Raw genomic sequence first — 283,929 nt, forward strand, 5'->3', positions numbered from 1 at the left:
TAAAATTGGATTTGATTTGATCTGAACATCTGTTAAATATGTCTTTGTGACCTATGTCATTTGATTTAATGTGATTCGATTTATATACAAATGTTCATGATCTGAAAAATTGTGTTTCAGTTTGTAGAAGTTTTCCTGCTTCTGACCTCTCTGAACCCCATCCCAGTGGAAAGACAGGTTTTCAAATAAAATCAAATCAAATCAAATTTTATTTGTCACATACACATGGTTAGCAGATGTTAATGCGAGTGTAGCGAAATGCTTGTGCTTCTAGTTCCGACAATGCAGTAATAACCAACAAGTAATCTAACTAACAATTCCAAAACTACTGTCTTATACACAGTGTAAGGGGATAAAGAATATGTACATAAGGATATATGAATGAGTGATGGTATAGAGCAGCATAGGCAAGATACAGTAGATGGTATCGAGTACAGTATATACATATGAGATGAGTATGTAAACAAAGTGGCATAGTTAAAGTGGCTAGTGATACATGTATTACATAAGGATGCAGTCGATGATATAGAGTACAGTATATACGTATGCATATGAGATGAATAATGTAGAGTAAGTAACATTATATAGGGTAGCATTGTTTAAAGTGGCTAGTGATATATTTACATCATTTCCCATCAATTCCCATTATTAAAGTGGCTGGAGTTGAGTCAGTGTCAGTGTCAGTGTGTTGGCAGTAGCCACTCAATGTTAGTGGTGGCTGTTTAACAGTCTGATGGCCTTGAGATAGAAGCTGTTTTTCAGTCTCTCGGTCCCAGCTTTGATGCACCTGTACTGACCTCGCCTTCTGGATGATAGCGGGGTGAACAGGCAGTGGCTCGGGTGGTTGATGTCCTTGATGATCTTTATGGCCTTCCTGTAACATCGGGTGGTGTAGGTGTCCTGGAGGGCAGGTAGTTTGCCCCCGGTGATGCATTGTGCAGACCTCACTACCCTCTGGAGAGCCTTACGGTTGAGGGCGGAGCAGTTGCCGTACCAGGCGGTGATACAGCCCGCCAGGATGCTCTCGATTGTGCATCTGTAGAAGTTTGTGAGTGCTTTTAGTGACAAGCCGAATTTCTTCAGCCTCCTGAGGTTGAAGAGGCGCTGCTGCGCCTTGCGAGGGTTAACACGTTTAAATGTCTTACTCACCTCGGCTGCAGTGAAGGAGAGTCTGCATGTTTTCATTGCAGGCCATGTCAGTGGCACTGTATTGTCCTCAAAGCGGGCAAAAAAGTTATTTAGTCTGCCTGGGAGCAAGACATCCTGGTCCGTGACTGGGCTGGATTTCTTCCTGTAGTCCGTGATTGACTGTAGACCCTGCCACATGCCTCTTGTGTCTGAGCCGTTGAATTGAGATTCTACTTTGTCTCTGTACTGACGCTTAGCTTGTTTAATAGCCTTGCGGAGGGAATAGCTGCACTGTTTGTATTCAGTCATGTCACCAGACACCTTGCCCTGATTAAAAGCAGTGGTTCGCGCTTTCAGTTTCACACAAATGCTGCCATCAATCCACGGTTTCTGGTTAGGGAATGTTTTAATCGTTGCTATGGGAACGACATCTTCAACGCACGTTCTAATGAACTCGCACACCGAATCAGCGTATTCATCAATGTTGTTGTTTGACGCAATACGAAACATCTCCCAGTCCACGTGATGGAAGCAGTCTTGGAGTGTGGAGTCAGCTTGGTCGGACCAGTGTTGGACAGACCTCAGCGTGGGAGCTTCTTGTTTTAGTTTCTGTCTGTAGGCAGGGATCAACAAAATGGAGTCGTGGTCAGCTTTTCCGAAAGGGGGCGGGGCAGGGCCTTATATGCGTCGCGGAAGTTAGAGTAACAATGATCCAAGGTCTTTCCACCCCTGGTTGCGCAATCGATATGCTGATAAAATTTAGGGAGTCTTGTTTTCAGATTAGCCTTGTTAAAATCCCCAGCTACAATGAATGCAGCCTCCGGATAAATCGTTTCCAGTTTGCAGAGAGTTAAATAAAGTTCGTTCAGAGCCATCGATGTGTTTGCTTGGGGGGGATATATACGGCTGTGATTATAATCGAAGAGAATTCTCTTGGTAGATAATGCGGTCTACATTTGATTGTGAGGAATTCTAAATCAGGTGAACAGAAGGATTTGAGTTCCTGTATGTTTCTTTCATCACACCATGTCACGTTAGTCATAAGGCATACGCCCCCGCCCCTCTTCTTACCAGAAAGATGTTTGTCTCTGTCGGCGCGATGCGTGGAGAAACCCGTTGGCTGCACCACCTCGGATAGCGTCGTTCCAGTGAGCCATGTTTCCGTGAAGCAGAGAACGTTACAGTCTCTGATGTCCCTCTGGAATGCTACCCTTGCTCGGATTTCATCAACCTTGTTGTCAAGAGACTGGACATTGGCAAGAAGAATGCTAGGGAGTGGTGCACGGTGTGCCCGTCTCCGGAGTCTGACCAGAAGACCGCCTCGTTTCCCTCTTTTTCGGAGTCGTTTTTTGGGTCGCTGCATGGAATCCACTCCGCTGTCCTGTTTGTAAGGCAGAACACAGGATCCGCGTCGCAAAAACATATTCTTGGTCGTACTGATGGTGAGTTGACGCTGATCTTATATTCAGTAGTTCTTCTCGACTGTATGTAATGAAACCTAAGATGACCTGGGGTACTAATGTAAGAAATAACACGTAAAAAAAAACAAAAAACTGCATAGTTTCCTAGGAACGCGAAGCGAGGCGGCCATCTCTGTCGGCGCCGGAAGTTTGCTCAAGTCTAATGTTTTACAACCCGTCACATACCATACCTTCCACACTTCCTGTGAAGCCAAATCCAACCCCTTACACTCTCTTTGCACTGCCATTGTGAAGGGTATAATGCGCAACATACAGTGCCTTGCGAAAGTATTCGGCCCCTTTGAACTTTGCGACCTTTTGCCACATTTCAGGCTTCAAACATAAAGAGATAAAACTGTATTTTTTTTGTGAAGAATCAACAACAAGTGGGACACAATCATGAAGTGGAACGACATTTATTGGATATTTCAAACTTTTTTAACAAATCAAAAACTGAAAAATTGGGCGTGCAAAATTATTCAGCCCCTTTACTTTCAGTGCAGCAAACTCTCTCCAGAAGTTCAGTGAGGATCTCTGAATGATCCAGTGTTGACCTAAATGACTAATGATGATAAATACAATCCACCTGTGTGTAATCAAGTCTCCGTATAAATGCACCTGCACTGTGATAGTCTCAGAGGTCCGTTAAAAGCGCAGAGAGCATCATGAAGAACAAGGAACACACCAGGCAGGTCCGAGATACTGTTGTGAAGAAGTTTAAAGCCGGATTTGGATACAAAAAGATTTCCCAAGCTTTAAATATCCCAAGGAGCACTGTGCAAGCGATAATATTGAAATGGAAGGAGTATCAGACCACTGCAAATCTACCAAGACCTGGCCGTCCCTCTAAACTTTCAGCTCATACAAGGAGAAGACTGATCAGAGATGCAGCCAAGAGGCCCATGATCACTCTGGATGAACTGCAGAGATCTACAGCTGAGGTGGGAGACTCTGTCCATAGGACAACAATCAGTCGTATATTGCACAAATCTGGCCTTTATGGAAGAGTGGCAAGAAGAAAGCCATTTCTTAAAGATATCCATAAAACGTGTCGTTTAAAGTTTGCCACAAGCCACCTGGGAGACACACCAAACATGTGGAAGAAGGTGCTCTGGTCAGATGAAACCAAAATTTAACTTTTTGGCAACAATGCAAAACGTTATGTTTGGCGTAAAAGCAACACAGCTCATCACCCTGAACACACCATCCCCACTGTCAAACATGGTGGTGGCAGCATCATGGTTTGGGCCTGCTTTTCTTCAGCAGGGACAGGGAAGATGGTTAAAATTGATGGGAAATGGATGGAGCCAAATACAGGACCATTCTGGAAGAAAACCTGATGGAGTCTGCAAAAGACCTGAGACTGGGACGGAGATTTGTCTTCCAACAAGACAATGATCCAAAACATAAAGCAAAATCTACAATGGAATGGTTCAAAAATAAACATATCCAGGTGTATGAATGGCCAAGTCAAAGTCCAGACCTGAATCCAATCGAGAATCTGTGGAAAGAACTGAAAACTGCTGTTCACAAATGCTCTCCATCCAACCTCACTGAGCTCGAGCTGTTTTGCAAGGAGGAATGGGAAAGATTTCAGTCTCTCGATGTGCAAAACTGATAGAGACATACCCCAAGCGACTTACAGCTGTAATCGCAGCAAAAGGTGGCGCTACAAAGTATTAACTTAAGGGGGCTGAATAATTTTGCACGCCCAATTTTTCAGTTTTTGATTTGTTAAAAAAGTTTGAAATATCCAATAAATGTCGTTCCACTTCATGATTGTGTCCCACTTGTTGTTGATTCTTCACAAAAAATACAGTTTTATATCTTTATGTTTGAAGCCTGAAATGTGGCAAAAGGTCGCAAAGTTCAAGGGGGCCGAATACTTTCGCAAGGCACTGTATTATAAGTGTGTGTGTGACCCTGGTGACCCTGCCCTCACTTACCAGAGCACATTAAACTTTGACATAACATCTGGTAGAAAGGGTTGGCAAGCTCAAGACAATAAATCACAAATCCTGTTGGACAAGAAATAGTATTCCTGGTCAGTTAGAAGGCCTACCAGAAAACATTTATACTATACCTATGTGTACTTCCTGTGAAAAAATATTTACCAAAGAAAATGTTCCAATTCTGTCAGATGCGTGAAGGGTTCATTGCATTTACTCACTACTCCTTTGTTCATATTATTTTTTTTAAATAAGTTATTTCTTTACTCTACCAACATGGCACAAACATGATGCAAATGCCACAAACTTTCCCTTCCTCTTACCTAATCTCATACATACAAAAAGCCACTTAGATGTCCATACATCTGCTTGTCTTACATACACAGGTACACTTTCACACTTTATCATGGCTGTCTTTTTCAACTGTCGCAGCCACCTGTGTTTGTCCCTTCTCCCATGTCAATCCCAGCTCTGATCCATGGCAATAACAAGTTCACTGTGGTGGGGACACAAACACTCCCTGCACCCCTAATCTAGCTCCCTGATTGGTTGTGACATGCTTATAGTGACCCCCCATGGTCACACTAACAACCACTTTGGCCTGGACATGTGACATGTCTGATCGCACCTGTCAGTGCTTATCCTTAAAGCATTATCCTACACCACAACCCTTCCTTCTCTCTGACTCCTGTCTCTGTTTTCTCTCCTTTTAAGACTCCCCCTTTCCTTTCCCTTCCCTTTTTCTCGCACTAACGAATACAACCCATTCTCTCCCACCTCCCTCTCTATTTAACTGAGGGTTTGAAAGAAGTTATTACCTAGGCCCACATACTTACCTCTGTTTCTTAAAGGGATATTGCAAGATTCTGACAATTAAGCTGTTTTTCTTCTTACCCAGAATGGTATCCACCAGTTCATCTGCCTCTGGGTAAGTATAAAAATGTCTTAATTACCAGAATCTCGCAGTATCCATTTAAAGCTCACTCTTTGATGGTATGTGTTAGCAATGTCTACAGTAACACTGCTAATTCAAACTTTTCCTACAGACTATTGCCTTAGAAGCCTACCACAGCCAAGCAAACAAACTGTGTTTGGGCACCATGTGTTTGTCTCAAAGTCAAATCATTTACAGCAATGGCTAAACGCACATTTATTAAGTCTCTGTGGGTTAACACACTCAGGTTGTGTTGGACAGGGGAGCTGCATGCACAGTTTGGGTAGTGATAAGCCACCTACTGTAGTGTTTAATAAACTGGTCATTGTTGTGGCACTGTTTTAACTTAAGAAACACTCTGACGAACGCTGTTGCAGCCACATCACATTAGTGTCCTCCTTTCCAAATGCATGAAAATGGATATCACCTTGCTTACTCTTCATGGTGTGCTAATCTTCCTCCTTCTGTGTGACTCCTTTATGTTTGTGTGAATCTACTCTTTCTGACTGATTTCATCTCTGTGTTAGAAATGAAAACACCACCCACATCCTGTATTAGGAGGAAACTTACAAGAAAAATAATTTCTAACATCTTCTACTTGTCTGAAAGACAATAATATTCAATCATCCTATTGGCAAGGTAATCATTCACAGAGTCCTTTAAGATTGACCGGCTGTTCCACACCGGTATCATTCCCACATAGATAACTATTAGAGAGTATGTTCTGACAGCCTGCCGGTAGTGAGGAATTCTTCTTCTGTTCCACTGGTTGATAAGGACATCTCTAACAAACACTTCACCGGTGACTTTGTATCGTTTTAGGTACAGGCCTCGGGTCAGGGGATATTGCTGCAGCCTCAGAAGGTAGATACTCGTAATCTGTAACGGAGGGAAAAAGAGTGAAAGTTAACATGTCCTGGTATCAGGAAAAATGTATATATCACTTAGATCTCCATAAGTAAGCATGTCCCGATTCTTTGGAAGATATCCCTAACATGATGACTGCGGTGTACAACATAAAAGCTTATCAGGTTCTGAATGGCTTACTATGCCTCTTCACCCGAGATCGGCCCCCGACAGCTAATCAATTAGTTTTTTATTCTCCAGGCTCCACTTTGTGATCAAAATGGACAACCTTGCAATGAGTGCCATGTATCCATTGTGATTTGCCCTGTACTTTCACTGCTGACCTCGTTATGAGCAAAACTTGATAAGGACCTTCCCATTTTGTCCCTAATGTTTCTGTTACGTATTTGTTTACCATCACCCACTGTCCTGGCACTATGGCATGTCTCCCCTCGAGCGTTTTTCCCCATGCCTTTTTCACTTGTCTGTCTGCATCCCCTACTGCATTAGAAAGTTGTATGCAGTAGTTAAGCATTGTGTCACTCACAATGTGTACGTCTGCCTTTCTAAAATCTGACGTGCCTGGTAGTGACATGGGTCGACCTGTGACAACCTCAAATGGACTCAAACCTGCGGTTTTGTTGTGAGTCCCCGTATACTACATAAGACCGTAGGCAATGCATCCAGCCACGCTATCCCTTCTTGATGCATATTTGACAGTCTTTCTTTCAAAACCCAGTTTGTGTGTTCTACCTGACCACTTGATTGAGGATGGTAATGGCAGTGTAGTTGCCAGTCTATGTCTAGAAGACGAGCTACCTCCTGACACACTGTTCCTGTGAAATGAGTGCCTTGGTCTGAATCTAGTTGGTCCGGAAATCCCCATCTGGGAATTACTTCTCGAATCAGGATTTTGGCTGTGTGTTGTTCGGTTCCTTTCCTAGTAGGGTAGGTTTCAACCCATCGTGAGAAACAATCAACAGCAACCAGCACATCTCCCGGCCCTTTATATTTGGGCAGTGTGATGTAGTCAAGCTGTAGATTTCTGAAGGGTCCTGGTGGGGCAGTCGCTCGTCGTGTCTGTACTTTCCCTCGTCCCTTGGTGTTGTTTTCCATGCAAATGTTGTAATTTGCCATGTCAGCCACTTTCCGCACACTAGGATTCCACCATTTGCCCACAAAGCGATGAATTATCTTATCCACACCAATGTGTCAAAAGAGTAGATCTGTGTCACCAAGTAGGGTAATGCATTTGGCACTACACATTTCAGGTTGCATTTCCACACACCTTCTTGACTGAGTTCTTTCACTGCAGCCATCCATTCCCACACTTCATATTTTGGTGCATTGCTCTGCATGTCTCTAATGTGTTGCATCCAAGGTGCATTTCCTAATCAGTTTAGGTGACAGAGGTGTTCACTTGGCAGCTGCCTTGGCAGCTCTGTCAGCCAGGTCATTACCTATACTCTTGTCTGTAAATATTTTTCCATGTGCTTTCATTTTCATAATTGCAACTTGTGCAGGCAACTGGAGAGCATTCAGTAGAGCCATCAACTCTGGTCCATTCTTCACAAGAGCGCCCAGTGATGTCATGAATCCTCTGTTTTTCCATATTTTTCCAGAATCATGGGTAACACCATCAGCCTGTTTGCATGCTTCTGTCAAAGCCACCAATTCCGCCACCTGTGCTGATGTTCCTGCAGGTAACATGCCTGTCACTATCACATTGTCCATTGCAGTAGTCCAAAATGGCGTTGGAAGAAATGGCAGCAGTTTTACGGGCGCCCAACCAATTGTGCTATTATGTGGGGGTTTTTGCGTTATTTGTAACTTATTTTGTACGTAATGTTTCTGCAACCGTATCTTATGGCAAAAAAAAGCTATATATCAGGACAGCGTAATATCCCATGTTTCACGGAATCGTGGTTGAATGACGACATTGATATTCAGCTAGCGGGATATACGCTGCACCGGCATGATAGAACAGCACACTCCGGTAAGATGAGGGGAGGCGGTCTGTGCATATTTGTAAACAACAGCTGGTGCACAAAATCTAAGGAAGTCTCTAGACTTTGCTCGCCTGAAGTAGAGTATATAGTGATAAATTGCAGGCCACACTACTTGCCGAGAGAGTTCGCAGCTATACTTTTCTTGGCTGTTTATTTACCACCACAGACAGATGCTGGTACTAAGACCGCACTCAGTCAGCTGTATAAGGAAATAAGCAAATAGGAAACCATTCACCCAGAGGCGGTGCTCCTAGTGGCTGGAGACTTTAATACAGGGAAGCTTAAATCAGCTCTATCAAATCTCCATCAACATGTTAAATGTGCAACCAGAGGGAAAAAAAATTCTAGATCACCTGTACTCCACACACAGAGACGCATACAAAGCTCTCCCTCGCCCTCCATTTCATAAATCCAAACACAACTCTATCCTCCTGATTCCTGCTTACAAGCAAAAATTAAAGCAGGAAGCACCAGTGACTCGGTCTATTAAAAAGTGGTCAGATGAAGCAGATGCTTAACTACAGGACTGTTTTGCTATCACAGACTGGAACATGTTCCGGGATTCTTCCCATGGCATTGAGGAGTACACCACATCAGTCACTGGCTTTATCCATAAGTGCATTGAGGACGTCGTCCCCACAGTGACTGTACGTACATACCCCAACCAGAAGCCATGGATTACAGGCAACATTCGCACTGAGCTAAAGGGTAGCGCTGCCGCTTTCAAGGTGCGGAACTCTAACCCGGAAGCTTACAAGAAATCCTGCTATGCCCTGCGACGAACCATCAAACAGGCAAAGCGTTAATACAGGGATAAGATTGAATCATACTACACCGGCTCTGACACTCGCCTTATGTGGCAGTGCTTTTAAACTATTACAGACATCAAAGGGAAGCACAGCCACGAGCTGCCCAGTGACACGAGCCTACCAGATGACCTAAATCACTTCTATGCTCGCTTCGAGGCAAGCAACACTGAGGCATGCATGAGAGCATCAGCTGTTCTGGACGACTGTGTGATCACGCTCTCCGTAGTCGACGTGAGTAAGACCTATAAACAGATCAACATACACAAGGCTGCGGGGCCAGACGGATTACCAAGACGTGTGCTCTGGACAGTCCCTGTGCCCAAGAACACAAAGGCAACCTGCCTAAATGACTACAGACCCGCAGCACTCACGTCCGTAGCCATGAAGTGCTTTGAAAGGTTGGTAATGGCTCACATCAACACCATTATCTCAGAAATCCTAGACCCACTCCAATTTGCATACCGCCCAAACAGATCCACAGATGCAACCTCTATTGCACTCCACACTACCCTTTTCCACCTGGACAAAAGGAACACCTATGTGAGAATGCTATTCATTGACTACAGCTCAGCGTGCAACACCATAGTACACTTAAAGCTCATCACTACGCTAAGGATCCTGGGACTAAACACCTCCCTCTGCAACTGGATCCTGGACTTCCTGACGGGCCGCCCCCAGGTGGTGAGGGTAGGTAGCAACACATCTGCCACGCTGATCCTTAACACTGGAGCTCCCCAGGGGTGCATGCTCAGTCCCCTCCTGTACTCCCTGTTCACCCACGACTGCATGGCCCGGCACGAATCCAACACCATCATTAAGTTTGCAGACGACTCAACAGTGGTAGGCCTGATCACTGACAACGATGAGACAGCCTATAGGGAGGAGGTCAGAGACCTGGCCAGGTGGTGCCAGAATAGCAACCTATCCCTCAACGTAACCAACACTTTAAAAAAAAAAGTTTAACGTTTATTTAACTAGGCAAGTCAGTTAAGAACAAATTCTTATTTTCAATGACGGCCTAGGAACAGTGAGTTAACTGCCTGTTCAGGGGCAGAACGACAGATTTGTACCTTGTCAGCTCGGGGGTTCTTATAGTTCTTAGCCATATTTGTGATTTGGACCAATGTGAAGAAGGAGAGGGCGTTGCCTTTGACTAAGGGTAGGCTGCCTTAAATCTATTTTCCTATGACCATATGGGTACAATTATTTTTCTTTATGGAGTTCTTAAGAGTAGTGATTTTAATTTGATTTGTTTTTTGTAATTTTGTTTTATTTTATGACCAGTAGTGGGTTTTTTTTTTTTTTACACATTACTCACATGGGGAGTTATCAGGTTGATTGTAGAGGTCTACACCACATACAATTATAGTGCCTTGCGAAAGTATTCGGCCCCCTTGAACTTTGTGACCTTTTGCCACATTTCAGGCTTCAAACATAAAGATATAAAACTGTATTTTTTTGTGAAGAATCAACAACAAGTGGGACACAATCATGAAGTGGAACGACATTTATTGGATATTTTTAACAAATCAAAAACTGAAAAATTGGGCGTGCAAAATTATTCAGCCCCCTTAAGTTAATACTTTGTAGCGCCACCTTTTGCTGCGATTACAGCTGTAAGTCGCTTGGGGTATGTCTCTATCAGTTTTGCACATCGAGAGACTGAAATCTTTCCCATTCCTCCTTGCAAAACAGCTCGAGCTCAGTGAGGTTGGATGGAGAGCATTTGTGAACAGCAGTTTTCAGTTCTTTCCACAGATTCTCGATTGGATTCAGGTCTGGACTTTGACTTGGCCATTCTAACACCTGGATATGTTTATTTTTGAACCATTCCATTGTAGATTTTGCTTTATGTTTTGGATCATTGTCTTGTTGGAAGACAAATCTCCGTCCCAGTCTCAGGTCTTTTGCAGACTCCATCAGGTTTTCTTCCAGAATGGTCCTGTATTTGGCTCCATCCATCTTCCCATCAATTTTAACCATCTTCCCTGTCCCTGCTGAAGAAAAGCAGGCCCAAACCATGATGCTGCCACCACCATGTTTGACAGTGGGGATGGTGTGTTCAGGGTGATGAGCTGTGTTGCTTTTACGCCAAACATAACGTTTTGCATTGTTGCCAAAAAGTTCAATTTTGGTTTCATCTGACCAGAGCACCTTCTTCCACATGTTTGGTGTGTCTCCCAGGTGGCCTGTGGCAAACTTTAAACAACACTTTTTATGGATATCTTTAAGAAATGGCTTTCTTCTTGCCACTCTTCCATAAAGGCCAGATTTGTGCAATATACGACTGATTGTTGTCCTATGGACAGAGTCTCCCACCTCAGCTGTAGATCTCTGCAGTTCATCCAGAGTGATCATGGGCCTCTTGGCTGCATCTCTGATCAGTCTTCTCCTTGTATGAGCTGAAAGTTTAGAGGGACGGCCAGGTCTTGGTAGATTTGCAGTGGTCTGATACTCCTTCCATTTCAATATTATCGCTTGCACAGTGCTCCTTGGGATGTTTAAAGCTTGGGAAATCTTTTTGTATCCAAATCCGGCTTTAAACTTCTTCACAACAGTATCTCGGACCTGCCTGGTGTGTTCCTTGTTCTTCATGATGCTCTCTGCGCTTTTAACGGACCTCTGAGACTATCACAGTGCAGGTGCATTTATACGGAGACTTGATTACACACAGGTGGATTGTATTTATCATCATTAGTCATTTAGGTCAACATTGGATCATTCAGAGATCCTCACTGAACTTCTGGAGAGAGTTTGCTGCACTGAAAGTAAAGGGGCTGAATAATTTTGCACGCTCAATTTTTCAGTTTTTGATTTGTTAAAAAACTTTGAAATATCCAATAAATGTTGTTCCACTTCATGACTGTGTCCCACTTGTTGTTGATTCTTCACAAAAAAATACAGTTTTATATCTTTATGTTTGAAGCCTGAAATGTGGCAAAAGGTCGCAAAGTTCAAGGGGGCCGAATACTTTTGCAAGGCACTGTATAGTCATTCAGATTAAGAATGCATTGAGATACTGGTCTGTCTTGTAATCGTATTTTTATAAAAAAATTATAGTATAATTATGGGATAATTATACTGGATGTTAATATAAATGTACATTCTGCCAATGTTGATGTGTATTAAAAAAAAAATGTTTAACTATGAATGATTTGAATCTTGATTTGAATCACTGAGCAATGCCATTCTAAATTTTGGTTGGATAATTTACTGGGTTCTTAATTATGATTTGGAAACTGAATGATTTTTAAAACTGAAGGATTGATTTGAGTTTAGTATGTGAGTGAAGCAATTAATGTATTAGGGATTGATTGTTTTGATTGTTGTTATGAACTAAAGATGTTGACACTATTCTCAGCATGCCCTAGTGAATGGAGAGGGTGAACTCTGATCCGGAGAGTGAAACTGATCCTAATCTATTGGATCTACAGGCTTTGCCTTATAAATAGCAGAATTATGATGCTTGTCTTGGGTCCTGTTCATTAGAAATCAATGGAATACATTTTACTTTAACTAGGAGTTGTCCAACAAGATATGCTAATTTTAGTTTCTGGGATGGAAATAGTAATTTCCACCATACCATGCTGATCCATTGGAGTGTGATAGATAACTCAAGCTTATTTTATTAAACTCCATTGTTGCATGCGCTGCATTATGCATTAAATATGTGCTTTTCACTGTCTATGAAGATATAGCTTTGAATCTCATAAACTGTATGCATTTTTTGTTTTTCTTCATGGGTTCGTGCAGGTGACTGTGTATCAAAATCTTTTCAGACAAATTGCTAGAGTGCTTAGAAAATGTGTTGGAGGTTGAAATGGGAGACAGTGCTATGTTTCTTGGACTGAGCCAGTGCTATGGCAGCCGGTCACGTGCTGGAACCCATACAATGAGTTATTGCTTTTATGCTTCTTGGTTAATGTAGAATATATGCATTTTCTACATGTGAATGAATGTTCTTAAATCTTGTAATTATCTTTTAAGTTGAGAGGATTCTCAAAATGGGGGATTATGGTGAAAAAATTGCAAGATTATGCTCTAATACTTTTATTGCATCAAATGGTTGTGTTATGCAACAGAATAGAGTATTCTTAACTATTGTGTGTGTGTTCTACTGAGGATGGACCTCTGGGAGATAACACTGACAGACAAGATTTACAATGTCTTTTGGGTGATAAAACCTAAAGAGCATTCCAGAGCATGAGTTAATGTTTCTGTTCTATACCGTACCAGGGAGAGATTGTTCCAGTTCGGAGTCGGAGGGCCAGACACTGGTCTCTATACAATGAAAACTGTTGACACAGCAGATACTGTCTGCTATGTATTATAGGTATCTTTCATACACATCTTAACCTTGTGACCCATTCTATATATCTGTTGTTCGTCATGTAGGTTGAAAGGGGTGTATCTTGGCTATACCTTTGCTATACCTTTGCACTTTTGTCTCTGGGCTCTCAACGAATCATTTGACCATGAATCGTTGACCAGCCATGACCAGCCATCATTATCGTAGAGCACTTAATCGATTCACTTTAAATGTGTGTGTTCTATTGACCTGCTCCCTTATTAATAATTGATTGAAATACGTGATTAAAGATTTAGTTTAAGTATAACTCTGACTTGTGTGATAAGTTTGTCTCTCCTCATTTGATCGTAAAGAAATTAACCCCCACCCAGCTCAGGGATTTGATCCAGCAACCTTTCGGTTACTGGCACAACGCTCTAGCCACTAGGCTACCTGCCAGCCCTTATAACTGATAGGGCTTTAACAGTCTACTGGAGAACAGTGGTTTAACTGCCTTGTTCAGGGGCAGAACAACATATTTTTATCTTGACAGCTCAGGGATTTGGGGATTCAATCCAGCAACCTTTTGGTTACTGGCCCAATGCTCTAACCACTAGGCTACCTGCCGCCCCTTTAACTGATAGGGCTTTAACCGATATGTATCACTAATTGCATGCTCTTAGAAAATATTAACGTGATTTGGTTCTTTTAGATGATGTAGGTCTAGAATCACATAGCAATATGCAGTCAATCAGGAGATCAAGAGCGGACTCCCGATATGGGTTGGGCGCCACCCTCTCCTTTTCTCCTGGATCAACACACAGTTGATGAGTTTTTTGGTCAAGACCAGGTCATCTGGGTCAAGGCACCATGTGTTAGCAGTTGATGTTATTCTTCGACACAGAACCCAAAGCAGATCGGGGGAGAAAAATATATTTATTCAAAGAGAACAAATAATAGTTGTTGGTTGATGTTGATTATTTCCTGTTTTCATTTTTTCTCCACTGAACAACGTTTATACCAAAACCTAGCATGTCGTTGACCAATTAGAATTCATTGCAGTAAAATTGGGCCAATGGCCAAATACAAAGTATCCCATTTCAGGCTTCAATGTATAGATAGTTTGGACCAATGAGAACTTGCCACACATAGCTATGAGTCCAAATTAGAACCCCTACACATATTCTAAACAGATGTTGAACTAAAAAACATCTACTTCCATTGATCTCTAGTTCTCTATTAGAGAAAAACAACTAGTTCTATTGATATTTAGTTCTACTAATCTCTAGTTCTCTGCGTTGTATATTTATCTTTGAATGTTCTTACAGCAGGAAGACTCTACAAAAATATAAACGCAAACTTCCAACAATTTTAAAGATTTTACAAATAGTGTGACCACTATTTGCCTCATGCAGTGCGACACGTCTCCTTTGCATAGAGTTGATCAGGCTGTTGGTTGTGGCCTGTGGAATGTTGTCCCACTCCTCTTCAATGGCTGTGTGAACTTTGTGGGAAATGGAACACGCTGTCGTACACGTAGATCCAGAGCATCCCAAACATGCTCAACAAGTGACATGTCTGGTGAGTATACAGGCCAATGTAGAACTGGGACATTTTCAGTTTACAGATCTTGTGTACAGATTCTTGCGACATGGGACCGTGTATTATCATGCTGAAACACGAGGTGATGGCAGTGGATGAATTGCACGACAATGGGCCTCAGGATCTCGTCACGGTATCGCTGTGCATTCAAATTGCCATCAATAAAATGCAATTGTGTTCATTGTCCATAGCTTATGCATGCCCATACCATAACACCCCCCCCCCCCCATAGGGCACTCTGTTCACAACGTCTACCATCTTCCCAGTACAGTTGAAACCAGGAATTCATCCATGAAGAGCACACTTCTTCAGTGTGTCAGTGGCCATTGAAGGTGAGCATTTTTCCACTGAAATCAGTTACGATGCTGAACTGCAGTCAGGTCAAGACCCTGGTGAGGACGAAATATTTATATTTCACCAAATAATTGATTGAAATACATTGTTTTGCAGTGAAGGTATACACTAACTTCAAAAGCACTGTCTGGGGTAGCACCAGGGTGTAGCCGGAGGACAGCTAGCTTCCATCCTCCTCTGTCTACATTGACTTCAGTACAAAACCTAGGAGGCTCGTAGGCCTCACCCCCTTCCATAGACATACATGGTAATTATGACAACTTCAGGAGAACGTCCTCCAATCAATCAAAGCGTTTGCAGTATTAACTGACATGTTGTCCATCCAATCATAAAATTAGGATCAGAGAATGAACCTAGTGTGTTGTATTGGGATTGTGCCACAGAGTATTATGGGGGTTCTATGTGTTGAGAATCTTGGTGACATTGTTGGATAGAGATTAAGAGTGAATAGTGATAGGTGAGAATTTGGGGGATATTATTCAATTCAAATTTGTTTTTTAAAAATACAGGAGATGGAAGAGGTATATTATAAATTGTTTTCTTGGTTTTAGAACTTTATTTTTGTGTCCAGTTAGCGCAATTTATTTCCATTTTCCTTCATTAGCTAACGTTAGATAGCTACCAGGGCGAGTGTGCAGTTTAAAACCATGTTACCTGACTAGGAAAAACTGGTCCCATCATAGCATTTCACATTTCACTGTCATACCTCATAGGGTGCAGAGTTCTCCTAGTTAGGTTAACAGGAAAAACTCCAGGCCCCAGGGGGTAAAAATTGCCCCACCGCTCTCGGACCTATGGTGCCATCAGGATACTTGCAGTTGTTTGTTATTGTCAGGTAACGTTTCTTGGGCTACTTTGATGTGTCAAGTGGGCAAGATACGCAGTCTGTGTTTGACTTTATGAATTTTGAGTTGTCTTGATTTAACCTTCATAGAGAAACAGATTGTCCAAACCTACGATGGCTTAGCTGTAATGGAATGTATCTGCTATTTGTATTTACAGCTAAGCCCCCTCATGTTCCCTGATTAAGAGGTGATGACCACTCCACTCCACTACTATTGTCATCTCTCTCTGATGTACCTGTGGGGACCCTCCTGACGTCCCCGTGGGGGACCCTCCTGAGGTCCTAGTGGGGGACCCTCCTCTCCGAGGTGTTCAGTGTCCTGTCGTAATTGCCCTACTAGGTCTTCAGTCTATAGCCCCTATAGATCCAGTAGGTCCAGAGCATCTTAGCCCTCAGTTCCCTGATCTAGTGGTTTCACAGTTTCCTGCTATGCTAGGCCCATGTTTCCTATCCCAATAGGCACAGAGCTTTCTGTCCTGCTATGTGTAACATCCCCTAGATCACAGTCTGTAGACCAGCCAGGCCCCAAGTCACTAGCTCTGTCAGGCCCCAAGTCACTAACATCTGGGCACTCAATCAGTTTCTCCTGGACCAGGGGTCCAGTTTCAAGTGTGCAGCCATGTCCTGTCCCGGGGCCCTCTCCTGTCGCTGGTGTGGGGATGTGCCATCTGCTGTTCTGAGATCACCGCCCGTCCTTTCTGTGGCGATCCAGCCAACCTCAACTCCAATCTTGGAGCACTCTCCTGTCGTCGCTGTGGGGGCCCAGCTCTGCCCTCCTGCTGCGGCCTGGCCTCGTGATCCAGGGGCTTTGTCTGGTTGCCCTGCTGTGGCTTGGTCTCCGGATCCGAGGCCTTCACCCGGTCCCTCTGCCTGAGTTCGCCGCCTGTTGCTGCTTCCTTGGTCCAGCCACCAAAGTATCCAGTCTTTAGAACGTCGTCAAGCTCTGCTGCTGCGACCCTGATGTCTCCAGTCCCTGTGTCCTCAGCTGGCTCCTCCTTTGGGGGCATTACCAGCCCTCACTGCCGAGGAACAATTTTCTACCGTGAGCTTATTTTCTGCCCTTAATAAGCGTATTCATACTGAGACTGTCTCTCTGTTGCCTTAGGAGATGATTGAAGAAACATCATGTAATTTGATTAAGTATTTCAAAGACCCCTGGCCCTAACATGATTATATAGGTCTGTTGACCAAAAATGTTGGGCTGTAACAAACTGAAGTTAAACCATGACATATCATCAGAACAATTATCTGTAAATAACTTGACCAGCTAAATGCAATACCCTTTCAATGATTACTTATTGATTTAATACTGTAGACCTAGCTCTAGTTTAGATCCCTGTAATAATGGATATCTTCCATATAGGGTTCTAGTGCAATGCACCCAGAAGAGTGTAATGCCACTACATGAGTTACATTATAAGTCGATACTTGTAAGAATGTACATTATTTAATGCTTTCCTTCTATCTATGTTTGTCCTGTGTAAATAGTGGCTTTTCTTTGGGTGCCGAAAAAAATAAAAATAAAAACGTCACTTTGAGTGACGTCTGTCAAACTGCTCCTTGTAAGCTACTGTTTTACAATGGAGTAGGAAGTTACGACTTCAAGCGTGCACTACCATTCAATACTTTATAAATATCCATTCGTACACGCTTAGGGCCTTCTGTGTACCTGTGCTTGTCCTGATTGTTATAGAGTTGTCACTTGGATTTGGAATACATCATTTTTTATATAAAAAATATATTCTATGCATCTCCTGCCCAAACTAAAATATCTGCTGTGTAATTATGGGCTGCTCCTCTGTTAACAAACAATGGCTACCTTGGCAGGAGTCGCATAAAATGCTATTTTTTTAATCAAAAACTTCAGATTTCAACACACAAAGAAAATCTTGCATTACACAGCACAAACATAAGCACAAGGGAAGCATGAAATTATTCTTTTTACAAGTATCTACAGATGGCGAACTCGATGTAGTTGGAGGTAGTTGCCCAGACTCACTGCAACTCAACTCTATTAAGGTGCATATATCATGGAGTTGAGTATACTACTCTGAATAATTAGGGTCTACTTTCTGCCAATTAGTGACTGACAAAAGTTTTTAATTTATCAATAAAAAAATGTCTGGTCCATCCATATGATTCATTATGATTTAATGATCCATCCCAAAATTGTCCATTTGTAGCCCAAACTATAGTCGCTCACTTTCAACCGTCCACATGCAAGCACCCGGGCCAACTCCCCGAGCACGCACTGCCATCTTCTAAACCAAGGGATGAACATGTCAATAATGCCTGGCTTTGCAATTTAGCCTAGGTGTTGTACATTTTACAATGCCCAAAGAACTGCTTCAATTTAGTTAGTCTATTTGATTTCCTTTTATTTCAGGGTAGTCTGGTCTTTTATGCTAGGCCTAGGCTCTATGTTGACCTTTGTGATATCGAGTGCTTGACTTAGACAGGAGATCACCGGAGCCGAGTACCAACACCTCAAATGTTCTACTGATTGAGCTCCTGTTCCTCTTATAGAATGTTAGCTCAAAAGTACTGTGGAGCTCCTGCGCCTAAATATAATCAGTACCAGCACCCAAAATTAGTTCAGGAATTTATTTATTTTGGAAAAGTTTTTATTGTTGCATTTTCTTTAAAAACAGCTCAAATATATTTTTGTACGTCATTTCATCACACAACTTCCTCACCATCTTAAATAAGTGTACCCTTTAAAAAAAATGTAGAACTAAGAACAGATATAGCCCTTGGTTCACTCCAGAGTTGACTGCTCTTAACCAGCACAAAAACATCCTGTGGCGCACTGCACTAGCTTCGAATAGTCCCTGCGATATGCAACTTTTCAGGGAAGTCAGGAACCAATATACACAGTCAGTGTACACAGCACCTCCTCTCAGCTGCCCACTGCGCTGAGGCTAGGAAACACTGTCACCACCGATAAATCCACGATAATCGATCATTTTAATAAGCATTTCTCTACGGCTGGCCACTCTTTCCACCTGGCTACCTCAACCCCGGCCAACAGCTCTGCACCCCCCGCAGCAACTGGCCCAAGCCTCCCCTTCTCCTTCACCCAAATCCAGACAGATGATGTCCTGAAAGAGCTGCAAAATCTGGATCCCTACAAATCAGCTGGGCTAGACAATCTGGACCCTCTCTTCCTAAAATTATCCGCCGCCATTGTCGCAACCCCTATTACTAGTCTGTTCAACCTCTCTTTCGTATCGTCTGAGATTCCTAAAGATTGAAAAGCGGCCGCGGTCATGCCCCTCTTCAAAGTGGGAGACATTCTAGACCCAAACTGTTACACCCCTATATCCATCCTGCCCTGCCTTTCTAAAGTCTTCGAAAGTCAAGTGAACAAACAGATCACCGACCATTTCGATTCCCACCGTACCTTCTCCACTATGCAATCCGGTTTCCGAGCTGGTCAAGAGTGCACCTCAGCCACGCTCAAGGTCCTAAACGATATCATAACCACCATCGATAAAAGACGGTACTGTGCAGCCGTCTTCATTGACCTGGCCAAGGCTTTCGACTCTGCCAATCACCGTATTCTTATCGGCAGACTCAACAGCCTTGGTTTCTCTAATGACTGCCTCGCCTAGTTCACAAATTACTTCTCGGACAGAGTCAAATCGGAGGGCCTGTTGTCCGGACCTCTGGCAGTCTCTATGGGGGTGCCACAGGATTCAATTCTCGGGCCGACTCTTTTCTCTGTATATATCAATGATGTCGCACTTGCTGCGGGTGATTCTTTGATCCACCTCTACGCAGACGACACCATTCTGTATACTGTACATCTGGCCCTTCTTTGGACACTGTGTTAATCAACCTCCAAACGAGCGTCAATGCCATACAACACTCCTTCCGTGGCCTCCAAATGCTCTTAAACGCTAGTAAAACTAAATGCATGCTCTTCAACCAATCGCTGCCCGCACCTGCCTAGCATCACTACTCTGGACGGTTCTGACTTAGGATATGTGGACAACTATAAGTACCTAGTTGTCTGTCTAGACTGTAAACTCTCCTTCCAGACTCATATTAAGCATCTCCAATCCAAAATTAAATCTAGAATCGGCTTCCAATTTTGCAACAAAGCCTTCCCTCACTCATGCTGCCAAACATACCCTCGTAAAACTGACTATCCTAATGATCCTTGACTTCGGCGATGTCATTTACAAAATAGCCTCCAAATTGGATGCAGTCTATCACAGTGCCATTCATTTTGTCACCAAAGCTCCATATACTACCCACCATTGTAACCTATATGCTCTCGTTGGCTGGTCCTCGCTACATATTTGTCCCCAAACCCACTGGCTCCAGGTCATCTATAAGTCTTTGCTAGGTAAAACTCTGCCTTATCCCAGCTCACATGGTCACCATAGCAACACCCACCCGTAGCACGCACTTCAGCAGGTATATTTCACTGGTCATCCCCAAAGCCAACACCTCTTTGGCAGCCTTCCCTTCCAGTTCTCTGCTGCAAATGACTGGAACAAATTGCAAAAATTACTGAAGTTGGAGACATATCTCCCTCACTAACTTCAAGCATCGGCTGTCAGAGCAGCTTACCGAACCCTGCAGCAGTACACAGCCCATCATTAAATAACCCATACCAACCAACTACCTACCTCATCCCCATATGTGTTTTTGCTTTTTTCTGCACACCAGTATTTCTACATGCACATCCTCATCTGCACATCTATCACTCCAGTGTTAATTGCTCATTTGTAATTACTTCGCCACTATGGTCTATTTATTGTCTTACCTCCTTACTTCATTTGCACACACTGTATACAGATGTTCTATTGTGTTATTGACTGTACATTTGTTAATCGCATGTGTAACTCTGTGTTGTTGCTTTTGTCGCACTGCTTTGCTTTATCTTGGCCAGGTCGCAGTTGTAAATGAGAACTTGTTCTCAACTAGCCTACCTGGTTAAATAAAGGTTAAATAAAAATAAATAAATAAAAGACATAAAATGGCATAAAAGCATAAAACACAGCAGTTGAATATTACATTTACATTTGTTAAAAATTACATGTTGTTAAAAACAATAGAAACAACCATGAATAAAAGTATTTTTTCTTGTAAAACATCCAAACTGTAAAAGCCATTTAAAATGTGTACAAATGTCTTCGGTCCTTTCTACAAGCTCGCCTCCTCCTGCTCTTCCGAATCAATAACCGTCCTGGGCCCAGATAAGATCACTCCCCTAGGCGCCGCAATGCTGTCAGGCCGTGGCCGCCGGTACCTTGGGTGTTGTGGGGGACCCTTCTCCTGGGGTCGAGGCCCCCTTTCTTCTGTACCACCCCAGGGCTTACATGGGTACCATGGCCAGGGCCTGGGGGGTGGTCTCTACTCGAATTTATTTCAGACCAAGTCAAGCAATGGTGATATCCATATGGTCAGGAGGTTTTTCAGTCGTGCTCGAGGCCCTTTATAGCCCACGACTGGTTTTCCCTGGTCGGCCAACTTAGTCAAGAACTGGCAATAAAGTTTGCGCCGATCAATCGGTCGCCAACGGGACATTACGCACAAGCTTTTAACAGTGTTTCCATAAATCGTCGAGCAAACGCGAATAAAATACAATTGTATAATTTTGCACAATTTCAACATCCGGGCCTTGCCTTTTTTTTCTAACTCTAGCTACCGTTGCATGTATAGCCATACGGGACGTCCCCTTTTCGTACAGTCCGCCAATCAGAATAGCCAGGTTGGGGAGACGTCATCAGAGAGTATTGGGGAAGTAGCCTGTGGTTCTCCATCCCGGTGGCAGTCTACCAGGAGGAAGGACAACAAAGGTAGGTAACCCATGATTCATATTTTAAAGCCACTAGTTATCATTCTCCACTGTACGACTTCGCATGCGACACGAATGGTGACGCTATGATTACGTGTATATTTATTGCTTATAGCCAACATTGTATATGCCAATTGGTCTACCTCCACCTATTAACAAAAGCACGAAGTCTGGTTGACGACACAAAAGACAAGTCAACAGCCTAGGCTTACCCCGATGTTACTGTAGCCTACTGTATTTGATCATACAATGTCAGTAGAAGTAATGCCCTGTCTTTTAGAATTAATAGGCCTACAGTATTTGTTTACATGTCTGTTAGGGAATATTAGATTAGAGGGCAATGCTGAAGAACAAGATTAGATTGAAAAAAGTACAGTAGTTTATAGTGTCGTAATGTCTTGGATTACCCACCAGTATAAAGGCAACAGCTTTGTTGACAATAGAAGCTAGTCTACAGTATTACCAAATCCTGAGCTGCAGTGTGCATGTCTGGCAGTAACCTGTATCGGAGAAAAGATCAAGAAAAGACTCATCTGCTCTTCCTTTGCATGGAACATTCGCGGCAAAAATTACCCCGCGAGAGTTCTTTATACACATAGGAAGGGGGAGAAATGAAACCAGCTGGCGGTTTTCATTATATACCACAGCCACAAAGCTAAAATTGGCTATATCTTTAAAAATGCATAAAAACAAAAATGTGCTTTTTTTGGTTGTAGTTTAAGGTTACGTTTAGGCATAAGGTTAGCAGGGTGGTTCGGGCCAGGGTTAGGTTTAAAATCCAATTTTAAGAAGATAAATTGTTGAAAAAGGCGGTGTTTAGCCAAAATTAGGACTGTGGCTATGGTAACTAGTGATGACCCAGCGTGTCGAACTCAGAACTAACAGACAGGGAAAGCAATGTGGGTTGCACGTTTTGCAAACGTGTGCCTGCAATATTCTCCCATGGATCTGATCATTTGAATTCGCCTATGTAACACACCCATATACTTACACAATAATTAAACCTAATAAACTACCCGTTCCATTGCAGTTTCCCTTTTCCGAGTCCTTCAGTCAGTCTTATGATGAACCCCTAAAGGGGTCTGTTTAATATTGTACAACCATTAGGACTTTATAAAGGATAGCCTAATATTACTGAAATATGTTGTGTAAAATAGTAGGATTGATTTGGAGAAGAACTGTCCTTTGACTATTGCCACACAACAACAAAAAGTCAAGCAGCCCTTTGTCTTTCGAACAAAAGATTGAGTGGCCCCATCTATTGGTCTGCTGTCTACCCCAATACCCCATGCTGCCCCCTGAAGGGGAACAGGGTTGGTTTAATTATGGAATAGGTATGATAGTTGATATGACAACATAGAGCTTTGGACCTTCCTATAAAAGAGTGGTCCCCATCTTCTTTTTCCCTGATTGGGGGCTGTTATGGCTTCAGATGACAGATATACTGTTGTCAAGAAATCAAAATGTGACACTGGTAATTACACATTTGACCCAAGAAAATATAGGCTTAAATACAGAAAGATTGTCATTTTGTTGTTGGTGTATAACATTTGAAACCAGTACTTTTATTTAAACAAATATTACAGAGGTTCAAATGTTATATTTGAAAGAAATGCTATGATGTCCATGTGAAACGTCTCTGATTTTATGTCCGTTTTTAAATAACAGAAAAAATGGCGACAAATGTGGACCTAGACCAGACCCCAGATGCCACTGCAGAGAAATGCAGCAGTTTTGAACTGCTGGACTGGCTCAATAAGACCCTGGACATCAAATTCACCCGGGTGGAGCACATATGCTCAGGTACTGTCTCACTAGGTCACACAGCTTCATTGCTACGCTATAACAAGAATCATAGAGCCGTCTACAATGCTTTTATCATATAGAAAGAACGTAGACTTCTGACACTTAGTGGACAGGTACTTTTCTCTCTAATGTCTGATGAAAAGCACACGTTTCACTATAGCAGAGGTCTCCAACCTTTTCTAGCATGAGAGCTACTTTAAAAATAATTAAACCTGATCTACTCATTATTTTCTAGCTTTTAAATAGGCACGTTATTTTCTCTTCCTTTCCCCTGAAAACTCTTCCCCAGGTCCTTAGTGTGCAAGAGAAAGTAGTGCACCATGTTCTCTGCCATTTAATTGGCAGATATTGTGTTCGGTTTGTCTTTTTAAGCCAATAGTGACTAATCAGGAGTGGGATAATGTCAGTGTTACATTAATTAGAAAGTAGCTGGGAGCTTGCAGTGTCTGATACTTGTGAGATTTGATTATGACAGTGTGTGGTGGAAAATGTGAAAATTGCATGTACTTTCAGAATTGTTACTCATAGTTGGGCTGCGAGCTACTGGTAGCTCGTGATTAACCTGTTGGAGACTACAGGCTATTCTGTCCTGCTGTCCCTGGTTACTAGAGGGTCTTAAACCTCTTTTGTGTGGCTGTGGTGTGAAGGTTCCTGCTACTGCCAGCTGATGGACTGGATCTTCCCTGGGTGCATCGACCTCAGCACAGTGAAGTTTCAGGCCCAGGACATGTCAGACTTCCTCCACAACTACAATATGCTCCAAGCTGGCTTCAACAAGACTGGTGTCACCAAGGTTCGACTACACCCCATTTTGTTTCCGTAAATAAATTACTTACACCCATAGCTTTTTGTCCATCACATTTAAGTCAAGGATCTTTTTTTATTGTATGTTAATATTTTATATATGGGCAGAGGGATTCTCCCTTAGTTTCTTTGTGGTATCTGCTTATTGTTCTAAATCCCTCCCCTTTAGACTGTTCCAGTGGAGGAGCTGATAAACGGAAAGTTCCAGCCCAACTTCATATTCCTGAAGTGGTTCAAGAGGTTTTTCCAGGCTAACCTGGCAGGGCAGGTGTATAACCCTGTAGAGGCTCGCCAAGGCCAGGACATCCAGCCTGCCATATTCCGCTTACATTCTCCTCAGAGACTTCACCTCAAGGGCCACAATTCTGCCAGCCACAGTCCCAGTCAATCAGGTGTTCAGTATTTTACATATCATGGGTTGAAATATTATTTGTGCTGTTTCTGACCTTATAATCAAGATAGATTATTGTTGATCTTTTTGTGTTAATCAATTTGTGTTTTCCTTTTTTCGACAGGGGTGTTGGAAACCGACACGGAGGAAGAAGCTTTAGGGAAGTATCAAAGGAAAAGTATTATTTATGAGGATATATGGAGGGAGACTTACTCCTGGGTGGGGGCCAGCACTCTGGGAGAGATCTATGCCTACTGCAGTCTGTGCGATCTTAACCTCAACATCTATCACTCAGGTCTGTTTGACCTGAAGCGTCACTCACAGTCCAAGAAGCACTGCAAGCTTTCCCTGGCTGCCAGTGATGGCACCCTAACGCCAGAGCCTGGGAAAAGCAGTCAGGGCAGCTGCAGTGACCTTCCACCCTGTAGTGAGTTGGTCTTTCGCTTCATTCAAGCCAACTGTGTCTCTGGTCCCTCCGCGGCTGAGGACCAAGTGTCTAACAGATACGGCCAGTATGTCCTGGGACTACAGTACCCAGAGGACATAGTGTCTGCCTGCCAAAAGACTCCTTACTGCATATACATGTACGGAGGAGTGGTGCTAGGGCAGACTGACATGGCTTCTGTAGTTCTAGTGGGGTATTTTGATGTAAAGGAAGCCAGGCACTGCATCAGGCTGTTGGATGTTCTGCAGCCTCCAGATGATGACAATGCTGGAGAGAAAACAGCTGCAGCTCTGGTGGAGACCTTGGAGAGGTTTGGGCTTCCTGCAGCTAACCTCGCTGCTCTCTACTCAGATGGTAATGGTTCTGCCTCAGAGCCAATATGCTCACAACTCAGGGAACTCAACACCAACATGTTGGTGCTAAGTGGGCTGTATGGAGTGGCTGATGCAGCCTGCCATGCTGGGGTGTCGGAGCTCTCCACTCAGGCCCAGGAGCTTATTGTAGATATCTACTCCCACTACTCCTCCTGCTCCACCAAGGATGACAACCTGAAGGAACTGTTTTCCAGCATTAGCGGTACTGATGGCCTCACCCTTCCCCTCACCACCTGCTGCCTTAGCTTCTGCATGTTAGTCAGGAAGGTTTTGGGAATGTGGACCGATCTCATCTCCCACTTCAGCTCCTGTAATGAAGAGGATAACATAGATAATAAGGCTAAGCTGATCTGCACACAGCTGCAGGACCCCAAACTCAGGGCTATCTTCATGTTTCTGGACCAGGCCCTAGAGCCCCTCCGTGTCTTCCAGGAGCGACTGCATCACCATGAGGGCTCAGCCCGGGCTGACTTGGTGCAGATCCTACAGGATGCCAGCGGCCTCCTGCGCTCCTATGCCTCCAGTTTCCTCCGTCCTCAAGCCGTCGTGCTCTTCCTCAAGGAACGTGACGCCTTTCTCCTCAAGACCACAAAGTTCCACCTGCCAGGGGCAGAGCTGAATGTGGGTGGGGCTGTAGTGGAGGACTTCCTGTGTGAGTCATCAGAGACAGGAAGTGAAGCACTGCAGTTATTACAGGAACAGGCTCTGTCCTTCTACACAGCGCTCACAGCCCGCGTGGCAGAGGGGCTGCCTCTTAGTGACGGTGTGTTGAGGAGCATGGCCCAGCTACTGAGCCCTCAGGGCAGGCTGAAAGTGACAGGGAAGGCTGTGGGAGAGCTGGGGGCCAAACTGGGGCTCTGCAGCTCACCTGAGGAAATCAGCCAGCTGAACAAGGAGTTCCTGGAATACCAGCTGGCAGAGGAGGGGGACGAGGGAGAAAACAGATGTGATGGAGGGGTCCAGAATGACTCGGCAACACCTTCGCTGGAGCAACATTGGAGCACTGTGCTGAAGGCTTCTGGGTCGAACACCATCTTCAGGAAACTTGTTTTGACCCTCTTAGCCATGCCCTGCCCCCCACTTGAAGCTCAGAAAGTCTTCACACAGGTACGTGAAAGATAAAAAGCATCACACACGTGTATGTCAATGCATGCCTGCATGGAAGTTATTGCGTTGGTACTGTCCCATTTCTGTACTTACAGTGCCTTCGGAAAGTATTCAGACCCCTGGACCTTTTCCACGTTTTATTACGTTACAGCCTTAATCTAAAATGGATTAAATAAAAACATTTCAGAATGACAAAGCCAAAACAGGGTTTTAGATTTTTTAAGATACGTTATTTACAGTATTCATACCCTTTGCTATGACACTCCTGGAAACCTGGCACCATCCCTACGATGAAGCATGGTTGTGGCAGAGACTGGGAGAATAGTCAGGATCGAGGCAAAGATGAATGGAGCAAAGTACAGAGAGATCCTTGACGCAAACCTACTCCAGAGCGCTCAGGACCTCAGACTGGGCCGAAGGTACACCTAAGCACACAACAACCCTAAGCACACAGTCAAGACAATGCAGGAGTGACTTCGGAACAAGTCTCTGAATGTCCTTGAGTGGCCCAGCCAGAGCCCGGACTTGAACCCGATCGAACATCTCTGGAGAGACCTGAAAATAGCTGTGCAGCAACGCTCCCCATCCAACCTGACAGAGCTTGAGAGGATGTGTAGAGAAGAATGGGAGAAACTCCCACAAGCTTGTAGCGTCATACCCAAGAAGATTCGAGGCTGTAATCGCTGCCAAAGGTACTTCAACAAAGCACTGAGTAAAGGGTCTGAATACTTATGTAAATGTGACATTTCAGGTTTTATTTTTATTTTTTATTAGCAAAAAATTCTAAAACCCTGTTTTTGCTTTGTCATTATGGGCTATTGTGTGTAGATTGATGTGGGGGTAAAATGTAACCACTTTTAGATTAAGTGACCTAACAAAATGTGACCTAACAAAATGTGGAAAAAGTCAAGAGGTCTGTCCAAAAGCTGTGTGTGTGTCTGTCAGTCTGTCTGTCAGTCAGTCAGTCAGTCAGTCTCTGCATCTATATTATTTGTGTCTGTGTTCTCAGGCTGTGGAGAATGGGGATGCTGACCAGTTCGCTGACAGTGTGACAGAGAGTGAGCTGGACTCCATTCAGAAAGTAGACCTTACCAATGATAGCACTCTCTCAGACAACAACAGTGTCAACGGGCTTGGCAGGAAGAAGGAAAGTCGAGGTTGTTCCAGAAAGATTCCATCAGGTACGTTATTTCATTAGGGGACTGGGATAGGAATATAATAGAATGTGATATAATTATAATAATTAAGTATATTAATAATGTGTTGAGTTGCACCCACAAGAGCACTCAAATGCCTTTTTAAAGGTACAGTTCCATTTTGGTTTAGCATTAACACACACACATTAGTTTGTGTGTGTGTACCGGCAAGCAGCTTATCACGTGGATTAACACATGAAAGGGTTAGCTTTAATGGGTTGAGATGCTCAGGATGGTGCCAGCTCTCCATTGTTGGGGTAGGTTAGTGTAGCATGAGCATGCTTCAGGTTTACATTTCTGGACAGTCTTATAGAAGTTGTTATGTAAGTTTAACAGACTGAATAGACAGATTTATATATTTTTGTGAGAAATCATTATTGTTATTTAAAGGGGATGGTATTATCATAGAGGGGGTGCTATCAACATACCATACCATTGGTTGAGTTAGCTATAATTGTATGCCTCTCATATGAATTTTAAAACGTGTGCATGCAAATACCCTGACATGGGCACTGTCACATATTAGAAACCATTTGTCATCATCTCTGCATGTGTGTGGTGCCCTTAGCATTGTCTGGTATGCACAAGCCCTGAGAGCAAAAGTGCATTTTGACATGACACCCTACACAGCACCAAAACAGCTACACGTCTAATCATCTAATATTGTAGTCATGATTGCAGAATTCAGTATTATATGGGTTGTAATCTTACACTGTCCATTGATTCAGTGTTTCACATACTTCTATTACAGGATCCCTGTTAATAATGGAAGCATCAATGTGTTGTTTTCCAGGGGTGAATTACCTTAATGGGACAGTGAAGCCATGCACAGTGCGGCTGCAGAAGATAATCAGTAAGATAAGATATTGACAGTTACAGAAGATGATCATTGGTAATCATCTAGATCACTTAAAGGGGAAATCAGCAGTTGCTACATCCACATTTGGCCTTATAAATGAATGATATGTACCCATTGATTCCTGAAGAATATAACTTCTAAATGCCTCATGAGCTTATTTCAACTGTCTTTTCCTATCAGAACCCAAAATATAAGCTTGTTTTACTCCAAAGTTTGTAAACAAAGTAAACGTAAGCAAACACTTTAAAGCCTTAAAATGATACTGTTGATATCATGGATGGTCAGTCCTTGAATCCATAGACTTAATTTGAAAGTGGTTACATTTCTCCAGCTCCGTCCCTCAGATTTCTACCGAAACAGTTGTGGGGACGACACTTTGTTATTGTTTCAACTGCTGATTGACCCTTTTAAAGCCCAGTGCAGTGTTTTTTTCCCCCTGTGTTTTCTATGTATTTCCATGCTATGAGGTTGAAATTATACTGCGAAATTGTGAAAATGATAATAATGCCCTTTTAGTTTAAGAGCTGTTTGAAAAGACTGCCTGAAAATTCAGCCTGTTTTGGTTGGATGGAGTTTTGGCCTGCTGCTTCTTCTTTTTGACCATTTTAATTGAAAACAATCACTCTAGGGTACTTAAGAAATGATTTGTTATTGAGATAAAAAACCGCTGTATTGGACCTTTATACTCGATTTAAGCAGTGTACAGGTGACACATTACCAGAGAATGCTTCACAATCTGCCTACGGCTCTTTCCATGGTTGGAGTTCATTTCATTGCAATTCAGTCAATGTAAACTGAAATTCAAATTTCTCTCAATGCTTTTCAATGAAACCCTGTCTCTTTAGTTGTCTATGCGCTGTCTTTTCACCTTTGGACAATTTCAGGCAAAAAAAAAAAGTTATTTGGTTTAATACAATTTGTGTTTGTAGATGGACCAAAGAATGAGGAACATACTGTGTTCGTTGAGGATGATGTCATTTGGACAAATACTATGGAGGTAATGTTTAGTATTATTTTTTCTTTCTTTTTTTTAACCATATTTCATGTCTGGCAGTATTGGGTGAACCAATTCGACGTATATGGTAACTTAAGATTTAGCTAAGAGTGACGTTATTGTTTTCTTGGGACTCATAATCAACTTCGCATAACAGAGCTTCCCAGTAGAAAACAGACATAGATATTGGAGCCTATGCTTGTTTTTACCTTGCTGTAGTGGGGGGGATGTGTGACAAATTAAACCCCAAGTAAACTGCATGTGACAACACCTGACAATGGAAACAATATCATTCTTTCAAATCAAACAAAGCAAAGTGTTCATGAATCTTTTGTGTACATGGATGTCTTGACATTATGGTAAACTTTTCTCTACAGGCCTTTTTAAATAGAGGTCAGCAGTATGCTTAACTCTGCTGTTGCTTGTCCAATCAACCATTCTCTAAGATTTGACATTCTTTGAATTCAAAACCTTAAACTATGCCTAGGACAAGTGCATGCCAGCCTTTCACCCTTGTCTAACAAACTAACCTCATCAGTAGCTTTTTTATCTTCTTCTTTTTCTTTCAAGTTTTTTCACGTGATCTGCTTTATGGTTTGTAGTAGTGGGCTAGTTATTGGATGTGAGAAGGTGAGTGTGTGTGTGTGTGAGTGCTTGAATGCGTAAATGTGTGTGTGTGTGTGCTCGATGTGTTCAATATGTGTGTGTGTGCATATGTGTGTTGTCCCTCAGGGCAACATTAGGGGCATTTATGGCTGGGAGAGCAGCTTACGCCAGAAGCCACAGGCGAGAGCTGTATTTCAGGCTGGTGCCGGTGCTGGTGCCTGGGCCAAGCCACAGGTTCTTGACAACGACAGCAAAAAGGACCAGGAGTCTGAGGCTGTGACGGTAGGTACTCTCACCTGTGCTCCTACCTGTGATGGCTGGTGGGCAGAGATACCTGAGGACAGGCTCATTATAATGGCTACGGTATCAAACACATGGATTAATTCCATTCCAACCATAAGAATGAGCCCGTCCTCCTATATCTTCACCCACCAGCCTGTAGGAGAGCCCCTCTGGCGAATGGGACAGTGAAAGGCGCAGTACTGTCAAAACAACAGAACATGTATATTTTGTTATAAAGGTGTGCTTGGCTGTCATTGGCACATCATAATTTGTTTGCGTGGCTCTTGTGATTCGGATTCTAATGTTCTGACTTCTAACACTTTTTATGGACATGGTAGTCTCCAATTTCCTCGCCTTTATCATTCTCAATTGTGCACCATGGTCAGCTGGATTGGGTGGCTTAAATAAATGCTGACAAACCAAGTACCAGAGTAGCGTATTACATGTTAAAACATTTTTTTTTTTTAAAGAAACTGATATTTACAATTGCAGTCACCCATTAGACACCCTTTCAAATGTCTTTGTTTACATTTTTCAGGTTAATCTGTGAATGTGTTTGTCATTGTCTTCAGACTATTTTATCTGTGTATTCAAGCATAAATATTTTTGATTTTCAGCCCCTGAAGAATGAGAATCAAACATCAACATCCAATGTGTCTACTCCGAGTCGCAGGGCAGCAAAGAAGGGCGTTGATTACCAGGTTCCTACTTTTATGACAATTAGTATCACAAATATTTGCTATGCATGGCAACATGCTTCCTTATCATGTAAACCCATGTGAATAACCCTCCATCTCCCGGGGTCTCACCCTGTAGGATGGGAAGGGTTTCCCCACTGGAGAGCTGGTGTGGGGAAAGGTGAAGGGCTTCTCCTGGTGGCCTGGAGTGGTGGTGCTCTGGAAGACCAACAAAACACCGCCTGTATCCATGCGCCGGGTAGAGTGGTTTGGAGACGGCATGTTTTCCGAGGTGAGGACTTGACTTGACTCGTTGTAAATAATAAGATTGATCTGCAGAACAGATTGATGTTTGATCTGAATCCTTCCTTTGTTTTGTGTTTCAGATCTGTACAGAGAGGCTTCTGCGTTTTGCAGCTTTTGCAACGGGCTTCTGCAAGAATTCCTATGCTAGCTTGCCCACCTACAAAGATGCCATCTACCAGGTCCTTGAGGTAGGGCTGGAATTATTTTATCACTGTATAACATTCCATTGTAAAGCTCTGTACATCACTGTTTGTTACCTTAACATATATATCACAATATTCCATACTGTATAATACCACCAAGCACGACATTACTCACCACTCATATTTCATGTCTGTGCAGTTGGCTGGTGAGCGCTGTGAGAAGTCCTTTCTTGCAGCGGGGAATAAACAAGAGGAGCTTAAGTTGATGCTGGACTGGGCCCACAGTGGATTCCAGCCCACTGGACCAGATGGGTTCAACCCCCCAGCCCCTGCAGGTATGTGTGGTTTAGAGTGAAGTTGCTCCTAGACGGTGATCTCCCCACAAATGGTTAAAGTTAGGATTGGGGGAGGGGAAGCTGACCAAGCTCTGTACCTAGGTGAAACTTCACCCCGTAGTGCTTTGTGTTGCTTCTATTATATTTCCACAACAGGGTAACACTTATTCCTGTGTAGTAACACTGTAGTTACACTTCTATTAGCAGGTCATCCCAGTTTCTTTTTGTTTTGTTTCATTCCCAAAGATTTGAAGGCAGAATCTTCAGACTCAGCTCTGTCAGACTACCAACCCCCAGCTAAGAAGAAGTATGTGAATAAGAACAGACCATCCTCTGGGAATCAGGGCTACAGCAGAGGTAAGTCCTATACCCACCGTAATCCATATTCATTAATGAGGGCAGATTTTCTAATTACTTTGTCACTAAATAATTATATTTACATCAATTCAATTCCTTTTTTGTTGTTCATAGGGGCAATGCTACAAGAGGTTATGAAAGGCAAGAAAATTGAAGGTATTTCGATTTCTTTCCACTGTAATTTTATTTTCCTGCTCTGTATTTCTCTGCGCTTTTGAAATATGGCATATAATGGAATCAGTAATTTTACTATACTAATGTATAAAATTAATTATTGTATCACCTCAGAATTCTGTTTATCGTGTGGAACCCCCCACATCCACACCTTCCACCCACTGTTTGAAGGGAGTCTCTGCCAGAAGTGTAAGGTAAACCAACTACGTCTTCCTAGTCCTTTAATGACTGTTCAGTTTATTTATGTAAACGTAGACATGTTAGATCATGTCTGCTTATCATTTGAAAGATTGTTGACATTAATTAACCTCATCCCCATGGTAAAGCTGTCCCCTTGTAACCTTTACAGGAGAACTTTATTGAGACTTTGTACAGATACGACAAAGATGGCTACCAGTCCTACTGCACTGTTTGTTGTGCTGGCCAAGAGGTCATTCTGTGTGGCAATGCCAGCTGTTGCAGGTAAGCATGGCTCAAGAGTACATTTTTTCCTCTTTTCTTTCACTCCCATTTCCTCTTTTACATGCATATCCTCTCTGTCATTCTCTCTCTCAGGTGTTTCTGTAAGGACTGCCTGAACTTTTTGGTTGGCGATGGAACCTTTAACCAACTGAAGGACGTGGACCCGTGGAGCTGCTTCATGTGCTTACCATCCCAGTGCAACGGATCACTCAAGCTACGGCCTGACTGGAGCGTGCGTGTTCAACAGTTCTTCGTCAACAACAGTACCCTCAAATTTGAACCCCACAGGATGTATCCCTCCATCCCTACACATCAACGCAGACCCATCCGGGTATTGTCTCTCTTTGATGGGATTGCCACAGGTTTGTACATTCTCAATATGGGCTTTCATTCTTCTTGGGGAGATTGTTACAGATGAGTGATTGTGATGTGTTGTATGAGGATGTATGCAATGGCAGGTGTTTCTTCTGTTATCTGACAGGTTACTGTGTGCAGAAAGGTTAGGGTTTGGTCTTTTTTAGGTGTGGTTAATGGTGTTGGATGGCTGTGTATGACCATTGTGCTCTTGCAGGGTACCTGGTGCTCAAAGACCTGGGCTTCATCATAAAACGCTACATTGCCTCTGAGATCTGTGGGAACTCGATTGCTGTGGGTATGATCAAACACCAGGGCCAGATAGAGCATATCAACGACGTACGCACCATCACCAGGAAACATGTGAGTTCAGCATACACACACACACACACACACACACTGTTACGGTTTTCTTCCGTCGAATGAGAGTCGGACCAAAATGCAGCGTGGTAAGTTAGATACATGTTTAATAATGAAGAAAAACGAACAATATAAAAACAACAAACGGACAATCCCAAAACCTACGAAAAAACCCCATATATAAACACAACACAAAATAAACCCATGTCACACCAAATAAATATATAAACACAAAATACTAAGACCAGGGCGTGACACACACACACATTCATGTTAGAACACATTACAACACACACACACACTTCTATGGTCATTCTCTACAAAAAATGTGCTATCTAGAACCTAAATGGGTTCTACAGCTGTCCCCATAGGAGAACCCGTTGAAGAACCCTTTATGTTTCCAGGTAGAACCCCATTGGGTTCCATGTACAACCCTTTCCTTTTGGAACCCTTTTTTTCTCAGAGGGTAACCTTTGTGTGTTTGCTTTAGCTGGCTGAATGGGGTCCTTTTGACCTCCTGATTGGAGGAAGCCCCAGCAATGATCTGGCCTGCGTCAACCCTGCTCGGAAGGGCTTATTTGGTAAGGAACCTCCTGGCTTCAAAGTAAAAAGAGTGCTTCTACTAGACAATGTAGAGAGGAAATGTCTGAAGCACTTTATCCAGTCCGTTTTCACATTGTTTTATCAGCAGTTAACAGAGTAGCCTGCTGTTACATGTACATCCTTACCTTTCCATTGGCCTAGTAAACGTGTTTTAATGGTGTTTCATTGGTTTTCTCTGTCTCTGTTTCCAGAGGGCACAGGCAGGCTGTTCTTTGAATATTACAGGATGCTGACCATGATGAGGCCAAGGGAAGATGATGATCGGCCATTCTTCTGGCTCTTTGAAAATGTGGTGGCCATGAGCGGTCATGACAAGACTGACATCTGTCGCTTCCTTGAGGTAAAGATACTAGGTATTTCTATAAGAATACGCTAATCCATGGTCAATGAGGCCTGTCTCTCTCTCCTTCTTTCACTCTCTGGATCTTTCTCACTCTCTCTGGTCAATACATTTGGCTGTATGTTTGCGTATTCATTTCATAATGACTAATAATCTCATCTGTGTCCAGTGCAATCCCATCCTGATTGATGCAGTAAAAGTGAGCCCAGCTCACAGAGCTCGCTACTTCTGGGGAAACCTCCCGGGCATGAACAGGTAAACAGTTGAAGTCAGAAGTTTACATACACTTAGGTTGGAGTCATTAAAACTTGTTTTTCAACCACTCCACAAATTTCTTGTTAACAAACTAGTTTTGGCAAGTCGGCTAGGACATCTACTTTGTGCATGACACAAGTAATTTTTCCAACAATTGTTTACAGACAGGTTATTTCACTTATAATTCACTGTATCACACTTCCAGTGGGTCAGAAATTTACATAAAATAAATTGACTGTGCCTTTAAACAGCTTGGAAAATTCCAGAAAATGATGTCATGACTTTAGAAGCTTCTGATAGGCAAATTGACATCATTTGAGTCAATTGGAGGTGTACCTGTGGATCAGAAAAAAAATTGTACGCCTCCACAAGTCTGGTTCATCCTTGGGAGCAATTTCCAAACGCCTAAAGGTACCATGTTCATCTGTACAAACAATAGTATGCAAGTCCATGGGACCATGCAGCTGTCATACCGCTCAGGAAGGAGAAGCGTTCTGTCTCCTAGAGATGAATGTACTTTGGTGTGAAAAGTGCAAATCGATCCCAGAACAACAGCAAAGGACCTTGTGAAGATGCTAGAGGAAACAAAAGTATCTATATCTATACAACATTATCTATATCCACAGTAAAATAAGTCCTATATCGACATAACCTGAAAGGCCGCTCAGGAAGGAAGAAGCCACTGCTCCAAAACCGCCATTAAAAAAGCCTGACTACTGTTTTCAACTGTGCATGGGGACAAAGATCCTACTTTTTGGAGAAATGTCCTCTGGCCATAATGACCATTGTTATGTTTGGAGGAAAAAGGGGGAGGCTTGCAAGCCGAGGAACACCATCCCAACCGTGAAGCACGGGGGTCGCAGCATCATGTTGTGGGGGTGCTTTGCTGCAAGAGGGACTGGTGCATTTCACAAAATAGATGACATCATGAGGTAGGAAAATTATGTGGATATATTGAAGCAACATCTCAAGACATTAGTCAGGAAGTTAAAGGTTGGTCGTAAATTAGTCTTCCAAATGTACAATGACCCCAAGCATACTTCCAAAGTTGTGGCAAAATGGCTTAACAACAACAAAGTCCAGGTATTAAATGTCAGGAATTGTGAAAAACTGAATTTAAATGTATTTGGCTAAGGTGTAGGAGTATTTGGCTAAGGTGTCCAAGGTATTGGAGTGGCCATCACAGAGCCCTGATCTCAATCCAATAGAACATTTGTAGGCAGAACTGAAAAAGCGTGTGCGAGCAAGGAGGCCTACAAACCTGACTCAGTTTCACCAGCTCTGTCAGGAGGAATGGGCCAAAATTCACCCACCTTTTTGTGGGAAGCTTGTGGAAGGCTACCTGAAATGTTTGACCCAAGTTAAACAATTTAAAGGCAATGCTACCAAATACTAATTGAGTGTATGTAAACTTCTGACCCACTGGGAATGTGATGAAAGAAATAAAAGCGGAAATAAATCACTCTACTATTATTCTGACATTTCACTCTCTTAAAATAAAGTGGTGATCCTAACTGACCTAAGACAGGGGATTTTTACCCTGATTAAATGTCAGGAATTGTGAAAAACGGAGTTTAAATGTATTTGGCTAAGGTGTATGTAAACTTCTGACTTCAACTGTATATACAACTAACACATAGACACATCCCCAAACATCTACACACACGCCTACTGATAAACACTAACACATGCACTCAATATCATGTTGATTTTCTTATGTTCAAGTCATCTACATGAAGTAAAATTACTTTAAGATGGTTTGGCAGAGAGTTCACTCATCTGTATGTGTTTATCTCCTTAGACCTCTAGCTACCTCTCTGGATGACAAGGTGAACCTGCAGGATTGTCTGGAGCTTGGACGCACGGCCAAGGTAACACTAATAAGCTTTTCTAGATGGTTTTAGCCATCAGTACTTCACTGGCAAGAGAGGTTGAAGTTTGAAGTTCAGATTAATTCTAATGCATATTTTCAAATGTATGAATGAGTTTCTAGCATCAGATGGGATGTCCATATTTGAAACATGGTTAAAGCTGTGATTGTTATCCGTCTGTTCATTCCCTTATAGTATAACAAAGTTCGTACCATCACCACCAAGTCCAACTCCATCAGACAGGGGAAGATGGGACCCCTACCCGTTGACTCTAATGGCAAGGAGGACTCCCTTTGGTGCACAGAGATGGAGAAGTAAGCCTTTATTATTGAGAGTAAAGGGGTAGGGGTGGACAGCATAGAATATAGAAGTGATTACAGTGTAATTACATTGTTTATAAGTTGTTATAGTTACCATTATTCTAATACCATAACTGTTCATGGATACGGCTCTCACTTGTCAATGGTCTTATAGTGTGGTAGTTAAGTGAATGTAATCTGTATTTTCTGCTACAAATACACTTACACTCAGGTTGTTTTTACATTGTTCTAACATTTTCCACTTTATATGATTGACCTTCCTGCAGGATCTTTGGCTTTCGCAAGCATTACACTGATGTCAACAATATGGGTCAGAGCCAGCGGCAAAAAGTACTGGGCCGATCATGGAGTGTACCAGTTATCAGGCACCTCTTAGCTCCACTCAAGGACTACTTTGCCTGTGAGTAGGAACCTCACATTCCTGTATGCTGCACTGTCAACAACAACAGCAACATGAAATGGCTGATTGTTGGAGAGGGGAGGATAAAAACAGTATACTTATCCTTCCCTGCTTTTCAGTGAATGAAACTATCCTGTGTTTATCAGACTGACCTCAATCATATTAGTCTTTTTGTACTACTGTCTGTATTGTCTGTTTTATTCCTTTTCAGTTAATGAGCAGCTGTTTCAATGCATTGTGGTCATATGATCACAGTATTCCCAGAATGCACTGACACTGGTTATTTCGGTTTGTCTGGAGTAGTTCAAGTTTGTCAATCATGTATTTGATGTTTTGTTTACATTTGGTCAATGATGGTGAGATCAGACCTCAAACCCTGCCCACTATCTACCTCAATACTGATCTGTGTCTTAAATCTGCAGTTTTCTGTATTTAATTGAATTTTATAAATAGTCAAAATCATATTCACTTGTAAATATGACTGAACCTTCTAATGTTTTGTTACTTGTTTGGAAAAAAAGATCCTCTGAGAATTGAAAATCTGAAATTCAAGGCAGAAAATGTGCCTTGAGTGTTTGTTTGTATTTTAACTTGCCCAATATTCACCATTGTTACTCTCTCTGTGGTGCTAGAGTATGTTTAGGTTTTTAATGATAGTTGGTCACAGGACACACATTTTGACTTACATTGTCTCACTTGCCATTTATAGACTTTAATTTGGGTGATATAGTGAAGCATGTGAATGCTATATAAACCTGCATGCTTATTTTCTTCAAAGAAAAAGTTGCTGAAAGCCAGTCCTAACAGCTTTGATTTAATTAGTAAGATGTGTACATTCTCCCTCTCTCTTGGAGCAGTGGGCAGAGGAACAGTTTTAATTGCAAGTGCCTACTAAACAATTGTTTTAAACCCAGGAACAACACATGTAGAACTATTTTTCTCCTGTAATTATTATGAATTCTTTAATATTTCAAAGGGAGCTGGACAAAGCTCTGAGGAAAGGAATACATCATAAACGTTGTCTCATAATCCTTTCAGTAAATCAGACAGGCAGCATGTAAGTTTGTGAAAGCAACTATTTTAAAATTCCCTTGTATGTTCTTAGGGTGTTGATGAAGGTCACATGGAGGGCCTACTCATAAAATACCCACTTCGGTTTCATGCCTGTGTTTGACGTGTGCTGTTATGACCAGTAAACTGTGTGTTAAGTTGAAGTGATGGTTTTAACTTCAGTGTTCTGTTCACCTCTCTCAGCAAGTGTGTTGAAATATACCACAACACAACCATCTTTCATAGAACAACTTACTCTACTCTCTCTTACTCTCTCTCATAGAACAAGTTATTCTGAAATCATAAGTACTGTTTATCATTTGGGGTTATTGAGATTCTTAACTAATAATTAAGTTTTGAACCCTTGTTCCCCTCCAGCATCCATACCTTCCTCTCATGCTGTGTGTCAGTTCCATACCTTCCTCTCATGCTGTGTGTCAGTTCCATACCTTCCTCTCATGCTGTGTGTCAGTTCCATACCTTCCTCTCATGCTGTGTGTCAGTTCCATACCTTCCTCTCATGCTGTGTGTCAGTTCCATACCTTCCTCTCATGCTGTGTGTCAGTTCCATACCTTCCTCTCATGCTGTGTGTCAGTGTGGTGACTGACGTCAAACTTCTCTTAACTCAGAGACCGAACACATACTCGATACCAAATGGGGTTTTTCTTACCATCTGTTTTTAATAAGCACCATCAGTTGAACACCTTCTGGACTGTGATTTACGTACATAAGATGCTGGCCTTATTACATTTTTTTTTTTTTTTATGACACAAAGGGAATTCACAATATCGTTCTGTGTACTGTATGTTTTGATAACATTTGAGGTATTGGTATAAAAGTATTATGTTATTAGGGTCTTCACTAGACTCCTGTTGGTGCTATATTATTCAATTGTTTTCTTATTTTCTTGCATGGTATGTTTAATATTGGTCAGGTTGTATAAAACATGTGTAGTTGTCCACAGACTAGTTTAATGTATAGTTGTCACAGTCTCATAACCACATGTAAAGCTTTTGTCCCACATCTACAGTCATGTTAGATTAGAAATAAACTTCCCAAATGGTATTATTTGTACTTTGTCCTTGTCAGTCGGATAATTTATTGATTTTATATTATAGTGTGTGTGCACCTAAAGCTTATTAGGTGGTTGTGAGGACGTTGGTGAATGGAAAAATGCAGAGTCAGGCGCAGGAAACAGATATGAGTAATAGTTCAAAATTTACTCAAATAAGTAAGATTCCAACAAGGAACAAACACAATAATCCAGAGAACTAACAACGAGAACCCACATGACAAACAATAACGCACAAAACAGAGAGGGAAGTCAGAGTGTTTAATAAGGAACATAATTAATGGAATGGAAACCAGGTGTGTTTGATCAAGACAAAACGAAACATGGATCGGTGGTGTCTAGAAAGCCGGTGAGGCCGAACGCCGCCCGAAGAAGGAGAGGGACCAACTTCGGCCGAAGTCGTGACAGTGGTCTCTGGGACCATAGCCTGTTGCGTACACTCCAAGCCTGTAGGTGAAATGTGGTTTTAGGGTCAGGGGTGGGGGGGGGGGGTTTAGTGAGGTTTGTATGGAGCACAACACTGGAGCTCCCCAGGGGTGTGTGCTCAGTCCCCTCCTGTACTCCCTGTTCACCCACAACTGCATGGCCAGGCACGACTCCAACACCATCATTAAGTTTGCAGACGACACAACAGTGGTAGGCCTGATCACCGACAACGACGAGACAGCCTATAGGGAGGAGGTCAGAGACCTGGACGGGTGGTGCCAGAATAACAACCTATGCCTCAACGTAACAAAGACTAAGGAGTTGATTGTGGACTACAGGAAAAGGAGGACCGAGCACGCCCCCTGTCTCATCGACGGGGCTGTAGTGAAGCAGGGTGAGAGCTTCAAGTTTCTTGGTGTCCACATCAACAACAAACTAGAATGGTCCGAACACACCAAGACAGTCGTGAATAGGGCAAGACAAAGCCTATTCCCCCTCAGGAAACTAAAAAGATTTGGCATGGGTCCTGAGATCCTCAAAAGGTTCTACAGCTGCAACATCGAGAGCATCCTGACTGGTTGCATCACTGCCTGGTACGGCAATTGCTCGGCCTTTGACCGCAAGGCACTACAGAGGGTAGTACATACGGCCCAGTACATCACTGGGGCTAAGCTGCCTGCCATCTAGGACCTCTACACCAGGCGGTGTCAGAGGAAGGCCCTAAAACTTATCAAAGATCCCAGCCACCCCAGTCACAGACAGTTCTCTCTACTACCGCATGGCAAGCGGTACCAGAGTGCCAAGTCTAGGACAAAAAGGCTTCTCAACAGTTTTTACCCCCAAGCCATAAGACTCCTGAACAGGTAATCAAATGGCTACCCGGACAATTTGAATTGTGTGCCCCCCCCAACCCCTCTCTTTACACTGCTGCTACTCTCTGTTTATCATATATGCATAGTCACTTTAACTATACATTCATGTACATACTACTTCAATTGGGCCGACCAACAAGTGCTCCCGCACATTGGCTAACCGGGCTATCTGCATTGTGTCCCACCCACCAACCCCTCTTTTACGCTACTGCTACTCTCTGTTCATCATATATGCATAGTCACTTTAAACATATCTACATGTACATACAGTGGGGCAAAAAAGTAGTTAGTCAGTCAGCAATTGTGCAAGTTCTCCCACTTAAAAAGATGAGAGAGGCCTGTAATTTTCATCATAGGTACACTTCACCTATGACAGACAAAATGAGGAAAAAAATCCAGAAAATCACATTGTAGGATTTTTTATGAATTTATTTGCAAATTATGGTGGAAAATAAGTATTTGGTCACCTACAAACAAGCAAGATTTCTGGCTCTCACAGACCTGTAACTTTTTCTTTAAGAGGCTATTCTGTCCTCCACTCGTTACCTGTATTAATGGCACTTGTTTGAACTTGTTATCAGTATAAAAGACACCTTTCCACAACCTCAAACAGTCACACTCCAAACTCCACTATGGCCAAGACCAAAGAGCTGTCAAAGGTCACCAGAAACAAAATTGTAGACCTGCACCAGGCTGGGAAGACTGAATCTGCAATAGGTAAGCAGCTTGGTTTGAAGAAATCAACTGTGGAAGCAATTATTAGGAAATGGAAGACATACAAGACCACTGATAATCTCCCTCGATCTTGGGCTCCACGCAAGATCTCACTCCGTGGGGTCAAAATGTTCACAAGAACGGTGAGCAAAAATCCCAGAACCACACGGGGGGACCTAGTGAATGACCTGCAGAGAGCTGGGACCAAAGTAACAAAGCCTACCATCAGTAACACACTACGCCGCCAGGGACTCAAATCCTGCAGTGCCAGACGTGTCCCCCTGCTTAAGCCAGTACATGTCCAGGCCCGTCTGAAGTTTGCTAGAGAGCATTTGGATGATCCAGAAGAAGATTGGGAGAATGTCATATGGTCAGATGAAACCAAAATATAACTTTTTGGTAAAAACTCAACTCGTCGTGTTTGGAGGACAAAGAATGCTGAGTTGCATCCAAAGAACACCATACCGACTGTGAAGCATGGGGGTGGAAACAACATGCTTTGGGGCTGTTTTTCTGCAAATGGACCAGGACGACTGATCTGTGTAAAGGAAAGAATGAATGGGGCCATGTATCGTGAGATTTTGAGTGAAAACCTCCTTCCATCAGCAAGAGAGCATTGAAGATGAAACGTGGCTGGGTCTATCAGCATGACAATGATCCCAAACACACCGCCTGGGCAACGAAGGAGTGGCCTAGCCTGTCTCCAGATCTCAACCCCATAGAAAATCTTTGGAGGGAGTTGAAAGTCCATGTTGCCCAGCAACAGCCCCAAAACATCACTGCTCTAGAGGAGATCTGCATGGAGGAATGGGCCAAAATACCAGCAACAGTGTGTGAAGACTTAAGGAAAACGTTTGACCTCTGTCATTGCCAACAAAGGGTATTTAACAAAGTATTGAGATAAACTTTTGTTATTGACCAAATACTTATTTTTCACCATAATTTGCAAATAAATTAATAAAAAATCCTACAATGTGATTTTTCTCATTTTGTCTGTCATAGTTGAAGTGTACCTATGATGAAAATTACAGGCCTCTCATCTTTTTAAGTGGGAGAACTTGCACAATTGGTGGCTGACTAAATACTTTTTTGCCCCACTGTACTACTTCAATCAGCCTGACTAACCAGTGTCTGTATGTAGCCTCGCTACTGTATATAGCCTGTCTTTTTACTGTTTTATTTCTTTACCTACCTATTATTCACGTAATACCTTTTTTGCACTATTGGTAGGAACCTGTAAGTAAGCGTTTCACTGTAAGGTCTACACCTGTTGTATTCGGCGCACGTGAGAAATAAACTTTGATTTGATTTATTTTATTAGAAATGCAGGGTTAGGTAGCTAAGAGTTCAACTTCTGAGTGGCGCAGCGGTCTAAGGCACTGCATCTCAGTGCTAGATGTGTGACTACAGACCCTGGTTTGATCCCGGGCTGTATCACAACCGGCCGTGATCGGGAGTCCCATAGGGCAGCGCACAATTGGCCCAGCGTCGTCCAGGTTAGGGGAGGGTTTAGCCGGGGTAGGCCGTCATTGTAAAATAAGAATTTGTTCTTAACTTACTTGCCTAGTTAAATAAAGGTAAAATAAATAGAATATACAGGTAACTGCCCAAATAAAGGAAACGCTTGAGTAAACGAGGGATACAACGTATATTGAAAGCAGGTGCTTGCACACAGGTGCGGAATTAACTTCCCATCATGCTAAGGGTCATTTAAAAAAAAAATGTGTGCCCATTATTTTGTTTACCAGGCTAGAAAAAGAGATCTGTGACTTTTGAAAGAGGGGTGATTGTTCGCACACGTTTGGCAGGAGCTTCAGTGACGAAGACTGCTCAACTTGCTGATGTAACACGATTTGCCATGGCCTTCTCAGTCCCCAGGTGTCAACCCAATTGAACACTTAGGGGAGTTTCTGGTACGACGCCTGAAACAGAGTTTTCCACCACCATTAACAAAACACCAAATTATGGAATTTCTTGTGGAAGAATGGTGTCCCATCCCTCTAATAGAGTTGCTGACACTTTTCTTGCGGCTCGTGGTGGCCAAATGACCTATTAAGACACTATTGGTGTTTCCGTTATTTTGGTAGTTACCTGTAGTAGTAGTATAGGCAAAGATTTGTATAACTAACTCAAGATAGACCAGAGCCTGTCCTTTCCAATGGGAGTAAATTAATCATAGAGGGAAGAACAAGTGAGGAGGTGGGCAGAGCCAAGCACGAGCTAGTGAGATGCTATTCGTGTTCTAGCATTTATTTGCATATTTCCGTTAGGGAACGCCTACCCTGAAGTGCGCGTATGCAAGAACTCAATTCGCCCTTGCACTCCTAAACAACGCAATTGTTCGGCAAATGGTAAAGTCAACAAAACGCAGTCCACTCTGTTTGTTACAGATTCTAGTTTTGGAAACAGAAAACTGTATGGAGATCAAATATTTAATCGATGAGAAAATTAGCGTCATGTCGGCTAAAATCCATCTTGCTCCATTTTCTCCCACTACCCGCCACTGGGCTTCCTCTCATCACCATATTTGGTAGTGAATAAAACCCCTATCAGATGCTTCACATGTATAAAAAGCAGGTAAAATATCAGGCTCATTGTTTCATCTGTGGTACCGTGACTGGTTTCACACTCCTGTACCATAGGTGGCAGTGTATGCACCTTTCAATTTTTTGCTGTCCTTTTTACAGACTATGGTTGCGATCCCTTAATACATTTTAAAGAATAAGACGAGTTCGTGGGGAAGATCTCATTTGTATCCTCCTTGCGTCCTCTCTCGGCTCAAACTCATTGGAGGAGAAAGCCAGAGGCACCGCCCCTCTGACCTTCTCCTCCAATGGGTTTTGAGAAGGAGACGAGGATGCGAGGTGTTCAATTTGAGATATTCCAATGTTCAGGTCGTTCAGGCTAGCTAGCTACATCACAACTGTGCAAGAGCCAAGACACTAACGAAATAAGCCGCCGGGGAACGGCGAGAAAGTATCTACAAGTTTTAACCTTTTTGTATTTTTGAGTAATTTGATTTATCTGTTGGAAAATTAAGACAATGTAAGTTCAAAAGCATGTGTCTTAATTGGTTAATTGTCAGTAAAACTAGCTAGATAGCTAAGGTTAGCGATGATGTTGTTGAATGATGGGTGTGTTTGATAGCTAGCTAGCTGTTGTATCGGTAGCTAACAGTTCCGGATTAGCTAAAATGAAACTCGATTTTTTTTTTATACCAACGTTAGCGGTATAACGTGTTAACATAATAGCTATAACTAATGTTAGCTCGTACTTAACTCACTGTCAACGATGGCCATCTCGTTTAATATAATGATAGCTAGTTTAGCTAACCCGATAATTTAGCAGGGCGTAACGTTAGCTAAAGCTTTGACTAGCTAGCTAATGTTATCCATAAATAGTTGTGCGTGTCTTAACTAAAATGTAACGGGTTTCTAGGTAATTTAAAATTAGGCAAGTTAGATGTCTTTGTCTCCTTAACGTAATTTACATTCTCATGTCTTCCCTTACCAAGTTAACGTTAGAAGATGGCTGTGAACGTTTACTCTACATCTGTGACCGGCGACAACCTTAGTCGCCATGATATGCTTTCTTGGATCAACGAGTCTGTACAGATGAACTACTCCAAGATTGAGCAGTTGTGCTCAGGTCAGTAAGATGACGTCTGGGTCAAACCAGAAGTACGTTCATTGGCATGGCTAACTAGCTTGTGATGGCTGTTGATCCGATGGCTCATTCAAAGTGTGGTACAGTTATTTTCGATCAACCTTTTACTTGGAGATACTTAATTCGTTTTAGATTCTGAAGGCACCTGTGATTTATAAATTCATGTTTTCAGTTGCAGGTGGAACTCCAAAAAACGGAATATTCAGAATGTATAAATAGTATTTTTGCTACATGTGAAGTTATAAGCCGACATAGCGACCAGACATCTCGTATTTCCCATCTTTGCAGGAGCTTGTCATTTCTAAGCAAAGCAGCTGTAGCTGCATGTCGAACAAGATGACAGCACTTGACCCAAACAAATATTTGCACACATGCGATAGGCCATTTCTCACTTGATAGAAAAAGTGAATTGAATCTTTCTGAATGTTCATTTTTTTTAAAGTTCCACCTGCAACTGGAAACTGAAGTTTAAGACACCGGTGCCCTCAGAATCGAGAACAAAGACTTTATCGCCAGGTGTAGGTTGGTTGAAAGTAGTGGTACTGTATTATCAATGGACCCTCTGCTCGACCGCTAGTTATGCGCTGGAAGTTTGAGCCTGCTTGGCCGCTAACTACACCACCATCGGCCACAGGTGGCTGGTGTCACCTTAATTGGGGAGGATGGGTTCATAGTAATGGCTGGAATGGTATCAAACACATGGATTCCATGTATTTGATACCACTCCATTCCAGCCATAATTAGCTGTCCTTCTCTCATCAACCTCCTGTGCAATACCCCATATATGTATAGGCCTATATTTTAATCTACCACCATTTTAGAAACTACTCACCATCTAGGGAAATTGTACTCCCCACAGTAGCTTGGGCAGTCGCGGGGAATGTACTCTCTTGTGGCTGAATGGAAGCAAGTCCCTGCAGCAATGTTCCAACATCTAGTGGAAAGCCTTCCCAGATGAGTGGAGGCTGTTATAGCAGCAAGGGGGACCAGCTCCATATTAAGATCTGTGATTTTGGAAGATGTTTGATGAACAGGTGTCCACATACTTTTGGTCATGTAGTGTACCTTGCAGTGGGTTGGGGAAAGGTAATGGCAGGAGCAGAGTATTATAGCCTATAGAAGTTGAAACCTGATTAGCTGGTAATTGAATTATGTTATCACATTCACACAGGTGCTGCTTACTGTCAGTTCATGGACATGCTTTTCCCTGGATGCATACCATTGAAGAAGGTTAAATTCCAGGCCAAACTAGAGACTGAGTTCCTCCACAACTTCAAACTTCTACAGACCAGTTTTAAGAAGATTGGGGTTGACAAGGTGAGTGCATAGTTTTTTTGTTTGTTTGTTTTTTACCTCTGTGTACTGTTGGCTATTCAGCTATTCCTACATTTCAGCCATTGAGATTGTGACACTTTTTAATATATTTCCAGATCATTCCTGTTGATAAATTGATAAAAGGCAAGTTCCAGGACAACTTTGAGTTTGTGCAGTGGTTCAAGAAATTATTTGATGCCAACTACGATGGGAAGGAGTATGACCCGGTCAGTGCTCGCCAAGGCCAGGACACTGCTCCTACTCCCAACCCAGGGCAGGTTGCACCCAAGCCCAGGAAGCCCAGCACTGGTGAGGGAGACACCTTTATAATTTCTAACATTTTGATTGTATTCTAAATACCTAATTGAAAATATAGCTGCAAGCAGCAATGAGGGGTCTAAGTCACATTATAATCCAAGTTACTCTGTCAGCTGGTGGAACAAAAAAAAATATTGATCCAGTGTCTTTGATGCTTGGACCCGTAAATGCATACTGTATGCATTTCTATTTCAGTACAGCCCCACAGCTCCCCACCTGTTATCAAACCAGCTGCGAGAGTCGGTAAGGTGGTTTAATGGTCAAACGGATCTCCAATGGGCACCTATGGTGGGCTGTCATGGTCACTGTGGAAAGGAATATTGCTGTAAGGCTAGACACTGGAGTCAGTAGGTGTTAATGTGCAGCTGTGTGTCTAAGGTTGAGGGCATACACAGTCCACAGCTATATTATTCTCTTCTATTTTTTTAAAACTGATTTGTGTTTGATCAAGCTCCCATGAGGTCTACAACAACAGTGACCAAACCCCCGCCCAAGTCAACAGGGAGTGCCTTGCGTAGGCCCGGAGCAGCAGGGGATGTGGAGAGGGAGGAGCTATCCCAAGAGGTATGGTCTTTCGGAGTGTCAAAGCTAACATAAGTTGTTTTGATGAGACGGTGAGATTTCCCCTCAATCTCCTGTATGGCTTTTTGTGTGCTAGTTGAATAGTTTATTGAAAGTGAAGCTTGTTTAGTTGTAACATGAACATCATGACAGCCCCGCCCATTCATTCTCCTATCACTCTGCTGCTCTCACTTCAGGTCAGTTCCCTGAAAGCCACTGTCCAGGACATGGAGAAAGAGAGAGACTTTTATTTTGGAAAGCTGAGGTCCATTGAGGTCATCTGCCAAGAAGTGGATGGAGAGGCAGATACAACTATGCAGAAGATTATGGATGTTCTATATGCTACTGATGTGAGTGACACCTCACCAGAATACTCTCTTTGACACACACACAAACAGCTGAGAGGCTCAGTGTTCATTTTCATATAATTTTTTCATAACCAATGATTCCGTAGTAGGAAACTAATGTAGCTTTGTATTTGAATATTTATATAAAATTGTTTCATGCTTACAGGAGGGGTTTGTTATTCCTGATTCCGATGCTGAAGGAGAAGAACCAGAAGAGTTCTAATGAAAAATGGACACAACTCTAGTCCATGCCATAATCTCTCACACACACACACACACACACACACACACACACACACAGGTTAGTGAACACACGTTTGCATGTGCAATGTACATGCATACGCACTCGTGTGCTCTAATGAACATGCACTTACTCACACATACTGCCACTGTGGATTAAGTTGCCTTTGGATCATACACTGGCTGCCCCCTTGGTCCAAGTGTTTTTTGGATCATAATACTTTTCAGAGAGCCTGCTGATCCAGCCGCCAGAGAAGAAGAACCCTGGATGAAATTCTAATAGGGCCATTCCTTTCTGGTTTCTTTTCTGCCTCGTTCTTATTCTGGCCTCTGCTGTGCCTTTCAACTTTGGCCTGTTACTTTTGAAATATGTTCAGGTCTTTCTATTCCTTATTTCCAATTGACCTAAACAAAACTGTACTAGGTGATTTTGATATATTTGCAAATATGATTAATTATTAAAGATATATGAATATGTTTACTCTGCCAATGGAAATTATTGTAATTTTTATGGTATGTTTACGCATATTCATTATACTTGCGTTCAAATTTGTGGTTTAGGCGATCAGCATTTGTATTTAGTTTCCTGTTTATCTGGGGAGGTATTCATCACATTACTTTTTTTGAAGTAAAAAAAGTAATGTTTTATTGATAACCTTTAAATAAAATACTGTACTTTTTACTTAAATGCTCAATTATAGACTCATTCTGACATTTGTGTGTTGTATGTAGGCTAGTTTTACACTAGAGACTAGCATCTCTACCGACCTATGTTCTAATTTACTTCCTCATGTAAGGCAAAGACCGGATGTATGGTTGCCTGTCCACACTGAAGAAATACTTCCTTCTAGTCTACAATAAGAGCAGAACTATACGCTCTTAGCAGAAGAACTGAGAGCTGTCTTTTAGACCTCAGAAGTCTGTTTTAAACTTGGGAGCAATATAAGGTTTCCATAAGCATCTCTTGTCTTTAGAAATAAAGTATTGATTGGAGAAATTAAATGTTTTTAGGTTGAAGAAATAACTTGTTTTGACAAGTTTTATGTTATTAAAAACTCAAATGTATACATTTTTCTAATTCAATTTATTTCTTTCGCCATTAAAATGTCCTGACAGACTTCTGCATTGCTATTGGCAGTTGGTTCTTGGTAGAGTAACTGCAAAAATCAAAACCGAAATAGTGATATTGGCTGATTATTAAATATAAATGTAAACATAACCAGAGTAAAGGGCCATAAAAACAATAAAGGTCTAGAGCCCCACTGTGCGTGATGGGGGACCCAAGCAGAGACGTTGGTAGCAGGGTGTTTTTTTTGGGTGGTGTTGATGCTGCCATCATTGAGCAACAGGGCAGTCCTTTGGATGGGCCGGATGCTGTTCCTGATGGGGCTCCCTGCCTGGTATCTGGGGGTCCGCAATAGGGAGAACCTGCCTTGTGGCGGCCACTGTGAGACAGGACCTATTCGTGTCTTGATTCTGGTATGTTCCATTGAGAATCGCCAGCTCCATTGGCATCTTCATGTTTTCTTTCCCTCTGCTGTAAGCACCAGGATTCTCCTGACCTCCAACGCTTTCCTCATTCTGACCCTGGCATGTTCTGCCTTGTCATTCACGCTGGTCAGTACGTACAGGTCCTCGTTTAGATTTTCCATGCTGGGTTTGCCTCTTCATTTTGTTGTCCTTTACTGACCCCCATTCTTGCATTTTGATCTGGCATCGGGTTTCTGCTTCCATCTGCTTGGCCCTGTATGGGGCCCAGGCCTTGGGTAACTGCAGAGGTTGTTTGTCTACAAGGCTATTCACTGGGTCATTGGACATGTTTTCCTGCATCTCTTCGTCCAGACGCTTCTCAGTGTGTGTCAAGATGCAAAACAGATTTGGAAAACTGGTCAACTTCTTTTCTTGTAACAATTGTGTCAAATAGTAAGGACTTCTCCATCTCCCCTTCCTTTCTGTCTCCCGACTGTCATCTTTCTGCCATCAAGAGTAGGGTGTTTTTATAAACAGAAAAAAGCTTGGAAAACAACTTTATATCCCCCACATTTTGATTGCTGTAGTCAGAATTTGGTTGAATTGTTGTTGAAAAAGAAAAACTTCCTCTAGATACCACAGAATACAATGTTATGAAGACCAAAAGAGCTTTACTCTTCTGTGAGAATTTGAGCCAGTGTCAAAGGTGTACAGCCATGGCCAGTGTGAGCTTGTGGAGTGTCACAGGGGCACTGTGAAGAAGGTCAGACGGTAATATCAATTTAGGTTTAAACTGTAAATGCATGTGTTTGATCACTAAATCACATTTGAAATCCCTTGACTATTCATTTAATAAAATTGCCTGTCTAATCAAAACCGTTCACAGCTCCGCCTCTGATGACAAGCAGAAACATACCACAGCTCAGGTAAATCCAGAACAAAATAAATCCACATACTGGTGTGCTCCCCAAAGTGCTATTTTTTTATTGGCACAGACATTTCCATTCTAATTTGGTTTTTGTGATCTTGTCACCCACATTTTGTTCACAGTTTTTTAAATTAATCTCCCATTCCTAAGACATTTTCAAGTGAAAAATGATCCAAGATGGTTTTAATATCAAATGTGGATCCTCTATATGCTCCCTCTGCAGGGTATGGCGGGGGAGACGGAGCATTCGGGAAGAACAGTGACCTCGGGGAGGAGGACATGCAGGCTCGGGGGAGTGGAGAATCAGATCAACAAACAGCAACTTCGCCACATCGAAAGCATATTCAGAGAGTCTGACACGGATAGAGGAGGGGGGTGAGTGACCTGACCATATTTTTCCCCCTCCCCATAACTAGTGGTCTACCCCAGTATCAATTTTAGCCCCTAGTGGATCCCTGCCAGTTTCACCCACCGGCTGCACATTTTTACATAGTGTTGTCATACAAACACGCATAACATTGAGTCCTTCTCATTCTCTCTGTCAGGGTTGGATATGGATCAGTTTCGGGATGCGATGTGGATGATGAGGATCTGGACATTATCTTTATGAAGGTGGACACCAACTGTGATGGCAGTGTGGACTGGGTGAGAGAGGAAAACAAGACAATGAATGGGAGTGCTGTTTTGTCATCAGTTGACCAACTCCTCTGGTATGTGAAAAACATGTTAACACATTTAAATTCTTACTCTCTTTAACAAAAGCTTTGTGTTGTTTATACAGGATGAATATCCAAACTACATGCTTTTAGAGTACAGACCACTCTACCTTCCCAAACCACTCAAGATTGTGCCTGTATAAGTGGCATTTAATAGGCTATGATTTACAGGTTCCTAAGTAGTATGTGTGCACTGTGTGCATCCTTGAAATATTTGTGCCTGTGTAGTGCACACTGTGAGGTCATTGTCCGGCTGAAGTTCTACCCATTCAAGCCCCAAGCCAAAAAAAGAGGACAGACAGACTCTGGGGATCATGGCCGGACCTCAGGGGTCCTAAGGGCCGTGCCCACAATGGACGCTACCTGTCAATCAGCCACAATGGTGTACTCAACTACTGGAACGAGAGGTTCTCGCTGCTGAGCACTGTCAATGTTAGAAATCTCTTTTTTTTTTACAGGGGCAGCAGGTAGCCTAGTGGTTAGAGAGTTGGGCCAGTAACCGAAAGGTTGCTGGATCAAATCCCCAATCTGACATTGTAAAAATCTGTCGTTCTGGCCCTGAGCAAGGCAGTTAACCCACTGTCCCCTGGGCGCTGAAGGAGTGGATGTCGATTATGACAGCCCCCTGCACCACTCTGATTCAGAAGGTTGGGTTAAATGCGGAAGACATATTTCAGTTGAATGCATCCAGTTGTACAACTGACTAGGTATCCCCGTTTCCCTTTCCCTAATACATGATAACAGAAATGGAGAACAACCAGTATTAGGGAAACGGGGATACCTAGTCAGTTGTACAACTGGATGCTTTCAACTTAAAGCCAACAAGTGCTCAGCATATGTGGGAACTCCTTAAAGACTATTGGAAAAGCATTCCAGGTGAAGCTGGTTGAGAGAATGCCAAGCTGTCATCAAGGCAAAGGGTGGCTATTTGAAGAATCTCAAATATAAAATATATTTTGATTTGTTTATATATACACTGCTCAAAAAAATAAAGGGAACACTTATGTAACTCCAAGTCAATCACACTTCTGTGAAATCAAACTGTCCACTTAGGAAGCAACACTGATTGACAATAAATGTCACATGCTGTTGTGCAAATGGAATAGACAACAGGTGGAAATTATAGGCAATTAGCAAGACACCCCCAATAAAGGACTGGTTCTGCAGGTGGTGACCACAGACCACTTCTCAGTTCCTATGCTTCCTGGCTGATGTTTTGGTCACTTTTGAATGCTGGCAGTGCTTTCCCTCTAGTGGTAGCATGAGACGGAGTCTACAACCCACACAAGTGGCTCAGGTAGTGCAGCTCATCCAGGATGGCACATCAATGCGAGCTGTGGCAAGAAGGTTTGCTGTGTTTGTCAGCGTAGTGTCCAGAGCATGGAGGCGCTACCAGGAGACAGGCCAGAACATCAGGAGACGTGGAGGAGGCCGTAGTAGGGCAACAACCCAGCAGCAGGACCGCTACCTCCGCCTTTGTGCAAGGAGGAGCAGGAGGAGCACTGCCAGAGCCCTGCAAAATGACCTCCAGCAGGCCACAAATGTGCATTTGTCTGCTCAAACGGTCAGAAGCAGACTCCATGAGGGTGGTATGAGGGCCCGACGTCCACAGGTGGGTGTTGTGCTTACAGTCCTACACCGTGCAGGACGTTTGGCACTTGCCAGAGAACACCAAGATTGGCAAATTCGCCACTGGCACCCTGTGCTCTTCACAGATGAAAGCAGGTTCACACTGAGCACGTGACAGACGTGACAGTCTGGAGACGCCGTGGAAAACGTCCTGCTGCCTGCAACATCCTCCAGCATGACCGGTTTGGCGGTGGGTCAGTCATGGTGTGGGGTGCATTTCTTTGGGGGGCCGCACAGCCCTCCATGTGCTCGCCAGAGGAAGCCTGATTGCCATTAGGTACCGAGATGAGATCCTCAGACCCCTTGTGAGACCATATGCTGGTGCGGTTGGCCCTGGGTTCCTCCTAATGCAAGACAATGCTAGACCTCATGTGGCTAGAGTGTGTCAGCAGTTCCTGCAAGAGGAAGGCATTGATGCTATGGACTGGCCCACCCATTCCCCAGACCTGAATCCAATTGAGCACATCTGGGACATCATGTCTCGCTCCATCCACCAACGCCACGTCGCACCACAGACTGTCTGGAAGTTGGCAGATGCTTTAGTCCAGGTCTGGGAGGAGATCCCTCAGGAGACCATCCGCCACCTCATCAGGAGCATGCCCAGGTGTTGTAGGGAGGTCATACAGGCACGTGGAGGCCACACACATTACTGAGCCTCATTTTGACTTGTTTTAAGGACATTACATAAAAGTTGGATCAGCCTGTAGTGCGGTTTTCCACTTTAATTTTGAGTGTGACTCCAAATCCAGACCTCCATGGGTTGATAAATATGATTTCCATTGATCATTTTTGTGTGATTTTGTTGTCAGCACATTCAACTATGTAAAGAAAAAAGTATTTAATAAGAATATTTCATTCATTCAGATCTAGGATGTGTTATTTTAGTGTTGCCTTAATTTTTTTGAGCAGTGTATATTTCTACTACCGTTCAAAATTTTGGGGTCACTTAAAAACGTCCTTGTTTTTGAATGAAAAGCACATTTTTTGTCCACTAAAATAACATCAAATTGATCAGAAATAAAGTGTAGCCATTGTTAATGACTATTGTAGGTGGAATTGGCCATTTAAAAAAAAAAATGGAATATCTACATAGGCGTACAGAGGCCCATTATCAGCAACTATCACTCCTGTGTTCCAATGGCACGCTGTTTTAGCTAATCCAAGTTTATCATTTTAAAAAGCTAATTGATAATTAAAAAACCTGTTTGCAATTATGTTAGCACAGCTGAAAACTGTTGTTCTGATTAAAGAAGCAATAAAACTGGCCTTTAGATTAGTTGTGTCTGGAGCATCAGCATTTGTGCGTTAGATTACAGGCTCAAAATGGCCAGAAACAAAGTACTTTCTTCTGAAACTCGTCGGTATATTCTTGTTCTGAGAAATGAAGGCTATTCCATGCGAGAAATTGCCAAGAAACTGAAGATCTCGTGCAACACTGTGTACTACTCCCTTCACAGAACAGCACAAACTGGCCCTAACCAGAATAGAAAGAGGAATGGGAGGCCCCGGTGCACAACTTAGCAAGAGGACAAGTACATTAGTGACTAGTTTGAGAAACAGACGATTCACAAGTCCTCAACTGGCAGCTTCATTAAATAGTACTCGCAAAACACCAGTCTCAACATCAACAGTGAAGAGGTGACTCTGGGATGCCTTCTAGGCAGAGCTGCAAGAAAAAGCCATATCTCAGACTGGCCAATAAAAGATCAAGATGGGCAAAATAACACAGACACTGGACAGAGGAAGATTGGGAAAAAAAGTGTTATGGACAGACAAATCTAAGTTTGAGGTGTTCGGATCACAAAGAAGAACATTCGTGAGACACAGAAAAAATGGAAAGATGCTTGAGGAGTGCTTGACACCATCTGTCAAGCATGGTGGAGGCAATGTGATGGTTTGGGAGTGCTTTGGTGGTGGTAACGTGGGAGATTTGTACAGGCTAAAAGGGATCTTGACGAAGGAAGGCTATCCATTTTGCAATGCCATGCCATACCCTGTGGACGGTGTTTAATTGGAGCCAATTTCCTCCTACAACAGGACAATGACCCAAAGCACAGCTCCAAACTATGCAAGAACTATTTAGGGAAGAAGCTGGCAGCTGGTATTCTGACTCTAATGGAGTGTCCAGCACAGTCACCAGATCTCAACCCTATTGAACTGTTGTGGGAGCAGCTTGACCGTAGGGTATGTAAGAAGTGCCCATCAAGCCAATCCAATTTGTGGGAAGTGCTTCAGGAAGCATGGGGTGAAACCTCTTCAGATTACCTCAACAAATTGACAACTAGATTGCCAAAGGTCTGCAAGGCTGTAATTGCTGCAAATGGAGGATTGTTGGACAAAAGCAAAGGACACAATTATTATTTAAATTAGAAATCATTATTTATAACCTTGTCAACATCTTGACTATATTTCCTATTCATTTTGCAACTCATTTCATGTATGTTTTCATGGAAAACAAGGACATTTCTAAGTGACCCCAAACTTTTGAACTGTAGTGTATATACTGTAAAGTAATGAGTAATCATTTTTAGAAAATCATGGGGCATATAGTCTTTGGTTACATGCTATTTTATGTCAATCATATTGCTGCTTGTAGCCTATATCTGATGCTTCGTGGTCTTATGTATGCCATCTATTGGCATTATTTAGCAATTAAAAGTTATTATTTCATAGCAGACCATAAAGACATTGGAGAGGCATCTGAGAAATCAAGTGTGTTTTTCTTATTAATTCCAAAGATTAGTCCGGCCGGCCATGTAGGTAGGTCCGGATAGGGTCTGCCGGCCAGATGGGCCCTGCTGGCGGTCCGGCCAGATAGGACCAGTCATAGTAATCTGTTACTTTTTCAGTCCTTCATATTGCGTTAGCGGTGTGGAAAGGGGCAGAAAAAAGCATGCACGGGCGGTTTCCTGTGACCGCAAGCTGGCTGCTGATGAAGGGGCGTGGTGTATCTAGGGAGAAAACTCATCTTCCTCAATGTCATTCGTGGTCTTATGCTGCTATCTATTGGAATTATTTAGCATACATTTTTTGGAACTGTCGATCAGATCAAAAAGTTTCAAACCTAAAGTCACTGAATAAAGTGTATATCCTTACTGAAGTAGAAATTACTTGATTTTATCACTTACAACCATAATATAACAATTTAGAGCATATAATAATGAAACTGACTGGCTTTGCGCATAAACGGAAAACACCATACATTTAATTATAAAAATGTTTATATTTCTTTACATGGATAACATAACAAGTAATACCCCCTTAACATATAGACACTGGACACAGACATTGAAAATGAGCTTTTTAAAATAAATATGGTAGCTTTCAAAAAAATACTTTGCTTTGCTGAGCAGTTTGTTTTCAGAAGTGTGCTGACTGCCTGTCATCAGAGGAGTCTGCCTGCCATATCATCAGAGGAGTCTGACTGCCTGTCATCAGAGGAGTCTGACTGCCTGTCATCAGAGGAGTCTGACTGCCTGTCATCAGAGGAGTCTGCCTGCCATGTCATCAGAGGAGTCTGACTGCCTGTCATCAGAGGAGTCTGACTGCCTGTCATCAGAGGAGTCTGACTGCCTGTCATCAGAGGAGTCTGACTGCCTGTCATCAGAGGAGTCTGACTGCCTGTCATCAGGGGAGTCTGCCTGCCATGTCATCAGAGGAGTCTGCCTGCCATGTCATCAGAGTAGATTTGTGAATAAGGAAAAATGTATAAGTTATTGCCACACTCACACACTCACATTCAAACTACAAATTTAAATCAAATCAAATTTTATTTGTCACATACACATGGTTAGCAGATGTTAATGCGAGTGTAGCGAAATGCTTGTGCTTCTAGTTCCGACAATGCAGTAATAACCAACAAGTAATCTAGCTAACAATTCCAAAACTACTACCTTATAGACACAAGTGTAAGGGGATAAAGAATATGTACATAAAGATATATGAATGAGTGATGGTACAGAGCGGCATAGGCAAGATACAGTAGATGGTATTGAGTGCAGTATATACATATGAGATGAGTATGTAAACAAAGTGGCATAGTTAAAGTGGCTAGTGATACATGTATTACATAAAGATGCAGTAGATGATATAGATTACAGTATTTACGTATACATATGAGATGAATAATGTAGGGTATGTAAACATTATATTAGGTAGCATTGTTTAAAGTGGCTAGTGATATATTTTACATAATTTCCCATCAATTCCCATTATTAAAGTGGCTGAAGTTGAGTCAGTGTGTTGGCAGTGGTGGCTGTTTAACAGTCTGATGGCCTTGAGATAGAAGCTGTTTTTCAGTCTCTCGGTCCCAGCTTTGATGCACCTGTACTGACCTCGCCTTCTGGATGATAGCGGGGTGAACAGGCAGTGGCTCGGGTGGTTGTTGTCCTTGATGATCTTTATGGCCTTCCTGTGACATCGGGTGGTGTAGGTGTCCTGGAGGGCAAGGTAGTTTGCCTCCGGTGATGCGTTGTGCAGACCTCACTACCCTCTGGAGAGCCTTACGGTTGTGGGCGGAGCAGTTGCCGTACCAGGCGGTGATACAGCCCGACAGGATGCTCTCGATTGTGCATCTGTAGAAGTTTGTGAGTGCTTTTGGTGACAAGCCGAATTTCTTCAGTCTCCTGAGGTTGAAGAGGCGCTGCTGCGCCTTCTTCACGATGCTGTCTGTGTGGGTGGACCAATTCAGTTTGTCTGTGATGTGTACGCCAAGGAACTTAAAACTTACTACCCTCTCCACTACTGTTCCATCGATGTGGATAGGGGGGTGTTCCCTCTGCTGTTTCCTGAAGTCCACAATCATCTCTTTAGTTTTGTTGACGTTGAGTGTGAGGTTATTTTCCTGACACCACTCCGAGGGCCCTCACCTCCTCCCTGTAGGCCGTCTCGTCGTTGTAAACACTAAAAGGCAAATGGTAGCAGATAAATGTTAAGCTGGTTAAATAAAAGACTGCTCTTATAACTTTCAGACTGCCATTGTTTTGGGGAAATAGGGACATGTCTTTCTATTTTGCAAAATATCTCAACGTATGTATTTTGATGTTTTGAAGTTCTACACCATTTTAATCAGGATAATCTCTTTCTTATGACATACATTTGGGCAGCGTACTCTTCTGTCATCGATTGCTAGATCCGAAATAGTCAGAAGTTATCATTTTTTCCTACTTCCTCATTACGCAGACATAAGCACACTTGACACCGAGGTGTGGATGTTTACTTTCTACACAAGTTTTATTTTTCCGTTTCGTCCTAAGAACGGATTATAGTGGTAAAATATGAAGGTACACATTTTTTGGTGCCATTTAGGGAAAATTAAATTCTAAGCATCGATCAAGTCCAAAGAGGCTCAGCAAAGGTTAGTTTCAATTCAATTTGCTATGGCCTCGCACTAGTGTTCCAGCTAGTGATGTATTTCACACGCTTTAAGATTGTGTAGGCTAATTTGTGCATGGGGGAGGCATACCTGCGTATAGCCTCCACTATGGCACTGGCCCTTTGTATTTTACAAAAAGTGCACTCTCCTACATGAGTGCGCTGGTATTACTGTTGTTGTCCTTTCACCATCACGAACCTGTCACACATTGAAGGCCTAGGTTCAATAGGTTATCCACTGAGCAAAGATGGCTCTAATAGATATAAAGTCTGCAGGTATTAATGTTTCAAGAAAGGAGTGTATATATTTGGCCTGGTGAAGCGGTTTTATGCCCTTTCTGAATGGAAGCTGATAATTATTTGTTTTTACTCCACTGGTCTCGGCTAGTCTCCAGAAGAAATTAGGAGTCCTGGAGACCCAGTCAAGACCAAGTACAAATGTATCCAACACTGAGACAAGACCGAGAAACTCAAAATATGTTCTCGAGACTGGACCGGAGTCTGGTCTTGAGTATGGTCTGAGTCCTGTCTTGAGTAATACAACACTGCATATGGTCAAATTCTGCAAAGAAATACCAAGTTAAGCTGCAGCTGGCCCAGAACAGAGCCGCACCTCTTTCTCTTCATTGGCTATAATGACCTTCAAGGTCATCACACCATTGATATAGCACGGACGCTAATAGTTTATCAAATCCCATTGTGACGTAGAGGGGAACACTATTTGTCCGGGGGACATTATTTGGCATGACAGGCCCAGCAAAATCTTATCACCACTCCCATCCCATTAACAGTACCATCATCTCCACAAACAAGTCTCCCCTATCCGACCTGCCCGTCTTCACACTGCTCAACACTGCAGCCGGATCAGAGTAGATCACCACTGAGTGTTTTCACCTCCTCCACCAATCTCAGACCTGTAATCATGGCCATCAACTCAGCTGCATACACTGACACACAGTCAGTTAACCCCTTACATAATCTGGGATATACACCCCTGTCCCCACCCTACCACTGACTGGATCCTTTCAACCATCTACAGTGGGGCAAAAAAGTATTTAGTCAGCCAGCAATTGTGCAAGTTCTCCCACTTAAAAATATGAGAGGCCTGTAATTTTCATCATAGGTACACTTCAACTATGACAGACAAAATTAGAAAAAAAAATCCAGAAAATCACATTGTAGAATTTATGAATTTATTTGCAAATTATGGAAAATAAGTATTTGGTCACCTACAAACAAGCAAGATTTCTGGCTCTCACAGACCTGTAACAACTTATTTAAGAGGCTCCTCTGTCCTCCACTCGTTACAAGTGTTAATGGCACCTGTTTGAACTTGTTATCAGTATAAAAGACACCTGTCCACAACCTCAAACAGTCACACTCCAAACTCCACTATGGCCAAGACCAAAGAGCTGTCAAAGGACACCAGAAACAAAATTGTAGACCTACACCAGGCTGGGAAGACTGAATCTGCAATGGGTACGCAGCTTGGTTTGAAGAAATCAACTGTGGGAGCAATTATTAGTAAATGGAAGACATACAAGACCACTGATAATCTCCCTCGATCTGGGGCTCCACGCAAGAGCTTACCCCGTGGGGTCAAAATAGTCACAAGATATATGTATGAGCTGAAAGTTTAGAGGGACGGCCAGGTCTTGGTAGATTTGCAGTGGTCTGATACTCCTTCCATTTCAATATTATCGCTTGCACAGTGCTCCTTGGGATGTTTAAAGCTTGGGAAATCTTTTTGTATCCAAATCCAGCTTTAAACTTCTTCACAACAGTATCTCGGACCTGCCTGGTGTGTTCCTTGTTCTTCATGATGCTCTCTGCGCTTTTAATGGACCTCTGAGACTATCACAGTGCAGGTGCATTTATACGGAGACTTGATTACACACAGGTGGATTGTATTTATCATCATTAGTCATTTAGGTCAACATTGGATCATTCAGAGATCCTCACTGAACTTCTGGAGAGAGTTTGCTGCACTGAAAGTAAAGGGGCTGAATAATTTTGCACGCCCAATTTTTCAGTTTTTGATTTGTTGTTGAAATATCCAATAAATGTCGTTCCACTTCATGATTGTGTCCCACTTGTTGTTGATTCTTCACAAAAAAATAGTTTTATATCTTTATGTTTGAAGCCTGAAATGTGGCAAAAGGTCGCAAAGTTCAAGGGGGCCGAATACTTTCGCAAGGCACTGTATATACGAAAGTATGTCGACAACCCTTCAAATTAGTGGATTCGGCTACTTCAGCCACACCGTTGCTGACAGGTGTAAAGCTCGCCACCATTGGACTCTGCAGCAGTGAAAAAGCGTTCTCTGGAGTGATGAATCACGCTTCACCATCTGGCAGTCCAACGGACAACTCTGGGTTTTGCAGATTCTAGGAGAATGCTACCTGCCCCAATGCATAGTGCCAACTGCAAAGTTTGGTGGAGAAGGAAGAATGGTCTTTGGGCTGTTCTTCATTGTTCGGATTAGGCCCCTTAGTTCCAGTGAAGGGAATCTTAACACTACAGCATACGATGTGGCAACAGTTTGGGGAAGGCCCTTTCCTGTTTCAGAAATAGTTTCTTGAGATCGGTGTGGAAGAACCTGACTGGCTTGCACAGAGCCCTGACCCCAACCCCATCGACCACCTTTGGGATGAATTGGAACGCTGACTGCGAGCCAGGCCTAATCACCCAACATCAGTGCCTGACCTCACTAAATGTTTTTTTTCTTCTATTTAACCAGGCAAGTCAGTTAAGATCAAATTCATATTTACAATGACAGCCTTTTGTGACTGAATGGAAGCAAGTCCCCGCAGTAATGTGCCAACATCTAGTGGAAAGCCTTCCCAGAAGAGTGGAGGCTGTTATAGCAGCGAAGGTGGAACCAACTCCATTAATACCCATGATTTTGGTATGAGATGTTGACTAGCAGGTGTCCGCATACTTTTGGTCATATAGTGTATGTTACGTTTTGTATGGTATGTATTCATTTGTGGATGTCCATCACATATGATATGTTACAAATTACAATTCAAATTGTATTTAACAAATTTGCAAAATGTACTATAAGTTAAGAATTTCAAATCTTAGTTAGGTAGCTAATTGGCTAACATTAGCTAGCTGGCTAACTTTAGCTAGGCTAGGGGTTGGGGTTAGGATTAGGGATTAAGTTTAGGGTTAGCTAAAAGTGTTAAGGTTATAATTAGTGTGAGGAGGATTCAGGATGAGGATGCCCCATCCAACCGACCCACAGAACCAACAACTCCCATACCGGAAGTAAGTGTGAGTGATGTTGTTTCATGTGTGCGGGTCTGACTCTCCTACCTTGGCCTACTGTAACAATATATGTGAATGAGTGAGATGTTAGTAAAATTCCTGAACTAAGTGTTTTCATCATTCTAGATTGCAGCCGGTAGCAACAAGAAGAAGCGCTACAATGTGCGTGGACCCAAGAAAGACAGGAAGACACAGTACACATGCATCAAGTGCAAGAAATACATTTGCAACACACACACACAGTAAAACTCTGTTCCTCGTGTGGTGTGTAGACCAGCCTTAATTTGTTTTCAATGGGTCTCATTTATAATTTCCATAAAATACTGTATGTAAAATTTGTCCAATTTGTTCAGTTCAAAGCAATAAACATCAATAGTGATAAAAACCTTGTTTCATTTATATGTGTTCAAGATATACATGATTATTCCACCCATGTCTTGATTATAAATGATTTTTAACAAAAAATCTAATTTTATAAAACTAATAGCGCTTTTATTGACAAATGTGATCTAGCAGAGGTAAATGGCAAATATCAACCATGTATGCTGTCTATACTGCTTGTAATTGATATAAGTCAACATCTAAGTATTCATTAAGTATTTTTATGTCAATTGTAATGGCTGTATTTTTTTTTTTAACAATAATGTTGTGGGTCCATCAGACCAGCAAACATTGGGTGAATAACAAAAACATGAACACCACACAAGGGTTAAGTATATTTTAACAATTACATTTCCTTTCGATACTAAAGTATATTTAAAACCAAATACTTTTACTCAAGTAGTATTTTACTGGGTGACTCACTTTTACTACACACATCACATTAAAGTACTGACTGCAACTCACATTTTCTTGTGTGGTTACTTTGCCTAACGATTGAGTGTTGCGTTCCTTGCCTCTGACCTCCAACCTTCAGCAGTCAAGAGCAGGTAAGAAGACATATAGTAAAGACCCTACATCTGACTCTATGGGACCATTTCCTGGCCTCAGATGTGTAGTGCTCTGTCATTTTTTTGAGAGTATTAGTCACTATCTCTGTTGTTCAAAATCAAAAGGGATAAGGATGTGCCTGTTTATTTATTTTGTGTCTTTGTCTCTCTGTAGTTGACAGTTTACAAGGCCATGCCCTACAGCATTCTGCTCCCCATCACCCGGCCCCCCCCATCCCAGAGCTTCTGAAGGACCATCAGCACAGGTCACGAGGGCAGACACTGCCACCAAGCAGAAGATGACCACTAAGCACTGGCCCCACTCACACTACATGGCTGCTCCTTCACAACCAGCAACTCCAAGGTGCTAATATCACCCTTGCTGAATACACTATCCTCAGAAATAAAAGGAGTCAAACTGGAACTATTTAACATGTTTGGTGTAGTTGTTTTAGACAGATCAGATTGAGAAAGTTCTACAGGAACAATGCAATGCAATGACGATTTTTATCTTATTTGATCAAATGGTGAAAAGCAAAAAAGAAAATATTTTTATTGCAAGTTTAAAGGATATTAACAGCTTGGTAAAAATGAACTTTTCTTCAAAGTTGGACAGTAGGGGAAAAAGTAATGTGTACAAGTCACATGTGTGTCTTAAGAGTTCTCCCAGGGTTTTGGCCTCCTCTCCATCTGCGAGGGAGTTGGAGTTTGGTTATTAGGTTTTATGTCCAGCTTTGACAGGCCTGGGACCTCCTCTCCTGCTTGGACTAGCCGGAACACTTCCTCGAATGAAAGGGCTGCATCTGTCTTCGCTGAGGTCCCACCAGTGGTACTTTCACAAATATCAGAATTTGAATCTGCAATAGTCAAGTGGTCGAACTTCTCCAACTGTTCAATGTTGTCACCCATGGAGGATGTCGAGGACAGGGCTGTAGAACTTACACGCCATTGTTTGTACCCATCCAAGTCAATGGGCTCGACAAATCTAGCAAGGATAAATACAATGAAGAATGTGAAAAACAAACAAATAGTCACAATCTTTAAGATGTATAGCCATGGTCATTTCAATCTCATGGTTTTTGAAGAAAATGGCTTACAGAGGAGAGTACAACTGTTTTACTTTTGTCAACAGAAAAACTTAGGATCTACTATTGGGAGACTTGTAAACAAATGATCCTCTTGAAAATAAAAAGTACATTTGCTCTAATGAAATATCCCATTACAGGGTTCAAACAGACAGTGGCAAGTCAAATTCAAAGACTTTCAAGTACTTTTTCAAGCACTAATATTTATTTTAAAGGACCATCGCTTTGTAATAGTTCCTATATGCAATTGTTTAGTCACCACAAGATGGCAGTATATCGCAAAAACCTAATGAAAAAGTGTTATTGATCACTAGCTTACATTCAGACGACACCGCTCACGTCGCGTGCGTGAGCATTACAAAATACATTTACACATACACGTTATTCAATCATTGCACCCACACTGCTCACGCGCGCCAATGAGTGTCTGCCTTGCCAAGCGCTAAAATATTAGTCAGTTCTATTTGTGATGCTGAACGTGGTGCAAGTCCTGCCTCTCCATCTCCTCCTTGGTTATACCCACGTGGGTATTTTGAAAGATGAACTGAGGTCGACGGTTGTCGTGGTAATACTATGAAAGTTAGATGTCAATCCCCAAATAAAGTCCAAAGGAAAAGTCGAAGGAGGAGAGTTGACTAGAAACGATTCGGTTGACCGTTTTATGTATGGATTCATTGTCGTAGTAGAGGACCTTGTGCATTTTAGGTAAAATAACAACTCAACATTTATAGCTCAGGACAAATTAGCTAACAACAGCAAGCTAACTAAATAGGACAAATTAGCTAGCGTGCTAAATTGCTATCAATGTTTGATGCTTTTCGACCTGTTCCCAAATTAATATAATTGGTTCAGTTTGTTTTGATATTTCGTGTCGTGATCGCGTTTTGTGTGGAGGGACAAAATCAATTTGCACACAATGGCGCACGTTTGGTCTGGGAATGGTGTTAGATGTTCTACTCAATAATATGTTTCACTACATATATGAGTGGTAAGTCAACACTGAAAATTGTTGCTTTTATATTTTTGTTTCCGAGTACATAAGAGTCTTTATATTTCACTAACTTTTCGCTCACACAGGCTGTCCCAACACATCATGACATGAAAGGAAGTTCTGACAGTGTGAAAGGCCCTTAGTTCATTCTAAAATGTTGTATTCCTTAACCATTTGAAGAGAAACAAATTATTAATGTGTTTTATTAAGATTAAAGATTCTCTCAGGGGACACTATTTACATTTTAGGGGACCTCACATGGGTCCTGGAGCCCAAATGTGAGAAGCACTGTACTACTAACCTCTCTCCCTACTTGCTTCAATGCTACCTCTTGCTGTGTATCTCCTTTGCCTCCTTCATTGCAGCCTGACTCACCACTGTCTGTCTCACTACTCAATGTTAAGAAAAAGTATTTTGTTATGAGAATTTATAGTAGTCCATCTTTACAGCCAAAGAGCCCTTGAGCTACATAGCTAGCTAGACATCTGACTGAAATATCAACGACTTTTACCAGTTGTACACTCATTCTCCGAGTCAGGAAGAATGGGGATGTCTATTGACACCCCGGGAGTCGATGGATGTTGAAAAAAAATCCCACTGTCAGCGACCTCTCACCCACTTATCACACGATAGGTCTGGCCCAAGGTAGTTCGTAGGCAAATTTTCCCGTTGGACAGAGAGATGAGTGACGCTATAATACACGGTTAAAGTATAATTAACTAAATAAAATGGCGAGTAAAAGCTATTTCACAAATAAAAAAAGGTGCGTAAACGGCGTTTATCCTCTACTACATCGCTGGTCTGGCAAAACCATTAATAAACATAAATATTCTGCAGGTGGGCTTTAATTTACAGTTGCCGGCATTTTAGCTATCGATGTGACATTTGGCGGCGCCGAATCAGTCAGTTTTATGCCCCACGAACAAAAATGTAAACAATTGAGTTATTGAGCGTACTCATTGATAATAAACAAATAAAGTACTATGTATTCACCATTTAGTGATCATGTATATGATTGGTAAAATGAAGTCAGCAGCACGTACCGATTGTAAAATAATAATTTAATCCCCAAAACAGTTTCCTCGCTGGAAGCCTGAAGATTTTTCAAACCACTCTGGAAATTCAAATCCACCTCGAAGTCATATGAATCGAACCGATTGTAAGCAGACTCCATTTCACGCGTAGAATGTTATTGTCGCTCATGAAGCTGATACATGTATTGAAATGTGCAATTATATACTTTAATCTACTACACCGTATGTGTCTGTGCGATGTTTTCTTGTCCAACTGATAGAAAATACGTCTTCTTCTGTGGGGTTCATCGGCAGTTGGTCGTCAACGTTATGGTGCATTACCGCCACCTACTATACTGGAGTGTGGGCCAGCGACAGGGAGAAACGTGCTTGTTTAGCCAGTACATCAGTTGCCTCATTCCCCTCCACCCCACATGGGCTGGGACTCAAGTAAATCTTGTCTGTATACCACAGGAGGTTGGTGGCACCTTAATTGGGGCGGACGGGCTTGTGGTTGGAGCGAAATCAGTGGAATGGTATCAAATACATAGTTTTACATAGTCCTACACTCAGCAGACAGGGATGATCTTTCTATGATGACACTCTTGTTTACTGCACTATGCAATTTGATAAGATCTGGGAAAACTGTTGTTGACATCAGGAGCGGGAGGCAGGAACCGTAGGTCTTCCATGAATACACAGTGACAGGACATCTGATCTCATTAACTGCTTAGTGTAATTTCCGCTTTGTTTGTGTGCATGTGACACACAATGAACAGCTGGCCATATACCCTGTCCTTCTCACCCCTTCCAAGACCCACATTTCTGTGGCTGAGGTAGGTCTCAAAGTGAGCTGTCAACTTTGCTCTTATATCCTGCTCAGGCCACTGATCAGAACCAGGGCCAGCAGGTTATGACTTTGTAACACTGGTCAGACATGCTCAACCAACACAGAGTACTAACAGACAGCCACATGGCTATGGTACATATACAGTACCTTCGGAAACTATTCAGACCCCTTGACTTTTTCCACATTTTGTAAGGTTACAGCCTTAATCTAAAATTGATTAAATAGTTTTTTCTTCCCCCTCATAATGACAAAGCAAAAACTGTTTTTCAGAATATTTTTGCAATTTTATTAAAAATAAAAAACGGATATCACATTTACATGAGTATTCAGACCCTTTACTCAGTACTTTGTTGAAGCACATTTGGGACAGATTACAGCCTCAAGTCTTTTTGGGTATGATGCGACAAGCTTGACACCTGTATTTGGGGAGTTCCTCCCATTCTTCACTGCAGATCTTCTCAAGCTCTGTCAGGTTGGATGGGGAGCTATTTTCAGGTCTCTCCAGAGATGTTCGATTGGGTTCAAGTCAAGGTTCTGGATCGGCCACTCAATGACATTCAGAGACTTTTCCTGAAGCCACTCCTGCGTTGTCTTGGCAGTGTGTTTAGGGTCGTTGTCCTGTTGGAAGGTGAACCTTCACCCCAGTCTGAGGTCCTGAGCACTCTGGAGCAGGTTTTCATCAAGGATCTCTCTGTACTTTGCTCCGTTCATTGTTGTCTCGATCCCGACTAGTCTCACAGTCCCTGCCACTGAAAAACATCCCCAGAGCAGGATGCTGCCACCAATATGCTTCACCGTAGGGATGGTGTCAGGTTTCCTCCAGACATGACACTTGGCATTTAGGCCAAAGAGTTCAATCTTGTTTTTATCAGACCAGAGAATCTTGTTTCTGATGGTCTGAGAGTCTTTAGTTGCCTTTTGGCAAACTCCAAGCAGGCTGTCATGTGCCTTTTACTAAGGAGTGGCTTCCGTCTGGCCGATCTCTACCAGCAAGGCCTAATTGGTAGAGTGCTGCGGAGATGGTTGTCCTTCTGGAAGGTTCTCCCATCTCCACAGAGAAACTCTGTCAGAGTGACCATCAGGTTTTTGGTCACCTCCCTTAGCAAGGCCCTTCTTCCCCGATTGGTCAGTTTGGCCGGGTGGCCAGCTCTAGGAAGAGTCTTGGTGGTTCCCAACTTCTTCCATTTAAGAATGGAGGCCACTGTGTTCTTGGGGACCTTCAATGCTGCAGACATTTTTTGCTACCCTTCCCAGATCTGTGCCTTGACACAATCCTGTCTCGGAGCTGTACGTACAATTCCTTCGACCTCATGGCTTGGTTGTTGCTCTGACATGCACAGTCAACTGTGGGACCTTATATAGACAGGTGTGTGCCTTTCCAAATCATGTCCAATCAATTAAATTTACCACAGGTGGACTCCAATCAAGTAAAAAAATAAAAACGTTTTCACTTTGTCATGATGGGGTATTGTGTATAGATTGATGAGAAAAACATAATTTAATACATTTTAGAATAAGGCTGTAACGTAACAAAATGTGGAAAAAGTCAAGGGATCTGAATACTTTTCCGAACAGCACTGTACGTACAGTACAAGTATGGACAGCATTAATTACAGTACAGAATTGCATAGTATAGTAGTTTATTCATTCTGACAATATTCTTACAGATGTAGAAAATATTATTTAGTTCTATAAGATAATACAAAATCAATGAGTACTGACAATTGTAAGTGACTTGGTGTGTCCAAAAAGGTTGTTGCATATTGTAAAAAGGTGATGTGCCATGGGCTGAACTGAAAGAAGAAAAAAAAGATTTTCTAGCACAGAATTTCTTACATAACTCCTTCTCTTTCAAAAAGGACATGCTACAGGCAGATAATAGGCATGTATGTATCTCAAATAACTATACCCCCTTATCATAATGGGTTCTAAAGTACTTCCCTCTATCCATTCATCCTGATGACTGAAAGCAGAATTCCAGAACACAGGCCTTGGATTCTCCATGTCCCTTGTAATCTTTATCAGCTGTCCAGTGGTGTAAATGTGATACTGCTCCACCCCCTTACTCACAGTTGGAGTTGTGCTCTCCTGACCCACAACCATTTACAGCGGAGGAATATCTATTATGCTGTAGCTTGGTCAGGGCCAAGGCGAGATGATCGGGCAAAGCAGAAGGACAAGGACTTGGAACTGATACAGTCATAGTTCCCATCCTGAGAGAGAGATGGATGGAGGGAGAGAGAGAGAGAGAGAGAGAGAGAGGGGGGAGGGAGAGACAGAGGAATAACATACATTAGCCAGTAAGTTGAATATGAGAGTGAGGCTCAGTACAGTGAGTACAGTATTTGTTAAGTTTTTGGATCCTTCTCAAAACCAAGCAAGCTAACTAGTATGTGTGGACAGACATGAGCCACTAGCCAGTAAGTTGAATATACGTGAGGTACAGTATGTGTTCAGTGTGTGGATCCTGTGTTGGGTAGGCCTACAGTACTCACCTCTAGTGTCAATTTACTCTCCAGGCTCAGGTCTCTTCTGAGAGCCTGGTTCTGACTGTGGGCCTGACTGGGGCAGTTATCCTCCTTCTGGCCACGGCACGCTTCCTCTCTCTGCTTCATGAACCTCTGGTTCCCAATCCTGGCGACACTGTTGTTCCTGTGTACTGGTGCAGCAGGGCGACGAGTGGGCACAACCTCCAGGGTTTTATGAGTTGGACTGCATTTCCCCTTCTGCCCCCCGCCCGGTGCTGTTGCTTGTGCTGGCTTGTCTGCTCGACCACTCATTTTGCGCAAGAACTCTGTGACTAGGCCGTACCGGTTGGCACCACCAGGTTTTCTGGTGGGTTTAGTGTTGTTCCCTCCACTGCTCAATTCACTGTTTATTGTGCTATGGTGAATAAGCCTTGGACCAGCTCTGGGATTGATGGGGCGGGCCCAGGTTGGCCCAGCAGGACCCCGATGGGAAAGGCTCCACAAAACACCCTCACTGCCAGGACTGGCAGAGGAGGAGGTGGAGGAGTTGGAGGTGAAACCAGTTGTGGAGGAAGGAGAGATGGACGATGAAGATGAAGCAGAGGCAGAGTATCTGCGGTACATTTTTGGGGAGGTGGAGCCTGACTTGAACCTCTCAGTCCTCCCTGGGAGCCTCTCAAGGGAAGTCGAGATCTGTTGAGTGCGGGCAGAGAGGCGTAAAGGGTTGCCTCTCACTGCTATTACACTGTAGGGCCCATCCGTCTGTAGACCCACACTCACCATCTGTGGGTGCATCTGGGTCTGAGTCCCTGTGGTGGCCACGTCCACTGTCCATCCCCCACTCACAATCACCCTCCCCTTCCTCCTCTCCGGCGAACTGGAGTGAACTGCCTGTCGTAAGCTAGCTGTCATCTCTTTCATGTCGTCACTCAAGTTAGCGGAGACCCTCAGACATAAGGGAGTGAGAGAGTTTTGGGACGTACTAAGCCTGGCAGAGATTACACTGGTAGTAGAATTTCTATCAGTGTTGGTAATGTGCCTCAGATGAGCTAGATGGACTCTCCGTGCAGACAGGGGACTGTAGTAGATGCGGAGGACAGTCTTCTCTGGGGCAGTGCAGCTACTGTCCAGGGTCAACTGGTCCAAGTTTAGATTAGGGAAGCTAGGGGGCATGATGGGGTGGTCCCAGGTCTTAAAGGGGTCTTCTCGGTCTAGCTGGGCAGCCTCTTGGCTGAGGTAACACCAGTTCTTCTTCTTGGAACCTAATATAGAGCGGTCTGGTTTGGTCTTATTTCTTGTCTGTGGGGAAATAAGAGTATCTTCATATTATGGTGGAAAGAGCACAGAAACCCAGGGGAAGCAGCCATGTAAAGAAATAAATCTGCTCTTCCCAATTCAAAGGCTCACTGGGCATAGCAACACCACGGGCTAGTAGCTAGCTAGTCATCTCGTATTTCTGTCTGTCTCCTATCAACAGCTGAAATATTTGCAATTGATCTTTTTGATTTAAATTGCTATTCTGTTTGCCAGAAAAATGATCTTCTTTACATTAAAATGTAATCATGGTAACCACAAACCTGTTTTAAGTTATAGTTCAACATGTGGAGGAAAATCACTTCCCTGTTTTGAAACAACGGGATGTGATGAAGAGACGTAGATGGACTATAAAAAAAGTGAATGTTTTACTCATTGTTTTTGGACAATGACACACCGACCACGAGCGAGTGAGTCATGAGTTCAGTGCACTTTCTTTTCTATCCACACACACCCAGACTTCATTCCAACTTTCTCTCCCCCACACTATACCTTTCTCTCTCCCCTTTCTCTCTCTCTGGCTCTTTCTTTTTCTCTTTTTCTCTTCATTACTCACTTTCTCCCTCTCACATATTCCCTCTCTGGGTCTGTCTGGGTGTTGTAATGCAGTGGATGCACATGTTAGTTCTGCTTTTAGCAGTAGCCCCCACAAGAGCTTAGCCTAAATACCATGGCACCGTTGATCTCATGATGTCTGTACTGTATGCAGGCAGGCCAGGGAGAACCCCTGCCAGATAGAAGACATCAGCTGGGCTTACTGCTGAATCACATCCAATCACATGCTCCCAAACACAACACAACACAGGACATATAAACATGGGAGCCTGGTGGCTGGAGGAAACAGAAAATAAAATACTTCCTTACCTCAGTTATCTCACTCTGTATTCCTCTAGGATGGCCTGGCTGGTCTGGATACTCCTGTGCCTCAGTCTTACCAGTGCTGCACTCCATCTGAGTTATTAAAAGAAAGAGTGAGGTATTACAGTCTGTGATGATTTCTCAGAATCAGGATATCTGTCTGATCCACTTGCCTTAGAACATAATAGTGGTGTATCCCTCATTGTAAGGGATAATGATCTTAAGTATCAACTTATGTAATTGGACAGTGACTTCATAGGCTGAGCCCACAGCGGGACAGTGGCATTAGCTCACCTTGGAGACTAACCCTTTCCAGTCTGATGCCCATATGGCCTTCGCATGCTGTCCTGCCATGCTGTCCTCTGAGTCCTGCAGCTCTGTGCCCAAGTACTGCAGCAACCCGTGTAGTATAGACATAGTCGTAAGATCTCTGCTCTGTAAAAAAAAAAAAAAAACATACAAGTTTAACATACTTGAAATCTTGGCTTTCATTGTTACTTACTAAAATAAAGTGATTTATGAACATTTCACTTACAGTATGTTGCAATTCATGTTCCCCTACATTCCCTTTCCCTCATACCTCTATGCCCTCCAGGCCAGATCTCTTCCCCACACCACGCTGGTGGAGGACCCAGAGCACCTTCAAAGTGAGCTTCATCATGGGGTCCCTGCAGCTGTCGAGGTGGTCTGACTGTGTTGCTCGTCTTACTCTCTCCTTCACCACTACTGTGTGCAGGCCTTCACCTGTTTCCTTCTTGGCTGAGACCTCTGTGTTGTTTTGTGTGTCCTGATCAGCCAGGGATGGGATTGCGGTGGGATCCCAATTTCCTTCAACCCTCAACTCTCCTCCTTGTGTCACCAATAACTCCACCCTGCCCATTAAGGCTAACAGCATTGCCTGCAGAAGCTCCAGAGCCTCATGAAGGTGTCCTTGCATGAGTGGGTCCAGAGCCAGAGGCTGGGCTTTACCCTGAGGGTAAGACTTTGCCCGAGAGATGTGGGGAGATAAGGGAGGGGAGCTGTGGCCATTCTTGGCCGGTGAGACAAAAAGCTGGATAGCTGAGGTCACAAGGCAGGCATGATCTCGCAAGGCAAGGAGGGCCTCATGGTCTTTCACATTCAAGGCATGGGCAACACTGCCTCTGCGTGTATAACTCTGCTGGTTGTCCAGGGGCTCCCATTCCCCACCTACAGACCCCTTTCGAGGGATCTGACTGAGGGGACTCAACCTCTCCGTCTGAGGTTGGTCTCTATGCTGTATTTCCATCACCTCCTCCTGAAAACACTCAATCACACTCCTTCTCTGCTCTTCCCTCTTCTCCTGCTCAAACTGCATACACTCCCTCCTCAAGCTCTGTTCACAATCCTCTACATCCCTCACATAAAGCGGTGGTAGATCCCCATTGTCCCTGGCCCCCTTCTGTGGCTGCTCCTCTTTCTCTTCTCCTCCTCCTCCTAATACGCTCTCCCTCATGTCGCTCATCTCTGCCCGGAGGCCATGGTTCTCCACCTCCAGCTCTACAATACGGCGGCTCAGCAGCGTCGCTTCCTCCTCCACCAGCCGCAGGTGAACCTTGACCTCTGCCTCCCTGGTGTGGGGGGACTTGGCAGTACCACCCTCAGAGGAGTGGGCAGCAGCATCTACGTCTCCATAGGCCGAGCGGTACTTTGACAGAACCTCACGCATGCACTCACTTTCCGACACCATCTTGCTCAGCTTCTTGCACATGAGAGCTGATTCCTCCTTGGCAAAGTGAAGCTGGCACTTCAGATCAGCACTGTCATCCTGAGGAGTCAAATGGCACAACAATGTGATTAAAGATGACATAAATGTACTCTAATGAAGTCACTCATATGAAAATATAATATTAGATCTTCACCTGGGGAGACAGCGTCTTCTCAGTCTTGCTGTTTGGTGATCTGACATTTTTCCTCTTCAGAGAACTCTGAGAAGTAAAGTAAAACAAATGTCAAAGAATTCTGATGATTCAACATTATCATAAACGGCATAGTTACCACCCTATGAAAACATGACAGAGGAGGAGAGGATATAGATGTCATTCTAATAAACCAACTTTCTTTCAGCTTTCCTCCCCTGTCTCCTTCCTGTCGGTCACTCCTGTCTGTATCTTAGAATATTCTTAGAGATTCTTACAGGATATCAATGTTTACACACAGCATTTAATGTCCAAGAGAAACAAACCAAGAGAGTCAAAGTACATGTGTACACAAATTAATTTGTTCCATTACAAACACACTGTTTGTCTATGTCTTATAACGTCCCAACATGAACTTCCTGTATGAGTTGTGAATGTTTGCACTGCAGAGTATGAGAGGAATGTAGGTTGGTGTCACCGTGTCAGTCTCTGTCTTTCTCATGTCTCAAGCAGGTATCACTGGGGTTAAAGTACTCAAAATAATCATCTTACTGAGGTATTGCAGTGGGAATAGCTCCATCAAAACTAGGTCGGTAATAAATAGACCCCGAGGCAGTGAACAGTGGATGAGTCTGGTGTAAAAGAACAACAATAAACGGCACTGTGACAACCAATAGGATATTACTATCACCACCCTTAAGGTCTCAGTCTCAAAGCAAGGCAGCAACCAAGACAGGCAAACTGCAGTAACGGTGGTGGTCGTTAAAATGTTCATCTTCCTTTACACTGATCTTGACTAGGTTCCCTGGTAATAGTCTACCCAGATTAGGTCATCTAAGTGGATTTCCTAGTCAGGATCAAAAGGAGTAGCAGCTGTCTCAGATGAGCAGACTAGGCTGAGCTGACGACAAAGCACCGAATCCTGGATTAAATTTAAACACGGGTAGCTGGACTGCACTGCACTGTCATTAAGAAAGACCTGCATGGGTGACTCCATGGCCACCAGTTGATGACATGGAATTCAGTGATAGTATGGCACTAAGCCAGTACCTAAGCCACAGCCTTTTTGATGCTGTAATTCATCCTCCTGACCCAGATTTACCCATGCTTAATAGGACCAGAGGGGAGAGAGAGAGAACTATTTACCTATTTTGTTCCCTCTTTCTCTCTCTCTGTAGTCCCTAGTGAGAAAAATGTCAACTGTGTCCCCCAAGTTCAGCCTCCTTTACATCTAATCAAATGGCTACCCAGACTATTTGCATTGCCCCCCCCCCTTATTTTACGCTGCTTCTACTCTCTGTTATTATCTATGCATAGTCACTTTAATAACTCCACCTACATGTGCATATTACCTCAAATACCTCGACTAACCGGTGCCCCCGCACATTGACTTTGTACCGGTACCCCCTGTATATAGCCTCGCTATTGTTATTTTACTGCTGCTCTTTAATTATTTCTTACCTTTATTTTGTACTTTTTTTCCCTTCTTTAAACTGGGTTATTGGTTAAGGGCTTGTAGGTAAGCATTTCAATGTAAGGTCTACCTACACCTGTTGTATTCAGCGCATGTGACAAATAAAATGTTATTTGATTTACATGCAGTACCACTCTACCTCACTCAGTGCCCACCGCCCAGCAGTCAGATGCTAGCCATGCCCTGAGCCTTAGGCCCAGCAAAGTCCTAGGATCCAGTCAGGGTCATGTGTCACCTCACTTCAGAGTGACAGTAGGATGCATGGGGAGTAACTGATTGATATGGGATAACTGAAGTGTATAGAGTACTACATGAAGGAATAGGACTCTTATACATGAAACAATTCTGTAGTATGCTATAGTATAGATATTATAGTATTCACTGTAATGTTTTTGTGGACTTTACTGTAGTATTCACTGTAGTGAATAATGTAGTATTTACTGTACTATACTGTAACATTTACAGGTAACTATAGTATAAATACTGTAGTAAAAGAAAACTGTAGGATATACTAAAGTAATTAATGCATGGCGTTATGGACTGTAGTATACACTGTAGTGTTTTTGCAGAAATTACTGTAGTATTTACTATAGTTTTTTTGTTTTATTATCTATGACATAGAGTGCAGGTTTTCTCCTTGAGGAAACCCATTGGAGTAATACTAAAATGACACATTTTCAATAACCTGTAGGTGGGACTGGGGTCTGAATGGATAGTTCAGAGCTTCTGCTCTTTCCTATCATCTGTAGGGAACACAATATATGGTCTATACTTGGCATGTAAGTTTCTCAATTATGGGTGGCACAAATTGGTCTTTGGGGAGGGAAATGGGCAGGGTATATGCTAATTAAACTAATACAGTTGGTGGTGGTGTGTAAAAGCAGTACTTCTCTGGCTTTCTCCATCTCGCCCTCTTGAACTTGCTTTGCCACCTCCAGCTCCTGTTGCCTCTCCCGAAGCGCATCGTTCTCCCACTCCAGCCGGGAGTTCTTCTGTTGCACGGACTCCAACTCATTGTGCAGGCGGAGGGATACACTCTTTGCTACCTGTGAACAGAAGTCAACCACAACAAACTTTAAATACTATAAAACACTAACAGACAACTGTCTTTGTTGGAGGGAATTAGAGGTTGTTTTTGACGTAATAGTGCATTAGATAACAATCATTTTGTGCCTTTGTCATAGAAAATTACAAGACAATTTTCCAGATATCAGCCTTCAAAACAACAACACTGTGTTATCTGCATTGTAATAAGGTGAATGAAACATCCATTGAGGAGCAACTTAGGGCAGGTCCAGATGATGCCTGTGGTTGTATGGTGGTGTTCAGCACATTATTATATTGTGCTGTTTACTCTCCAAGAGAAACTATACTGTATCTGTATTTTTACATCTTTTGGCAGTAATACAAAAAGACAGATCTCCGTGTTAGAATGTGAAGAGGTGAAGAGGGGGTGAGGGGGAAGCCAAAAGTGCCAGATTCTCTGCCATGCTACTGGTGGGCATTCTATCACCACACACAGCTGAGCAAAGAAACTGAACATTGCAGCCTCTAACAGAGGAATCAGCCAACATGCCAGTAAACTTTCCACAGTGATCTACCCACTCACCCCTTGAGGCTGGTCGGTCGGAGTAATTGTATTTGTCATAATGTCTTTTTAATGTCTTTAATTGGGCAGTTCACAGCAAGTGGAAACCACAAAAATGCCACTCCACCACAACAAAACCCAAACAAAAGCACACACACTCACAGATACATTAAACAGACATACTTCACATTTCTTGAAGCACATCTGACAGGATGTAACAGTAAGCTGAGCCATAAAACATTGTTAAATACTGTAAAGTTAAGTGTGCACTTAAAAAACTGAGTCATATGATGTGAGCAGTGTAGTTTATGTAAAATACCCTGAACTCATGAAACAGTAGAGTGGAATGTACAGCCATTCAAAGGGATTTTTGGGGGGTTTGGTACATTGACTGGAATCATAATGAATCACTCAACCCTGTTGATAACACTATGCAACAGAGCAAGAGAAGGAAGGATTACAGTACAGTCCCTACAGGACAAAGATGCCTGAAAATGAAAAGTTGCTTTGAGTGAGCACTCCACACACATAAACATGCAGACCCCTCACCTTGACGTCATGCTCCAGGGAGCGGACCAGTTCCCCTTCCACCTGGCCAGTCTGGGCCACCCTGAGGCTACGGCGCTCGGCCTTGTGGAGGCGGTACTGCAGGATGCAACACAACTTGTTGGCCTGCTCCAGCTGCAGCCGCAGCTCCTGAAGCTGACACACCTCATCTTCCAGGAACAGATCCCGCATCTCCAGCATCTCACAGCGCATCTCCTCCATCTCATCCTGGACAGGACAACCAACAATCATCATCATCAACAGCATCACTGTGTGTGTGTGTGTGTGTGTGTGTGTGTGTGTGTGTGTGTGTGTGTGTGTGTGTGTGTGTGTGCTATGTAGGGGAGGAATGGGACCAAAAATCGACTCTGGCATTTCTAACACATGGCCCATTTTTTTTTTTTTTTTTTGAGGGCCCAATTAATTAGCCAGATAATGATCATTTTGCCCACTGTGAGTGATGACTTTTGAAGGTCCTTGTGCGTGCTGCGGCTCCTGCAGTCGCATGCTAGTAATTAAGGTTGACATGGCCAATTACAGAAAGTATCTAAACTGCTCTGCTAAGGAATGTCTGTCTGTCTAACCTTGACAACAACTGATGTCATGTGCGTGCCTGCGTTCTGGTTTCAATCCTTCAGTATTCATCTATATTCAAATCAGTCGATAGTCAACGTATTTTCTTTATGATAAGAGGGACCAAGCCCCTAGAGGCAATGTGTGAAATAATTTAAAAAATGAATTCTTACTTTCAAATACTGATTTTCCGATCTCAAATCGTCGTTTTCTCTGACAAGATCCTCGTGCGTCTCGTCCACGAGCTCCCGGGTCGGTTCTGAATTCACCATGGACGCTCCACTGACATTCAGCGAGGGAAGGAAAGCAAGAACGGACCCTCCGCATCCAGGAGAATGGTTTCCATCCCAGACAGAATGCATAATATAATTTTCCTGTGATAGGCCTAGCCGTTTGAATGCGCTGCCTACAGTGCTCATATCGCGTACACTGATTTGTGCATTCCCACTCAACCTGTCTCTATTTGCCTCTCTTTCTCCGCCACTTGGTCTTGCCTCGCAGCTTGGAGACGGAGTGTCCGCAGAAAGTTGGTTTCCCTCCGATGCAGTCAGAAATCCCTCCGTCAAGTCAGAAATGTCAGAACTTCTGTCCGAGTAGGATAGCTTCCCCGACACACAACCCGAATCATTGCTCAAATCCTCTGAAGCATTGCTAGCTTCATATAGTTTTCTCGGTGTGCTTAGATTTTTTTGGCACTCCGTAACGGATGGTGGGCCCCTTCCTGTGCGCTTCCCTTTCTCCAGTTTAATCTCTTTCCCTTTGCCCATGATGCGCCGGACAGTCCCTGTTGACCTGGATGAGTCTGGGGCATGTTTGGGCGGCGCATTCGATGGGGTTCGCTTTTTCTTCATGCTGACACCCTGTTGTGCCTTGGGCTGTCTTTCTCCCCTGTTCGCCTGTCTTGGCACCGGACTGTCAACATCTCTGCTGTTCATTTCTTTTCCGTTTTTCTTAATATATAGCCTAGTGCATAAAATGAAGAATTGCCCTTAATTCATTCATACAGTCTATTATTCTTTGTTAAATCCAACAAAATAAACGGAATGAGTTATAACAAAATTTCCACGGCTATTTTCTGTAGAAGCGAATGACAGAAGGAAGGAGAGACCAGCGCACTTCAGTTCATCCTTCGGCCAGTCGGTCAAGTGTGTGCTGTCACATTGTTTGATTTAAACCTGACCAGAAATGTAAGCATACCCCGCCCATCTTTTACGCGCGCACTGTGGCAAATTATGGGGTTCGCCAATGAAATTGACAGCTTTGCACATCATGCATTCTGCACTGAGCATAACACAACATCATAGGCTACGGTCTATTGGTCATATGTTAATACCATGGGCGCAACTTTGGTTTTAGAAGTGGAGGGACATTTTTTTGTATCAAGTCGTTGCCTCGTTTTGTATCACATTCCAATGATAAAACTGTGGGATAAAAAGTGCATTTCAGAATGTGAAGGGGACATGTCCCCCCGCCCCCAGTGAAAGTTGCACCCCGGTTCATACTGTTTATTTTATTTAACCTTTATTTAACAAGTCAAGTCAGTTAAGAACAAATTCTTATTTACAATGACGGTCTACCAAAAGGAAAAAATGCCTCCTGCGGGGACAGGGGTCAAAATAAATTAAAATATAGGACAAAACACACATCACGACAAGAAAGTCATGGAGTAATAGCCTAATTAATTATGAGGCTACCCACTGGACACACACTTGTTGAATCAACGTATGTTGATGTTGAACCAACATGGAATAGACGTTGAATTGCTATAAAGGCGGTTCCAGTTATTCCTCAATTTCATTCCAAAATAGAATATAATGGAATGTTATATTGAAATCCCAATTTTCATTCATTCTATTGCTGTGATGGGCTACATTTTGTCATGCAAACATCTTATTTTTTTATAGACAAATTTATGGGAAAATGAAACAGCCCATCCAATGGGTGTACTCAATTCAGTTCTGGGCGGCTGAGGTTCCGGGTGGCCCCAGTGCGTCCGGTGCGTCCATGTTCTTTTTTGATAAATGACTCCCTCAAGTGGCCAGAAAATAGAAATTACAACTCTTGCAACGCTGCCACTGAGACTATCAGATATGATGTATCATAGGCCCCCTTTATTCTGGTCGTCACTAGTTACCACATACACAGTCGTAATTATGTACAATTTCTCTTCTTAAACTCTGATTTTAAACCTAACCTTAGCCACACTGCTAACGTTATTCCAAACCCTAAAAAAAAAGCACATTTTTGATTTCATTAAAGTTTACGATATAGACAATGTTGACTTTGTGGCTGTAGTAACTAGTGACAACTCGTTTCCTGGCCTTTATCAGTGCTGTGTCCTCGGAGCGACAACGTAGTCCATAATTTTTAAAATTCTGAATAAAACAAATACAAAACAGAAATATACAAACAAGAGTACATAAACCCAACAAACAGCTGTATTACATATCGAGATATATAGTATATTCAATTTGTCAAAAAGTTTTATGGTACGTATTGCTTTTTTTGTTTTTACACTTACCTCTATCTTAAACAATGTGAAGAGAGGTTTGTTCTCCGCCCACTGATAAATAAAATGTATTACATTCCTTAAAATATTTAAATTGTATTTAGGCACTTTTAGTCGTTAGCTGACGTATGCTAGCCGTTTGAATCTGTGATTCAGCACCCGTTTAGCATCCGGCTGTCGAAAAAAATGTTTTTTTAAACATTGGAGTGTAGTAACACAGAACAATGAGATAGATATTTCCACGGGTGTATAAATGTGAAGCATCCGTTTTGCGTTTCCTCTCACTACCTAGTGAGAGGCCGGGTCACCCACAATGTTTTTATTTTACCTTTATTTAACCAGGCAAGTCAGTTAAGGAACGGCCTAGGAACAGTGGGTTAACTGCCTGTTCAGGGCAGAACGACAGATTTGTACCTTGTCAGCTCAGGGGTTTGAACCTGCAACCTTCCGGTTACTAGTCCAACGCTCTAACCACAACGCTCTTACCCTGCCGCCCCGATAATACCACCCCCATCAACCTGTGTCAAGGAACCACAGCGAGATGATCCAATTCCTGCTTATTAAGTCTCCTCAGGTTCCCGTGGTATCTGGATTCTCTTGGCTCCAGCGACACAACCCCCTTATTGACTAGTCTGCTGGTGCCATCATGGGCTGGAGAACATTCTGCCATACTCATTGCCTGACGTCAGCGCAGCCTGCCCCGGGCCGTGTTCCTGGGGGTTCGGAAGTTTCCCCGGACCTCTCCGCCATTTCCACAGAGTACCGGGACCTCCGGGAGGTGTTCAGTAAGGCCCAGGCCACTTAACTTCCGCCGCACCGAACCTATGAATTCGGGATCGACCTTCTCCTGGAGACCAAGGCTATGGAGACCTACATTGAGGACTCCCTAGCTGCAGGGTTCATCTGTCCTTCTGCCTCCCTCGCGGCCGGCGCAGGGTTTTGTCCTTGTCCACAAAGAAGAACCCTGCGCCCGCGGGGGAGGCAGGACGTGCATCGACTACCGTGGTCTCAACGACATCACGGTGAAGAACCGCTAACACTCCTCCAAACTTGTCCCCAACCCGTGCTCCCGTTGGACCCTGGCCTTTGTGCGACAACGCTTTTGGTGGGCTACCATGGTTACAAGCTGGACGACGGGCACCCAATCAGGATGGCACAAAAACTGACGGACAAACACATTAATCTGCCACCCTTCACAAACATGCGAGTGAAGCTGGCAACACAGGTGTTTAGCCAGACTGTCTCTGCAGGTAAAGAAGCACACAAACATAAATATCGACAATAATTTACAAATTCATACACTATACATTCAAGACTCTACACTAACCTGTTATTGCTTGAAAGTACTGTACTACCACATAACTATACCAATATTAATACATGTTGGCATGAAAAGATGGAACATCATAAAACATGATGTAGTAATAATAAGCAATGCTTCACTTATTTGAGGAATGCAAACGATGTGGCAGCTAGGAAACTGACTAAGGAGGTGGAATGCACAGCCCTGTTCCCGGAAAAAATGAACAAGTTGTTTGATGTTCTGAACTCAAGGTATGTTCAATCAAATGTAAATGCAATCAGTAGGGCTCCCGAGTGGCACAGCGGTTTAAGGCACTGCATATCAGAGGTGTGCCAACCTCCTGTGTATTTGACAAAGTATAATACATCCAAAACAGGATCATAAAAATATTCACCAATTTCTTTTTAGGTCAGGAACTACTCCACCATGCCAGCGAGGAGTGTCCTAAAAATAATGAAATAATGAAATAACAAACTTAATCAGGACAGCTTAGAGGTAAATTGTTAGTTGCAATGTAATATCATGTATGTTTATGTAGGGTAATCATGAGTCTTACATTGAATTAGAGGTCCCAAACCCAGCCGCGGTTCAATATATGTAGGCCTAGGCTAACGCATACAAAGCAGAAAGACGATTGTTTCCAAATAATCTATGGGACAATTTAAAAAAATGTAAACCCAAGGTAGTCTGTCTGACCACTCGCTCCCACCCGCAGCATGAAAGATGCTGACCATGCTGCAATGATTTCTGTCGGGACCCGCAGCCCTCTACATTGAATCACTCGCCCATTGTGCTAGTTGTTGTAGGTGCTCATTCTCCAATGTTCCCTGCCATGTTTTCTTGGGCCTTCCTCTTCTGCCTTCATCTCCTGCATTCACCTTCAGGATGACAACATAAAAGGAAATAAGGAGATGAAAAATCAGAGGGTATTTCAAACATTTATCCTAATGTTTAAGTTGTATTCTTTTTTCTAAAATCTGTTCTCAGTTATTATGGAGAAAGGTGGGCACATATTCAACCCCTCTGCCTGTACTAGTAACACAAACTGCCAGATAGATCCAGATGACAACCTACTGGGCTCCCGAGTGGTGCAGCAGTCTAAGACACTGCATCTCAGTGCTAGAGGTGTCACTACAGACACCCTGGTTTGTATCCAGGCAGTATCACAACTGGCTGTGATTGGGAGTCCCATAGGGCGGTTCGCAATTGGCCCAGCGTCATCCAGGTTTGGCAGGTGTAGGCCGTCATTGTAAATAAGAATGTGTTCTTAACCGACTTGCTTGGTTCAATAAATAAAAAAACTACTCCACGGCAAAGACACCACTTTTCCGACCCCTCTTGCTTCCGCTCTAGTCCCGACGAAGCAGGCCAACTCAGAGAATCTTCCAACTGCTTCAGACAGTGACCTTACAGCAATTACAATGGTAAACAATTTCAATAAGACACAAACAACATTAAAAATAGGTGTTTGTATTACTCACAAATATGATTTCCCCAATACACAGATCAACACAAAGGGGATGCAGATGGTGATTGTTTGATGGATGAGATCCTGAGCTATATAAGCGGATGGCGTGCACATGAGGTGTAGAAAGAGCAAATCCTCCATGACTGCAAGGCATGTGAGAGGCTGCTGGTCCACATGGGTTCTGAGCATAACTATGCTAAAGGATCTTCTGATGGAACATCCTTTATCAACAGGAAGTGCTACACTGAGAACACTGAGAACTAGACTGGTGGAGCCATCTCATCTGCTCATCTGCTGAGGGTGATGGTAACAAAAATGGAGGACATAATTGACAAAAACCTTGCCCGTTTTTGCCCAGAGACTTCTATTGAGTCAGGACTAAGAATCCTCTTACTTAGATCTAGTCTAGTGCCTTTGATTGTATCCTGGAAGGCCGTGTCGATGCATGCCTACCCCCTCCATAGGAAAAAGTATAAAGAAATACACCATGTGTAGAATGCGAGCGCAGCTTAGAAAAATAAATTGTGAAGTTAACGAACCAAAAACCACAGCACGGCATAAACTGCATCATTTCACTGAATAATATGTTTTTGGGGGTGTTTTATAATATCAGACATCAGTAACTGTATGGCGCCGTGTGCTGTATGGGAAGTGGACAGAGTGTATGTACAGTGTGGAGCCTAAAGTGTATGAAGCCAACAATAAGTCAGAGAAGGGGGATACTAAGAAAAATAAACAAGAGAGCACACAGACCTGTGATTTGTCCAACTGTTTTTAAACAATGGCAAAACATTTTTCTTAAAACAGTGTTTCTTCCTTTTACATAAACATGCAGTGGTTTTGGGGGAAGGTAAGGTATAAGTGTATTTGTAAGTACTGTTGACTTAGTGTGCTACAGCAGTCCTAGTTATTATGGTTATATATATGTTGCTTTAAAGTTTGTGTGAATGCAACTGTCTGTAGATTGTAGTAGGCTAATGTGTATAGTATTGTATGTAGGAGCAAGTGCTGGAGAAAAGGAGACTGAGGATATGCCTGAGGTTCGAGATACCATCTCTGTGATACCGGGAAGTGTCTAACTGTGGAGAATAACTCCATGACCTGCACATTCAGAAGAGGAAACACACACACACACACACACACACACACACACACACATTAGGGATATGATTTATATCTGTGTTTCTTTGTCTCTCCTTGCTTAACGCTCTCTGTGGTATAGATGTATCATTTCACCATGACTCTGAATTAACTGGAGCCTGGCATGGTGAGGCTATTGGCAGCGTAAGAATGCCATCTAAGACCTGACGTCAGAGCCATGGAGAATGGAGACCTGGGTATTAACTCACATTGGAACACAGATACTTACACACGATTCCATAACAACATTCAAGATTCATTGATAAACACACAAAATGGAGCACATGGGTTTGTTTTATAAGGTGGTTTTATATATTGCAGATGCAGCAAGTGTAGAAAAGGACAGACTAGAGGAAAAACAGAGAGCTGCATGCAAATAACCTAAGGATGGAGAAGAGTGGTCAACCAGGTGTGTTCGCTATGCAACAATAATAAGTATGCCCAGAAATGTGAATGTATTGTCATGTTAATATATTCCAATTTGAATTCAATTATTTCTCTAAAACATATTTCTGTACCATTTTATTTTTTACTTTACAGGTGGTTTCGGGTTGGGAACAAACCCCCAGGACTGGCTGTACACGGGGGATACTTTGATAGGAATTACACTGTCCCAACATTTACTGATTGGTTAGGAGGGACTAGAAGGGTTTCCATTACTACCCATAGTGGATGAAGGCCTGATTATCCTGTTCATTCTCAGTATTACAATGTGAGGCAGCTGAGGACACAATTATGACAGTTTTCCAAACTTAGCCAAACCTCTCCCCCAACAGAATCTCTGAAATCAAGAAATTATGTGACTAAAATGATTTATTTTAATTTTGCAAGTGAAAAAGGGAACATTTGAGCAACCTGAATGTGAAAGACAGAAAATTGAGGCTAAGACAGTTACATGAGGGAAGCAGAATGTTCTGATTTTTATGTTAGTTTTCACAGGTGTCAGTCATCCTAAATGGCCTTGCTAATTTAACTGAAAGAATCCCACTCATCTCTGATCGTGTTATTTATTGTACCCATGGTTTTATAAAACTAGGGGTTAGTAAGAACAGTGGTTAAAAACAAATGGCAAGAGTTGTGGAACAGGGAGGGAAAGGGAAGACACCTGTATAAGATCCAGGAAGAGGTGGGGGCAGGGAGGTCCTCTGATCAAGAGAAGGGAGGAAAGTTTAATCACAAGGCTGAGACTGGGACACACAGGGCTCAGCAGTTCATTGAAATTGGTATGAAAACATCTCACTGGGAGGTGTAATCACTGTCAGGAGGAGATGGAGAGAGTGGAACATATGCTAGTTCTTCAAGATGAGAATAACAGGTAGGATTTAGATTTTTCCTGTCTCTGGTACACACTCCAGTCCGGTTGGTGGCGGTAATGGACCTTAAAAGGTGGTTGCCCACTGTCACAAAATCCACAGAAGAAGAACAACAACAGTCATACCAACAGTACAGTCACAGATAGAACAATGAGCCAGATGTTTCACCGAATGTATAAATCTGAAGCGTCGATTTGGCATTTCCACTCACCACCAAATACAGTGCATTCGGGAAAGTTTTCAGACCCCTTGACATTTTCCACATTTTGTTACATTACAGCCTTATTCTAAAATAGATTATTTACATAAGTATTCAGACCCTTTGCTATGAGACTCAAAATTGAGCTCTGGTGCATCCTGTTTCCGTTGATCATCTTTGAGATGTTTCTACAGCTTGATTGGTGTCCACCTGTGCTAAATTAAATTGATTGGACGTGATTTGGAAAGGCACACACCTGTCTATATAAAAAGGTACCACAGTTGACAGTGCATGTCAGAGCAAAAACTAAGACATGAGGTCGAAGGAATTACAAGACAGGATTGTGTCGAAGCACGGTCTGTGGAAAGGGTACCAAAAATTTCTGCAGCATTGAAGGTCCCCAAGAACACAGTGGCCTCCATCATTCTTAAATGGAAGAAGTTTGGAACCACAAACACTCTTCCTAGAGCTGGCCGCCCCGCCAAACTGACCAATCGGGGGAGAAGGGCCTTGGTCAGGGAGGTGACCAAAAACTCCATGGTCACTCTGGCAGAGCTCTGGAGTTCCTCTGTGGAGATGGGAGAATCTTCCAGAAGGACAACAATCTCTGCAGAGCGGCCAGACGGAAGCCACTCCTCAGTAAAAAGGCACATGACAGCCCACTTGGAGTTTGCCAAAAGGTACCTAAAGGACTCGGTCTAGAAGAAAAACGCACACCTATTTAGGCGAGGTGCTGGCTAGCGGAGTAGAAAACGTGAAAATAAAGGAGAGCCGCACACTCTAGGAGTTCAGATGCAAAAATGTTATCTCCAACGTTTCGACAGCCAAGCTGTCTTCATCAGGGTATATGAAGGACTCATGTAACGGATGTGAAACGGCTAGCTTAGTTAGCGGTGGTGCGCGCTAAATAGCGTTTCAATCGGTGACGTCACTTGCTCTGAGACATTGAGGTCGTAGTTCCCCTTGCTCTGCAAGGGCCGCTGCTTTTGCGGAGCGATGGGTATCGATGCTTCGTGGGTGACTGTTGTTGATGTGTGCAGAGGGTCCCTGATTCGGGCGGGTATGGGCGAAGGGACGGCCTGAAGTTATACTGTTACACTCAGACCATGAAAAACAAAAATTCTCTGGTCTGGTGAAACCAAGATTGATTGAGCTTTCCTCCATTCCAGACATTGAGGCTTTTGCTAAAGCCATGGAGACAGACAGCAGGTCTGACCATGAGGACGATGATTCCAAAGACAAGGATGATGACAAAGATATGAGTTTGGATTAGTACCTGTGTTAGTCCAGTTTGATTAAATATTTTATTAAAACTATTTACTAGCTGATGTGTTATTTAGAGCACTGAAGCGGTCTACCACTACCAGACACCTACCCTCAATTGGGTGTTAAAATTATAACAAATTGATGCACACGTGCTCAAATCAGAGCTTGAATCAACAACATTAAAGTGTGTTCCCTGATATTGCAAACCAGAATATTGTGACTGTTTAGGATTTGGGTCTTGGTAGACTAGTGACAGCTACATGTGCCAATGTGACCTGTAGCTTCCTGGCCTAAAAATATTTTTAAAAAACTCCAGTCATGTGGTCTTAAAATCGTTAGAAAATGTTTAAATATATTTTCTGATTTAAGAATAAAAATATACTTTTACAAAATTGACACCATCCATGATCACAAATTTGTCTGAAGTTCTACCATTTCACATTCGAAACCAATTACATGAGGTGATTTAAGCATACATTTGCAAAACAAAGACATCCAGTCACACCACAGCAGAAATCTGCACATTACCGTACAAAACATTATTTCCAAGATCACTCAAAGAACAATGAGCTTCACATTAAGCAGAGTCCAATTTTCCATGATATTCACAGGTACGGTGAAACAACACCCCAACAGCAATAAGAGAGAGTGAAATACAAGAGGGAATAATATCTGGATAGGACTGATACGTCATTCAACTCATGGTGGTTTTAGGCACTTCTTACTGTTTTGTCAAGTGGCATAATACAATGCAAATGAAGAGAAATACACAAAATACTGTAAATAAATACACTTTTTAGGACACACAAATAACTGGTTTCTACCTGCTCTCATTCCAGAGTTTCTGTTTGATAAATCCCATGATCTCAGAATGATTAGTGGAAAATAAAGCATTAATTCAAAGATATTTCCTGAGCTAAAAAAAATATGACAACTGGCTTGTGGATGATCCAGTACTTTGAACAATATGGTAAGAATACTTATTGCAAATCCTATACCTGGGTGTTGATATACAATACCAACCAAGTACGAAGTTTGACTGAACCATGCAACTTAACAAAACCATTCACAGCAGAAAAGTAATTTGTGTAATAGAACATCAAAGAGGCAGTTGATTGCACAGTGGTGATTTAAAGTCTACACAATTAGACTGATTGCTAGCTACAGAACTGACATGATCAAAACTGTTGAGATTCCAACCCAAGAAAAGGGTAATAAATACCATCCAAGAAAAGTTCTAAACAAATGATACAATAAAAACAGCTGAGGATGAGAGTTCTGGGCTGGCCAGAGTGTCATCTCAATCACATGAGGCCTTTTAAGTCCAATGACTGATGTGTCATTTTCAAAGTGAGTGAATAAATAGTAAGATCAACACAAGCTATAATGAGCAAAGATACCAATACCAGGCACAATTTACACACAAAAAAAAACAATTTCTCTACCTTCGGACAGGGAATTACTTCAGGGCGTCTAAATTATTTCAAACTGATATGGCAACCATCAACATCACATAATGAGGACCTTAAACTCTATTTAAAGTATGTGTCTAAGTTAAAACTTCTTCCCACAGTTAGAAATGAAAGTACAGAGGATTAGAAGGAACAATCCCCACCTTTAACGTGATCTGTGACATCATCTATAACAAAGCACTGTCATGTATTTTGAATGCACTGCAAGTCTTAATCTGGTTTGATTTTTTTTTTTTTTTACTTTGAACAACAAGTCAACCCTCGGAGATCTGTGCTCTCACCTTCAGTCATTAGCCCTCTTCTCACAAGCAACCAAACCAGTACGTACAATGGACACAAACAGATGCGTGTGCTGACAACTAAAACCATCTACATCTGTCATCTGATCACATGTGACCCATCGTTGCCACTCATCCGAGCACCAATGCCTTTAAGACCGAAAGAACTAAACTAGAGAATAGTAAAAGTCCTGTGTTCTTACAGACACCCCCATCGGGTTGCCATCCTACACTCAGTTTTTGAGCTAATTTTTAGCAAATATTTAAGGTGTACTTTTTGTACAAATAAACATGGTTTTGAAGCCTTCTATGAAAAAAATATTCACATCAGAATGCCATATACAACCCAGAAAGAAGTTCAGAACAAGCTGACCCAACAAGAATCAAAACATACAAAGAAAAAGTCCAACAGCTTTGCAGAAAATATTACCAAGATATTATCATATCAAGTTATCAAGATATTGGATTGCATTCAATCAAATAAATAGAGTACCTAAACTTTATTTTTATAAGGAGCATTGTAAGCTGGGCTGGCCTGCTACACCTGAACAGATTCTAGGGCAGAAGGTGCATCTCTCAAGGTGCTGATTCAGGATCAGCATTTCCAATCAATATCATCAGGACTTAAATATCAAAACTGTCACAGGCCAGTTCTCCGGGCCACCTCCAATCTAGCCCTGCTGCACCAGCCTGCGGTAGTGCGGCATGACCTTGCTGTCAGGGAGGTAGAGCCCCATTTCCAAGGCAACCAGGACAGGGAACTCCAATGGAATCAACTCCCGGCGGTTTATACGAAAACGCTCCTCCAGCTTCTGCTCAACCATGGAGAAAGAGAAGGGGGGCTAAGAACGAGAAGACAACCTCCTACAATACTGCCCAATGCTCTGATTACCGTAATAATTCAGTTATTTCAAGTGATCCTGACGTGAGCAAAATTATCCATACATTTTAAAACACACAAGGTACTGTATTTTCAATTCTTAAAAAATGTATGCAATGCTCAAATGGGTAGGTTGAATAATACAATTGAAAGTAAGTTGCTCTGAAGAGCGTCTGCTAAAATGACCAATATGTACAGTTGAAGTCGGAAGTTTACATACACCTTAGCCAAATACATTTAAACTCAGTTTCACAATTCCTGACATTTAATCCTAGTCAAAATTCCCTGTCTTAGGTCACTTAAGATAACCACTTTATTTTAAGAATGTGAAATGTCAGAATAGTAGAGATAATTATTTTTTCCTCCTGACAGAGCTGGTGTAACAGTCAGGTTTGTAGGCCTCTTTGCACGCACACGCTTTTTCAGTTCTGCCCACAAATATTCTATAGGTTGGGGTCAGGGCTTGGTGATGGCCACTCCAATATCTTGACTTTGTTGTCCTTAAGCAATTCTGCCACAACTTTAGAAGTATGCTTGTGGTCATTGTCCTTTTGGAAGACCCATTTGCGACCAAGCTTTAACATTCGGACTGATGTCTTGAGATGTTGCTTCAATATATCCACAATTTCCTCCCTCATGAAGCAATCTATTTTGTGAAATGCACCAGTCCCACCTGCAGCAAAGCACCCCCACAACATGATGCTGGCACCCCCGTCCTTCACAGTTGGGATGGTGTTCTTCGGCATGCAAGCCTCCCCCTTTCTCATCCAAACATAACAATGGTCATTATGGCCAAGCAGTTCTATTTTTGTTTCATCAGACCAGAGGACATTTCTCCAAAAAGTACAATCTTTGTCCCCATGTGCAGTTGCAAACCATAGCCTGGCTTTTTTATGGCGGTTTTGGAGCAATGGCTCTTCCTTGCTGAGCGGCCTTTCAGGTTATGTCAATATAGGACTCGTTTCACTGTGGATATAGATATTTTTGTACCCATTTCCTCCAGAATCTTCACAAGTTCCTTTGCTGTTGTTCTGGGATTGATTTGAACTTTTTGCGCCAAAGTACTTTCATCTCTAGGAGACAGGAAGGAGATGCGTTCTGAGTGGTATGACGACTGCGTGGTCCCATGGTGTTTATACAGATGAACGTGGTACCTTCAGGAGTTTGGAAATTGCTCCCAAGGATGAACCAGACAATTTTTTTCTGAGGTCTTGGCTGATTTCTTTTGATTTTCCCATGATGTCAAGCAAAGAGGTACTGAGTTTGAAGGTAGGCCTTGAAATACATCCACAGGTACACCTCCAATTGACTCAAATTATGTCAATTAACCTATCAGAAGCTTCTAAAGCCATGACATCAATTTCTGGAATTTTCAAAGTTGTTTAAAGGCACAGTCAACTTAGTGTACAGTGGGGCAAAAAAGTATTTAGTCAGCCACCAATTGTGCAAGTTCTCCCACTTAAAAAGATGAGGCCTGTAATTTTCATCATAGGTACACTTCAACTATGACAGACAAAATGAGAAAATAAAAATTCAGAAAATCACATTGTAGGATTTTTAATGAATTTATTTGCAAATTATGGTAGAAAATAAGTATTTGGTCAATAAAGGTTTATTTCAATACTTTGTTATATACCCTTTGTTGGCAATGACAGAGGTCAAACATTTTCTGTAAGTCTTCACACTGTTGCAGGTATTTTGGCCCATTCCTCCATGCAGATCTCCTCTAGAGCAGTGATGTTTTGGGGCTGTTGCTGGGCAACACAGACTTTCAACTCCCTCCAAAGATTTTCTATGGGGTTGAGATCTGGAGACTGGCTAGGCCACTCCAGGACCTTGAAATGCTTCTTACGAAGCCACTCCTTCGTTGCCCGGTCGGTGTGTTTGGGATCATTGTCATGCTGGAAGACCCAGCCACGTTTAATCTTCAATGCCCTTGCTGATGGAAGGAGGTTTTCACTCAAAATCTCACTATACATGGCCCCATTCATTCTTTCCTTTCCGCGGATCAGTCGTCCTGATCCCTTTGCAGAAAAACAGCCCCAAAGCATGATGTTTCCACCCCTATGCTTCACAGTAGGTATTGTGTTCTTTGGATGCAACTCAGCATTCTTTGTCCTCCAAACACGACAAGTTCAGTTTCTACCAAAAAGTTATATTTTGGTTTCATCTGACCATATGACATTCTCCCAATCTTCTTCTGGATCCTCCAAATGCTCTCTAGCAAACTTCAGACAGGCCTGGACATGTACTGGCTTAAGCAGGGGACACGCCTGGCACTGCAGGATTTGAGTCCCTGGCGGCGTAGTGTGTTACTGATGGTAGGCTTTGTTACTTTGGTCCCAGCTCTCTGCAGGTCATTCACTAGGTCCCCCCGTGTGGTTCTGGGAATTTTGCTCACCGTTCTTGTGATCATTTTGCGTGATCTTGCGTGGAGCCCCAGATCCAGGGAGATTATCAGTGGTCTTGTATGTCTTCCATTTCCTAATAATTGCTCCCACAGTTGATTTCTTCAAACCAAGCTGCTTACCTATTGCAGATTCAGTCTTCCCAGCCTGGTGCAGGTCTACAATTTTTTTTCTGGTGTCCTTTGACAGCTCTTTCGTCTTGGCCATAGTGGAGTTTGGAGTGTGACTGTTTGAGGTTGTGGACAGGTGTCTTTTATACTGATAACAAGTTCAAACACGTGCCATTAATACAGGTAACGAGTGCAGGACAGAGGAGCCTCTTAAAGAAGAAGGTCTGTGTGAGCCAGAAGTCTTGCTTGTTTGTAGGTGACCAAATACTTATTTTCCACCATAATTTGCAAATACATTTTCTTATTTTGTCTGTCATAGTTGAAGTGTACCTATGATGAAAATTACAGGCCTCTCATCTTTTTAAGTGGGAGAACTTGCACAATTGGTGGCTGACTAAATACTTCTTTGCCCCCACTGTATGTAAACTTCTGACCTACTGGAATTGTGATACAGTGAATTATGTGAAATAATCTGTCTGTAAACAATTGTTGGAAAAATTACTTGTGTCATGCACAAAGTAGATGTCCTAACCGACTTGCCAAAACTATAGTTTGTTAACAAGACATTTGTAGAGTGGTTGAAAAACAAGTTAATGACTCCAACCTAAGTTTATGTAAACTTCCGACTTCAACTGTACGTGTAAAAAAACTAAAAACTTCACTCACGTCAATCAGCTGTCGGACCTCCTGCTTCTTCAGGTCACTGCTGATCTTGGCTGCCAGTAGGACGCAGGCTGCAGACACCAACTTCCTATTCTGCTTGTTCAGGCGGCCCTGCAGCACCAGTTTCTCAAAGTACACAAATGCCATGGCCACTGTGACCGGCTGCAAACTGCACTCCTCTCCCACCGCACGCATCTCCCACTTCAGGCTGTCAAACAGGAGGGAGGTTACAGGTTACACATGGGTGTGTATGGTAGGCAGATATGCAGGATTTGCATATGTAAATGCGTGGTTTGGAGACAAAGATACAAATGTGATTTTCAGCGATTGAAACAGACAGTAGACAAAAATGCACAACGTGTTCATGCACCTTCTTATCTTGCTGAGGGTCAGTTTAATATAGGGGAACTTCTCCTTAAACGTCTCATTCATGTCTTTCTTCAGGTCCGACGGCTTTACATACTCAATAACAGTCGTCTGGAAGACAGGGAACAAGATAAATATGAGAACTTTGCTTTCATCCTATTCATAGAGATTGCATTATGATGGTGTTAACTATGTGCAGTAAAGTTTACTTGTCAATAAAATCCCTTACGATATGGATTGTTTTATGTTGATAATGGTGCAACTGAACAAAATCAGAGCATTCTGGATTGTCAGTGTGTGATGTATTGTCTAGTCACAAAGTAATGTGGTGAGGTGTATGTAACATGTATAATGTTATAGGAATGCTTACCACATATGATGAGAATATAAGAACTCTCTTGTGTCTCCCACAAGGCCACTGAGGGTCACTGAGTAGGTAGGGATCATAGTCTGCCAGGTCTTCTATATCTGTAAAAATGATATTAAATGAGAAGACAGTAATAATTGCAAAAACAATTTGCCAAAGAGAGAGTGCATGTAACCTGTATTCTAGTGAAGTGGAGCGTACTCAGGTCCTGTCCCATGGTGCTGTTGAGTCGAGACGGGGTGGTGTAGTTCTTCTGGCCGTTGCATTGGTAACGTGACAGGGGGGTCTGTGTTGTGCTGGGCTCTAGTGCTCCACTGCTCTTCGGTCTCACCAAGGCATTAGTGGGGAAAAGGAACTGAGCGTACGATACCGTCTGATGAGGAAAGAGACGTTTACGAACACAAAGCACAGACAGACAGTGTGCAATTACTCTCCAGTTCAACCTTACCTTTCCATATGCACCTAGCTCCACCCCCAGGCCCTCCAGGCCAGGGAACAGGTCAGATGCCACCCCAGAGGACAGCTGTAGTTTGTGTGCCTCCAACTTTGGGTCACTGGGTGTGCAGAAAGAGAATCTACTCATGTCACCATCATGCCTCGTAAAATGTATGACTGCATGACTAAGTCACTTGGATAAAAGTGTCTGCTAAATGGCATACATTATATAATTATTATGCAGCTCCACATTAAAACCTGTGATCATCATAACACAACTCCTTTCCTGATGGCGATTCAGGACACACGAGAGGATGGCTGGGTCATATAGTGAGACAAGAGGGATAGAGGTGGGCTGTAGTTGGTTAGGGCTATGTGTCTGTACCTGAGGTGAATATGCTCTCCATAGGGCAGCACTGAGAAAGCAGCACATAGAGACCGCTTGGCACAAATCATCATGATCCTGCAGGATACAGATAGCAAGTACAAGCACACAGAACATCCGCAGTGTCAGACTACACAAACAACAGCTACAGTCACATACTACTAAACGGGTCGGGTCGCATACAAAGGAACATACTGTATTGCAGCCCTAACCATATCACTGAAATACATTTTTAAAAGGGTTAATGACCTTAGATTTGAGTATCTGGGCTACAGTTTTAAAAAATCCTGAATAACCAAAAATGTCTCACTGGTGTTACTACTCCTACTGGTGGCACGTTATCCTAATGTAAAAAGAAAAAGCATATTAGTTGATTTAGAATGGAAAGCATTTTTAAATTTAAATGTATGTAGTGCCCAAATGCCACCGCAATTCAAGAATGCCCCAAACTACAGTTAACTACAGCATTAGTAATGCACTTATTAGTACAATGTGTATGGTGCCTTCGGAAAGCATTCAGACCCCTACTTTTCAAAACATTGTTACATTACAGCCTTATTATTAAATGGATTAAATAAAACAATTTCCTCAGCAATCTACACACAATACCCCATAATGACAGAGCGAAAACAGGTTAAGAAATTTTTGCAAATGTATTAAAACCAAAAATCAGAAATACCTTACATAAGTACTCAGACCCTACTTAAGTATTCAGACCCTGCTATGAGACTCGAAAATAAGCTCAGGTGTCTCCCATTTCCATTGAACATCGTTGAGATGTTTCTCATGGTCTGAGAGTCCTTTAGGTGCCTTTTGGCAAACTCCAACTGAACGGTCATGTGTTTTTTTACTGAGGAGTGGCTTTTGTCTGGTAACTCTACCATAAAGACCTGATTGGTGGAGTGCTGCTGAGATGATTGCCCTTCTGGAAGATTCTCCCTTCTCCACAGAGGAGAGGTTTTTGGTCACTTCACTGACCACGGCCCTTCTCCCCCGATTGCTTAGTTTGGCCAGGCGGTCAGGTCTAGGAAGAGTCTTGGTGGTTCTAAACTTCTTCCATTTAAGAATGATGGAGGCCACGGTTCTTGGAGCCATTCAATGCTGTAAAAATGTTTTGGTACCCTTCCCCAGATCTGTTCCCTGACAAAATCCTGTCTCGGAGTTCTACGGACAATTCTAAATTTTTTGCTCTGACATACACTGTCAACTGTGGGACCTTATATTGACAGCTGTGTGCCTTTCCAAATCATGTCCATCAATTAAATTTACCACAGGTGGACTCCAATCAAGTTGTAGAAACATCTCAAGGATGATCAATGGAAACAATGCACCTGATCTCACTATCAAGTCTCATGGTATAAATAATTTATAGCAACCCCAGGTGTAAAATAGTAAATAAAGGCTACTTCTCAGAGAGTTTTGAATTGTCAAGAGGAGTTAAACAAGGGAGTTAAACACTGTCACCATATCTATTCGTTATGGCCATCGAAATGCTAGCTAGTAAAATCAGATCCAACAACATTAGAGGATTATAAATCCAAGGCTTAAAAACAAAGGTGTCCATGTATGCCGATGACTCAAGTTTTATGTTAAGTCCGCAAGCTAGATCCCTGCAACGTCTCATTAAAGATACCTTTTCTGTACTCTCTGGACTAAAACCTAATCATGATAAGTGTACAATATTACATATTGGATCCTTAAAAATACAACTTTTACATTACCTTGCAGCTTACCTATAAAATGGGCTGATGGTGAAGTAGAGATACTCGGTATTCATATCACAAAATATATAAAATAAGCTCTCCACTATGAATTTCAATAGAAAACTTAGACAAGATCCTGCAACCTGTGGTGGATGAATCAGAATTAGTTCGGTAACATAAGTCATTAAGATGTCATATCTGCATTATATTCATGTGATACACTTTTTATTAGAATGTATTTCTAATAGACTCGTGTTGGCAGTTGCATTTCTTCCCTCAGCTGTGGCTCAGTCACTTGGGGCCCAGAGAGGGGAGAGGTCAGGCTTGTCTTTTACATGTCTCTGGTGCTATGCAGAATATCAGAAAGGGAAGAGGACAGGATGGAACATTGTCTTCATATGTGAATGTATCTGTTAAACCATGTGAAGGGATGGCGTGATTAAGGGGGAACCAATCACTTGTCTCCACAATAGATATGGTAGAACAAATATTATGGCTGAACTCAAATGTGCTGATAATAAAATACCTGTATTTATGGGAAAGATGTTTGAAAAGGGTATTTTGTTCTTAAATGATATTGTAATGGTATGTCCTTCATGGAGTTATCAGAATTGTACGGGAAGGTCTGCTCAATCCAAGAGTACAACCAGTTTATTACAGCATTGCCCCAAAAATGGAAGAGGCGGGTGGCAGCGGGAGGAGGTAGTGAACTGGTCTGTCTGCCTGATATAAAGGATCAAAACTGGCAGAGGAATAAAAAAATAGCATGAATAGGAATGTACACCAGTTTCATTTGAGGACCAGGATGTTGACAACTGTGCCATACAGATTGCAAAATAGTTGGGAAGAGATTTTTGATGTACCAATTCCATGGTACAGGGTGTATGAGTTGATATATAAAACGCAAGATTCAAGACTTTGTGCTTTTCAGCTAAAATTATTATATAGCATTCTTGCCACCAACAAAATGTTGAATATTTGGGGCATAAAATCATCAAAGCTCTGCAGATTTTATTGTGAGGATACAGAATCAATAGACCATTTATTTTGGTATTGCCCTCGGGTAGCCTGTTTCTGGTCTCAGGTTCAGGAATGGATGAAAATGCATTGCATTGATCTAAAATTGACCCTAGAAATAGTAATGTTAGGGGATCTGGAGAAACCGGGTCAGTAAATTACTAATACTCTTAGTAAACGTATTTATCTTCAACACACAATCTGTAGAATCTATTCGATTAGATGGTTTGAAATTGTATGTTAAACATCATAGCATAGTTGAAAGATATGTGTTGCGTAGAAACACAAATTGGGTGGCCAGCCGGGATAGATGGGATGGGCTAAGGGAAGCTGAGGGTTGGGTATGTGTAATTGGAGACAAGTGGGAGTGGAGTTGCTGTGTGAGAGAGAGAGATAGAATGATGGTCAAAAGATAAAGGGGGGAAAAAGTCTAAATAAAACAGAATAAAAGTACATTTGAATGACACTAACACGGAACCCAAACCGGCTGCATGCGTGCGCCATCGTGCATAGTTTTATTTTGTCCCCCCTCACCAAAAGCGATCACGACACGCAGGTTAAAATATCAAAACAAACTCTGAACCAATGACATTCATTTGGGGACAGGTCGAAAAGCATTAAACATGTATGGCAATTTAGCTAGCTAGCTTGCACTTGCTAGCTAATTTGTCCTATTTAGCTAGCTTGCCGTTGCTAGCTAATTTGTCCTGGGATATAAACATTGAGTTGTTATTTTACCTGAACTGCACAAGGTCCTCTACTCCGACAATTAATCCACACATAAAACGGCCAACCGAATCGTTTTTAGTCATCTCTCCTCCTTCCAGGCTTTTCATCTTTGAACTTATATGGTGGTCGGCATTTAAACTTTCATAGTATTACCACGACAACCGGCAAAACAGTTTGTCTTTCAATCACCCACGGGGGTATAACCAATGAGGAGATGACACGTGGGTACCTGCTTCTATAAACCAATGAGGAGATGGGAGAGGCAGGACTTTCAGCAAGAACCGCTTCAGAAATAGAAAGTAGTTCTATTTTAGCCCTTGGCATCGCAGACGCTCGTTGGCGCGTGCGAGCAGTGTGGGTGCAATAATTGAATAACATGGATTTCTACATTTATTTTGCGATGCTCGGGCACGCGACGTGTCCGGTCTGGTCAGCATGTTAGTGGCAGTGTTTTTACAACTAATGCCGGTTTGCCTGAGGCTGATGCTGTGCAGGTGTTTGTACACATGCATATACACACACTCATTCAAATAAACACATACAAGAACACACACATACATGTAATAGTGCCAGACATGCACACAAACATATAAAGTAGGCATTAATGTTATGATTTCAGTTGTCCTTGATGTCCTTTGTTTTAAATGTTTGTTTTTTTGCATTGTTGTTTGCTGTTTTCTTCTGTCTTTCCCTTTTGTTCATTCTCTTGGTTGTTGGTGCATTGGGGGGTTCTTGGGGGTGGGGAATGAAATTAATTGCATTTTTTTCTTCCGTCTCAAATGGTTGAGGGGCAGCTATTGGGGAACTGTGGGGGGTCTTGAAGGGTTCGTGTTTCACAAGATTGTGATCATGAAAAAGGAAACTATGACATTTAATATCACTATCATGCACACGCTCCCTCACACAAGGATGGCTCTGTTGCTGAAAGACTGATACATGTTTGATAGTGTCTTGATGCTGAATTGTTTGTCCTTCATGTTCTAATACTTTAATATTACCCCTTGTGTTTCTTGTAATAAATAATTATAAAAATGTTAAAAAGTCTCATAGCAAAGGGTCTGAATACTTATGTAAATAGGGTATCTGTTTTTTATTTTTAATACATTTACTAAAACCTGTTTTTTCTTTGTCATTATGGGATATTGTGTGTAGATTGCGGAGGGAAAATAATTGTATCCATTTTAGAATAAGGCTGTAACGTATCAAAATGTAGAAAAATTCAAGGGGTCTGAATACTTTCTGAATGCACTGTATATTAAGAGTTGGGCCAAATTTTATCATTTTGAATATTGTTCTAAATTGTAGACATTCAGTACATCACATTATTAATTTAACACACATGTAACGTTAAAGCTGGAATCCTTAACAGTGAAAGTGACACGTCCGTTTGCAATATTACAACTGCAAACAAAGGACACATTTGTTTCCCCCTCGGACATCATTGCACACGCAATAGAACAGCAGCATATGCAATTCACTTTGTAACTTTTTTTTTTTAACCAAATCCACGCCGCTCCCAGTTCTGCTTCGTTAACAAAACAGAAACAATAACTACGGCTGTTGGGTGGTCAGTGGCACAGTTTCCCCTACTGCGGATACCATCTTTACTGGAGGTCGAACAGGACTGCCATTTCATTTTTAAGTGTCATGTAAATGCACCATAATGCTCTTTCTAGGCATTATATTCCGCATGTAATGTTAATTGTGCGCCAACATGGCTGCAGTGCCACGTAAATGCATTATGATACAGAAACCGCAATGTCCCATCTCTCTAAATACCTGGCTCTGGTTATTGCAAAACATCTTATAACATGCCAGCAACGTGCGATACTGTATTTGCATTTTGCACTAAGTTCAGGAAAACATGCAAAAACGACTATCAATGTGATATTGTCTATGATTAAGTAATTTTCAGGTAGGGAGAAATGAGAGGGCTTCTAAAACGGTTTGCCTTGTTGAAACAGATAAGTTTAGAAAAATGTGTGTCTTATCTTTGTGTCTCCAGGGAAACTTTTCTTTCTAAGACAACCTGACTAGGCTGTAGCCCTATAAGCCTCACCCAGGTTCCTCATTCATAAAAAACACATTGAATAAGAGACTAAGTTAAACAGAGTGAGAATAGGTTGAGTGCAGCTTGAGTGTGATAGTTCAGTCCCATCTTACATAAGGGATATTTTACTGTTAATGCCGGGGAGGGTTATATTTCCACAGGACACCTTTTTGGTGTTTTGATTTGATTAAATGCACTGTTGCAATCCACACAGTCGTTCTGTTACTCATTTAAGAGCGTTCTCTAAGTTCCAGCAGGTCTCTTTGCAATCTTCTTCCCTCTTCTCTATAAAGCCTATGCTTATGAATGCAATTCATTTCCTGTATGTCATGGGTGACTACAATGCCATTTAGAATTACTTTTTTGATACCACTTGTTGAGCCTATAGAAGAATGCTTTATACATTTTGTTTTGGTTATTCACTTCATTAGAATACACAGTTTACGCCACACATCTCCTGCACCCCCTGATCTACTACTTTAAACTCACCTGCTGCCTCTTGTGTCATACTGCCTCATATTCTTGATAAAGTGGACCTTCTTGGCCACCCTTGCAGGTTTTGGAGAGCCCGAATGATTCCGTGATCTAAGACAAAATGGAGAACACAAACATAATTGTCAATTAAACGTCAACTTTAGTCATGTCTAATATCTCAACCAACAGGTAGCAACAGTACCATATAATTTGTCAGTGAGTTTTAGAATATGGAGGTAGACAAATATGGAGGAAGAATGAACCATTTTCTTGAAATAATAAACTAAGGAAGACCTTAAAGATGAATTTACATGACATGTCTGAATAATAATGCCAAAATCACAATGTTGTGTGAGAGGGAGTTGAAGTAATATGTTTGTTTTTCTAAACATATTCAGAGAGAATGATGGAGAGGTAAGATGCAGAGCAAGAGATGCGGTGGCAGGAGAAGGTGAGATGATAACACAGGCCTGACAGCAATTAATGTAATGTTTACACAAAGCACAGCATTACAGAGAATCATACAATTAACAAACCAATACCAACTAAATATGTTTAATTTAGTGATGAGTTGTGCAGCACTTGTAGCTGAGGAAGGCTTAGCTGTTTTTAGAAACATCTGCTAAATATGTGTATGTGACCAATACAATTTGATTGCTAGTATCATACACACTAGCATTGCTAGGAATTAGCTTGTAAAAAACGAATAGTCCTCAGAAGCGAGAAGTTAAATCAAATGCAATTTCAACTTACTCCGAGTCTGATTGTCCATAGGGTTGGTCCTTATGCAGGGGGGAAATTGAGAAGAAAAAAAATCTAATAGAACATAAATTAAAAGAGATTTCTCAAACATGGGTATTTTTTCAAATATGATGTCAAAATAGTTAGTATTCATGTCAAAATAAAAGTCCAGCACGTGCGCCAAACATGCACAAAAAAAAAGTAGGGGACATTTACTTTGACACGAGTAAGGAGAGGAACTTCATAGGTCTACAACAGACCCACGTGTGGAAATTGTTTCATTTTAAGTTCCATTGTGTGTTCTCAAATTTCCCTCTGCACAAAGACCAACTATACAGACAATGGACAGAATATTTTAACTTCTGGCTGACGATTCCGTTTTTTTGCAAGCCAATTTCCAGCAACCCTAGTGTGTAAATACTAGCGTTGCTATATGCAGCTAAGCGATCGTCCAACTGTTCTCTTATATCAAGGCAGGGTTGAATGTTGATAACTGGGCGCCGATTTGCTCGTAACAACATTGAGTTTACCAGCAGTCAGTACTTGAAAAAAGTTCAATTCTGAAAACGCTTACCTGTAGGTCTACAGTACGTATGTTTGTCCTGTACAATCGCGGTCCTTCCGCGCTGTGCTAAAATTCCTATTTATTTTATAAAAACGTAAACAATACCTACTTTTTCTCACATTTGTGTTGCTCACGTAGCGTCCTCGATGTAAGCGGAGATACAATTGGCACATGAGCATTCGCGCTGAGTTGAGCAACCCAAATTAGGAAAAGGTCGGTAGTTGTATCCGATAAGGGTTTATTAAACGTGTGAATTTCGGATCCCGCGGAAGGAACGCGGTTGTACTTAAAACGGGTACAGGTAAGCGTTTTCAGAATTGACATTTGTACATGTATCGACTGATGATAACGGTTGTTGCTAGTAAATCGCGCGACCAATTTCCCCCTGCATAAGGACCAACCCTATGGACAATCTGCAGGGCAGACTCGCAGTAAATTGAATTGTATTTAACCTCTCGCCTTTGACGGGCTATTTCGTTTTTTATACACGCCAATTCCTAGCAATACAAGTGCGTAAGATACTAGCTTTGCGAAAAGGAGCTAAGCGTTCCTCAGCTACAAGTGCTGCACAACTTATTGAATCAAAACTCAACTCCTCCTTTATACTAGAACAGAGTTGAGCGTTCCTCAGCTACATTTGTCGCTGCAGAGTTTTTTTTTTAAAAAGGACTTTGACAGGGAAATATTTTTTTCCCAATGTGGCAGCTGACAATTAAGACGTTCTAATGATTGCTTTGAGAAATAGATTTAAATAACTAAAATTGACGTACGGTCTAGTCTGTGGCCATTTGCATTACCGTAGATTTCTATATTGAAATGAAATATGCGGAAGTAAATAGACCACATTTATAAATCAGGCCTATTCTGTCAAACTTTGAAACAGCCAATGTTGGTTACAATGAATAAAACAGCAGAGTGAGTAACACCTAACGTTAGTCGTGACTGATGGTTATGGCAGATTAATCCATTATTTTTTACCGCCCTATAATACAAACGTAGTAGCTAGATACTATTTCTCACCTTTGTGTATCCCCCGGAACGGAATTCTGAGTCTGGAGCACAAATGATGATTTGGCACTTGGATTGAATGTCTGAGGTCCAGAGGTGGGGGACAGAGGGGTATCTGGTGGGACCATGGGGTCAACTCCCTCAAAAAACACCTCACTACACCGTACAGCAGTACTTGAACCCGTGTCTGTAGACATGACCAAATTAGGAGGGACTGGGCTCAGTCCACTGATCCCCGCTACAGTAGGAGCAACGCCACCGGCCAAGGAGGGTGCCACAAGGGAGACGGTTCCGTAGATACTCGATGAGAAAAGAGGGTGTCCAGTCGCCTGTGCCCCGGTGGCGTCTCGACTTCGGAGCTCGGCGGCCTCCCTTTGACCGTGGTTTCCATTGCTGAGATGATACAAAGGCCTTCCGTCTAAAGATATGTTGTTGAGGAACAAAAGAGCCGCCTGTCTCCGTCGTGAATCCTTACCTTTTCGCAGGTGTTCTTTGTGTGATTTTGCAGTATTACTGCCTGTTGTACATTGACGACCGAAAACAGCAGTCGCCATTCTAGTATAATAGAACGATTGTGCTCGTTGAGGAATGAATTTAGCCGGCGAGAGGACCTCTCCACGCCCACCATAAGCTGATTGGTTCAAACGTATCATTATTGAAATAAGTACGGTTTGGTTTTAGGGGATTGGCTGTGAGTTGATGGCGATGCATTGTAACTGATTGATACATTATTCGGTTCGTTTTGCGTGGGCTGGTGCCCCGGGTTAGCGGAGTTGTTAATTTAGGACCATTCCATTGGTCCTTAAGTGAAATAGCCATCCACCCGGGGCACCGGGCCATGCAAAACGAACTCCACCAATGTAACAACAGATAATAATAGATTGTAACGGATAGATGCATAATAGTCAAGGTATATTCGACCCTATGCATTTAATCAGCAAAACATTGGACATCTTTTAATAGATTTTTCTATTAACTATGGTCCTACTAATTTCATCCTAATCACCAATTTATTGTATAAGGATCTGTTACTTAATAGCCTGCTTTACCCAGAAGGTTGGTGATGATTTATATTGAGTAACATTGTGCTGCAGAGAAGCAAAAATGTGTACATTTGGCCCTATTCTCCAGAATTTTGGATATGAGATTAAATGTTTCATATATATATTTTTTTTACTGTTTAGATATCACTTTGTGTATCTAGTCCACCCATTTTGAATATGTTTTATTTGGAACAATGAAATGATAGTATCTTAAAGTAGTCAAAAGTTTAGTATTTGGTCCCATATTCCGAGCACGCAATGACTATGTCAAGCTTGTGACTCTACAAACTGTTGTTGGAAGCATTTGCAGTTTGTTTTGGTTGTGTTTCGGATAATGTCTTGCCCAGTAGGAACTGAATGGTAAATAATGTATTGTGTCATTTTGGAGTCACTTTTATTTGAAATAAGAATAGAAGATGTTTCTGAACACTTCTACATTAATGTGGATGCTCCCATGATTATGGATAATCATGAATGAATCCTGAATAATGATGAGTGAGAAATGCTAACCTCCCCTGTTATTGGTAATGGTGAGAGGTTAGCATTTTTTGAGGGGGACTAGAGACATAAAGTGCTTTAATTTCTAAACAGTAAAACCGGTGTGTATGAAAATGCCCTTACCATAAAAGGTGACATTCCGTACTGTCACTTCATATGAAACATTTTATTTATTTCAAATACAAAATGATGGACAGATGGGAGTGTATATGATATGGGAATGGCTGTTAAGTGAACCACTTTCAGTTGAAAATTATGATGATAAAAAGTATTGTTTCATAATCCACTGATCTACTTCTATATGAGACATGATTTAGCTTTTTACCACTGAACAGTCTAATCAGAATAATCTGTCACTTTAGCAGAATGATTAGATGGATCTGTCTATTTCTTCCTATCTGTTTGATTCTCTGCTTCACATTTAAACTATTCTATTGTATTTGGATAACTGCATTTACCTGACCTGAAATCTGGATTTATGTTTTGGATAATTGGCCATATTTTGGATAACTGTGGTTGCATTTGGTTTCTGAAAACCACACATTGAAAGAAGGAATTGGTCATGGAGAAGGTAAACACATTGCTCTTTATTTTCCCAACAACAACATAATGAAAGTCTCTGTTCTTTTTTTATGCAGTCACCAGCAACAGTCTGGCTTGACCAGTTTAAGGCTTTCATTCTGGTACGTGTATTTGAGGTACAGCCCACCCAAACCAGTATGGTTTGATGGATCAATCCAGACCACTGTATAAGGTAAGTTGTGGTGTTTATAAACAGACTCAACAGTTAGCACCAACGTGGAGCCGTGGCTTCATAGTTCTGTGGCTGTGTTGATGGTTCTGTGTGGAGATATTGTATTCATCTTAGTGCTAGCGGGATAATTGAGTTACCTGGACAGCATTTAAGAACTAAAGCTTCATCTTTCTACAACACAATATCATATGAACCCCAATGTACAACATACAAATGTGCACGAACACGCGCACGCATACACCTCATATACAAATGCTCCCAGTTTCAACCTTGTTTCCACTTCTCAGCCACATAAGGTTTCTGTCTTGTTCTTCTGGATTTAAAGTTGATACAATGCACTCCATTTTTAGTGTTAGACAGATAGAACATTTCTTTATGGAGCAATGACCACCTAGATACACACGAAGCACACACTGTATCATCATCATTAAGATTGAAAGATATCTAAACTATTTTCTACAGGGCAACCAGAGTCCAGACAAGTTAGACAAAATACAGCAATCCATGGTACTGCAATCCTGCACATTCAGTATCCAGCCTCATGTTTATTATACTACACGAATGTTGTCATAATACCACACTAACTGTATGACAACAAAGTGTATTGAACATTCATCCCAATACATCTTCTCAATTTCTCTCTTTTTAGAAATTGTCCTATGGATTTTAGACCACTTATTAAGGCTTTGAGATTACTTCAACATGCATAAATAGCTATGACAAATCACATACAGCAGTCAAAATGTCCTGTTCCAGTAGCTCAATTAGACAGGTATGTATTAACCATGTGACTTATCTACTGTTATGGTGTATAATCATAATACATTAACAGAGGTATTGTCATAGGTATTCATAAATGTTTAGGTATTGTCTCTGATGGTATTTGCCTTGGCTTGAGAGGACATTATTTTGGAGCAAGTTCATTGAGGATGGTTTCCCTCTGATTGACAGCTATCCAGCTCCTCTTTTTGTGTCCCTCTGCACTTTCACTGATCTCTGACCCCTGGCCCATAACTCTCTCTGTACCATCCCCCTAAACCGGAGAAATTATACTGACATGGCACCAAAATACAAACCTCACGTGGTCACCTACTTAGGCCACATCAGACATCGTCTTTCTATCCCAGACATTTGATGTGAAACCCTTTCCACGCACTCCTCCTCTCCCAGCCAGTGTATTCTTGATGCTTTACAGCACAGAGTGGGACTAGAGCAGAACTGATCCTCAGAGAGAGTTAGTCAGCTGTGTGCCACTGTGGGGCTTTGCCGGCTGGATGATAGCCAGTTGAGTAACTGTACTCTAAGCGGTTCACACTGTGGTCTCATACTCCATCACCTCTGTGGCTGAGCCCAGACAGCGGTACTGGATCCTTGGTGTGACCGGAGCAGCAGCCTCTAGCACCAGAATGGTTTTGCGCAGACGGCGGTCGATGAAGTGGGCATCCCAGGCAGGGTACTTCTTCCTTGGCAAGTCTATACGGATGACTGGCCCTTCTGTCCTAGGGATGAGGGGTGGGAGATTTGGCTTGGCTCCTCTTTTAAGTGTTCGTACCAGAAACACGTCTGCATTAGCCCCTCCCATCTGCTCACGGTCTCCCCCTTTAGTCCTCTGCAGAGTCCTGGGGGGGCTCGCTACTACATCTGGAGGAAGAGAGGAAGCTGGGGAAAGGCAGGACTCCACTGCTATCTCCTCTGGTACCCCCCATAACCACCCTGAGATAGGACCGTCAGGGTGCAGCAGGCAGTAGTAGACTAACATAAAGAAGGTGCCCAGAGCGTAGCTACTGGCCACCATACACACTATGATCAGGGCACTGAAGTCAGAGGTATGTGGGCCACGGTACACATACCAGAATGTGGTGAGTGCCACATTCTCAATGAATACAACCGCACTGTAGATGAGCATACGGCAGCGTGTGCACCCCTCCCTCACGCTGAACCAACAGAAAACATACACTATGCCGACCATCATGTTATAGATGACCTCCTCCCATTTGGACATGCAGAAGTCTGTTTCGCCTTGAATGATCCAGAATGTCATGATGCACCAATGGGCCACGATGAAGATACCGAAGTAGAGCTGGAATACGGAGGCGAACAGGGCGAAGGCCATCGTACGGGCTCCGATGGTAAACAGGTGCCACAGGATTTGCACACTGACGGCCTTGTAGGACATGGGCAGCTTATCGTCCCGGGAGTCCCTTAGAACCTTCTGGTAGGAGGCGATCATCCAGGACAGGGACACCAGCGAGGCAGAGGCTGAGAGGCCTGGAGAAAGAGGGAGAGGCAGGGAGAAAGAATAATTAAGATTGAGTCTGTGTGAATCAGAAGGCTCTATTGTAGGTTAAGGAATTCTTTAGAGCAGGTATGGGCAACTTTGATGGGGGTGGGGGCCACAAAAAATATGAACTCATCCTTAGTGGCTCTGTGTGAAGGGATTTTTTTGTTGTTGTAAAATTAAGAATGGTGACTAACTGCATGGATTGAAAATCTGGCAGTTGTGACTATGTGAGGTCATTATATGGGGGAGTTTGGGGGGGTGATTATCATTGGTGAGTGATAAGGTAAAGGACTTACAGGAGCAATTAGAGTTAAGTGCCTTGCTCAATGGCACATCAGATTTTTCACCTAGTCAGCTCAGGGATTCAAACCAGCGACCTTTCGGTTAATGGCCCAATGCTCTTAACCGCTAGGATGCCGGCCATCAATGTGAAGGTCACAGTGGATTGTATGGGGTAGTTTGAGATGGTGATGTCACTGGTAATTATTAAGGTTCAGGTCAGTATTTGTGTTCAGATCGTGACTCACCCTGCAACGGGAGGACCTGGCTGGCCTGGACCATGATGCTTAGCTGCAGGACCAGCTGGGGGGCGCTCTTCAGGAACGACTCCAACAGACGCAGCATGCTGATGTCAGCACTCTCAAACATCATGCGCCAGTAGAAGTGACGTCTCTCGTGGTCCCCACGCCAGCGACTCTGCACCCCCAAGTACAGGGCATGGACATACCTGTGGAACATCAGAGGGGAGGTGGGGGGATAGGGACAGAGAGGGAAAGGCATGAGTATGATATTAGAATTATGTCATAATTTGTGCGAGAGAAGAATCTCCAGCTATCGAGAGACGCTCCATATCAATCTGTTTCATCCACATGCCAGCACCATCCCAAGACAGATGGCTCATTGCAGCCTCAGTCCAGCCTCATTCTAGCAACTGAACATCAAACTCTCCAGACAGCTTGGGAACTGTCACTCCATCCAGACAGAATAACTGGTAATGGTATGTCATCTCTTGGTAGAGTGCCACTGAGCGGGTCTGGTCACTTCATCCTTTCCTCTCAAGGCTACAGAAGTGATTGCTTTGACAATATAACATTATACTTTCTCATTTGACCTCTCTAAATGTAGTGAAATGCAGGGACTGTTTTTGTTACTTTATTACCTCCGTCTGATTTTGTGAAAGAGAGGTGTTTCTCTGTGATGGCTAGAGGGATGATGGGATCATGGGACAGAAGAGAGCTCTACACTACATTATCTCAATGAGCCCAGTGAACAAGGAGTTAGTATAACAGTTTTTGTTCTGGTTTCCTCTGTCATATACACATGTCATATACACACAGTACACACATAATTGTATGCTATAGTTGCCCACTAATGATTATGCTCATTCAAATTAATCCAAAAGCATCCTGTTCTGGGACTCCTAACCAACTGTGCTATTTATTTATTTATTTTTACTTATTTTGTACATAATGTTGCTGCTACCATCTCTTATGACCAAAAATAGCTTATTTTCCATTTTAAAAAAATATATTTTTAACTTTTACCCCTTTTTCTCCCCAATTTCAGGGTATCCAATTGGTAGTTACAGTCTTGTCTCATCGCTGCAACTCCCGTACGAACTCGGGAGAGGCGAAGGTCGAGAGCCGTGCGTCCTTCCAGCCAAGCTGCACTGCTTCTTGACACAACGCCCGCTTAACCGGGAAGCCAGCCGCACCAATGTATCGGAGGAAACACTGTACACCTGGCGACCGTGTCAGCATGCATTGTGCCCAGCCCGCCACAGGAGTCGCTAATGGGAAAAAAGCATCCCTGCCGGCCAAACCCTCCACTAACCCAGAAGACCCTGGGCCAATTGTGCGCCGCACCATGGGTCTCCCGGTCGTGGCCGGCTGTGAGAGAGCCTGGACTCGAACCAGGAGCTCTAGTGGCACAGCTAGCACTGTGATGCAGTGCCTTAGACCACTGCACCACTCGGGAGGCCACCCAAACAGAGCTTCTGGACATCAGAACAGCGATTACTCACCTCGAACTGGATGAAGATTCTTTGTTTAATGAGTCTGACGCGAAGGTTATACTGCTTTCCCGAGACCAGGCCCAAATCCCTGTCATTCGCGTGAAGAAAAGACTGAGATACCGGGTGCGGAGGTTGGGGTGCCTTGTGAGAATTCATTGGCAAGTGGGTAAACCACCACTACCTTCCATCCTATTGGCCAATGTTTTCACTGGAAAATAAACTGGATGATCTATGATCAAGACTATCCTACCAACGGGACATTAAAAACTGTAATATCTTATGTTTTACAAGTCGTGGCTGAGCGACGACATGGATAAAATAGAACTGGCCCGGTTTTCCGTGCATTGGCAGGACAGAGCAGCTACGTCTGGTAAGACGAGGGGCGGGGGTGTACAAGACTAAGACTAAGATTGATACAAGACTAAGATTGAATCCTATTACACCGGCTCTGACACTCGTCGGATGTGGCAGGGCTTGCAAACTATTACGGACTACAAAGGGAAACCCAGCCGCGAGCTGCCCAGTGACGCGAGCCTACCAGACGAGCTAAATGCCTCGCTTCGAGGCAAGCAACACTGAAGCATGCATGAGAGCACCAGCTGTTCGGGAGGACTGTGTGGTCCCGCTCTCTATTGCCATTGTGAGCAAGACCTTTAAACATCACAAGGCCACAGGGCCAGATGGATTTCCAGGACGTGTACTCGGAGCATGCTTAGACCAACTGGCAAGTGTCTTCACTGACATTTTCAACTTCTCCCTAATAATTCCACCACATTTACAGTTGAAGCCGGAAGTAGGAAGCTCTCCACAAAAGGTTTGTGAACATGCCTGCTATCAAATACATTTAATTCAATTATACAGATGAAGTAGGAGGTTTACATAAACTTAGGTTGGAGTCATTAAAACTCATTTTTCAACCACTCCACAAATTTCTTGTTAACAAACTATAGTTTTGGCAAGTCGGCTAGGACATCTACTATGTGCATGACACAAGTAATTTTTCCAACAATTGTTTACAGACAGATTATTTCACTTATAATTCACTGTATCACAATTCCAGTGGGTCAGAAGTGTACAAATACTAAGTTGACAGTGCCTTTAAAAAGCTTGGAAAATTCCAGAAAATTATGTCATGACTTTAGAAGCTTCTGATAGGCTAATTGACATCATTTGAGTTGGAGGTGTACCCGTGGATGTATTTCAAGTCCTACCTTCAAACTCTGTGCCTCTTTGCTTGATATCAGCCAAGACCTCAGAAAAAAATTGTAGACCTCCACAAGTCTGGTTCATCCTTCGAAGCAATTTCCAAACGCCTGAAGGTACCACGTTCATCTGTACAAACAATAGTACGCAAGTATAAACACCATGGGACCGTCATACCCCTCAGGAAGGAGATGCATTCTGTCTCCTAGAGATGAAGGTACTTTGGTGCGTAAAGTGCAAATCAATCCCAGAACAGCAGCAAAGGACCTTGTGAAGATGCTGGAGGAAACATGTACAAAAGTATCTATATCCACAGTAAAACAAGTCCTATATCGACATAACCTGAAAGGCCGCTCAGCAAGGAAGAAGCCATTGCTCCAAAACCGCCATAAAAAGCTAGACTATGGTTTGCAACTGCACATGGAGAGAAATATTGTACTTTTTGGAGAAATGTCCTCTGGTCTGATGAAACAAAAATAGAACTGCTTGGCCATAATGACCACCATTATGTTTGGAGGAAAAAGGGGGAGGCTTGCAAGCCAAAGAACACCATCCCATCCGTGAAGCACGGGGGTGGAAGCATCATGTTGTGGGGGTGCTTTGCTGCAGGAGGGACTGGTGCACTTCACAAAATAGATGGCATCATGAGGAAGGAAATTATGTAGATATATTGAAGCAACATTTCAAGATGTCAGTCAGGAAGTTAAAGCTTGGTCGCAAATGGGTCTTCCAAATGGACAATGACCCCAAGCATACTTCCAAAGTTGTGGCAAAATGGCTTAAGGACAACAAAGTCCAGGTATTAAATGTCAGGAATTGTGAAAAACTGAATTTAAATGTATTTGGCTAAGGTGTATGTAAACTTCCGACTTCAACTGTATGTGTGAGGAAACCATGAATAAGGTTTAGAGCCGTGCCATTATTCCGAATTTTAATTGTGTGCCCTCTTAAAACCTCTTAGATGTAAGGTCCCTTTTTAGCGGACCTGTGTGGTTCTGGTACTGGTTCTGTCTGACATTTTTGCTTATAAATTGATATGTGGATACCATAGTGGATATCGAAATGGCTTGCATTGAGCGATAGCCCTGGTTCCCACATACACAGTAATATTTTTTCTGACCCCGTGTGACGTATGATGTGAAATCTGAAACCACTTGAAGCTGGGATGTCCCTGCTACCATTTCATTCGCTCTTCCGACTGTCCATCAACTCCTGGCTGAACCCTACATCACAGCCACTGACAAAGCACATGCCTGCAAGCATTAGGTCGTAGCGCAGCAGGAGGGAGTGGTTTCATCATGATAGCACATTCAGAGATCGATTTATATCCATTAATCAAAAATAAATAATCGATTTGAAACAAACATTTTCTGTTTGCCACAGACGGACAATATTAACATGAGATGAAAGGTGAGTTCCTAGAGCTCTGTGATATGTTCACAAAGATGGGGGCAGAAGTTTTGATGAAGAGAGACCTTTAGAAAATATGCACATTTTTACATACAAATATGTATTTACAGTTATAAGGCAGGTGAAATCTTATAGTTAGTTGTTTTATCATTTCATTATGCTATATTTAGAAAGTATATGTCATTTCAAGCCTTTTGTTGAATAGGAAATACATCATATCAAATATTTCATATTTTTATAATATTTGTACTGTGTACTTGAGCTTGTGTCCTCAATAGTGACTAAACCTCAGCAATTTATAATTATTTTTACCAGAAAGGTGAGATTTTAACCTTTTCTTTGAGTATACAGTATTACTAGTTATTGTTTATGATAAATAATTACTTTTGGGGATTACATAGATGACATTTTCGATTACATTTAACTGGATAATATGCATGGATTAAATTTTGACATCCAAGCTAAGTAATACCCACATATATATTTATTACTGCCACTTTGGTGTTAGTTTTCTTCAATGAGTTGCTTACATTTTGCATCCTTCTATTCCATTTACATTTATTTCCTCTGCCAAGACCGTTTAAACCGTTCCTGAGGGTCTGAGTATTAGTGGATCATATTAGGCTAACATTGTGCTTTTGGGACATGCAGTGGCGTGTATTCATGGATGCCAAGGGAAGCCAGGCTTCCCTCTGTATGTGTACAGAGACATGACTTTGGTCCTGCGGTTTTACGTCCCTCACCCATGCTTGCATCGTCCAATGGTCCCCCGCCCACTTCGCTTCCTTCATTAAAAATGTATGGGCTTCCAATGACCACGTTCACATGCGCACAGTATTCTGGATAGTGGCTCATATCCCACTTAAGGTCTTATTCGAGATTAGCTGTTTCAAATCAAAGTTTATTTATCACGTGCTCCAAATACAACAGGTGTAGGTAGACCTTACAGTGAAATGCTTACTTATAGGCTCTAACCAATAGTGCAAAAAAGATATTAGGTGAACAATAGGTAAGTAAAAAAATAAAACAACAGTAAAAAGACTGGCTATATACAGTAGCGAGGCTACATACAGACACCGGTTAGGCTGATTGAGATAGTATGTACATGTAGATATGGTTAGTGACTATGCATATATGATGAACAGAGAGTAGCAGTAGCATAAAAGGGGTTGGTGGGACACAATGCAGATAGCCTGGTAGACCAATGTGCGGGAGCACTTGTTGGTCGGCCCAATTGAGGTAGTATGTACATGAATGTATTGTTAAAGTGACTATGCATATATGATAAACAGAGAGTATCAGCAGCGTAAAAAGAGGGGTAGGGGGGCACACAATGCAAATAGTCTGGGTAGCCATTTGATTACCTGTTCAGGAGTCTTGGGGGTAAAAACTGTTGAACCTGTTAAGGCTTGGGGGTAAAAACTGTTGAGAAGCCTTTTTGTCCTAGACTTGGCACTCTGGTACCATCTATGACTGGGGTCTTTGACAATTTTTAGGGGCTTCCTCTGACACCACCTGGTGTAGAGGTCCTGGATGGCAGGCAGCTTAGCCCCAGTGATGTACTGGGCCATACGCACTACCCTCTGTAGTGCCTTGCAGTCAGAGGCCGAGCAATTGCTGTACCAGGCAGTGATGCAACCAGTGCGCTCAATGTTGCAGCTGTACAACCTTTTGAGGATCTCAGGACCCATTTATTTTTTTATTTTACCTTTTTTCAATGACGGCCTAGGAACAGTGGGTTAACTGCCTTGTTCAGGGGCAGAACGACAGATTTTTACCTAGTCATTTCGGGGATTCAATATTGCAACCTATTGGTTACTAGTCAAATGCTCTAACCACTAGGCTACCTGCCGCCCCTGTATCAATGAATGAACTAAATATTCCTCAATTAAATGCATATGGGTTAAATGGAATAGTAACTGAATTGTGTATTCACTGTAGGCCTATAACCTCACATATAGTATAATATCATATTAACTCCTGCAGAATGATGCATTTTTTTGCAGTGAAATGATACAATAAATGTGAATTTTGTCTTGGGAACAGGAGTGGAGAAATATGTATTTATTTCAGCATCTCTTGAGAAAATGCAAGTGTAATGTGTTATCTTTGACACTGTTATGCAAGCAGACACTATTTCAACCCCAAATATGCACCTAAAACAAACTGATGTCTTACCAGAAACATGTTTAATGGTTTTCTCAGATTTTAATTTCCCTAAAACCATTCAAACTGATGACATTTTGCACAGGACCAATCTTTCCACTGTTTTGGAGTTAGTGAGTTTTCTTCCCGGTCCCTAAAAGAAATATACAACTTTACTGGTGTTAATTTTATTACTAATGTATTAATTATATCAATGTAAAACATTATTCAGGTGAGAACTACTTTATTTAGTCTTTTGGTGCAAGAAGTTATGACAAAAGAGAAGCTGCATGTAACTATACTTAACAAACAAATGGTCTACCAAATGTCGGAAATTATAATTTGGTCTACCAAATGTCGGAAATTATAATTTGGCCTACCAGATGTCGGAAATTATAATTTGGCCTACCAGATGTCGGAAATTATAATTTGGTCTACAAAATGTCGGAAATTATAATTTGGTCTACCAGATGTCGGAAATTATAATTTGGTCTACCAAATGTCGGAAATTATAATTTGGTCTACCAGATGTCGGAAATTATAATTTGGCCTACCAGATGTCGGAAATTATAATTTGGTCTACCAAATGTCGGAAATTATAATTTGGCCTACCAAATGTCGGAAATTATAATTTGGTCTACCAAATGTCGGAAATTATAATTTGGCCTACCAAATGTCGGAAATTATAATTTGGTCGACCAAATGTCGGAAATTATAAGCAGGAAGTTGTCTAAATTAAGGGTGAAAGTAGCCAGTAGGCTATACTGTCCAGTATGGAGTATCAGCAAAATACATTATTATGGTGGATCCAACTGTGCAGGTAGCCTACTTTTTGAAGTGATTTGTTTGACAATCAGATGAAATATCATCACACAACACCAATGATATGCGAAACAGAGCTTGTGCAGACCCAGAAAAAAAACAGTAAGGGAGATAAGATTTTTACATGCCAGTTTCCCGTCTAAAATCAGCATATCCCAGGCATTTTATACGGGTTTCTCAAAACTGAGATACGAGCCTTTTTCGGGTTATTGTAAACGGGATATGATGTTTATGTGTCAACTCCAAAATAGAATACTTGAGTATCCCTAATAATAACGGGATATTGGTGTGCATGTGAACGTTGTCATTGTTTCATCGACCCCAATGTGCTATGTGGACCTCTTGTGTAAATCTGAATAGGAATTACTGAGAAGTGTGTAGGATAGGCGTAAATTCCTAAATCGGAATCGGCCCTATTGTGAATACAGTAGCCTTCTCTCTGGATGAGTTTAAATTCGTTTAACAATTAGGTCAAGATTGAGCTGTTAAAACGAACCCAGACATCGTAGTCTAGTAGGGCTACTAGGGCTTTTAGAATGCTTTGATCACCATCTTCGCAGAACCCTGTCACACACACGCTCAAGCCAGTACAGTATCCGTATATGAGAGAGCATGGGTGATCTTACCTCCAGACCTGTGCTAGCTGAAATATATGGATGAAGCATTGAAAGAGCCACATACAGGCTCTGCAGCAACCCCGGGCTCCTCCCATAGTGCCCGTCGTAGGCAATTTCCCGAACTCAGCATCGCGGCCAGCGCCCGTTTGATCGCTGTCCTTGGTGGTGAAATGGCTCTCGGCGCCCGATGCTGCGACCGCTGCTGCGGCTGTGCTACTGTCGTTGGTATCCGAATAATCATAGGCGAACCACCTAAAACTCAGCACCTGAACCACCACAGATGGGACGATCACGAAGACCAGTGTCAATGCAAACCACCAGTAGTTCCGGCTGAGGTAGTAATCCGCTGCCAGCCACAGGTCTGAGGCCCCGTCCGAAAAGAACACCAAAAGGGCACATAGCGTCCAGCTGCAATCGTGGAGTGAGTAGCGCTTCCTATCAGGGTGGCACTGAGGCGAACGTTGATCTGAACCGGGCAGACCCTCGGGCAGGATGTCATTTCGCAACGAGACGGGTGCACCATCAGATTTAGCGGCCATGTTTGTTGTAGAGAAGAGAGTGGGTAAGGGAGATGGGGAAATTATGGAAGGGAGGAGGGGGTCGCGTATGTGTGTGAATGCATGCATGTGTGGGGGAGAAAGGAAGGGAGGAATAAAAGGCGAAGGGAGGTGAGAAAGCGAAAACGATATTTCATTTTAAAAATCCTGACAAAAATTTGATTGATTTAGCTCTACCATATAACAGAAATTAAGTGTGAAATTTTAGCAAGCTAGATCATAAGATTAATGATTGGGCGGTTTTATTAAATACTGCATTTGCACTGGCAGGGGGGCCATGACGAAACAGTTGGACGTTCCATCAGTGCCGAACCGAACAATACTGAGATGGCCGTTATGAGAACACATATCAGATGTTAAAATGTCAATTTACTATTATTTATTATGAAATGAATTATATGGAGTCTGTGTTATTGCTGTGTGTATATATGTAGTACGTGTATGTGTGTGTTTTTATTTTTTTGTTTGAACATTTCACTTGGGAAAAATAAATACAAATATGACTGGGATATGTATATGAAATGTAATATCTTTCCTGCTAAAATATATTATATTAAGTCAATTTACAAGTGTATTCAGTCCTTTGTTTCCTACGAGTAATTTGCTATAAAAAAAAAGCTGGTTCCTCCTCGGTGTAATTTAGGCCTACATGATCCATGTGCCACAAAGATACTGTACTTTTAAAATGTCTTCATATGATGATGTGACAGACATAGGGCTATCAAAAAGCAGGTGCCTATGGATCCTGGTACAGTCTCTTATTATACTGACACCTACTGGTGAAAATGTGAAGCAGAGTTGTAAAAAAATCTACAAAGTTAATCAGTAGGGCTAAGATTGTTGTATAAAAAATTGCAGAGAGGATGTATGAGAGAAAGCAAGACAGAACAATGAAGTTGATTAGCTTGGACAGGCTCAGTGTGGGTATTTTTTATTAAGAGAGCATGTTCATCTCCGATTGTCATCCCATCACCACCTTCTTTCCAGAGTTCCCCAGCTCTTATCCAGTAGCTGCTCAACCCTCTTCCTCTAAAAATATACAGAAAGAACTGAATGAATAGGTGAGTGTTTTATTTGTTGCCATTTACATGATTCACATACTCGTTATATTTTTACTCTGACAGTCATATCCACAGTACCTTGCCTGGTTCTTGCAGAAGAGTCATGTTAGTATGAGGTCAGGCTTTAGCTCAGTATGCTAATGTTGTCTTTAGATACGGCTTTGCTAACCTGGAGTTTGTCAAAAGGATCCTGAACATTGAGTCCTGTCTCTTCTTGTGGCAGTAAAAGCTCCAGCCGTACAGCCCTCTGAGCAGTGGGCTGACAGGCGATCATCAGACTTATATCTTGGGTCTTGAGAGCAATAATGAAACAAGCAGGTAGAGGTAAAGAGAAGACTGAAAGATACTGAATAGGCCTATATTTTCACATTCAATGTAAACATTGGAACATACACTGTAGCAAAGAAAACAAAAAGTACTATGGATGCTATGGAGATATATGTTGGTGGCTTGTTGTAAGTTGATTGAAAAAACGTCTATACAACTTTTATGGTCTTACCCTGATGTTCTGGTGACGCAGCCTCATAAGGCGAACCCGGTTGCGCGCCTCTGCAGCCTTCAGTTCACCGATTATTTTGTCTCTCCTAGCTCTTTCTGACTGTTGCGCAGCATTCACAGTGGCCTGTCTGCCTTTCCACTCTGTCAGCCTGGCACATACCCTCTGCCGCGCTACAGCCATCACACCCTGCGCCTCCTTAGGTGGTTCCTCATAAGCCAAATAACGGGCCTTTTGCTGTGGGCACATCTCACGAAGTTCCGCTGCTGTCGCATTTCTCCAATTCCTGCAGACGACGGTATGGGTCTTGGCTGGTGCGTCGGTCATTTTCTAAGATAATCTTTTAGCTTTTAAGCCATTTGAAGTTTAATTAAAAGGAACGTCTAATCATCATGAATAATAGGCCTGAATTAGATGGAGGATGAACTTACTAACGTTGCAAACATTGTTGTATTTCAGACACGCGGGAAGTTGATAAATGTTAGGCTGAGGGCCGATTCCATGGAAGTAGAACGAATTGTCTCATTCTAATTCTATGAGATTCGTTCTGTTTTCTCTCGTCACCACAGAGACGTTACCGTGACATATTGCATTTGCAACGGGTAAAGATGGGGACAGATAGCCTCTCCGTTAGAGCATTAGTCCAGTAACCCAAAGGTTGTTAGTTCGAATCCCCGAGCCAACTAGGTGAAACTTCTGCATTGAGCAAGGCACTTAACCCTAAACGCTCCAGAGGCTGATCCCTGGCCGTGATCTCAAGGGTGTTTCAGGGGGAGTGGGATAGGGGGAAAAACAACCGTGTTGTGATCGAGACCTGGACGCGGCGAGTTAAGAGTGGAACAATGCGAGTCCAATTTAACTTTTCCGATCGGCGCCGTAATAAGAGCTCAAAATATAGGCTACAGTAATTATTTGTCAATATTTCAGAAGAAATCTTTAGTCATCCAGAATGGGGAAAAAAAGAATATTCTGAGGACAAATAGAGAGCCACTCTGTAAATTATCACTAACCATGGTCTCTCTAATAGCCTAGATACAAATACAAAATAGGTTATCATTTCCCACGGTCTCCCCTAAGCGAGTGCATGACTCAAACAATTTGAGGTTTGAGGATATGTTTCAACAAAAATATAGGACAGTAATGTTATGACTAAAGTAGAGAGCCCAGGCTTTCGTAGGCTATAAGATGTTGCAACACAATCTCACACTCAAAGGTATTTAAGCAGATTTGTGCGTTTTTATGTGGCTTAATTCGAATGAAAATATATATATTTTTGTGTTACTTAATTCGTAGGAAAAGACACATTTTTGTGCAACTTCATTCATAGGAATTCTGAAGTTTGCACTAACTTCAGAACAATCTTTTGAAAGTCATTAGAGAAATGCATTTTGAGCAAACATGTTAACAATCCAATATTGTTAATCAACCAGGTTGTCACCAAAATATTTATAATATAATAGTAGCCATATGATTTTATTAATGCCATGCAGCCGGGTTCGAGGCCGGCTGCGACAAAGCCTGGACTCGAACCAGGATCTCTAATGGCACAGCTAGCTCTGTGATGCAGTGTCTTAGACCACTGGGCTTCCCGGGAGGCCCTACTATGTTGGATTTTATGAGGGTTTTATGAGGGAGTAAAAAGCTGTATTTTTATGTTTTATTTGTGGTATCGATGAAGTTATTTGATTGGGGAATGGGGATACATTTTCATGATGGGAATAATGAATCAGTTAATGTGGGGAAACAGAAGACCAAAAAATCTGTTTGGTTTAGATTCCCAAGGTGCAACTGCATGGTATTTGCAACTATAATGAGTCTGGTCTATGATTAATTAAGCCATATCAATGCAGTTAAACAGGTTAATGTAAAATCATTTATTTTGTTGGGTTACACTTACAGCCGTTCCATGATGATTATTACAGTTGTGTTATATACATAGGCTATTGTAACAAGGCCTACTGCCTCTGCCCAGAGGACTACTAAGCTTTCATGGCAATGGCCGCTCACTTTGCCACGCATGAGCTCTGTTTAGAGTCCCTGTTGCAGCTTTCACTTTCTTCTGCTACATTGGTGGCAGCGTTGGGATCACATCCAGCTCACGTCTAGTTATTTGATCTAGTGGTGGGAAGCGTTCTGTTTTTCAACATTGTATTGGGCTTAATAACACTTGAATGAGTAGGTGTGTCCAAACTTTTGACTGGTACTGTATATATGTTTTGTGTGGCCTGTTTTGCACTTTATTTAGGCATTAATACGTGTCACATATCAGTTTGCAAACAATGTAAAAAAAAAAAAAATCTATGAGTTAATAAAGTTGCATACAAACATGGTTTCTTCTTTGCTTTCTTGAGTAAAGCAACTCCAAAATGAAGGTGTTTCAGCCTAGCTCAGTGCTTTCTGTTGTGGTGGGGTAGCCAGCGGAAAATACACAGAGTAGGGGTTGGTAATGTTCTCTAGTTGTGCCGTGATTGGCTCAGTGTTCTGTCACTCTTTGGGGCTCTTACGTCACTGCAAAATCTATGGGGAGAGCTCGAAAATTCAAGCCCCTTGGGTGCTGCCATAGATGTACATTAGAAGTGCCCATCCCAAATATGTTCTCACTCGCCTATAGTATGCAACCCAGACTTGCCAAAAGCCCTGAGTGATGCCAACTTAAATCTTTGGCATACTCTAGGAATCAGGACCTTTTCAGGCCTATTTCATTAGAAACCCACTACACTGAAATCCTTTCAAGAGCTCTGCAGTGAATTCAATGTGCCAAGATCCAACATTTTTTAAAATATATCTTCAAATTAGACATGTCATTTCCTAATGTACTTCCAAGAGGAGGTTTAGAGCTCAGCTGAATGAAGTTGAAACCCTTCTTGCTACAGCACAATCCATTAAAGGCAAAATCTCGTATATCTCCTATAGACTCCTTTCTGAGAAAGGAGGCTCCTCCTTTACTCCTTTGAAAATAAAATGGGGAAAGGACCTTTGACTGACTATCAGTGATGAGTTATGGGTGGAGGTTTGCGACAGGGTATACTGCTCCTCTACTCATGAAAAAATGAAAGAATTTAATTACACATTTTTGTACAAATTTTATTACACCCCACTGAGACTCCATAGAATGAAAACAGACATTTCTCCTAACTGTAAAAGATGTACCTCTGAAAGTGGAACCTATATGCATGTATTTTGGAGTTGTAGAGAGATTGCCAGATTTTGGCAATCTATACATACTGCTGCACAGAAAATACTAGATGTTCAGTTTAATATGACCCCGTGTCTCGATCTTCTTAATGCCCAGCAGGACTTTGTTCTTGATCCTGACAGAGAAAATGTGTTTATGACTATCACATACTTTGCTAAGAAATGTATTCTTCTATTCTAGGCTTCTAATACTTCTCCTACATTTAAAATGTGGATTGACCAGATTGTTGACTTTCTTCCTCTTGAAAATCTCACTTATGACCTCTGCAAGAGACAGCCCAAGTTTGATAGACTCTGGTCTCCACTACTCAACTATATTTGAAATTGGACAGAGTGAAGGGGGTGATTAGGGAAATGAGCAGATACATGTTGTGTAAGGTGCTGTAAAAACTAATTATTTGCTTGTCATCTCAGCTAAGGCTGTAAATAGCTAATAAGAACCTTGATAGTGCTGTTGCAAGTTTTTTTTTGTTTATTATTATAATTATTTTATTATTGTTAGTTATTATCATTTTTAAAGTCTGTCACATCTGTGAACGTGGAATGTGTTTTGTTGGTTGATCGAAAAATAAGAAAACTTAATAAAAATTTAAATTTAAAAAAAATAAAGAAGTGCCCATCCAAGAAGACTCAAGGTCATTGGTCCCAGATAAAATGACGTCAAATCACGTTATACCTACGTTAGCTTTGATTGGACTATTCATGTCAACATCATACTCTCAAAAATATTAACTAGCAAGCTAGACAAGCAGTCATCATCATGAATCAAGTTGACAATCTACTTGGGCAAATCGTTTTCAATGATTTTCATATGAAGAGAAATTCTAGATAAAATGTATCGGTGCTCATCCGCTATTGGACATAAACATTACACAACAAGTTGGAAATTGCAAATTCAACAATGAGTGGTATGGAAGGAATCAGTGGCTAACTGCAAGCGTTGCAAAGCAATCACTAGCCTGCTATTCAGTGGAGAGGATGTGTGGTCCAAGTCTGGGCTTAAGGGTTTCTTTTCCAAGCTTAAAAGCATAAATATTCACATGCAACACCATGGGCCAGAAAAGGTAAAATACATTGACCATGCTGTCAATCCAGCATGACTTCTGACGCATTCAAAACAACTCGGAAATGGGAAATCTCAGACTGGGGGAAAAAAGAGCTCAGACTGGGAAAATACGTTTTAAACGGTCATCCAACTCGGAATTCCAAGTCGGGGAACTCAGTGCTCTTTCTAGAGCTCCGACATGAAGATCACTGACGTCATGATTCAACCTTGTTTTTTCTGAGTTTCCAGTTGTCTTGAAAGCACCATAAATCCAGAGAACGCCAGACTTTGATGACAAAGTTTGATGACAAAATTTGCCCACTAGAAGGTCCGTCGCGCCACGTTCAAGTGAGCACAGCACAACAAGGTGAGTCCAAAAATGTATTGTATGCTGCTGCATGAATTATGTAATATGCCAGGGAGATATGTATACTGTAGCTGAGAAAGTAATACTAAGTGTATGTTGTGTAGTAAACTGCTAGAAGCCCATGTGCCTCACCCTAAACATTTGGTCCATTTCCCCCTCATAACATAGCCTACTGTTCTGAGTTGGTGGTGGTGCACATGTAACCTATAGTCTGTTTTAGAGAAATGTCATAATCAAATATTGTAAGAGCTTTCATTGTCTGCTTATATGCCCCCTTTATTTATCCTAGGTTCTGACTTGGTGCACATGGAGAATACTGTAAGAATGGTCAATGTTCTGAATTGTATTGCTGTACATTTTAAAAGTGCTGAACAAATAGTTATATTGACTAGGTTCATCTTAGCTTGCCCATTGCATCTTATCTGCTCATCGTTCCCTTATGCCATAGTTTGTACATCTCGGTAGTCAGTAGAAGCCACATTTGTTTAAGCAAGTCAGCCATATCAGCTATGTTTTTAGAAAAGGCAGTAAATGAGGCATAATAACTGTTTCGCTGCCAGACAAGGCTCTCCTGATAGCCAGGTGTAGCGGTGGTAAGGATTCACGCAATGGTGCTGAAAAGAAAGCTCTGCTAATGGAACAGCGTTATGTACAGTCATGGCCAAAAGTTTTGAGGATGACACAAATATTAATTTTCACAAAGTCTGCTGCCTCAGTTTGTATGATGGCAATTTGCATATACTCCAGAATGTTATGAAGAGTGATCAGATTAATTGCAATTAATTGCAAAGTCCCTCTTTGCCATGCAAATGAACTGAATCCCCAAAAATAATTTCCACTGCATTTCAGCCCTGCCACAAAAGGACTAGCTGACATCATGTCAATGATTCTCTCGTTAACACAGGTATGAGTGTTGACGAGGACAAGGCTGGAGATCACTCTGTCATGCTGATTGAGTTTGAATAAAAGACTGGAAGCTTCAAAAGGAGGGTGGTGCTTGGAATCATTGTTTTTCTTCTGTCAACCATGGTTACCTGCAAGGAAACACGTGCCGTCATCATTGCTTTGCACAAAAAGGGCTTCACAGGCAAGGATATTGCTGCCAGTAAGATTGCATCCAAATCAACCATTTATCGGATCATCAAAAACTTCAAGGAGAGCGGTTCAATTGTTATGAAGAAGGCTTCAGGTCGCCCAAGATAGTCCAGCAAGCGCCAGGACCATCTCCTAAAGTTGTTTCAGCTGCGGGATCGGGGCACCACCAGTACAGAGTTTGCTCAGGAATGGCAGCAGGCAGGTGTGAGTGCATCTGGACGCTCAGTGAGGCGAAGACTTTTGGAGGATGGCCTGGTGTCAAGAACGGTAGCAAAGAAGCCACTTCTCTCCAGAAAAAAAATCTGGGACAGACTGATATTCTGCAAAAGGTACAGGGATTGGACTGCTGAGGACTGGGGTAAAGTCATTTTCTCTGATGAATCCCCTTTACGATTGTTTGGGGCATCCGGAAAAAATCTTGTCCGGAGAAGACAAGGTGAGCACTACCATCAGTCCTGTGTCATGCCAACAGTAAAGCATCCTGAGGCAATTCATGTGTGGAGTTGCTTCTCAGCTAAGAGAGTGGGCTCACTCACAATTTTGCCTAAGAACACAGCCATGAATAAAGAATGGTACCAACACATCCGCCGAGAGCAACTTCTCCCAACCATCCAGGAAGTTTGATGATGAACAATGCCTTCTCCAGCATGATGGAGCACCTTGCCATAAGGCAAAAGTGATAATTAAGTGGCTCGGGGAACAAAACATAGATATTTTGGGTCCATGGCCAAGAAACTCCCAGACCTTAATCCCATTGAGAACTTGTGGTCAATCCTCAAGAGGCGGGTGGACAAACAAAAACCCACAAATTCTGACAAACTCCAAGCATTGATTATGCAAGAATGGGCTGCCATCAGTCAGGATGTGGACCAGAAGTTAATTGACAGCATGCCAGGGCGGATTGCAGAGGTATTGAATCAGAAGGGTCAACACTGCAAATATTAACTCTTTGCATCAACTTCATTTAATTGTCAATAAAAGCCTTTGACACTTATGAAATGCTTGTAATTATACTTCAGTAATCCATAGTAACATCTGACAAAAATAACTAAAGACACTGAAGCAGCAAACTTTGTGGAAATTAATATTTGTGTCATTCTCAAAACGTTTGACCAATACTGTAGGCACATGACATTTTGTGGGCACCGTTTGTCACCGTTATAGTGCAATTATTGTATTGTTTAGTGCTGTGTTGTGTCTTGGCATTGCTGGCTTGGATAACATTTTTGTTTTGCCCCACCAAGATTTACTGTTATTCACAACAAAAAAACAGGTAGCTAAATATAATAATATGCAATCATTTCCTGTTGATAAGAGCAAAATTCTAGGCCTATTTATTTTATCTTTGGATTCTAAAATAATTTGAAATAGGCATCTATTTCCTATTATTTCCATCTTCATTACATGATACATTCCTCCTCATTTCTGAATGTGATGGTTTCATACTCGCAAAATAGTTTCAATGCCTATAAAACAAGTTAGGATAGGCGACCATTCCTCCCATCTCTCATTTAATAGATAAGCTATTTCAAGTATTTTGCCCAATGCGATCCGATGTGCAGTTTAACGATAGAACAGACGGTTCACTTTTTTCATTGTAGGCTGTCTGAATACTGTCATGTCACATTTCTCGAGTACACAGTATTTAATTTATAAACATAATACATAATAAATATACATAACCATTGCAGAATAAATTCCTCACCTTTTCTGGCTATGATGAGTTCATATTCACGAAGTAGCATACAACAAATTACTATCCGCATCTCATTTAATTGGACCTATTATATAAACTATTATAATTAGTTTTTGCTCTATGCAGCCGAAAGGGAGAGCGGTTTATAACACAGGCCTATAGTATAATTTGACAGGTGAACAGACAGTTGATCTTTCACAACGAAGTGTGTAGGCTGCCACTGCAAGTAGTAGTTTACATTTTTTCCCGGTAGAAAATGTTTTAGAATTCGCGGGCAGTGCAGTATATTTAGGTTTGGGAAAAAGTAAATGCAAAACATTATTGAATGCAAACAATCTGTTTACAGGTCCAAAACTATTTGTAATTGTGTTTTTTTTTCAGAGATAGATACAGCAAATGTATCTGCAACGCAAACATTCTGCAACCTCCAAAGACATTTGATCAAGTTTGCCATTACTATTTCCTTTAGGATGTCTCAGCCTAATTCCAATACTTCCAAAGTATACAGCAAAGAAGGGCGTTATAGAGTACCACAGTATGAGTCAAAATACCTGTAAAACCTAGCGGTCAAACAGGGAAATGGTTCCAATTGTTTTTCCACAATTCATTTTTTCCCATAGGGGATTTTAGAAACACTTCAAATAAGGGCTGTGTTTCATGTAGTTTTGATAGCCGCGTAAATATCTCTAGGACAAGGTGCCTTTTTATCAATATATAATGGCCTGGATTTACCCTCACCCAAAATGAAATGCTAATTAGCTGCGTATGTGGACATCATAAAAAACCACAAACGCCATGAATATCTGGAAGAGACTGCCAGACAAAAGGTAATACTCTCTGGATTAACTGTTAGCTAAATTTATTCATTAATACATTGGCAACATTTCTTTCAATTGACAATTCTGTGGACTGTTTTGTGCACGTTTCAAATTGACAATAGCTGTTAGCAAAGGTGTCAGCTAGAGATGAGGTGCAGGAGCTTGTAGTTTTGCATGTCTATGTTGAAGCTAATTAGCATTTTCTAATCAGAGTAAATAGAGCAGAATATATGGATAAAAGTCACCTTGTTTGAGAAAGATTTACATGGTTATCAAAACATCACACCAGAGTAAGATAACACAGCCCTTATTTCAAATGTTTTTAAAATCCCCTATGGGAAAAATGTATGGTGGAAAAACGATTGCAACCATTTCGGTTAGACTGCTAGGTTATGGGTATTATGACACCTGCATTGTGGGGCTCCATAATCACCATAAAAAGGTGAATGATGGGTGTTTTTCAGGTGGTTATAATGCTCATTCATACAGTTTTATAACAGGTCTGATCTTGTGCGTGTGCTACATTTATAACTTATAAATGAGGTCCCTGGTCTCGTCTGCTCTCAAAAGAAATTACATGTCCTCATTGTCCAAGACTGTGTAGAAATGGATCCGAGACCAAGACACTGTAGTCCCGAGACCAGACTCTACAAACACTGAAAAACAATCCATTTCACACCACACACCTGTTTAAACCAGTGTTTCCCAAACTCAGTCCTGGGGACCCAAACATGTGCACGTTTTGTTTTTTGCCATAGCATTGCACAGCTGGCTGATTCAAATAATCAAAGCTTAATAATGAGTTGATTATTTGAATCAGCTGTATAGTGCTAGGGCAAAAAACAAAACATGCACACCTTGGGGTCCCCAGGACAGAGTTTGGGTAACACACTTGTACTTGTATTTTTCTATTGAGAGAGAGCATGTTCATTTCAGATTGACCTTTTGACTTAATTACTATTATGTAGAGGAATAAAAAAGGCATTGACAAAATATAATGAAAATGTACTAAAATTTAATAATTCATAAAAGCTGGAAAATCTTTTGTGACAGGGTAACAAGAAGCAATATTAGAGTTGGTTTTTAGTACAATATATTTTCAGCCTCAAGACAAACAAATCAAGTCTCTTCATTTCCCCCATTCTATAAAATATACATTTTCCACAGCTTCATTATGCAAAAAAGTAATCAGAATATATTATGGGAAATATGAAAGCCTTACAGCTTCCCATAAAACAAAGTCACTTAGGAAATATGTTATTTGATGAATAAAAGTACTTAAGTAGGAGAAAGAAAACATATGGACATTGATGCATTACTGTAGACACAATTAGTGCAGAAGGGTATGGTAATGAAAAAGGCCAACATTTCCCATGATGTATTTTGCAAAAGGTTTGTCATTTGAAATGTGCCGAAGATCTGACAATATTTGCAATCAAAACAACCTAATTCCCCAAATCCGCATGGTGGTCTCTTCTTTTTAATTGTAATTTCCAAAACAGGGGAAAGGCAAAACTCTTCATCACAAGGCTGACTCATTGACAAAAAAAATCATTAAAAAAGAGGAAAAGGTCTGTAACCATTAAGAAGCAGAGAAGAGTATCCAAGAAGAATAATCCTCCATTATTAGAGTGGTGAGGAAGAGAATTACTTGTCTGCCTTTGTCAAACTTCTCCAAATGTTGCTGAAAGGTCTTGGAATGCTGGCACCTTCCAAATGGGCAACAGTTGTGTAATTCAGTTTCCTACAGGTAATAGAGACACAGAGGAATGGTAGTCCAGAGGTGCTTAGATTTACACACCTGTACGTATTTATTTTGGACAGTGAAGCTAAAACTTAGAATTTCTGCTCCATACGCCAGTATTTTGGATTTGAGAAAATGTTTTATGTGGCGACAATACAGAATGTCACCTTTAATTTGCAGGTTAGCATTTTGTGTCATGAAATTCACTTATAGTGTATTAAATAGTCAAAAATTTAGTATTTGGTCCCATATTGCTAACACGCAATGACTAAATCAAGCTTGTGACTTTACAAACTTGTTGGATGCATTTGCAGTTTGTTTTGGTTGTGTTTCAGATTATGTTGTGCCCAATAGAAATGAATGGTAAATAATGTATTGTCATCTTGAGTCAATGTAAATACGAATGTTTCTGAACACTTCTACATTAATGTGGCTGCATTGCTAACGTGATTACAGATAATCATGAATGACGAGTGAGAAAATTAGAGACATAAATATCATACCCCCCCAAAAAATGAGTCACAAGCTTGATGTAGTCATTGCGTGCTAGAAATATGGGCCCAAATACTAACTTTTTACTAAATGTAATACACTAAGTGACTTTGTCCAAATACTTATGACACTTTCAAATGGGGGGGGGACTAGAAACAAAGTGCATTAATTTCATAACTGCAAAACAGATAAATACCCTCAAATAAACAGGTGACATTCTTTAATGTCGCTTAATAAAACATTTGAACTCAAATCTGAAATTCTGGAGTATAGAGCCATATTAAAAGGTTTTAGCTTCACTGTCCAAATGAATACGTAGGGGAGAGTACACTCCATGTGAGAGCAATTGCACATGAAATGCCTCACTGTGAAGAACGTGGGTTTTTCTGATAGAAAGCAAAAATATCAATGCAAGTACATACTCATGGGATTATGATCAAATTAGACTCAGTAAAAAAACATAATACATATAGGTTCAGGATCTCACCTGGCTCAGAACTGCTGCAAGTAAGAACTTTAGAGCAGTGTGCAATTTGACTTCTTCTTTGCTTTCTTCTTTTCTATCGGCGTTTTCCTATTGATCTGTCTGACCAGGTCATAGAAAATCTAAATAGGAGCAAAGGAGCTGGTAGTTAGAGATGCATTAACTAACTCTGTCATAGGCTCCAGATAATCACACTTGTTAACTTGACAATAATTACTTTTTTATTGTTGTTGCAATTCCTTTCAACTAAGAGATATAAAACACTTTAATTCAGTCCAGGTGACTGGAAGTGAAAGCAGTGGGACTTACCTCATTAACGTTGATCTTTGATTTAGCGGAGGACTCTAGAAAGGCACAGTTGTTCCACTGTCTGGCCAGGTTCTGTCCCTGCTCTTTGCCCACCACACGCTCATCCTCCAGGTCACACTTGTTGCCTACCAGGATCATGGGGACCTGATACAAAATAGGGAGAAATAGAGGGAAGATGTTGACAGTTCTTTACTCATTCTTTTCAAAACAAGAATATAAGCCATATCAGTCTCCATAATGTGACAATGAATCAATCATATACAAACTCTGCATGAGCCACCATCCTCTCTGACATGCTCCCCAAATGTCTGTACAGGATTGCTTCTCACTGTCATTTAGGATAGCAACACTGAAACATGCATGAGAGCATCAGCTGTTCCGGACGACTGTGTGATCACGCTCTCCGTAGCCGACGTGAGTAAGACCTTTGAACAGGTCAACATACACAAGGCGTCGGGGCCAGATGGATTACCAGGACGTGTGCTCCAGGCATGTGCTGACCAACTGGCAGATGTCTTTACTGACATTTTTAACATATCCCTGATTTGAGTCTAATACCAACATGTTGTTTCAAGCAGACCACCATAGTCCCTGTGCCCAAGAACACAAAGGCAACCTGCCTAAATGACTACAGACCCGTAGCACTCATGTCCGTAGCCATGCAGTGCTTTGAAAGGCTGGTAATGGCTCACATCAACACCATTATCCCAGAAACACTAGACCCACTCCAATTTGCATAACGCTCGAACAGATCCACAGATGATGCAATCTCTGTTTCACTCCACACTGCCCTTTCCCACCTGAACAAAAGGAACACCTATGTGAGAATGCTATTCATTGACTACAGCTCAGCGTTCAACACCATAGTACCCTCAAAGCTCATCACTATGCTAAGGATCCTGGGACTAAACACCTCCCTCTGCAAGGGTAGGTAGCAACACATCTGCCACGCTGATCCTCAACACTGGAGCCCCCCAGTGGTGCGTGCTCAGTCCCCTCCTGTACTCCTTGTTCACCCACGACTGCATGGCCAGGCACGACTCCAACACCATCATTAAGTTTGCAGATGACACAACAGTGGTAGGCCTGATCACCGACGAGACAGCCTATAGGCAGGTCAGAGACCTGGCCGGGTGGTGCCAAAATAACAACCTATCCCTCAACATAAGCAAGACTAAGGAGATGATTGTGGATTACAGGAAAAGGAGAACCGAGCACGCCCCCATTCTCATCGACAGGGCTGTAATGGAGCAGGTTGAGAACTTCAAGGTCCTTGGTGTCCACTCAAACAGCAAACTAGAATGGTCCAAGCACACAAAGACAGTCGTGAAGAGGACACGACAAAGCCTATTCCCCCTCAGGAAACTAAAAAGATTTGGCATGGGTCCTGAGATCCTCAAAAGGTTCTACAGCTGCAACATCGAGAGAATCTTGACTGGTTGCATCACTGCCTGGTATGGCAATTGCTCGGCCTCTGACCGCAAGGCACTACAGAGGGTAGGTTTTATTTATTTATTTCACCTTTATTTAACCAGGTAGGCAAGTTGAGGACAAGTTCTCATTTACAATTGCGACCTGGCCAAGATAAAGCAAAGCAGTTCGACACATACAACGACACAGAGTTACACATGGACATGACATGGATTAAAACAAACATACCATCAATAATACAGTATAAACAAGTCTACATACGATGTGAGCAAATGAGGTGAGATAAGGGAGGTAAAGGCAAAAAAAAGGCCATGGTGGCAAAGCAAATACAAAATAGCAAGTAAAACACTGGAATGGTAGATTTGCATTGGAGGTGTCAGAGGAAGGCCCTAAAAATGGTCAAAGACCCCAGCCACCCCAGTCATAGACTGTTCTCTCTACTACCGCATGACAAGCGGTACCAGAGTGCCAAGTCTAGGATAAAAAGGCTTCAACAGTTTTTACCCCCAAGCCATAAGACTCCTGAACAGTTAATCAAATGGCTACTCTGACTATTTGCACTGTGTGCCCCCCCCCCGAACCCATCTTTTATGCTGCTGCTACTCTCTGTTTATCATATATGCATAGTCCCTTTAACTATACATTCATCTACATACTACCTTAATTGTGCCGACCAACCAGTGCTCCCGCACATTGGCTAACCGGGCTGAATTGTGTCCCGCCACCCCCTCTTTTACACTACTGCTACTCTCTGTTCATCATATATGCATAGTCACTTTAACCATATCTACATGTAAATACTACCTCAAATCAGCCTGACTAACCGGTGTCTGTATGTAGCCTCGCTACTGTTATTTTTCACTGTCTTTTTACGGTTTTTATTTCTTTACTTACCCATTGTTCACCTAATACCTTTTTTGCACTATTGGTTAGAGCCTGTAAGTAAGCATTTCACTGTAAGATCTACACCTATTGTATTCGGCGCATGTGACAAATAAACTTTGATTTGATTGTGGGGTAACTACAATGTTGATCCATCCTCAGTTCTCTCCTATCTCAACAATTAAACTCTGTAACTGTTTTAAAGTCCCCATTGACCTCAGTGAAATCCCTAAGCAGTTTCCTTCCTCTCCGGCAACTGAGTGAGGAAGGACGCCTGTAACTTTATAGTGACTTGGTGAATTGATACACCATCCAAAGTGTAATTAATAACGTCAACACGCTCAAAGGGATATTCAATGTCTGCTTTCTTTACTTTTACCCATCTGCTAATAGGCGCCCTTCTTTGCGAGGCATTGGAAAACATCCCATGTCTTTGTGGTTGAATCTGTCATTTGAAATGCACTGCTCGAATGAGGGACCTTACACATAATTATGTGTGGGATACAGAGATGAGATAGTCATTCAAAAATCATGTTAAACACTTATTGCACACATAATCCATGCAACTTGTGACTTGTTAAGCAAATTTATTTTTTTCCCCAAATTTATTTTAATGTTTAGGCTTGCCATAACAAAGAGCTTGAATACTTATTGACTTAAGACATTTCAGATTTTACATGAATTTGTAAACATTTCTAACAACAATTCCACTTTGACATTATGGAGTATTGTGTGTAGGCCAGTGACACAATCTCAATTTAATTCATTTTAAATTCAGGCTGTAACAACAAAATGTGTGGAAAAAGTAAATGTGTGAATAATTTATGAAGGCACTTTAGAACATAACTGCATACAAATCATAGTGATCGTAACAGCTGTAATAAATGCATTGACAACAAGGCCTAAGTGTTGGAAGCACATCAACGACAGTGACGGAGCCCTGAATAGCTACAATACTCACATCCTCCCAGGCTGACTACACCAAGGAGGAGAAGGGAGAGGCAGAACTTGCAGAGCTATCTGCGTCACAAATAGAACTGACTTCTATTACGTGGTTATACCCACTTTGCAAAATAAATGTAGAAGTCTATATTATTAAATTATTGCGCCAATGAGTGTCTGCGTTGCCAAGGGCTAAAATCGAAATCTGTTCTATTTGTGACACAGATCGCGCTGCAAGTCCTGCCTCTCCCATCTCCTCATTGGTTTATAGAAGCAGGTACCCACATGCCATCTCCTCATTGGTTATACCCACGTGGGTGACTGAAAGACGAACGAGGTCAGTGGCGGTAATGCAGCTAATTTATGAAAGTTGCCAATCACAATATAAAGTCAAGAGAAGAAAAAGGCTGGAAGGAGGAGAGATTACTAGAAACAATTCAGTTGACAGTTTTATGTGTGGATTAATTGTCGGAGTAGAGGACCTTGTGCATTTCAGGTAAAATAACAACTCAATGTTTATATCCCAGGACAAATTAGCTAGCAACAGTAAGCTCGCTAAATAGGACAAATTAGCTAGCAAGTGCAAGCCAGCTAGCTAAATTGCCATAAATGTTTAATGCTTTTCGACCTGTCGCCAAATGAATGTAATTGGTTCAGAGCTTGTTTTGATATTTTAACCTGCGTGTCGTGATCGCGTTTGGTATGGGGGGACAATATACATTTATGCACAATGGAGCACGCGTGCAGCCGGTTTGGGTCACGTGTCAGTGTCAACGACAGTGACTGAGTCCTGAATAACTACAATACTCACATCCTCAGTGTCCTTTACTCTCAGGATCTGTTCCCTCAGGTCCTGTAGGTCATTAAACGTGGACTGTGCAGTGATGGAGTATACAAGAGCGAAGCCTTGACCGTTCTTCATGTACAGGTCCCTCATTGCTGTGAACTGCTCCTGTAAAACAGCAGACGAAAGACTCCATGACATACTGGTGATATTTACTGCCGCCATACAATCGGTTACCACGGCTAACGTTTACTGCCGCCATACAATCTGTTACCACGGCTAACGTTTACTGCCGCCATACAATCTGTTACCACGGCTAACGTGGACATGTTCTACTTACTGTTCCAGCTGTGTCAAGGATTTCAAGCATGCATTGCTGCCCGTCCACTTCAACTTGCTGTGGGAGAGGGAGTAAAGTTTAGTACCATTTTGACACTTGAGTGGTGGCAATGGAGCTCTTAGTAACTTTAGGGCAGCATACCTTTCTGTAGGAGTCTTCTATTGTGGGGTCATATTTTTCCACAAAAATACCTTGTACAAATTGGACTGTCTAGAAGAGAATAAGCAAGGAAAGAAGAAAATAATAGTGATATCAATTCTCAAAAGCAAATGCCCACTCAAATCACTTACGCCCAGAATGCCTTAATAGAAACCTAGGCAAGGCACTACTCACCAGTGCAGATTTGCCGACACCTCCGGAGCCTAACACCACTAGCTTGTATTCACGCATGGTGGGGTTACTTTACTAGACAGCAGAAAGGTCTGCAAGAGAGACAAGAGAGACAGCATTGGTTAGGCCTACTTACGTCACTATTTATATAAATTAAAACACATTGCCAGACACAGATGAGAACCCAATAATGTCTTTCAGCTTTCATCAGATCTAGAAGTAACATCTGGCAGTTGTTCATTCCCCTCAGCTTGCCCATTATCTAACTACTCATACATAGCTCAGCCGGAACATAATGGTCTGCTTGTGGTATCCCTTTGACAACACATATTCAGGAACTGAAACTCCTCTCCCTCTGCCAAAAAAAGAATCCCTCCATCCTACCCACTACCCAGCTGACATGACGAGGCCATGTTCCCTTTTCAAAAGAAGGAAACAAATAGACAAGAGCAAAAATAACCCAGAGATTTGTTCCACCCTCGGGATTATGCACTACATCTTTAACACTTGAGTAAGTGACAGTGAGCTGATGCTAATTGTCACACAGCTCAGTCTCTATGGAGTTGGTGGGTAATAGCCGCAGTACCACAAATAGCTTAATCTCATTAGCATGCTTAGGAGCAGGCTGTGTGGGGCGAGGAGTCGCCACCATCAGCTTGGCACAGTGATAAGTAGCGCTTGTAAAATTAGCACAACATTATAAAACTCTTAAAACAGTCAGGCATATATGACTTGATATTCTTGGAGCCAGCCATGTAAATGTGAGGCAGCTGCCAAGAGAGACACTTCCCCCCCCAGAATATTATCCCCACGAAACCTATTTTGGTTTTGTCTGCATTGTGCTTATTCCATTGGGGACCATATTGGAAACAACGTGTTTAACGTGCATCTTTTCCACCAATAAATCAACATGTCTTATGTCAAATAGGGATAACCACCAAGCCATGGCAAAAGCTACTCCATGAGAAAATGTTGGTTTTATGTACAGAGAAACAATCCTAACCCACTAGGCAAATCTAACAAATTGCAAAGGACAGCAGCACCACAAGCCTACAATGGACAGATGGGCAGTATGAGGGATGTTACAAAGGTCCATTCAATCCTCAGGCCATTGCAATACACCCCCCTCTGTGAAAATGTTGTGCATATAGAAAACAGAACAGAGATTAGAGTAAGAGAATGACCACTGATGTAAAATAATGACCAGACCAAGAAAGGCAGCGTGTGTTTGATTCCGATATCAGCTCCAATCTAGAAGCACACTTAGAACCCACAGACACAGTAAGAATGCTAAACAAAGTGCCAGCCAAAAACGCTTCAAAATGGCATTTCATTTATATCTGACATGGCCACAGCCTTTAGTAGCCTGTTTCAGATTAGAGATAACACATCTGGAGTAGCACTTAAGCAAATAAATGCTTGTAGAACTTCACATGGTCAATCCCAATCTTAGAATTCCTGAAAAGCACAGCTGATATGGAGAGTGTTTCCATGTTGACAGGATGTTGGCACATCCACCATGCCCACTGGCAGTGAGAACACTAGCCTCTTGAAATCTTGCAAGTCATTGAGGGTTCAGATCCAGTTAACACAGTAGACAGCGGTTAACTGGACAGAAAACCTGTAGCTAGATAACTTTTTGTTGTTCTTTTTACTAACGCTATGCAGGTTGATCATTCCCAAGCAGCATATAGCCTAATAGCATAGTTTCTGCACAAACTCATTTTCCAGCAAAAACATCCACTTTAAGGACATAACCTACCGTGTACAAGGCTGGAAACGACAACTCCCCACTACATCTGGTGAGGGAAGGCTAGCAGTTCCCAGGACACACAGGTGTGGAGGCTGTGGTGGGAGCCAAAGGATTTAGGCTATGCCAGAGAATCCCCACAAAGATAGGAAAAAGACAGAAGAAATATATAAGTTGCAGTTCACTTTTTGAAAATAATCTTAGGCCTGCACTTTGAGGGAGTGGGAAACATTTTGTCAAACGGTAGGCGTACATTACTCATCACCATCAATATGGTCTCAAAATACTCACTTAACTTGAAAAAGGCCTAAATGATAAGAAAACCAGACCATTGTTAGGACTACAAAAGAAACCCATGCAGAATGTGCCAATGAAAGGGCAACATAAGGTTATCTGTGTTTACTCAGATTTCTGTTCAAAATTGAGCTGCAATTTACTGCATAAAAGCTGACTTTGCTTATCAGTCAGACAGCCAAATCATTCCTGTCTTCTTTCAGACTTCTGAGTGAGAGAGTTTCTGGCAGATTATAAAACATTTTCCACTTTAAACATGTTAGAGTTCTCTAAATTGAGAGACAATTATTTTATCTATGGATAACATCTTTTCGACAATCTTAACTGCATACAAAGGGGCACCTGATGGGAATGTGGTTAATTATTTGCTTTTATTGCGCATGGGTGTTCTCCTGAATGCCATGTCATGCATCAAATCATAATTCTCAAAAGACAACACTAGCCACCCTTGCTATTTACATACACTACTTTGCCAGAAAGTATGTGGACACATGCTCTGTCGAACATCTCATTCCAAAATCATGGGCATTAATATGGTGTTTATCCCTCCCTTTGCTGCTCTAACAGCTTCCACTCTTCTGGGAAGGCTTTCCACTAGATGTTGGAACATTGCTGCAGGGACTTTTTTCCATTCAGCCAAGAGCATTAGGGAGGTCGGGCACTGATGTTGGGCCTGGCTCACAGTCAGCATTTCAATTCACCCCAAAGGTGTTCAATGGGGTTGAGGTCAGCGCTCGGTGCAGGCCAGTCAAGTTCTTCCAGAACAATCTCTTCAAACCATTTCTGTATGGACCTCGCTTTGTGCACAGGGGCATGGTCATGCTGAAACAGGAAAGGGCCTTCCCCAAACTGTTGCCATAAAGTTGGAAGCACAGAATCATCTATAATGCCATTGTATGCTGTAGCATTGAGATTCCCCTTCACTGGAACTAAGAGGCCTAGCCCAAACCATGAAAAACAGCCCCAGGCCATTATTCCTCCTCCACCAAACTTTACAGTTTGCACTAGGCATTGTGGCAGCGAGCGTTCTCCCAGATTTGTCCGTTGGACTACCAGAGGGTGAATCATCACTCCAGAGAACACGTTTCCACTGCTCCAGAGTCAAATGGCGGCGAGGTTCACACCATTCCAGCCGACGGTTGGCATTGCGCATGGTGATCTTTCCACTTGACAATAACAGCACATACAGTTAACCAGGGCAGCTCTAGCAGGCAGAAATTTGTCGAACTGACTTGTTGGAAAGGTGGCATCCTATGACGGTGCCACGTTGAAAGTCACTGAGCTTAAGTTGTCCTTATGTTAGGCTATGATCTGGCTATACGATAAGGCTGTGGTCTACACTAGTTAATTTAGCAGACAAGATTTGCTTCGAATTCCATGGCATTATTTTATAGTATGAAGAATAGAATTGAACAACTGAATAAAATAAAAAGGATATTTTCTTCAAACGATTTGAGGGAGTGCGCACATGCGGCTATACTGTGTTGAGCGGTTAACAAAGAAACAGGTATTCCTATATGCTTAATTTAGAGTTATGTAACTTTAGTTGTGATACAAATGCTGGGTTATATGTTTTGATTTTCAATACATTCTATCGCTGCATGATGCAACTATTGATTTGAATAAAGTCGCATGAAAAGGCAGGAGCTCAGCTTTGTTTTTTGCACAGGCTGTACACATTTCATCAGTCTCTCATTCACAATTTGACAAGCACGTGATAAAGCCTCGATTTTTTTGCACCCCCTTTGTGTGGCCATAATGCCGCCTAAGAGAATCGATGCCTTTTGCGGCCAGTGGCCATTGTGCCCTTGGGCTAAATATAATAAATTATAATTTCCTTCTTCGGGCTGCGTGGCGAAGCACCTCTCACTCACATGGCTCTTCTTCACGTGATCAGATCTTTATCTAAGGCTATAAGTGAAGACAGACATCGGGGACGCAACCGCGTGCGTCCTTATACAACAAGTGTATACCTTATCATGAAATGCTTACTTACAAGCCCTTAACCAACAGTGCAGTTCAAGAAAGAGTTAAGAAAATATTTACCAAATACACTAAAGTAAAAAATGATAAAATAACAATAACGAGGCTATATACAGGGGGAACCGAGTACCGAGTCAATGTGCGGGGGTACAGGTTAGTCGATGTAATAACGGTCCATATTTACTTGATCAGCCAACCATATGAGTAGGCCTAAAATACAGCAAAAGCCTAAGTCAATCTACTATCCCCCATAGTTCAAAAGTTGAACTATTCTATTCGAGAAAGAAATATTCCAAACAGACCACTAGCATCAAAAAAACTGTTTTAATGCTATGAGCCTGACGCAACTAATCAGAACGTCTAGCTTAAAACGTTGATAAACTATTAGGCTATTTCTTCACATTAAGAGGGCAGCAATGCGCACATAGCAGTAGGCTATAAGCGCAAATGTCCCATTAGCATGAACACACCATTAGCAAAAGTGACCGCAATTGCAATTATGCATGTAGTGCTTTTATTATAAAGGTACATTTATATGGTGAAAATGATCTTCTCCAAACTTGAAACTCAGGCACCGCGCATGTATGCCAGTTAGGGTCTACACCCGTTGTAAAGCAGATTATGTGCTACATTTTAAGAAGTTATTTGGCAACTTTAGTTGTGATACAAACCTTAACAAAACATATAAGCCTATGGGCTAGGCTACATGAGGTGTGCGACTATGATTATTTTTAAAGTCACAAAAAACACCAAAAAAAGGCATGCGCCATTTCTTGCCTTAAACTAGCCATCATTCACAAGTGAAAGGCTAATATTGTCACCCATCAGACTATTCTTGACTTAATCTCATCTTTACATATATTAATAATATGTGTGAAATTTGTTTGGATTTAGAATGGACCATTATCATGCAGTTGTCTAAACAGGGACAATAGAGTGCTGAGTACCAGGCAGTTAGCAAGTTTGGTAGGCTACTAATGACCATCAGCAGCATCAGAGTTGGAGAAGCCTAATTAACTTGACTAAACGGACACGTGGAATTTGATTGTCATCATTACCCATGACCACCGGTGTGGCGGTAATACAGTCACTGTAACAGCCCTATCCATTAGTGGGAGTTACAGGTTAGGTACTGTTTGGTATAGCCCAACATTTTTACCAACCTTTACTTGGCGATACTAGCTTTGTTCTCGATTCTGCCAAAGATGCATCTTCTAAAATGTCAGTGTCCAGTTGCAGGTGGTGCATTTGAATTTTAAAAAGGCTTTGTTACTAAAACAAAGAAATGTTTTGCTCCATTAAGTAAATCAAATAATGTGTACGTCGCCATCTTCTCCATTGAATTTTTTCCCCCCTCATTGATTGAGACAGGTGGTTCCACCCCAAAGTGCAGCATGTCATGATGACACTCACCTGTCTCGATCAATGCACTCTCCACGGAATCGGAAGAAAGCGGATGTTTCTGTTTTTCAGGGATACAGTATTTTCAACCCAACTTCAGTTTCCCATAAAAAAACAGAAGTAGGGACTCCGCTCAGGGATCCTTCTATGCCTGCTACGTTTGATCATAACCTATGAGAGAAGATTTGAAATAGACAAGATGGCGGCATACACATTGTTGGATTACTTTCATGTTGCAAAACAATTATTGTATACTGAACAAAAATATAAACAAGTCACGTTTCATGAGTTTAAATAAAATATCACAGAAATGTTCCATATGTAAAAAATGTATCTCAATTTTTTCACATCCCTGTTAGCGAGTATTTCTCCTTTGCCAAGATAATCCATCCACCTGACAGATGTGCCATATCAAGAAGCTGATTAAACAACATAATCATTGTACAGCTGCACATTGTGCTGGGGACAATAAAAGGCCACTCAAATGTGCAGTTGTCATAAAAAAATGTGACACTTCTCAAGTTGAGGGAGTGCACAATTGGCATGCTGACTGCAGGAATGTCCTCCAGAGCGGTTGCAAAAGAAATGAATGTTAATTTCTCTACCATAACCCACCTCTGTCATTTTAGAGAATCTGGCAGTACGTTGAACCGGCCTCACAACCGCAGACCACATTTAACCATGCCAGCCCAGGACCTCAGCATCCGGCTTCTTCACCTGCGGAATGGTCTGACACCAGCCACCCAGACAGCTGATAAAACAGTGGGTTTGCACAACCAAAGAATTTCTGCACAAACTGCCAAACGTCTCAGGGAAGCTCATCTGCGTGCTTGTCATCCTCACCAGGGTCTTGACCTGACTGCAGTTCAGCATCATAACAGACTTCAGTGGGCAAATGCTAACCGTCGATGGCCACTGGCATGCTGGAGAAGTGTGCTCGTCATAGATTAATCCCAGTTTCAACTGTAGTGGGCAGAAGACAGTATGTGTTGGCGAGCAGTTTGCTGATGTCAATGTTGTGAACAGAGTACCCCATGGTGGCGTTGGGGTTATGGTATGGGCAGGCATAAGCTATGGACGACGAACACAATTGCATTTTATCAGTGTCAGTTTGAATGCACAGAGATACCGTGACTAGATCATGAGGCTCATTATCATACACATTCATCCGCCATAATCACCTCATGTTTCAGCACGACAATGCACAGCCCCATGATCTGAACAATTCCTGGGAGCTGAAAATGTCCCAGTTCTAACCAGACAGGTCACCCATTGAGCAGGTTTGGGATGCTCTGGATCGACATGTACGACTGCGTGTTCCAGTTCCCGCCAATATCCAGCAACTTCGCACAGCCATTGAAGAGGAGTGGGACAACATTCCACAGGCCAAAATCAGCCTGATCAACTCTATGCGAAGGAGATGTGTCGTGCTGCATGAGGAAAATGGTGGTCACACCAGATACTGACTGGTTTTCTGATCCACACCCCTATCTTTTTTTCAAAAGGTCTCTGTGACTAACAGATGCATATCTGTATTCCCAGCCATGTGAAAGCCATAGATTAGAGCCTAATGAATTCATTTCAATTGACTGATTTACTAGTGATGCACAGATATTACATTTTTGGCCGATACTGATATCCAATATTTTCCTTGCAAAAAAGCCTGATACCGATAACCGATATTTAAAAAATGTTGCAGCCATAAGCATTCTAGTACAGTTAAATAGTTACACGGGCGCAGCGGTCTAAGCCACTGCATCTCAGTGCAAGAGGTGTCACTACAGTCACTGGTTCAAATCCAGGCTGTATCATATCCGGCAGTGATTGGGAGTCCCATAGGGCGGCGGCGCACAATTCGCCCAGCATTGTCCTTGTTTGGCTGGGGTAGGCCGTCATTGTAAATAAGTATTTGTTCTTAACTGACTTGCCTAGTTAAATAAACGGTTATACACACACACACACAGACCATAAAGTTATTTTGTTCGCATTTACGTATGTCCCCATTACCAGTAAATCATTATCAAAACCTATTTCTCTCACTTACTTGCTGTGCTGTTTTGTTGTTCATTTGTTCAGTGGTTTCATTCTCAACCAGGATTTCTATGGAACACCGTCTGGGTCTTTGCGTGTCAAAAAATATACTATTTAGCGTGTCAAATAAGCTTGTTGACCAATCAGGACCTGAATATGACTGCACGTTAAATAATAATTTAACGCGTTCATACATTTCTTTACGTAGTTATTACACATTGATTACGCTATCGCTCGTATTTCATACGTCACAACGATTCGCCAATACGTATGCTATGATGCTCGTAAAGTGCTACAGTGCTGGTGCTACAATGCTGGTCTTAAAAAAAGCTAGCTAGCTCATGGATTTAAACAATGTCGTTTTGCTATGTTTTTGGGGAAGAACAATCTGTTTCAGTAGCTATATAGTTAGCTAGCTAACTATATAGCTAGGTGTCATCTAAAATAACCCTAATTTATAAAAGTCTATTCTTATTTGGTGGTTGGACCCATCTATGTGAAGCTAGCTACAATAAGGATTAGCCACAATAGTGGATTTGCGGTTAGTCTTCAAAATCCTGGCATAATTCTATTCGTATTCATTTGCATCACTGTCAATTATATACTTTTATTTTGAAGGCAAACTGCAAATTTCACTATTGTGCCTCATCCTTATTGTGGCTAGCTTCTCAACACATAACCCGGTCCGGTCGAGCCTCACTAGCTAGATGAAGCTAGCTGGCTGCTTATAACGTTAGCTTTGGCCAACAGGGTTAGCTGGCTAACTATTTATTTTTATGAACTGAAGTTGAAGTTCAATAGGCGAACAACAAGTGGCAAACAAGCTAATACTTTCTCACAAGGATTCCTAAATCATTGCTAAGAATAATGAAAATTACTGCATTTTTTTTTTTTTTTTATTGGTCATTGTTTTCAGGCTGGTTGTATTGGTACTAGGTACCAAGCTAAAACTAGATAACCCAGAAGTTACGGTCGAACAAATGATGCGTTATTACCAACGCGGTATTGTAAACATCATTCGTGGCTGGTGTTTGCTAACTTTTTTGTTCAGCTTTGACATGGCTACTGTATAATTTTTGAGACACGCAAAGACCCAAACGGAGTTCCATAGTATGTGTGTCGTGAACTCAATAGCAGTGACGCTATTACTGTGTAACTCCGTTAGGGCAACATCGGAAAAATAGCGCACTTGGTAGTGTTAACCGGTGCTCGAATTGTCGGCGAAAGCCAACATCACCCACGACAGAGAACGGTTGATTGCCAACGGCAATAAATTCCATTATCTTGGTTTTAATGGATTTCGCATGAGTTGATCCACACAGCCGACACTGTGAGCTAATTTAGGAATGCTGTGTTGCACGTATAGCGCAAAATTTTACGTATTTTTTGTGAACAAATGTTAAGTTTAGTAGCAGCATGTGAAAATTGTGGAAATCTGTTGCAGCTCAAGTCAACTACTAAATCCACAATGCAATGCTCTCTCTGGGCTGGCTGGCTAGCTAAGTAGCAAACTTAACTACACACAATAATACCAGGTAATATCCGCATATGAAGTAGCTGGCTAGCTGTAAAATCGCCTAAACAAACTGCACTATCAATTTAGGAGTCTCTCTCACCCAGAGTGCAAGAGTACGTTGTTATGGCAACAACGGTCCGTTCCCACAGATACACACTGTTTAGATTGAGCACATCTAAGCGAAATATATACATTGTCATGACGATATAGGTGGATGGATGTGTTCTAGACAAGTATGCCAATACCATTTATTAGCTGATTTGGTGATCTGAAAAGCAGGTAATTGTTTAAAAAGCGTTATTAAAATGTGATAGTGTGTTATCCCCTATCTCCAGTGACGAGAACTAGCCTAAAGGCCTGCAGATAGTAATATTGATGGTTCGTATCTAAAAAAAATCTCCATTCAGGCTGCTAAGGCGTCAATTTCGTCCTTAAGTAGATTTAATGGCGAGAAGGAGAGGAAATAGGAAAATATGCATACTTTCTTTTTTAAACAATTTTCCACTGCCATGCTAGTGGCTAATGTTACTGATGTTGCGCCTTGCATTCAGCCAGGGGTAAACAGACTGCTGCAACCTGATTGGCTGAACGCAATATCCAGGACTAGCATTCCTAGGCATTAGCCACTTTTGCATGGTGGTGGAAAATGGTGTTTCATAAAGAGCACAAATTGTTCCTGTTTTTTTTCACCTTCTCACCATTAACTACAGTTAAGGAGGAAATTGGGAACCATGTATTTTGAATAAAATATAAAACAATTTTACTGAGTTACAGTTTATAGAAGGAAATCAGTTAATTGAAATAATTCATTATGTCCTATTCTATGGATTTCACATGATTGGGCAGGGTCGCAGCCATGGGTGGGCCTGGGAGGGCAGGGGCCCACCCACTGGAGAGCCAGGCCCTGCCAATCAGAATTAGTTTTCCCTACAAAAAGGGCTTTATTACAGGCAGAAATACTCCTCAGTTTAATCAGCTGTCCGGCTGGCCTCAAGATGATCCTGCAGGTGAAGAAGCCGGATGTGGAGGTCCTGGGCTGGCTTGCTTACACTGGGTCTGCAGTTGTGAGGCCGGTTGGTCGTACTGCCAAATTATCTAAAATGACGTTGGAGGCGGCTTATGGCAAGAGCTCTGGTGGACATTCCTGCAATCAGCATTCCAATTGCACGCTCCCTCAAAACTTGAGACATCATTGGAATTGTGTTGTGTGACAAAACTGCACATTTTAGAGTGGCCTTTTATTGTCCCCAGCACAAGGTGCAACTGTGTAATGATCATGCTGTTTGATATGCCACACCTGACAGATGGATGGATTATCTTGGAAAAGGAGAAATGCTAACAAATTTGGGCACAACATTTGAGAGAGAGCTTTTTGTGCATATGAAACATTTCTGGGATATTTTATTTCAGCTCAAAAAACATGGATCAAACACTTTACATGTTGTGTTTATATTTTTGTTAAGAATATATATGACAAGTTCCTACAAGATTTAAAACAGACCACTTACAAGTTAAATCATGGAGATAATTTTTTACCCACTGAACATAGGCTTTCATCAAATTGATTGTATTTCTGGGGTGGATTATTCCTTTACTTGGTAGGAAATTCACACCAAACAGTACCTAACCTGTAACTCCCAGTATTGGATACCAAAAATCGTTGGTTAAATCGCATTATCTGGTGTAACAATCTGTATCTAACTTAGCCAGCCAGGTTACTATTTAGTTAGCTGTCGAAGTTGCCTTCCTAGCTATTTAGCTAAGCTAACCCCTACGTTTGCCACCCTGGACCGATTTAAAAAGTTACAGCTAGCTAACAGTCCACGATCTGGGTGAGCCAACCATGTAGTGGCTAACTTGTTAAATGGTATGTCCATCAATTGCCAAATAGCTAGTAAACGAAGACGAATTAGCTACAGCCAACTCCCTTCGGCTTGTTATGCTAGCTGTTGTAACTAGCTGCTTTAGCTCGCTAACGTTAGCCTCCCTTCCATCCGGCCTAGACTTTTGCTGTAACTAGCGAGCAACTACCATAGTTAGCTGTCCTACTTTGCCATCTGACACATTTCTAACATTTTCACCGATCTATATTGGCGTATTGATTAGCCCAAAACGGTTGTTATGGCCAGATATAATCGTTACTCACCGTGTTTTGGTCTCCCCGCCGCCTCACTGGAGTTGCTGACTTCAATGAATCTAGGTCGAAAATATACTTCAACCAAGACTTCAATGAACCTCGTTCGGCACTGCAAACGTCACTCCCTAACAAACGTCACTCCCTAGCTAACCTCTCAAACCATAAATGGCAACGGACGGTGCACACTACTGTAGTTTCAAGGCGACCTGGGCATTCACAATGTTGTAGTCCAGGCATAAAACCATATGGATCATCTGAGTATTTTGGCGACCATGCACACACTGAGTGCAAATACTATTAAATTTGAGATTACAAGTTTGTTGCCATGGTCTCCACACTATAAACTGAGGACTGTGACAAAAACTATACAACAAAGTAATAAATAGCCTATAGTTATCAAGTAGGCCTACTGCCATACGAAATGTGTTTGGATAATGTGGGCAAGCAGAATGCTGTAGCGTGCAATTAGATAGCATACTTTCCCACTGGAGTTCTCAGAAATAAACCATCTCTACTTGTTCAAACAGACATTCAGTCCCTAGTACAAAGCCCTTTCACAGCACCCCTCCTTTCCTTTGTTTGCTGAAGCGCAAAGGCCCACCTGAACTCTCACGGTCTTCACATTTTTCTACCTTAAAATTAAATCTCAAAAGGGAATACATTGTATTCTTTTCCTACCTACAGTTGAAGTCGGAAGTTTACATACACCTTAGCAAATTACATTTAAACTCAGTATTTTACAATTCCTGACATTTATTCCTAGTCAAAATTCATTGCCTTAGGACAGTTAGGATCACCACTTCATTTTAAGAATGTGAAATGTCCGAATAATCGTAGAGAGAAATATTTATTTCAGCTTTCATCACATCCCAGTGGGTCAGAAGTTTACATACACTCAATTAGCATTTGGTAGCATTGCCTTTAAATGGTTCAACTTGGGCCAAACATTTCAGGTAGCCTTCCACAAGCTTCCCACAATGAGCTGGGTGAATTTTGTTCTCATTCCTCCTGACAGAGCTGGTGTAACTGAGTCAGGTTTGTAGGCCTCCTTGCTCACACACACTTTTTCAGTTCTGCCCACAAATTTTCTAAAGGATTGAGGTCAGGGCTTTGTGATGGCCCCTCCAATACCTTGACTTTGTTGTCCTTAAGCCATTTTGCCACAACTTTGGAAGTATGCTTTGGGGTCATTGTCCATTTGGAAAACCCATTTGCGACCAAGCTTTAACTTCCTGACTGATGTCTTGTGATGTTGCTTCAATATATCCACATAATTTAGCCTCCTCATGATGCTATCTATTTTGTAAAGTGCACCAGTCCCCCCTGCAGCAAAGCACCCCACAACATGATGCTGCCACCCCCGTGCTTCACGGATGGGATGGTGTTCTTCAGCTTGCAAGCCTCCCCCTTTTTCCTCCTAACATAATGATAGTCATTATGGCAAAACAATTCTATTTTTGTTTCATCAGACCAGAGGACATTTCTCCAAAAAGTACAATCTTTGTCCCCATGTGCAGTTGCAAACCATAATCTGGCTTTTCTATGGCGGTTTTGGAGCAGTGGCTTCTTCCTTGCTGATATAGGACTCATTTTTACTGTGGATATAGATACTTTTGTACATGTTTCCTCCAGCATCTTCACAAGGTCCTTTGCTGTTGTTCTGGGATTGATTTGCACTTTTCACACCAAAGTACATTCATCTCTAGGAGACAGAACGTGTCTCCTTCCTGAGTGGTATGATGGCTGCGTGATCCCATGGTGTTTATACTTGCGTACTATTGTTTGTACAGATGAACATGGAACCTTCAGGCGTTTGGAAATTGCTCCCAAGGATGAACCAGACTTGTGAAGGTCTACACATTTTTTTTCTGAGGTCTTGGCTGATTTCATATTTCTTTTGATTTTCCCATGATGTCAAGCAAAGAGGCACTGAGTTTGAAGGTAGGCCTTGAAATACATCCACAGGTACACCTCCAATTGACTCAAATGATGTCAATAAGCCTATCAGAAGCATCCATGACATAATTTTCTGGACTTTTCCAAGCTGTGTAAAGGCACAGTCAACTTAGTGTATGGAAACTTCTGACCCACTGGAATTGTGATACAGTGAATTATAAGTGAAATAATCTGTCTGTAAACAATTCTTGGAATAATTACTTGTGTCACACACAAAGTAGATGTCCTAACCGACATTCCAAAACTATAGTTTGTTAGCAAGAAATTTGTGGAGTGGTTGAAAAATGAGTTTTAATGACTCCAACCTAAGTGCATGTAAACTTCCGACTTCAACTGTATCTTCACAAACTACTCCACATTTTAAAAGTTAAAGAAAAATTATAGAAAATATTCAGATGTCTTTATTGCGCTATATAAAATTGCTCAAGCTCAGTAGATTACGTTGGGAGTCATTGATGGAGAGCAATATTCAAACCTTGTCTCTGATTTTCAACAAATTTAAGTCAGGACTAAGGCTGGACCACTCAGGAACATTCAACCTCTTGGAAAGCCATTCGGTGTGTCTTTGACATAAAAAATTGTGTAATTGTCCCTCTGAAAAATAAAACTCTAGGAGCAAGGAGCAAAGCTCAGATAAAAAGTTAGACGAAACCCTGCATCAGTCTTCTGAATACCTAAACCTGGGATAGAGTTTTATTTTTCATCGGGGACATAACAAAAAATGTTATGCCAAAGACACATCAGAATGGCATTCCAATAGGTATTGAGTCTTCCTGAATGGTCCAGTCTCAGTCCTGACTTAAATCAGCTTGAAAATCAGAGACAAGGTTTGAATATTGCTGTGCATCAATGACTCGCAAACAAATTTACTGAGCTTGAGCAATTTTGACAAAAACAAAGGAAAGTATTCAGACCCCTTGACTTTTTACAGAATTTGTTACGTTACAGCTTTATTCTAAAATTTATTAAATAGTTTTCCCCCCTCATCAATCTACACACAATGCCCCATAATGACAACGCAAAAACAGGTTTGTAGAAATGTTTGCTAATTTATATTTTATTTATTTTTTCTCTGCAGATCCTCTCAAGCTCTGTCAGGTTGGATGGGGAGCGTCGCTGCACAGCTATTTTCAGGTCTTTTCAGAGATGTTCGATTGGGTTCAAGTCCGGGCTCTGGCTGGGCCACTCAAGGACTCTTGCGTTGCCTTGGCTGTGTGCTTAGGGTCCTGTTGGAAGGTGAACCTTCACACCAGTCTGAGGTCCTGAGCGCTCTGGAGCAGGTTTTCATCAAAGATCTCTCTGTACTTTGCTCCGTTCATCTTTCCCTCGATCCTGACTAGTCTCCCAGTCCCTGCAGCTGAAAAACATGCATCACCGTAGGGATGGTGCCAGGTTTCCTCCAGACGTGATGCTTGGCATTCAGGCCAAAGAGTTCAATCTTGGTTTCATCAGAACAGATAATCTTGTTTCTCATGTTCTAAGAGACCTTTAGGTGCCTTTTGGCAAACTCCAAGTGGGCTGTCATGTGCCTTTTACTGAGGAGGGGCTTCCTTCTGGCCCTTCTACCATAAAGGCCTGATTGGTGGAGTGCTGCAGAGATGGTTCTCCTTCTAGAAGGTTCTCACATCTCCACAGAGGAACTCTGGAGCTCTATCAAAGTGACCATCAGGTTCTTGGTCACCTCTCTGACCAAGGCCCTTCTCCCCGATTGCTCAGTTTGGCCGGGCAGCCAAAGAGAGTCTTGGTGGTTACAAACTTCTTCCATTTAAGAATGATGGAGGCCACAGTGTTCTTTGGGACCTTCAATGCTGCAGAAATGTTTTGCTACCCTTCCCCAGATCTGTGCCTCGACACAATCTTGTCTCGGAGCTCTACGGACAATTCCTTCGACCTCATGGCTTGGTTTTTGCTCTGACATGCACTGTCAACTATGGGACCTTATATAGACAGGTGTTTGCCTTTCCAAATCATGTCCAATCATTTGAATTTACCACAGGTGGACTCCAATTAAGTTGTAGAAACATCTCAAGGATGGTCAATGGAAACAGGATGCATCTGAGTTCAATTTCGAGTGTCATAACAAAGGGTCTGAATACTTAAGTAAATAAGGTATTTCTGTTTTTTATATTTAACAAATTAGCAAACATTTCTAAAACCTGTTTTCAATTAGTCAATATTGGGGTATTGTATGTAGATTGATTAAGACATGTTTTTATTTAATCAATTTTAGAATAAGGCTGTAACGTAACAACATGTGGAAAAAGTCAAGGGGTCTGAATACTTTCCGAATGCACTCTACTGAATGTTGCTCTAAGAGTTGTGCAAAGTTGGTAGAATCTCATTCAAAATGTTTCACAGCTGTAATGGTGTGAAGACATATGCAATCAAGACATCTACGTTTAAAAAATATAATACAATATTTTGGAAAATATTCAATATTTTTTATTTTCACTAGGCACTGTATCAGAGGAAACAGATGCAGGGTAACAGTGCAAACATCTGACAATCTTCAACTGTAACCCCCCCCCCCACACACACACATAATGGCAATAATGATACTGCACATCCAATATCAATGTGTTGGCAGTGTTGTGCGAATACCCTCTGTTGATTAGAGACTTGTGACCCTCACTGAGGTCTTTGTTCATTTAGTGTCAGGAGGGAGTAGAGAGCATTGTCTTCTATTTCCGGTGGGGTTTCACAAAACCTAATTGTGCAGTACAAGTCACTGTTGGAGCTGTACATAATTATCTCATCATACACATGACAAGTGTCCTCTTCATCCTGAGAGAGAGAGGGAGGGGGGGCATTGGGTAGAGTTTATTTGTTGAGTGAGTTGGTGCATATAGCATAATGTCTGCTGTCTGATGAGGGCATGCAAAATGTTATTTAAAATATGATAAAGCTTCAACTTAAAACAAATATCCAATTCACCTGTGCAATATCTACAGGATCTGATTCAGATGATGGAAATGCTAAGGGACACAAATTATAGGCTTCAACATATCATAAACAAAATTATAGTGTTTTCATAAGTACAATATGATATGTAGGTAGGCTATCAAAGAGAGAATACTTGGTCTTACTCAGTGAGCGTGACATTGATTGTTTTCTGAGGAGTAGACCAAGTGCAACCACAGTGCAACACATCAATAGTCCAAGGACAGCTCCCACAACAACGTGGACACGTACAAAGCCTAAATTACAGTGAGAATAATTCAACAAAATCTCAATCAAACCCATGTTTTCCATTGTGTGTTTGGAACAAAACAGAGTAGCCTAAAGTTCAGGAAGAGGGGTCCAGAGAAGTCGGATCCGCAGACACTCCGAATGTTCAATTACCTGGGCTACCAATCTGAATAGTTGAGGTTGTTGGAGGTGTGACATCCCAATCTGCAACAGGTAACTTTTTGTATGGCACCTTTAAATGAGCAAAAACAAAAGTATACAGAAAATATATAGAAGATATGTTAGAATATAACAAAAATGTACAACAGGAGCTTCTTTTTTTTAAGCTATTCAAAGTTATATCAACCTGTGTAAAGGTGGGGACCTCTGAGGAAACATATTTGTTAGTTTCAGTGGTGTCCTTCCTGTCAATCACAGGGGCAGGTGTAGACAGTGAAGTGACCAATGGAGCTGTGGGTACACATAGTAAGTAGAGGGTAGACCAGGTAAAATGTTTGTGCATGCAAAGATAATCAAAAGGGAGATCAAAGCAAAATAATGTGCATACCTTTACTCACAGAGATCTCTACTTTTGTTAAAACATCTCTTCCCCACTTATCAAGTCCACAATAATAATGTCCAGAGTCCTGTAATTCCAGGTTTTGGATGCTGACAATGAAAGTACATCCAAGGACATTGTCATACACTGAAAATCTTCCTACTGGGACAAATGCTTCACCCTTCACACTTCTGATGAGAATGTCACTGTTGGAACAGGGATGGCGACACAAGTATTTGGGTTTATATTGATATCCATCTGGATATGAACACTCAATGTCTAAAGCTCCACCTTCATATCCGTGCGCTCCAAATTTGCTCAATTTTGCATCACAGTATAGAACTTGAAAAAATAGAAAAACAATGTTATTTTTTATCGGTATAAAAACAAATAGTTGAAACATGAAATAAATAATAAAAACATAAAATTGTTTGGTAGAGTTTTATTCTATAAAAGTTGCAGTATGCAGTGGTCTCTTTCACAAATAAAATAATCAACAACAACAAAAGATTTCTGCAATTGTAATCAACAACAACAGCAAATCTACAATAACAAAAAGTGTCTGCAATTGTATCTGAGTGTTAAAATCTCACCTGGCAAGTAAAGGAGAAACTTCAGATAGATTTTCATGTTTTCAGTTGTAAAATAATTTCACCACAGATACTCTACATGTGAGGACAGACCCACTTTTCTCCCGAATGCCCCTACTGTCACCGTATCAGTTTCCATTGACCAGCATCATTTGCAGTGGCTCAGGGCTGTTTTTGTCTTACCTAAGGAAGTGAAAAATATAAACGGATTGCAACATTTCAGGAAGGAAGTGCTACAGACAGGAGCTACTTTTGTTAAATCAAAAGCCTCTATAAGGCGGATGTAGACATCTAAAACAGACAGAATATTCCAAAATTGTTCATCTGGAGGAATTTAATGACTAGCTATCGGATGCATTCTCGAAACCAGACATATTAATATGTTTTGTTTGGTTCTGTAAATACATTTCAGAATGGTCTTGGTATATTGTCATGACTTAAAACATCTGTGTGGTACACCCCATGAGTGAATTCAAAACACAACATTCTCAAACCCTTCTCAAAAGGTCCTTGCTATCCGGGAGTTTTGCTATTTCAACTACCCCATTGAATATGAAATGTAAAATGCTTAAGGTAAGAGTTAAGGTTGGGGTTAGGATTTAGGGTAGGGACTGGATGTCCCAAGGATCCCAGATAGCACTAACTATTCCCAAAATATATTCCCTTCCCTCTCAGGACACAATCCATCATAGTTAAATGCTTGCAAAGTTCAAGAGGTCTCCTGCCAGCTCTAGGGAAGTGCCTCATACATGCATGTTGTAAGCAGTTGGTATCCCTATGGACAACTAACAGAGAGATTGGCTGCTGTTATATTACACATTGACCAGATTATGAACCCACACGCACTTCATATACAAGTTGTGTGTTCAATACTAGCTACAGTATGTGTTTGGTTAAATGATTAATTACATCTTTTGACAGTGACAATGGAAAATGGTCTTTAAATAAACATCAAACAAATGCCCTTGTTCATTGCGCTTATGGCCACATAACTGTTGAAAATAGGAAAATACAGTGACTTGCAATGTGTAAGCATTTCCTTCCAGTTGCTCGTCCCCTTTTAACTATTCCCTTTCCACCTCCCCCATTCTCCCCACCTCTTCGCCAGACAAAGCCTCACATGAAAGAGCAGGACATCCAACTGGCCATCATCCAGTAATTAAAAAGAACAGAGGAGTTATTCTTACATCATACTGTGTCTTCAATGCAATGACCAAATATGGGCATCTCGGAAGAACAGGAGGGAGAGATTCAACTGAGGGAGACTGAAGTCAGCAGGCAATGTAGCCTAAGATGCTTTCACTTTGTATGATTACAAACCACCATAACCACCTTCTGGCTCGAAGTACCAACTGGATCAGATATCTCTCCATATCTCAGCAGCAACAACAGAGGCAGGGCTTCACCCCGGTCTACTACTGTAAAACAAATGCTGTTCTGTTTTTGTATCAAGTCCAACCTCTTCTTGCTGTCATCCCCACCTTTATTGAAGCAGCTTTGGAACATCAACCTGCCAGAGAGTAAAAGATTTAGATTTAATTTATTTACCAATACACTACATTCTTCCTGACTGTAATTTCAAGGGAAATGCTGGATTCATATAGATGTTACAGTAATTTTACAGTCTACAGATGTAATCAAAATTCCTGTCATTCCTCATACTGTTGGCTGCTCACCACATTAATAACATTGTATTGATATTATTAGGATGCTGCTTTCACAAACAACTTCCACTCCTCTCCTGTTCCAACCTTTTTTAGAGCTTTCAGTGTGCTGTTGCGAATGGAGTCCAGCAACTGGTCCCTAGTGTTCCTCTCTCCGTGGCGTGAAGTCTGCCCGTTGAGTTTTCTCTGTGAGGCAGGCATGAGGGCTTTCCTTAGGCCCTCCAACACTGGGGCAGGGGGAGGAGGTGGAGCTGGTCCAGATCGGCCAGCCTTAAGAGCCTGAGGTGGAGGTGGTGTAGACCCAGGACCAGATACACCATCCCCAGCCTGAGGTGGAGGTGTTGTAGACCCTGGTCCAGACCTACTACCCCAAGCCTTAGGGTTTAGCTTACCCACAGCTTTGGAGCTCCCCTTGTGGAAGGGTTCAGGTGAGGGGTTAGGGGGGGACAAAAAGGGCGATGTTTTCAGGAGGTTTCCTGTCCTCTTAGTCTCACCAACAGACTTGGATTGGGGTTGAGTTGAAGGTTCGCAAGAAAACTTCCCCAAAGGCAATGTGTTCTTTTTTGTGTTGGTCTGTGGTTGTGGTGTCTGACGTGTTGGCTGGTATGGCTGAGGCAGCTGGGATTGCTGGGCTTGTGCTTGTTTCTTCTCCTCCAGTCGACGTTGCCTCTGCAGGTCCATGTTCCGACTCAGGATGTTGGTCATGGTCATCCTTGGGCCGGCCAGTTCAAAGCCGTAGCCCAGCTTCAGCAACCTGGTGTTGTTTCTCAATACATTGGCCATCTCCATCTCTGTCTTGCCTCCACAGATGTGTCGCTGGTTGTGGAAGCGCAGTTCAGTGATGGTTACATTTTTCTCTAAGGCGTGTACCACGGCCAAAATTCCCTTGCCAGTGAGGTGGTTGGAGTCAAGGATGACGTTGGTCAGAGACGTGTTGTTCCGCAGAGTGCCAGCAATGGCATAAGCCACATGGTCGTCAGCTCGGGTGTTGGCTAAAGCAAACGTCTTGACATGTGTGTTGTGTTGTAGTGCCTCTGCAAACTGGATGAGGGTGTGGGTCTTGATGACGTCTGAGTTGTTGACATTGAGCTCAGTCATTAAAGGGTCGTCTTTTCTGACATGCTCCAGGAGCTCATCAAACATGCTGGCCTCCTCGTCCCCCTCGCCTCCCTCCATGACTTCACCAGCTGAGCGTTCTTCCCTACTACTGTTCTCTAGGTTTACGTTGCTGGCTTTACTGTTTTTATTAGGAGTCCTTTCTGTCTTCTTTTCACTGTCTATCTGTGTCTCATCCTGGACTCTACTTGGTTTCCTGTGTGATTTGGTGTTTTCGCTATCTTTGTCCTTCTCATTATTCCTCTTTTCCATCACCTCAGTACCCCTGAGTTCTTTCTGCTTTTCCTCTACTTTAGAGAAAATTCCTCTTGCGATCTTGCTATCCTTCATTTTTTTAGGTTTTTCTTTCTTCTCTTTCTCCTTAGTATCGTCTTTATCAGCATGCCCTTGAAGCTTTGAAATCAGATCCTTGGTTTTAGAGACTGTCTTTTTTCTGATATCTTTTTGCTCCTTTTCTTTTGTATCTTCTTTTTTTGTTTGTAATTTTGAGATAAGATCAAGTGTTTTGTTACTACCCTTCTCCTTGTTTATGCACTCCTCCTTTTTCTCATTTTCTTCAACCTGTACTTCATTGCTTTTTTCAACAATCTTATCTTCCTTTTTTTCATGGTCTTTGTCCTCATCTCCCCCTAACCTACTATGTGGCCTTTCCTCATTTCCCTCTCCACTCCCTCCCTCACCCTTCAAGTTCTTGCTCTGAGGTTTTTCCTCTTCGTCCTTGGATATGTCCTCCTTAGGGGTCTCCACAGCAGAGAAGTTTAGGTCCATGACATCCTGGTCATCCTGGTCATCTGACTTGAAGTAGAAGAAACTATCACAGCTCTTCCCCATCTTCTTCAGGCGTTCCCGTTTCACTCTGTCAGTTGTTGGCTCCTTCAGTATCAAGAACATAAGAAAGATAGTTGCATTTATCATACAAGCCCACATGAAAAAATACTATAGTATACTATGGTATAAATAGTATAGTATTCACTGTAGTGTTTTTTTAAGTCTGCAAAAACACTATTGTAAATAATGTAGTATTTACAGTTCACTTTAGTGTAAATACTGTTGTAAAATAACTGTAGTATATGTAGTATATAATATAGTAATGAATGTAGTATTTACTGTAGTGTTTTGCAGACTGTACTATACCGTAGTATTTACTGTAGTGTTTTTGTGGACATTACTGTAGTGTTTTTGTTTTATTATCTTCGACATAGAAATGGAATCTTTGTCCTTCAGGAGATCTACTGGAGAAATAGTTAGAGCTTCTGCTCTTTTCTATAACCTGTAGGGATACAATTTATGGTCTATACTTGGCATGTAGATTTTCCACTTAAGGATGTAACAAATTGCAGTATGGGGTAGGGGAATAGATATACGCAAATTAAATAATGAAGTATTTACTACAGTTAAAAAAGTGTTTTTGCAGACTGAAGTGTTTTTGTGGACATTACTGATAATACTGTATATTTACAACATTCTAATAAGCACTACACATGATCAAGGGATACTACAGTGTGTAATATAGTATTCTACAGTATACTACACATTTTCTAGTAAGCAATTCACGATGTAGGGAAGGAAAGGGAAAGGGGGAAACCTAGTCAGTTGTACAACTGAATGCATACAAATGTGTCTTCTGCATTTAACCCAGCCCCTCTGAATTGCTAGTGTGTAGTCTAGTATTCATTATTTAATAAAGAATGTAACATCTATGTATGTTTTTGTAAGTTTGGAAATATTTTCAGAATGCATCTGGAATGTTTATGTCCTTAACAGCCTACGTAAAACCGATGGAACATTGCCTCTACGAGCACCATCTGTTTGTTTTGTAAAATTTTATATTTTGCATATAGGAATCAGGGTTTTTGCATCCCTTACAGGCTGAAACGTCTGTAGGGATCTGTAAGCCACTGTGTAAGTAACTCTGGCAGATGTTTCCTTAAAAGGCAGTATAGGTCAGAGCGAGAGGAGCGTTCGCTCTGGAATTTAATTTGTCTTAGAACTGGACCCAGCATGCCAGCATTAACAAGACTCATTATTCTATGAGCCTGTCTCTTACCCTTTTCACCAAAACCAGATTTCAAGGGGCTTTATGAAAACACCATACAGAAGGTCTACACCACAGAGGCCCATGTACAGCTTTGTAGGATGGATCATTTAGTATTTATAACTAATTATGTAGCAGTCTAGTTAACATTTGAATAGCTAGAATCACATATCCTGCTATTTATACATGGCATGGTATAGTGGTCAATATACTTGTCAATGAAATACATTTAGATCCTGAGATAGCACATGTAAAATCAATTACATACAGTCAAAATAATTTTATTCCCACAAATACACACTCGGACTCAAAATCCCAGTAATCACATAACACCTTCATCACATTACTTGTTGCAAAGTAATGAAAACACTGAAGACACTCCGAGTCTTGTTTGTGTGCTGAAAATAAAATCTCAAGATTATGTAGTGTCTTTTTTCTTTAGGGCTCCATGGGCTCATTTGTTTATAATAAAAATTGCACTGCCTAGCAACTGTTCAGAGGGATGATTTTGCCTGTTCAAACTGGGTCTTCTGTACCCCTGCTCTGGATCCTTTTCAAACAACAAGACATCTCATTAGTCTCTACACACAAGACTGTTTCAACAGGGCTTATGTTTCCTTACCGGCCAGCTGTTGGAGCCTATATCCAACAGCTGGGTGCCAACATACATTAACAGATAAGCTCAGTGTCTAAGCTTCTTTATTATTATTAGGATATCACTGTGGCATTTTAAAACAAATTAACTCTATGAAATAGTGGTATTGTCACAGTCAAGATCTGAGACCTGTGTGGTTATCTCATATTTACTTTCATGAAAAAACAACCTAATATAGGATTACACCCTGATCATTACAGCATGATCATACATCTGTCTGTATCCCCACTTTCTGTTGAACTCCATACAATTATTATTTATTTATTTCCAGAAGAGACAGAAGTTATATTTTAAGTTCGTGAAACATTGCCCACAATAGTATCTTCATCTGCCTGATAACCCCCATCATCCCTGATGTTGAATCCTGAAATCACTGCACCATGTCTGGAAGCCAGGGTCCTGATATACTTGGGCACTTTAATAAACTGTCAAATTGGTACTTGAAGTATTCGATTGACAGCTACATCTAGGCTACACTATTCATACTGTAATAACACCTCTTCAGGGTTCAAACAGCAAGAAACTCCAACTATTGCATTTGTTTTCTTGGTTAGAAACGGTCCTTTACGTACAGTTAACAATGACATTGGCGGAAACAGTGTCACCATACCTCAAAGGACAGCTCCCTTTGAATGAGTTTCTTGGTTTCGCGCTCACAGTAGTCAAGCATTGCCCCCCTATTGTATTTTATTGACGGCTGCTTGTCTGTCTGGTTCTTCTGCCGGAGTCCGACTGGCACAGTTGGATCCGGGTCAATAACGGTCAGTTCGCTCTGCAGCTCTTCCACCTCCGCGAGTGTCAGAGCGGCTAACAGGTTGTCAATATCGGAGTCCTCCTCACTCTCGGCGGGGCGTTGATTCCGCACTTTCCTCCTCGACATTATTTCCCACAAAAATGTCCTGTTGCGCAACTCGATGAGTAATTTGCACTGCTGGTCTCAAAAATACCTTTGACAATAATAGTTGTATTATATTGGTACACTAAGTTCAGGTTCATTGACCTCACCAGTATCTATTTGAAATGGGATTTCAATGCGATTGAAATAGTTTGGACAAAGAGAGGGTACTGGCCTATCAGACTGCCTGGACCGCCTCTCAGAAGAACTGTTTAGCTCAATGCCCAATTTGAGATCAGAGCACTGGAGCTGGACTGAAGCCATATGACAACACAAGCGAAAAATGCAAAATGACAGTTATTAATCGTCTCTATGCTGTATGGCCCCATTATAAGAATGATTGTACATGTCATCAAAAGAGAATTATACTTTTGTAGCCTATTATGTCAATGCAAATGTATTTCAGATTCTTTAAATCAGAGCTTGACCAAACACTAAGTACCCTCATGCATTCATTATGTAATAAGCCTGCTTTTATGAGTTTTTACTACATGCTATAGTGTTGATATGAGGTCATCCAGTGGTGGACCAAATGAAAATATGAAAACCTTCCCTTTGCTATTAGAACAAAAATGTTTTTATTCCACAATATAAACTGCAATGTCAAACTACCCCTCTCCCTTCCTTCCCAAAGTAACCCACCCAAGCACATATGTGGCAGTTGATAGGGTTCCTTCTGTCTGCTACATTACTAGTCCACAACTGTAACTTACCCTACAGCATATACACTTTGTTTCTGTACATCAAACCATTGCTAAAAGCACCAACACATAGTTCAGAGGAGACCAACCCATTGAAATCAATTCAGACAAACATTATTCCTCAGATAAATAAAACAGTCTACCAAAATTTTCTGAATAATTATATTATTCAGATGCATGTACTAAGCACTGGGTTTCCTGAAAAATACAGTTCTTTCTATTACATTATTTATATATTTTTTTAAGGGGGAGGGGGAAGAAGGGGACCTTAACCCACATTCTCTGAGTCTCTGGTTTTGTATGCAAGGAAGTTCCATGTACAATATACTGTATTATAAACTGGGTAGTTTGGGTCCTGAATGCTGATTGGCTGAGAGCAGTGGTATATCAGACATAAAAACTAGGTGGTTCAAGCCCTGAATGCTGATTGGCTGAAAGCCGTGATATCTCATACAATATACCACTGGTATGACACAAAATTACTCATTTACTGTTCTAGCTAATTACATTGGTAACCAGTTTATAATACCAATAAGACACCTCAGGGGTTTGTGGTATATGGCCAATATACCACGGCTAAGAGCTGTATACAGGCACTCCACATTGCGTCATGCATAAGAACAGCCCTTAGCCATTGTATATTGGCCATATACCACACCCCCTTTGATCTTTACAGGGTAACTTATTGTTTGACTCCTTTGCGCCACCCAATGCAATGGAAACCCATGAAGCACACTGATCCACATTCTGTCACAACAACCAACAGATCAGAGGAGGAAAGAAAAATAGGTAAAATACAAAAAAAGTAACCAAGCAGTATAGTTCTGGACAACAACCCAATAAAGAGCAGATAGCACCGTTGTTACAAAGGGGATGGGGACATGAAGGGCTGGGTTGGGGGGTATGAGGGCAGGGTCTGTGACACATCCTGACTTGTGTGACTGAGTTGCTAATGGAGTAAACTCCCCATCCAGTCCCTCCTCATTTCCTCAGCGACCATCGCTTATTGTGCAGTTGTCACACACATAGTCTTCTTTCTCAGCCAGCTCAGCTGTCACACCCACACAGACCTGGTGGAACCACTGGTTACAGCTGCCATCACACTGGACCCAGTCGACCTGAAATAAATCAAAAGGCCAAATAAATCTCAAATAAAATCTAACCCAAGTGACATAAGTCAGGCAAGGAACTGAACATTCAGTACATTTTACAATCTCTTCTACAAACAAACTGCTAGGCATTCTGTCCCTGTCTCCTTTATTTAAACACCAACACTCTACTAGTCATTCAATAAGGTTGTCAGTTAAAGTATTGCTTATCTTTTATTGTTATCTTGTCAGTGAGTGATTTATCAAAAAAGTTAAACTGACCTCATCTCCTTCAGGTTGCTGGCATCCCTCTGCTGGACACATCTCCTCTTCAGAGTCATCTGACTGGGAGAAGTCGGAGTGAGACGAGGAGGTCGACGCCGCCTTGCGTTCCAGGTTCTTGTCTTTGTTAATTTTCTGTCTCTTGTTCTGGAGCTTCTTGGCCTTGTCCCTGCGCTCTGGCTCTACAGCCTCCCTCTCCAGGCGTCGCTTAGCCTTCTTCTCTGCTCCGTTCACTCCTTCCTTTATCAACCCATCCTGAAGAGATTAAAAACACCTCTTAAACTAAGTAAAATGTATTTCTTCTTTTCAACAGTCGTGATACCGTCGTAACAGTAATAAACCAATACTTGTCAATAATACAAATACATACAGTTGAAGTCTGAAGTGTACTTATACCGTAGCCAAATACATTTAAACTCAGTTTTTCACAATTCCTGACATTTAATCCTAGTCAAACTTCCCTGTCTTAGGTCAGTTAGGATCACCACTTTATTTTAAGAATGTGAAATGTCAGAATAATAGTAGAGAGAATTATTTATTTCCGCTTTTATTTCTTTCATCACATTCCTAGTGGGTCAGAAGTTTACATACACTCAATTAGTATTTGGTAGCATTGCCTTTAAATTGTTTAACTTGGGTCAAATGTTTTGGGTATCCTTCCACAAGCTTCCCACAATAAGTTGGGTGAATTTTGGCACATTCCTCCTGACAGAGCTGGTGTAACTGAGTCAAGTTTGTTGGCCTCCTTGCGCGCACACGCTTTTTCAGTTCTGCCCACAAATTTTCTAAAGGATTGAGGTCAGGGATTTGTGATGGCCGCCCCATTACCTTGACTTTGTTGTCCTTAAGCCATTTTGCCACAACTTTGGAAGTATGCTTGGGGTCATTGTCCATTTTGAAGACCCATTTGCGACTAAGCTTTAACTTCCTGACTGACATCTTGAGATGTTGCGTCAATATATCCACACAATTTCTCCCTCATGATGCCATCTATTTTGTGAAGGGCACCAGTCCCCCCTGCAGCAAAGCACCCCACAACATGATGCTACCACCTCCGTGCTTCACGGATGGGATGGTGTTCTCCGGCTGGCAAGCCTCCTCTTTTTCCTCCAAGCATAACGATGGTCATTGACTTATTTATTGTGTTATTGGCATGTTTATTGTTTATTCCATGTTATTGCATGTGTAACTCTGTGTTGTTTTCTGTGTCACACTGCTTTGCTTTAGAACTTGTTCTCAACTAGCCTACCTGGTTAAATAAAGGTGAAATATTTGTATTTATTAAAAAAAGGTCATTATGGCCAAACAGTTCTATTTTTGTTTCATCAGACCAGAGGACATTTCTCCAAAAAGTACAATCTTTGACCCCACGTGCAGTTGCAAACTGTAGTCTGGCTTTCTTTATAGCAGTTTTGGAGCAGTGGCTTCTTCCTTGCTGAGCGGCCTTTCAGGTTATGTCAATATAGGACTCGTTTTACTGTGGATATAGATACTTTTGTACCTGTTTCCTCCAGCATCTTCACAAGGTCCTTTGCTGTTGTTCTGGGATTGATTTGCACTTTTGTCACCAAAGTAAGTTCCTCTCTAGAAGACAGAACACGTCTCCTTCCTGAGTGGTATATGACGGCTGCATGGTCCCATGGTGTTTATACTTGCGTACTATTGTTTGTACAGATGAACGTGGTACCTTCAGGCGTTGAACCAGACTTGTGGAGGTCTACAATTTTCTTTCTGAGGTCTTGGCTGATTTCTTTTGATTTTTCCATGATGTCAAGCAAAGAGGTACTGAGTTTGAAGGTAGGCCTTGAAATACATCCACAGGTACACCTCCAATTGACTCAAATGATGTAAATTAGCCTATCAGAAGCTTCTAAAGCCATGACCTAATTTTCTGCAATTTTCCGTTCTGTTTAAAAAGGTAGTCAACTTAGCGTATGTAAACTTCTGACCCACTGGAATTGTGATACAGTGAATTATAAGTGAAATAATCTGTCTGTAAACAATTGTTGGAAAAAATACTTGTGTCATGCACAACCGACTTGCCAAAACTAGTTTGTTGAGTGGTTGAAAAACGAGTTAATGACCTAAGTGTATGTAAACTTCCTACTTCAACAGTATAATTTAATTAAATGTATTTGATAGCAGGCATGCTCACAAACCTTTTGTGGAAAGCTTTTTCCCTGAGAGTTGCACTGCTTGAGTTTGTCACAGTCTGAGGGGACGTCATCTTGCAGTGACGTGCGTTCGTTGGTATGATGCGTTTTCAGCCCGTTCAGTAACACATGGTAGAGCTGTGTGATCTCTGGAAGAGACACCTGCAGCAGGAGCCCTTCCACCATCAACTCCTCCAGCTCCACACTAAGATCTGCAGCAGCACAGCACACGCCAGGTTGTTCATGTAAAATGTAATGTCTACAACCTACTGTAGATGCGTAAATAAATCAGTAGTTATCAGTAGAATGCATTTCAAATACTAAATTAATGAACTAATCAATAAAATAATGTTACCAAGAAGTCCAGTTGGTGATATGATTTAAAAAAGATTATACAACACTGCTTTATACCACAGAACTGACCTTGCAGAGGAATGCATCTTTGCTCGGTGTAGAAGACCATCTGATCATGAGTTGTCCTGTTCCACTCTGGAGTTAAACATGTTGGCTGTATAAAAAAATATTTAAAAATCTGGTCATTTAGCATTATAATGGTTTCTTATTCAGAATTATCACTTTAAAATGGATAGATAACTCTACAATTCAAAAGAGGGGTATGACTGACTGACCTTTCCATCCGTAGATGGTGGAGTTGCAAAGCTCTCCTCCAGGTCGGGTAATCCACAGGAGGAAGAGACCTGTCGTGCACGCTGTTGCCAGCTGACTGTTCTCTCAACCAAATAGTGAAGTGCATCGCCTTCTGGCAGACGCACCTGGATACGCTGCAGCGATGCCAGCAAGGGCAGGACCTTGTCCAGGGAGGGCTTCTCAGAGCGTCGGCAGTGCGGGCACAGCCAGGCCTGGGCTGAACGGGAGTCTGAGGAAGCCCTCACACACACGCTGTGGAAGGCGTCCCGGCAGAGCTCACACTGTAACATGGCTCCCATGGGGGGATTCTGACACACACACACCTTCAGGTCCATGCAGTCTGCCGTGGGAAGGAGCTTGGACTCATTAGCTGCCCGGAGGGAGGAGAGGGCCCCCATCTCCTGTAACCGCACCTCCCCGAGAGTTGCCAGCTGGTAAAGAAATGTAAAAACATTTTAATTCATATAATTTCAAAATATATATATTAAGTTGAGAAATTGCCAGTGTAGGTGTACTTACAGCAGAAGCAGAGTCCTTGGTCTCTGAGAGGGCTTTTTCCACATCACTGTGACAGTCAAGCTTCACCATCTTCTTCTTGCTGTGCTGAGTGATGTCCTTAGCTTTTTTGGACTTCCTTTTCGGAGAACCTGCTTCAACTTCACATCTTGGACACAGAACCTGTGGACAAGAACAAATTATGAATTCTAATGACGGCATTTCTGGGAAATAATATATATACTGCTATATACTGTACATCACTCATGGAACTTTCAGAGAGTGGTGCATTACAGCCATTAGAACATTACCTCAAGCAGAGTGAAGTGAGAGTTTTTCATGAGGAAAGTTTTAGCTGCAGACTCTTTCCAGGCCTGCACCTCTGCCATCAGAGACTCCAGCTGCTTTAGAGGGCCAAGCTGGACTGGGATGTCTTGTCCTCGAATAACCATATCAGAGAGGTTGTAAAACAATGGAATGGAATCTTCATCCTGAAAGAGTCCACAGAATTCAAGTTTTCTATACATAAAGTTGACACATTATAACATGTCAACCTGGAAGCATTGTTTCTAAAAAAATATTATTCAACTGACATCTGTGTGAAAACCTGTTGTATTATTCTGTACCTGAAGTGCCTCAGCTTCCTGAAGCCACTCTCTGGCCCTACTGATGGAGTCCTTCAGCATCAGACAATTGGGGAGGTAAGCAGGGATCCCAGCCACCTTCTCAGCTGTTTCAGAGAGGGTTTCTATAGAGAGGGGGGGCCTGATGGAGTAGAAAACACAACAGTTAGGTGAGAAGACTGGTCAGTCACCAGCATAAGGGGGCCCAGTTATCCAGCTGCCAGGAAGCCTAAAAATCATATTCATCAATCTGTATGGACTATGGAGACATTTTCTCAGGTGTGTATTAATAATAAATATATGCATGTACTATCATGATCATTTTTGGGGGCAATTCCTAAGACACTTCACTTCACTTGTTGGACAATATGTTTCTACGCACTCCATATTTTACAAAAGGTAAATTAAAGCTTTAACCCTTGATAATTCTGATGTAAGCAGAAATAACTGCTGTGATGGTTGTGAACCATGCAACGTTTTCCTCTGACTACTGATGGATCATTTAGTCTAAGTAGCTTCACATACAGGTAACTGACAAAATAAAGGAAACATTTGAGTAAATGAGAGACAAAGTATATTGAAAGCAGGTGCTTCCACACAGGAGTGGTTCCTGAGTTAATTAAGCAATTAACATCCCAGCATGCTTAGGGTCTTGTACAAAAATGCCCAGTTGTCCATTATATTGGCTACCATGGCTATAAGATACATCAGTGACTTTGAAAGAGGGGTCTCAAAGAAGCATAGTTTAAAGGGTGTGTGTGTGTCTCTCAGTCACCCAATTGAACACTTATGGGAGATTCTGAAGCGGTGTTTGAGACAACGTTTTCCACCACCATCAACAACAAAACACCAAATGATGGAATTTCTCATGGAAGAATAGCGTCGCATCCCTCCAATAGAGTTCCAGACACTTGTAGAATCTTTGGCAAGGAGCATTGAAGCTGTTCTGGCGGCTCGTGGTGGCCCAACGCCCTATTAAGACAGTTTCTGTTGGTGTTTCCTTTATTTTGGCAGTTAACTACAGGTAGGCTATCTATACTGTCCCTTGCAACCATGGTACACTTTGAAACCATTGCATAGGCTACATACACAGTTACCGAGATATGGGCTTTGCACAATTCTATAATAAAGGAAATGTTGAACATACTGATAATAAAATCATAAAGAAACAAAACTATCCAGCCATCCTTGATGAGATAGAAAGAACAGTACTTCTCACCATATTAAGCTCTAAAATGACAAATACATTTTTTTATGAACTCTAGCTTTAGAAAGATGCAGACAATTAAAGGGATAGCTCACCCAAATTACAAAATGACACGGATTTCCTTAACCTGTAAGCAGTCTATGGATAAGGTATGACAACAACAGTTATAATTTAATCAACAAATCACGAAACATACTTGACAATCACCAATTTTTCCTGACAATTACTTAATGAGATGTCATGGGAAAAAAACAATTACAAATTCCTTTTCATTTTAGTGTATGAAAATGTGACAACGAGAAAAGAATTCCACATAAGACTAATGGACATTTAATTTGACAAACCTCCTCTTCATCCATTCTGTCCAATCCTAAACATGCATGGAGTATATTTCACGCAATCCTCTCATTGGCAGAATTGACATCCTTCAGTTGTGCAGTCTGAGCTGATCTGCCTGGCTCTTCCACACAGCTCCCAGGTCACTTCAGTCACTTATCAATCTTTTGAACTGATGCGAAGGCAGGACACTTCACTTGTAACTAACCTCAACTGGAATCAATGTTTACTCTCTCTTACATTCATGTAGGCTATTATTTTGATCACATCAGAAGCTATATTTTCCCATGTGCGCTGTTATTCATCCGAGTTGCCGTTCTTGTGCCGCGGTCTGCTAATGCAAGTTGCGGTTGCTTTTTTCCTATGGGAAAAACTAATGCTATTTGTTGAATATTAGGAGTACAGTAATAGTCCTGTCATTTTTGAAAAGCTCGAATTCTCCTCCTTTTCAAAGAAACACTGTTATTTACCCCCCTTGAAAGTTATGGGGTTAAAAATCTGAGCTGTAAATTGTTAACCGTAGGCAAGGTTTTATAGCCTATATGGTTGATTATGGCTGGCATTGGTTATAATCTGACACAATATCAACGTTGCCGGCCAAGGTATACGAGGAGAAAACCTTGTCCAACTAGGCCTACTATCTGAATGTGCACAAGATGGAAGTTAGAGGTAGCCTAAATATTCATCATTAATATTTTTAAGAACACACTGTGTGACAAAAATGGCTGACTAAAACTAGACTAAAATTGTCCAGAGTTTTAAACAACATATAAAAAACTAACGAAGAATGAAATGACTAAAATGTGACTTAGACTAAAAGGTATTTTAAGACTACAACTAAGACTAAATCTCTGGGCCTCCCCCCGGCTGTACGGAGCAGCACCATCTTGTTAAAAATCCTGGGGATAAAGCTGGAAACTAAACCAAAGCATGGATTGCTGTCATACCTTGTCCATAGACTGCTTACAGAGTAAGGAAACCAATGTATTTTTGTAATTTGGGTGAACTATCCCTTTAAAACTGGACTGAAAAAGACTCAAAGGTAAACCGTGGATATGTGGAGCGCACAGAATAGATGCACATTCCTTGGAGAGCCATGCCATTAAAAAAGCTGTTTGAAAACGCTGGTGACAGTGGTTATTAAAATGCACTGGATACCAATGGGATGAAGCAGAACTAGATATGCATGCTCACTTTTTGTAGATCTTGTTGAATATTCTAGCAGCAGCATTTTGCACTAGCTGGAATTAAAATGAAGCAAAATCAGGGACACTGACATAGTTCTGCTAATGTACAAATCAGTAATCTAGTCACCAATGCTAATGTTTGTACATTAGTTAAAGCAAAACCTCACTAGCTTTAATACAAGTGATATAACCACATGGCTCATTTTGTAGAGAAAGTTCAGTAAAATTCAAGACCCAGAGTTGAATCACTGTGTGAGGATCATTTTTGTAAATTCACGGTCTAAATGATCCAGAATAACAAAAACCAGAAGATGACCTTAAACCATTTATATTTGTTTACCTTATAAGGTGCTACACATAGGATTTCTGTAGAATTTTTGCATTGTAATTTCAGAAAATGTCTATAGCATATCTGGCGCTATTAGTGGAATCATAGTGTTTCACAGTATTACTTATCCGCCAGTGTTTTGATTGGCTGTGATATTCGCCAATGTATTTCTCCCGCCGGAGCGCCATCTGTTATCAAACTGGGAAAGCTATTCTGACTATGTGGTTGAGTTATCTAGTGGAAAACGCTGCAATTTCCTGGTTGCTAAAATTCTACACTGTTCGCTCAATTTAAGTACATGTGAGAAAACAAGCACTGAATGGTGTAGGGAATTATTATGATCACTGTGACATTTATTTTCAATAACAAAAAATATAGCTTTACAGATGTTTAAAGTTGGACCACCAGCTTAAAATAAATTTAAAAAATTGTTATTGAAAAGATATTTCACAGTGATCGGAATAAATCCCTACACCATTCAGTACTTGTTTTCTCACATGTACTTAAATTGAGGGAACAGTATAGAATTTTAGCAACCAGGAAAATAGCTATTTCCACTAGATAACACAGCCAAGAAGTCAGAACAGCTTTCTCAGTTTGACAACAGATGGCACTCCGGCTGGAGAAATCAATAGGCGAATATCACAGCCTATCACAACACTACCATAATACTGTGAAACACTACCATTACACTATTAGCGCAAGATATATTATGGAGATTTTCGGAAATTACAATGCAAACATTTAAAAATAAATCCTGTGTAGTACCTTTAACTACATTTAGGTCTCTTCTTTCAAATCAGATACACAACCCACCAAAAAAAACTGGAATCCCTGGTTTACAGATTACAGATGTAAAAGAGAAACCCTCAGTGTACAGGCCCTCACCTGGCCTTGAGGAGGCTGCTGGTCTTGTCCTCCCAGTGTTCAGACACAGTTAGCAGCTCCTGCAGGCGAGCCATGGCCTTCTCCACAGAGGGGTGAGGGGTCAGACCCACGCCCTGGTCTATCAGCCTCCGCATGGTCTCCAGGGTCAGGGTGGAGCGCTGGGTGCTGGCCTGCTGCACCCCCTCTAGCCAGCGGGCTTGTGCCAGCCTCTCCCGTAGTAATGGAAGTTCAGGCAGCTCCACGTCAAAGTCAAAGCTAACATCTAAAAGACTCTGGATCTCTGCTGTGCCGGTGGTCTCATCTGCCAGGAGCTTCTCACTGTGTTGCTGGAAGTCTTCAATGCAATTCAAGAGCTCCTAAGAAAAATATAACATAATTCAGATTCAGTTATGATCAAAAAAACTATTGAGATTTGTTTTATTCCAATATCCTCTGATCAATTGATTTAAACAGAGGCCTGTTTTCTAATGGCTTCAATATCATGATGGCATTGAGTCACTGGCTTACAATACCTTTAATTTGGGGGCTTGGGGAAGGCTGCAGGGGAGGTTGTACAGTTGCCTGACAAATGACCTCAGCTCCTCCACAGTCAGCTGGCTCTGTGTCTTCCCTCCACCACAGCGATACCTGGGAGAAGCAATTATGACAAACCTTGAATCATATTGATTCATACTCCAATATGCACATGTTTATACATCATTGGTGAGAAAATTAGAATAACACTGTTTATTAAGGAATACAATAAAGACGCAGGCATAGTAGATCATGTTTGCAGCGAGGGAGGAACATTAACCAGTGGTACTCCTCTTTCACTGGACTGCGTAAGTTACCTGGTCTGCCTTTTGCCGTTGAGTAGCTGCTGGGCAACTGAGGAGCATTTCTCTGCATCCTGTGTGACTAAACGGAGCTGACGCAGGAGGTCGTTGTCAGGGAACATCTTCAACTCTGATTTATTGATGAGGGAGCGGAAGACTGACAGGCCTGAGGAGAAACGGTTACAATAATTAATTACACAGCCACAGTGCTTTACAACAAGAAGGGTGTGAGGCCTAATTCACTACTAACTGCAGTCTCTGGGCCAGTTTCCAGGACCCATATTAAGCCTAATACGTCACTAATTAGCACTACTAATGGAGACAAGTACATAGACCAGGTGAATTCATCTCTCACTTTTTTTCTTGTCCAGTTTAGCCTCCAGAGACTCTGTCACGTGGGAGGCCCACTCGTCATAGAACTCAGCTCGCAGCTTCACCGCGTTCATCATGGGGTACAGATCATCCAGTGTAAATCTATAACTGCAAGCAGAGAAACTAAAATAAATATCTGTGGAGATTGAAGCCATATCAGTGTGGACAAGAGAACACTGCATATTTGAGTCATCTGACAAAACCAGAACCACATAAATGTCCTGCATAGAGTGGACATGATTCCTTATTCTACATGTTTACATAATATATCATGTATGCATTCATATAATGTTCCCCCTGCTGAATGTGCTCCCTGGACTTATGTTGTTCACACCAACTGCACACTGAACAGGACACAGATGTCAGATCTTAATATGAGCCATTTCGTCACAGGACGAAAATAATCATGCAGCAAGAGGATTTGAAAGAATATTAAATATTTAGAATCACCGCCAGGGGGCAGCTGGAAGCAGTGTTTGTAGGCTATACAATAACTTATACTGCAGGTCCACTGTGCATCAGTTCAATAAGCTTTCTAAGCAGGCTACTGTGCGTCTCGTGTGAATTCTTATATGGAATATAATAAATAGACAATATTTTTGGGGGGGGATTAATGTTTTTTTAATTTTTATATAATTTGTTTCATATGTTCAAGGCAAGAATTAGACAAAATAGCTTAATGTTTATTTTAGCACCTGTGTGATCCAGTGGGTACAGCTGCTGACAAAAGCACACGTCAGAGTAGGCATGAGTTTGAATATGGCCCACTACTTACCTTTGAGTTTTTGAGAAACTAGTACTTCTCTAGTTACTCTCTGTGGGCAGTACCTGTACTCTTTCTCAAGTAATTTCTGAAGGAAGTAACTTACTTTTTACTCCTTTACATTTGACCAAATCACTAAAGTTACATAGATTTATATTATTATATTGTCGGTGTCAGGTGAGCAACCTAACCAAAATTTTATTTTTTATTACCCCCCTTCACATGAATCAATACTATTGGTTCCCCTTTATGTCTGTATGAATGTTTCACAACCCCTTGATATAGGACTGTGGCGGTCATGAAATTTTATCAGACAGTTATTGTCATGCAAAACAATGCCGGTCTCATGGTAATTGACGGTTAATTAACACACACATTTAGCATCTCCAGGCCTCCAAGCATACAAGCTAAGCTGCATTCAAGCCGCTGATGCCAGCCTTTGGAACATCTACATTTTAAAAAGTCTAATAAATCCATGTAATACAGCCCACACCATCGCAATAAATCCATGTAATACAGCCCACACCATCGCAATAAATCCATGTAATACAGCCCACAGCATCGCAATAAATCCATGTAATACAGCCCACACCATCGCAATAAATCCATGTAATACAGCCCACACCATCGCAATAAATCCATCCATGTAATATAGCCCACACCATCACAATAAATCCATGTAATACAGCCCACACGTCACAATAAATCCATGTAATACAGCCCACACAGTCACAATAAATCCATGTAATACAGCCCACACGTCACAATAAATCCATGTAATACAGCCCACACCGTCACAATAAATCCATGTAATACAGCCTACACAGTCACAATATATCCATTAATAAATTGTAGGAAGGTCTAAAGAAACATTATGATATGAAGAAAATGTATTTCAGAAGAACAGAATACGAGTTGGCCTACTGTATATCCACAGCCAGGCTGTAGGCTTGTTCATTTAGCTGACAAGATATGCATATTAGTCCCCATGCCCTTATTTTATATGATGTTATAGTAAGAAAAATGATTCAGCTAAAGGTAATGTCAGCCTATTAATTATGGAAGAAAACACTATCACTAAGCCATCCATCGTGCACAATCAATGAACCAACAGCATCGGCTAGGCTTATAGGTACTCTCCCTGACTCATGGAGTGGCATTTTTGAGTATAGGCTAGACCAATTATGTACCAAAGACATGAAATCATTTTTAAAAAATGTTGTTGTTTCTTCCGTCTGTAATATGGGGTAGGCTATGTATTGTATAACGAATGGCACAATCATACATTCTTCATCGCGCAGTCCTCTAAACTCCCGTCTCCATTTAATGCCAATATGTTTTATTTATTTTTTATTTTACTTTTGTAATGCTTTTTGTGACGTGGATCATAAGACAGTTACAGTCTAACAGGTTGCCTGATCCTCGTATGGTTACATGGAAAATACAACTAATGGGATGCTAAATTAAATGTATATCACACTCGCACAAATGCGACCAGTTATTTTTCGTATTTGCATTTCAACAACTGCCACTTTAGAGCCCACTGAATGCCCATCTCATGTTCGCTAAAGTTAGCTTAAAATAATTAGTATTTACCTTTCCACAACACACGGAGTCGAAAAGGGATTTGTCCATGTGTTTATGTACTGCTGACAGTCGGCAAACTCAGCATCACAACAAACACGAGGGGTAGACACCGGGTAGCTACGGCGAATAATGGCGTATTAATCCCCATGTCCGTTGACACACACTCCATACATGTATGTGTGTTGCAACTCGAGAATCGGGATGTTAGATTTACTCAGTGGATTTGTTTTTATTAAAATGTAAATATAAAAATAAATAAAAACATCGGGCCCTATTTATTTCTACCTACTTTTAACTCGGAACTTGTACCTGCGTACATGGACAGAGAATTGCGTAGATCGTGCGCAAAATGCGTGCATGTTGGCAGGTCTGCAAACATGATTGGTAAGTTTTACAGCATCATCAGTATTACACACATTTTCTATTCACATTACTACACAATTCCCACTGAATAACTGACTGTATTGTATTTTTATTGGGAAATTGGGAATATACTACTTAACAGCTACAAAAAAGCGCATTGCTTCCGACTGGCAGCTTTAAAGTCGCGGGTTGGGAGAAGGGCGAGTGGGCTGTGTGATGAAAACAGAACGTGAACGGCCACCAGAATGGCAGGAGCACGGCTGCCGCTTGATCAAGTGGAATATCGCAGGCGCCCATTGAATGAGATAAACAAGCTCTGGAGAGAAAAATTATATGTACAACTGGCGCCAGCGCAGGATGCAGTGTTGTCGCTTTCCCCCTTCAGGGCTGATTCAAAGTCTGATTCAAAGTCTGGCACATTTTTTGCACCTTACACAGTGTGATTCGGTCCAGTGATGTAGTGGTAAAAAAATGTTTGGGGTAAACTATACTGAACAAAAATATAAAAAGCAACATGTAAAGTGTTGGTCCCATGTTTCATGAGCTCAAATAAAATATCCCAGAAATGTTCCATACGCACAAAAGGCAGGCATGGATCTACATTTGCTCTGCATTTTAGCTATCGATGTGACGTTTGGCGACGCCTATTCAGTCAGTTCTGTACCTGCCTGGCTGAGTGGCAGTGTGGGTGGAATGAGCTCGCTCGCCTGCCTGGAACAATAGCGCGAAACGTGAGGAAATTAAACTCAGCAGTCTGCCTGGAAATGAATAAATAAGATCAATACATTTGATCATTTTCTGTTCTCTCAATTTAATATAAATACTTGTCAAGTACCAACGAGAAAATGTTTGATTCCAAGATCACTTTAGCACCGCCCTAAAAACCCGATTCAAATTTGTAGTATGATCTGAAATAAGGACGCGCCACAACGAGGTTCTAGCTCCAGCCTGTTTATTAACCTAATCCTCGCATGTCCTTACATAGGTACGGATACCCCCAAGGGACATCCTACTACATCTTCCCCTCTCCCTTGAACAAGAACTCAACATGCATAACCACTGAAGCATAACTGAAATGCAATTTGGAAACCAGTATTATTCTCTAACATGTTACTTCCCATCCTGGAACCATATGAAAGCATTAAATCACACAGTATGAACATTAACTTAGGTACAGTCTCTTTTTGCTGGGTATGGTCCCCAACAGTATGTTTTCTCTTCATGTAACATAGTCTTTCAGCCACTCTAGTGGCTTCACATCCCTTTTTGGGCGTGCTTGTGGCTCTGTGAGCATTCTCTCTCCTTCACCCTCTTTTTGTGGCCTCCGTCTTTGTGGCTGGTAGATCTGGAAGAGCTCTGAGGTGTGTTTTGGTCCTTCGTACCTCTTCTGAGCCTGTGTCCACCACATGGAGCGTGGGGCATCCGCTTTCCTCAGCACTATTGCTGGTGTCTTTGAGTTTGTAATCCACACACGTTGACCTTCGATCAGCTCTGGCCTCTCCTTAGCACGGTGGCTCCGATTAAAGTCTCCAGTTTACGTTTGTTTCAGACGTTTGTCCCTCTCAGCGAAGGCCTTCCTGTTAGGCCATCAGGGTTTAAGCTGAGCTGGCGAGATGGGCAGGAGGCTGCGTTCCCCATTGCCTATCAGGAGCTTGGCAGGCGACGGCCCATGATGCAGTGGTGTAACTCTGTAAGCTAACAGAGCCCTGTATGGATCCTTGTTCTTTTTCAGCAGTCCCTTGACTGTTTTCACAGCTTTCTCTGCCTCACCATTACTCTGTAAATGGTAGGGGCTACTGGTCACATGTATGAAGTCATATTCTGCGGCAAAAGCAGAAAAGGAGCTCGCAGAGAACTGGGGAGCGTTATCTGTAACCAGGACCTCAGCGACCCCTTGCCTGGAAAAATTTGACTTTAATCCATTGATAACACCAGCTGATGTGGTTATGGGTGTCTTTGCCATTTCAATGTATCTTGAGTAGTAATCTACCACTAGCAGATAAGTGTCATTTTTCCAATAGAACATATCCACCCCTACCTTTTGCCATGGCCGTTTTGGCAGCTCCGTTGCCATCATTGGCTCCGGATGACAAGGTTGACATTTTGTACAGACCTCACACTGGGCCACTAGTTTGGCAATCTGAGTACTCAGACCAAGACACCACACTGACTGTTGAGCCCTCAGTCTGCATTTGGTTATCCCCATGTGTCCATCATGCACTCTGTCTAGCATTTCTGGTTGTAGAGTCTCTGGGATAACTATCCGTTGTCCTTTCATGAGAAGGTCTCCATTACAGTGGAAGTCACTTTGGTGTACCCAATAGGGCTTGAGCAGTTGAGGCAGTTCCTCCTGCCTGGGCCATCCCTTTTTGCACTGCTGCACTCTGTTGGCAGATGTGGTCTCGTTGTTGCTCCTCTGCAATCTGCTGCAGTTTGGTCTGAGATGCAGGTAGACTGTCTCTTATTGCATTAATGGACACCTGTACCTCACCCTCGAGACATTGCTCCTCCTCGGATAATGGACGTTTAATTGGGGCCCTGGAGAGTGCATCTGCTGTGATCAGTGCCTTCCCTGGCACATACACCATCTTGTAGGTGAACCTCAGTAATCTGAGGCGGAAGCAACAGAACTCTGGGAGGCAAGTCGTCCAGGGCTTTTGTCCCCAACAGAGCCAACGGTGGTTTGTGATCAGTCTCTGCTGTAAACTGCAGGCCAATAAGGTATTGGCTGAGCCTTTCACATGCCCATGTGATAGCCAACGCCTCCTTCTCCACTTGAGCATATCTTTGCTCTGTGTCGGATAAGCTTCGGGAGATGGAGTGGCGTCCAATAGCATACATGTTGTCCTGCATCTGTGTGAGGACCGCCCCTAGCCCAAAGGATGATGCATCTGCTGATACTTTTGTCTTAGCGTGGGGACGGTACTGGGCCAGCACTCTCTGTGAGGCCATATCTCCTTTGGTTTGGTCAAATACTACCTGTTGCATGTGACCCCATGACCAGTCATTCTCTTTGGCTAGTAAGTCTCTCAGAGGTTTGGTTGTATCAGAACTGTGGGAGGAACTTACCCACATATACAGTGGGGCAAAAAAGTATTTAGTCAGCCACCAATTGTGCAAGTTCTCCCACTTAAAAAGATGGCCTATAATTTTCATCATAGGTACACTTCAACTATGACAGGCAAAATGAGAAAAAAAATCCAGAAAATCACATTGTAGGATTTTTAATGAATTTATTTGCAAATTATGGTGGAAAATAAGTATTTGGTCACCTACAAACAAGCAAGATTTCTGGCTCTCACAGACCTGTAACAACTTCTTTAAGAGGCTCCTCTGTCCTCCACTCGTTACCTGTATTAATGGCACCTGTTTGAACATGTTATCAGTATAAAAGACACCTGTCCACAACCTCAAACAGTCACACTCCAAACTTCACTATGGCCAAGACCAAAGAGCTGTCAAAGGACACCAGAAACAAAATTGTAGACCCGCACCAGCCTGGGAAGACTGAATCTGCAATAGGTAAGCAGCTTGGTTTGAAGAAATCAACTGTGGGAGCAATTATTAGGAAATGGAAGACATACAAGACCACTGATGATCTCCCTCGATCTGGGGCTCCACGCAAGATCTCACCCCGTGGGGTCAAAATGATCACAAGAACGGTGAGCAAAAATCCCAGAACCACACGGGGGGACCTAGTGAATGACCTGCAGAGAGCTGGGACCAAAGTAACAAAGCCTACTATCAGTAACACACTACGCCGCCAGGGACTCAAATCCTGCAGTGCTAGACGTGTCCCCCTGCTTAAGCCAGTACATGTCCAGGCCCGTCTGAAGTTTGCTAGAGAGCATTTGGATGATCCAGAAGAAGATTGGGAGAATGTCATATGGTCAGATGAAACCAAAATATAACTTTTTGGTAAAAACTCAACTCGTCGTGTTTGGAGGACAAAGAATGCTGAGTTGCATCCAAAGAACACCATACCTACTGTGAAGCATGTGGGTGGAAACATCATGCTTTGGGGCTGTTTTTCTGCAAAGGGACCAGGACGACTGATCCGTGTAAAGGAAAGAATGAATGGGGCCATGTATCGTGAGATTTTGAGTGAAAACCTCCTTCCATCAGCAAGAGCATTGAAGATGAAACGTGGCTGGGTCTTTTAGCATGACAATGATCCCAAACACACCGACCGGGCAACGAAGGAGTGGCTTCGTAAGAAGCATTTCAAGGTCCTGGAGTGGCCCAGCCAGTCTCCAGATCTCAACCCCATAGAAAATCTTTGGAGGGAGTTGAAAGTCTGTGTTGCCCAGCAACAGCCCCAAAACATCACTGCTCTAGAGATCTGCATGGAGGAATGGGCCAAAATACCAGCAACAGTGTGTGGAAAAACTTGTGAAGACTTACAGAAAACATTTGACCTCTCATTGCCAACAAAGGGTATATAACAAAGTATTGAGAAACTTTTGTTATTGACCAAATACTTATTTTCCACCATAATTTGCAAATAAATTCATTAAAAATCCTACAATGTGATTGTCGGGATTTTTTCCCCCTCATTTTGTCTGTCATAGTTGAAGTGTACCTATGATAAAAAGATGAGGCCTGTAATTTAAGTGGGAGAATTTGCACAATTGGTAGCTGACTAAATACTTTTTTGCCCCACTGTAGGTCCATGTTATTCTCTGAGGCTGACCGGAACACATCCCAGTCCGCATGATCAAAACAAACTTGAAGCGTGGATTCCGATTGGTCAGACCAGCGTTGAATGGTTCTCATCACTGGTACATCCTGTTTTAGTTTCTGCCTATAAGACGGTAGGAGCAAGATTGCGTCGTGGTCGGATTTGCCGAAGGGAGGGCTTTGTATGCATCGCGGAAGTTAAAGCAGCAGTGGTCGAGTGCATTACCTCCAAATAGTGCAATCAATATGCCGATAGAATTTAGGTAGCCTTGTGCTTTGTTAAATTAATGTGGCATCATATTAATGAAGAGGTCGTGCTCTTTAAAACTAAGTTAAATTGTCATTAGTTTTTTGTTTGAATGTGTGAGAAAATTAGCTTCCATCATAAATGATCAGTAATCTACAGCAGAATTCTAGAATTCTATTGGGGTCCTAAAGGGTTAAAAAAAGGACAATTTAACTGCCTTTGAACGGATTATGATAGTAGATGCCAGGCACTCCGTTTTGTGTCAAGAACTGTAACGCTGCTGGGTTTTTAATGCTCAACAGTTTCCCGTGTGTAGAATGGTCCACCACCCAAATGACATTCAGCCAACTTGACACAACTGTGGGAAGCATTAGAGTCAACATGGGCCGCATTGTAGATATTAGGAAGGTGTTCTTAATGTTTTGTACACTGTGTATATTTCTAAGATCTAATTCTGCTGTTGAAATTGTGTTTTGAGGACAAGTGCAAATCAAATAACTAGGTAGCTAACTAGTTAGCTAGTTTTGGCTAACCCAGAATCTGACAGAAAAAGTTAGTCTATTTTTAGCTCCCCATATGTATTTTTTTTAATAAAAAAAAAAGGGAGGGTAGATCAGCTTAATATTGCGGAAAGAATGTTGCTTCCAATGTAATTGTCTGCATCATTTCCAATCCCCCATATTTTTTGGGTAAATATATTTATGCATATATATATATACACACATATACTTTTTTATAGAATATAACTTTATTATTATTCCACGCAAACCCTACCGCCGATTCCCCCCAATTGAAGTAAACTAATAAACACTTCTTCTACCTTCAATCCATACATCTTTTATACACATTCTACAGACAGTCTACTTTACAATAGTTCTTGTTTGTTCTTAGTCCTTCCTCTATTTCTGATGTCCATCCAGTTTGATTTCTATTTGTAACTATGCTATTTCACAAAAGTTCCAAACCTATATACATTTTACAGATCCCTTATGCTTTACATTGTTTCTTGTTATTAGTCCCACCCTTCAGCTCCATTCAACCCCTCCCATCTGTCTCTCAACATCATCCATTTCGGATTTCTACTTGCCATATTTTTCAACTGTGCTGTGATGCTTCACAAAATAATTGAACCTTCCTATTCTCATAGCTTCTACAGATTGTAAATGAAAAAAACATTTTTGCTAAAATAATTATTATACTATTGATTATGGCTTTTCAAATCACCCAGTATTGCTATCTGTAGTGTTAGTTCTAGGCAAATGTTGCAATTCTTCAGCCATTCCTGGACTGGTGACCAAAAATGAGCTACATGTGGACAATACCAAAATAAATGATCTAATGACTCTGCCTCCTCACAGCAGAATCTGCAGAGCTGAGAAGATTGAATCCCCCATATATATATATATAACATTCTATTAGTTGCAAGAATTTTGTATAGTAATTTATATTGAAAAATTTGAAGTTTTGAATCCGGCGTTGTTTTGCATATCAATTCATAAACCATGTGCCATGGAATGGGTACATCGAAAATCTCTTCCAAACTATTTTGCAATTTATATGGCACAGCTGTCAGTTTTTTGGTCCTTAAATGAAATTGTTATGTTTTTATTTATCACACTTTTCTTTAACCATTTGTTCTTTAATACAGGGCCGACATACTTTTTCCCCCTTCTACTTGCCTCTTCCATTTTTGTGGTAATGCTGCAATTAATTGGTTGTAATTTTGGGTAGAGCTGACATTTCCATATGTCTGTGTTAGCTGCATATGTGACATAACTCCACTAGTCCTATTTATATCATTCACTAAAATTATACCTTTTTTTTTTTTTAAATATATAAATTGTTTTTTTTAATCACAATACTTATTGTACTATTTGTTCTGTCCTTTCAGGTGGATTAAACTGAAATTGCAACCAACTTTCTAAGGCTTGTTTAAATAAAGCTATTTTGGAGATTATTTCCTTTTCAAACAACCGAAAGTGAGCAGGTGTAATCTGAATAAAGGGGAAAAGGCCCTTCCTGAATATAGGATGAGACATTCATACCAATTGACTAGAGAACCAGTTTGGATTTAAGTACACTGCTCAAAAAAATAAAAGGGAACACTTCAAATCAAATTTATTTATATAGCCCTTCGTACATCAGCTGATATCTCAAAGTGCTGTACAGAAACCCAGCCTAAAACCCCAAACAGCAAGCAATGCAGGTGTAGAAGCACTTAAACACAATGTAACTCCAAGTCAATCACACTTCTGTGAAATCAAACTGTCCACTTAGAAAGCAACACTGATTGACAATACATTTCACATGCTGTTGTGCAAATGGAATAGACAACAGGTGGAAATTATAGGCAATTAGCAAGACACCCCCAATAAAGGAGTGGTTCTGCAGGTGGAACTTCTCAGTTCCTATGCTTCCTGGCTGATATTTTGGTCACTTTTGAATGCTGGCGGTGCTTTCACTCTAGTGGTAGCATGAGACGGAGTCTACAACCCACACAAGTGGCTCAGGTAGTGCAGCTCATCCAGGATGGCACATCAATGCGAGCTGTGGCAAGAAGGTTTGCTGTGTTTGTCAGCGTAGTGTCCAGAGCATGGAGGCGCTAACAGGAGACAGGCCAGTACATCAGGAGACGTGGAGGAGGCCGTAGGAGGGCAACAACTTAGCAGCAGGACCGCTACCTCCACCTTTGTGCAAGGAGGAGCGGGAGGAGCACTGCCAGAGCCCTGCAAAATGACCTCCAGCAGGCCACAAATGTGCATGTGTCTGCTAAACGGTCAGAAACAGACTCCATGAGGGTGGTATGAGGGGCCGACGTCCACAGGTGGGGGTTGTGCTTACAGCCCAACACCGTGCAGGACGTTTGGCATTTGCCAGAGAACACCAAGATTGGAAAATTCGCCACTGGCGCCCTGTACTCTTCACAGATGAAAGCAGGTTCACACTGAGCACGTGACGTAGTCTGGAGACGCCGTGGTGAACGTTCTGCTGCCTGCAACATCCTCCAGCATGACCGGTTTGGTGGTGGGTCAGTCATGGTGTGGGGTGGCATTTCTTTGGGGGGCCACACAGCCCTCCATGTGCTCGCCAGAGGTAGCCTGACTGCCATTAGGTACCGAGATGAGATCCTCAGACCCCTTGTGAGACCATATGCTGGTGCGGTTGGCCCTAGGTTCCTCCTAATGCAAGACAATGCTAGACCTCATGTGACTGGAGTGTGTCAGCAGTTCCTGCAAGAGGAAGGTATGGATGCTATGGACTGGCCCGCCCGTTCCCCAGACCTGAATCCAATTGAGCACATCTGGGATATCATGTCTCGCTCCAACATCTTTCTGGTAAGAAGACGGGCGGGGGCGTATGCCTTATGGCCAACGTGACATGGTGTGATGAAAGAAACATACAGGAACTCAAATCCTTCTGTTCACCTGATTTAGAATTCCTCACAATCAAATGTAGACCGCATTATCTACCAAGAGAATTCTCTTCGATTATAATCACAGCCGTATATATCCCCCCCCAAGCAGACACATCGATGGCTCTGAACAAACTTTATCTAACTCTCTGCAAACTGGAAACGATTTATCCGGAGGCTGCATTCATTGTAGCTGGGGATTTTAACAAGGCTAATCTGAAAACAAGACTCCCTAAATTTTATCAGCATATCGATTGCGCAACCAGGGGTGGAAAGACCCTGGATCATTGTTACTCTAACTTCCGCGACGCATATAAGGCCCTGCCCCGCCCCCTTTCGGAAAAGCTGACCACGACTCCATTTTGTTGATCCCTGCCTACAGACAGAAACTAAAACAAGAAGCTCCCACGCTGAGGTCTGTCCAACGCTGGTCCGACCAAGCTGACTCCACACTCCAAGACTGCTTCCATCACGTGGACTGGGAGATGTTTCGTATTGCGTCAGACAACAACATTGACGAATACGCTGATACGGTGTGCGAGTTCATTAGAACGTGCGTTGAAGATGTCGTTCCCATAGCAACGATTAAAACATTCCCTAACCAGAAACCGTGGATTGATGGCAGCATTCGTGTGAAACTGAAGGCACGAACCACTGCTTTTAATCAGGGCAAGGTGTCTGGTAACATGACTGAATACAAACAGTGCAGCTATTCCCTCCGCAAGGCTATCAAACAAGCTAAGCGCCAGTACAGAGACAAAGTAGAATCTCAATTCAACGGCTCAGACACAAGAGGTATGTGGCAGGGTCTACAGTCAATCACGGACTACAGGAAGAAACCCAGCCCAGTCACGGACCAGGATGTCTTGCTCCCAGGCAGACTAAATAACTTTTTGCCCGCTTTGAGGACAATACAGTGCCACTGACACGGCCTGCAACGGAAACATGCGGTCTCTCCTTCACTGCAGCCGAAGTGAGTAAGACATTTAAACGTGTTAACCCTCGCAAGGCTGCAGGCCCAGACGGCATCCCCAGCCGCGCCCTCAGAGCATGCGCAGACCAGCTGGCCGGTGTGTTTACGGACATATTCAATCAATCCCTATACCAGTCTGCTGTTCCCACATGCTTCAAGAGGGCCACCATTGTTCCTGTTCCCAAGAAAGCTAAGGTAACTGAGCTAAACGACTACCGCCCCGTAGCACTCACATCCGTCATCATGAAGTGCTTTGAGAGACTAGTCAAGGACCATATCACCTCCACCCTACCTGACACCCTTGACCCACTCCAATTTGCTTACCGCCCAAATAGGTCCACAGACGATGCAATCTCAACCACACTGCACACTGCCCTAACCCATCTGGACAAGAGGAATACCTATGTGAGAATGCTGTTCATCGACTACAGCTCGGCATTCAACACCATAGTACCCTCCAAGCTCGTCATCAAGCTCGAGACCCTGGGTCTCGACCCCGCCCTGTGCAACTGGGTACTGGACTTCCTGACGGGCCGCCCCCAGGTGGTGAGGGTAGGCAACAACATCTCCTCCCCGCTGATCCTCAACACTGGGGCCCCACAAGGGTGCGTTCTGAGCCCTCTCCTGTACTCCCTGTTCACCCACGACTGCGTGGCCATGCACGCCTCCAACTCAATCATCAAGTTTGCGGACGACACAACAGTGGTAGGCTTGATTACCAACAACGACGAGACGGCCTACAGGGAGGAGGTGAGGGCCCTCGGAGTGTGGTGTCAGGAAAATAACCTCACACTCAACGTCAACAAAACTAAGGAGATGATTGTGGACTTCAGGAAACAGCAGAGGGAACACCCCCATCCACATCGATGGAACAGTAGTGGAGAGGGTAGCAAGTTTTAAGTTCCTCGGCATACACATCACAGACAAACTGAATTGGTCCACTCACACAGACAGCATCGTGAGGAAGGCGCAGCAGCGCCTCTTCAACCTCAGGAGGCTGAAGAAATTCGGCTTGTCACCAAAAGCACTCACAAACTTCTACAGATGCACAATCGAGAGCATCCTGGCGGGCTGTATCACCGCCTGGTATGGCAACTGCACCGCTCTCAACCGTAAGGCTCTCCAGAGAGTAGTGAGGTCTGCACAACGCATCACCGGGGGCAAACTACCTGCCCTCCAGGACACCTACACCACCCGATGCTACAGGAAGGCCATAAAGATCATCAAGGACATCAACCACCCGAGCCACTGCCTGTTCACCCCGCTGTCATCCAGAAGGCGAGGTCAGTACAGGTGCATCAAAGCTGGGACCGAGAGACTGAAAAACAGCTTCTATCTCAAGGCCATCAGACTGTTAAACAGCCACCACTAACATTGAGTGGCTACTGCCAACACACTGTCAATGACACTGACTCTACTCCAGCCACTTTAATCATGGGAATTGATGGGAAATGATGTAAATATATCACTAGCCACTTTAAACAATGCTACCTTATATAATGTTACTTACCCTACATTGTTCATCTCATATGCATACGTTGATACTGTACTCTATATCATCGACTGCATCCTTATGTAATACATGTATCACTAGCCACTTTAACTATGCCACTTGGTTTACATACTTATCTCATATGTATATACTGTACTCGATATCATCTACTGTATCTTGCCTATGCTGCTCTGTACCATCACTCATTCATATATCCTTATGTACATATTCTTTATCCCCTTACACTGTGTATAAGACAGTAGTTTTTTTTTTTTTTGGAATTGTTAGTTAGATTACTTGCTTTTTATTACTGCATTGTCGGAACTAGAAGCACAAGCATTTCGCTACACTCGCATTAACATCTGCTAACCATGTGTATGTGACAAATAAAATTTGATTTGATTTGATCCACCAACGCCACGTTGCACCATAGACTGTCCAGGAGTTGGCGGATGCTTTAGTCCAGGTCTGGGAGGAGATCCCTCAGTAGACCATCCGCCACCTCATCAGGAGCATGCCCAGGCGTTGTAGGGAGGTCATACAGGCACGTGGAGGCCACACACACTACTGAGCCTCATTTTGACTTGTTTTAAGGACATTACATCAGCCTGTAGTGTGGTTTTCCACTTTAATTTTGAGTGTGACTCCAAATCCAGACCTCCATGGGTTGATAAATTTGATTTCCATTGATAATTTGTGTGATTTTGTTGTCAGCACATTCAACTATGTAAAGAAAAGTATTTAATAAGAATATTTCATTCATTCAGATCTAGGATGTGTTATTTTAGTGTTCCCTCTATTTTTTTGAGCAGTGTATAACTTTTGTATGACTGATGCCTTTAGTGAGAGGTCTAATGCTTTAATATTTAATAATTTCTGCTCACCGAATTCATATTCATTATATAAATAGGCCCTTTTAATTTTCTGGTTTGCCGTTCCAAATAAAATTGAATATTTTTTTGTTCATATAATTTAAAAAGCAGGTCACTAGGTGTAGGCAAAACCATAAGCAAATAGGTAAACTGTGATATAACTAAGGAGTTAAATCAGGGTGATTTTTTCCCCCACAAATAGACAGGTATTTTCCTTTCCATGGTAGCAAGATCTTATCTATTTTTGCTAACTTTCTATAAAAATGTAATGGAGTGAGATAATTTCTTTCTTTTGGGATTTGTATACTGAGTATGTCCACATCTCTGTCAGACCATTTAATTGGTAAACTACATGGTAATGTAAAATGTGCATTTTTTAGTGATCCAATACGTAATATGGTACATTTATGATGTCTTCTTGGTGGCTAACTAGCCACCTTGTCATTGGCATAAAGAGTGAACAGATGAATCAGATGTGTGTGGCAATAGTTTACTAACTTTCACATTCGGTTGCCGCTAGCTAACGTTACCTAGATCAACGGGTCAGTCCACAGCAACATCCTCCCACACATTTTGCTCTCCCACTGTGTGTGTGTCTATAAATGTCATTGTTTTTATGACAAGGTCTATAAGCACCTCAGTGTATCATCTCTGTAAGCTTTGTACCATTTACTAGAAAAATGCATTTCTATTTACAGCTTGTAGCAGCCCAACTGATGGGGCGGAGAATGGGCAAGCCAAGGAAATAAAATCCCCTTCAATGTGGAAAGGAGAGGTTCTGAAGAGGAGGGTGGAGTGTAACTCCGGTTGTCTGGAAGGGACACAGCTTGTCCAAAATTGACTTTTTGTAGCAGGTTAGGAGAATAAATGTAGCAGGTTAAAAAGAGTAGATTAAGATTTGAAAAAGGGTTAGCTAAAATGCCCAAAAATGAACTTTTAACATCAATTTAATTCCATGGTGAAATATGTCTGATTTGCATCTGGGTTGGCGCCCCCCCTTGGGTTGTGCCGTGTCAGATCTTTGTGGGCTATACTCGGCCTTGTCTCAGGATGGTAAGTTGGTGGTTGAAGATATCCTTCTTGTGGTGTGGGGGCTGTGCTTTGGCAAAGTGGGTGGGGGTTATATCCTTCCTGTTTGGCCCTGTCTGGGGGTATCATCAGATGGGGCCACAGGTCTGGGACCCTGACCCCTCCTTTCTCAGCCTCCAGTATTTATGCTGCAGTAGTTTGTGTCAATGGGCTAGGGTCAGTTTGTTATGTCTGGAGTACTTCTCCTGTCCTCTCCGGTGTCTCGTGTGAATTTAATTATGCTCTCTCTAATTCTCTCTTTCTCTGAGGACCTGAGCCCTAGGACCATGCCTCAGGACTACCTGGCATGATGACTCCTTGCTGTCTCCAGTCCACCTGGCTGTGCTGCTGCTACAGTTTCAACTGTTCTGCCTGTGATGATTTATTATTCGACCATGCTGGTCATTTATGAACATTTGAACATCTTGGCCATGTTCTGTTATAATCTCCACCCGGCACAGCCAGAAGAGGACTGGCCACCCCACATAACCTAGGAAGAAACCTAGAGGAACCAGGCTTTGGCCTTTCTAGGGAGTTTTTCCTAGCCCCCGTGCTTCTACACCTGCATTGCTTGCTGTTTGGGGTTTTAGGCTGGGTTTCTGTACAGCACTTTGAGATATCAGCTGATGTATGAAGGGCTATATAAATAAATACATTTGATTTGATTCATACTAGTAATATGATTGATAATGACATTGCAATATTGATTGTTGTTTGACTTACCTGTTCATTCTGAGTGAAAAATGAAACATCCCACTTGGTGTAAATCTTTTTAGTATGCATTCACCATCACATATAATTGACATGATAGTGAAATTCTGTACATTTTCATTAATGCAATTGAAAATGTAAAAGTATTCCAATGTCTCGTACCATATACCTCTAAGAAATTGTACACATTGATAGATATTAGTTCAACATTGAATGACCGTAATTGAAACTTCATAGCCTACGGACTTTGTTTGTCAGTCTTCATTGACATACCTGTCCTGGGTGGATTTCTGCAAGATGGTGCTGGCAGGCTTTAATAATAAATTAATGTCAAATCAAATTGCACCATGTTGTCCTTTTTTTTTTGCAGTCACAATTTACCATAAGCTGTACATTTTTTTTTACCAAACTCAATTTGTAACTAGTACTAAAGTAGCTCAGACCGGATACTTTTTTTACTCTTACTTGAGTAGTTTAAGGTGGCTAAATTTACTTGAGTAAATTACAATCTAAGTAACAGTACTTTTACTTAAGCACAGATTTTCAGTACTCTACCCACCTCTGAAAATTATACATAGCCTAACTATAAAACATGGGCGAGCATCAACACTGGAGGAAAGTCTATCATTCTACAGTAGGCCTACATCTGTCAACTGATGGCCCAAATCAGCGCATCAATTTAGCCAGGGAAACAAACAGTAGATTATCGGTTCTCTCACCTTTCATTATGTGACTTAATGGTAGGCTAAATGTTGCCTACAAAATGTAACCTATTGAAATATCAAATAACAAGGGGCCTAGTGCAACCAACTGATGTCACTAAATTATCGCCAACTGATGGTTTAACAAGACATCTGTGCTAAATTCACCCACACAGCTGATCTCAATTGCAACCATTATTGATCACATCATTACCTCTCCCTAAGATGCCAGTGTCAGATCTGTAAATAATGACGAGATGCTCATGTCTCCGCCCTAACAATGCTAGTCGTCCTAAAGGCTGGAAGGCAGGCAACATGCTTTAGAACAGACTACGGGTGATCTATTTGACAATGGAAATAAAATATTTCCCCGTTTATCATTGCTAATTTGTGGCAATTTATCCGATACTTTGTATGAATGGGCTGGAATTTAACTCAATTTCATTCGTAATCTTAAAATACAAGTGTCTAGTGTATGTAATAGTGGAGACCAATATCTATCTTATGTTATTAAGCTATATAAAATGACAGTTGTTGATGTGTATGGCTGCATTTCAGATAAATGTTTGCAGATTTCAATGTTGCAGTAATAGTACTTAGGCCTATAGCATTTAAGGGAGCAAGAAAGGACATTTTAAGACGGCGAGCCCTGATCCCAATGACTTGACTGCCCCCGCATGGAGAGAACAAGAACTGCTATTTTTTTGCCAAACACGAGGCTCATTTGAATTTCCCAATGCAGCAGGAAAAAAATCAGTAACAAAAGAGTGATCAAGTAAAGATCTGACATCTGTAGATGGCATAGACAGTATATCGGTGGACATGACTCACTTCAGTGTGTAGTTGGTGAGGGGGCAGGAGCAAAGGTCCTGGATGTGGTGGAGACAGACCAGCCGGCCAGGGCTGCAGGGGCAGGTGATGGCAGACAGGTAACATGTGGTCCTGCACTTGGCACACTGCCGCTCGTCATCCTGCAGGAGATTGTATTCCGCCTGCTCGCAATGCTTCACCCCCTTGGGGAACAATACAAATGAACAACCATGTTATAAGTGGAGACCCCAGAGAGACCGTATTGATGTATGCATTTACAGACAGTTCTCCTTAATTGGAGTGAACAATGTCCCATTAGTGTTTGATATTCCTGTAAATTCATACATCAAAACAGTGTTCTACTGTTTAGGTCTGATTCCTCTGCCTATTAATATCGATATATTGTGTTCTGGAAAATACAAATATAAAGCAATGTATATATAAATATAAAGCAATTCTGTATACTTCTGGCCCTTCTTTGGACACTGTGTTAACAACCCTCCAGGCAAGCTTCAATGCCATACAACTCTCCTTCTGTGGCCTCCAATTGCTCTTAAATACAAGTAAAACTAAATGCATGCTCTTCAACCGATCGCTACCTGCACCTGCCCGCCTGTCCAACATCACTACTCTGGACGGCTCTGACTTGGAATACGTGGACAAATACAAATACTTAGGTGTCTGGTTAGACTGTAAACTCTCCTTCCAGACCCATATCAAACATCTCCAATCCAAAGTTAAATCTAGAATTGGCTTCCTATTTCGCAACAAAGCATCCTTCACTCATGCTGCCAAACATACCCTTGTAAAACTGACCATCCTACCAATCCTCGACTTTGGCGATGTCATTTACAAAATAGCCTCCAATACCCTACTCAACAAATTGGATGCAGTCTATCACAGTGCAATCCGTTTTGTCACCAAAGCCCCATATACTACCCACCATTGCGACCTGTACGCTCTCGTTGGCTGGCCCTCGCTTCATACTCGTCGCCAAACCCACTGGCTCCATGTCATCTACAAGACCCTGCTAGGTAAAGTCCCCCTTATCTCAGCTCGCTGGTCACCATAGCATCTCCCACCTGTAGCACACGCTCCCGCAGGTATATCTCTCTAGTCACCCCCAAAACCAATTCTTTCTTTGGCCGCCTCTCCTTCCAGTTCTCTGCTGCCAATGACTGGAACGAACTACAAAAATCTCTGAAACTGGAAACACTTATCTCCCTCACTAGCTTTAAGCACCAACTGTCAGAGCAGCTCACAGATTACTGCAGCTGTACATAGCCCACCTATGATTTAGCCCAAACAACTACCTCTTTCCCTACTGTATTTAATTTATTTAGCTCCTTTGCACCCCATTATTTTTATTTCTACTTTGCACATTTCTTCCACTGCAAATCTACCATTCCAGTGTTTTACTTGCTATATTGTATTTACTTTGCCACCATGGCCTTTTTTTTTGCCCTTACCTCCCTTATCTCACCTCATTTGCTCACATCGTATATAGACTTGTTTATACTGTATTATTGACTGTATGTTTGTTTTACTCCATGTGTAACTCTGTGTCGTTGTATGTGTCGAACTGCTTTGCTTTATCTTGGCCAGGTCGCAATTGTAAATGAGAACTTGTTCTCAACTTGCCTACCTGGTTAAATAAAGGTGAAATAAATTTTAAAACATTTAAAAAATGACATTTTCCTCTAAGAATGTCTTCTTTTTGAGACTGGCTTAAAAAGAGAAAAGTCAAATGTGTTTTGATATACATTTGAAGTCGGAAGTTTACACACCTTAGTCAAATACATTTAAACTCAGTTTCACAATTCCTGACATTTAATCCTAGTCAAAATAACCTGTCTTAGGTCAGTTAGGATCACCACTTTATTTTTAAGAATGTGAAATGTCAGAATAATAGTAGAGAGAATGATTTATTTCAACTTTAATTTCTTACATCACATTCCCAGTGGGTCAGAAGTTTACATACACTCAATTGGTATTTGGTAGCATTGCCTTTAAATTGTTTAACTTGGGTCAAAGATTTCAGGTAGCCTTCCACAAGCTTCCCACAATAAGTTGGGTGAATTTTGGCCCATTCCTCCTGACAGAGCTGGTGAAACTGAGTCAGGTTTCTAGGCCTCCTTGCTCACACATGCTTTTTCAGTTCTGCCCACAAATTCTCTATTGGATTGAGGTCAGGGCTTTGTGATGCCCACTCCAATACCTTGACTTTGTTGTCCTTAAGCCATTTTGCCACAACTTTGGAAGTATGCTTGGGGGTAATTGTCCATTTGGAAGAACCATTTGCGACCAAGCTTTAACTTCCTGACTGATGTCTTGAATTTGCTTCAGTATTTCCACATTTTCCTCCCTCATGGTGCTATATATTTTGTGAAGTGCACCAGTCCCTCCTACAGCAAAGCATCCCCACAACATGATGCTGCCACAGTTCTATTTTTGTTTCATCAGACCAGAGAACATTTCTCCAAAAGGTACGATCTTTGTCCCCATGTGCAGTTGTAAACCGTAGTCTGGCTTTTTTTAATGGCGATTTTGGAGCAGTGGCTTCTTCCTTGCTGAGCAGCCTTTCAGGTTTTGTCAATATAGGACTCATTTTACTGTGGATATAGATACTTTTGTACCGGTTTCCTAGAACATCTTCACAAGTTCCTTTGCTGTTGTTCTGGGATTGATTTGCACTTTTCACACCAAAGTACATTCATCTCTAGGAGACAGAACGAGTCTCCTTCCTGAGCGGTATATGACGGCTGCGTGGTCCCATGGTGTTTATACGTGCGTACTATTGTTTGTACAGATGAACGTGGTACCTTCAGGCGTTTAGAAATTGCCCCCAAGGATGAACCAGACTTGTGGAGGTCTACATTTTTTTTCCTCTGAGGTCTTGGCTGATTTCTTTTGATTTTCCCATGATGTCAAGCAAAGAGGCACTGAGTTTGAAGGTAGGCCTTGAAATACATCCACAGGTACACCTCCAATTGACTCAAATTATGTAAATGAGCCTATCAGCCATGATATAATTTTCTACAATTTTCAGAGCTGTTTAAAGGTACAGTCAACTTACTGTATGTAAACTTCTGAATTGTGATACAGTGAATTATAAGTGAAATAATCTGTCTAAACAATTGTTGGCAAAATTACTTGTCATACACAAAGTAGATGTCCTAACCGACTTGCCAAAACTATCGTTTGTTAACAAGAAACTTGTGGAGTGGTTGAAACATGAGTTTTAATGACTCCAACCTAAGTGTATGTAAACTTTACTGTATAATTCTGTTGTGCGGGCGCCTTACCATCTTGCGGACATTATCTCGTAGGTCCTGCTCCTCTCTGATCATATCCTTCATATCTTTCTGGACAGCCGACGCCAGGACCACATCCAGACTGTTGGCCTTGGAGGCCATCTGGCAGATCATCTCGTCGTGCGAGAAAACACAGTACCGATGCAGTAGTCTGTAGTGGTCAACGCACTGGCGGCCTAATGCCATCTGAGATTAACCAAAGAGACTATTAGTAAACACTCCACTTCACATAAACTACCCCTTCCAAAATAATGGCAATGAGAAGCTCAGGTAAAGGAAGAGAAAATTCTCAGGTCTATCCTCTTGAAGCCAATGAGTATCTTACCCAGTCCACAGTGCAGAAGTTTACAGCCTCAGCGAAGTTGAAACCCTGGTTGAAACCACTGTGATAAGCTCTGGGGAAGGTGATGACAAACTCACCAGCACACTGGTTTGTTCTGTAAATCTGAGGATACAGAAAATATTGATTTCAGAAAAAATGTATCCGTTAGTAGAATTATATGCGATTCTATGGAAATACATGGTTGTAAGTCTAGTTACACAGAAACTTACAGGGACCCCGTGAGACATGAGGGTGTTGGGGTTCATAATGGTGACCAGCTGGTGGAGGAGGTCAGGCTGAATCTGAAACAGCTCTGGAGCCAGTTTCTTCATCACAGCCTCAAGCTGTTCTGCAGCAAAGCCAGGTGCTCCATACCACGTCTTCGGCTCCCCCCTTTCAAAAACAAATACAGAGCTTGATTTAGGAATATCATGCAAACAAAGCATTTAAAGTCAAATTCTAAACTTGAAAATATTGTCTTGACTCCATACAGGAAATGTGGAAAACAAAATAGCAATGATCATAATCAAAATGGCACTTTATGATTGTATGTAACTACTTTATTTTTTAATTTCAACATCCCTGAACAAAAATCAGTACCAGTGCAGGTAGTTGATGGAGTAGCTCCAGTGGTCCTCGATGTGCCAGCAGAAGGAGGAAAAGCACATGCCTACATAGAGCCAAGGTAGAGTCATCCCACAGATGTCTGCTGTGACATGAGTCAACACTGACGGGTCCATCATCGCCATGTTGTTCAGGTTCCAGCCACACTTCAGGTACATCTACAAGACATCATGGGAAAGAAAGCATTTTCAGCATTTCAAAAAAATATATATATATATTCTGATACAATGGTACATTGACAAGCCATGAGATTGAACGAAAGGTTTAGCCATTTTATCCTGAGTCTACTATGTGATGTACTATATTGGTTGGGTTAGTCCTTCATTTGAATACAGGTGCCTACCTCATCCTTTTCTGAAACCTTAAATCTTCCATTCCTGATGGGGAATCCGCTCCCAAACTCCTTGGAGGCTATATCTGCTCCATACTCCACTGTGACGTCCTCCTCGATGGTGCTCACCAAGCGCCAGAACTCTTTTTCCACCAACTCTGTGGGAACCATCTGAAACAAATCCACAATTAAATGCAGGGGCGGACTAGGACTAGAAATCGGCCCTGGCATTTCTGAGACAGGCACATTCCCCCCCCACACAGGATTTTTTTTTGGGGGGGGGGGCATTATTAGCCAAGTAATGATCATTTTGTAAAGAAAGAAAAAAACTGAAGCTAGACAGGCCCACTGGGCTAACAAATGGACCAGTCCATCTGGCATTTGCCCAAAATGCCAGATGGCCAATCCACCTCTGATGAAATGTTAAAAATGCTATTTCATATTCCATTTTTGACAGTTGTGAATAAATTACAACAGGTCAAAAATCTTAGAACTTCCTTGATTAGACATTTTCTACTTACATGAACTGGCATGTTGAAGTAATCAGATTTGAAGGAGTCTGCCATTTCACCAAAAGCCCGCAAAGAGTAGTCCCTGTATGCCTGCTCAAAACCAAATGCCTCCTGAGGTTTGCTGCACTCCTATTCAAAATAAACAACAAGGGGTAGAAAGCACACCTTAATAACAGTTTTCTTTTCACAGATAAACAAAGGAATTCTGTATAAATAAGAGTTGAACACATTCATATCATACATTCACAGAAGCCAGTACAGATTGACTGTGAAGTGTAAATGTGGTTATTGGTGTGATGAGGTGAATAGACATCACTACTCACTTGAGCCAGGCACTTGGGGCACCTCCAGTCTCCTTTGGGGATGTCGTTTAGAGGGGGTATGAGACAGAAGGTGTGGTAACTGTCGTCACAGCCATCACACAGCAGAAGACGATCCTCGTCACTCCCGCTGCCACACACCAGACAAATATACAGGTCCACCTACAGAACAGAGGAGGGAAGAAGGGCTTTGTTCCAGTCATTCCTGAGAGAAGCATTCTCTTCACTCCAGTTAATACATAACTAATGAACTATATAATAACAACAGAACCACCTATAAAAGGCATGACACATTCTTGAAGTGGAATAACCAAAGGATATACAATTCAACTTTTTTTTAAACCTATATGCTGCACAAAAATGTATAAAACTTGTTCTGGTATAAAGATGCAATAATGTTGATAATCCATTTAGAGTATTCTCTCTCATCCAAAGAATGGATCAAATAAATCCACACTTACTACACTCACTGCAGGAGGTGGGACATCAAGACTGGGTTTTTTCTTATATCGAGACTTGTTTTCATCTGCCTCGCTCACCGGCTCGATGGGTTCTTGTTTCACTAGAATGGGAATTTCTTTTTCTGCCAAAAAAAATTACTTATGATGAGCATAATGAGGAACACCAGATGATTTAACTCATGAATTATCCATGGTGCATCTTACTTACTCTTGATTCTAAATGGTATACAAGTATATGGATATTGGCACCGATCACAAATATTGTTTTAACTCTTCTGTGGTTAAAGTAAAGCCTTGTTGGTACTGACCTGGCTCGGGCTTGGCAACAAAGGAGCCCATCCTCCTCCTCAGATTTGGTCTGTTCTCACAGGGTTCAGCTCCTGGTTCGGTCTTCACACAACTGGTCTGTGAATGGAAATAGAGTTCTAGTTAACTATTGCAACTACCACTAATGATGTTACAAAGTTGATATGCAATAGAGAGCAGTATTGTGCCAATGCTTTCATGAATAATTAAGATAACACACAAGGCTTTAAGCTAATTACACTCCATTTTGTGACTTAAGGATTTGAAGGAGATAGAGTAAGGTAGTTGGTTACAGGGTAGTTTCTGCAATCTAAATTACTGGGTTTATGAGGAGTTCTTCTGACAAGTGTGTGAGGCTCTGTTCGACAAGAGCATCCACCTCAGCTCTCATCCGCTTTGCTCTGCGGGCGCTGTTGCAGCAGGACTCGGCTGGCTGGACAAACTGCTGCCTCTCGGCCAGGTCATGGGGTTTGTACTCCTTGTCACTTGTGTCAAGTGGCAGGGTTGGCTTCTGGACAAACTGCAGGCATAGGCACCATAGAATAGGAACATTAGTGATATCATTACAATGTAATGTTATACAATACATGCAGTTAATCTATTACAAATGTAGACATAACATACAAACAATAATAGACATGGCACACATGCCTATGGCAGCAAGGACACCCAGACTATATCAGCGGTGCACGGACAAAGCACAATGAGACTATTTGAAGCAAAGAATGGTCTGTAACATTTCTGTGTAACCAAAAACTCCAGACTATGCCATAACCACATGTGCCATTTTTTTAATTCTTAGATAATAACCATGAGGCAGCCATACCGTGTCAAGTTCAGGGGCAGACACTAAACGCATCAGCTTGGAAGCAAGCTCTGGTGCCTAAAGCAAGAGAGAGCTTGCAAAGTTAACAACAAAGACCCAATCTATATTGATTCAATACGCTTTCTCTGCAGTTTTCAATCCATTTATTCAATATTGAAAATGATCCTACCATTAGACAAACATACAGTACTTCCACAATAACAGCACTAGAACTATGGTTGAACAGTGCTTAACTTGCCTACAGATGAGCCAGCCAAGCACTTAACACAGCATTAGCTAGTGCATAAAGCCCTGAGTACAATGTGAACAGACGCAGACAGATTAACCATGAGTGTTAGGGCATTTGTCCAACTTACCAGGAGGTTAGCTCCACTCTGGAAGAGGTTGTAGGGGTAGAGGATTCTCTCATAGTGTGACCGTAGGTGAGAGCCCACAGCCTTGCCTGGAGCAAAGCCCATCTTAAGTGCAATCGCCGTCCATCGTCTGTCGCGACACACAATATCAAATCCACCCTCATCTGCAACATTCTGAAAAAATGTGTCAAAGTTAATTATAATCAGTGGATGCTGTTAAATACCATTTAAGATGGAATAAATGCATAGTAGTTTGAAACAATACTAAAACACCCAACCTTGTTGAGTTGATAAAGGTCCAATATCTTCCGTTCCACATGAGGAATCTTCAGAGAACACCCCTGCAACTCCCAGAACTTTGCAATCTTGTCCAAGAAGTTAAGCTTGACTCTGGTCTGTGCCTAGGAAAGGGGAACATACACTAGGTGATATCAAACAGCCACTGTAGGAATTGAAATGTAGAAAATCAGAGGTGATAATCAGTCTCCTGACTCAGCAATGTGATGCAACAAACAAATATTTGCGAACTGAAAAGACTTCTGCTGACCGACTCCTGCACAAGCAACCTTTGACCTTCCTTTCACTAAAGCTTCTGAAAGGGGTGATTAATAATGGTAGGCACAACAGCAACCTTCAGTGCTTCGTCAACTAGACAATTGCATTGACCGAGACCCTGACCAATCAGTTCTATTCCCCTCTATGGGCCTGGGTTTCAAAGGGATGCATACTGCATATCATCAAGGGTATTATATATGGAAACTAAGACCTAGGTTACACATAATGCAAAGTGACCTCCTTACCTCCAGTTCATTGAGCCTCTGTATCCGAGGAGTGAAGTGCAGTCTGTCAACATTACATGCAAATGGGGGCTGCCAGCCCTGTGAGCATACAACAACAACATTAGTCGAATTTGCATTCCATAGGACACATAATATCATAAAATGGCCTATTGTCAGTGTTGGGGAAGCTCCTCTGAAAATATAGTTTACCAAGCTTCCAATTACTTCACACTGGAAGAAATTAAGCGACACTAAATATACTCTTAAGAAAAATAGTTTACTTAACTGAAGTAACTTTGAAAAAGTAGCTCACTACATCTAAACTACTTAGTGATAAATTATCATATCTAAATTTGAAATGTCATAGACTACAAATTGCAAGACAGATCACTCTGGGGTCAGATGTTAACAGAACGTGTAATTTATCAAATTAAAAAATATATCTTCAAGTGAGAATTGGGCAGGTCTGTAGCTGAAAAAGAAAGTGAATTATTGCATACTTCACCCATATTTTATTTTAGCAAAACAAGTAGTGTGTAGTTCCAGTAGTTGGCTACATCGCTACATTGCAAAACGTTTACTACCAAAAACCGTACCAAGATTTAAATTTAGTTCAACTACCACTAAGCTACTGCAAAATGTAGTTAAATTACTATCTGAAATACACGTAGTTCACTAAATTATACAAACTGTACCACATCTACCCAGCAGTATGGGGTGAAACACCTGTCAGTAACAGATGTTTAGCCTACAAGTCTGAGTCTGTCTATGGGTCTACTGTTGTCACCGAGTTACATCAAAATAAAAATAAAACACTTTACATTGGCAGGACCTAAGTCATTTGACTTTATGTAGGGTAGATGGAGTCTCTTTGAAAGGAGGTATTGCAGACATGTAGGATTATTTTAATTTCACATATAAATAGGTCACGGTACTTTTCCCCCTTCAATATAATGAGTTATTAAGAGTTACAATAAGCACTGTAGAGCATACAACATGATTGATTTATTATCTTAAAAACACACTAGCCTAACTAACATCACCAACAAAATGGCCAGATGGAACTCAACAGCTCCGGTTTACCACAAAGCCAACATGGAGGACAACACCCAAAAACTGTCGGGCCTACTGAGTGAACATCCTTTTTCACCAGGATATCTCCAGACATCTATCCAATTACTTAGCTATTAACACTCATTTTTGACGCCATTCGATATTGATTGATAGTTATAACCAATAATGTATGCGTTATGAGTTATGTCTATTATTCATATATGGATTACTTCTTTCTTTGGTTATTAATGGTTTTTATTTCAGTTTCCAAAAAGGTCAACACAGGTTAAAAAAATATTTTCCGATAAATCACTTAAGTTTAGGCTAAACCAACAAGACTAATGAATACAGGTGATCCTTAGTTATGGGGAAGATAGAAGTTTGTCTGAATGACGTCATCAAAAACAACATTCAACAATAAACATCACCCGTCTCCGTAACACTAACCGTACGACTGTTTGGCTTTGGCATTACCAGTGATACATAGTCAAGAAATGTAAAAAGTGTTCCTGTTATTAACAATGTCTATTGTTTTCTCCCCTGACGACACAACTAGCCAATTTAGCAAGCTAGCTAGACATTAATTCCCACCTGCCAGTCCAGTTAGCTACTGTAACGTTAATGGACCATGTCAGTCTGTAGCTAGATAATGTTATGTAAATGTACATTTTATTTATTGAAACGCTGTTTTAGGTAGTATTAAAGATAAATCGTTTGTCATTTTTACACTAAACTGGCTGATTTCGCTGACGGTCATTGTGCCAGATACTACTAGTTTGATCAGTCGTTAGCGAAAGATAAATCTCACGACTCGTTCAAATCAGTTAGCTAGCTAGCTTGCCGGTGTTGTACCGTTTCGTTTTCAGTTAAGCACCAAGATACATTTTTACCAACGTTTCCTGTTGCTACACAAATACACTCCGCTGGTCAGGTAGATAGCTAATGTTATTAAAAACTAGCTAGATTATGTAGCTAGCTAAATAAACATTTGAATGATACACAAAAGAATCAGCAAAAAAACCTTAATCCGCCATGTTGAAAATGTCCCTTTAAACCCCCCAGTGTATGGTAGATGTCAGTCTTCTTGTTGTTAAAATGGTTTTAAAGATTCAATTGAACCATTCAGCAACTCGACCACACTTACCGGAGGCGGGCGGACCTTACAAATTCCCGTTTTTTCCGCAATTGGACGGATCTTATTTATAAAAGCAAAAGGATCGGCAAATTCCTCCCAGCTTGGTTCGAAGACTGGGCACTCCGGAGGTGGCTTGAACTCGTCCGGCCGAGGCTGGGTCATCTTCGTGGTCCAATCTTAGAGCTCAAACACAGGTAGGCTGATCACAACAATGTCACCTTGCTATGATCTGTCGGAAGGCTATCCTTCTAATTTTCCAATGTCAGGTTCTCCAGAAGGCAATCGGGATCAACATACGAGGCAGTTCAGTCAAACACATACACACGCACAGCGAAACGAATGTTCTAAGGCAGTGACTACGTCCGCCTAAAAAAGTAGATACCATTTAGTTTTTCTAAAACCTCTTTATGTTTGCCAACTCATTTCTATGACTTTAGAAATCAATCCTACTTCATGTTAGACATTTTAAATCAATATCAATTACAGAATTTTATTACATGGATTGTGATTACTCTAAGATATAGTTCTAAAATTATTCCAATTTGTCATGCACACATGAATATATAAATATGCAAATACACGTTTGTTTTGACACACCATTGTGTTGAATGTAGTATATAATTTACACAGAATTATGTAATGTTGAAAAAGATTGAGGACATACATTATATATACAAAAGTATGTGGACACCTGTTCAAATTAGTGGATTTGGCCATTTTAGCCACACCCGTTGCTGTCAGGTGTATAAAATCAAGCACAGAGCCATGCAATCTCCATAGACAAATATTGGCAGTAGAATGGCCTTACTGAAGAGCTCAGTGAATCAAATGTATTTATAACTCCCTTTTTACATCACCCGATGTCACAAAGTGGTCTACAGAAACCCAGCCTAAAACCCCAAACAGCAAGCAATGCAGATGTAGAAGCACGGTGGCTTGGAAAAACTCCATAGAAAGGCAGGAACCTAGGAAGAAACCTAGAGAGGAACCAGGCTCTGAGGGGTGGCCAGTCCTCTTCTGGCTGTGCCGGGTAGAGATTATAACAGTACATGGCAAAGATGTTGAAACATTCATAGATGACCAGCAGGGTCAAATAATAATAATCACAGTGGTTGTAGAGGGTGCACCAGGGCAGCACCTCAGGAGTAAATGTCAGTTGGCTTTTCATAGCCGATCATTCAGAGTTAGAGACAGCAGGTGCGGTAGAGAGAGAGTCGAAAACAGCAGGTCCAGGACAAGGTTGCACATCCGGTGAACAAGTCAGGGTTCCATAGCCGCAGGCAGAAAAGTTGAAACAGGAGGAGCAGCAGCACGACCAGGTGGACTGGGGACAGTGACTTTCAATGTAGCACCTTCATAGTATGCCACCTTTACAACAAGTCAGTTCGTCAAATGTCTGCCCTGCTAGAGCTTCCCCGATCAACTGTAAGTGCTGTTATTGTGAAGTGGAGACATTAAGGAGCAACAACGGCTCAGCCGTGAAGTGGTAGGCCACACAAGCTCACAGAATTGGACTGGCGAGTGCTGAAGCACGCAGCGCGTAAACATCATCTGTCCTCAGATAAAACACTCACTACCGAGTTCCAAACTGCCTCTGGAAGCAACATCAGCACAATAACTGTTTGTTGGGAGCTTCGTGAAATGGGTTTCCAAAGCAAAGCAGCCGCACACAAGCCTAACATCACCATGCAAAATGCCAAGCGTTAGCTGGAGCGGTGTTAAGCTTGCTGCCATTGGACTCTGGAGCAGTGGAAACGCGTTCTCTGGTGTGATGAATCACACTTCACAATCTGGCAGTCTGACGGACGAATCTAGGTTTGGCGGATCCCAGGAGAACGCTACCTTCCCCAATGCATAGTGCCAACTTTAAAGATTGGTGGCGCTGTTTTTTATGGTTTGGGCTAGGTGAACCTTGTGCTGGGGGCAATAAAAGGTCACTGCAGGAATGTCCACCACTGTTGCCAGAGAATTTAATGTTCCTTTCAGCATGATAATGCACGGCCCTGTGTCGCAAGGATCTGTTCACAATTCCTGGAAGCTGAAAATGTCCCTGTTCTTCCATGGCCTGCATATTCACCAGATAAAGTATGTAACCCATTGAGCATGTTTGGGATGCTCTGGATCAACGTGTACAACAGTGTGTTCCAGTTCCCGCCAATATCCAGCAACTTCGCAAAGCCATTGAAAAGGAGTGGGACAACATTCCACAATCAACAGCCTGGTCAACTCTATGCGAAGGAGATGTGTCATGCTGCATGAGGCAAATTGTGGTCACACCAGATACTGACTGGTTTTCTGATCCATGCCCCTATCTTTTTTTTAAGGTATCTGTGACCAACAGATGCCTATCTGCATTCCCAGTCATGTGAAATCCATAGATAGGGCCTAATGAATTTATTTCAATTGACTGATTTGCTTATATGAACTGTGACACAATAACATCTTTGAAATTGTTGCATGTTGCGTTTAGATTTTTGTTCAGTGTATCTGAAACGAGCCACTTACGATTTCCCACATGGCCGTTCTGGACTTCTGCCACATCAAAGCGTGCACACGGTTTTCGTGACGTTATCAGCAAACCCATCTATAGTATTCTCTCAAATGATACTCCTCGCTTCCTCTCTCCTCGTCTTCTTCTCCAATGGGTTTGGAGAAGGAGACGAGGGAGGACGGCAGGGATATACATTGAGATCGTCCCATTGTTTACTACCGCGGAAGGATATTTTCAGGTGACTCCACCACTGCCGGAACTTGTTCTTTAAATAGCCCCGATGGAGTATTTTGATTGGATGTGGCTACTAAGTGGGCGAGCACTGAGGGGTTTGTAATCATGCATGATACATTGTAACAGTTTTGAGGCTAGTCACAAATTATAACGTTAGCGATCTTCGGTAGGCTATGCGCTCCACAGACCAGTAGCAACAGTCATCAGCTCACTGAATGCAACCAGCAATGGGTTACTGTTTATTATAAACTCATAATATACTGTTAGTAAACTAAATATAATCCCTTAATAAATTATTACTGAAACAGAACATGTCACCAGAATGTGGGTGAGGTTATACAGTCTACTCCAGGTAAAGCTTGGCCCAGCTGTAACATGTTCTTCATCATGAATTTCAATGAAATATGCAGAGAAAAAAATATCTTGCACAATATTGTACACAGACGGACTTTATTCAGAAGCTGAAAGCCATTGCGATTGCAAAACATGGCACTTTGGAATTGACACATTAACAGGGCATTATTAAACAAGTGTATTTGGCTGTCCATACGTTTTTTACAACTTGTTTTGGTTCAGGGCAGGAAGATACAACAATGAATTGTTACAAATAGAACGAATACAAAGAAGACGGAATAATACATTTTTAATAGACAGGTAGGACATCATGGTTCTTAATATTCCTCGCCTGCTTCATCATCATCAGATTCTGTGCTTGTTCTGCCCAGCTCTTCATAATCCTTCTCCAGACAAGCCAGGTCTTCTCTGGCCTCGGAGAACTCTCCCTCCTCCATGCCCTCGCCTACATACCAGTGCACAAAGGCACGTTTGGCATACATGAGGTCAAACTTGTGGTCCAAACGGGCCCAGGCTTCAGCAATGGCAGTGGTGTTGCTCAGCATGCACACAGCCCTCTGGACTTTAGCTAGATCACCTCCAGGTACAGCAGTTGGGGGCTGATAGTTGATCCCAACCTGATTAGATAGAAAAATAAATCAATTACTCCTTAGACCGAGAACGAAATATAGTACTTATCTATTGCAATATAAATCATATGCGGGAGGCAATTATGTTCCTTACCTTGAAACCGGTGGGGCACCATTCCACAAACTGGATGGAACGTTTGGTCTTGATATTTTGAATGGCAGCATTCACATCTTTGGGCACCACATCTCCACGGTACAACATACAGCAGGCCATGTACATGCCATGGCGAGGGTCACACTTGACCATCTGATTGGATGGCTCGAAACAGGCAGTGGTGATCTCAGAGACGGTCAGCTGCTCATGGTAAGCCTTCTCAGCGGAAATGATGGGCGCGTAGGTGACCAGGGGGAAATGAATGCGGGGGAATGGGACTAAATTGGTCTGGAACTCTGTGAGGTCAACATTCAACGCACCATCAAATCGTAGGGATGCAGTGATGGAGGAAACAATCTGACCGATCAATCTGTTGAGATTGGTGTAGGATGGACGCTCAACGTCCAGGTTGCGGCGACAGATGTCATAGATGGCCTCATTGTCCACCATGAAGGCACAGTCAGAGTGATCCAGGGTGGTGTGGGTGGTCAGAATGGAATTATATGGCTCCACCACAGCTGTGGACACTTGGGGAGCTGGGTAGATGGCAAACTCCAGCTTGGACTTCTTGCCGTAGTCAACAGACAGGCGCTCCATCAGCAGAGAGGTGAAACCAGAGCCGGTGCCTCCTCCGAAGCTGTGGAAGATGAGGAATCCTTGCAGTCCTGTGCACTGGTCAGTCTAGGGAGAAAAACTATTGATCAACACTAGGGATGCACAATATATTGGCCTTAGCCAATATATTTTATATTAGCCTATATTATTAATATATTATGATTCAAATCCTTCCTTTGACTGTATGACAAAGATCAGGTCTTAATGTGATACCATTTTACGGATACGCTCCAGGACCCCGTCAATGATCTCCTTCCCCACGGTGTAGTGTCCACGGGCGTAGTTATTGGCTGCATCTTCCTTTCCAGAGATGAGCTGCTCAGGATGGTAGAGCTGCCTGTACATCCCAGTCCTGACCTCATCTGGGGGGGGAAACAATTACTCTTCAACAAATATAGGACATCAACAGGAAATGTCACCTGAATTACCACAATTGTTGATTTGCTCTTGGTTCCCAGTCCTGTGCTCAGATTCTTTTGTAGTCTGTAAAGCTGCACTTTGCGTCTTCCAGCAGTGTAATGTAGATGCACAATTTTCAGTGGCGTAAAGTAACCAAGTAAAAATACTTTGAAGTACTACTTAAGTAGTTTTTTTGGGGTATCTGTACTTTACCTTGCTATTTCTATTTTTGACTACTTTTACTTTCACTCCTCTACATCCTAAAATAAAGATGTGCTTTTTACTCCTGAAACATTTTCCTTGACACCTAAAAGTACTAATTTCATTTCGAATGCCCAGGCAACAACATAGTCCAATTCACGCACCTATCAATATAACAGGTAGTCATCCCTTCTGCCTCTGATCTAACGGACTCACTCAATCAATATAGCATGTTCTCATCCCTTCTGCTTCTGATCTAAAGGACTCACTAAATCAATATAATATGCTTGTAAATTACGTCCGAGTGTTGGAGTGTGCCTCTGGCTGTCCGTTATTTAAACGAAACAAGAAAAGTATGACAATTGTGTACTTTTTCCACCACTGACAATTTTAACAATCAGGATTTCTAGTATTTATTAATGTTCCATAGAACACTTGTAGATGTGTTACAGTGGAGTTAGTGTTTTGATTAATGCACACTACTTACCATATACTGGAGCTTATCAGCAGCCCCACCATATTATGTAACATGAATTTAATTATTTATTACTTGGCAAGGGCAACTGCAGCCAACTTGTCTGTACTTTGGAGCAGCATATGCTGTGTGTGGGCTTTCTTTATTAGTTCATTTTATTTGTTGTTGGCCCAGTTGTTATTGTTGTGAAAGTGTGGGGTGTGTATCATTAACAAACATTTAATTTATTCAACATTTTAAGATGTACTATGCAGAAATCGTTCCGCCATTTCCTGTTTGCAAAAATTCTAATAGTTGGCCTAATTTCAGTTTATGTGACAAAACAAGCAAGTATAGTGTACCATCGCTGTGAAATATATTTTCCAAAACTAAAAATATAGTATTTTTAGCTGTTTGAAACTGGTGTACAAAACCAAAAGTAAATTACGCAAAAACTAAACTTAAAAATGGGAAGCATAGAAACGCCGCACATGCAACAGATCTACCGGTTCTTAGACTTGCGTTCAATGAGAATGACAGATCTATAACTCCCATTTCTATGTTAATTTTGTTGGGTCGCCCAAAAAGTTACATATTTCAGCTTTAACTTAAACTTTCTTTTCATCTTTGTATCAATATTATACACCACCACTTACCAATTACAGCTGGCTAGGTCCACAAACACAGCACTTTCTACAAGCTTTCCTGAGTCACGTTCACTGAAGAAAGTGTAAAAAGGGGTCATCACCGCCACCACCAATGGTCTTGTCGTTTGAATACCATGCTCCATCCAGCACAGGTCCCCGCCCACATGAATTCATTCCCAATTAGCACTCCTGACTGGCCCATGAGTATGGATATGCATTTACACTACACCTGTGTAATCACACACACACGAAACATGGATGATGGATGGCGAGAAAGAGGAGAATAAAACAAAAGGTTACAATTGACTTTGCTTACCAACCACCGTTGGCTCCAGGTCCACAAATATGGCCCTGGGAACATGGCGGCCAGAACTTCCGGTGTGGAAAAAAGTGTTGAAGGGGTCAGTCCGGGAATTAGGCCCCTGATCCTCTTCATTGAACACTCCATCAGGCCCCACACCGTGTTCCAAGCAGAAGAGTTCCCAGCATGCATTGCCCGTCTGAACGCCTGCCTGGCCCACGTGGATGGAGATACACTCTCTCTGTTGGCCAAAAACAACAGCACGACTACTTTCTGTTCTTCAAACAGTCTGTCTGAAGTGGAAAATACACAAACAGCAAAGCCCATTTTACCCACATACTGTAAATCTGACTATATCAACACACAACAGTACAAGGAATTAAAGTATGCTGACATGTAGGATTTATTATTAACAACATTCCTGTATGTTATTTTTTCTAATTTTGCTGGTTGTTACAGCTCAGTAAGCACAGTCATAACTGAAGAGGGCTGAATTAAATGTTGATCGAAAAGGGCAAACCAGAAATAAATCTATCCAGGGAAAAATCTACATGTATCCATTACCACATGGTTCAAGTCATTAAAGGTGATTCCAAAAGTAGAGAGCAATACAGTGGCTCCAAATTTAAAGTAACCGTGGCACTCTAAATAATGATCCTAAAGGTCCTGAACTCAAATAAGGTCAAAGGATTTATTCCTTTTATGGTCGGTTTCCCACACACAAATTGACTCTAGCATTGGACTATACTCAGGGTTTTTTTTAGTCCAGGACTAGGCTTAATCTCTCTGGAAAACTGTACCAAAGTGTTTATAAGAAATCTGACAGACACATGTCTCAGCATGTCCAGATTTGTTGTCTTGGCTCTGGATCCCAGGGGGAGGGGATTCTAGGTTCTCAACAATGTGGTAATCAACTGACATTTGAAAAGCAAGTGGCATCTGTAAAATGTAACACTAAAATGCTGTGTAATAACACATTGTCACAAAGAAAAATAGAACTCCTAAATCGTGAATAGAAAGTAAATTATTGTATGAGAATGACACGAAAGGGGCTTCGCATGCTTGTTATACTTTGAATGGCTGATTCTTGAGAAAGCAAATGGCCTCTCTTTGGTAATCATGCATTGGCCCATAGACTGTACACTAGCCCACATTTTCCTTTATGTACACAATTGGTATAGGAAGATAGTGTATCACGACATTGCTTTCCTAGACTCTTGCCTAAATATAGGTAAAGTAGACTGTTTTAACAAAATCATTTGCCATTTGAAGGTTAAAAACTTCATGAAAGTTTGTCAAGCATGTGACCCAACCAACTACGTCTGCCCCATACCACCCACCTATCTGCTTCTTCACCAAGGCTCAACAGATTCCTAGGATTCCTCTCTTGCAGCCACAGTATGCATTCCCGCACATACTGTATTACATTGTTATAATAACGTAGTAACAAACGATAAACGTTATAAACGGATACATTCAAACGGAATGGAAAGATGGTAGGGCCAGGTTGAGGTTATGGACATAAGGCAATAAAGAGCTGACTGTTTTTCATTTTTCAAAGGAAACCTCTCAAATCGTCGAGTAAAGGTTGCTCTAAAATTTCAGACTGCGTGAACATTACATTTGCCAATGAGGATGGCAAATATTAATAATAACACCGAAATGGGGAAAATTTACTTCCCGTATTTAGAATTTCAATGCAAAAAGTTAAAAATTAAGAAGTTATGTAAATTGCGCACATACCATTTCCCCCTGTCAAGATTCAGATGATTGAAGACGCGTAAAAACGGTTGAAAAGTTTTATTCTCAACACACAGTAAAGGCTCAAAAACTTTTGCTCCAGCTCCGTCGACAAAGACGAGTTACGTGTCTCCGCCAACACAGCAATGTCATGCACCAGTTGAATGCGAGGAGTGAGTTTATAGCCTGGGTCTGCGATGCACACCGCCCACACACTACTGAAATACCTGAGCATTCTAGTCGAATTGTCATTGGATCCCAGTGGTGATGTGACATCAAAAAAAAAGTGATGTTACTGAACTCAACATTATTTTAATATATGTGATTTGGTTCATACTCCATCTACAGTACCAAAAGTTTGGACACAACTACTCATTCAATGGTTTTTCTTTAAGAACAGCTCAAATAAGCAAAGAGAAATGACAGTTCCATTACTTTAAGACATGAAGGTCAGTCAATGTGGAACATTTCAAGAACTTTTAATGTTTCTTCAAGTGTTAATGTTTCTTCAAGTGCATTTGCAAAAACCATCAAGCGCTATGATGAAACTGGCTCTCAAGAGGATCATCAATGGAAAAGAAGAGCCAGAGGCAACTCGGCTGCAGAGGATAAGTTCATTAGTTATCAGCCTCAGAAATTGCAGCCCAAATAAATGCTTCACAGAGTTCAAATAACAGACATCTCAAAATCAACTGTTCAGAAGAGACTGCGTGAATCAGGCCTTCATGGTCAAATTGCTGCAAAGAAACCACACCTGCTTAAGTGGTGACAAGGTCTGTGATTTATTTAGAATTCAAGGCACACTTAACCAGTGATACGACATCCCATCTGGTTTGGGCTTAGTGGGACTATCATTTGTTTTTCAACAGGACAATGACCCAACACACCTCCAGGCTGTGTAAGGGCTATTTGACCAAGAAGGAGAGTGATGGAGTGCTACATCAGATGACCTGGCCTCCACAATCACCTGACCTCAACCCAATTGAGATGGTTTGGGATGAGTGAAGGAAAAGCAGCCAACAAGTGCTCAGCATATGTGGGAACTCCTTCAAGACTGTTGGGCTTCCGAGTGGTGCAGCAGTCTAAGGCACATCTCAGTGCTAGAGGCGTCACTACAGACCCTGGTTCAATTCCAGGCTTTATCACAACCGGACGTGATTGGGAGTCCCATAGGGTGGCGCTCAATTGGCCCAGAATTGTCCGGGTTAGTGTTTGGCCGGGGTAGGATGTCATTGTAAATAAGAATTTGTTCTTAACTGACTTGCCTAGTTATTTTTTTAACACTTTTTTGGTTACTACAGGATTCCAAATGTGTTATTTCATAGTTTGTCTTCACTACTATTCTACAATGTAGAAAATAGTCAAAATAAAGCAAAACCTTTGAATGAGTAGGCGTGTCCAACTTTACTGCACATGTAGCAAAGCTGCACATGTAGCAACTTTACTGCACATGTAGATATTGTTGGAAATTTGTGTGTGGGGGGGTAGCCTGGTATGAACTGAACCAGGGCCTTGGGGCAGTCCGTTACTAAGCACTTATCAAGAATCACAAGGACTACACCCTCTTTTGGGAAACACATCCCTGCCCCCCCGAACATCCTCCCACACCCGATAGTCCCACAGTGTCATTCCACTTCTGACATCAATGCAGCTAGCTTGGTGATTAGCCCAACCAGGACTCAAACCCGGGTCCCTGCGAGTGACAGTCAGTCCAACAACTTAGCCATTAAACCAAGAGGTCCGAAACCCTTGACAAATTCACTGGGCTTTTACTAGAGGTCACAACAGTTCACTTCAACATCGAATTCCACATTGCATTACAGGAATAACTGAAAACAAATAAAGTCATACATTATCACAATGTTTATTCACTTTTTCAAGTAACAACAAAAGACTCCTCAGGATTTTGTACTTGCCCCGAATAATAGAAGTCAAGTCATTTTGCTTGTCCAAACAAATCCACTATGGACAAATGCATGCACCATACGCACATCTTTAGCGGAGTCAATTGCAGGGGACAGAGATTTTGACAAGATGACAGAAACAACAAAAGAGCAAGGAACCATCTGCAGTCCACAATACAATTATGGTGCTTTCCCTAAAATGTCATTCATTTGAATATCTTTGATACATTGAAAATAATGACTGTCAGGTAAATGACAATTCTTCAATAAGTGATTTGTTTCTAAAAGCGCTTTATACAGAATTACAAAATCTACAAAGGGTTTACTGTCTGACTGAAAACCTGGGAAATGCTAAATAATCATCATACTTGATGGCATGACAACAATCACAGTCCTAATGAGGCATCATGGATGTTCAGTTCAATGTGGGCCACAAGGGCATAAGGCATATAGCAGCAGAAAACTGGAGTCTTTTGTTTCTTCTGCTCCAATGGTTCATAACATAAGTAGAGAAATATATTGCACTTTAAAAGATGAGTCAAATCTCACTGGTAACCACGGCAACAGCTACCACAAAGTGTGTCATGCGACCGAGTGGGTTGGATGTCTTCTTGGAAGCAACAACTGTTGATGAAGAGACTGAAACAACTCTAATCACTGTTGTACACCCCCTGTCCCTTATCACACAGAAGTAACTAAGCTCAGATGAGAAAGTCTGATGAATAGAATCAAGAGACTTCCGGGAGGACATATAGCACACTGGCCTCCAAGTGAATAATCCCTCTGTTGCTCCATAGTAGTGGCACGTAAATATCAGATTCAGGTTCAGGACTAGATGACTGCCCTCTGCTTCACCCAACCTTTGAGGTTGTTCTGAGGTAAATCTCACTTCTCTCGGAGGACACACACTCCTGCATCACAGCGCTGTGTGGCCATGGAGGTGACCACCTCCCAGCTATCAATAACAGGGTCATAACACTCGATACTGCTCAGAAGGGAGTTTCCATCATACCTAGAGAGGGCAAAAGAGTACAGGGGAGGATGAACAATACATCATATGGCTGTGTTCAAAGACATAAGTCGCATGCTTATCGAGAACTGGACCATAAGGAGATTGCATTCATGATTCAGATTTATTACAATTTTATCTAAGCAAGAATAATATATATCAATTAAGAGTCATACATAATGTATATTAATGATCCCTTCAGTATCTCTTAATACTGAAGTCGGTTGCAGAGCCGTGGTCGAGTGATAACACTCCCGGGTCTATGCACATGTACAACGCTTAGCTGGAGACAGGGGTTCAATCCCTGTGTCCTCCCTTCACTCTGAATCTCCTCTTCACCTGTCTCCCTCATTGTTTCTCATCTGTCTGTCATTAAAAGCAATAAACATATGAAAGGAAAGTGAATTTACACTTTCCTAAAAATAAATGTAAAAAAGATTAAATTCTGAGCAGGGTTGGGATGTTTAGGCTTACCCAGCTATGGCGTAGAGTCGTCCCCGGAGGACGGTAGCTCCTACGTAGCAGCGGGGAGTGGTCATGCTGGCTACCGTGGTCCAATAGTCAGTCCTAATGTTGTAAACCTCCACCGAGTCGAGGTGCGCTGTTCCATCGAAGCCTCCCACCACATAGATGTGGTCATTGAGCAAGGCTACACCGGCCCCTGTAACAAAGGGATACAGGGGTGGCAGGGTAGCTTAGTGGTTAGAGTGTTGGCAAGTTCAAACCCCCGAGCTGACAAGGTACAAATCTGTCGTTCTGCCCCTGAACAGGCAGTTAACCCACTGTTCCTAGGTCGTCATTGAAAATAAGAATTTGTTCTTAACTGACTTGCCTAGTAAAATAAATTTAAAAACATTTTTTTTTAAAGAGTATAGGCCCTTCAGACATACTAACCATAAGTAAAGAGCCATACTGTATATAATCTATACAGCCCTCATACTTTGGAGTACTCACCTGAGCGTTTGGTGGCCATGGGGGTAACATTCGTCCAATGACCTGTGTGAGGGTCATACCGCTCCACTGAATTGAGGATATTCAATCCGTCGTACCCACCTGCAATAAATTACATACACTACATGACCAAAAGTGTGTGGACACCTGCTCGTCAAACATATAATTCCAAAATCATGGGCATTAATATGGTGTTGGTCCCCCTTTGCTGTTTTAACAGCCTCCATTACTCTGGGAAGGCTTTCCACTAGACGTCGGAACATTGGTGCGGGGACTTGCTTCTATTCAGCCACAAGAGCATTATTGAGGTCGGACACTGATTTTGGGCGATTAGGCCTGGCTCACAGTCAGCATTCCAATTCATCCCAAAGGTGTTCGATGGGGTTGAGGTCAGCCCAGTCAATTTCTTCCACACCGATCTCAACAAACCATTTCTGTATGGACCTCGCTTTGGGACATTGTGATGCTGAAACAGGAAAGGGCCTTCCCCAAACTGATGCCACAAAGTTGGATGCACAGAATTGTTTAGAATATCAATTTGATGGGGTGTCCACATAGTAAGGATCTACACTAAGGTCAGTGGGGGAAGTGGGAGATATTTTAAATATTTATACACCAACACTATTATAAACTTAAACCAAACCTCTTTAATACCCACCAAGACAGTATATAAGTCCACTAGCAACCACCAGGCCAGCCCCTTCCCTGGCTGTCTGCATGTCCCCAAGCATGCTCCACTGGTCAATATTGGGGTCATATCGTTCCATGCTGGTGTGACGGCGGCTACCGTCAAAGCCTCCAGCAACATAGATCATATCTGTGGGCAGAAAAGTGAGAAAAGAAATGTAAGGAAATGTTCCAACAACTTTTTGAAAGTCTGCATTAGAAAACACTTGCAGGGTTTTGTTACACCTGAGGTCAGTCAAACTCACTTCAGTGCTATTTGTTTTTGTAAACCCCATGACAATGAGGGCTGTCAATCAGAGAAGATCCTCTACCTCCGAGTGTTGTCGCCCCGGCAAGGCCACGCCGTACATTCATAGTGGCGACGGTGTACCAGACACCATCCTCGTCTGCCGTGTAGTCCAAGCACTCCACCGAGCTAAGCCGCGATCGACCATCGTAGCCGCCAATCACATACACACGGTCATTGAGGGACACGGTAGCTACATAACGCCTTTTCCGAGCAATGTTCTGTAAAAACATGCTTGGGATAAGTTAACCATGATCAGAGAGCCAAAATATTTAATTTTAAAAAATGATACTTACAGGTAAAAAGCTCCACTCCTGAGTTTTAGGATCATACTTCTCAACGATATCTATAGGGGATTGTTGACTGCCAAATCCTCCAATAACCAACAGGACCTCCTTGGCACCTTGAAAGAGCAACACGGTAATCACTTTTCCCACATGAATAAGGTAGTAACTTCCACTAAGCTTGTCTTGTATCCCTATTATTAGGACAAGAAAATCAATCCAAAAAAATGGAGGTTAGTACTGTACCTAATCTGGCTTGGGTGCGTGGCCCCTGCATCTCACTCCTCAGCTCTGGTCTAAGGTGGAATTTCTTGGCCTCATCCACAAGGTCTCGGCAGGGAAGACTGCATCGAATAAGGGGCTGGAACACATCACAAAATATACAGTACTTTATCAAGACAGTAATAACACCTCTGCTCAACACTTGAGGCCTGTTTCCCAGACACACACCATAAATCATTCTCAATGGAAAATTTCCATTGAAAGTGGATTTCAAATCAAATGTTATTTGTCACGTGCCAAATACAACAGGTAGACCTTACAGCGAAATACTTACTTACAAAGCCCTTAACCAACAATGCAGTTAAGAAAATACCTTAAAAAAAAGTAATAGATAAGAAAAACAAATAATTAAAGAGCAGCAGTAAATAACAATAGCGGGGCTATATACAGGGGGTACCGGTACAGAGTCAATGTGTTCTGGCCTGGTTTAGATCTTATCTGTCGGAAAGATATCAGTTTGTCTCTGTGAATGGTTTCCTCTGACAAATCAACTGTAAATTTCGGTGTTCCTCAAGGTTCCGTTTTAGGACCACTATTGTTTTCACTATATATTTTACCTCTTGGGGATGTTATTCGAAAACATAATGTTAACTTTCACTGCTATGCGGATGACACACAGCTGTACATTTCAATGAAACATGGTGAAGCCCCAAAATTGCCCTTGCTAGAAGCATGTGTTTCAGACATAAGGAAGTGGATGGCTGCAAACTTTCTACTTTTAAACTCGGACAAAACAGAGATGCTTGTTCTAGGCCCCAAGAAACAAAGAGATCTTCTGTTGAATCTGACAATTAATCTTAATGGTTGTACAGTCGTCTCAAATAAAACTGTGAAGGACCTCGGCATTACTCTGGACCCTGATCTCTCTTTTGAAGAACATATCAAGACCATTTCAAGGACAGCTTTTTTCCATCTACGTAACATTGCAAAAATCAGAAACTTTCTGTCCAAAAATGAAGCAGAAAAATTCATCCATGCTTTTGTCACTTCTAGATTAGACTACTGCAATGCTCTACTTTCCGGCTACCCGGATAAAGCACTAAATAAACTTCAGTTGGTGCTAAATACGGCTGCTAGAATCCTGACTAGAACCAAAAAATGTGATCATATTACTCCAGTGCTAGCCTCTCTACACTGGCTTCCTGTCAAAGAAAGGGCTGATTTCAAGGTTTTACTGCTAACCTACAAAGCATTACATGGGCTTGCTCCTACCTATCCCTCTGATTTGGACCTGCCGTACATACCTACACGTACGCTACGGTCACAAGACGCAGGCCTCCTAATTGTCCCTAGAATTTCTAAGCAAACAGCTGGAGGCAGGGCTTTCTCCTATAGAGCTCCATTTTTATGGAACGGTCTGCCTACCCATGTCAGAGACGCAAACTCGGTCTCAACCTTTAAGTCTTTACTGAAGACTCATCTCTTCAGTGGGTCATATGATTGAGTGTAGTCTGGCCAGGAGTGGGAAGGTGAACGGAAAGGCTCTGGAGCAACGAACCGCCCTTGCTGTCTCTGCCTGGCCGGTTCCCCTCTTTCCACTGGGATTCTCTGCCTCTAACCCTATTACAGGGGCTGAGTCACTGGCTTACTGGGGCTCTCTCATGCCGTCCCTGGAAGGGGTGCGTCACCTGAGTGGGTTGATTCACTGATGTGGTCATCCTGTCTGGGTTGGCGCCCCCCCTTGGGTTGTGCCATGGCGGAGATCTTTGTGGGCTATACTCGGCCCTGTCTCAGGATGGTAAGTTGGTGGTTGAAGATATCCCTCTAGTGGTGTGGGGGCTGTGCTTTGGCAAAGTGGGTGGGGTTATATTCTCCTGTCTCAGCCTCCAGTATTTATGCTGCAGTAGTTTGTGTCGGGGGGCTAGGGTCAGTTTGTTATATCTGGAGTACTTCTCCTGTCCTATTCGGTGTCCTGTGTGAATCTAAGTGTGCGTTCTCTAATTCTCTCCTTCGGAGGACCTGAGCCCTAGGACCATGCCCCAGGATTACCTGACATGATGACTCCTTGCGGTCCCCAGTCCACCTGGCCGTGCTGCTGCTCCAGTTTCAACTGTTCTGCCTTCTTATTATTCGAACATGCTGATCATTTATGAACATTTGAACATCTTGGCCATGTTCTGTTATAATCTCCACCCGGCACAGCCAGAAGAGGACTGGCCACCCCACATATGCTCTCTCTAATTCTCTCTTTTTTTCTCTCTCTCGGAGAACCTGAGCCCTAGGACCATGCCCCAGGACTACCTGACATGACGACTCCTTGCTGTCCCCAGTCGATCTGACCGTGCTGCTGCTCCAGTTTCAACTGTTCTGCCTTATTATTATTATACAACCATGCTGGTCATTTATGAACATTTGAACATCTTGGCCATGTTCTGTTATAATCTCCACCTGGCACAGCCAGAAGAGGACTGGCCACCCAACATAGCCTGGTTCCTCTCTAGGTTTCTTCCTAGGTTTTGGCCTTTCTAGGGAGTTTTTCCTAGCCACCGTGCTTCTACACCTGCATTGCTTGCTGTTTGGGGTTTTAGGCTGGGTTTCTGTACAGCACTTTGAGATATCAGCTGATGTACGAAGGGCTATATAAATAAATTTGATTTGATTTGCGGTCAGAGGCCGAGCAGTTGCCCTACCAGGCAGTGAGGCAACCCGTCAGGATGCTCTCGATGGTGAAGCTGTAAAACCTTTTGAGGATCTGAGGATCCATACCAAATATTTTCAGTCTCCTGAGGGGGAATAGATTTTGTCGTGCCCACATCACGACTGTCTTGGTGTGCTTGGACCATGTTAGTTTGTTGGTGATGTGGATGCCAGAAACTTGAAGCTCTCAACCTGCTCCACTACAGCCCCGTTGATGAGAATGGGAGCATGCTCAGTCCTCCTTTTCCTGTAGTCCACAATCATCTCCTTTGTCTTGATCACGTTGAGGGAGAGATTGTTGACATTGCACCACATGGTCAGGTCTCTAACCTCCTCCCTATAGGCTGTCTCATCGTTATCGGTGATCAGGACAACCACTGTTGTGTCATCAGAAAACTTAATGATGGTGTTGGAGTTGTGCCTAGCCATGCAGTCATGAGTGAACAGGGAGTACAGGAGAGGAACTGAGCACCCACCCCAGAGGGGCCCCTGTGTTGAGGATCAGCGTGGCGGATGTGCTGTTACCTACCCTTACCACCTGAGGGTGGACCGTCAGGAAGTCCAGGATCCAGTTGCAGAGTGAGGTGTTTAGTCCCAAGGTCCTTAGCTTAGTGATGAGCTTTAAGGGTACTATGGTGTTGAATGCTGATATGTAGTCAATGAATAGCATTCTCCCATAGGTGTTCCTTTTGTCCAGGTGGGAAAGGGCAGTGTGGAGTGCAATAGAGATCGCGTCATCTGTGGATCTGTTGGTGCGGTATGCAAATTGGAGTCGGTCTAGGGTTTCTGGGATAATGGTGTTGATGTGAGCCATGAACAGCCTTTCAAAGCATTTCATGGCTACAGACGCGAGTGTTATGGGCCAGTAGTCATTTAGGCAGGTTACCTTAGTGTTCTTGGGCACAGGGACTATGGTGGTCTACTTGAAACATGTTAGTATTGCAGACTCAGACAAGTAGAGGTTGAAAATGTCAGTGAAGACACTTGCCAGTTGGTCAGTGCATGCTCGGAGTACACGTCCTGGTAATCCGTCTGGCCCAGCGGCCTTGGGAATGTTGACCTGTTTAAAGGTCTTACATCGGCTGCGGAGAACGTGATCACACAGTCATCCGGAACAGCTGATGTTCTCATGCATGTTTCAGTGTTACTTGCCTCGACGCAAGCATAGAAGTGATTTAGCTCATCTGGTAGGCCCGTGTCACTGGGCAGCTCTCGGCTGTGATTCCCTTTGTAGTCTGTAATAGTTTGCAAGCCCTGCCACATCCGACTAGTGTAGGAGCAGGTGTAGTATAATTGGATCATAATCCTGTATTGAAGCTTTGCCTATTTCAGGGTTCGTCGGAGGGCATAGAGGGATTTCTTATAAGCTTCCGGGTTAGAGTCCCGCTCCTTGAAAGCGGCAGCTCTACCCTTTAGCTCAGTGCGAATGTTGCCTGTAATCCATGGCTTCTGGTTGGGGTATGTCACTGGTGCTTCCTGCTTTAATTTTTGCTTGTAAGCAGGAATCAGGAGGATAGAGTTATTGTCAGATTTGCCAAATGGAGGGCAAGGGAGAGCTTTGTACCCGTCTGTGTGTGGAGTAAAGGTGGTCTAGGCCTATGTTTACATCATGTGACCGTATGTGGTCTAGCTGCCTCACCTCTGAGTCAATGACGTCTGTGATATAGCGCGGAGTGAGCAAAGGCATCCGCACATGCTCCAGCATCTCCGATAAATAAATCTCCCTCTCTTTCCTATTGTGTTTAACCCAATTCAACACTGCCTCGAAAACAGGCTCCTCTGAGTCCACCTGCAAACAGAGACAACATGTATTCACAACCACACACCTTGACAACAACATGCTTGTTCTAATAACGGAAAACCCAAAGTATATAACTACTCAAGGCCAAAAATGCATTCACTCAATCACTGCTTTCTCTAAATGACTGAGATCAACTTCACTTCAAGAACAACAAGTCAAAGTGACAGTTTTAATTAATGATGTAGATAGTTGACTAAGACAAATGGTTACAAAAATAACAGAAAATTGTGCCTCTGACTTAACTACAGTGCCTTGCAAAAGTATTCACCCCCATTGGCGTTTTCCTATTTTGTTGCATTACAACCTGTAATTTTAAATGGATTTTTATTTGGATTTCATGTAATGGACATACACAAAATAGTCCAAATTGGTGAAGTGAAAAAAATAACTTGTCTAAAAAATAATAATAATTTAATTTAAAAAATGAAAAATGGTGCACGCATGTTTTCACCCCCTTTGCTATGAAGCCCCTAAATAAGATCTCGTGCAAACAATTACCTTTAGAAGTCACATAATTAGTTAAAATGTCCACCTGTGTGCAATTTAAGTGTCACATGATCTCAATATATATATATATATATACACACACACATACATATATATGTATGTTTGGCCCTGCCTGGGGGTGTCCTCGGATGGGGCCACAGTGTCTCCTGACCCCTCCTGTCTCAGCCTCCAGTATTTATGCTGCAGTAGTTAATGTGTCGGGGGGCTAGGGTCAGTTTATTATATCTGGAGTACCTCTCCTGTCCTATTCGGTGTCCTGTGTGAATCTAAGTGTGCGTTCTCTAATTCTCTCTTTCTCTCTCGGAGGACCTGAGCCCTAGGACCATGCCCCAGGACTACCTGACATGATGACTCCTTGCTGTCCCCAGTCCACCTGGCCGTGCTGCTGCTCCAGTTTCAACTGTTCTGCCTTATTATTATTCGACCATGCTGGTCATTTATGAACATTTGAACATCTTGGCCATGTTCTGTTATAATCTCCACCCGGCACAGCCAGAAGAGGACTGGCCACCCCACATAGCCAGGTTCCTCTCTAGGTTTCTTCCTAGGTTTTGGCCTTTAAAGGGAGTTTTTCCTAGCCACCGTGCTTCTACCCCTGCATTGCTTGTTGTTTGGGGTTTTAGGCTGGGTTTCTGTACAGCACTTTGAGATATCAGCTGATGTACGAAGGGCTATATAAATAAATGTGATTTGATTTGATATATACACACACAGACTGCTCAAAAAAATAAAGGGAACACTAAAATAACACATCCTAGATCTGAATGAATGAAAAATTCTTATTAAATACTTTTTTCTTTACATAGTTGAATGTGCTGACAACAAAATCACACACAAATTATCAATAGAAATCAAATTTATCAATCCATGGAGGTCTGGATTTGGAGTCACACTCAAAATTAAAGTGGAAAACCACACTACAGGCTGATCCAACTTTGATGTAATGTCCTTAAAACAAGTCAATGAGGCTCAGTAGTGTGTGTGTGGCCTCCACGTGCCTGTATGACCTCCCTACAACGCCTGGGCATGCTCCTGATGAAGTGGCGGATGGTCTCCTGAGGGATCTCCTCCCAGACCTGGACTAAAGCATCCGCCAACTCCTGGACAGTCTGTGGTGCAACGTGTTGTTGGTGAATGGAGCGAGACATGTCTCAGATGTGCTTTATTGGATTCAGGTCTGGGGAACGGGCGGGCCAGTCCATAGCATCAATGCCTTCCTCTTGCAGGAACTGCTGACACACTCCAGTCACATGAGGTCTAGCATTGTCTTGCATTAGGAGGAACCTAGGGCCAACCGCACCAGCATATGGTCTCACAAGGGGTCTGAGGATCTCATCTCGGTACCTAATGGCAGTCAGGCTACCTCTGGCGAGCACATGGAGGGCTGTGCGGCCCCCCCAAAGAAATGCCACCCCACACCATGACTGACCCACCGCCAAACCAGTCATGCTGGAGGATGTTGCAGGCAGCAGAACGTTCTCCACAGCGTCTCCAGACTGTCACATGTGCTCAGTGTGAACCTGCTTTCATCTGGGACGAGCACAGGGCGCCAGTGGCGAATTTGCCAATCTTGGTGTTCTCTGGCAAATGCCAAACGTCCTGCACAGTGTTGGGCTGTAAGCACAACCCCCACCTGTGGACGTCGGGCCCTCATACCACCCTCATGGAGTCTGTTTATGACCGTTTGAGCAGACGCATGCACATTTGTGGCCTGCTGGAGGTCATTTTGCAGGGCTCTGGCAGTGCTCCTCCTTGCACAAAGGCACAAAACCTGTTTCAGTCTTCCAGAGATTTGAGACTGGGACGGAGGTTCACCTTCCAGCAGGACATTGACACTAAGCAAACTGCTAAAGCAACACTCGAGTGGTTTAAGGGGAAACATTTAAATGTCTTGGAATGGCCTAGTCAAAGCCCAGACTTCAATCCAATTATGGAATCTGTGGTATGACTTAAAGATTGCTGTACACCAGCGGAACCCATCCAACATGAAGGAGCTGGAGCAGTTTTGCTTTGAAGAATGGGCAAAAATCCCAGTGGCTACATGTGCCAAGCGTATAGAGACATACCCCAAGAGACTTGCAAATGTAATTGCTGCCAAAGGTGGTTTTTACAAAGTATTGACTTTGGGGGGGGTGAATAGTTATGCACGCTCAAGTTTTGTTTTTTTGTCTTATTTCTTGTTTGTTTCACAATACAACATATTTGCATCTTCAAAGTGGTAGGCATGTTGTGTAAATCAAATTATACAAACCCCCAAAAAATCCATTTTAATTCCAGGTTGTAAGGCAACAAAATATGAAAAATGCCACAGGGGATGAATACTTTCGCAAGCCACTTTAAGTGTATATTACACACATTTTGATCAAAGACTGTGACAAGCAAAAGTCCTTTGAATGAATTGGTAAACTACAAATCAAGTCCCATGGTTACAATTATGTTTTTATACAGCAAGATATGCGCTGTGCGGTTAAACACAGGGATTTCCAGAGCACAAAAGGTATACTTAAATCAGATTATTTTCTCCATAATTTCAGAGCCAGGTAAATCTGCAAAGGGGGCCCCATTAATAGAGATTACTGCAGGTCTACACTTGCACCTTTTCTTTCAACTTCAGGTTTTTGAAGGACAATTTGAGACTTGTGAAAAGTATCCCCTTGAGCATTCAAAGATAACTGCGAATAGAGATCAAATATGCACCTGAGGCAACATGACTGTGTGCTCTCTGAATTCACAAATAAATTCAGTACACTATTCGACTTTGGTAACACTTTACATCAATCTGCTCTTATATCTGTAGTAACACCATAATTACACTAGTAACATTGTATTAACATATTGTTACTTAGTACTTAAGTAATTGTAGTTTAATTGCATAGAAATTGTTGTAATTACAAAAACGCAACTCCATTAATATGCCATTACAAGGCTACCTAATGAAACAACGATTATTACTATCGTAATTACAGCATTACGACAAGTATAATAATACCTCACCAAATCCACTTTACTTACCTGGATTTCATCACATTTAACTAGTTTTTCAACCTCATTCTGGCTGAGCAGCATAAACTCCTCATGTTGAACCACCTCAGGGAAGTGCTTCTGGGAGAAGAGTTCAGCGGCCTGCATCAGGTCAAGGCAATTGTGGGTCTCCGCAAAGTCACGAATGCCCAGGCAGTTTGTGGGATCAAGCTGACTATCCAGAAAGTCACAACAAGCTCTTTTTACTCCTGAGGAATACAAAGAAACATATACACACATTAAGTGAGTGCAGTACGTTCATTTTGTAAAATAATGTTGAAGTATTTAATTTGCTAGTTTGTCTCAAGTAAAAACTTCTTGACAAATTAACAATGTTTCCACTATATTAGCAATACAATATAGCCAGTCATATTGCACAAACCTAATAAGGGAAGATGATGGGTGTGCATTTCCTTTTACAAAAGAGCAGATTTAGATTTAACTGACATACCGGTAGTTTATTCCACAGAGTAAATACAGTGGATGAACAGTAAAGTGCAATGGTTCTCATATTATTTTTACATTTCTCAACTTACCTTTGAGCTGCAGCAGACAGGCAGCAGGAAGCAGTTCCTGGACATTCTCCACTGTGACCAAAACAGTCTCTGTGTAAACAAAGTCCAGCAGGATCTCCATGGTGGACGCAGTCAACCCCTGGATGTCTACAAAGGATTTCCCTTTCTCTGACAACTGCAAAGACAGACACATCAGTTTAAATTACTGGTTAGTAGTCGCTCTTGCCAGACACAGGGCACTATGCACTCATTGCAAAAAACATAGGCCTACTGATTCCTTGTGTTTACTATTTGTCATACTTGTGTAGGCAGCTGTGGATTATAGTCAGCTTTGTTAGTAAAAGAGCAATGCTCACCTGGGGATTCTTAGAGAGCTAAAAATGTTAAAGGAAAGAGAAACTAGGTCAACCGAGCTACAGAGAAATAATTAGCATTGGACTATTTCTGCTATGCACTTTCATTGCTGTTTTGTGTTTGGGAATAGCCTAATATTTGAGGTAGGCCTATATAATCCACTTGCATTTTTATTAAGCTATAAATAACCAGATGGCAGTCACACTGAAAGACATATTGCTCAAGGAAATGAATATCTGTTTAATTTTAGCCTACAAAAATCTTAGCTGGGTTCTAAGCACAAGGGATACGTAGAAACTCTTTTGGGCATTGTCAACCTCTGAACCAGTCAAACAACTATTACCTCTCTCTTTCTGCATACAGAGAGAACCACCAGCAAACGTATTTATAAAGTTATTATCGCTGATGACACTGATGATCAGTCATCATTGGTCTTTTGTGGAAGTGCTGTCTCATATGTGTCTATCTAGGCCTAAATGAACTCCAGTCTTGTGCTTACTTTTTATTTGTATTTATTTAACCATTATTTAAATAGGCTTACAGTTACCTCGCTGGTGAACATGGCGCAGAAGTAGTCACTGCAGGCTGCCAGGACAATACGGTGTACAGGAAAGTCGGTATTCTCCACTCTCAAAGTGATATCACAGAGTGTGTTGCTCTTACGAAGTGCGTTCATGGCATTGAGGATGGATTTGGCATGGGAGTTGGTCATGATGTCTTTGGGAGCCATTGTACAGTCCTTAAAGAGTTCCTCAAGTTTCAAGAATCTCAACGTGCTGCAATATCTGGCAAAAAGACAAAAGCGTCAACATAGTTTGGAGGCAAAGTGCAAAGATGTCAAAGTGATGACAAATTATATGGGATCTCAACCACTGATGTTCGCAGCTGCTCGCTGTGCAGGCAAAATACATTAATGTACATTTATTACAGTGAACAACATCGATATAACTAGATCTATTAGAAATCATTGCCCTGTCCCACACAGATGACCCGGGTTCAAATCCAGGTGGTCGCATTGGTGCCTTGACCTGGATTCACGCAGCTAGTAAACTTTCCATTGTTTTGGCTAAACTGGCATATAGCCAACTTGAGTTGGATTAGCTTTACTTTAGCCAACGACTTTAAACAAGATGGCACATAACTCAATATGTAACCATTGGCTGGTTATGAAAAGGCCAAATAGCCGCGGCTAACCGTAGCTAATTAACTAGCTAGCTACGAGTTATGCTAGCTGGCTAGCTACATTTCAAATATTCACAAACTATGGGTAAAATGTTTGAACGAATGTGACAGGTAAACTATCAAACAATCAACACGAATGGCACACCCAGTATCAATCAATAAAAACACTACCCACCACCTAGCTAGATAGCATTAGCAAGCAGACCAACTAGCGAGCTTGTTTGCTAGCTAACTCCAATGGCACAAGACTAGTCCAGACGTCCTAGTCACATTGGAGGATGCCAAATGTGATCCATGGTAGCGTGTGACTTCCTGCAATAGTGTGGGCTATTGCTCATTCGTTTTTCTAATTACTAACGTAAGCTAGCGGAAACAAAATATTAATTTCAAGAATGCTGCAACAACTGTATCTAGCTAGCCAGCTATCCGCAGTCAATGTAGCTTTAGACAAAAACACTATACGTCACATACGTGCGCACACCTCGAATGTGCATTTTTAACTATTTAAAGTAAACTCTGAACCACTGCAAAAAAACCTCAAACACTGAGAATTAAAACAATAGGAAAACGTTTTTCCTTAATCACAAATTAAGCTAAAGGTTTTTTTGATTTACTGTTGTGACAGCCTGCTTGAAATAGTTGCGCTCGATTTAGACTACCGGGGGCACCGACTCAGGATATGTGGGGTTTCGACCTTAATGAATGGTGCCAAAGGTGCAACATCGTGCACCTCATTTGATTTATAATTTTTTATTATTATTACGTTTCAAGATAATATTTTGCCCCAGGGATAGTTTGATTGTGATACAAATATTTGTAAATGAACTTGTGGATCTACATTTCTGACATATTGGCAGATTGAGCCATGCACGTTTGCTAATCCATTTGACAAAGTAAACTACCATTTACAAAATATAATATACGTTTGTGAATCCTGTTATATATTTTATTCAGAAACCAAGGTGTATGTTTGTCAATCTTGGTCCGATAGGTCCATAGCATAGACGTTTTAGGCACCACCCCCGTTATTGGACTGGATTTGTTAGCCTCATTCCTGACAGTTCAGTAATCTATTTTACTAGATAGGTAGGCCAATGTCAAGAAATGCCATACAACACTCCTTCGATGGCCTCCAACTGGTCTTAAACGCTAGTAAAACCAAATGCATGCTTTTCAACCGTTCGCTGCCTGCACCCGCACGCCCGACTAGCATCACCACCCTGGATGGTTCCGACCTAGAATATGTGGACATCTATAAGTACCTAGGTGTCTGGCTAGACTGTAAACTCTCCTTCCAGACTCATATTAAACATCTCCAATCTAAAATCAAATCTAGAGTTGGCTTTCTATTCCGCAACAAAGCCTCCTTCACTCACTCTGCCAAACTTACCCTAGTAAAACTGACTATCCTACCGATCCTCGACTTCGGCGATGTCATCTACAAAATAGCTTCCAGTACTCTACTCAGCAAACTGGATGCAGTTTATCACAGTGCCATCCGTTTTGTTACTAAAGCACCTTATACCACCCACCACTGCGACCTGTATGCTCTAGTCGGCTGGCCCTCGCTACATATTCGTCGCCATACCCACTGGCTCCAGGTCATCTACAAGTCCATGCTAGGTAAAGCTCCGCCTTATCTCAGTTCACTGGTCACGATGGCAACACCCACCCGTAGCACGCGCTCCAGCAGGTGTATCTCACTGATCATCCCTAAAGCCAACACCTCATTTGGCCGCCTTTCATTCCAGTTCTCTGCTGCCTGTGACTGGAACGATTTGCAAAAATCGCTGAAGTTGAAGACTTTCATCTCCCTCACCAACTCAAACATCTGCTATCTGAGCAGCTAACCGATCGCTGCAGCTGTACATAGTCTATCGGTAAATAGCCCACCCAATTTTACCTACCTACCACATCCCCATACTGTTTAATATTTATTTACTTTTCTGCTCTTTTGCACACCAGTATCTCTACTTGTACATGACCATCTGATCATTTATCACTCCAGTGTTAATCTGCAAAATTGTAATTATTCACCTACCTCCTCATGCCTTTTGCACACAATGTATATAGACTCTCTTTTTTTTCTACAGTGTTATTGACTTGTTAATTGTTTACTCCATGTGTAACTCTGTGTTGTCTGTTCACACTGCTATGCTTTATCTTGGCCAGGTCGCAGTTGTAAATGAGAACTTGTCCTCAACTAGCCTACCTGGTTAAATAAAGGTGAAATAAAAAAAAATGAGGGCGGGGATTAGAGCCCCCCCCAAGGAGGAAATTCTATTAACCTGAGTCGCGGTACACCAGCTCCCACTGACACGAAATTATAATCCCCGACTATTTCTACAATGCATCTTCTTAAAATATTATTTTAAACCTAACCTTAACACGAACCACAACCACACTGCTAACCCTATGCCTAACCCTAAATTAAGACCAGAAAGCTATTTTTTGTTTTCGTGCATTTTTACAATATAGCCAATTTTCATTTTGTGGCTGCGCTGTCTAGTGGAAACCCAGTACACCGGTCTATGGCCCAAGAAAAATAAAAACGTGACGTGACTAGGAAAAAGAGGTGAAGGAGCAGCGCCCTCTCAAATCGAACAGTAATCTGCGCTTTCGGTCATGTTGTATCGTCCAGAAATATACATATCTTTTCCATAAAATACACTACATGACCAAAGGTATGTGGACACCAGCTCGTCTAACATCTCATTCCAAAATCATTGGCATTAATATGGAGTCGGTCCCCTCCTTTGCTGCTATAACAGTCTCTACTCTTCTGGGAAGGCTTTCCACTAGGTGTTGGAACATTACTGCGGGCAGTGGCGGTTTTAGCTTGTATGGCTCCCTGGGCGAACCCCTCCTTCAGCGCCCCCAACAACAAAAACAGCACCATTTTACACTAACTGTATTTTTATTCAGACATTTGGAACAACACAAATAAATAATCAGAACATTTAAAACTATATAAATATATACAAACATAAGACTCATACATCAAAAAGAAGTAACAAAGACAAATGGAAACAAATTGTAGTATATAAATACAAATAAAGGGAATTGAATTATTACACTATTACCCTATTGCTAACAAAAAACAAATAACACAAATAAAACTAAATTGCACAAATCCTATATAACACAAATAGAATAACACACTCATAAAGAAGAGAACCTGATTATTACACTATTACACTTCAAACAAGAAACACAAACTAAATTGCACAACTAATTGCATTAGTACTGTACAAAGTTAGAGGTGCGCTATTTGATAGAGGGAGCGGGGGAGTCTCTCGGGCTTCCAGTGGGGAGACCTGAGGTCAACCTACCCCCGCCCTCTCCCCATCTCGTACCTCTGAGTGGGAGACCTTCCCAGGCAGCAGCCTGCCTAGCTCACAAACTAGAATCAGGACGCCCACTCCAACCAGGTTAATTGACCCACAGTCCAACATGGTGACATGATATCATTGACGTGACGTGCAAATGAGCGATGGAAAACCGATCGCGCAAATGTCACCATTTTGATTTGTTTTTGTGCGGGCACCCCATGCCACTGGCTGCAGGGACTTGCTCCTATTCAGCCACAAGAGCATTAGTGAGGTTGGGCACTGATGTTGGGCGGTTAGGACTGGCTCGCAGTTGCCGTTCCAATTCATCCCAAAGGTGTTCGATGGGGTTGAGGTCAAGGCTCGGTGCAGGCCAGTCAAGTTCTTCCAGACTGATCTCAACAAACCATTTCTGTATAGACCTCACTTTGTGCACGGGGGCACTGTCATACTGAAACAGGAAAGGACCATCTCCAAACTGTTGCCACAAAGTTGGAAGTGCAGAATCATCTAGATTCTAGAATGTAATTTTATGCTGTAGCGTTAGGATTTCCTTCACCGGAAATAAGGGGCCTATCCGAACCATGAAAAACAGCCCCAGACCATTATTCCTCCTCCACCAAACTTCACAGTTGGCACTATGCAATGGCGGCAAGCTTTACACCACTACAGCCAACGCTTGGCATTGCGTATGGTGATCTTAGGCTTGCTCCGCCATGGAAACACATTTCATGAACTGACATTGTCACACCCTGATCTGTTTCACTTGTCCTTGTGATTGTCTCCACCCCCCTCCAGGTGTTGCCCATCTTCCCCTGTGTATTTATACCTGTGTTCTCTGTTTGTCCATTGCCAGTTTGTCAAGTCAATCAGTGATTTTGGTCTCAGCTCAGCTCTGTCCCAGTCTCTCTTTTTCTTGCCCTCCTGGTTTTGACCCTTGCCTGACCTGTCTGTCTGTCTGTCTGTCTGTCTGTCTGTCTGTCTGTCTGTCTGTCTGTCTGTCTGTCTGTCTGTCTGTCTGTCTGCATCCTATGACGGTGCCATGTTGAAAGTCACTGAGCTCTTCATTAAGGCCATTCTACTGCCAATGTTTGTTAATGGAGATTGCATGGCTGTGTGCTCGATTTTAATACACCTGTCAACAATGAGTGTGCCTGAAAAAGCCGAATCCACTAATTTGACGGGGTGTCCACATACTTTTGTGTATGTATGTATATGGGTGAATTTTCAAACTAGTTTTCATTGGGAAGGCAGATATAACGTTATCAAAATCAATTACTTTTGCATGTGAAAACACAGAATCGTACTGATTACTACATGTGCTTAATCTAGCCTAGGCTACCCCACTTTTGTTTTGAGACGATTTTACCCTGGGCTTTGAACGGGGCACCTGGTTCACGCCCAGATTCTAAACCGAATGTAATCACCTTTCACCCGAGGCAAACTCCTCCGTGGTAACCCGGTCTAGATAATCGAATTCCCTCAAGGACAGTCTAGATGAGGAGGAGCGTAACTGGGGTTGTCACAGCGTGTTTCCGGTAAAACCAGGCCGAGAGAGACGACAATAATCTATGTAGCTAGCTAGCTACTGAAAATAAAGAACCGTATAGAAAGAGTTGTCGACTTTGTTCGACAACGTTTCAAATTTGCTAAACCTTTACAAATAGATATCGACTGGTCGTCGGGAAAAGAGGCGGCTGTAGCACGGCAATGGAAGCTGAGTTTGGGGGAATCGATGAACCCGGGAGTTGGAACGCCATTTACCAGGTAATGTTAGGTTCGTCTTGGAAAATCAAGGTGGATTTGAAGTTGCGAGTTCTGTTTGAGTAGGCTAGATTTGAACATTGTGCCTACAACTACTTATTACACGTGTCCCGTGGTTTATAAAGTATTATTTCTGGTTTATTGGGTACCAATTTTGATATAGCTAGCTAGGCTACCCTGTTCCGATTTTGTTGTAGTTAACGTACCAACTTCCACGGCGCTGTCGGATGTGTGAAGTCTTCTAGAAAACCTCACTGTTTCGAATGATACATTTGTAACATCAGTAGGCTATAGCGACGGTTGTTACATTTGTAACGTTCACCTGCACGTGTTAGATGCATTGTAGCAGATTAGTGTTGTCACATTGACACTGTCATTGATAGCTAAATGCGTGTCCAGCTACTTGTTCCATGCCACAGTTCAGACATAATCATGCATGTTACTAGAAAAAGGGGCAAACCACAATTGCATTCACATTTGATTAACGATCTATTTAACACACACTATTAGACTACTCTGGATTACAGACAAGGCCTGAAGGTGGCTGTGACCAGATGTGTCATATCTGCGTTTGAGGTGATGGTGGACAATTATTTAGTGTCAGCATAATTTGTCAAACTGCGGACAAATGTGGTTCAGGAAAATATCCTTGACTGCATATTTACTGTAGATATCCCAAGTATCCTGTTACTGTGTTGTAAAGAAAGACCCTACTTTTAGGACATGGTATGTGCACCTCCAGAAACAATGGATAAGCACAACATAAGTCTGCACCATAGTACATTCTCCTTAAGACTCTGTTAGGGTTGAAACTGGTTGTAATAGACTGAGCACCATTGGGAGAATACCAGTGAGTAAACAACCATAGGAACAACTATTTGCCTCCCAAAACAAATACAACTCAAGCTAAGAAATGTAAGTAAATGTATTGTTTTGCTCACAGGAAATCCGTCAGCAATCAAGTGAGCTGCCCTGCAAACTTGCTAAATTACCTGAAAACAAAACTCGGAATCGCTACAGAGATGTCAGCCCATGTAAGTTTTGTGATTTTTGATGCCATCTAGTTCAGGGATGGGCAACTTTGATGGGGTGAGGTCTGCAAAAAGAGACAATTTAGCAATTTTACAGATTATTTCCTGCAATTCTATACATTTTGCCATAGGCTGGAGAGAAATGCTTTCTGAAAGTATTGACACCACTTTTTGGTTTACTACTTGAATTTTAAATTGATACATTTTGTTATTGTCACTGGCCTACATACACAATACCCCATGTCAAAGTGGAATTATGTTCATAATGAATAGCTGAAATGTCAACAAGTATTCATCCCTTTGTTATGGCAAGCCTAAATAAGTAGAGGAGTACAAATGTGCTTAATAAGTTGCATGGACTCACCCTGTGTGCAATAAGTGTTTAACATGATTTTTGAATGACTACCTCATCTCTGTATCCCACACATAATTATCTGTAAGGTCCCTCAGTTGAGCAGTGAATTTCTAAAACCGATTCAGCCACAAATTCCAGGGAGCTTTTCCAATGCCTCGCCAAGAAGGACGTCTTTTGGTAGATGGGTAAAAAGAAGAAATTGAATATCCATTTGAGCATGGTGAAGTTATAAATTGCACTTTGGATGATGTATCAATACACCCAGTCACTACAAAGATGGACGATCTTCCTAACTCCATTACCAGGCCAATGGTGATTTTAAAAAGTTTAGTTTATTGGCTGTCCTAGGAGAAATCTGAGGATGGATCAACATTAATTGCTCCACAATACTAACCTCATTGACAGTGAAAAGGAAAACAGTACAGAATAAAAATATTCAAAATCATGCATCCTGTTTGCAATAAGGCACTAAAGTAATACTGTGAGAAAATTACTTTATCCTTAACACAAAACATTGAGTACCTCTTCATATCTTCAAGAATGGGGGTGGCTGCATCAATTTGTGTATGCTTGTCTTCAGCAAGGACTGGGGAGGCTAAATCCTAGAGGAAAACCTGGTTTTCTGCTTTCTGACAGCCACTTAAAGACATTCACCTTTTTAGCAGGACAATAACCTAAAACAAGGCCAAATATACTTTGAGTATACCAAACATGAGGAACACCTTCCTAATATTGAGTAGCACCCCAACTCCAGCCTTAATTTGTTGTGACATGGACTCTACAAGGTGTCAAGCACAGGGATGTTGACTCCAATGCTTCCCACAGTTGGCAAGTTGGCTGGATGTCCTGGTGGACCATTTTTGATACACACAGGAAATGGTTGAGCGTTATACAAAACACAGAGGTGCAGTTCTTGACACAAACTGGTATGCCTGGCACATACTACCATAGCCCATTCGAAGGTACTTACATTTTTTGTCTTGCTCATTTACCCTCTTAGACCCACTATCAATGTCTCAAGGCTTATAAATCCTTTAACCTGTCTCCTCCCCATCATCCACACTGATTGAAGTGGATTTAAAAATGACATCAATAAGGGATCATAGCTTTCATCTGATCTGTCTGTCATGGAAAGAGCAGGTGTTCTTAATGTATTGTATTCTCGGTGTACACTATAGTTGCTTACCAAGATGATGTTGAATGTGGCCTAGTTAGAGTTTCAAGCCAATATAAGTCAAAACTATGACAAGACTTAAATGTCTGTCTAGCAATAATCAACAACCACCTTGACAGAGTCTGAAGAATTTTTAAATAATTCAGAAAGTATTGTACACTCCAGGTGTGCAACGCTCTGACTTACCCAGAAAGACTCAGCTGTAATCGCTGCCAAAGGTGTGTTGACTCACGGAGGGAAAACTTATGTAATCAAAATATGTTAGTGTTTTATTTTAAACAAATGTTAGAATCTTTCTTCCACTTTGACAGAGTATTTTGTGTGGATCGATGACTTAAAAAAATACATTTTAATCCCACTTTGTAACAACTACATGTGGGAAAAATAAAGGTATGAATATGATGTCTGTGAGTGACAAATCTATAGGGACCCCACGGTTGGTAATTCGGCCATGATTACTACAAGTTTAGATAGCTGGCCGCTCGACGAATTTACCAATAAAAAATAATATATAAATAATGCTAGCTTCTGATGCACAACCAAATTTCAAAACATCCCTTAGTTTTTTATACTATTCTAACTCACAACAATAAGTTGAGACCCCGACTGAGTTCCCCCAATTTTGGGGGGGAGGGAAATTAATCCGTGGGCCTACAAAAGGGGCTCTAGTTAGACTGAGCTGCTGCAATTCCTCGGTCTAGGTATACAGAAGCATAAGATAAGATGACAAATTTACAATAACAGGCTCAAACATTGGCTATAGTTGACGCTCTATGCAGGATAGCCTTTCTTATATTTGGGTGCTACATACTGTGACTGAACACGTGTTAAGCTGTAGTCTAAAACATCTCATGTATGGCAACGGATGGATCTTTCAAGGTCCGATGCCTCAAGTAGTTAAACAGTTCAAGCTTTTACAGTTGTCATGTCTTTTTTTAGTCTTCCGTCATGTTAACTAGACACAGCAAAGCTGTTGTGGTTTCCTCTTTACACAGAGATGCAAAAACTTCACCTAAACCCTATGGGACAGATTGGTCACATGTCAACCAGTGTGTCAATATTTTTTGTTTCCTGATTTGATGTGAAGTGAACATCAGACATTCAAAGTACTTGAAGTATTTACTTTAGTACCATTCCAGCTCTCTTGATTTAGATGAGGAGAAATGGCCTAGATAGTATTTCCTGTTTAGTTGAGTGGATTAGAATAGAAGAGAAGAAATAAACACTGCTGTGTTTGTCAGATTGACCCTGTTGGATGCACTGTACAGCTGCACCAAAGTTCTTGTGTTTAGAGATAAAATCCTAAGTCCCTTGGGATATTGCAAAGTTGAGTGTTTTCTTTTCATCAGCCTTCTTTCATTCTCTGCAGTTGACCACAGCAGAATCCGCCTGCAACTGGGTACGAACGACTACATTAACGCAAGCCTAATTTCTGTAGAAGAGGCACGGAGAAGCTACATACTTACTCAGGTTTGTACTTTGGTTTTTGTACTCTGGCTAAGAAGGGAGTATTGGGAATAAATTGTCTAGATGTCAAGCAATTACAGCAATTTTACTACGTTCAGAATGTCAGTTGCACAAGGGCATCTCCGATATAAAAATGTTTTAAATCAACCTATCCTGGAAGAAATCTTTTATTACGTTTATTATTATTATCATCACATTGATTATTTTTAAAACGTTTTAGGGATAGGGGACAGTATTTGGAAGTTTGGATGAATGAGGTGCCCAAAGTAAACTGCATGTTACTCAGGCCCAGAAGCTAGGCTATGCATATAATTGGTAGTATTGGATAGAAAACACTCTAAAGTTTCCAAAACGGTTAAAATAATGTCTGTGTATAACAGAACTGATGTAGCAGGCGAAAACCCAAGGAGAAACCGTCAAGGTTTTATTTTTTTTAATTTATTTTTTTGGTGGAGGTGACACCATTTAAAATGCATGGTGTGCTTTCGCCATAAAGCTTTTTTCAAATCTGACGAAGTGGCTGGATTAACAAGAAGTTAAGCTTTTAAACAATCTAAGATACTTGGATTTTCATGAATGTTTAATATTACATATTTTGAATTTTGCGCTCTGCAATTTCACCGGATGTTGGTCAGGTGGTACGCTAGCTAGCGGTTTAAATATGCACACCCACTGATGTTTCATTTTAAGTTTTCAGAACCCTGACCTTTTCCACGTTTTGTTACAGCTCTATTCTAAAATGGATAAAATATTTTTTTCCCTCATCAGTCTACACCCAATACCCAATAATTACAAAGTGAAAACAGGTTTTTAGACATTTTTGCAAATGTATAAAACATAAACAGATGCCATATTTATGTAAGTATTCAGACCCTTTGCTATGAGACTCGAAATTGAGCTCAGGTGCATCCGGTTTCCATTGAGCATCCTTGAAATGTTTCTACAACTTGATTGGAGTCCACCTGGGGTAAATTCAATTGATTGGACATGATTTGGAAAGACCCACACACCTGTCTATATAAGGTCCCACAGTTGACAGTGCATGTCAGAGCAAAAACCAAGTCAAGAGGTCGAGGGGAATTGTCCGTAGAGCTCAGAGACAAGATGTGTCGAGGCACAGCTCTGGGGAAGGGTACCAAACAATGTGCAGCATTGAAGGTCCCCAAGAACACAGTGGCCTCCATCATTCTTAAATGGAAGAAGTTTGAAACCACCAAGACTCTTCCTAGAGCTGGCAGCCTGGCCAAATTGAGCAATTGGGGGAGAAGGGCCTTGGTCAGGGAGGTGACCAAGAACCCAATGTTCACTCTGAAGAGCTCCGGAGTTCCCAGCTGACCTGACAGAGCTTGAGTGGATCTGCAAGGAGGAATGGGAGAAACTCCCCAAATACAGGTGTGCCAAGCTTGTAGCGTCATACCCAAGAAGACTCGAGGTTGTAGTCGCTGCTAAAGGGGCTTCAACATAGTACTGAGTAGAGTCTGAATATTTATGTGATATTTCAGGTGATGTTATTTATTTTTGTAAAAATTATTTTAATAAATTTGCAAACATTTGATAAACAGTTTTTGCTTTGTCATTATGGGTTATTGTGTGTTGATTGAGGGGAATAAATAATATATACATTTTAGAATGAGGCTGTAACTCAACAAAATGTGGAACAAGTCAAGGGGTCTGAATACTTTCCGACTGCACTGTATATCAAAAGTTTCTAACACTTAATTTTTATTTTAAACTGACATGTTCCTAGGACTAGTGTAGCCTGCCTGTCACATGCATTTACAGTGGGTGTGTTTTTAACTGCCTGATAGATGTAAAAAAAAAAAAAAAAAAAAAAAAAAAAAAAAAAATGGATAAGATGCTTAACATTACCTCTTTTTCCAAAGGGGCCCCTTCCAAACACATGTGGTCACTTCTGGGAGATGGTGTGGGAGCAGAGGACCATGGGAGTGGTGATGCTGAACCGTGTCATAGAGAAAGGATCTGTGAGTATTACCACAATTGGTAGTATTTAATTTTTTAAATATATATATCTATATATAATTATACGAGCTCCCTTTAACCACTATGGACCTCCAGTTGCAAAGTACTGCTCTGTTTTTGGTATAACAGGGGTTTGTTCACCCGAAATATCAATATTGTACTTATTCAATGTAAACATCCCAGTAAAATGTATGCAGTTATGCCATTTCTGACAATTTTTCAGGTGAAGTGTGCCCAGTACTGGCCGCCTAGAGAGGTGAGGGAGGCGGTTTTTGAAGACACAAATTTCAAGCTAACGCTTGTTTCAGAAGACATCAAATCCTACTACACTGTCCGTCAGCTGGAGCTAGAAAATCTGTCGGTAAGATTCCTCTTCGTTCATTGTGTAATCTTCTGTTCTTCTCTTACCATCCTATTATAATCTTAAATTAGGTACTAAGGCATAAAATATACACTTCCTGGTACAGTGCCCTATTTACTTCTGTATATATAGTGTAGATCAGTATGTGAACACACTCAAATTAGTGGATTCAGCTATTTCATCCTCACCTGTTGCTGACAGGTGTATAAAATCTAGCACACAGCCATGCAATCTACGTAGATAAACATTGGCAGTAGAAAGGCTTTACTGAAGTGCTGTGGCTTTCAACATGGTACCGTCCATAGAATGTCAGCTTTCCAAGTCAGTTTGTCAAATTTCTGCCCTGCTAGAGCTGCCCTGTCAACTGTAAGTGCTGTTATTTTGAGGTGTAAACGTTTAGGAGCAACAACTGCTCAGCTGCAAAGTGGTCGGACACAAGCTCACAGAATGGGACCGCAGAGTGCTGAAGCCTGTAAAATTGTCTGTCCTCAGTTAAAACGCTCACTACTGAGTTCCAAACTGCCTCTAGAAGCAACGTCAGCGCAAGAACTGTTCGTCTGGAGCTTCATGAAATGGATTTCCATGGCCGAGCAGTCGCACACAAGCATAAGATAACCATGCGCAATGCCAAGCGTCAGCTGGAGTGGCGTAAATCTTGCTGCCATTGGACTCTGGAGAAGTGGAAATGCATTCTCTGTAGTGATGAATCACTCACCATCTGGCAGTCCGATGGACAAATCTGGGTTTGGCGGATGCCTGGAGAACGCTACCTGCCCAGTGCCAACTGAAGTTTGGTAGAGGAATAATGGTCTGGGGCTGTTTTGCATGGTTTGGACTAGGCCCCTTAGTTCCAGTGATGGGATATCTTAAAGCTACAGCATACAATGACATTCTAGATGGTTCTGTGCTTCCAACTTTGTGGCAACAGTTTGGGGGAAGGCCCTTTCCTGTTTCAGCATGACCATGCACAAAGCGAGGTCCATACAGAAATGTTTTGTTGATCGGACCTCAACCCCCTCGAACACCTTTGGGATGAATTGGAATGCCAACTGTGAGCCAGGCTTAATCGCCCAACATCAGTGCCCCACCTCATTAATGCTCTTGTGGCTGAATGGACGCAAGTCCCTGCAGCAATGTTCCAACATCTAGTGGAAAGCCTTCCCAGAAGTGGAGGCTGCTGTCGCCACAAATTCCCGAGAAGCCGGTGTTTGGAGGATATATTGGCATGGTTTGCCGACCCGAGACAAACACCCATGCCAATATATCCTCCAAACACCGGCTATGGGTTACCACCATATTCACATAATTTGACATTTTCATTACATTCTATTTTGATGAATTTATTCATCCTATTTCATCCTTCCACAAGATATAGTCCTGAAACAAATCGTTTAGGTTGCAAGAGATGCGATGCAGCCGTTTAATCTTTCGTTCGTTCTAAATGTTCCGCTGCCATGCTGGCCGACAGCGTACTTATTCTTGGCCATGTTCTGTTATAATCTCCACCCGGCACAGCCAGAAGAGGACTGGCCATAGCCTGGTTCCTCTCCAGGTTTCTTCCTAGGTTTTGGCCTTTCTAGGGAGTTTTTCCTACCCACCGTGCTTCTACACCTGCATTGCTTGCTGTTTGGGGTTTTAGGCTGGGTTTCAAATCTTTGCATTTGGTTTTCAACAGCAAAGAATTGTATAAACCTGGCTGTCTCTGACATTTGAAACATTGAAATTTAATTTCCAGCTGTCCCTTAGTAAAGAACTTGTTGGGAGTTGAGATGACACAGGCAGCTTTTCTCAGCCAGTCAAAATCATGAATCTGCATTTTTATGGATATACAAAGAAATGTCAATAGAAAAACCAGTCAAACAAAACAAAATGCAGCTTTCCAGCTTCAGTTTGAGATTGCGTGAATCTGCATTTTTATGGATATACAAAGAAACGGGGGTTAATGTTTAGATGCTTTTTACAGTAGATCGAGTTTATAAATTGCCTGTCAGGGTTGATGACACAGTGGATTGAACAGTGAATAGGCATTTCAATGTCATAAGCTTTGCCGGTGGTAACCAGTAAGCATCCAGGATTAGACCCACCTGTTGTATAAATACCCACATTCATTGTGAGAGGACTGTACTTGTTTATTATCATTACTATCAGCAGAGATCCAGGCTATTCCTAGAAATCCTCCACACTGCTTTGAAGCAGCTTCGGTGGGTGTTTGATATCCTTCTACAAGCAACTGAACTCGGGACTATCATGTTCCAAAGTAATTTATAACACGATTCTTTGACTCTTGTCTGAGATTCCTATAAAGATTTTCTTGACTTATGTTCATACTAGTGGTGGTGGTGGCAATACAGTAATTGATATCTCTGCTCTATTTTATACTTAGTGGGTTAATTTGTCCCCCTTCTACAGACTCGGGAAACTAGAGAGATCCTACATTTTCACTACACCACCTGGCCTGACTTTGGTGTGCCCGAATCTCCAGCCTCCTTCCTTAACTTCCTGTTCAAGGTGCGGGAGTCTGGGTGCCTCAACTCTGAACAGGGGCCTGTGGTGGTGCACTGCAGCGCAGGCATCGGACGCTCGGGAACCTTCTGTCTTGTCGACACTTGCCTGTTACTGGTCAGTACTGCACTGGGAATCTCATTCGAAATGCAAAATTTTATTCCTCCCACAAGCCAAAATTATGCAAATGTGGTATTGAGTTGTGCAGACACTCATTTCCAATGGCTTTATGAAGAATCATGACTTCATGTCGAGTAATTGTCAGTTTACCCAATGAAACTTGCTGTGAAATATCTGTTTGCAGATGTCCATGCGCAAGGACCCGTCATCTGTGCACATTCGTGACGTACTGCTGGAGATGCGACGATATCGGATGGGCCTGATTCAAACACCTGACCAACTCAGATTTTCCTACCTCGCTGTTATTGAAGGTGCCAGGTGCATCATGGGAGATGCATCATTGCAGGTAAGTTGAATCCATCTTTTAGTTGCTGCCATGAACCAAAGTGCTATAGTAGGTCATGCAAGCACATACAAATTGGGTCTCGGGTGTCTGTAAAATGTGTGTGCCTTTTTGTATATATTTTCAGGAACTTGTTAGCCACAATGTTCTTATACTTGTCCTCCACTGAATAATTTAAAGTAGGCCAATTGGGTGTTTTTATTTGGGAAGCTCGAACTAGATACAGATGTCTCTCATGTATGGAGAAAGGTCATATCTTCTCTGTAAAGCCTATTAATGTTTAAATAATACCCACATCAATCCATAAATGTTTAAGGAGTCGTGGAAAGAGCTCTCCAACGAAGAGGACGTTCCTCCAGAGTTCACACCTCCCCTGCCCCACCCCCGTCCTCCAGGTCTATCTGTCAACGGCACGGTTGAACCCATCTCATTTTTTCCTGAGATTGTTGTTGCTCAGAACGATTCCCACACTCGCAGGTAAATAAGACCCGCTCAATTAGATTTTTAGCAGTCTAGACTTCATACATGCAATATTCAGTGTCACTCTTCATCCTTCTACCCCTGGAATATCTCTCCCATTGCAGTGCCCCACCAGAGACTGAACTGCGATGGAGGGGCAGTGGTGAAGGTGCTACCGCCCAGTCGCAGTCTTCCACTGTATCCAGTGATCAACCTGATGGCCAGACGGGAAGCAAAGAACCAGCTCCCAAAGCTCCTACGAAACCCCACCGGCTGCATGAGCCAGAAAAACAGCAGGTGCTGAACCAGGACCAGGCAGCTGAGCAGGCAGCAGGAGATGATAGCCCTGAGGCTCTAGGGGCCTGGAACCCCCTGCTGGCCAATGTTTGCCTCTGCACTGCCTTGGCCCTGGGTGCTTATGTCTGTTACCGGGCCTGTTTCCACTGATCTCCTCTACCCTCCTCCATCTCTTGCTCCTCCCTTTTCTCTTGTCTGTTTTTTTGCAGGGTGAATTAGGCTGGCCAGCCGGCCCTCTCTGCCTATGGTTTTACTCTGCTGGCTGGGCAAGTGGATTGTTTGGACTTCAGAGAATCGATTGATTCAGACTCACTCGTTTTCTTTACAAATGCGGAGCAGGGGTGTGGGGGGAAGGGACTGCCTCTTTTTCCTCGTCACCCACCATAGCTCTCATATGAACTGTCAGTTTGGACGCTCAGGGTCTCAATTTTCAGGTATCACATCCCAAATACATGTGTTGATTTTCAAAACAAATGAGTAAACAAATGTTTCTTTCTAACCGTCAGTAAATTAAGGTGTTTGTTCCTGTGTTCTGTGAGCTGAATGGTCTACTAGTAGTCTACCCTACCGGGACACACGCACCTTCTATTCAGTTACCAAATAACACGCAAATGTGTTATTCTGTTTCAGCCTTTGCAAAAAAATGTCCATTGGCTATTCACCCTTCTCTCCCAAATAGTCCTTTCCTTTGCAGTTCTTTACAATTGTTCTGGAGGAGTTACAGTGCTTGGTTTGTGGCAACCCTGCAGTGCCAACGTAATGAATTGCTGCAGAGATGTTAGTGAAAAGACAAACTTGAGCTGATGGGGCAGTAATATACCCAGGAGTAAGCTGAGGCTAAGTGGTGGCCACCATCCGAGGGAGACGCTGCACTCCTCTCCTTCCACTGGATGAGGGGTGCATTCAGTGGGTTATTTACAGGCCATAAGAGAGCTCCCTACCACTTCCCTGTTTAGGGTCTTTTGGCTAAAGCTACAGGAGGCACACTGTATGTGTGTGTGTGCAAGTGTTATCTGGGCTTTCTACTGATGCATGATTTCTATCTGCTGTCTTAGTGGGAAACATCACAAGCTAATAATAAGTTATATTTTAAATATATTCTAGATTGTTTCCTGGTTCTTGACCCTGACCCCCACCACGTATTAATTAATTTCAAACTTTACATTTAAACAGGAGTGTCTAGTTGATGATGTGCTTTGAATGGAAGTGCTGCACGCATGTATTGAGCTGTTCTTTTTTTTTTTTGCATAGTTTGAGGTGTTGCGTTCACATTTTAGCCCGTTTTCAAAAAATTTACAATGTCATATTTTTATGTATTTTGGCTAAAGTCTGCTATAAAGGAGTCTCAAATGATTTCGCAACATTTGTTTAACCCATTAGAGATACAGTTTTATTCAGGGATGGTGACTTCTAGCAGTCCCCACTTTGGATGAACAATGCAGAGGCTTTTTCATACTAAAGAAACAAACTGGGTGAAATGCATCAGGTGAGCATTGCATCTGAACACAGGAGGTTGCATTAAAATGCCAGCTCAGCATACTGTATGGAGATACAGGCAGCAGCTAACCCTCCTCTCCCTTAGCTAGCAATACAAATACCATCAGCCTTTATTTTACCAGCCTCTGAAACATAAAACCCATTCTGCCTGTCTGGACAGGGAGCCTGCGATCTCAAACCAACTTACAAACACCAGCACAGGGATTAAAACACTGTAATGATGATCAGTTATGGCCTGGGCTGTCAGTTTTAGTTAACTTTTTTCCACAAAGATGTCCTGCACTTGTGAATTAACATGTTTTTCATGAGATTAGTTCAGCTACTAGCATTCAGTTTACTTTAGTGACTCAAAAATAACTACGTATATCCTGAGTCCAATGGCTGTACCTTTTCTCTGGAATGTATGATGTCCTACCCATGGACATGCCCTCTTGATACTTTAAAAAAGTTATTTAGATCAGATTTTAGTCTGCTGACTTTTTTAAAACGCATTTACAAGTAATGATGAACTCACAGTACCTACCTGGGCAGCTTTGTGTTTGCCCAGATGTTCCTGTTTTTCTGTACTTATGCTCACCAACCTTTTTGTTTTTTATTATTTACATCCATTGTATTCCTTTTTTTTAATAAAAACAAATCTACTGCTGATTTTTGTTCTGCTTTTTGGATCTGAGTCATGTTTTTAAGATTTTTCATACAGAATTATAAACAAAGGCTGTGGTAATAGTCATGTCAGATTTTGTTTTTGACCTGAAGATCCATGACGTCATGATTTGACATCTTATTTTTCCGAGTTGCCAGTTGAACGCACCATCAATCTTTTGTATGAGACTGAATGATCATATTTGTCACAAATGAAGAGCATTACAATAGCTGGTTTCAAGACAACTGAACTCGGAAAAATAAGGTCAAATCATGACGTCAGTTATATTTAGGTCGCTAAATCATAGCTGGAATTCAGGTTTGGATGACCGTTACAAATTATTTTCCCCATTCAGAGCTGTTTTTTCCGAGTTCCCAGTTGTTTTGAACGTGGCAAATGTCCCACCTCAAAATGGTAATTGAAGCTAGGCTCAGCCATGCCAGTCATACAAAGGGAGCAGATTGAGTGTAACATCTTCTGTGCATATCAGACATCGCTGAGCTGCTGCTTCTCCCATGAAGACCCCGATGGAACCCTCTGTACCCTAGACGTTAATTAAGCAGCTGAATCCGTAGCATATGAAGTGTCCAGCGTACGACCTGTTGCATGACATTTGTGAACTAATTCTGACTTAAACTGCTCATGTATTTGTCTCATGCTTCGTAAAGAACTGGTGTAGATATAAAATAGGGTATATAGCCAATCTGTCTGCAGTGGCCGTACATCATTTTCTGAGGTGCCGGTGCGGCCTCCACAGAAGTCAGTCAAGAAATTTCGTTTTTTTATACATGACCTCCCGCCCTCACCTACTGTCAACCAATCATGTCAATGCAGAGCTATATGGAGATCTCGGCATTGTTACGAAATTTGAGAGGCGCACGGCAATGCAGTATGGAGTTTGAGTTGGCCTCTGCAGACTCCGCGATTGCGTCACATCCGCGATACGAAGCCTCTGATTACATTATCAGATCAAGCGTAAATTGGCTTTAACAGCGAAACACTGGCCGCTGCATACTCCGCGATTGCGTCACATCCGCGATACGAAGCCTCTGATTACATTTTCAGATCAAGCGTAAGTTGGCTTTAACAGTGAAACGCTTACTTGTGGGTCATTTTCTAGCAATGCAGAATTAAAGAACTTGACAATTGACATGTAAAGCTGACCTGAGAAAATAGATTCCATTTTCATTGACAAAGAAATGTTCTAATATGATCTGTATTATTTCACCGTGATGAACTCGGTAGGCGGTGTCTGTATTGTATACTGTGCAAGACCAGTGTTTTAAGTTGCCACAAGGGGGCTCTTCAGAACACACAAACAGCTCAGGTTTCAACATAAGCATACAAGTCAAGAGGTTTCTTTGTGTCATCATACAACTTTATGACTCACATACCTGGACACATAGTGTACAGTATAACCCACACTCCTGTTTTCTGTACCTACTCATCAATAATTATCTGTCTGTGTCCATATATGTATCCTTTTTTGAACCACTGTTATGGATCTGACTCATGTTCAGAATCTTATTCTCAGGCTGAACTCTGAACAGATAACATTGTGTCAATTAGTTTTTGGGGGATTTTTCCCTATCTCCATTAGGATACATGTTGGCAAAGCAATTTTATTTGTACAAGGATACATCTACAATTAGTAGATTTCATTAAATTGGCTTTTCAAATCAAAGGTTGTTTGTCACGTGCTTTGTAAACAACAGGCTAACTGTGAAATGCTTACTTGCGGGCCCTTCCCAACAATGCAGAGAGAAAGAAAATAGAGAAGTAATAACACGTAATAATAACTACACAGTGAGTAACGATAATTTGGCTATATACATGGGGTATCAGTTCCGAGTCGATGTGCTGGGGTACGAAGTAATTGAGGTAGATATGTACTGTACATATAACTAGGAATAAAGTGACTAGGCAACAGGATAGATACACAGTAGCAGCTGTGTATGTGACTTCACAAAAAGGTTAGTGCACAAAATAATCACTGCAGATATTCTGGGTAGCTATTTGGTTAACTATTTAACTGACTATTTAGCAGTCTTATGGCTCCGGGGTAGAAACTGTTTAGCATCCTGTTGGTTCCAGACTTGGTGCATCAGTACCGCTTGCCATGCGGTAGCAGAGAAAACAGTCTATGACTTGGGTGGCTGGAGTTTTAGAACATTTTAGGTCCTTCCTCTGACACCTCCTGGCATAGAGGTCCTCAATGGCAGGGAGCTCGGCCCCAGTGATGTACTGAGCCATACACACTACCCTCTGTAGCGCCTTGCGGTCAGATGCTAAGCAATTGCCAAACCAAGTGGTGATGCAACCAGTCAAGATGCTCTCAATGGTGCAGCTGTAAAAAAAAATGGAGTATCAAAGGGCCCATGACAAATCTTTTCAGCCTCCTGAGGGGAATACTTTTAAAGTATTCACAGAAATAAATATAATGGTCATCCCTGCTTCAATATTGTATTAGGTCCAGAGTACCCTTACTTAGAAAACAAATGGTACTACGTACGCATGTAAAGTAACATTATACGCATTATCATGACAGCAGTAACATTGCCACACTGTACCTTATGCCATATCACAGGAATACAACTAAGCAGTGAGTAATAGCAGCACTCCCAAACCACACGGCTCTGCTGACGTCAAGGAACAGGATGGAACAGGCTGCACCGATCGGCATTGGGAAAAGTACTACCAAGGTGTGGCCAGAGACAGGAAGTGGTCTTAAAGGCATAGCTGCTCTATTCAGAAGAAACAGTACTCTGAAAAAAGTTAACGTGCATGTGAACTGGAGCTGTTTTTTTGCATATCAAAACCCCCCCTGAGTCACCCTCAGAGAGTGGGGTTTATGGTGGTACTGATGATGCTGTTCAGAATGATGATGATTATGATAAAAGAAGCACAGTTTATGCGATAGTGTATCGTTCTGATCCTACGATTGACCACCTAATAGTTAATAAATAAAGCCGCAGAATACAGTTTTATAGTTTTTGCATATATTCATGGTCTGTGTCTGCTGTGAACAAATGTTGCTGAATGTTGATTAGTATTTATTTGCCTTTTACTAGGTCACTTCATTGGTCAATGTAGGCATAATCTTCATAATACATACTTACTGTGACAAAATGGGATGAAAGGGATAACCTAGCTATTGGTTCTTTGCTTAGCCTCTTCTGCTGAACCTGTGACTCCATTATCAGTACTTATCGGAAAGGGAGTCAACCCTGCCCTACAGGCTTTTCCAATGTGTGTCCTGGGTTTAGTCATTAACCTGGAACTTCCCAATAGCCAGCCAGCCCTGAGAGACTAAAAAAGGAGGATATTTCTTATACTGTGGCTTACCTTCTCGAAGCCAAGTGGGGTTCTGAAAATTCCAGAAATCAAACCCATCTGAGAAATGTTTAATGACTTGTGAGAGCTGGAGTCATCAGAACAGACACATTTGTCTAGTCAAGGTATGTACACAGTAGTATCTGGTAGTCATGCATGCAGGTCAGGCAGCTGTATGTCTCATAATACCTCCATCAAATGTTCTTCACTGAATAAATTATCAATTCACTTTCATTATCTATCCATCTGAGAACATTATGTCCTTGTCATTTTTCATTAATAAACGTGGAAGTGTGACTGATCTTCAGAAAGTGGATGTTTCACTATAATAGTGTTATTGGCTTATTGCTATCCCGACCACCACAACATAATTTCTTGAGTTTGGTCTCCTTGATGACGGTTGTTATGACACTAACCCATGAGCATTAGTACTAGTTCCTGTCCCTGGGTGTTGATGGCGTGGACACACCGTCACTCTCAGGCCTGCTAAGGCTGAGATGTCACATGCGGTCTGGCTTGGTGTAAAGAGGCTCAGTTCAGTCATGTAGGTCACAGCAGTTTGCTCTGTGTATAAACACACGTCCTCCTGAGTCGTTGGAGCTTGTGTTTCCCCCAACACGCTCTGCCTCTCCCGCTTCCTTCCTGTGGCCCAGCGCTCATCGAACATGGCAACAACTGATGACGTTGACAACAGGGTGATAATGTAAACAAACCTCACTGAGCTGACTTCCCTGGACATCCTCCACCACAACATTAGACACTACTGTATTGTTTTTCATAATGGTACATGTAATCATTATATGCAAAGTTGTACATACTTTGGTAGGGGCAGAAGAAATGGTCAATTTGTCAGTGGTTATGCAATGTTTTTTTGAAGATATCCCCAGTTATTTGCCCAATACATGACATACTGTATTTACTGATACAAATGTACTGTTTTTTTTAGCTATGATACATTTTTACATATATCATCATTAGGTACACCCAGAGACATATACACCGTGTGTAAAAAACATTAAGAACACCTGCTCTTTCCATGAGCCTTGAGACAGTAGGTGATAGGCGCACCGGTTGGTGTCAAGAACTGCAACACTGCTGGATTTTTCACATTCAACATTTTCCTGTGTGTATCAAGAATGATCCACTATCCAAAGGACATCCAGCCAACTTGACACAAATGTTAACATGGGCCAGCATCCCTGTGGAATGCTTTTAACACCTTGTAGAGTGCATGCCCCAACAAATTGAGGCTGTTCTGAGGGCAAAAGGAGGACTCAGTATTAGGAAGCTGTCCTTAATGTTTTTTAAACTCAGCCTATTTAGAGAGTTAAGCCAACTTTGAGAATGTTTAATATTGTTCTAATTCTATACATTCAGTTACATAGCATTGTTTAATTTAATGTAAACTTTATTTAACTAGGCAAGTCAGTTAACCCTGGATGCTTCTGTGTGTCGCTCTGAATGGGAGTCTGTTGGATGACTGGTGCGGTGTAGTTGTGGAGTGGCTTCACTGCAAGTATATTGTATGTTTCGGATATATGTATGTTTCGGATATATATATATATATATATATATATATATATATATGTCAGTTAAGAACTAATTCTTATTTACAATGACTGCCTACTCCAGCCAAACCCTAACCCAGCAGCATACCACCCTGCATACCACTGCTGGCTTGCTTCTGAAGCTGAGCAGGGTTGGTCTTGGGCAGTCCCTGGATGGGAGACCTGATTCTGCTGGAAGTGGTGTTGGGGGGACAGTAGGAGGCACTCTTTCCTCTGGTCTAAAAAAAATATCCCAATTCCCCAGGGCAGTGATTGGGGACACTGCCCTGTGTAGGGTGCCGTCTTTCGGATGGGACGTTAAACGGGTGTCCTGACTCTCTGAGGTCATTAAAGATCCCATGGCACTTATTGTAAGAGTAGGGGTGTTAACTCTGGTGTCTTGGCTAAATTCCCAATCTGGCCCTCAAACCATCACGGTCACTGAATAAACCCCAGTTTACAATTGGCTCATTCATCCCCCTCCTTTCCCCTGTAACTAATCCCCAAGTTGTTGCTGCAAATGAGAATGTGTTCTCAGTCAACTTACCTGATAAAATAACAGATAAACACTGGGCCAATTCTTAGCTGCACACAACCTGGAATTGAACCAGGATCTGTAGTGATGCCTCTAGCACGGATCTGGATGAGCATGCATTGCTTGCTGTTTGAGGTTTTAGGCTTGGTTTCTGTATAGCACTTTGTGACATCGGCTGATGTAAAAAAAAGGCTTTATAAATACATTTGATTGATTGATTGATTGATGCAGTGCCTTACACCGCTGCCCCACTCGGGAGTTTAAATATTGCCCATATAATGTTAATGGGGAGCTAATATGGCTGCCATAGAATGTTGTAGTGTCATGTAAATGCATCATAATGCTAATTGTAGACATTGAGTTTGAAAGTTTTTTTTTTTTTTTAAATCCCCATGTAAATGCTATTGGGCAGCTAACATGGCTGCCATATAATGTTGAAATGTATAAACTGGGTTGTTCTAGCCCTGAATGCTGATTGGCTGACAGCTGTGCTATATCAGATCAAATACCACGGGTATGACAAAACAGTTATTTTTACTGATCTAATTACATTGGTAAACAGTTTATAATAGCAATAAGACACCTCGGGGGTTTGTGATATATGGCCAATATACCACGGCTAAGGGCTGTGTCCAGGCACTTCGCGTTGCATTGTGCTTAAGAACAACCCTTAGCCGTGGTATGTTGGCCATATACCACACCCCCGCGGGCCTTATTGCTTGATTATACAATGGATGGGTCTAATCCTTAATGCTGATTGGTTAAAACCGCATTCCAGCCGGCGTCTATTCCACAAGTTACCACCGGCTAAATCTTAAATCTATGACGTTAAAATGCTTATTTACTCTCTTCCATCTGACTGCGCAATCCACTGTCTCATCAGTCAAGCCAGGCACTTTATAAACTTGATCTCCACTATAAAAAGCATCTAGACATTATTTCACATTTCTTTTAGACTAACATTTTGCTTTCAACAGTGGAGATTTGTATTAACCTTGTTGTGTCTCTCCGACATTTGCAACATTGTTTCAATATTCAAATTTTATCTCCAGCTGTCCCATAGTAGTGAACATGTTGGGAGTCGGGATGAGACAGACAGGCATGCAGCGTTTCTCAGCCAGTAGATATCATGAATCAGCTGGCATCGTTTTTATGGATATATACAAATAAATGTCAATTGAAAAAAGGTGCAGCTAGTTTGCAGTCTTTCCAGCTTCAGTTTGAAGTGATAGTGTTAGCTGTGTTGTTGGCTAGCTCCTCTGAACAACATTGTCCTGATGAGTAAGCACATTTTCTATGCCTAATAGCTCATTTTTACAGATGTATCCAAATAAATGTCACTAGAAAACATCTTAAATAAACGCAAATGCAGCTACTTTGCTGTTATTTTGGCTGCATTTTTTGATGTGACAGTAAGTTAGCCGTAGTTGGCTAGCTAGCAAGCAAGGGATAAGAATGTTGCCAGTCAGTATGACAATGGAACATTTAGAATGAATGACGGGGTCGCGTCCATAGATACAGAACAAAAAGACTGAACAAATGGGTCACGTCTCTAGCAACCGAACCGATAGAACGAACGACCAGTCGACTTGGGTAGCAACCCTAGATTTGTGTCGGGACTAAATCTTGTGGAATAAATTAATCAAAAATTCATCAAATGAGTGTTTTTAATGAAAATATGTCAATCGTTATTTGAATATATTACGTTTTATTTTCATATTAATTTCACCTTTATTTAAATAGGCAAGTCAGTTAAGAAAAAATATTATTTTGTATAAAATGATAATGAACTCGAAGCAGGTGTTTGGAGGATATATTGGCACGGTTTGCCGGCCCTTGACTTCGTCTCGGGCCTAACAACACCATCCCAATATCTCCTCTAAACACCGGCTCCTCTAGCATTTTCACTTAAGTAAATACATGGTTGTGGCTACACCTAATCATAGAAATCATTTGAAAGGTTAAAACAAACGTGAGGTTTGTCACATTTTGGTTGATGTGGGTGGAGTGTTCATCCATTCAAACAATGTGTCAACACACCCCATTTCCTGTTGGGTAGCCTGTTTGTGCCAGCTCACCTGTACGTGGATGAGCGTCAGACATTGTGTAGGTGACAATGAAAGGTTCTTATTGCGTAACTATCCACAACTCATCTGGAACAGTATGATGGAAAATAGTTTGAAACCTGTTGATCATTGCCAATTGCTAAATATACAAACCTCCTAATCTTGAACACTTGTTTTTTCCTGTATGCAAAGCAAAGTGCCAAAAAGACTCTGACAAGAAGACTGTGACGATGAGACTGTGACAATAAGACATTTATTAGATATTTTGCTTCTGTTATACAGTGGATTCCTGAAATGATTGACACCCTTGATAAAGATAATCAAAAATGAGTGTATAACATAAATAATTAAAATACTAAGCTATATATTATGCTCAAACAATGGCAAAATTATATTATTGTATACTAATACAGTTTCTCAGAGAAAGATATTTTGCATAACGAGTCATGCATTTCTTCTCAAAAAGATAGGGGTCAAAATTACTGACACCCCTAAAGATTCTTACAAATAAAGTCGTTCAAGTTTTGTATTTGGTGCCGTATTCCTAGCACGCAATGAGTACATCAAGCTTGTGACTCTACAAACTTGTTGGATGCATTTGTAGGTCGTTTTGGTTGTGTTTCAGATTATTTTGTGCCCAATAGAAATTAATGGTAAATAATGTATTGTGATATCTTGGAGTCACTTTTATTATAAATATTAATATAATGTGTTTTTAAACACATCTACATTAATGTGGATGCTACTATGATTACAGATAATCTTAAATGAAGCGTGAATATGAGTGAGAAATTTACAGAGGTTCAAAGATCATACCACCAAGACATGCTAACCTCTCACCATTACAAATAACAAGGTAGGTTAGCATGTCTTAGGGGTATGATCTTTCTCACTCATCATTATTCACGATTCATTCAGGATTATCTGTAATCATGGTAGCATCCACATTATTAATGCAGAAGTGTATTGAAACAAAATATTTTCTTATTTACAATAAAAGTGACTCCAAAATATTATTTATTAAACAATATCGTATTAATTGTACTAGTATAAAAAATATAATTTCCCAATTATTTTGAACATAAAATATAGCTTAGTATCTGAATGATTTATTGTATACAGTCATTATTGCTCATCTTGATCAAAAGGGTATCAACAATTTCAGACTGGATTTAAAGAACTTGAAGATCCTGTCAAAAGGAAACTGGACCTTCCCTTTCAGTACCTGGTAATCTAGGAAGTTTTCAAGGAGTACATTGAGGAACAGAGCAATGACTGGATAAATGCTTAAACTTTATAGTTCAACAACATAATTAAGGATTTAACGCAAAAAAAATATGGTCAATATTTTCACTAATGAGTTACAGACAGGTGTTCAAGACCCTAAGCTTTTCTTTGTCTGATAAAATGTGATTTGTGTTATAGAAACTCAATTCACAGATCAAATATAATTTTCTGTATATTTAAGGCACACATTCATTCACCTATAACAATATAAGTACTGATAAGAGGCACAGTCTTTTTAACGTGTTCTCTATCTGTTCAGGAAGGAAAAGATGCCATATCTCGTTGCATGTGGGCTCATTGTGAGCCTGACGCCACAATAGTGGTTAATTTCCATCACGTGAGGTGGTGGCAGTTTTTTCTGCCCCTGCCTGCCTGCATATTGCCAATGTCGGGTTCACTTGCAACACCAATCTCATTGTTCAGTTGTTTCTATTTGTTTGCACACAGACCTATGAACTGTAATACTGTATGTGTAACATCACTGTTTGAGAAAGTGATACATTTAATTGTACTTGTAATTGTATTCTGGGTGGTATAGGATCATGGCTTGCCAAGCATCTCTGACCTCTACATACAAATTACAGTAGGACACTGTAATCATAAGTCAACTAATTGACACTTACATATGGTTTCTTTGTCACCGACCAGTGTTTCCTTGTGCAAGAGCAGGATGGCCTACTGTTTCACAAGACCTTCACACTTCACCCTTAACATTTGCTCTGCAGTGACCACAAATCCTTGCTACTGCACGTCAGTGGTGCCTCTGTAGTCGTCCACAGTAAAATAGGAGAAGTAAAGATGTTGAAATCTGGGTTCACTCCAAGCCAGATCATCCTCCGGCCTCTTACGGTATCTCAGCAGGTCTGAATTCCCCTACTAAGCCCCATGCTCCGGATATCCAGGGATCACGTCTCTCATATTACTGTCATTTTTATTTAGGTTAAGGCCTAGCTAGGTTTGTAACTGATTGGCATGTGTAAAATACAAATGAGTTATTTGGTCTGTAGTTGTCAACAGTTTGTTATCAAAAATGATCTTATCAGATACCGTAACAATCTGCCTCTCAATCTAACTGAATATCCTGCATGACTTTGCACTGTGTAGAGATGTTTGAACCTTTCACCCCTGAATTAGTAGTTAAACATTGACATACTCTACATACTCTACATACACCCTCGATGTACACTCACTGGACTCTAACCACACTCATACTACACTGGCACTCCAACACACACACACACACACACACACACACACACACACACACACACACACACACACACACACACACACACACACACACACACACACACACACACACACACACACACACACACACACACACACACACACACACACAGAAGGAAAAATACTAAAGGCTGATCCAGGAGGACCATAAATAATGGGCACTAGTAGAGAGCTATAGGGGCCAGTGGATACGGACTTCTCAAACTCCAAACTCTGGCCTGATCTGTTTGGTCTGTTTCTCAAGTGTTCCCGGAAGTTTTGCGATGTTGCGCCTCTGGGTTAAGAAACTCTGTGATGTACTAGGGAGACGCTATATGGACAAGCCTTGCCCAAATTGATGATGTATGTCGCGCAGTTGAGAGTCGAGAGGAGATGAACGGTTTTGGTTCGGTCAGTTGTCCTGATGAACCCTTCACAGCTAGCTAGTTTATGCTCGTGGATCAAAACTTGTCTACTGAAGTTGGGAGTTGGGATTTGGAGTGGTCAGAATCTTTCAGTTTTTATCAGAGTAATTGTTCACCCATTAAATTATTAATATATTCATGGTTTCTGCAAATATGTAAATTCAGTAGAGAATTGAGTCAGAAAAACAATAGTTCAGCCCCATGTCTCTACCATATATGCTTCAAAAGTTACCAATGATTTACTCTGAGAATTTAGCATGTTTAAAGTCAATGGAATGTCATTATGGGCATGATCAAAAAGTGGTCACTGCTCAATAGAACTCTGTGGGGCGGAATGGTGATAACTTCAAACTGACAAGCTAGTGGCTGCAGGTTCGTGAGTGAAAACATAGTCTTTTTCTAAATGAATACTAAACAAAATAGGGACTAAGTATATATTTATTGACAAAGCTAAGTTCAATATCCTCCCTCTGCAATGTTTTTGTGTCTTTCCCTTTAAATCACCATAGAAACAGCCCCTCTCATGTAGATTGATCAGCAATATAGCCAATGAAAGCCAATAATCTGGAGATGAAAATGACTAGGGTATCACATTGATTGTGATTGTTCCAATCCACGGAAACACCCCAAAATGATACCAACTCCCAACGTCAAATATTGAAAAAGGTACAATGGTCACAGCAAATTAACATTCTTATTTTATTAACACTGTCAAATACAAGTATTTTAAGATTATAATATTGTAGAGAACAATCTAATGATTAATTATATGAATGAATGAATAAAATTAAATTTGTGTCAAATCGCCAATTAGCAACCCATCCCTTGGCACATAAACAAACATCACAATAATTCACTGTGGTAATTAAATGAGAATTATTCTTCCAGTGTTCTCTACATTGCGCATCAAGAGTGAAAAAAATGTAAGGTAAAAATCTACACATAATAGGAAATAAGGTTATCCAAACAATAATTATATTCCTAGAGCAGTAAAATAATATGCATACATACATACAGTTGAAGTCGGAGGTTTACATACACCTTAGCCAAATACATTTAAACTCAGGTTTTCACAATTCCTGACATTTAATCCTAGTCAAAATTCCCTGTCTTAGGTCAGTTAGGATCACCACTTTATTTTAAGTATGTGAAATGTCAGAATAATAGTAGAAAGAATGATTTATTTCAGCTTCTATTTCTTCCATCACATTCTCAGTGGGTCAGAAGTTTACATACACTCAATTAGTATTTGGTAGCATTGCCTTCAAATTGTTAAACTTGGGTCAAACGTTTCGGGTAGCCTTCCACAAGCTTCCCACAATAAATTGAGTGAATTTTGGCCCATTCCTCCCGACAGAGCTGGTGTAACTGAGTCAGGTTTGTAGGCCTCTTTGCGCGCACACACTTTTTCAGTTCTGCCCACACATTTTCTATAGGATTGAGGTCTTTGTGATTTTGTGAGGACTTTGTGATGGCCACTCAAATAGCTTGACTTTGTTGTCCTTAAGCCATTTTGCCACAACTTTTGAAGTAAGCTTGGGGTCATTGTCCATTTGGAAGACCCCTTTGCGACCAAGCTTTAACTTCCTGACTGATGTCTTGAGATGTTGCTTCAATATATCCACATAATGTTCCATCCGCATGATGCCATCTATTTTATGAAGTGCACCAGTCCCTCCTGCAGCGAAACACCCTTACATCATGATGCTGCCACCCCCGTGCTTCACGGTTGGGATGGTGTTATTCGGCTTGCAACCCCCCCCCCCTTTTCCTCCAAACATAACTATGTTCATTGTTTTGGAGCGGTTTTGGAGCAGTGGCTTCTTCCTTGCTGAGCGGCCTTTCAGGTTATGTCGATATAGGACTACTTTTACTGTGGATATAGATACCTTTGTACCTGTTTCCTCCAGCATCTTCACAAGGTCCTTTGCTGTTGTTCTGGGATTGATTTGCATTTTTTGCACCAAAGTACGTTCATCTCTAGGAGACAGAACGTGTCTCCTTCCTGAGTGGTATGGCGGCTGTGTGGTCCCATCGTGTTTATACTTGCTTACTGTTGTTTGTACAAATGAATGTGGTACCTTCAGGAGTATGGGAATTTCTCCCAAGGATGAACCAGACTTGTGGAGGTCTGCTATTTTTTTTCCTGAGGTCTTGGTTGATTTCTTTTGATTTTCCCATGATGTCAAGCAAAGAGGACCTGAGTTTGAAGGTAGGCCTTGAAATACATCCACAGGTGCACCAATGATTGACTCAAATTATATCAATTAGCCTATCAGAAGCTTCTAAAGCCATGACATAATTTTCTGGAATTTTCCAAGCTGTTTAAAGGCACAGTCAACTTAGTGTACGTAAACGTCTGACCCACTGGAATTGTCATACAGTGAATTATAAGTGAAATAATCTGTCTGTAAACAATTGTTGGAAAAATGTATTGTGTCGTGCAAAGTAGATGTCCTAACCGACTTGCCAAAATTACATTTTTTTAACGAGAAATTTGTGGAGAGTTTGAAAAATGAGTTTTAATGACGCCAACCTAAGTGTATGTAAACTTCCGATTTCAACTGTAGATTGTGTATAGGCCCATATGAATCTTCTCTTTGTGTCAGACTGGGTTCAAATGCTTTCTGTTTCTTTTTTAATGTATTTTTAAAATCTTTATATGTTACGTGTGTACAGTGGGGAGAACAAGTATTTGATAACCTGCATAATCGTCAGTGTTTCCTACTTACAAAGCATGTAGCGGTCTGTAATTTTTATCATAGGGACACTTCAACTGTGAGAGACGGAATCTAAAACAAAAATCCAGAAAATCACATTGTATGATTTTTAAGTAATTAATTTGCATTTTATTGCATGACATAAATATTTGTTCACCTACCAACCAGTAAGAATTCCGGCTCTCACAGACCTGTTAGTTTTTCTTTAAGAAGCCCTCCTGTTCTCCACTCATTACCTATATTAACTGCACCTGTTTGAACTCATTACCTGTACAAAAGACACCTGTCCACACACTCAATCAAACAGACTCCAACCTCTCCACAATGGTCAAGCCCAGAGAGCTGTGTAAGGACATCAGGGTTAAAATTATAGACCTGCACAAGGCTGGGATGGGCTACAGGACAATTGGCAAGCAGCTTGGTGAGAAGCCAACAACTGCGCAATTATTAGAAAATGGAAGAAGATGACGGTCAAGATGGCGGTCATTCACCCTCGGTCTGGGGCTCCATGCAAGATCTCACCTCGTGGGGTATCAATGATCATGAGGAAGGTGAGGGATCAGCCCAGAACTACATGGCAGGACCTGGTCAATGACCTGAAGAGAGCTGGGACCACAGTCTCAAAGAAATCCATTAGTAACACACTACGCCATCATGGATTAATATCCTGCAGCGCACGCAAGGTCCCCCTGCTCAAGCCAGCGCATGTCCAGGCCAGTCTGAAGTTTACCAATGACCATCTGGATGATCCAGAGGAGGAATGGGAGAAGGTCATGTGGTCTGATGAGACAAAAATAGAGCTTTTTGGTCTAAACTCCACTCGCCGTGTTTGGAGGAAGAAGAAGGATGAGTACAACCCCAAGAACGCCATCCCAACCGTGAAGCATGGAGGTGGAAACATCATTCTTTGGGGATGATTTTCTGCAAAGGGGACAGGACGACTGCACCGTATTGAGGGGAGGATGGATGGGGCCATGTATCGCGAGATCTTGGCCAACAACCTCCTTCCCTCAGGAAGAGCATTGAAGATGGGTCGTGGCCATTAAAATAACATCAAATTGATCAGAAATACAGAGTAGACATTGTTAATGTTGTAAATGACTATTGAAGCTGGAAACGGCAGATTTTTTATGGAATATCTACATAGGCGTACAGAGGCCCATTATCAGCAACCATCACTTCTGTGTTCCAATGGCACGTTATGTTAGCTAATTCAAGTTTATCATTTTAAAAGGAGGGTTAGAAAACCCTTTTGCAATTATGTTAGCAAAGCTGAAAACTGTTGTTCTGATTAAAGAAGCAATAAAACTGGACTTTAGACTAGTTGAGTATCTGGAGCATTAGCATTTGTTGGTTCGATTACAGGCTCAAAACGAACAGAAACAGAAGACTTTCTTCTGAAACTCATCAGTCTATACTTGTTCTGAGAAATGAAGGCTATTCCATGCGAGAAATTGCCAAGAAACTGAAGATCTCGTACAATGCTGTGTACTACAGAACAGCGCAAACTACTATTATCCTGACATTTCACATTCTTAAAATAAAGGATTAAATGTTAAATGAAAAACTGAGTTTAAATGTATTTGGCTATGGTGTACAGTATGTAGACTTCCGACTTCAACTGTATATACACTTGTGCCATTTACCACATAGAAGCTAAATATTTGTACAAGTTAATTATAGGTAGCCCTTTTTCTTTCATTCCAGGCTTGACCTCAATATTCTGCAAATGGAAATACACAATGGACAATTTTTAAAAAAGTATATTTTATTTATAATGACATAGGGCAAAGAAAATGATGTTTTTACATTAATTTCATAGCACCCTCTTGAATTTCCCTGTTTTTCTCTACATTCTAGAGAACGCTTTCTTGGGTACAAGAACAATGGTGGACATCTTGACAACAGACTGGGATATGGAAAGATTGTACACACCTTTTCTATTCATATACTGCCCATACTGTCTTTACACACCATTATAAGTATACTGTATACACTTTTTGCAGTCAGGGAAAATGTATGTGAGTAAAAAGTGTGTATTTTATTTAGGAATGTACTGGAGTAAAAGTAAAAATAACAAAAAATATCAGTGGTAAAATAAAGTACAATTCCAAAAAAACAACTTAAGTACTTTACAGCACTGTTACGGTAACATCCAGATGGTTACTGCTACCAGTATTACAAGTTATTTCTTGTGTAGGCTGCTATTCTACAAATTGGCCATGTTAACTCTTATCCCGGAAGACTTACAGTTAGTACATTAATCTTAAAATAGCTAGGAGAGACAACCACATATCACAGTCATGGTAAGTACATTTTTCCTCAATAAATAAATTGTTAGCAAAGTCAGTGCTAGTAGGAAAAGTCAGGTGCAAGTTTTTTGGGGGTTGGGTAAGACATCTTATTTATGTTACTCTTTGAAGACGTAGGGTTTCAGACATTTTCGGGAAAATGCGCAGGGACGCTGTTGTCCTAGCATCAGGTGGAAGCTGATTCCACCATTGAGGTGCCAGGACAGAGAACAGCTTTGACTGGGCTGAGCGGGAGCTGACCTCCAGTAGGGGTCAGAACAGGTGGCAGAACATCAGGTTGGGATATAGGGTTTGAGCATAGTCTGAAGGTAGGGAGGGGCAGTTCCCCTTGCTGCTTCATAGGCAAGCACCATGGTCTTGTAGTGGATGCGAGCTTCGACTGGAATCCTGTGGAGTGTACAGAGGAGCGGGGTGACATGGGAGAACTTGGGAAGGTTGAACACTAGACGGGCTGCAGCATTCTGGATAAGTTGTAACGGTTTGATAGCACAAGCAGGGAATAGCTGCTAGCCAACAGAGAATTGCAGTAATCTAGACGGGATATGACTATTGCCTGGATTAGGACCTGCACTGCTTCCTGTGTGAGGAAAGGTCGTACTCTACAGACGTTGTAGAGCATGAAACTCCAGGAGTGAGTCACTGCTTTGATATTTGCAGAGAACGAAAGGCGTTATCCAGGGTTATGCCAAGGTATGTTTGCACTTTGGGAGGGGGAGTTGTCGACCGTGATGGCGAGGTCTTGGAGCCAGCAGGCCTTCCCCGGGAGGAAAAGCAGTTTCCTCTTGTCAAGGTAGAGCTTGAGGTGGTGGGCCGACATCCAACCTGAAATATCTGACAGGAACACAGAAATGTGTCCACCTGGGTGTCAGAAGAGGGGAATGAGAAAGATAGATGAGTGTCATCCGCATAGCAATTATAGGAGAGACCATGTTTGGATGTGATGGAGAAAAGTGACTTGGTGTATAGAGAAAAGAGGAAAGGGCCTAAAACCAAGCCCTGGGGGACACCAGTAGTAAGTGCACGTGGTGCAGACACAGATTCTCTCCACACCACCTGGTAGAGGCGACCTGCCAAGTATGATGCAATCCATGAGTGTGCAGAGCCTGAGATGCCTAGCCCTGAGAGGGTGGAGGAGCTGATGGTTCACGGTTTCGAATGCAACAGATAGATCTAGGAGGATGAGAACAGTGGAAAAAAAGAGTCAGCTTTGGCAGAGCGGAAAGCCTCCGTGACACAGAAGAGATCAGTCTCAGTTGAATGACCCGTCTTGAAGCCTGACTGGTTAGGGTCAAGAAGATCGTACTAAGCAAGATAACGAGAGAGTTGGTCAGAGACAGCACGCTCAAGTGTTTGGAAAGAAAAGAATGAAGGGATACAGGTTTGAAGGTATTGACATCAGTGGGGGTCGAGTGTTGGTTTCTTGAGGAGGGGATCCTTAAGTCAGAGAGGACGCAACCAGAGGTCAGGGATGAGTTGATGAGGGAAGTGGGAGGAAGGTAGCCTATTAGTTAGTAGTTAAGAGCGTAACTGAAAGGTTGCTGGTTCAAATTCCTGAGCCTACTAGGTGAATAATCTGTCGATGTGCCCTTGAGCAAGGCCCTTCACCCTAATTGCTCCTGTAAGTTACTCTTGATAAAATCATTTGCAAGATGACTAAATAGTTTACATGTAAGTGAGGAATGGGAGAAGGTCCCCGGAAAAGATATGGAGAAGGGAAGAGGGGATCTGGTCCAGTGGGCAGGTTGTCAGGCAGCTGGACATCCCTAGTCACAGGATTTCATCTGGGGAGAGAGGGGAGAAAGAGGTCAGAGGTGCGAGTGGGACCAGTAGGCTGAGTGAATAAGGACGGATGTCGTCAACCTTTTTCAGCCATGCTGCTGTCATGACGTTGGCCTGGGGGGTAGGTTTATGACGGTCATAAATACCTCTTTCCTCCTTTTTCCTCTCTCTACCCTACTGAGGTTACATTTGCAAAACCCTTGGTCAACATAATGCGATTCTGGGAACATCAGAAGGTGGGGGGAAATTAACTATATTCTGGTAATGCGACCAATTGAACATATGCGGTGGTACTTAATGAATATCATGTCAGTTCGGTTGTCATCTGAGACATTCTCATCAATGATAAGATAACAAACTCTACAGTGGAAAGTCTACACATCAGAGTTATCAGATTCACATGGAATTGTTGTTCAATTTAAATGTTTGAATATGAAATTATTCGTGATGGAATGAAATGTGATTTTAGCTTCTAAAATGTGAGATTTGGGTTTTCATAAGACAGGACTCTGCTCAATCAGTGGCCCGCCCCTGTGAAGGGACATGAGCTATAAAACTTTTCAAACACGCCCTCCTCTCCCTTCCTATATAAGCCCTTGACGACAATATAAACTCCTGTTCCGAGGACTTGAGGATGACGGTCCTATGTCAGAATGGTTCAGATAATAATTACAGAACGAAGCCAACATCAGCGTGAGCTTTGGTTGCGAATGGTATGAACTTTGAACTCTTATTCACTACAGAAGTGATACCTCCTAGCCGTTGAGTTAGCAACAGCAGATGCAAACGAGGGTTAGGAAGGAACAGACAAGAGTATCCCATCTTTCACCCAACGACGTTACTACAACGTATCCAATTGACAACCAGAGACATTCTTCAAAGGACTAAGTTGGGCAACACAGCCTTCCATCTACCACCAACCTACCGAAGCGCAGCTCAGAGTAAATATTTATTGCATTTTCCTTTTCCAAATGGCCGGTAATTTAGAATACAGAAGATACTGTATTTACGATAGCACAGCTTCTTCCCTTTGTTCCCCAGTCTTCCCGCTCTTTCCCTCAAACCCAGACCCTTTTCTTTTGTGTAACAAGCTGTCATATCTGTTCCGCCCGCTAGGGACGTTTTCCTTTATGATGTAATTAGTAATCAAGTTATGATTTAATTATGTGTATGTGTAATTCTGTGTGATTAGTTAGGTATTTAATAAATAAATAAACCCAATTTTGTATTGCTGATTCAAATTGTTAGTCAGGGTTCGTGCAGATAACCAAGAATTTACAACTTTCAGATGAGACTGAGTTAAGATGATGATTAATATTGACTGCTATTGATGTAAATTATTACTAGGTCTTTAAGAGTTTATTCGGAAGATAACAGCTCTATAAATATTATTTTGTGGTGCCCAACTCTCTAATTAATTACATTTTACATGATTATCTCAATCAGGTGATATTAATTACGGAGAAATTATTTTATAGAATAGCATGTCATATCACTTAATCCGGCATTGCCAAAAACACGACACTGCTGTTGTTTCCAGAGAGCCAGCATAAATTAGCTAGCTGGGAAAGGCTCATCAGGACGACTAACTCAACCGAATCCATTCGTTGTAGTTCCCTTCAGTAACCACGAGCACAACCGTTCCTTGATTTTAACTGGCGGCTTTATTCTGTTGTTTTAGTCAGAATTATCACCTTCCGTGAGAACTATAAAGTAAATGAAAAATACAGTTAAGCACACTCTTACAACCTTATCTTACAAGTGACTTATTAGCTTGGTATAACTCTGAAGTGCTTACATACATAACAGTTTAACCGGCGTTATTACGGGTTCAGATTAAACACATGAATAAAGGAAAAAATACCTCATTGGCTGCTTATTACAGAAGGGAGGAAATCAAACTTCACACTTATTATTCCTGGCATGAATTCACACTTCATCCCAACATACACACTTCAACCTTTATGAACTACACCCGATGAAATGAAAACTTAGCTAACACAGCCCGGGATTGCCTTCCCTCCAAAAGTGTGTTGCTACAATAAGGATTATCGTTACAACAGTATTAGCTACGTAGTTCCGCTTGTCTTATCATTTCCCCCGCACAGCGGACACCTAAACAATTCAAACAAAAGACAACGACATAACCTGTAAGTCTAACTGTCAGTTACATTAGTTTCCACTTGACCCTCAGCTGTGCGACATACGTCATCAATTTGCGCACCAGGTGTGTCCGTATAGCCTCTCCCATGTAACTAGGGTCTACATATGTGCATGAGACCATGAGCACCGTGGAAAAGTAACTGCGCCACAAGGAGAAGCACAGGCTAAATTAGGCTACATGCTACAGCTAGGACTACATACAGTACACGGTAGCATGAGGCAACATTAAGGCCTAACATCTTGGATAGCAGGCTAGAAGAAGCATGGAGAAAAGGATCTATAAAGCTTATAAACATGGTAATGACTCGACTGCCTTAGCAACACCCAACGAAGCAATGGCCTAAAGAAGCAATCAATGACATACATGTACAGTACTTACACTTAGATGCATGCACTAAACACAGGTCAGATAAAGATAAACAGTCCAACGAGATCATTCTCTTCTGACCGCGATCACTCTCTAAAGGCAGGAATGGCGTTCAGTGAGTTACAAGGGGAATGGTAAACAATGATTGGCTGATGCAAGTGGGGTGACTTGTAGGTACCACTAATGAGTAAATAAGGGGTGCTGGGAAACTCGCCTCCATCTTGGCACCCCCACCATTGTAAAAAAATATTTTGGAAGCTATAGAAATGCATTTACTAATGTCTACATTTGTTTTTGCTACGTTTATTATATTACAGACACCTTAATGCATACCTTTAATGTAACGGCTGTCGTCGGAGTGAGACCAAAGCGCAGCGTGGGAAGTGTTCATGATTTAATGTTCAAAAAACACTCAAACATAATGACAAAAGGTGCAAATGAAAGTGCACAGTTCTCTCAGGAAAAAACACTAAACAGAAAACAACATCCCACAAAACCCAAACGGAAAATGACAACTTATATATGATCCCCAATCAGAGACAACGATAGACAGCTGCCTCTGATTGGGAACCACACTAACGTAGAAATAAGTAAACTAGAATGCCCACCCTAGTCACACCCTGGCCTGACCAAAATAGGGAATAAAAACCTCTCTATGGCCAGGGCGTGACAGTACCCCCCCAATGTTGTGGACTCCGGCCACAAAACCTGGCTCTAAAGGGGAGGGTCCGGGTGGGCATCCATTCACGCGGGTGGGCATCCATTCACGGCGGCGGCTCCGGTGCGGGACAGACCCCCCTCCGCCCGCAGATCCCTCTGCTTTGGTGGCGGCCCTGGTGCATGAACCTTCACTGGAGGAACCGGGCCGCAGATCATCGCCAGAGGAACCAGACCACCAATCATCGCCAGAGGCTCTGGACCGGGGACCGTCGCTGGAGGCGTCGGGCCATGGATCATCACTGGAGGCTCTGGGCCATGGATCATCACTGGAGGCTTCGGGCCATGGATCATCACTGGAGGCTTCGTACGTTGAGCCGGAACAGGTCTCAGGTCTCTGAGGAGACGTACTGGAAGTCTGGTACGTGGAGCTGCCACAACACGTCTTGGCTGGATACCCACTTTAGCTCGGTGAGTGTGGAGAGCTGGCACAGGACGCACTGGGGTATGAAGGCGCAGTTCGTATAGTTCGTAGATAGTTCTACGGCATAGTTCGTAGAGCTTGGAGATCAGGAGCGCTGAGCCGGCACAATCCGTCCTGGCAGAATGCCCACTCTAGCAAGGCAACTGCGGGAAGCTGGAACAGAGCGCACCGGACTGTGAATGCGCACTGGAGACACCGTGCGCATCACCACATAACAAGGTGCCTGACCGGTCACACGCTCCCCACGGTAAGCACGGGGAGTTGGCTCAGGTTTAAACCCTGACTCCGCCAATCTCCCCAAAATTTTTTGGGGGGGAGCTGCCCCTCGGGCTTCCGTTGTTGCCTCAACTCCTCGTAGCGTCGCAGTTCCTCTCTCGCTACTTCCTCCTGCTTCCATGGCAGGGTCTCTATGGCCCTGACGTGACATTTAAATGACATTATGTGAGCTAAACATAAAAATAAAAACATTTATTAAAACATTTTCCTTAAAGTATACATTTATTTTTAAAGTTCTATGTTATTGTCCCCAATACAACAATAAAAATACTTAAATACATTTCCTTTGGTCCTTGAAATATTTAATTGAAATACTGTAGAATTACATTCATTCCTAAGGAGGACTGCTTCTTCTGGGGAGAGTCAATATGACTGACCGTTGACCTCAAAGTCTCTAATTGGCCAATACATAGCATCAGCAATCCAGGGTTTATATACATCATTGCAAGTACCACTAACTAATAGATTAGGAGTGATGAAACTGCTAAATAAGACCCGACACTTTTAACACATACTCTATTGTACATACTGGAAGCATGTATATAAAGAACAGTAACACGAAATGTATATAAATGTGTTATTACATTTGAATAATGCAACTGTGTTGACAGAGCAATTTAATTTCCCTGACCCAAAAAGTACACACCGGTACACACAATTTTGAAATTATTCAAGCGATGTGAGCTTGGTAAATATCCTGGTCAATGTTCAATTTCCTCCCCAAACTACTTTGTTCTATATTGATATTATGTTGAAATGCTACAGTGTACAAGAAATCACATATATGTCAAAATATCACTGTTTCAAGTGTCTTCAGGGAAGAGTATTTTGAGGGATGTCTCATATTGACCACAAATAGAAAGTACAATAATGACTATAATTTCTCATATTACAGGTGTAGATCTTCATTTGTCCAGTAGCAAAATAACAGGATTTTAATGTTTAATTCATAATGTTGCTTGATCGGTGGTTAGATTATTAGCTGGGCAAAAGTAGGCTACATGAAAAGTACCGTAATGTTAATATAACCGTGTGTTAGTGCAGGGTTTTAGTGATTTTATGTAAATCAGCAAGCTCATATGCATTTCCTACGGCACAGGGAAATTCTAAGTTACAAAAGAGTGATAAAATTAAGAACCTACACCTGTAGATCTCCCTCAAAATGAACAGCACAAGTGATTCATAGATCTGAGGAGATATCTTACCATTTCGAACACAGTGGACATATGTCATGTTTAAACTCAAGCAAAACATGGGAGTGCATTATTTGTATTGCTCTACCAGAGGAGTTTTTAGGAGGGCTATTGGTCTGCAGGAGGTATGATGCAATGTGGAGTTTACGGACAGCTACTGCTCATTGACGGTAAAATGGGATAAAGGGGGCTGGGCTCTGCTTTCGAGAACAGAATGTGATCCTGTGTGGGAAATTCCCTCTCCTCTGTCAGAGCCAGACACTAGGATGGATCAGGGGAGGCTCCAGGAGCTGCAAGGGGCGGAACTACAAGGTCACACCAAGTATAAAGTTTGACCACTGTGTGTGTGTGTGTGTGTGTGTGTGTGTGTGTGTGTGTGTGTGTGTATAAAGCTAAAGGCACTCTTTCCAAACTCAGTTCTTGTGTTGGGAACATTATAGAGTTATTTGATCTCAGATGGTAATGTCCATGACTCATAGGGTGAATAAAGTACTTAAATATATTGGCAGCTGCCCTAACTTGGCCTTATACACTGAGTATACCAAACATTAGGAATACCTAATGTTCGGTATTTTGCCCTCAGAACAACATCAATTCATCAGGGCATGGACTCTACAAGGTGTCGAAAGCATTCCTCATGTGGACTCCAATGCGTCCTAGGGTTGTGTCATGTTGGCAAGATATCTTTTGGGTGGTGGACCATTCTTGATATACATGGAAACTGTTGAATGTGAAAAACCCAGCAGCGTTGCTGTCCTTGACAGTAGCTGCTCCTGGCACCTACTACCATACCCCTTTCAAAGGCACTTAAAGCTTTTGTCTTGTCCATTCACCCTCTGAATGCACACATACACAATCAATGTCTCAATTGTCTCAAGGCTTAAAAATCCTTCTTTATTAACCTGTCTACTCCCCTTCATCTGCACGGATTGAAGTGGATTTAACAAGTGACATCGATAAGGGATCATAGCATTCACCTGGATTCACCTGGTCAGTCGATGTCATGGAAAGAGTAGGTATTCTCAGTTGTTCACTAAGTGTAGACAAACATCAAATCCTTTTACTCACATGCGTCAAATACAACCTTACCATGAAATGCTTTATTACAAGTCCTTAACAAACAATGCAGAGTTTTAAGTAAGAAAAGTGTGCTAAATAAGCAAAATAATGAGGCAATATACAAGGGGTACTGGTACCGAGTCAATGTGCAGGGGTGCGGATTAGTCAAGGTAATTGAGGTAATATGTACATGTAGGTAGGGGTAAAGGTAGATAATAAATAGATAGATAGATAATAAATAATAGATAGATAATACACACAGAGTATGAGCAGCGTATGTGTGGAGTGTGAAGGAATATGAATCTGTGTGTGAGTGTGAGTGTGTGTGTGTGTGTGTGTGTGTGTGTGTGTGTGTGTGTGTGTGTGTGTGTGTGTGTGTGTGTGTGTGTGTGTGTGTGTGTGTGTGTGTGTGTGTGTGTGTGTGTGTGTGTGTGTGGAGTGCCAGTGTAGTATGTGTGAGTGTGTGGTTAGAGTCCAGTGAGTGTACATCGAGCCTGTGCAAAAGAGTCAGTGCAAAACATTATAGTAAATAAGAATTAACATAAGGGGCTCAGAGAGAACAGTCTATGACTTGTGTGGTTGGAGTCATTGACAATTTTAGACATGTACCAGACCAGAGAGTCTGTCGCCTTATAGTTAAGGATGGCTAACTGATAGAAGTTACAGTGATGTCTTGTGTTGGTTACAAATCTTAGAGCAGCATGGTAAATTGTGTCTAGTGCAGTGCTTCCCAAACTTTTTCACTCATACTCACTATTTCTTCTAAGGGCACAAGCACTGTCCATGTCAAAAACTGTTCACACTCCTCTTGTTGGAGGATAATGTTTTTTGCAGGTTTAAGCTTATTTCCTGCGATTCTACACATTTTGCCATGGGGCGGATTTTCTTTTATTGTTTTAAAGCTAATTTCCTGCAATTCTACACATTTGGGATACAGGCTGGAATCAAACCAGGGTGTCTGTAGTGATGCCTCTAGCACTGAGATGTAGTGTCTTAGACCGCTGTGCCACACGGGAGCCTATGTACAGAATATCACCATAGTTCAATAAAGGCAAAAAAAAAGTGGCTTCAGCAAGGTCTTTTCTAGCCTGAAATTTAAAAAGTATTGTTCCTAAAGAAAAAGATCAGCTGACGTTTAAGGTTTTTACTGAGCTGTTGAATGTGGAGCCTAAAGAACGGAGGGTAAAACTCTCACCATTTCCAGCAACAATGTAAAAAAACAACAAGAAACATCAATAACAACAAAAACACCACCCCAGTGTATGATGGGAAGTGTATCATGCTGCTACACAGCTTGATTTGAAATGGCTTGGTTGTGATTTTGGTCTGTTATACAGAGCATGCTAACAGCACTGCTCTCGTTATTTTGGACTCAATGATACTAATACTATGCAGCAGCCTAACAAACACAAACAAGATAGTACAGTATACACTACTTTTTAGGAAACAATAAAATCAAGTGAATGTACAATATAATTTGGGTGAACTATCCCTATTTCAACCTATTGCTAGATTTGTCTTGTTGTTTTAATTTGGTGTGACATTTGAATTCACGGATGGAACAGGAAGATGTTGTTGAGCAATATACTCTGTTTCCATTATGGGAAGTTGTGTTGTGAAATTCACGATGTTCAAAACATTGTATTTTCTCTTTTATGTGATACAAGAAAGGATGACATTGTTAAAATGTACTTGGAGTAATTGGGTTCAGTAGCAAAGCCTAATCAAGAAATACATAAAGCACTAGCACACACACACAATTTGCTCTCTCTCTCTCGAAACTCCCTCCTTTACAAACCTCTGCCCTGCATTGTCACGGGTTTACTGTAGTTCTCTAGGGATTATCTCCTGTCCTATTACCAGGGTAACTCTTGATGGGCAAGTTTGATAGTATTTTCAGTCATTTCCACTGCCTTGCATTCATGTGTAGAAATGGTAGTGTATTTGACCAGTTCCACTTAGACCAGTTATTCGATTAAACTAAAACTAAACATACTGTATATAATCTTCCTGAACAAACTGGACCTTTGGTGGATGATAGATTATCAAAGAGAATCTGTTCCACATCCAAAATCCCTCTTCTCTTTGGCACATTTCATAGGCTAAATATTAAAGTATACCATTTGACATTTGAGGCTGGCAGGTTATACACGTTTAAAAAAAACTATTTGCAGGACGGTGGTGGTGTGGTTGGGTAAAAGGTTAGTTGTTGATTAATCTTGGCCTGTGAGGCCTTGAACCCCTCTGTGGGTCAGTGGACCCACCAGACTATTGACCGAGGTGTGTGCTTAAGATAATGGTGACATTTGCTAGTTGGGTGAAAAAGGCTCAGTTAGTATGTGTTCTTTCACCAATACACTGCTGTTGAAATATTAATTGTTTTACTTATTCACACTGAAGTAATACTGGTATTTTAGGTTCTCAAATATTATAACTTATCATTTTGAATAACTATCATTAGATGAAAATGTGTCATCACATTCCAAATCAATCATCAAATTTAAAATCATATTCCAAATCACACAATATCATAACTTAGAATTTTTAATAACTATCATTAGATGCAAATGAGTCATCATATTCCAAATCAGTTGTTCATGGGTCTAAAATAAGAGATAGGCCTAAATGATACCTTAAAGGCCCAGTGCAGTCAAAAACATGATTTTCCTCTGTTTTATATACATTTCCACACTATGAGGTTAGAATAATACTGTGAAAATGATGATACTGCCCCTTTAGTGTAAGAGCTGTTTGAAAAGACTGCCTGCCTGCAATTTCTGCCTGTTTTGGTGGGATGGAGTTTTGGCATGCCTGGTGATGTCACCAGGCAGGCCAAAATAATAATAATAATAAGGAATAATAATAAGGAAGAGAATTCCAAAACCCTCTGCCAATAACAGATAGTTTTCCATTTTCCCCTCCCCACTTTGACCACTCCCAGACAGTCCTAGTAAAAATATTGCTTGATAAATTGCTATTTGCTATGAAGCTATTTTTGTTTCTTTTTGACCATTTTAATTGAAAACAATCACAGTAAGGTACTTAATTGTTACCCAGAAATGATTTGATATTGAGATAAAAACGGCTCAATTGGACCTTTAAGTATGAGCTTATGTACACCTATAATCTTTTTATTCCCCGAGTTACATATACCTTGAATTCTTACACATGTGAGCGAAGAGATACATAAATGGTCTATTTAATTCTGTGTATGTATGTGTGTGAGAGAGGAATAAATCAGTCAGGTGATCTACCACCTTTTTACCATCTCACAAATAAACACCATTCAAATTAATAATATCAAAGTATAAATTGTTTAATTCAATAAAATATCAAGTACCATTTGTACATTTTCATCATATTAAGAGATTACTTCATTCATTGCCAATACTGTTACAAAGAGTTGCATCATACCTCTGCAGTGGGCTACAACTCTTCCCTTGACAACCATTGCTCCAGATAAGGACATTTATTTTTAAATAACAGAATATTTACCAATATTCAATATAAAATGCAAAACCCATCCAGAAATACTGCATACACAAAATTGTAAAGACAGAATGAAGGTGACATGTCAAGAATCATGAATAGTTGTACATTCGTTGCACCTTCTTTACCCAATCACATCTTGTAAACTGTTGGTGGCTTTTTCTTGTATAGATACTGTACACAAACGTAACATCCTGGAATAACTTTTTCACATGTATGGCACCGCGATAAATGTTTGTTTTTTTAAGTCAGTGCCTGATCAAGTACCGGTTTCCAGTGAGAGGTGTGTCGGCATTCTGTGGCTAACACTGACCGGTGGCAGAGAGCAAGTTACGCAGAGTGGCAAGCTCTCTTGACAGCTGCTCCACGCGTTTTTGTAAACGGTCATTCTCTGCGGCCAGTTCCAGCACTTTGTGTTGCGTCTCCATATTGCGTATTTTTGCTTTATCCCTGCTCTTTCTAACGGCAAGGTTGTTTCTCTCCCGCCTCTGCTTATATTCCTCACTGTCCTTTTCCAGTCGCTTCTTCCCCTTGCCACCAGATGACATTTTCCCGCCCTGCAAAGGAGACCTGCCTTTACCTGGCGGGGCAGGTGTGCCGGGTGGACTTGAGGAAGACGAGGACGCAGTGGAAATGTTACCAAGGCTGCCACTTGGAGTCGACTGGTAATGAAGATACCTCATGTCGTAGCCAGACGAACCGTTGTTGTCCATTCTTTGGTCCTCTTGAAGATCGTCTCTTTCACCGGTTTTAAAGTGGTTCCCAAGAAACTCGGGGCTGAACACGGTGTCCACACGGGTCTCCTGCAGTTCAGGATAGCCCAGGACGTATGGCTCCCTAGGGTTGGCGTGCGCACTTGTCTCCCGCTCGTTGAGAGAGATGTAGTTTCTGTAGTTTTGTTCTAATGATGAAAGTCTCTTTATCCTGCTTTCCTCGGCAAGGAAACTAGCGAATACGCCTCCCCCTCTCTGCTGTGTTTCGTTGTGTGTTACTAGTTGACAGTGCGCAGCAGCTGGATCCAAGTAGTCGCTGAAATCAATTGCTTTCTCGTGCTCGGCTATGCCAAGCTCCGTCATCGAGCCGTCAACGCGCTGCTTGCAAGTGCTGTTGTCGCTAATGGGACTGATAATGCTGTTTCTACTCTGGAAAGCAAAGCAATCCCCGTCGTAGAAGCCGGCCACTTCCATGGATCTTAACACCCGCCGACTTGCGGGAACATTGAAATCTGGGGCACCCCGAGGTATTGGCTACAAGCGTAATTCTGGCTGAAAACACTCAAGTAACTTGGCACACGACGACAAAATGTCACTGTGATAATATTCAGTTATTGAAGAAAAGAAACTTGAAGAATAGATGAGTAATGCAGCAGTGAGAGTCTAGGAACGGTTTATATATAGGCTAGTGTGAAACTGAATGGGCGGAGCAAGCGTGATAAATCCCCGAACTACCGGTAACCTGTTCCCACTTGATTTCGTAGACTGGTTAGTTGTTTAGCAACAAAATTGATGTGTGCAGAACTATGAGGCTAAACACAGGGGGTTGGCTTAGACTGTTGACAACATGTAGACTATATTCGTCTCCACATTTGCATTGAAAATATAAATACATTTGCACAGTGAGCACTTGTTTGGTCCAATGTTTCATGGGCTGAAATAAAAGATCCCAGAAATAGTCCATACACACAAAAAGCTTATTTCTCTCAAATTTAGTACACAAATTTGTTTACATCCCTGTTAGAAAGCATTTATCCTTTGCCAAGATAATCCATCCACCTGACAGGTGTGGCATATCAAGAAGCTGATTAAACAGCATGATCATTACACAAGTGCACCTTGTGCCGGGAACAATAAAAGGCCAATCTAAAATGTGCAGTTTTGCTACACAACACAATGCCACAGATGTCTCCAGTATTGAAGGAGTGTGGCACCAGTGCTGTTGCCATAGAATGTAATGTTAATTTCTCTACCATAAACCGCCTTCAATGTAATTTTAGAGAATTTGGCTGTACATCCAACCGGTCTCACAACCGCATACCTCATGTAACCATGCCTTCCCAGGACCTCCACATCTGGCTTCTTCACCTGCGGAATAGTCTGAGTAACAGGATCAGAGGAGGGATGTGAGGATCTTTTATAGAAAGTTTGAATTACATTTAATTCCACAATGCTCTCCATGACAAGGAAGCTGTAGTACATTACCAATATATTTTAAAAGAGAGACACTGGCCAAAATAGCAGCACACAAAGTTGCAGACACATTTACAACATCAGACACAAAGCATTACAGTTTAAAAAAACATGTATTTACACATTAGGAAAGTGTGGTGCAACTAGGGGTCAAAACCTTGACAGCCCCCCAGATCATAGTGTTTAACTTAGTTTTAAACTTATTTAAAGGGACAAGCTCCTGTAATGTGCATCTAATGTCTATGGCTGTCTGCATTTAAGCATAGGCCACATATGACCTTACTCACAGATAATGTTTTTGCCACTGTAGATTTCAAACAATTTGTAGAGATGATTGAATGATTTTATGAAATTCCACATTTAGGGCAGAGTGTAAATCCATTACCTGGCATATTGTAACCCACAGAGTCAAAGCTTTCCATTGAGAAGACTGGGAAAAGCAACAATACTTTGACTTGTGGGTCAGATTTTGTAAAATGATAATTTGTCTATTGTGTTGTACATAGTTGCACACTGCCATCTATGGGTAGTGTAAACAACAATTCACTCATGACTAAACTTCCCTAGATCTCTGCCTACTAGGCTTTGTAAAGCTTACTTTCGGTCACTTACCCCAGTAGCTCCCCCCAAATTATCTATTGTAATAATGGTTTCATTTATGATCTCAAATAGGCCTAACACGGTTCAGTGAGAATTAAATTAAATTATGAAATTGTAAAAAGTGTACAACCATAGTGTTTTTACCTAACCAAAATCCTAATTTCAACATGTGACATGCCTTTATATTAAAGGCCTATCTCTCCTAATTGACCGTAACATTTGGCTACCATGACCTGGTACATAGAACATGGAACAACGGTCCTTAACAGTCAAACCCAATAGCTCTCACGGATGGGGTCAGGAAATTTTTTCCTTCACCTCACTACCTAATTGGTTATTCGCGTGATTATGGAACTATGTACAACTCAACAAGGAGAGGGGAAGTGTGGCGAATGTAATTGAGAAAAGGCCATGGTGTCAAGAATGGACTCAAGTGGACCAAAGCTCAGTCATCATAAGTTAGTGGTGCATTAAGTGACTAGAGTTGATATGACTACAAAGTATTTCAAAGAAATCTAGCCTATGATGACAAATTACTGTACCGAGCATGTCATTCTTTAAGTCTATTGCATGCTACTTTGCATGTTGCCTTTTGTACTTGATGCTTTTGACTGGTTTTTCTTTGCTTGACTGTTATTGAAAGACACTGAATGCATAGGTGCTGCTGTGTCCTGGCTCCAACATTCTACATGTGACCAGAATGCCGCTGTGTACTTCACGTGGAGGGGTGGTGGTCCCTAGGCATGAAACGTTGCAATGCCTGCAAATTATGTAGGCAATGCCATTTACGTTAAATTCCAAGTAGTCCCTTTACAAGTCAGAATATAGAATAAACTTAATTTGAATATACTCTGCTGGTTGTTCATGGTGTTGGCCCTTCATTTGGTTCCACAGGAAAGCATTATTAACCCGACTTCAAAAACGTTGGTCTCTGTGTGGTAATGAAGATTTATTTGCTCGAGACCAAAGGCATAAAACGTAAGTACATGCATGTAATCGAAGTCTGTAGGTGTTTACATCGGTTTGCATATGTGCAGGTGACATACATTTCAATGGCAGCACTGTCACTCTAAATTTGGGTAAACAGCACTTTCTTGTGGATATTCCATCCCAAATTGAGCAGCTGAAGAACCAACCTCACAGACGGCCATCAGAGTGAGACCCTGGCCAAATGTAATTAAACATTCTGGCTTATAGGAAAAACATACACAATTTTGTATTGCTATGTTTCAGACTGTATATTAAGTATTGGTATAAACGTCTGATTTTTAGGCAAGCGTCTCATTAGCTCTGGTCCAGTGTGTTTATCTGCAGATGAGCCTCTGTTGAAGGCGAATGAGACATGTAAATTCCCTGGACCAGAGCTAGTGTAACAGTATAGACTTTTTGGGGCGATGGGTAACGATGCTTCGAGGGTGACTGTTGACGTGTGCAGAGCGTCCCTGGTTCGCGCCCAGGTCGGGGCGCGACCTGGGCGCGAACCAGGGACGCTCTGCACACGTCAACAGTCACCCTCGAAGCATCGTTACCCATCGCTCCACAAAAGGCCCTTGCAGAGCAATGGGAACCACTACTTCAAGGTCTCAGAGCAAGTGATGTCACCGAATGGCTAACTAGCTAGCCATTTCACATCGGCTACACTAGCTCCTCACTGGCATAGTGTTGCCATGGTGTAAAGAGGTTAACTTTGCAGGTACAGGGTACAACAAGTTAAGTCAAGAAACACTCATTGTGCAATAAAACAGCAGGAGCATTCAAGTGTGCAGGTATCTCATCTTTTCTTTGATTGAGAGGTTATATCACTGGGTGTAATATTTTTGAAGACAATGACAAATGTCACATGCAGAGGGGGATAGTCGTGTGTTCGTAATTAAATAATGTCCAAGTTAAGGGAATTTATGAACAGACTGAAATCTTATAGCATTTCTAGCCAAGGTTGTTAAAACAAAAGCATCAGGTTAAGTATCAGTCAGACTACATAGGTATCTACTGTACAGTTAATTTCCAACCATGGTTACTACAGCACACACAAAGCACTCATTTCAGGTAGTTTGCTAATTAAACCTCTTCTGATTACTCTACTGCATTCAAATAATTATTAGGCCATCATCACTGTAGCCTTAGTAACCCTTCAAATCCAGCTTGGCATGGTGGTTACAAGGCAGATATATTGGCAATATCACTGAATGGTAATTTTGTGTTTGACCACATCCATGCAAACTTGGTATACAACTTCTGGGTTTATATAAAAAAAAATTAAAATAATGCTTTGTGTAGAAAAGTATGGCAAATTTGAGAATGAATGTGTTGATAATAGCAAATTTAAGACTGAAAAAAAATTGGTTGAAAACAAATCACAGAAGCGTTACAAAATAGGTTTGGCAAATTGAGAAGTGAAATGAAAGGCAAGAGATTACTGCACCTGTGATTGTTAAGGCCATTTAAAAAAAAACTGTACATGAATGCTATGTCCATCCAGACAACTGGATATAGACAAAATATGAGCCAGCACTTAAGGTAAAGCAAAACTTAAGGCAAATTAGGGTAGGCAGTCCTTGACATGTAAAGGACAACATACTGGGTCCATGCCCAGTGAGAGATACATTTTATTGTCACATTGTTTTTGAGGGGGGAGATGAAGTTCTGCAAAAAAGCAAGACTGTTTCCTTCAAGTATTTAGAGTCTCTCAGTCTTTGTAAAGTGGATGACAATTAAATGTTTGACGGTCCCTTATGGTGACAATGGCTTCAGTTTTACACCTCAAGAAAGGAGATCAGAAATATAGAGTAAGATGAGGATTTGAGAAAGTACTGCAATGTGGTAGTGATTTCAAATAGCACTTCCCGCTCAGATTTTTAGTGGGTTAAGAAAACACTCCACCATTATATGTCCTCTCTGATGTTGTACTTATTCTGGGATAGTGTATGACCTAGAGGCTCACTCCCCTCAGTGAGCTTGTCCAGGAATGGGGTCATGAGGGGGTTTACTTGAGATGGGAGTATCTAGAGTTAACATTTGTTATGCCATTGGATGAGGTAATGGTTCTGTGCTATGAAGTACCAGGAACGAGATTAGAACCTCGTCTTAGGGACCAAACTGAACGATAATTTATAGCGAATGTTATCTGGCTAAGGGATACTCCTTTCTCAATTATAAAGTCCCTTTGTGAAGTGTTCCTAAAATCTGTGGTTCGTCATGTAGGTTGAGAGGGGGTGTATATTGGCTATAAAGGATATTTGTACTTTTCTGTTGTGACTTTCAATGGTTCATTAGAGATAGCTCATCATTGAAAGTCGAAGGCTATTGCAAAGCTCTTATTATTATTAAAAATGTAGTTTAAGTATAACTCTGACTGATGTGTGAAGTTTGTTTCTCCTCATTTGGTAAATATAGAAATAAGCCACCACACCCTGCACTTTGACTCTGTACCCTTACCCCCTGTATATAGCCTTGTTATACTTATTTTATTGTGATTTATATTTTAGTTTATTTTGTAAATATTTTCTTAACTCTTTCTTGAACTGCATTGTTGGTTTAGGGCTTGTAAGTAAGCATTTCATTGTAAGGTCACATTTAAAATTTGATTTGATTTCTAATACTGATGAATTATCCAATGGATTGTGGTCATTTTCTGAAAAGAAGAAAAAGTGGAAGTGCAAAAATGCAAGTTTTCACCCTGTATTTACATTTTCTGCATGACTCAGATGGCCAAGTGGACACAAGACTGTTTGGGTCCTCTCAGTCCCAAAGAGGAATAACTTTGCAGCTGTTTCTGATTTAATGAACGATGCCATCCTGGTGGGTGGTAACATTCAAATAAAACCCAGCCCTGAAAATAATTTGTATGCCGTATCATCGGAAAAGACGCTGCATTCATACGGATTTGTACAAAGTGGGCATTTCGGATTTGTCACTTGAAGTCCAAATATATCATACTTTGACTAAAATTAAGACTTAAATCGTTGTGCAACATCATGGGTAAGCTCTAGCTATCGTCTTTCAGCTCAAACGGGGACTGGTGTGGGCATTTTAAGTCTTTCAGATCATGTTGCTATTGACCAATACCAAACTTGTTTGACTATTATTTTTTTCCATTATAAATTTATGTGGAATAAGCAAGATTTAATTTGTCATGCCATTGCAGATTTGAAATTACAGGGTCTAACTGATGGGTTGTAATATGATACAGTACATTAAGACGTGTTAGTTTGTACTAAGCGATCACCTAATGTAGATGTACAGTGAGCACTCAAAGTATTGGGACAGTGACAATTTAGTTGTTTTGACTCTGTACTCTAACACTTTGGATTTGAAATGATACTATGACAGGTTAAAGAGCAGACTGTCTATTTGGCTTTAATTTGAGAGTTTCTTCATCTATATCGAGTGAACCGTTTAGAAATTACAGCACTTTTTGTACATAGTCCCCCCAAATTCACTTGTGTATTGAATTAGTCCAAAGTTTAGTATTTTGTCCCATATTACTAGCATACAATGATTACATCAAGCTTGTGATTCTACAAACTTTTGGATGCATTTGCTGTTCGTTTTGGTTGTGTTATATATAATATTGTGCCCAATAGGAATACATTGTGTCCTTTTTTTGTTCCTAAACACTTCTACATTAATGTGGATGCTACCATGATTACGGAAAGTCTTGAATGAATCATGAATAATGATGAGTGAGAAAGTTACAGATGCACAAATATCATACCACCAAGACATGCTAACATCTCACCATTAAAATAACAGGGAGGTTAGCATTTTTTTTTTTTTTGAGGGGGGTATGATATTTGTGTGTCTAACTTTCTCACGCATCATTATTCACAATTCATTCAGGATCATCTGTAAACATGGTAGCATCCACATTAATTTAGAATGTTTAGAAACATATTTACAATAAAAGTGACTCCAAAAATAAAATATTATTTACAATTAATTTCTATTGGCCACAAAATGATCTGAAACACAACCCAAACAGCAAATGCATCCAACAAATTTTACTTCTGACTACTTTAATACACATAAGTGAATTGGCCCTAAGACTTTTGGTCCTCTAAAATGGAGAGACTGTACAAAATGTGATGTAAAATCTATACGGTTCACCTGATATGGATACAAATACCCTCATATTACAGCTGACAGTCTGTACTTTAACCTCAGTCAGTCATCCAAAACATGCCACTGTCTCAATACTTTTGTTGCTCACTGTAAATGTGTGATTTAGTAGTTATTTTAATGACCTAATTGCTTTAATACAATGCTTTTTCATGAATGGATTTAGCTAAAGGTCTTGTTGAAAGTGTACAATTGGGATTTGTCTAAATGTTAAAAGAGAAGATGTTGCCTAATGCCCTTATTTTTTTGTTGTCAAGAATGAGATAAATCATGTTATAAATGGTTGTTGATTTGTTCAGGTGTTTCTGACATGTTTGTCTGAATGAAATTTGTATCAAATCAAATCAAATTTTATTTGTCACATACACATGGTTAGCAGATGTTAATGCGAGTGTAGCGAAATGCTTGTGCTTCTAGTTCCGACAATGCAGTAATAACGAGCAAGTAATCTAACTAACAATTCCAAAAAAAACTACTGTCATACACAGTGTAAGGGGATAAAGAATATGTACATAAGGATATATGAATGAGTGATGGTACAGAGCAGCATAGGCAAGATACAGTAGATGATATCGAGTACAGTATATACATATGAGATAAGTATGTAAACCAAGTGGCATAGTTAAAGTGGCTAGTGATACATGTATTACATAAGGATGCAGTCGATGATATAGAGTACAGTATCAACGTATGCATATGAGATGAACAATGTAGGGTAAGTAACATTATATAAGGTAGCATTGTTTAAAGTGGCTAGTGATATATTTACATCATTTCCCATCAATTCCCATGATTAAAGTGGCTGGAGTAGAGTCAGTGTCATTGACAGTGTGTTGGCAGTAGCCACTCAATGTTAGTGGTGGCTGTTTAACAGTCTGATGGCCTTGAGATAGAAGCTGTTTTTCAGTCTCTCGGTCCCAGCTTTGATGCACCTGTACTGACCTCGCCTTCTGGATGACAGCGGGGTGAACAGGCAGTGGCTCGGGTGGTTGATGTCCTTGATGATCTTTATGGCCTTCCTGTAGCATCGGGTGGTGTAGGTGTCCTGGAGGGCAGGTAGTTTGCCCCCGGTGATGCGTTGTGCAGACCTCACTACCCTCTGGAGAGCCTTACGGTTGAGGGCGGTGCAGTTGCCATACCAGGCGGTGATACAGCCCGCCAGGATGCTCTCGATTGTGCATCTGTAGAAGTTTGTGAGTGCTTTTGGTGACAAGCCGAATTTCCTCAGCCTCCTGAGGTTGAAGAGGCGCTGCTGCGCCTTCCTCACGATGCTGTCTGTGTGAGTGGACCAATTCAGTTTGTCTGTGATGTGTATGCCGAGGAACTTAAAACTTGCTACCCTCTCCACTACTGTTCCATCGATGTGGATGGGGGTGTTCCCTCTGCTGTTTCCTGAAGTCCACAATCATCTCCTTAGTTTTGTTGACGTTGAGTGTGAGGTTATTTTCCTGACACCACACTCCGAGGGCCCTCACCTCCTCCCTGTAGGCCGTCTCGTCGTTGTTGGTAATCAAGCCTACCACTGTTGTGTCGTCCGCAAACTTGATGATTGAGTTGGAGGCGTGCATGGCCACGCAGTCGTGGGTGAACAGGGAGTACAGGAGAGGGCTCAGAACGCACCCTTGTGGGGCCCCAGTGTTGAGGATCAGCGGGGAGGAGATGTTGTTGCCTACCCTCACCAGTGCTCCTTGGACCTTTTAAAAAGCTGGCCTTGTCTTCTTTGCTTAGCTAAGTTGATGTAAATTTAGTTTAATTGGTACAAAAAACAAAACAAAAATGGTTGGCTTACTTATGGCTTACAATTTAAATTATATTTATAAAGAAACTAAATTTAAAAAACAAGGTAGTACTTAGTTGTGTTCATTATTGCTATTAGAAGCATATCTAACAAAGACCATCCATGAGAAGCATGGGTGTCAAACTAATTTTGCCCAGGGGAGTGCATTCCTTCTTCAACGAGGTCCGGCGGCCGCACTAAATTGTTTATTTCCTCACAGTCAAAATGTGGTCTTTTTGGGGGGAATTTAAGGCTCCCTGACTGTCTAGCTTTCATTAGTGAGCTGGACACAGTCAATAAACTGAAGGTCCATTATCATTTGTACACAGTTTCAATTTGTTTTTTTGTCTTTAAGTGTATTATGCTATTATATTTCTTAGAAATATAGCTATGCCATTGTCAAAATAACTACCATGATAAATCTATGAATTAAACTTTTCACAAAGTGGTCTCTAGGTAAATCAAAAATATCTCACCATTGAGTGTTGGGAACAAGTTGCCCCTAACCATTGGTCCGGGGTTATATATGTTTAATCTCCCTTTTGGTTAGGATTTGGGGTGGGTAAATCTGATCTGTGGATCCATTTATACTAGGTATGTGGATCAATTTACCTCGAGCAAGCGCGTTCCCATCTCTCCGCTCCCATGCTGCAACCAACCCCCAACCATGCTTTTACGTGCGCGCTCCCGCTACTAAGCGACAAGATGGCGGTCGCCGCCGGATCAGGTAAACGGTTCAGCTAAATAAATGACTAGCTACCACATTACTAATTTCGTGTAACATTCAAATAAACGTTTGCTGGTAGTGTATATACGTTCCAAGATACTATCCAGAAATGGTCAAAGTAGTGCTTATTTTACTAAAATATGGCTTTGCATAGCTGCTAGCTAGCGGCTAACTCTAGCTACCGAAGTTAGCTCTCACCTGCTATCTGACAAGGCTTTTGGTCTCGCAAGTTCTAGTGTATTGAACATGACATGGCAAATTCCGTTGGAAAACCTCTCCATGCATAGTTACCCATATATTTAATGCTAAATTTAACTCCGTTGACATGGCAAAAGAGCTCGTCAACCTGTGTCGACTGATCAAATGCCGTGTCATTCATCAAGCGTTGTTTTTAGCCTGTTAGCTAGCTTCTACGTCCAGAACATCATTGGCAAGAGAATTACCAGCTAGCTAACGTTAGTTCATTATTAGCTAGTCGCAGAAACAGCTCGAACTGGCTGGTTTGTGTGTTGCATGTTGTCAGCACACGTTATAGCAGCTACCTAACCAGTTGCTATTTGTTGTTAGCTGGTTTGCTAGCGTAGTCAACTCGTCAGATCACGACTCGATTTGTTACTGAAGTGATTTCGTGATCTAACTTCAGCTAAATTGTCAGTCACATTAATTTGACTTGTATTAGTTAGCTAACTACCCAGTGTACGTGGGAAAGATGACACTATCGACTTTCTAATGCGCTCAATTATTAAGCTAACGTTAGCTCACTCATCTGAATTTAGGCCAGACCCGTTTGGGCCTACTATGAACTGAAATGGCAAACGTTAACTAGCGAGAATTTGCTAACTAGCTACCCACACATTTATGCGGATTACGTTTATCGTCCACATTACGTCAATCCACACCTCCAATTTGTTCTCTAATACAGGCCAGTAACGTTCGTTTGAATTAGCTAGCTACTGTAGTTATACACGTAATAATAATTGAAAAACTCTAAATAGACATGGGCTTTATTGTAATTACATTGGGCAGTGATAGTGGGGTAATTGATGCAGAGTGGTCTCTATAAATACAGACAAATAAATGATGTGTTACACAGCTGTAATAAGTCTAATAATACAGTAACAATCCGTTTTATTGCTAAATTCAAAACAAGCAGTAATGTTGTAAAGGTAAAATGGCAGGTAAATGCCACACACATACCCAATCAGACTACCAGATAATCTAGACTGGGAATATAGCAGATTATTCCCAGAAGCTCAGTGTGAATGGGTTGACTCACTAAACCTGCCCTGGGTTATTGCTGATCTTGTCTCATGCGAAACTCTCACCACCTAGCTAACTTCTGTAGGCCTATCTACAGGTTTATGGACAGATGTTGGGTGCAGTTCAGATGTTTATGAACAACAGCTGTTTTCTGGAGCTGCTTGAGGGAACTGACTGGTAGGAAGTGGAATCTGGCTTTATAGCAGTCTCTTATTGGCTACTGCTAGCCTGTTGGTCAATGGAACAGGTACAGGTGTGATTGGCAGATGATGTGACCAATGGCTGGTTAGTGGCACTTTCAAACTGTTTTGGCACAGACAGGTGGTCTGACCCACTCAACTGGTTTTACTGTCAAAGCTAGTCCATCCTTCATATTGCATGGCATGCAATCAGCAAAAACCAGTCAAACTCTGGCAAGTGCGGCTATAATAGATGCTCTGTTTCCACCACTAAATTGTATTCAAAGGGCATTATAGAAGAATCAAAGTTTGCCATGGTGTGTAACTTCTGACATATACACTGAGTGTACAAAACATTAGGAACATCTTCCTAATATTGAGTTGCACCCCCTTTTGCCCCCAGAACAGCCTCAATTTGTCAGAGCATGGACTACAATGTTTCAAAAGCGTTCCAGAGGGATGCTGGCCCATGTTGATTCCAATGCTTCCCACAGTTGTGTCAAATTGGTTGGATGTCCTTTGGGTGGTGGACCATTATTGATACTCACGGGAAACTGTTGTGTGAAAAAACCAGCAGCATTGTAGTTCTTGGCACACTCAAACCTGGCACCTACTGCAATACCCCGTTCAAAGGCACTTAAAAATTTGTCTTGCCCATTCACACTCTGAATGGCAGGCATACATACACAATCCATGTCTTAAGGCTTAAAAATCCTTTAACCTGTCTCCTCCCCTTCATCAACACTGATTTTAAGTGGATTTAACAAGTGACATCAATAAGGAATCATATCTTTCACCTGGTCAGTCTATGCCATGGAAAGAGCCGAACATGGTTTTGTACACTGTGTATATTGAAACCCAATGGGATGTACTGTTTGCTTTGTCTTGTGTGGTATTTCAATAATTTCTGTTTTGTGCTTGTTTGTATCACACACCAATAGGCGTTAAGGTTCCTCGTAACTTCCGGCTGCTTGAAGAGCTGGAAGAAGGCCAGAAAGGTGTGGGGGATGGGACAGTGAGCTGGGGCTTGGAAGATGATGAGGACATGACCTTAACAAGATGGAGAGGGATGATCATTGGCCCCCCTAGGGTGAGTTGGCTACTCTGATTCACAGGAATCCACCAAGTTTGGCTCACTGGCCTTGTCCAGAAACAACCCCTTAGGTCCTACCCTGCTAGGCAACTGTGGAGGTCTGAGAGGATTGGACAGGTGTAATCAATATGTAAAAAATTCCACATACCCCAGGGGTGTCAAACATACGACGCTCAGGTTTTATAAAACAAAGAATGCATTATTTTTGGTCAATAAATGTACATTTGCGGGGGACAATCTTAATCGATATTAAAATAGCTAAAACCAAATCAAAACTATTCTGTCCAGCTTGCTAACAGTTGGACCGTTGGGGAGCATTTAAAATTCCAAATGTGTGGAAATAAAATGAATTATATTTACAGCCCTCAGGACCTCTGTGAAAACCAAATGCGGCCTGGGTTTGACAACCCTGAGCTAGCCTATCAAAGGGGCAAGGTGGAGCTATTAACGTAATGCTAAACCCATTCTTACTGATGTCTTTGTCATTTTTCAGACAATCTATGAAAATAGGATGTACAGTCTGAAGGTTGAATGTGGGCCCAGATATCCAGAGGCACCACCATTTGTCAGATTTGTAACTAAGATAAACTTGAATGGTGTGCACAACTCCAATGGTGTGGTATGTACATCTGTTTGTCCTTCAAAATGTTTCAATTGTATAATAGTTAATACTGGCTGTCTCATTTGTGTTGTAGATATTTTTTTAAATATATGTTTAAGGATTTGATTGTTTATTGAAGTGAATGACTGATTCAATTGCTCCTGGCTCCTATAATAAGATATGGATTTCAGTGCAGGGCTAATGCCTACAATGTTTAGGTTACATTACAGACAGAGGAAATGTCACATGCAATTAGAGTCCATTGCCATTTCAGATGGCAATATTTTGCTTGAACATACTAAATGTAGTTATGCATGATCGTATAGGATGTACGTTCCGCTGGATAGGCTATTCCACAAGCTGCATTTATGTATACTTTTTATATTTACATTTTATATCCATACAAAAATGAACTATTTTTACCAGATTATGTAGCGAATCATTTTTGGGATATGTTTGTTCAGTACTTCAGCCAACCATGATATTACTACAAAATATATAGAGATTTGAGTCATGTTTTGTGAGTGTGCGTGATTGAGGTGTAATGGAATGTTTCTCTCCTTCCATTGTTCCCTGTCCTGCAGGTTGACACACGAGCAGTGTCTGCACTGGCCAAGTGGCAGAACTCCTACAGCATCCGTGTGGTCCTGCAGGAGCTCAGGCGGCTCATGATGTGCAAGGAGAACATGAAGCTCCCCCAGCCACCAGAGGGCCAGATCTACACCAACTGAGCCCATGCTACTACTCTCCTTCTCCTTTTCCCTCTTTTGTTTGCGTTCATCCTTTCATCCCATCCACCACCTCCCTTCTTATTTTAATTAATTTGCCAGCCAACACTCAAGCGCGCACACAGGGACGTACGTGTGGCCGAACCCACGAATGCAGACACCCACAAACATGCAATCACTTCTACATGCGCCATTCTCGGGCACTGGCCCCTTCCCTTTCCATCACTGGAGCTCTGGTTGGACTAGAGAAGACTAGGTAGGCAGAGTCATCGGTCCAGCCCTGATCATTCGAATACTGTACATCTTACTAATCTTTTTTTATTATTATTTGTTATAAATGCAGATTGTACAATAACATAAATAATCTTATTGAGTGTACATGTTGTGTGCTGCCTTTTTGTAATAGAGAGGACCCTCCAGCGATTATGCAAGTATTTGTGGATTTTGTTCAGTGCAAGATATAAATTAGATAAGAAAAACGTATCAGGTTCTAAACATAAAGTTCAACCAGTCAATTTACCTCCCCATTGATTTAGAGAGCTTGACCCAAGAAATATGTTAAAATATTGCTTGGGTGTTTTTTGGGGGGCTTTATGCATGTGTAACTTGTATAGCAATTTATTTACGGGCTCCACTGGAAATGCATGTGACTGCAGCAGCTTATAGCAAGATCCCTGAAGTAGTATGCCCTTCAAGCTGTCACTTTTGTCAACACACACCTGGCCATGACAGAGACAACCACTGATTTTTAGCGTTCCTATATAATTATTTATATATATTTTTAAGATACCGGAAATGTTTAGTTCATAAGTGTCATTGGGTGTAAAACATAATACAATAATAACATATGTCATCTGAAAGGATTCACACACCAGAAAACCTGCAACCATTTAAGCTAACAACCCTTGAATGGAGAACTTGAATTGGCTACCTCTTTTGGTCCTTAGTTGGAGAGTAGAATTGACCAATAGTCATGTCTTCTTTTGTTTTTTCTTCCCCCTTTCCTATCATAATTATTGCATCATGCATTCACACTTATGTATAGTGTCTATATTCCAATGGTTCTCACCCCCTGCAGGCATTACCCATGTTTGTTTCAGAATGCAATGTCATCGAGTTTGCCATTCATACACTTGTCAGTATGGGTTATGGAACTACATTGATTGTACTTTTACACTATCTTGGTCTGTACAGGATCTTTTGTATAGTGTTTGTCTGTTCCCCTTTAGTGATCTTACCAAACATGCAGTAAATATCATAGGGTGACCAGTCTTCTGACTATTTGTTTATCACAAGCTAGGTTTCCATCAAATTGGCGACAGATTTTCATGCTAATATTCTACAATCCACGAAGACAATGTTCACAGCAAAGGGACTTGTTGCTGATAAAAGTCAGTGGGTGATGATGTAGTGCACACAAAATGTACTTTTTCGCTTAAGTTTTCATGTACCGAATAAAAATCTAAAGTTCAGTGTGTTTACATCGCATTTTCAACCCTACCCATAGTTTTCTCACAAATTGTTGCGTTAAAAAGCAAATGTGCCTACTCGTCTTGGCATTTGCGCTCTTGTCAACAGCTGGCAGATACTGTGCGGGTAGTCTAGACTGCATGATGAGATTAGTATGGTTAAGAGCTAAAAAATATTTGTGTTAAACGTCAGTCAAGCATCGATCATCATATAATCGCGTGACTCCAAATGTAGTTTGATATGATAGTTACTATATCAATTATGAGGTTGCAGCCAGCATTTACATAAAGGCGTTTCCACCGCCATTTCTCAGGTAATACAGTTCATTGATACAAAAAGATCCCAGCTTTTCAAACGAACAAATTATGTCTGTATTTATCGAATTGTACCGAAACTTCCTGTTTCCATAGATGTGATTTTTTAAAATACCGTATGACTACTCGAAAACAGGACTGGATGGATACGTGGTTAGTAATACAGGTGGGTAGTTTATTGATCTTATCAGGTACAATATTACAATTATTATGCTCTTCATGAAGTAACATCAAAGGGAATAGTATCCATCAAAAGGGGGCAATCCTATAATCAAAGTTCAGCATTTATAAAGTTGAGACCCTCGTGGACGTAATACAATGGGTTTAAATATTAATTAAAGGGACAGTAGACACACAACACCAGTGATGATTGTGATTGTTTGCTTTTATTTAGCTCGGCAAGTCCGTTAAAAACATATTCTTATTTACAATGACGGCATACACTGACAAAACCCAGACGACGTCCGGCCAATTGTGCACCGCCCTACTGGACTCCCAAGCACAGCTGCTTGTGATTAAAATGTATTTGTCACATGCACCGAATACAACAGGTGTAGTAGACCTTACAGTGAAACACTTACTTACAAGCCCTTAACCAACAATGCAGTTTTAAGAAAATACCTATAATTAAAGAGCAGCAATAAATAATAGTGGGGCTATTTACAGGGGGTACTGGTACAGAGTCAATGTGAGTGGGCACCGGTGTCGAGGTAATTGAGGAAATGTGTACATGTTGGTAGAGTTATTAAAGTGACTATGCATAGATAATAGCAGAGAGTACCAGCAGTGTTCTGGGGGGGGGGGGCTGTAAAACCTTTTGATCTGGGGACCCATGCCAAATATTTTCAGTCTCCTGAGGGGGAATAGGTTTTGTCGTGCCCTCTTCACGACTGTCTTGGTGTGCTTGGACCATGTTCGTTTGTTGGTGATGTGGACACCAGAAACTTGAAGCTCTCAACCTGCTCCACTACAGCCCCTCGATGAGAATGGGGGCGTGCTTGGTCCTCCTTTTTCTGTAGTCCACAATAATCTCCTTGTTGATTGTTGTCCTTGCACCACACGGTCAGGTCTCTAACCTCCTCCCTATAGGCTGTCTCATCATTATCGGTGATTAGGCCTGCCACTGTTGTGTCATCAGCAAATCTTAATGATGGTGTTGGAGTCGTGTCTGGCCGTGCAGTCAGGAGTGAATAGGAAGTACAAGAGGGGGCTGAGCACGCACCCCAGAGGGGCCCCCATGTTGAGGATCAGTGTTGCGTATGTGTTGTTACCTACCCTTACCACTTGGGGCCGGCCCGTCAGGAAGTTCAGGATCCAGTTGCAGAGGGAGGTGTTTAGTCCCAGGTTCCTTAGCTTAGTGATGAGCTTTGAGGGCACTATGGTGTTGAACGCTGAGCTGTAGTCAATGAATAGCATTCTCTCACAGGTGTTCCTTTTGTCCAAGTGTGAAAGGGCAGTGTGGTAGAGGTCGGCCAATTATGATTTTATGATACCGATTATTGGAGGACCCAAAAAAGCCGATACTGATTAATCGGACGATTTTAAAAATGTATTTGTAATAATGACAATTACAACAATACTGAATGAACACTTATTTTAACTTAAAATAATACATCAATAAAAATCAATTTAGCCTCAAATAAATAATGAAACATGTTCAATTTGGTTTAAATAATGCAAAAACAAAGTGTTGGAGAAGAAAGTGAAAGTGCAATATGAGCCATGTAAGAAAGCTAACGTTTAAGTTCCTTGCTCAGAACATGAGAACATATAAAAGCTTGTGGTTCCTTTTAACATAAGTCTTCAATATTCCCAGGTAAGAAGTTTTAGGTTGTAGTTATTCTAGAAATTATAGGACTATTTCTGTCTATACCATTTGTATTTCATTAACCTTTGACTATTGGATGTTCTTATAGGCACTTTAGTATTGCCAGTGTAAGAGTATAGCTTCCGTCCCTCTCCTCGCTCCTACCTGGGCTCGAACCAGGAACACATTGACAACTGCCACCCTCGAAGCAGCGTTACCCATGCAGAGTAAGGGGAATAACAACTCCAAGTCTCAGAGCGAGTATCGTTTAACGTGCACCCCGCTAACTAGCTAGCCATTTTACATCGATTACATCAGCCTAATCTTGGGAGTTGATAGGCTTGAAGTCATAAACAGTGCTGTGCTTGCGAAGAGCTGCTGGCAAAACACACAAAAGTTCTGTTTGAATGAATGCCTACGAGTCTGCTGCTGTCTACCACCGCTCAGTCAGACTGCTCTATCAAATCATAGACTTAGTTATAACATAATAACACACAGAAATACGAGCCTTAGGTCATTAATATGGTCGAATCTGGAAACTATCATCTCGAAAACAAGACATTTATTCTTTCAGTGAATTACGGAACAATTATGGATTATATCTAATGGGTGGCATCCATAAGTCTAAATATTCCTGTTACATTGCACAACCTTCAATGTTATGTCATAATTACGTAAAATTCTGGCAAATTAGGCGGCCCAAACTGTTGCATTTACACTGCCTCTGCGTGCAATGAACACAAGAGAAGTGACACAATTTCACCTGGTTAATATTGCCTGCTAACCTGGATTTCTTTTAGCTAAATATGCAGGTTTAAAAATATATACTTCTGTGTATTGATTTTAAGAAAGGTATTGATGTTTATGGTTAGGTACACATTGGAGCAACGATACGCACCGCATCGATTATATGCAACGCAGGACACGCAAGATAAACTAGTAATATCATCAACCATGTGTAGTTAACTAGTGATTATGATTGATAGATTGTTTTTTATAAGATAAGTTTAATGCTAGCTAGCAACTTACCTTGGCTTCTACTGCATTCGCGTAACAGGCAGGCTCCTCGTGGAGTGCAATGTAATCAGGTGGATAGAGCGTTGGACTAGTTAACTGTAAGGTTGCAAGATTGAATCCCACAAGCTGACAAGTTAAAAGTCTGTCGTTCTGCCCCTAAACGAGGCAGTTAACCCACCGTTCCTAGGCCGTCATTGAAAATAAGAATGTGTTCATAACTGACTTGCCAAGTTAAATAAAGATTAAATAAAGGTGCAAAAAAAAAAAATCGGCCAAATCGGTGTCCAAAAATACCGATTTCCGATTGTTATGAAACCTTGAAATCGGCCCTAATTAATCGGCCATTCCGATTAATCGGTCGACCTTTACAGTGTAGAGTGCAATAGAGATTGCATGATCTGTGGATATGTTGGTGCAGTATGCAAATTGGAGTTGGTCTAAGTTTTCTGGGATGATGGTGTTGATGTGAGCCATGACGAGCCATTCAAAGCATTTCATGGCTACAGATGTGAGTGCTACGTGTCGGTAGTCATTTAGGCATGTTACCTTAGTGTTCTTGTGCACAAGGACTATGGTGGTCTGCTTGAAACATGTTGGTGTTACAGGCTCAGACAGGGAGAGGTTGAAAATGTCAGTGGAAACACTTGCCAATTGGTCAGCGCATGCTCGGAGTACACGTCCTGGTAATCCATCTGGCCCTGCGGCCTTGTGAATGTTGACCTGTTTGAAGGTCTTACTCACATCGGCTGTGGAGAGTGTGATCACACAGTCGTCCGGAATAGCTGATACTCTCATGCATGTTTCAGTGTTACTTGTCTCAAAGCAAGCATAGAAGTTATTTAGCTCATCTGGTAGGCTCGTGTCACTGGGGAGCTCTCGGCTGTGCTTCCCTTTGTAGTCTGTAATAGTTTACAAGCCCTGCCACATCCAACGATTGTCAGAGCCGGTGTAGTACGATTCGATCTTAGTCTTGTAATGACACTTTGCCTGTTTGATGGTTCATCGGAGGACATAGCGGTATTTCTTATAAGCTTCCGGGTTAGAGTTCCGCTCCTTGAAAGCGGCAGCTCTACCCTTTAGCTCAGTGCGAATGTTGCCTGTAATCCATGGCTTCTGGTTGGGGTATGCACGTACAGTCACTGTGGGGACGACGTCCTCAATGCACTTATTGATAATGCCAGTGACTGATGTGGTGTACTCCTCAATGCCATTGGAAGAATCCCGGAACATATTCCAATCTATGCTACA

The 283,929-nt window shown here is 41.8% G+C and overlaps 13 protein-coding genes across 32 annotated transcripts; 4 read left to right on the forward strand and 9 right to left on the reverse strand.

The window, feature by feature from the left end:
* The first annotated feature begins 21,973 nt into the window (after positions 1 to 21,973).
* Positions 21,974 to 39,972, forward strand: LOC112216187 (DNA (cytosine-5)-methyltransferase 3A). Of its 2 annotated transcripts, none has more exons than XM_024375993.2 (25): positions 21,974 to 22,036; positions 23,704 to 23,838; positions 24,489 to 24,634; positions 24,815 to 25,037; positions 25,161 to 26,962; positions 27,972 to 28,143; positions 28,910 to 29,011; positions 29,947 to 30,014; positions 30,744 to 30,899; positions 31,517 to 31,600; positions 31,716 to 31,868; positions 31,963 to 32,070; positions 32,225 to 32,360; positions 32,607 to 32,717; positions 32,832 to 32,873; positions 33,006 to 33,085; positions 33,241 to 33,353; positions 33,447 to 33,715; positions 33,925 to 34,070; positions 34,558 to 34,648; positions 34,862 to 35,010; positions 35,180 to 35,265; positions 37,067 to 37,136; positions 37,332 to 37,450; positions 37,723 to 39,972. In XM_024375993.2, the coding sequence occupies exons 2-25, from the start codon at positions 23,709 to 23,711 to the stop codon at positions 37,862 to 37,864; spliced, it is 4,698 nt and encodes a 1,565-aa protein (XP_024231761.1). In that variant the 5' UTR covers positions 21,974 to 22,036; positions 23,704 to 23,708; the 3' UTR covers positions 37,865 to 39,972. The 2 variants fall into 2 exon arrangements, with proteins under 2 accessions (XP_024231761.1, XP_024231764.1); XM_024375996.2 differs by having other exon boundaries at positions 28,952 to 29,011.
* Positions 39,973 to 44,845: 4,873 nt separating this feature from the next.
* Positions 44,846 to 49,502, forward strand: LOC112216207 (microtubule-associated protein RP/EB family member 1). Of its 2 annotated transcripts, XM_024376033.2 has the most exons (8): positions 44,846 to 45,036; positions 45,506 to 45,639; positions 46,829 to 46,974; positions 47,088 to 47,280; positions 47,485 to 47,532; positions 47,741 to 47,853; positions 48,048 to 48,200; positions 48,364 to 49,502. In XM_024376033.2, exons 2-8 carry the CDS (start codon positions 45,519 to 45,521, stop codon positions 48,418 to 48,420), a joined length of 831 nt encoding a protein of 276 aa, XP_024231801.1. In that variant the 5' UTR covers positions 44,846 to 45,036; positions 45,506 to 45,518; the 3' UTR covers positions 48,421 to 49,502. The 2 variants fall into 2 exon arrangements, with proteins under 2 accessions (XP_024231801.1, XP_024231802.1); XM_024376034.2 differs by lacking the exon at positions 47,485 to 47,532 and having other exon boundaries at positions 44,857 to 45,036.
* An 18,821-nt stretch (positions 49,503 to 68,323) lies between these two features.
* Positions 68,324 to 78,680, reverse strand: LOC112216191 (protein SOGA1). The gene is made up of 9 exons (XM_024376008.2): positions 77,566 to 78,680; positions 76,823 to 77,047; positions 75,573 to 75,731; positions 73,215 to 73,280; positions 71,915 to 73,120; positions 71,629 to 71,769; positions 71,341 to 71,427; positions 69,190 to 70,461; positions 68,324 to 68,907 (listed from the first exon to the last, which is right to left on the reverse strand). Exons 1-9 carry the CDS (start codon positions 78,325 to 78,327, stop codon positions 68,818 to 68,820), a joined length of 4,008 nt encoding a protein of 1,335 aa, XP_024231776.1. The 5' UTR covers positions 78,328 to 78,680; the 3' UTR covers positions 68,324 to 68,817.
* Positions 78,681 to 86,921: 8,241 nt separating this feature from the next.
* Positions 86,922 to 102,865, reverse strand: LOC112216197 (CDK5 and ABL1 enzyme substrate 2). 2 transcript variants are annotated; one of them, XM_024376021.2, is made up of 9 exons: positions 102,254 to 102,863; positions 99,943 to 100,038; positions 93,955 to 94,032; positions 93,583 to 93,688; positions 93,336 to 93,507; positions 93,138 to 93,235; positions 92,772 to 92,878; positions 92,405 to 92,609; positions 86,922 to 89,152 (listed from the first exon to the last, which is right to left on the reverse strand). In XM_024376021.2, the coding sequence occupies exons 1-9, from the start codon at positions 102,793 to 102,795 to the stop codon at positions 89,012 to 89,014; spliced, it is 1,545 nt and encodes a 514-aa protein (XP_024231789.1). In that variant the 5' UTR covers positions 102,796 to 102,863; the 3' UTR covers positions 86,922 to 89,011. The 2 variants fall into 2 exon arrangements, with proteins under 2 accessions (XP_024231789.1, XP_024231788.1); XM_024376020.2 differs by having other exon boundaries at positions 93,336 to 93,688; positions 102,254 to 102,865.
* A 1,484-nt stretch (positions 102,866 to 104,349) lies between these two features.
* LOC112216196 (XK-related protein 7-like) lies at positions 104,350 to 115,792 on the reverse strand. Its single transcript, XM_024376019.2, has 3 exons — positions 115,038 to 115,792; positions 107,345 to 107,544; positions 104,350 to 106,804 (listed from the first exon to the last, which is right to left on the reverse strand). The coding sequence occupies exons 1-3, from the start codon at positions 115,652 to 115,654 to the stop codon at positions 105,846 to 105,848; spliced, it is 1,776 nt and encodes a 591-aa protein (XP_024231787.1). The 5' UTR covers positions 115,655 to 115,792; the 3' UTR covers positions 104,350 to 105,845.
* A 10,561-nt stretch (positions 115,793 to 126,353) lies between these two features.
* LOC112216212 (ras-related protein Rap-1A) lies at positions 126,354 to 144,370 on the reverse strand. 3 transcript variants are annotated; one of them, XM_024376046.2, is made up of 10 exons: positions 144,218 to 144,367; positions 138,537 to 138,695; positions 134,859 to 134,967; positions 133,100 to 133,188; positions 132,908 to 132,976; positions 132,767 to 132,823; positions 132,454 to 132,594; positions 128,388 to 128,531; positions 128,082 to 128,200; positions 126,354 to 127,102 (listed from the first exon to the last, which is right to left on the reverse strand). In XM_024376046.2, exons 4-9 carry the CDS (start codon positions 133,154 to 133,156, stop codon positions 128,111 to 128,113), a joined length of 558 nt encoding a protein of 185 aa, XP_024231814.1. In that variant the 5' UTR covers positions 133,157 to 133,188; positions 134,859 to 134,967; positions 138,537 to 138,695; positions 144,218 to 144,367; the 3' UTR covers positions 126,354 to 127,102; positions 128,082 to 128,110. The 3 variants fall into 3 exon arrangements, with proteins under 3 accessions (XP_024231814.1, XP_024231813.1, XP_024231816.1); XM_024376045.2 differs by lacking the exon at positions 138,537 to 138,695 and having other exon boundaries at positions 144,218 to 144,370; XM_024376048.2 differs by lacking the exons at positions 134,859 to 134,967; positions 138,537 to 138,695 and having other exon boundaries at positions 144,218 to 144,340.
* Positions 144,371 to 148,688: 4,318 nt separating this feature from the next.
* LOC112216194 (leiomodin-1) lies at positions 148,689 to 157,320 on the reverse strand. 4 transcript variants are annotated; one of them, XR_002948281.2, is made up of 9 exons: positions 156,562 to 157,320; positions 152,233 to 154,134; positions 151,669 to 151,991; positions 150,485 to 150,664; positions 149,901 to 150,233; positions 149,700 to 149,803; positions 149,251 to 149,585; positions 149,099 to 149,139; positions 148,689 to 148,948 (listed from the first exon to the last, which is right to left on the reverse strand). XR_002948281.2 is itself a non-coding variant. In XM_024376015.2 (3 exons), exons 1-3 carry the CDS (start codon positions 156,829 to 156,831, stop codon positions 151,965 to 151,967), a joined length of 2,199 nt encoding a protein of 732 aa, XP_024231783.1. In that variant the 5' UTR covers positions 156,832 to 157,320; the 3' UTR covers positions 150,319 to 151,964. The 4 variants fall into 4 exon arrangements, 1 of the variants encoding a protein (XP_024231783.1); XR_002948280.2 differs by having other exon boundaries at positions 148,690 to 148,948; positions 149,251 to 149,361; positions 149,507 to 149,585; positions 150,485 to 151,991; XR_002948279.2 differs by having other exon boundaries at positions 148,690 to 148,948; positions 150,485 to 151,991.
* An 80-nt stretch (positions 157,321 to 157,400) lies between these two features.
* On the reverse strand, positions 157,401 to 196,332 carry LOC112216188 (lysine-specific demethylase 5B-B). 7 transcript variants are annotated; one of them, XM_024376001.2, is made up of 28 exons: positions 195,994 to 196,332; positions 193,818 to 193,895; positions 193,296 to 193,418; positions 193,021 to 193,191; positions 192,665 to 192,721; positions 192,218 to 192,358; positions 191,841 to 191,937; positions 191,533 to 191,654; positions 191,075 to 191,233; positions 190,761 to 190,880; positions 190,252 to 190,410; positions 189,885 to 190,066; positions 189,515 to 189,677; positions 189,288 to 189,407; positions 188,954 to 189,148; positions 185,670 to 185,851; positions 167,953 to 168,077; positions 167,613 to 167,763; positions 167,295 to 167,409; positions 166,783 to 167,138; positions 162,840 to 162,978; positions 162,525 to 162,704; positions 162,238 to 162,396; positions 161,700 to 162,149; positions 161,494 to 161,578; positions 161,077 to 161,339; positions 158,918 to 159,172; positions 157,401 to 158,665 (listed from the first exon to the last, which is right to left on the reverse strand). In XM_024376001.2, the coding sequence occupies exons 1-28, from the start codon at positions 196,144 to 196,146 to the stop codon at positions 158,537 to 158,539; spliced, it is 4,629 nt and encodes a 1,542-aa protein (XP_024231769.1). In that variant the 5' UTR covers positions 196,147 to 196,332; the 3' UTR covers positions 157,401 to 158,536. The 7 variants fall into 7 exon arrangements, with proteins under 7 accessions (XP_024231769.1, XP_024231766.1, XP_024231767.1 ...); XM_024375998.2 differs by having other exon boundaries at positions 191,542 to 191,654; positions 192,158 to 192,358; XM_024375999.2 differs by having other exon boundaries at positions 161,077 to 161,282; positions 192,158 to 192,358.
* A 2,810-nt stretch (positions 196,333 to 199,142) lies between these two features.
* Positions 199,143 to 204,325, reverse strand: LOC112216223 (tubulin alpha-8 chain). Of its 2 annotated transcripts, XM_024376061.1 has the most exons (5): positions 204,147 to 204,325; positions 202,419 to 202,644; positions 200,615 to 200,763; positions 199,787 to 200,467; positions 199,143 to 199,680 (listed from the first exon to the last, which is right to left on the reverse strand). In XM_024376061.1, the coding sequence occupies exons 1-5, from the start codon at positions 204,147 to 204,149 to the stop codon at positions 199,381 to 199,383; spliced, it is 1,359 nt and encodes a 452-aa protein (XP_024231829.1). In that variant the 5' UTR covers positions 204,150 to 204,325; the 3' UTR covers positions 199,143 to 199,380. The 2 variants fall into 2 exon arrangements, with proteins under 2 accessions (XP_024231829.1, XP_024231830.1); XM_024376062.2 differs by lacking the exons at positions 202,419 to 202,644; positions 204,147 to 204,325 and adding an exon at positions 202,112 to 202,394.
* Positions 204,326 to 205,991: 1,666 nt separating this feature from the next.
* Positions 205,992 to 220,221, reverse strand: LOC112216222 (kelch-like protein 12). 4 transcript variants are annotated; one of them, XR_002948282.2, is made up of 14 exons: positions 219,739 to 220,221; positions 218,929 to 219,166; positions 218,384 to 218,401; positions 218,049 to 218,202; positions 217,504 to 217,721; positions 213,823 to 213,972; positions 209,511 to 209,625; positions 209,277 to 209,383; positions 209,006 to 209,201; positions 208,666 to 208,824; positions 208,011 to 208,109; positions 207,531 to 207,717; positions 207,233 to 207,422; positions 206,921 to 207,059 (listed from the first exon to the last, which is right to left on the reverse strand). XR_002948282.2 is itself a non-coding variant. In XM_024376058.2 (13 exons), exons 2-13 carry the CDS (start codon positions 219,109 to 219,111, stop codon positions 206,933 to 206,935), a joined length of 1,713 nt encoding a protein of 570 aa, XP_024231826.1. In that variant the 5' UTR covers positions 219,112 to 219,166; positions 219,739 to 220,215; the 3' UTR covers positions 205,992 to 206,932. The 4 variants fall into 4 exon arrangements, 3 of the variants coding, with proteins under 3 accessions (XP_024231826.1, XP_024231828.1, XP_024231827.1); XM_024376058.2 differs by lacking the exon at positions 207,233 to 207,422 and having other exon boundaries at positions 205,992 to 207,059; positions 219,739 to 220,215; XM_024376060.2 differs by lacking the exons at positions 207,233 to 207,422; positions 213,823 to 213,972 and having other exon boundaries at positions 205,992 to 207,059; positions 219,739 to 220,218.
* Positions 220,222 to 224,396: 4,175 nt separating this feature from the next.
* On the forward strand, positions 224,397 to 236,888 carry LOC112216224 (tyrosine-protein phosphatase non-receptor type 1). Its single transcript, XM_024376063.2, has 9 exons — positions 224,397 to 224,659; positions 225,600 to 225,690; positions 228,586 to 228,686; positions 230,567 to 230,665; positions 230,887 to 231,024; positions 233,434 to 233,643; positions 233,831 to 233,992; positions 234,306 to 234,466; positions 234,574 to 236,888. Exons 1-9 carry the CDS (start codon positions 224,603 to 224,605, stop codon positions 234,893 to 234,895), a joined length of 1,341 nt encoding a protein of 446 aa, XP_024231831.1. The 5' UTR covers positions 224,397 to 224,602; the 3' UTR covers positions 234,896 to 236,888.
* Positions 236,889 to 263,610: 26,722 nt separating this feature from the next.
* LOC112216225 (CCAAT/enhancer-binding protein beta) lies at positions 263,611 to 265,179 on the reverse strand. The gene has a single exon (XM_024376064.2). The coding sequence runs from the start codon at positions 264,989 to 264,991 to the stop codon at positions 264,107 to 264,109; it is 885 nt and encodes a 294-aa protein (XP_024231832.1). The 5' UTR covers positions 264,992 to 265,179; the 3' UTR covers positions 263,611 to 264,106.
* An 8,927-nt stretch (positions 265,180 to 274,106) lies between these two features.
* On the forward strand, positions 274,107 to 278,451 carry LOC112216226 (ubiquitin-conjugating enzyme E2 variant 1). Of its 2 annotated transcripts, XM_024376066.2 has the most exons (4): positions 274,108 to 274,212; positions 276,593 to 276,741; positions 277,238 to 277,363; positions 277,930 to 278,451. In XM_024376066.2, the coding sequence occupies exons 1-4, from the start codon at positions 274,131 to 274,133 to the stop codon at positions 278,074 to 278,076; spliced, it is 504 nt and encodes a 167-aa protein (XP_024231834.1). In that variant the 5' UTR covers positions 274,108 to 274,130; the 3' UTR covers positions 278,077 to 278,451. The 2 variants fall into 2 exon arrangements, with proteins under 2 accessions (XP_024231835.1, XP_024231834.1); XM_024376067.2 differs by lacking the exon at positions 277,238 to 277,363 and having other exon boundaries at positions 274,107 to 274,212.
* The last annotated feature ends 5,478 nt before the right edge of the window (positions 278,452 to 283,929 follow it).

The sequence above is a fragment of the Oncorhynchus tshawytscha genome, linkage group LG16 (genome assembly GCF_018296145.1).
Source record: "Oncorhynchus tshawytscha isolate Ot180627B linkage group LG16, Otsh_v2.0, whole genome shotgun sequence".
NCBI lineage: Eukaryota > Metazoa > Chordata > Actinopteri > Salmoniformes > Salmonidae > Oncorhynchus > Oncorhynchus tshawytscha.

Bases quoted from the DNA above. Each gene is read 5' to 3' on its own strand.
- LOC112216196 (XM_024376019.2), bottom strand. From the start codon at position 115,654: ATGCATGCATTCACACACATACGCGACCCCCTCCTCCCTTCCATAATT. The intron at 107,545-115,037 runs GTAAGATCACCC...GATGTTCCACAG, and splicing joins CAGCTAGCACAGGTCTGGAG to GTATGTCCATGCCCTGTACT. The intron at 106,805-107,344 runs GTGAGTCACGAT...CTCTTTCTCCAG, and splicing joins CCAGGTCCTCCCGTTGCAGG to GCCTCTCAGCCTCTGCCTCG.
- LOC112216188 (XM_024375997.2), bottom strand. From the start codon at position 196,146: ATGACCCAGCCTCGGCCGGACGAGTTCAAGCCACCTCCGGAGTGCCCA. The intron at 191,655-191,840 runs GTCAGTACCAAC...TTTTTTTGGCAG, and splicing joins TGTTGCCAAGCCCGAGCCAG to AAAAAGAAATTCCCATTCTA. The intron at 190,881-191,074 runs GTGAGTAGTGAT...TATTTTGAATAG, and splicing joins GCCCCAAGTGCCTGGCTCAA to GAGTGCAGCAAACCTCAGGA.
- LOC112216194 (XM_024376015.2), bottom strand. From the start codon at position 156,831: ATGTCGAGGAGGAAAGTGCGGAATCAACGCCCCGCCGAGAGTGAGGAG. The intron at 154,135-156,561 runs GTATGGTGACAC...TTGATACTGAAG, and splicing joins AAAGGGAGCTGTCCTTTGAG to GAGCCAACAACTGACAGAGT. The intron at 151,992-152,232 runs GTTGGAACAGGA...ACTCTCTGGCAG, and splicing joins CACTGAAAGCTCTAAAAAAG to GTTGATGTTCCAAAGCTGCT.
- LOC112216197 (XM_024376020.2), bottom strand. From the start codon at position 102,795: ATGGCGACTGCTGTTTTCGGTCGTCAATGTACAACAGGCAGTAATACT. The intron at 94,033-99,942 runs GTGAGTTTAAAG...TGTATCCTGCAG, and splicing joins TATGACACAAGAGGCAGCAG to GATCATGATGATTTGTGCCA. The intron at 89,153-92,404 runs GTGAGTGAAGTT...ATGGTTGAGCAG, and splicing joins AGGTCCGACAGCTGATTGAC to AAGCTGGAGGAGCGTTTTCG.
- LOC112216226 (XM_024376066.2), top strand. From the start codon at position 274,131: ATGCTGCAACCAACCCCCAACCATGCTTTTACGTGCGCGCTCCCGCTA. The intron at 274,213-276,592 runs GTAAACGGTTCA...ACACACCAATAG, and splicing joins GGCGGTCGCCGCCGGATCAG to GCGTTAAGGTTCCTCGTAAC. The intron at 277,364-277,929 runs GTATGTACATCT...CCTGTCCTGCAG, and splicing joins TGCACAACTCCAATGGTGTG to GTTGACACACGAGCAGTGTC.
- LOC112216191 (XM_024376008.2), bottom strand. From the start codon at position 78,327: ATGAACAGCAGAGATGTTGACAGTCCGGTGCCAAGACAGGCGAACAGG. The intron at 77,048-77,565 runs GTAAGAATTCAT...TGTCCTGTCCAG, and splicing joins CGGAAAATCAGTATTTGAAA to GATGAGATGGAGGAGATGCG. The intron at 73,121-73,214 runs GTGAAGATCTAA...TTGACTCCTCAG, and splicing joins AGAAGACGCTGTCTCCCCAG to GATGACAGTGCTGATCTGAA.
- LOC112216207 (XM_024376033.2), top strand. From the start codon at position 45,519: ATGGCTGTGAACGTTTACTCTACATCTGTGACCGGCGACAACCTTAGT. The intron at 45,640-46,828 runs GTCAGTAAGATG...ACATTCACACAG, and splicing joins GATTGAGCAGTTGTGCTCAG to GTGCTGCTTACTGTCAGTTC. The intron at 47,854-48,047 runs GTATGGTCTTTC...CTCTCACTTCAG, and splicing joins GGGAGGAGCTATCCCAAGAG to GTCAGTTCCCTGAAAGCCAC.
- LOC112216225 (XM_024376064.2), bottom strand. From the start codon at position 264,991: ATGGAAGTGGCCGGCTTCTACGACGGGGATTGCTTTGCTTTCCAGAGT.
- LOC112216187 (XM_024375993.2), top strand. From the start codon at position 23,709: ATGGCGACAAATGTGGACCTAGACCAGACCCCAGATGCCACTGCAGAG. The intron at 26,963-27,971 runs GTACGTGAAAGA...CTGTGTTCTCAG, and splicing joins CTCAGAAAGTCTTCACACAG to GCTGTGGAGAATGGGGATGC. The intron at 37,137-37,331 runs GTAACACTAATA...ATTCCCTTATAG, and splicing joins AGCTTGGACGCACGGCCAAG to TATAACAAAGTTCGTACCAT.
- LOC112216223 (XM_024376061.1), bottom strand. The intron at 200,468-200,614 runs GTATCACATTAA...TTTTCTCCCTAG, and splicing joins TGGAGCGTATCCGTAAAATG to ACTGACCAGTGCACAGGACT. The intron at 199,681-199,786 runs GTAAGGAACATA...CTATCTAATCAG, and splicing joins GGTGCCCCACCGGTTTCAAG to GTTGGGATCAACTATCAGCC.
- LOC112216222 (XM_024376058.2), bottom strand. From the start codon at position 219,111: ATGGCTCCCAAAGACATCATGACCAACTCCCATGCCAAATCCATCCTC. The intron at 217,722-218,048 runs GTAAGTTGAGAA...TGTATTCCTCAG, and splicing joins CTGTCTGCTGCAGCTCAAAG to GAGTAAAAAGAGCTTGTTGT. The intron at 209,626-213,822 runs GTGAGGCAGCTA...GATGTGTTCCAG, and splicing joins CAGACGTCATTGACTCAGAG to CCCCTTATTCGATGCAGTCT.
- LOC112216212 (XM_024376045.2), bottom strand. From the start codon at position 133,156: ATGCGTGAATACAAGCTAGTGGTGTTAGGCTCCGGAGGTGTCGGCAAA. The intron at 132,977-133,099 runs GTGAGTAGTGCC...ATTCTCTTCTAG, and splicing joins GTGTCGGCAAATCTGCACTG to ACAGTCCAATTTGTACAAGG. The intron at 128,532-132,453 runs GTGAGTATTGTA...ATTTTGTATCAG, and splicing joins GAGTAAAGGACACTGAGGAT to GTCCCCATGATCCTGGTAGG.
- LOC112216224 (XM_024376063.2), top strand. From the start codon at position 224,603: ATGGAAGCTGAGTTTGGGGGAATCGATGAACCCGGGAGTTGGAACGCC. The intron at 228,687-230,566 runs GTTTGTACTTTG...CTTTTTCCAAAG, and splicing joins GAAGCTACATACTTACTCAG to GGGCCCCTTCCAAACACATG. The intron at 233,644-233,830 runs GTCAGTACTGCA...ATCTGTTTGCAG, and splicing joins TCGACACTTGCCTGTTACTG to ATGTCCATGCGCAAGGACCC.